Here is a 284190-nt window from a genome sequence, read left to right on the forward strand (position 1 = left end):
CACATCGTGGACTTCTCTCTGGTATGTACATTGTAAACCTGGATCGTCTCCATCTAGCATGGAGAGATTCACGGATGTGAGCGCGTGTCCTTGCACAAGTAGCGTGGATCAAGGACCTGACCACCAGGCCTAGAGTGATACAAGACAGCCGAGCCGCCTCACAGCCTGTTGGGAAACTACCCTCTTTTTTTTCCAGCTTAGTGTTCTGCCAGGTTAGTGAGCTCAAGCAATTTGGTGAGGCATCCACCAAACGTGAGAGCCACCACAGGAGAAACCATGAAGATATTCCCCTTTTCACAGCGACACAAGGTGCGTGTGGCCCCTTTTGTCTCCAGGCCAGGAGCACCTTCCTTGGGGACAACGTTTTGGTGGCAGTGAACAGCAGCTTCTCCCCGCTCACTCTGGACCTTGTGCCACCTCTCTGTTGGGCTCGCCCAGTTGTTTGGAGCACACTATGCCAGCAAACACAAATAGTTTTGCCGGGCTGTTTCCTAACCCAGTTTGCTGCACGGTTACACAAAGAGGTGGGCTGGTGGAGCTTGGGAGGCCTGAGAGACTAGGTGGTGGGGACAAGGGACATCGGCTGCTGTGGCCAATTCAAAGTGGTACTGGCACCAGGAGCCACACCACAGGTTGCAGCCACTGCATTAGCCTCAGTGAGCAATACTGAGAGCCCCTGTTCCCAACCCAAATCTCAGTCACAGTAAAATCAGTGAGCATTTTTCCCCATGACTTCAATGGAATTGGGTTTAGAGTAAAAATTCACCCGTGTTTTGACATTGACTACGAAGCTCTTTTCTGAGGGAATCTGGAGCCAGTACTAGGAGGCCATTTGGGTAGAAACCCACAGAGCTTTTCCCATTTCCTAGCCTATTTGCTAGTTGTATGTGATTACTGGTACTCTACAAGAGCTAGTCTCTCCTCTTCCCAGTGCCCAGCCACGTGCTCCTTGCTTGTGTAGCTCTTGTGTGAATCAATGTGAGCATCTATAGGAACAGGAGGGGGCTTTTCAGAGAAAATCCTGTGTTAGCTCCCCCAAAAGCCAACGTGGATAAGTCAGTACATCCATTAAAAGCCTGCTTGCACTCAAACAGTGTGGAGAACAATGCTCAAAAAAAGCCTAAAGGAGCTCCAGCACCTGGGAATTAACAACAGGCCCTTCAGGCATGCAGCTCCTGCTTGTGGCAGGATTATTAAAAACTCACTTATTTTGGGCTCGTTTCGGATCTAGGTGCCAAATATCTATTGCAGGTATCAAAGTTTTGGCCAGGAACTCCCTAGGTGTGGTGATACCAAGTGATAATTCCTGCTCAAGCCTGCGAGGGTGTTTAGGGCTCTGAAAGGAGCTCTCAGTACCCCTAGAAGAAATCAGAGGAAACAACGTGACGGCATGGGGAAGAAGAATTATTATTTTTTTTGCAGTTCCTACGCCTGAAAAATGTTCGTAATTACATCCAGCCTCACAGAAAAGCTGCAAAGCTCAATTGGTGCACGGAAAGCCCATCGGGCACACGGGGAGCACTGTTGCCCTGGCAAGGGGCTGGAGTAGGTGGCCCAATAACTCAGCAGTGAGTCAATGAAGTTACATAATCCGGCACAGCTGTGCCGTGCATGGTACCTGCTATAAACAAACTGCATTATCGCGTATTTACCAGGGAGGGTGAACTGGTTCAGCTAAAATAAGAACAGGAACAACCCCGTGTCCCGCAGCGCCTCAGCCTTGCCTCTGCTTACGCTCCGGCACAACCTGCCCTGGCTGAAACGAGCTCTCAGAGGGTTTTCTTTTTTTTTTTTTTAACTTGTAGCATTAATTACTTAATTGAAAATAAAAATGAGAGAGGATGGAAATAACCCAGAGAAATGTGTGTTAGTGCCATGTTTCAACCAAAGTTCCCCAGCTGAAGTACAGCAATAAATGTCAGGGACCAGCTGCTTCCTTTCGTACTTAAGTCCATGCAGAGACCGTGTGATTCCCTCCAGATCCCCCTTTGGGAAACGCTGGCTGAGAGCATTATTTACAGAAGAAATAAAGGATGTTAGCAAACAGAGGTGGACTTTATATTCCCTTCTCGTTTTCCCCTTTCCAAATCCACCAACTGCTGTGGCTGCCTTCGGGGGACTCGTAAAACCCCTCGTCCCACGGACAGCGCGGTCCCACTCCTCCCTGAGATCACATCCCGCTTCCCACAGCTCTGTGGGAAGGGGAAGGAGGCCAAGTGTGTAAAAGCACAGCACCAGCCCTCAGAAGGATTTTGGGAGCCCCCTGGCCCTGTCTGCAGGGACGTGTTACGTGTCTCGTGGCTGCTTGCATGCGGTGTGGGGATGCGAGGGCCTCACCACCTTGGGAGGATGCTCCGAGCTCCTAAGGGCTATGCAAGTGGGTGACCAGTTATCAGGGAGAGATGCTCACACAGTGCACAGCTCGAGGCATCCGGAGGCTGCAGTGCTTCATTTTGATGATCATGGAGCATTTATATTGCAGATGCGCTAGGAATTGCGCGTACCGGTAGGAAAACACAGTTTTAGTCACTAGGGGACAGCTTTAATAGGTAAAGGAGGTGGAGGCTGGGGGAAAGGAAATCTGTCTCGCAAACATATAGCAAGGCAATGGCAGTTTTAAACATTTGGAAACGTGGGATTTAGGAGCTCTACAGGCATCAGAAGGGAGCTGAGGAGAACTGGAATGAGGCACGGACACCCCAGAGCAGGACAGGCTGGGGTGCTGCAGCCCCCTCCCACCCTGCTTCCCCGTGAGCACCATTTCATTAGCTCTGTCTTAGAGTAATTGCTCACGAGCCCGTTGGTCTCCATCCAACAGCCCTGCACACTGCTGTTAAGAAATACACAAAATCCAGCTTCAAATCCATTTGCAGTTGTCCTTCACTTCAGGGAAGCGTCAAACTAAATTTAGGGCCATGTTTGGGGTTTTAAGAGGAGCTGATGCCGGGGATGGTGTTTCTTAAGTGCAGCCTTGCCCATTTACAAAGCAGCCCTTCAGAGCCGTGCCTCCCTGAACACTGCAAGGAAACCACACCTGCCTTCCCAAACACCACCACTCTGACTCTTAATTTGTTTCCTGCACCAAAGAGGACAGACACATCGTCCCTTCCCTTAGTTTTATTTTTCCTTCTCTCTTTCTGTTTCCCAGGTGCTTGCACCCTTAAGCCTGGGGTCAGTCCTAAGACAGCTGGTGTATCCCATACCATCCCGATACCAGCAAGAGAAGTGTCCCGTAGCCATGCTCTCTGCCCAGCCCTGACCTGCCAGCCCTTGCTTTTTGCTGCTATCGCCTCAAAAATGCACATTTCGTTGCTCCTTCCACGGAGCTGGGTTGACCCATTGCCCAGACAAGGATCTGCTTGGCCGTGCTGGTAGCTCTTCCAGCATTATCTTGAATTTTGTGATATCAGGAGGTTTTGTTCGGGGCCAGCTGTTGGAATCACATGCTCACACGTGAATCTCAGCTTTCTTTTGCCTTCCTTAAAATCAGCTTGTCGCAGCAGGACGAGGGAAGCCTAACGGCACGACAAAAAGCCCCATTTGAAGGGCCGTTAAAAAAATACAACAAACACTTCAAATGCACATATTTTGTAAAATCTCATTATTTTCTGCGGGTTGATTCATGGCGGTTGAATCCTCAGGCCCGGCAATATTCATATAACGTAAAAAAGCTATAAACATTAAAGGAGTGAAAATGCACGGCGCTCCCATATCCCCCGCCAGCTGCAGCCCAGCTCTGCCTCATCGGGATTTATTGCAGCATCCTCCAGCAGAGCAAGTGCTGAGGTGGTGCTACTGCTCCTGATGACGAAGGGGCTGGGTAAAAGCATCATGGCCATAAGCATCCCCTCACGTAATGGTGCTACACCTCCCATGGTGATAACCTCCAGTTCCTCAGCTTTAAGAACAGTGCTCTCAGGAGGTCTCCAGACCGAAATTAGTCTGGTGGCTTAAACACAAATCGTTGTTAATCCTTCTAAAAGTTAAAACACCAGGCAAGCCCTCCGATGGAGGAGGCATCTCACGGTTTGTTTTCTGCTGGTAACGAAGAGGTCACAATTCATCCTGAAGGAACAAAAGGAGACTTAGAGGTCATGTCGTGCTTGGGATACAGCAGAGGATTGTTGCTCTGTCCCCTCGCTTTTTTTCCGGCTAAGTGGAGCATTAGCACAGCTGAGGAACCAGGCTGTTTTGTAGCAAGTGTGGCTCAAATTAATCTGTCTCAACCTCGGCTGGACAGGGAGAGATTTCCTTAATGGCAGGAAGCCGGCTGTCCCCTTATTCTTCACCCAGACAAAAGTTCTGGCCACTGCTAGGTGAGAAAATAGCTGCAGCATTTGCTAAGGAGCCAGTGAAATAAAATCCCCAAAGGAAGTGTTCAAAAGCCCTCCGATAAAGCAAACTGTGTTGGCAAAGTGAGGATTACGTCACCCCCAGAAAGTGTGGAGGTAATTACAAAGCGTGATGTAAACAAGCGGGTCGGGGTATGTGCAAACACTGCTAAACCAGCACGCCGAGTGTGCTGTCCCTGAGAACCGAATGAGAGCACTGGTGTAAACCAGCAGGCAGGAGCAGTGTGCAGACGAACACACGGCTTTAGTTTTATGGGTCGTCATTTCCACTTGGAGGACACTTCAGCAGGACACAGAGGATGCCAAGAGCTGGGATCCCACATCACCCAGGGAGATTGCTCCTGTGGTGGATAGCGGGGCAGGTGACAGAGCATCGCCAGCAGTCACTGATTTCCATGCTCACGCTGTTAAGCCTCAGTGATTCACCTTCTGGGAGTACCTGGTGCCATTCTCCAGGCTCCTAACAAACCAGCATGAACAAAAGAGCTCTCGCCAAGGTAGCTGGACCGGTCACTGGGCTCATGTGGCAGCAGCGTGAGTGTATTTGGCACACCGGGGCCAGACAGCTGCGGTTTTGAGCCAGGCACAACTCTCCCCCGCAGTTTTGGCTGCCAGTTTTCTGGCTTCCTTTTCCTTGTCTGGCTCAATACGGCTGGGCACGGTGCTCTCCCAGAGGTGAGGAGGGTGCCTCTCCACGGGTGGTTCGCCTGGGAGCCGCCACATCAGCCTACCCACGTGAGATGATCTCCTCAAAAGCAGATGGCCATCAGCACCCAGGGCAGGGTATGAAGGTCCCCAGGTCTCAGGGTATTGTTGGTGTCATGTATGAGGGATCCTATGTTCACTGGCTTCACTGGCAGCACAACCCTGTTGTTACCCCTGAACAAAGGTTTAGGGTTACCCATACCTGTAGGCAAACCTAGCAGACCACACAAGCACAGGATCGCCCCTGCACACCTAGACCAGTCCCATCTCCAATTATGGCACTGGTGGGACCCCAAACCCCGCAGCTTTCCAAGAAAACTCCATCTAGGGGTGTCCTGCTCTACTTCAGGGCTCGTGAAGAGCTGACACAGGGTAAGAGATCTTGGTCTTTACAGGGTGTCCTGCTGAGCCGTGCGGGACATCTCTGCTGTGAGGCGCGAGCTCTGCACGCTCGGCAGGCCTTTGTTAATTTTAAGTGGAACGGTGGATGTCAATTAACCGTGGGAGATCTGTCAGCATTTGCTAGTGCTCTCTGTGCTCCTTTATTAATATTTCATGCCATCACGGATGCGAGTCCGCTCGGGGGAAATGTCAACAGCAGCGCGATGCATTTCCCTGCAGGGCCCCGTGCTGGGGGGCAGGGGGTGGAGGAGAGGGGCAGGCTTGGTTTCCCTGTGCTGTGAGAGTTTTTTGGGGTGCCTGAGTTCCCTCATGAATGTATAAAAGCGTGGAACTTGGGTATAACCAGTTCAAGTGCCTGAGTGCTGGCCCGTGGGGCCTCGCTGCCCACCCACAGGTTTGTTGCACAAACTTTGCTCGGTGCTGATTTTGTACCTTTGACCATTCGCTGGATTATGCTGGTAAGCTAAAAAAAAAAATAAAAATAAATAAAATTCATCTTTGGAATGAAGACAAACATGAGGCAAAACAAATCATTTTCTGGGAATTGCAGTGCTTTAATGCCGTGCAAGCAGGGCAAAGGCAAGGGGGTTACATTAAAGGGCCAGGGAAACTGCAGCACACTGCTGGGAGCTCCTGGCACCTTGTGGAAAGCCTCCCAGTGTGTGAGCAGCTCTCCTTATCTAGGAATCCTGGGAACCAGTGCAGCATGGCTTTATAATCTGCTCCCAACATCAATGGTGGCTCCACCTCCTCCAACCATTTTTGCACCCGTTCTGTGATCAGGAAGAGAGCTGACTCGTATTCCCCTTGCTTTGTTCCTCCCAGGGGATCACTCTCCACTCCTGCACATTTCCGTGTTTTCTCAGAGCTCAGTCGAGGTCACCAAAGATTTCCTTCTTTGCTTTTCTCCTTCTTCACTCTCCAGTCCTCTCAGCATGTTTCAGATATAGATTTGCTGGAGAAGTCCTGGACAGACTTGATGTCTTCTCCGTGGCAGCTGAGTAAAGGGAAAGATCCCGTGCCCACACGGAGGTGCCAGAAACCCACGGAGATCCGTATTGCTGTTAGATGATGTTGGATTTGGGATGCTAGGGAAGGAAGCTTGGAGCTCCACACTTTGGGCTCCTTAAAACACCATCCCTTGTAACCCTTCTCTGAGGCCACAGGGACTTTAACGCTGCTCTGCAATGAATTTGAAGATGTGTGAAACCAACCAGACCAAAGCCTTACTATTAGCATTCTACATTATATGTCCAACTTGGCCTTCACACGCTTGTTCTGCTGGAGAAATGCCCCTTTTAGATTTTTATGGACTGGAAACATTCATCTCATTTTTACAGCGTTAGAGAAGCCAGTCTGGATCTTGCGTGATCAGAGGAGGGACAGACTTGCGGCAAGGATCTGGCCTCACTGCTGCAAATCTGTCCCTCCTCCACTCATCCAAAAGCCAGAATTGGCTTCACCGCTACCCTGGTAGGATTCAAGTGTAGCTGAGAAGGGAGCTGCGGTGCCTGTGGCCCCGTGTTGTGCTCTAACAACCCCTGCCATGTCTCACACACGAGTGTTTGAGCTCTCAGCGCAGGCAGGCTCCGTCTTGCATTCCCGTGTCGCAACGTGGGGCTGTTCCCCAGCAGCACGAACTGGCCTGAAGTGGGGCTGCCGTGGGATTCACCCTCCTCTCCAGCCTTGACTGTGCTGGCACTGCCTGGTGCAGGCTTGATACAAAAGTTTGGGGATGATGGCTCAGGAGAGGGGATTCTGGAGCAGGGGAAGGCTCATATGAGAAGATCTCGCTACAGCTCAGCTTGGAAGTAGAGGAGGATGCCCACAGGCTGCCGCAGGGTAAGTTGGCCGGCAGAGATATTCGGGGTCCTCTTAGATGCAATGCACTCTGTAATTATGGACGCCTTGGCCCCAAAGTAAATATGTGTCTGTAAAAGCACCGTGCATTTTGTCCATTGCAGTGCTGTAAGGAGCTGTGCCTTCCAGCGAGTTGAAGTATTTGTGTAGCCCAAGGAGACCAAAGAGATCCAACACAGCCTGTTCCTTGAAGGTCTTTGGGTAAGATCTCCAAATGTCCTGGCTGCTCTGCACTGATATTTAAAAGTCAGTTGTGCTTTGAAAAATTACCTTGCCAGGCATCGTGGAAATTTGTCTTTCTGATCAACTCACAGATTCACCCAGCTGATAAGCAAAAATGTTTATTTCCAGATTTACCTGTTGAGGGTAAGCTCAGCTGTGAAAGCTGGAGAGGCTTCTTCTGGGTCTTCCGCAAGCAGCAGTCGGGGCTGTGGAGGAGAGGCTTACAGGGATGCTGGTGAGGATGGAGCTGGAGTAAAACTGTGCTATCTCAGGTGAAGTTCTGCTGTGCTGGCAGGCAGAAAACGTAGCGAAAACTTATTTTAGTGAATGAATTCCCCAGATGTGCCCAGGAACACGTTGATCGGCTACAAAAGACCCATTTATCCACAATCACTGTTTAGAGTAAAACTCCGCTTTGAAGTTTGGAAGGGACTTTCGCAACAGAGGGGTTTGCTCTGGTGTCCTTGGCCAAAAATAGTCACTTCTCTTATTTTGGTCCTGCTAACATATGCCAGCTGGCTGCCACCCTCCATTCCAGACACGGCTGCATTTCACTTCTGCTGTTTATGTAATGTGTGTGCAGTGTGATTTAGGGTCCTTTGGGATGAAATGTACTATGTAAATATAAACTTTTATTTCCAAAGCCTCTCCGTAGCCATTAAGGGCCTTACTTACCCTGCCAAGCAGGGGTTCACACCAAGAGTGAGGCAAACGGATGCAGCGCCCGGCGTCATCTGGCGCCTGGTGGGTTCACGCTCGGGAGGAAATTTCTTCGAGCTCTTTCTGGAAGTACCGCAGTGCTGCTCGGTGCCCCAGCACTCAGGTTCATTTCGGACCAGGATTTTGAATGTCCATGTGAAAAGGCTGCTTTGAATACATGTTTAAGTGGAAAGGTTTAGTCTGGCATTTTACTACATAAACTTGGTGTTTGCAAACATTTGAATCTGGGTTTGGAGTTTTGCATGTTCCTTCATGATAGGCTGTAAGATAGTTTGGATCCAGCTGGTTCACTCACAGATACAGCCAAGCAGGTGATGAGGAATAGGATGGACTGCAGCCACCTGAGTGCCTGTCTTTCAACCCCTTTCTAAGTAAAAAATGTGTTTGAATTCTAGCAATCATCTTGACAACTCCCTCTTTTCTGGCTCTAGGTCAAACATCCCTGTATTTGGGAATAATGTGCAAATTTCCTGCTTTCACAAACATATCCAGCCCTGCTAAGGAATTGTGATTGTTTATGTGGGAAGTAAATCTGGTCCAGTGTGATTATATCTTGCTATCTAGGACAAGTAAGGGCCTATCCCAGCCTCTACGCAACACATAGCCACAACACTCACTGCACCATGCAAACTGCAACATTTGCAACACAGCAAAGCAAATCATCTGCAAGGTGCAGTTGCTTATTTAAATAAGTCAAAAATCATATTGCTCCTAAACATCTACCCACAGGAATTGCCATGTCCCTCCAGCTGTAGAGAGAGTGAAAAACAGGAGGCTTTCAGCTGGACAGGTAAAGAAAGATGCCCCCTTTGCAAATCCAGGCTGGTAAATTCAAGGGTCTGTAGTCACACACATAAAATCAAGGGTATTCAAACTCCACTGCCTGCTGCAGGAATGACACTGAAAAACAGGAAAGTTTCCTTAGTTTTTAGAAGCTGCAAAATATAAAGCTGAGCTCATGTACCTTAGCAGCAGCTGATGGTGAAGATCTACCTGTGCCCAGTCAGCGCCAGCTTCTGCCAAACCAGGCGAGAAAGCCCAAGCCAATGTCTGGGAGTTGGCAAGCAGGAAAATTTGAAGTCTTCCACCTTTGCCCCCTGACACTGAGTCAACTCAGATGAATGCCTCTGCCTCCAAGAGCAGCAGTGGGGAGTAAAAGTTAAAGCAGATACCTTTCTCCGTGAGTCTCTGAGCTTTCCAATGAATTCAGTTTCTGGATGTGCAGCACAGTTTCTCAGACTTTCATGCGCGCTTCATATCAGCCTTGCAGCAGCTGGAGCAGCAGGAAAGGGGAGCTGCCTCAGAGGAATGCTGCGGAGCACTTACTTGTCAAAATTCAATCATGAATGGAGAATTGTGGGCATTTGCCCCCGAGCAAGAAAAGTGAAGATTGGAAGAAATGGACTGACACGAACACCATGCCTGGTGTAACATGCCAAGGGCTGCTAATTAGAAGAGGGAGGTCTTCTCTGGCAGCCTTCATGCCTTCTGAAAACCTCAGTCACCAGCAAGGCTCCTCATAGACACCGAGTTAACATTTTAGAGATCACTATCAGGTGCCTTTCTCAGGCAGGATACTGGGACTTCATAAAGCTGGTGGGGGCACTGCACCAAGAGTGAGCTCATAGAAACATAGAACATCCTGAGTTGGGAGGGACCCACAAGGATCATCGAGTCCAGCTCCTGGCTCCACACAGGACATCCCAAAAATCAGACCACATGGCTGAGAGCGTTGTCCAAATGCTTCTTGAACTCCAGCAGGCTCAGTGCTGTGTCCACTGCCTCTAGTGCCCGACCCCCCTCTGGGTGCAGACCCTTTTCCTAACCCCCATCCTGACCCTCCCCTGTCCCAGCTCCATGCCGTTCCCTTAGGTCCTGTCGCTGTCCCCAGAGAGCAGAGCTCAGCGCCTGCCCCTCCGCTCCCCTCGTGAGGGAGCTGCAGGCCGCCATGAGGCCTCCCCTCAGCCTGCTCTGCTCAGGGCTGAGCAAACCCAGGGACCCCAGCTGCTCCTCATATGTCTAGCCCTCCAGATACTTTACCATCTTTATAGCCCTCCTTTGGACACTCTCTAACAGTTCTATGTCCTTTTTAAACTGTGGCACCCCAAACCACACATGGTGCCCGAGGTGAGGCCACACAGCGCAGAGCAGAGCAGGACAATCCCTTCCCTCGCCCAGCTGGCGGTGCTGGACCTGAGGCACCCCAGTTTTAGCCCTTTGGGCTACCAGGGCACGCTGCTGGCTCATGTTCAACTTGCCATTACCAAAGCCCCCAGATCCCTTTCTGCAGGGCTGCTCTCCAGCCTCTCACCCCCAGTCTGTACGTACAGCCAGGGCTGCCCTATCCCAGGTGCAGAATCCAGCGCTTGCTCTTGTTAAACTTCACGTGGTGATTGCCCAGCTCTCTTATCAAGATCTCTGTGCAAAGACTCTCTGCCCTTGACAGAGTCAACCGCTCCACGTAATTTAGTAGCATCCACAAATTTTCTTAATGTGCATTTGACTCCTGCATCCAGATCATTTATTTAAAAAAAAAAAAAAAACTTTAAAGAGAACTGGCCCTAAAATTGAGCCCAGGAGTCTCTGAGTTTACAATAAGCAGCAAGATTAACCAGGTGGAGTACTTACAGTTTGCATCTCCCTTTGTTAAGGGATGATGTACCTCCATAGCCTACTTCAGCAGAGCCCATCTCCCTCCTGGAGAAGGGACTCACTCATGGCACCTGTCTGGAGGCAGAAGTGACCATTGGAGAGAAGCTTTGATGCATGGTGCTGCCCAAGTAACGGCTGGAGACAGCACAAAGCTGAGATGCTGGATTTGGCTTGGAAAGTAAAGACTGCAAGGCATTAGTTCAGATTAGGGCTATTTGGGTTTAGGTGTCATGAGCAGCAGGTGTTTTGCTGGCAGTGTGTGCATGACTCCAGCAGGTCACTATGAGGCAAAACCAGTCGCTATGGAGCAGGACCCTCCTGGCTGCAGCACCCCACAGCCCGAATGGCCCCAGGATTTCTGTCCCAGCTCCAGCTCCCTCATCCCCATCAAAACTGGGTCAACCCCATCTTCTGTCAAATTCCACCCAAGCCCATGCCATCTCCTGTCATGTCAGGAAAGTAATTAAAGTGCCTTATAATGCTGGTCCTTTTGCTATAACCAGGCACTGTGCAATGCCAACATCTCTGGCATTGAAACAAAACAAACAAACAAACAAAACAACAACAACAAAGCATTGATGGGCTCCTCTCCTATGCAGAGAGAAAGATGAATGACTGTACAGTATATTCTGCCCATGGTGCTACAGAGAGAAGTTGCTGTTCCACTCGTGGTGAGCACATCACTGGAACTGGAACATGGGCCCAGTGCCAGTGTGACATAATTTTAGTGGAAGTGCGAGAAAGGGAAACATCTTTTTAACGAAAACTTCATCTCCCACGTGCTCTCACAATTCACTTTTCCTCTCCGGGATTCCCTCTCCTCATTGTACTCCCCGTGTTTTTCTTCCGACTCAGTGAAGAAAAGTTCATTGCTGTGTTGCTGTTCTTTATGCAAGAGTGATGGCTGCAGAAGGAGCACCACAGGCTGGCAAAGGGGCTGCCGTGTGTAGTCTGCCTATCTCCGGTATCAGCTGGGCTTGGGATGAGTGGAATTGATAAATTCGGGAGCAAACAAGTGGGAGAGGGAATGGACCACTTGACAGTGCGTCAAGGGTGCGTCTGCAGCTGACTCAGAGGCCTAATCAATGCACTATCATTTCTCATGCATTCCAGCTCGGGCACAAAACCTCCAGGATCTCATCGGGATGAGGAATTCCTCCTCCTCAGAAAGAGGCAGCTGAGCCCTCTGCATGGGAAACACCCGCGTCCTGTCCATGTGATTGCACACACAGCCTCATGGAGGGACACATGGACCCCAGCTGGTTGTACAGAGATATTTTATCCCTGGTGGTAAGCGGTATCAGAAGCCTGAGGAATGAATGGATGCATTTTCTAATGGAATTAGGTAATTGTAAAGGAAACGGAGCCTCAAAGGAAGAAGTTCAGACATCCTAAAGAAAATAAGCAGAGGTACTTAGGAGGACACATGTCGTGCTAAAACATGAGTCCCACAGAGGCAGCAGAGTCCTGTGTCACAAAATTTGGCTAATGCCAGCAAAGTCCCATATGAGCTTCTTTCAGAAGAGCTCAGAGAGAGAGGACTGTGACACAACATCTCCCAGTCACATCCCATTGCATGGGAGGCTAAGGGAGCTGCACTGCGAGACTCACTAGCTCAACTGGGACCCTCCTTGGCTCCTTGGTGGAGCACATGGCTTTTTGACTTGTACTCCTCTTTTCTTCACCTGTTCTCTGTGTCCTTTCCCTCTGGACAGGGTTATGTTGATTGTCAAGGTTTGCTGACCATTTCAGACAACCTTTTTTCATCCCTTAGGGCTCCTGCCCCTTCCCCGTCCTGGATCTGGCTATAAATGATGCTCCTTCTTCCTGCCTTGCCTCAGCCGTTGTTCTCTCTGCTCTTCTCCATCCCTCTCCCACATTCTCCTAAGTGCTTTGTGTCTGCCTTTCATCTGCCTAGGGTGGGCTCCATGGGTATGCAATGAGCACAGAAGCTAATTAGCGACTGAAGCCTCAGGGTTTTAATTTGAACCTTGTGGTGCTGCCATGCCTGGAATCTAAATAAGGCACATGCTTTTGGGTGAGCATCTGTGGGGTCCTTTGAGAGTTCATCAGTGGAGACCAACCTGCTGCTGAGGCCCAGGTGCGACCTCTGCAAACAGCCTCTGAAATCCTCAGAAGACTTTATGCCTACTTGCAAAGTGTTTTGAAAAAACCCTCAGTGCTCAAACCTGCAACAAATTCTATCGAGAACATCAGTGAGTGACTTGCAACTGCACACGTGTGTGAAAATTGTGGAATTTGTTATGAACCTTCAGGGAGATAACAGTGGGCAAATTTGAAGGATGTGGTCAAGCCTACAGATGGCCAACTGGCCTCTGTTGCTGACCCCACTGTGGTCCCTATTCACTAGAAGAAGCTCAGTTTAAACAAGCGGAGTAACGTCAAGGCAAAAACACTCCTAAGGCTAAGTTATTAGCATTACAAAGAAAACAAGACAACAAATCAAAATCAAATAAAAGCATCAAGATGATCTCAATAATCTCAACAGAAAAATAGCTAATCCTTATAAATGTTAAGAAAGGACCTTCAGGAAGCAGCTGTCCCTTTGGTTACAAACATGCTAAAGTCAATTTAATGTAGAAACTGGAGCTGCCTAAATAGTTTAGTTTTGAGACATTACTATCTTATGTTCGCATCAGAGAGCCAGTTATACAGCTCCCTTCTTAGATTTCCGTTCTCGCAGAGTGGGTAACCCTTTCCTCCCCTCTGCAGGCAGGCTTTGTTACAGATTTCAATAGAACAACTCAAACAAACAGCATTTTGACATCCCTTATTAACATCTCTTATTAACCGGCAGCTACCTGGAACAGACTCAAGTGTTCTAGGATTTGGTTGGTTGGTTTGGTTTTGGGTTGGGTTTGTTTGTTTGTTGTTTTTGTTTTGTTAGCTTAAAATACTTAATGAACCGGCATTGAAACCTAGGATGTTTTCTTCATCATGCAAATTTTAGGAATGAACACATGCATGAACAGCAATACTTTCATGCCTTAGTGTGCAGTCTAAAAATGCCCGGGCGTTTCCCAGCTATTAAACACAACCAGCAAACACCGACAGAGAGGTCACTTCTCAGAGGATAGTTGTGGAGGCTGTAGACATCCTCTTGGCCCAGTGCTCCACATGAGAAGACCTTGTTTGGGTGTGGACAGAGAGATGGGAGCAGGGGCAGCATGACCAGCAGATTTTTGACTTCTCCTTCAAATGACTGTACTTGGAGAGCCCCAAGAGCCAATCTTCTCTCAACAGCCTCACTGACCTTCAAGGTGAGATATTCCAGACTTGTCCTTCAGGTTCCTGAATTTTGCTTACTTTGCCTGTGACATCTCCCTCCCAAGTCTGCAAACAAATCCAGCGCTAGGCCAGAGTTGGAGCCACCCCAGATTTGAACTTAGCAAGTGGCAGATTTGGAAAAAGTCCCATTTACATCCCCAGAATAAAAACTATTTGGTATCTTACAGAGCAGACGCTGTATGTCTGCAAATGTTCCCCTGAGCCTTCGTTCTCCCTCCCTCCCCCTGTTTTTGTAAATAAAAAATTAAACGCGCAAGATGTTTCCTGAAGGTTTTGGCATGGCCTTATCTGGATAAAAGGTCTCATGGTGACTCCGTTGCCAACTTATAGAAATTTCAACACTAAGCTATCCTATAAAAATAGCTGCCTGCAAGGGTTTGTTTTGTTTTCTTCCCAACCACCACTCGACATTCACCCATCTGCAAACTCAAAAATAAATACGTACAATTTATTACTTCTGTCATCATTCTTCTCCTAAAGAAGGCAACTTAGAGTCATCACTCTATTTTGGAAATAAGCTAGAAGTCAAGCAGTTCGTCTCTGGCCCTCCGTTAGAGTAGAAAAACTTGCCAGTGACTTCTTTGCTCAGTTGGCCTCTGAGCAGCACCGGGCGATGCTGTCTGATGCTCCAAAAGCTGGTACCACCACCTTGTTCCTCTCTCCCCAGCCTTCTTCCCGTCACAGTTTTGGAGGATCAGTGAAAATAACAGCACTGCAATACTGCAGAGGGCAAAGGGAGGAGATCCAGCTGGGCTAAGCCTGGCCATGCAAGGTGGGACGGGGCTGGTACGGTTTCTGCAGCAGTGTCTGTGCCCAGCAGCCCTGGTACCACGGAGCAGGACATCTATTTAAAAACAAAATCAGCAGTGTGGAGACTGAAAACATGAGCCCCGAGGCTTGGTGCCAGAGAAAAATGGCAAGCACCAGTGTTAACTCTGGCCCAGCATCTTAAGAGAGTGCCATGGGGGGAGTTCTGGCTTCGCTATTCATGTTCATCAGCTTATAGTAAACAGCAATAACAGCACGTATTCTGTATTTTGGATTTCTGTGCCCTTAGTCCTGCAGAGAGAGGACAGAGCCTCAAACCTGATAGTTTGAGGATGGGAAGCCCCACTCTGCATGGGGCGGCTGTGGGGCCAAGGGCTTTGGTGAGCGCTGGGAGGTGAGCACCACCCGGGGCTGTGAGGTGCTTGGAGAAGGAGCCTGGCCTGGTTTCTCTGAAGAAGGTTTGGACCCACTCGGCCTGGTATAAACATTAAAGGGATTTTGCATGCTTATATTTCTTCCCTCGGAGACAAATTATCCTGCTTTGGGTTGCCATGGTTTCTGGTTTCCCTGGCTACCCCTCGCTATGGGCTGGGGGGACACAGGGCGGCGAGGGGGGAGAAGGAGGAGTCCGAAAATGATGGAGCCAATTGCAGAGATCCCGAGCGACGTGGATGACGTCGTCAGGGCTTTTTTTTTTTTTTTTTTTTTTTTTTTTTTTTTCCCTGGGAAAAGGGATAAAAAGCCTGAATGGATGTCTCTTGGCAAACACGGTGGCTGTGTTTCGCCCTCTTTGATGTTTTGTAATTCAGAAGTGTGCAACAAAATGAACCACCAGTGGAAGCCTAAAACCCAGCACTCCGTGTTGCCTTGGATTAGAGGCGAGAGAAGCAGCGGGCCGAGAGGCGTGGAGCAGAGCACGAGGCCTCAGCGATGGGAGAGGTGCAGGCCACGGGTGGGCTGGCACACGAGGCAGGTGGGATGTGCAGCTCCCCACAGAGCAGCTCTCCTCCTCAGTCTCACCCTTTGAGGGCCTTGAAGACCTTCCTAACACGACCCAGCCATTTATAACAAGGACCGAGCCTCCAACCCCTAGCAAAAGCCCCCGTTGCCTTCCAGCAAGCGGCTTTGAGCAAGGACTAACCCAAAGCTGAGGCAACCTTCTTCACACAGCCCTGTGTTTCGGTGCTTGGGCAAGAAATCCAACCCAATCCCGGTGGCAGCGTGCCAGTAACCCTCTCACCTTTCCCTTAATATCCTGTGGCTCGGTGATATATGTCAGGCCATTTCAGCCCCGGCGGTGGAGTTGAGGTGCCGTACCAATTACGCGGAGTGGATGGGGAGACGTGCTAGTTGAACAGGAAATAGGTCGGGGGAAGGATTTGACTAATAAATTATATTAATGAAAAGTTCTTTAGGGAGCTGTTGGGTTTATGGTTCTGCAGAGGAGAAGAGGGTCGGCAGCAGCCAGGAGAAAAATAAGGGAGTAGGTAGGGGAAGGGGTATCATAGGGATATCACAGGGAGACCTGGGCTCACTCACATCAGGAGGGAATCACTGCCTCGACTGAGCTCTGCCCAGGTGGAAATAGCCATTTTTTTGACCAGTCTAATACCAGCGCAGCAATACCAACTCCTCATCCTGGCAGAAGCTCACCTCGAACCAGCCTCGGTGTCTTTACCCAGCGTTGCCTTTGCCACACAGAAATATCCCCGGGCCTGTCCAAAATCCGCTGACGTCAAGTCTTCCTGGCACCGGGCTTTGAACCAAACCCAAGTCTGGTGTCTAGAAATAGAGCTAGCAGAAAATGAAGCGGCTGCCAGGAACACGTAGTATCCTTGTGTTGCCTTCATTAAGGGCGCTGCTTGAAATAATGATTCTTAAAGACTAATTTTGGTATTGGAGTTGTCGGCCAGATAGGAGGCTACAGACCAGCCCACCACGCTGCAAAGCTCAGGCAGCGGCGGTGGCCCAGCCTGCACCACCAAGGCAGCTGAAACAAGGAGAGAACTGTTGTAATATGATCAAAAATAACGAGTATAGATGAGGGGATGTGGTTTCCAGATACAGGGTCCAATGTGCTATACTCGCCCTGCAGAAATGCTCCTTGGGCCCCGTTTTTTTGGCCTTCTGGTTTCCCTCTGCCATGCAGCATCCAGAGCACAGAGTTTATTGCAGGCTGGTGCTGCGTTTCATTTAGGGCTGATGCTGAGCAAACGGCAGAAACAGGGCCTTTATCAGAGACTGCTGTTATTTTTGTAGTCAGACTTGAAGAAGTTCTAGAGTACCAGCAGTTTGAAAAATAATCTTTAGCATTCATGAGATGTTATAAATCGGGGCTTTTATGTATTAGAGAGAGGGCAATAAATGCCACAGTGGATTTATTGGTTATTGCTGCTCTGATAAAAGGGTCATTAAGAGTTGTAAAAGTCGAAACGATAATGGGGAGATGCTGTAAATGCTGTAAGTGAATAGAATGAAAGAACATGATATACTTGTCAGCTGAGGTCACTTCCTAATAGTTTATAACCCTCTGCTAACCACTGAAGAGAAGCTTGGGTTTGCCTGGCCAGGAAACTTAAAATGCAAATCAGTCACTCCAGCAAGGACACTGGGGCTGCCTCACCAGCTCCTTGCCCCACCATCCATGAAGCAAACCTATACCTTGTGGGGACTGCTCCCCGAAAGGACAAGCATGGAGCAGGGGTTTGAATCACACGAGGGACACCACCAAGGACCTTTCTGAGTGAGTTCCAACACAGGGAACCAGAGCTACGTTCCCTGTGGCTGCGAGAGATCAGTCCTGTCCTCCTGCTCAATGAACGGGATTTTGGGCTGACACACTCCTGCAGGACCATCGATGACTTTGCAAGCCTGTTTGCTTTATCTGCCCCACACACCGTGCCTGGCCAAGGAGTCTCATCAAAATTTAAATGTGAAGATGATTTTCCAAGGAGCACCATCAATTCCCACAGCTCATTAGAAGCGGAGCTGCTGTAACAGCATCTCTTACTTGCGTCTCCAGCACATCCCATGACAAGCCTTGTTTTTTCTCGCTTATGGTTTTGACAAACTTGAGCTGGTATTTTTCATTCCAAATCTGTCTCCTGTTGAATGACTGTGGAAAACTTCAGCCAGATCAGCTCAGCGCCCAGCTGTGAAACTAAAGGGAAATCCATCATTTTGCCGTCATTAAAGCAGACACCGTTTCTCTCAGGAAGCCTAATTTCTTCGTAATTAGAAGACTGTCATGACAGCATTCTTTCTCTTCGGCGATCTTTTGCTATTTCACATGAAAATGAGAGAAATCTGGCAAATTGTGTTCTCTGGGAGAAAAACCAAAGCAGTTGGTGCTGACCCAGCAGAGATGCTGGTGTGTTGCACCTTGCTTCCCCGGTGTGCTCCAGCCCAGGGCTGGCCATCACCTTCCCTGTGCTCTCAGCCCAGATGCCAAAACTAAGGGGAAATGGTGATTTTCAGGTCTTAATGCCACCTGCCCGTGCAGCCAGGAGGAAGGGGTTGCCTGATTTGAGTGCAGAACCGTGGGGAATGTAGGGCCTGATCTATAGGATGCAGACGACAAGCTGAGGGAGGGGGGCACGGGGCAGGTGAACCACACCGGGGCGAGGAGCTGCAGGTGGAGATGTCCATACAGCAGGGTCCTCATCATGGTGAGTCGGGTGGGATTCCTATTCACACCACACGAGGGAATCGCCATCAGTTTGTTTTCTCTGGTCCCCTCTCCTCTGCAGTTCGGGTACATTACTGCAATCGCCAAGGCAAGCACCCAAGGGTGCGAAATGCCTGAGCTGAGTGTGCCAGGGACACCCCACACGTCTTTTATTTTTCTGAGCTGCTCCAGAGATACGATCATATAAAAAACCCAAGAGAGAGTAAATGGTCCTGTTTTCAAAGCAGGGCTGAGGAGTGTACAGTAAATACGGGCCGGGCACACACAGCAGAGAGTAAACAAACTGCTCATCCCCTGCACAGGAGAGGGGGAAAATAGTGGGCGATCAAGAGGCTGAAGATTGTATCATGAATAATTTGGCACTGGGAGACAACTTATGGTTGAGCAAGCATCCTTAATTCTGGCATTTCTTAACTTGTGAGTGTTTGCCTTTGCAACCTAACCATGTTTTGGGCTTCTGTGATACATACGATCGCCGAGACACTGCAGGATCTCTGATCCAGTAGGAGACACACAGCAAGACCTGACCAGGCACATTTTGGAAATGTCTCTGCAGCAGGTGATGTAAGGGGCTTGGCGATTTACCTGTCCTTGGTCCCTTGTTTGGTGCAGATCATTGCAATGTAGAAGCCTCACAGACTGCATCTTGGTCAGTAAATGCTTTGCTCTGACAGGTACCAGAGCACCTTGAAATGTTGATTTCACATGAGCAAAACCAATCTGAAGAGTATTAACAGATCGGCTGGTATTTGGGCAAACAAGATGGATATTTTTTCCTACTATGATCTCTGAGTCATCTTTTATTTGACTAGCCATGCAACTTTCAGATATTAATGAAAATACTTCTAAAGCCTTTACTTGTTTTAATCAAAAGAGCATTTCCCAGTCTGGAGCAAGTATAATGATGCATTTTACAGCTTAACCACAAAATGCGAGTGACAAGGAATAAAAAATTCTTACACATCCCATGAAATGAGGAGTTGCTCTCTGAATCATTCACTGAATGCTTGCAAATAATGGAGCTATGTAGGGAAGACGGGGGCCACTGGTTCTACTCAAAGGGGAAGAAATTCATCAATAAAATCGTATGAGCAACCATAAATATAAATAACATTTAAAAAAAGAGTAACAGCGAGCCATATCAGAGAAGGCTGCTTGGGCAAATATTTTAAAGCAACTGATGGGTTATGATATTACTGCAAAAATATCAGCTTGGTCCCAATCCTGCAAAACTTGTGCAAATTGTCTGCACTTTCCGAGAGGATAACCTCATTCCCAGGGCACTGCTGAGAACACAGACAAGTTTGTTTTGTTTTCCATTTAGTTTTTGTCTTGTTGTTGTAAATGGCGTGCTGTTGTTTTGGTTTCCAACACTTACGGTCAGGTTACTTATACAGAGCATGCCTGTAACTTCACCCATGTAAATCACGGCAGATTTATTTACAAGATATTCATTTACACTTGTGTAACTTAGTGGTGAATTCTCCTTCGATCTGAGCGTTGTTGCCTGGCATTCTTCCTGTTTGCTTTGTTTTAATTACTTATAATATGCATACTAATGTTCTTAATAACTTTGCTTGAGAAATCTACATCTGCAGTGGGCTTTTAATTTACGGCTTGAAAGTCATTGTTGTCTTTTGCTTTTTTCCAATAACAGAGCAGCTACTGCTGGTTCAGATGTTATCAGAGGATTTCAGGATTCATTGGGCGTGCAACGCGTCGCTCGCCGTGGTACCAATACCTTTCTTTGTTCCAATCTGCACTCCCTCCATCAGTCCCATTCCTTGACTTCTGCATCCTCCTTTCCCTTCTCCACAGTTAAAGCAACCTCACAGCCTTTGAGGAAAGCAATCCGCCACCTCCCTCCCAGCTCCTGACTGTGATTAGTGTCTCTTTGATTACTCATACAGCAGGATGGCTTTCATAAATTGCAGCATTACACGGAGCCTCCCATGCACTAACAAATCTCAAATCAAGAGACTAACTTAGAAGTTATGAGATTCTTTACCCAAAAAGCCACGTATCGGGTATATATTTGCCTTAGGGTTTTGAGTCTTTGTTTGCAGGTTTCTACCTACTTGTGAAGGTTGGGGATTGGCTTTTTAAACAAAATACACAAACAAAAACAGATAAACATACAAAAACCAAAACCAAAGACAACTGAGATTCTTCCTTAGGCACACGATTTCTGGAATGTGAGTTAAAATTGAAACCCAAAACAAATATAAAGCTTTCGAAGCCACAAGAAGCAGAACCACTGAAAAGATTAATCTGTGCATGGCTTATATTGTGTTACATGAGTAAATAAACTATGAGGTCAAATAGCAAATAATGACTGTGATATATGATCTACGCTGTAAGAAGTTCTGTGTTTGGTCTAGATTTTTAAACAAACTAAGCAGTTTTCTGAAAAACTCTGTTTAATATACACGTACTTTAAAAGCTCTCTTACTCTGCGGTACTATGTGGAATAAATAGGAATCTAACCCTGTATTTACATGCAGTAAATGTGCACAGCGTTTTGAAAAGGACGAGAGTTAATAATGCATGAAGGGTGCTGCAGAGGGAGGTGGAAGTATCGGACTGGCTGCTGAAAACTTTTAGGATGCGAAGGGAGTCGTGGACTCAGCTGTGAGTTTTCTTGGGAGCTTTTCCTGGGTGTTGTTGGAAAAGTTGTGATTCATTTTTATTTTATTCTTAGTTGAAACTAGAGGGAAAAAAAAGAAAAGGTTTTCTGGAAAAAAAAATAAAAAATGAGAGGGGTTTCAAAGGAGACAAACACTAGCTTAAAGGAGAGAAAAATATATTAAACATTATTTGCATTTTGCATTAAAATAAAACATATTGCAATAAAATAAAATTAATAACTTTAAAAATAAACTACTGAGAAGATGTTAAGTTTTCTTGAATTCTCTATTAGTGACATCCCAGGTGATCCACACCCTAAAAATCTCCTCTAGCTGTTGTCTTCAATATGTGCCCCTTGGTGTGATGCCTCTCATCCCTAAGCCCAGCAGCCGTGCTGCTGGGGCAGGGCTCACCTCGTGCCCCTCCAGCTCTCAGCTCTGGTTCTTGTTCTGACTCCCTGGCCAGGCTTCCAGCCCGTGATTCATCACACCTGGCTCAGGTCCATGGGATGAAGAGCTGCCAGGAGCTGCCTCTCTCTTGCCATTAGCCGGAGATGGAGATGGAGCGATGCGCTCGAGCTGCACGCCTGGCATCCTGATGGGAAAAGATAGGGAAGGGAAGCGCGGCCCTTTTCCCAGGAGCTCTCATCCCTTGGTTTTGCTGGGATTATGCAGATCCCAACTGTTCAGCCCTAGAGGAAAAAGAGGAACCAGAAAACCGAGGAAGAAATCTGATCCCACTGGAAGACCACAACAGGAGGCGTTTCAACCCAGCTCTAAAAATGGGGTGGAAACACTCATCTGTGCCTGGCTTTACGTGAGCCGTGTTTACAAAACAGCGTCAAAGTGAAGGGGTCTGTGTCCTTCAGAGAGAAGAGCTTCCATGGAAAACATGTTTTGGTACCACTGCCATGTGGCATCAGATCAAATACGACGTGAGCCACTGCAGCAATAAATCATGACAAAACTGAAGGCGGGTGCTACTGGGTGTAAACCAGAAGGGCAGAAGACTGGTTGAATTCTGTACCGGTGCACTTAGCAAAATGAGATGCTAACAAAGGCTCTGACATCAAAGGTCTCCCATAAAAGTTGGCACCAGGATGGGCATCACGTTTGCTAGGTTGTCCTGTCCTTCTCCATCCTTAACCTGTTTACGCAGAAATACATTAAGTCCTCATCCCAAATGGCTGCAGTATTTCAGCCTGACCCTCGCCTCCCTGCTTACTGAAGTGTTGTTTATCAGCACTAATGACCTGTTTCACGGGGCAAGTCTTTATCTTTGCTGATATACTGTGTTCATAAAGGCTGATGTAACAAGGGTCGAAAAAAGTCTCGTGATAAATCTCTGCTCTCCTCTCTAATTCCCATGTGAAATCAACTTTCGTGTAGCCTAGATTATAAACTGCTGGGCAAGGAGACAGCAGCTTGGCACAAGCATGTTTAAATCCCCCAGGTGCTGGGAACGAGAAACAAAGATTCATTACGGTAATAAAGTTTCAGCCTTCTAGGGATGAGGTCAAATGAGAGCAGCAGAGGGCTGGCAAACAAGAGAGCAGCATCTTATGTACACGTGAGCTATAAATAAGCCTTCCAACACATGTCTGTTCACGAGGGCCCGCTGAATGAAAATATCCTCATCGGAGAGGATCTCACAAAGCAAGAAACGTCTGTTGGTCAGTGCTGTAGGACGACTTTCCCACCTGAAGTTGCTCTCTTTGGTTGTTTACCTTTGAGCTTGACTGGCAAGTGATGAGTCACGACCATTTCTGTGCATCTCGGATCAATGGAAAAAAACAGTGCTCAACCACCGGGGCACCGAACAATTCTGGGTTTATTGAGAGCTGTTAATTTTAATGGCAGAAATCCAGCATTTCATGCAAGAACTGCTCGCTGCAATCAAGTCTGGAAAGGGAAAGGGTGCACACCAGCGTGCTAGCCTCTTTTTTCAAGTCGCTGAAAGCACATACTCGTATCAATATGATTGCATTACCACGTATCGGTGTGTTTTGTTACGGAGCAGAAGCTACTGATCAAAATGACAAAGCAAGCTGAAAAGGACAAGTAATATCCATGTTACGACATGTTGCCATAACATTTCCAAGAAGCAGGAACCTCCTGGGAGTGGCGTAGGTGGCACTCGCTCACCTCCAATCCTCCCTTGATGAAACTGCATTGCTCTGCAATTGCGCATGCCAGACTCTGCCTTAATTTAGCCTCTGTTCTCATCAGATACTGAACTCCTCAGCTGCTCCCTGTTGAGGTCACAAACGGCAGCCAGTTTTTCCTAGCACCCATTTCATAAACCTCTTGCCCCTCCGTGTAGTTCAGGAGAGTTAAACGGCAGACGCATTGGCTTGCATTTAGCTCCAAATACCAACTGCAAAACCAGTGATGATGATGAGGAGGAGGAAAGAAAACCCTACAAGCAAATGTAATACTCACAAGTGGATACTTACACTAACCTTTCTAAGGAAAGGCAGGAATGCTGGTTTTCTAGCAGTCTATCAGTTTTCTCTCCATTTACATACGTGCTCTTTACCCTGGCTATAAAGCGTCTAAAGCAAAAATTTATTGCAGGAGACTGGCTGTTGATTTGCAACCAGGCACATCTGGAAAACATGAACAACAACAACAAAAAAAGGCCATTCTTTGAACTAATGAAAATTTAAACTCTGTGCTAAGAAATTGTTTCGGTATAAAATTAGCTGACATTTTGAATGCTTATCATATATACTTGGTTTTAATTTACAGTCAAATCCCCTTTACAAAACTCACCAGAAGAGTTTCAGTGATGTTCGTGGGACAATTTGAATTCAGTTAAGCCATAGTGGGCCCTTACAGAGATGAGTTACACCCCTCTGAAGTGTTCCAGGGAAGGATTACACGATTCTCAGGGTCCCTGATGTCAATGGGATGCATGCTGTAGTCTCCCACGAGGCTGGCCTAATGCTTTCTGTGAATGAAGCAAGCTAGCCCATGACCAAGCAATTCAAGCAAACTTTCTCTCTGGGAGGGAATCCAGGTTCCTTCTCTGCCTCTTTTCGTTTTGTTTCTTCCTACCTCTGCCAAAAAATGACAAGTTCAAGGACTAAGCCTAAACTTCCTGCCAATTCTTGCCCCGGCCATTGCTGCTGACATGCCGACTCACTGAAAAGGAAGGTGTTATCTGCCTCTGTCAACAAACATCATTCTCCTTGCAGTTCCCAGGGCAGGACCAAACCCTTCGCCTGTAAGGTCAGAGTTACGTAAACCTGGGAAAGGTATTTAACAAATGCCTCCAACACTGATGCATGCGGGAAGCAGCAGTGCAGCCAGCTCAGCTCAACCACAGCGCTTGCTTTCCCAAGAGTCTCCCAGCACAGAAGCCCTATAAATGTTTGGCACTTTCACTGGGAATATGCACCGACATGTAAGATGTTTGCTCATCTGAACTCTCCATAAATTAGTCTCTTCAGAAATTACTCATTAATGATAGATCTCTCATCCACCTACCATCCAGGATGTCTGTTTTACCTGCACTTGCATAATCCATCCAAAGACACCTGGAAAAGACTTACAAGGAAGCAAAGAATGTATTTTTGGTTTGAGATCACTGTATTAAGATCAAATGTCCAGCTTTGCCACTTTTTGCTTGAAGCAAACCCATAGTTTCGGGTTCCCTCCCTGCACCTGCAGCTGTATTTTGGTTCTTCTGTAAGGATTGTAACAAGGTAGTACAGGAACAGCCATTGTAGCACCAGTAATAACACCACTGATAATAAATATCTTGCACTAATGCAGTGTCTTTCCTCTGGGGCTCACGCTGTGCTTTGGACAATCAGTGTGCATTTCCTCCACAGCTTCCATGCGAATGGAATAAACTGAGATCTCGCCTCTCTTTTGTGGCATTGCTCCCTTCTGCTCATTCATTCGTTCAACACAATAAGGTTTTCAATCTAGAGCTGACTGAATGAGCTAGGAAAGCTGCTGTAGGTACCAGAAGTGTCGCAGGTACTTAAGCTGGAAGCAGAGTACATCACGGTGACAGAGCTTTGCTGCTATCTGTGCTCAATTTTCGATAAACTTTATGCTTATTGTAAGCTGGGGCAGAAGCAGGAAAGACGGGTGGCACTATTTGAGGAGAAATGCTGCAAAAATAACTCAAAGGAGAATGGTATAAACAGAGAGATGTGGAGACTTTGGATGGAGGGGGAACAAAATAGCTAAATCATGGCTCATACATTTAGATTTGTTACCAGAGCTGACAGAAATGCACCTGTCTGGCAGAGAAATAGTGAGTTTGCAAACAAGGCAGTAATATTCTAGTAACACCCTGAGCTTTGACACGTGGGTGAATCATTTCTGCCAGTCAGACCTCTTCTTCAGAAGACCCAGATTTATCACTGCATCAATCTCTCATCTTCATTAATTACTATTGAAATTGTAGGCATTTACTGGGGAACGAGCAGGAAACTAGGTGCTATGAGTCAGTGCCTCAACTAGCCCAAACACGACAGACAAAGCTTGCTTCCGTCACTGGTGATTCCCCAAGAAAAGCATTTATGTAACTGTAGAGTTATGCATAACTACGAAGTGATGCATGTCCTGCCTGCTTGTTAGATGGATTTGTCCCGTGCATTTTTCATAACGCGCCATGTCTCATAAAAGCAGCATCACGGGGTGATGGAGGTGCCAGTAAAAGCAATAACTCCCAGTGAGGGCATTCACACAACTCCAGCTTTGGGGAGCATCAGGACTGGGAAAGATGGCCAGGCACAGCAATGGGGCAGAACTTCCTGGGTTCCATTTTGTGGCCATTGCCCCTTGTCCTGTCCCCACAAACCACTGAAAAGAGGTTGGCCAAATCCCTCTGTCTCCCACACCTCAGGTATTTATACACATTGAGGAGATCCCCTCTCAGTCTTCTCTTCCCCAGACTGAACAGACCCAGGTCTCTCAGCCTTTCCTCACAAGGAAGATGCTCCAGGCCCCGTATCATCTTTGTGGCCCTCCACTGGACTCTTTCTAGGAGATCCTTGTATTTTTTGTACTGGGGAGCCCAGACCTGGACACAGTACTCCAGGTGAGGCCTGACCAGGGCAGAGTAGAGGGGGAGGATCACCTCCCTTGACCTGCTGGCCGTGCTTCTTTTAATGCACGCCAGGATCCCATTGGCCCTCTTGGCCACCTCATGGTCAACCTGTTGCTCACCAGGACCCCCAGGTCCTTCCCCTCAGAGCTCCTTTCCAGCAGAACAAAGTGCCCTTCCTAGAGGAACGTGCTTCTCCATAACAATTTGCTTTCACCTGGAACAAGTCGCACCCTCCATGAAAAGCAGCACGTAGTCCGAGCCACTTCTCCTGCTGTCGAGGAAACTGGAGCAGCCAGCGAGCAGCTCAGCAGTGTGTGCAGCCCATCTCGGGCTCTCGATCCTGCTCGGATTGCTCTTTGCCCTTGTTGGAGTCTGTTCCTGCTCACCCCGCTGAAGAGCAGCACCAGCTGCCCGGGGCTGCTCACGCCCAGGATGCTTCAGTAACGCGAGCTGCAGCTCTCCAGGAGGGATCCAGTGTCTGCTTAGTGCCAGTGCTATTGGTTGTGTTCCTGATTTATAATTCTCAAACGCCAGGCCAAGCTCATTCCCGTTTAAAGCTGGAAATCAATCAAAAGCTGTGCTGGTGCCCCTCCTTCTGCCAGCAGCCAAAATGGGCCAAGAACAGGGGGCGTGGGGTGGGAGTGTCGGGTTCGCATGGGGAAAGGTGCCAGGCCAGCATCTCTAACAGGACACTAATACACAAATACGTTAAAAATTGTACAGCACGGCTTCTCTGACAAACACCAGTGTGACAACAGGCAGCATGATATTCCCGGAGCGGCCTCCTGGATCTGCTCAGGCCTTTCTGCTGACGGCAGTGCCGTCAGGAGGTGTCGGTGACTGGCAGCCACGTCAGCCCTGCCCTGCAGAGACAACAGGGTTACAGGGAGGTGACCTGGATTCTAGCGTTTGTTTTGCACCGCTGAAGTGTTTGCTAGGCCCTGAGCACCAGCACCTGTGTGATGCCACCAGCTGCAGTGTCATCGTGTCAGTGTCACTGCGCTGCTGTGGGCCAGGCAGCTGGTGAATGGCGCTGCTGCTGCACGGGAAGGCAAAGGGCCAGGCTGCACCTCACGCCTTGGAAATGCAGCCCCGACAGCCAGGCCCTGGGGAGGAGAAGGGCACCGGGCTCTGCAGGGGATGGTTGAAACAGAAAGGCTGTCGAAGCTGTGGGGAGGGAGACAGGACCTGCCAAACAAACAAAAAAAAATGCATGAAAAAATACAGCTCTGAGCTGAAAGAAGTGATAGTGAAATCAGAGCTGCGAGGAATGTCGTCATCAGCAATAAAAAAATGCAGTTTAGTAAGAGCTGACCTAGGTGGCAAAGCGTGAGTCAAAGGAAGTGCTGAGCCATGAGTCATCAACCTCAAAGGCCTTTATCCTTGGAGAAAAGTCAAACAGGCAGCCCAGAGAGAAAAAGGAGCATGGAAAGGAACAGAGGCAGCAGCGAGGCACCGGGCCTCTTCAGAGCGCAGAAACTGAGTGAAGGACAGGGCTGGTATCAGCCCGCTGCACTGCCTCGGAGCTATTTCTGGCCAGGCACATCACACACTGCATGTTGGACAAATCCAAGTGTCAGGCTCCTGCCCTGGGGAACATAGTCGAAAGCACGAATGAGACCTCCAGCAAGAGCAGAGTGAGGAAAGTGGTACAGAAAGCAAGTCACATCACTAAAAGGGGGCTGAAAGAAATAAATACAATAAATAAATACATATACTTTTTTTTTTCTTCTTCTTCTTTTATCATGACTTTATTAGCACTCTGCAGGCACCTGGGCTTGAAACTATCAGCCCAAAAGGGCAGAGCAATTTGGGGTCGCATATGCACGAACCTTCTAGGGTATCTTCCAAGTGGCGACCCAGTCAGCAGCAGCAAGGCTGTCCTTGTCAGTTCGGCAGCTCTGGGCAGAACAATTCTGGCACGCTTATGGTGAGCTCAGGAGAAGAGCAAGACAGCAATTAGCCAGCTGACGTGGCTCGGTCTTATGGAAAAAGATGAGAAGTGAGAAATTAATACAGAAAATTACAGGTCAGATAAAGGCAACTGCGATAACGATCAATGCATTTTTGGAGGGTGGAAACACAAAGAGGAGTGAGGGATTATTTAAGGTGGTACAAAAAGGGGATGGAGGTGACTAAGAGATTGTTCGAGAGACGTAGAACAGGACGTGGACAGGGCGAGAGGCTGCACAGCACCACGCAAGTCTAAACACAGGTTGACTTATGAGGTAGTCCTAGATTACAGGGAAGCATCAAGAGTGACAGGAAGAAGTAAACAAAATGAGCATGCAGGATTTCATGCTGTTCCAAGGATTGTATTGGAAACCCCATCATCAAGGCATGGTTAGTAAAGAGGCAGGATAGAAAACAAAAGAGAAAAGGGAGATGCTCTTGGTAGTCACATCAGTAGTGTCTTCTGCTTTGGTGGGGAGCTGGGAAAAGGGAAAAGGAAAATTACAAAGGCTCCACTGGAAAATAAAACGCAGATTTACTACTACAGGAGTCAAGCAAACTGAGAACAGAGCCACGAGCATGTTTCCGTGTGCCCAACTTGGTTTCACTGGTGTAAAGCTAAATTATCTCCGTTGATTTAATGGACATGAGCCGTGTTTAACAATGAGGCAGCTGACAATAGAAGCTGACTCACTTACATCCTGGGCAAGAGCTGACATGATCAAAAGTACCAGAAGCTGTGCTGAGATACAGTAGGAAGAGAATGAAACAGGTGGAAAAATCCCAAAGGTTCTCCATGATTCAATAAAAACCTTTTCTAGAGGGTGCTGGCAATGCTTATGTGAACATATACTACATTAAAAAGGAGACAGATTCCCCAAATACTTTTCCTCTAGTTAACAGAAAGACTTTTTGTAACTACTCATGAACAACACGTCATGGAAGACACACCTAATGGATTCATTAGGAATTGCCCACCCTGACAATTTCTTGCCCAAATCCTACATACCATACTGGGTACTGAGAACACAGAAACACATCAACAGCACACCCTGCAAACAAAAGAGTTTAAAACAGATTTATTATTATTATTATTATTATTATTTTTTTTTTTTGTGCAGTTTAATTTTCTGACTTGTTAGTTCTGGTTTTAAGTAAGGGACTCCATGTTGTCGTTCCTCCCCTATCAGATGGGAGAAAACAGTGAAAAAAACTTGGACCCACAAACATGCACGTAGGTCATGCTTTTGACATCCTAATAGAACAAATATAGCTTTGGGGAGGAAAGAGTAAGAAATAATCAAATTGAACAAAAACTTGGGATGCTCGTAATGCAGAATTATGAATTAGAAGCCAGAAAATTAACCCCACAGAAGGCCAAAATAAGGAGAAAGGGTGAAATATCTGTAGTACTTACCAGATTACTGAAATCAAATTTTACAACATTTTTTAGGCATGGGGGATTTTTATTTAACATACAAAAAATATATATCTTGGTATGTTTACAGAATAAACAAGTACATGTTCTCCATTTCTGAATAATGACAAATACACCCAATATTAATGCTTTATACTAAGGTACATCTGTGTATTGTTTGCCTCATGACATCTCTAAAACAGAGAGAAAAATATTGTTAAACTAGAAAGCATCAATAATGCGGACTTGTAAACAAAAAGAAAAGTTATGTCTGTAGGGCTTAGAAATAATATGTAAATAGAGAACTAATGCCATAATGCAGATACATGATTCATGTTTGTACCGAGAAAGCCTGGAAAAAGAACCCAACATCCCTATATTTATTCATTTTAATGCATTGCAGCACGATGTTTAGGACACAAAGTGAGCTGCCAAATGAAATAACTTGCATAGAAAATTAGTTATAGGAAGTGTTTGGGAAGATTGAAGAGCAGCATTAGTAACATTTTCAACATTACTCTAAAAATTATTTCAGCCTATTCATTCCGAGAGAAAGAAACTTGCATGAAAAATTTTTGTTTCTCTCACCTTCAACTTTGTAATTTATCCAGAGAATACCTTGGGAAAAAAATGAAAAACAAGAGAGCAGGTTGGATTTTTTTTTTTTCATTTCTCTTTTATCTGTACAGTTAATAACTGTCTGTATGTAAATAACTTTACATGCATTTATGAGTTTAAAGTGCAGGATTACCCATATTTGTAGAAAACTCCCGTTGCACAAGAAATGTAAGAAGGCACAGCATGAAACAGCGAACACAAAGAAGGCTTAAGAAGACAAAAATTTACAGCATAACTGTACGGCCATTTGTTTTACTCCTGTCCATGTATTAATGGTCTGATTACAAATATTTAAAACTATTATTGCTGTTTTGATTGCAAAGATTATTTGTGTTCATTCCAGTGACTTATAATAGAATCAAGTTATGGAAAAAAAAAATAAAACAGATCAAACCCAACTACATTAAAAATGCAATGGATAATTTATGGATCATTAAAAACATAAGCAACTCTTTTAACTATCCAATAAATCAACAATTGCAGAAGTATTTTAAATTTTATTAAAAAACCCAGGAAACTTATAAATCTCATTTTACGCTCCAATAGGATACGCAAATTGGTTTATTTTTTTTCCTTTCAGCTGCTAGACGAGGAACCAAATCAGTTTTCCAGCGGCTGATCAGACAGCGGGCTGACTGCAGGAAGACATGCAGCCCCCAAGGGGCGATTGCCACAAACCTCTCTGACAGTTTGCCCAACATTTTCCTTCTTCGAGGTTGAAACAAGCCCAGCTGCTCTGCTCAGGGACGCTCTCTGGAGAGGACAGAGTGCGATGATGAGAGCTCCTGGGTCACAGCCTCCCGGCCCCAAAGTGAGCCCTCGGCTAACTGTGCCTGGGCAACCTCTGCACGCACACAGGCGATGATGTGCAGGCACCTCTCAGTTATGTCATTCTGTTTGTTTCTGAACCGTTAGGTAGCAAGTGGCAGGGTGTCTTCAGCAATCTTCCAATATTGAGTTGGTATTGTCCTGCTCCTGGAGGTGATGACCCTAATCTAATAGTTCAGGGCTCGACTCCCTCAGAGGGTGGCAGTATTTAGTCCAGAGCTCACACAGAATCATATTGGAAAAGACCTTCAAGTTCATCTGGTCCAACCACCCCCTACCACCAATGTCACCCGCTAAGCCATGTCCCTAAGCACCACGTCCAACCTTTCCTTGAACACCCCCAGGGATGGGGACTCCACCACTTAGGGAATGATGACTGCATGGCGGCAGTGAAGCTCTGTGCATCTCCACACGCGTTCCATGATCATTAGAGAGAGATCCCCAACCTTTTACATTGATGGTCTGACCCGATTCTTGGCCAGACAGAGGAAAACGTAAGATGACCCAGCTAAGCGTCAGCTCGTACCCCAGCCCTCCACCTTCTGCCAGACTCTTTCTGCCAAGACTAAGACCTGAGACTAAGACCAACAACTCTAGCCTAACACCCTATAAACCCTGGAGCTTCCCGGCACCCTTTTAGCACAGAGGGCACTGCGTACTCCCTATAACAGGAACCCACAGCGACCACCTGGGGGTAGACCCTTTGGGGAGGTCCCCCTGAGGTGTGCCCCCAGGAGGTGGTTGAGGCGCTGCACCACCCACCCCAAGCGTCCCCAGGACGCGATTTTAGGACTGCACCACCCTAAAATCATCAAAGGAATAGGTTATGCTCCAATACCAGGGCTCTGCTCGCACCCCAGCCCCCTGCCCGCCGCCGCCTCAGCCGCGGGGGGCGCCCCTTCCCTCAGCAGCCGGGGCCGGGCGCCGCCATGTCGCGGTCCGCCGCGGCTGCGCGCCGGCCGCCTCCTTTCGCTTCTCCGCCACGGTTCCGCCTCCCCTTTCCCCACAGCGGAGGCGGAGGGAGGAAAGCCGGGAGCGGGGAGCTTCCCGGGGCCGGGGCGCTTCCCCTCGCCGGGGTATGCGAGAGCGCTGCCGGCCGCGGGGCCGACGAGAGGCGGGCGGGGAGGCGGCGGCGGCGGCGCCCCTGAGGGAGCAGCGCGGCGCCCCGGCGGGCGGCGGCAGGCGGGCGATGGAGGAAGGTGAGGGGCCGGGTGTCAGCGCCATCCCTCGCCCCTGAGGGCTGCCCCGCCGCCCTGTGTGCGTCCCCAGGGGGGTTTTCTGTGGGGTGCCCCTTTTGTGGGGTGGGGGGTGGCGTTTGGCTTAGACGCGAGTGGGCAGGGTGAGGAGTAGGGGAGGAAGGGAGCCGCGCTGTGTCCCAGCCTTTTGGAGGGTTTTGGGGCTGGGTGTGGGCTCCTGGGATGCACAGGTTGGGATGTCCCTGTGTGAGCTCTGTGGTGTGAGTTCAGAGCCCTGAGGGTGGTGTGTGGTGGGCGACCTGCTGCTGGCCTGGCACGGCATCAGGGCCATGTCCTCTGGTGGCAGGGCTGGAAAATAAAACCCTTTACTGGTGTCTCTGCACCCTCCTGGTGCCCTTTCCTAGCTGGTAGGTCTCTGTGGTGCTTCTCTTGGTCATCTTTGTCTGCAGACTGAGGGAAATAATCCCAACACGCTTCCTTGAGGTGTGAACGGGAGCCGCTGCGCAGCCTCGACCCTTCTTGGGGTCCCTCTCTGAAAGTTTCCTGGTCCTGCATTATCCATCCTTCAATAAGAGGGCAAAAATCGCAGACAGCGGTCATTTACTGCCAAAAAATGGACTAAAAGACTGTCACACAGGAGCAGTAGCTGCAATAGAAACACGAAACAAAGTAGCACACGATCGCTAAATGAGTTAAAAAAAACTTTGGGGAACTTTCAGGGAAGTAGGGAGCGATCGTGGATGAAAAATTGCTTGCTGGAGGGAGACACTGGAGGCTGTGCCATCAGTTCAAAATGCTGGATTATTTTTAGTCGTCACCTTGGTTGACTTTCATTTCACCCCATTTAAAAGGATGCGTGGAAGTGCAAACAGCATTTTTCTTGTTTGAGGCAGCTGCAAATTAAGCAGAAATAGCATCCTTGGACCTTCCTTTATTATTGTTTCTTCTGAGGGGGAAATCTGTTGAGCAGTTTTCAGATTGGGGTGAAGATCACTTGCGGACTGAGCTGTCGTGGTTTCAGAATTAGGCTTTTAAATTGTTCTTTGTTTAGGAGTTTTGTATTGCTGACTAGACTTTACAAGCATCTTACGCTTCTAGTTTGGCTCACTAAAAAAAGGAAAGAAATGCATTTTCCCCTGCTACTTCTTTGGTCATAGCTCGGATGACCAGGGCAGGCAGTTGTCTTTCCAAGCACCCTGCACATTCTGGTGATGTAAATATTTTCTCCCGTTTTATCTTGTCTTGTCTGATACAAATGACTCCCAGTTGCAGTGCACTCGGTGTTTGCATTGCTGATTGATTTAAGGACATGAAGGGTTACCAGTGAACTTTTCCTTTTGGATTGACCTAGTGGTAAATGCCATATTGAGTGCCTTAAGTATTGTTTTGTTGGATATTGTTCTAATTCTTGTTATGGTTAAGAAGCTGGACATTTTCTATTCATCGTACCATGAAAAATGATACAATTGAGATCTTGGTCTGCTTAGAATACCTTATAATTGCTTTGAAAATCCCATTAAAACACAAAGGCAGGTTCAGCATTACGGGCAGACCCCACTTTAACAGCTTATTTATACTTCTGTCCTGTGTCTAACTTCTAAATCTAATAGTTGGGGTTTAAAAGTAGATCAATTTAGATGTGAAGTAATATACCGCCAGAGTAATTAGCAGCTTTATTGTGGGATGGCAAGACTGACACTTGGGAGTTTAAAGTTGAATGGCTGCATGGAAGCTCTCTTTTAAGTCCAGAAGAAATCACTGGTTGAAGTTTTGTAGCCACTGTAGCTCAAATTAGATAGCTAATATGAGGTCTGGAGTGCGAATTACAGATAACCCTTTTCCTCACGCTTCTGAAATTACATTAAGTATTGTGGGATGTCATCTTGAATATAGTAGATATTGCACTCAGAGAATTAGCCTCGTTACTTCTCAGACCATAAAATAAATGGGCCAGGGCTTCACACAGACATTGTGTACAGAAAACAGAAGCCGAGGTCCTCAGTGGTGATGTGAAACAAGCTATGTGGCCTACCAGACGGGGCCTTTTAAGTATATATTACACTAAGAATTCATAAATCAGCTTAATGCCAATGGATTTGGAAGCAGGAAAAGTGTTATGATGAAAGCTTTTATCAAGGTAATGTAACAAGAAAATCAGACAGCTCAATTTAAAAGCGTTGGCTAGCCCAGTTTTTATGTTATAGTCATGTTCTTGGTGTGCAACTCTACTATGGCCATGTAAAACCAAAATGAGAGCAGAATTAAATTGACTCCAATTTCTCCCAGTGTCAACACCAATCCATCTAAACTTCCTCCTTCCTTCATTTCTATAAAACGGTCCCAAGAGATTAAAACAGTTAACTTCCAGTTTGAGTCAGAGTAATCCCAGAGTGTGGCCTCAAGAGAAAATTACTGATTTTTCGAAGGAATAACAAGGGATTGACCTCTGTAGTTAGAATATTATTTTAGTTGTGCATATGAAATAGTTCAGCTGAGTCTTTTTGTCAAATGTATTTGCTGTGTGGCTGAATCCCTGGCAATAACTGGCTGTTACCTGCTGCTCTGTGGGTTTCTCAGAGTGATATTTTAGCTATTCTGTTGCAATAACTTGAGAAAAATGTCTTCAGGGGCAGCAGACCTGCGACAGAGGAGGAAACAAAACTGCACAGAATCTGACAAAATGGCTCCAGAGGAGAGAAACAAAGAAAACTCGAAGCTGGGAAGATCGCCAAAATGTAAGCTACAGAATTTTTAGCCAACTTCTGATTTCTTTTTTCATATTCTTTTACGTTTTATGGGAAGATATTTCTAGCACAGTAATTTATAACAGACTTATTTTGCATTGGGTTTTTGAGTGTTTCAGGAAAAAGCATGCATGCACATTAGGATTCTTTAGTAATGCCATTTTATGTATTGCAGAGTAAAATGCTAGTCCTGGGTCATTTCAGTTGGAGGGGGGAGGTGTTAGGAATCTTCTTGTTGGCTATTTGAGTGCAGATAAATATTTTAATTGCACCTGGAGTTATCTTCCAGTCAAGAAGCTGAAAGGCAAGTTAATGGTATTGAAACAATAGTCAGAAAGTCACTTTTTTTCTGTTGATGCATTTAAGGATTTTATGGTGTTTTGGACAAAGTTAAGAACTTTTTCTCATTACTTGCAATTCATTTTTCCTTCTTGAAATCCCTTTGAAACTGAAGCTTGTTAGAACAGAGAGGAATTTGCCGTAGAGTGTGTGGGCATTGTATGCAAAAGGTCTGTGAAGCAGTGGTGAGAAATGAGATGAAAACTGCAGGAAAGGAACAGCAGCAAGGTGTTTGAAGGATCTGTGGTGATGGTGGTGGGATAATTCTGATGCCAGGACGCTGACCTGCTGTTCAGCAACAAGTCACGCCGAGGGCATCCTGTTTGTATTTTAAGTCCTCTGGATCACTTCGGCTTTTCCACTCTCCCTTTTTCAGATTTGTTAATTCAACGGTTTGCGAAACTTTTCTTTGGCTGTCTCGCGGCGGTCACCAGCGGCATGATGTACGCTGTGTACCTCTCAACGTACCACGAACGGAAATTCTGGTTTTCCAGCAGGCAGGTAAAGAAAAAGTTAAGTTCCTGAAACAAAAGCCAGATTGTTTCCTTGAAATTAAAGCCGCTCCATGCCAGGTTGGAGCTGCTTGCTTTCAGAATCCCATGCCTTTCTGCTCAGGCCTCTGTCTTTGAAGTAGTTCCTTACAAAAATAAAGTGTTTCTGCTTCAGAGAGCAGTCTTGTCTTATCACGTTTTTCTGCATTTTTCCGTGCCATCCTTTACAGTTGAAATAACTTATCTAAAATTGAGATGAAAAAAGGAAGCGTAACGGGGGTATGTAAACTACACATCAGGCATGTATGTTTTTTTTTAAGAACTGTATTGTTTAGCGAGGTACGGAAAGTCGAATGAGATTCAGGTCTGAGAATATGAAATGATCCTGTGGAGTTTTTGCTAACTTACTGTGTGGATTTGAGTTTCGCCGATTCTGAGATCTGATTCTGAAGTTGTAGGAAGTGTTGAGTACCTGACAGAGGTGCTGGGAAGATTAATGTTTTGCGGAGTACTTTAAAGATGTACGGGGGAGTCATAAGCATGTGCTGTATTGCAAAACGAGTCTGTCTAAAATATATGGTCTTCCATGGGAAGAGATTGCAGGAGGTGAATATATATTTCTTTTTTTCTAGGAACTTGAACGAGAAATTACATTTCAGGGTGACAGCGCCATTTATTACTCATTCTATAAAGAACTGCTAAAGGCTCCTTCCTTTGAAAGAGGTACAAAAACGTTTATTTTATTAACCTTGAGAAGTTCAGTTCTCTTTTTGGAGACAGTTAAAAGTCCTGCAGGCTAAGCAGGCTGATTTTTGTACTCCTGTGTAGGTAAATTGGTCAGATTTATTAAAACTGCACGCTGACCTAACTTTCCAGAGCAGGATTAATGTTATGCTGATAATGCCACATATGTTATCGGGTGTGCCCGTGCTACATTGTTGATTTTTAGCCTTTTAAGTGTATTGTTCTTTAATTTGGAATGGCAGACTTGTGTTTTAAGAGGACTTAAAACACAATTAGCTGACGGAAATTACTATTTCATCCCATCAGAAGCTAGAACAGTTTCTGTCCAGAGATGATGTGCTCGGTCCTGTCCCTGCCAGCAGTTTCTAAACCTGTCAGCTGTGATGAGTACTTGTTGATGAGGGCTGAGCAAAGGGGACAGAAGCCACGAGGGAGGAGAACGAGCTGGGTGGCTGTGGTTTCTCCTCCCTTTGTGCTCCTTTTTACCCTGCGCTGGCTCTGGAGGTCCCCACCATCCATAACCAGGTTGGGTTCTTGAACCAGTGGGAAATGAAAGCAGTGAAAAGCAGCTTGAACAGTGCTGTGCTGTTTCAGTGAGTTCAGAAGAGCACAGGGGGAAAGGTGAGACTGCTGGGAGGGAGGGAGGAGTGACCAGCCCTGTCTTGCAGCAGCCAGCTGTTGAATTAGCTCAGTCCTCTTATGAAACCCCATCCTAAGCCAGTGAAGCTTTATGGGGATGGTTTTATTGGTAGCGGTTTCCCAGCTGAAGTGCAGCAGATGTCAGCAGCGTGCAACGTGGCTGTGGAACAGTCGATTCCTTATTATCTCCGGGAAGATTACCCGAGCTGGGGATGGATGGGCTGCCTCATTCACAGGCTGGCTCTGCAAACAGGTAGACTCGTGTCCACGAGGCGTTCTGGAGGCGTGCAGTTTTCAAAGGCTTTCATGGCCCTGCTGAGCCCAGCTTGGAGCTCTGTAAGACCTGGTTTGGCCTGCAGAGAACCAGATGCAGACCACACACCAAGACATATTCAGAGCTGGAAACAGTAATCTTTGCTTGCTGCACTGTTGTTGGGTTTATTGTTCTTTCTTTTTTTTTTTTTTAATATGGATTATTTTTCTCCTTCCCTCCATTGTCCTAAATAATGACAAGTTATTTTTTAAATCATAATATCCCTGAGTGATGTGGCCTACAAGTGTGCCAACTTCAGCTTCATCTCAGTCCCGTACAAAGGCATGCTGTGTTAGGTGAGTGGTTCTTAGAAGTCTCAGAGATGCAGGGCTGGGAAAGTTGACAAGGCCATCGAGTCTGACATCTCTGTGGAGACGAGTTTAATACGTCCTGCTCATCCCTGGTGGATCTTTGTCTCACTTCTTAAGAAGCTCCTGTGAAGGTGATCTGTTGGGAGCTTGTTCCAGGACCACATCAATGTGTTGTACCTGAAAAGACTACACATTAACTGATTAGTTTTGGACCCTTCCACTTAAAAAGTAGTTCAAAAGACAGTAATAATTTTGTTGCAATACCAATAGTGTGGAACAGCATCTAGCACAGTAACTTCTCCTTCCTTTTAAAATCAGAAATGTTCAATCAGTTAATAGCTTCAGCGTCCAAATCTGTTTCCCCCTGTCTTTGTGTATACTTTTCATCCCTTTTAAGAAGAGTAATAGTAAGTGTTTCCAAGAATAATGTATTTTCTTTTGCCTGTAGGTGTTTATGAGCTGACACACAACAATAAGACAATATCACTGAAGACGATAAATGCAGTCCAGCAAATGACTTTGTACCCAGAATTGATTGCCAGCGTGTTGTATCAAGCATCTGGTAGTGAAGTATGTGCGTTTCTCCTGCTTCCTGTGCTTTCAGTGTATGTGTGCGTGACTTGCTATGCTGTGTGCAGTAAATTCATGCAATTTTTCTGGAGTGAGTTGAGCTAAGCCTAGCGCCAGGTCCAGGTTCTCCTCAATTCCCATCAGTCTTTGGAATAGGATGGGGGGTGGGGGAGTTCCATGCACTAAACCTTTCTTTCTGTTGTTTCTTTACTTCTGCAAACCCCTTAGAAATGCTGGGAGGATCTGTGCCATCCATTAAAAGTTAGCTCCTTCAGAGTACTGAGCAGTGCTGCCTGTCTCTGTCCATTCAGTAACAGGGAAATGGATTTTTGTAGATGAACCTTTTGTCTCTTTCTGCTCCACTTGGGCTTTGTTCTGCTTACGCTGCATACTTGTGTCCTCCCTTATGCTCTCTCATTTAACTTTTTTATTTTGTATATGTTCTCCTCTGTGTTTGGAACCATTTTTACCACATCTTTACATTTCCAAGTTCCTCTCTTACCTACTTCCTTTCAGTGAACCTTATATTTCACTGCAGTATGGATTCTTTAAATCCGACCTGTGCAGAGTTCATGCTGTAGCAAATACCAAAATCATGGCAGTAGCAAGCTGAGTCCTGAGTGTGCTGTTAGCAGACACTGCTTCCTTCTCCCTGAACCCAAAAAAAAAGCATGCTTGATACTCTCCTAGAATTGGGGCCGCCTCTCACCTGTTTGTAAAGCACCTAGCACGCATTAGCAATGTGCATATAGTAAGTAGCAATACTTTCCAGCTTCAGCTCAGTTGCCGCTATGTCTCTTCGTTTTTATTTGTAATTTCAGGAAGTTATTGAGCCAGTGTATTTCTACATTGGTATAGTTTTTGGACTGCAGGGAATTTATGTGACTGCATTGTTTGTAACCAGTTGGGTTATGAGTGGGACTTGGCTGGCAGGAATGCTGACTGTAGCATGGTTCATTATTAACAGGTAAGAAAAACATCTTTATACAATCTAGTTTGCCACTAAGGCGTTTAAAAATACGAGAGTGGGTTAAAAATGCTTTCCCTTAAACTTTGTGTTCTCCTTGTGAGAGCTGTATTGAATGCAGAGGGTTTCCCGGAGATGCACTGACTCTGACGATGCCTTGGGTAATGGAAATTGTCTTTTGTCGTCCAAACCAGCCACGCTGTCAGTTGGCTTGAGCTTATGGCAGCGTGTGAATGCATGGGTGTTTTCACACGAGTCCATTTTGCAAAAACAGTCGTCAGAAGGGTTTTGGTTTTGTTCTGATGAAGAATAAAAACAAATTTCTGAAGTTGCTGAAAAGAGAAGTATTGTCTGTGGCCAGCTCCGAACATTGTGACCATTGTTCTGTTGCTCAGAAGGAAATGACCAAGTGCATTTTTTCTGTAAAGGGTCTTTGATTATTATTATTTTTTTAATCTGCTTTTTGTGGAATTTTTTTGTGCAATGTGGAATCTTCTTAGATGATTCTGACCTCAGGATTTTTTTTCATTTTGTAACGTTTCACTTGCATGAAAATGCCCCTTCCCTTTGTGAAACACCACAATAATAGGGAACCTCATTTAGGCAATGAGAACTTGTCTTCTGATTCCTCGTTTGTCACCAAATAGCTCTGGGGATTTCTGTGAACTTGAGAGTACTTATTTGCCCTAAAAATGTTGAAATCCTCTTTTAAAAAAAGAAAAAAAGGCAAGAAAGCGATGGAAGAGCAAAGTGTTAGAGACATGCTTTTAAAGTTGAGCTGTTGGGAAGCGTCTTTGAGGAGTGTGAAGTCATCACGACCAAATCCGTGATTAATAGCTGAAAATACTGCTCATCAAGCTGAAGTGAGCAGTGGAAAGTGGGAAAAATGGTGAATAAATGTGTATATTTTTTTTTTCAGCAGCAAGGAAGATTAAACACAGTTAACAAATTGAAAGGTCTGGTAGTTTAAAAAAAAAAGCTCCAAATACTCCTCTGTGAGGCGCTTCAGAGGTAAAAATGAAAGGTGACGCTTTCAAGTTCCTAAATGACAAAGGAGCTCGAGGCTCCTTTTTAAAAGCACAGGAGGCACAAAGAAGGCTATGTGCCTCTGAAACCGATGGCTTTGATCACGTTTGAAAGCGCGACTTGTGCTTCTAAGTCGCTTTAGCACTTTTTTACAACTTTCTCCTCCAGTTCCAATTGTGCAGGCGCCGTCGAGTCATTCCATGAGAAGATCCTGCTGCTGTTCTGTCCCGTGCTTCCCATCCGTCTTTAATCCCTCGTTTTGCTGGGGAGAATTTTCCCCGTAGGCCAAGTATCTGCTGCTGCACTGCTTTGGATTCGGAGTACGTTGTGCTCGATTGCCTAAGCTGCTTTTCAAAATGTAGGAGAACAGAAAAGGCTCTTCTCTCTCAGCTGATGCTCATGGTAACATAAAAAGCTGCTGTTCCAGCAGTGGTCCCCAGCCTTTGGGCTTGTAAATGCCACCTCATATGGAGTTGTGCTGAATAAGTGAGTCCAGATTGGACCTTCCACTCTGATATTAAATTTGTGACCTGCATCAGCAGCAAAATTGTGTCTGTGTTGCTTGAAACCTAATACCGGAATAGCTTGCTTGCGAGGCCATGCTGGTAACTGGAAGTGACATTTAGGCTTTCCTTGATATTTTTGTTCCATAAATCTTTAATAATTTTGTTTGTCTGTACTTTATTCTAGGACAGATACAACAAGAATTGATTACTCCATACCATCAAGGGAAAATTGGGCTTTGCCATATTTTGCATGTCAAGTAGCAGCTCTCACAGGCTATTTAAAAAAAAACCTAAATTGTTCTGCAGAGGTAAAACTCAGTTAATTTCTTCATAAAGAGTTGGTGGTGGAACTGTGCGCTCTAGAGTAGTTCCCTCTTTGTCACTATTGCCCTCCTAGGCAGGAAACAGTAGATGTTTTGTTTGTCCTTCTCAAAGCCACCACTTGGATTTCTCCTCGGCACGCGTGGTTTTTGCTGGGCGAGTCGTGCCCTGCCCTGTTATGCCCCCGTGAGGGTTTAGAGAGAACAGTGTGGGAATGAATCAGCTGTGTGCTGGCTTTTTTAAGATAAGCAGATGCCAAATCTTTCTCAATACGGACCCTATTTCATTGCTTTTCCTGTTGCTCAGAGAAGATGGTGGTAACTTCCTCTCCGTCTCTCTGTCAAAGGTGTTTCTTTTAATTGTCTTTAAACGTTTTTGAATGTTCCAGTAATGATTTGTTTCCACCTGAGAAGCTATTTAATATGCCTGAATGCAGTATTTGAATTATCTCCTAAAATAGTCAATTTCTCTAATTCCTGCTTTAATAACCTCTCAGTTTTTTAGTGACAGAGATGCGTAGGTATCAAATTAATGCTTTGTTCTTCTTGCTTTTTTTTTTTTTTTCTAGAAATTTTGTTACCTTTTGGTGAGCGCTTCAACATACACCTTCATGATGATGTGGGAGTACAGTCATTATCTCCTGTTTGTCCAGGCCGTGTCTCTTTTTCTGCTAGACAGCTTTGCTCTAGCACAGACAGAAAAGGTATTAAAACTCATCGACCTCCTGGTAGCTGGGGACTCAAATACAGCCTCAGAGGTTCCTTGTCATACTCACTGCTCAGGAGCTCCAAAGGGCATAGATGGAGCGATGACTCGAGTGTCTGGCAGCCTGGGTCCAGCTAAAGTGCACGTCCTGTCCTTTGGAAGAATGGAATGGCTTAAAACTTGCTCTCTTTTGGCCTGCTGTGTTTCAGACAGCTTCCCTAACAAAAGGGCAGAACCTAAAGAAAGCCCCAAGGCCTGAACACATCCTCGGAGAGATGAAAGCGATGAGATTCAGTCATGCAGCCTTTTTAGCTCAGCTGCCTCTTCTCTTCCTTTCCCTATACACAGTAGGGTGAGGGGGGGTGACCAAAAAAATGCTCTCTTGGCTCTGTGCGGTTAAGGGGCTCATTTTCACCCCCAGATGGCCCACCTTATATTGATTTAGTCAACGAATAATGCAATTGGCCACCTGGTAACTGTTTTTTCAATATGAGAAAGTATTTGGAATTATTCCGCAAGGTGGTTCTTAGGAATGTTGTAACAATAAGACATTTTTCCTTAGCCTTTTCCTGTGGTTCCTACTTCATACTTCGAGTTTTCTTAGATGTGACATCAGTTTCAAACTGCGTGCAGGAATAATTGGTCACCTCTTCTGTCAGTTGCTTTATATGTTCTTCAGCAAAAGGAGATATTACTACTTGGGGCATTTTTACAGATTTCCCATGGAGCAGTCATACACTAGTTACTGAAGTTGACCAGAGCCATTTTGGTGTGAAATACTTTTCACAGCCAAATGGCACCGTGCTAGATTCCTAACCTCAAAGACAGAGATTTATCCATTAAATCCCCTAATTAACAGGGAAATGAAGTGAACTACCTACTGCAAAATGCATATCCACTGTAATTTCTTTTGTTTCTCCAACAGGTGCATGAAGTATACAAAATCTACCTGTTCTCTCTCCTCTTGGGCTACCTATTGCAGTTTGAAAATTCAGCCTTACTAGTGTCGCCGCTACTAAGTCTTGTAGCAGCTCTAATGCTCTCTAAATGCCTTCAGGTAACCAGACCCTCCTCCAACCCTGAATGTAGTTTTTATTGCTTCAGTGGAACTCCAAGTGATACGACGTTCTTAACATATTTTTGCAGATGAATATGAAGAAAGGTACATTTTTGTCAAGATTGCTGAAAATCATGTACATTTATTTGGTACTCACAATAACACTGACGCTAAACTTCTTATTAAAGGTAAGATTCATCTGTAAAAAGTGATTTTAATTGGTATAATCTAAATGAAAAGTTGCAGTTACCTTGGAAAAGTCTTTTGAAGTGTGGCTTCTTGGTCTGAGAGTTCATAACTTAATTTATCATGAATAGAAATACTAAAGATTGAGTATTTTTTTTTTATCCATATATTTATTTACAAACTTTTAACAACCCAAGCAGCTGTTTTTTGTTGGGGCATTTGGTCTTTTGGGTTGAGATTAAAGCATAGGATGGAAATACTCTTTAAATTGCACACTAGTTATTTCATAAATGTGTTTTTTGTTATAACTTGGATGGTTTCTACCAATCGGGTTAGATATTAAAACAGTATTCTTGTGCGTGGAAAAGAGCTGGTAGGCTTAGATGGTAAATTTCAGTGGGATTTTAATCTGGTCTTAGGTCTTGGTTAGTAACTCCCTCTTACTAGCCCTAGCCTTTTATATAATTTGCACTTTTCCTTTATGTTTCAAATTCATCCTGGTTGTATTAATTAAGTGTCATCTTAGAAATGAAGATCCTAGTAAACACTAAAAAAGTCTGAGAGAATGCTCAAATCTGATTGTTTTCTTGTGTCATTCAGATTAGCTAGCCTTGCTGTATCTCCAGGAAAATAAAGCCTAGCCCTGAAAAAACATAACTTAAATTATGTAGACGGTACATAGAACTTTTGGCTGCTCAAATAATTTATGTGAAGATTACAAATGCTCATAACTTTTGCTAGGCTGCAGTCCTATTGTTTAGTGGAGCTAAACACAATGTTCTTTGGCTTGCTTGGTGGTAAGTCCATGTCCATTTTTCATGATCCTTTTCACCCTACTAGGTAGCCTTCTGCCAACCTGTTGACAACTTTTCACTAGCCCTCCCATTGGGGTACACGAATGAAATGCAGGGTATGATATTTGCTAGGAAATCCTAAAGAGAGATTTATTTAAGTGAAGATTTACAGTACTGTATTGGTACCTTAATTGGCACACTTAATCCAATGTGTGGGTTTTAACTAAATCCTGAATCACTGATTATTCCCTGCCATTTTGTAATCTGAGCGAAGTGGCTATGTGAAAGCTGCTTCCTGCATTTAATAAGATTTTTCTCTGCTAAATTAATTTTCAGATGTTTGTTCCTCATAAAGAAAATGAGCATTTGCTGAAATTCCTTGAAGTAAAACTTGGCTTAAACACAACTAAGTAAGTTTTACGTTTTTTTTTTTACACCTTCTAAAATATCCAAAATACTGAAACTGCTCTAAGTAGAAAATTCCAGTGGCTTGTGTGAATTTTGTAAAGGAGTTAGAAAAACTTTGTATTTGTCACTTGTTGTTTTTTTTTTTTGTTTTTTTTTTAAAAAAGTTGAAAAGATGCATATAAAGAATTTACTTAGGATTTGGAGATTTCTGCAGCACCTCAATATTTCATCCTTTGGAGTGAAAACATCGTATTAGATTTTTGCTTTCTTTGATGTTGAAAAGCAAGAACATTTTGCACCCTGTCTAGTGTTTCTAATAAGACTTGAAAGCAAGGATTGCAGGGTAAATGTAGTGGTCCTGGCTGGAAAACAGTCTGTGAAAGGTGTCACGGACTATTAATAGTACCTCAAAACATGTTTTTTTAGTCTTGTAAGAATAACACCACCACCAAAAAAAGCAAAACCTATTTGTTTTAGAAGAAATTAAGACAAGGGACAATTTAAAAGTCAGAAGAAATCCTTGTGAATTGTAAGAGAAACTGCATACGTAAAAAAGAGTTGAGTGTTGGTCTGCAAGAAGACGACAGCATGGCTACAGATATCCTGGAAATCTTCAAATGGAGTATTGGTAAGAACCAGAGATACCTCCTGGACCCAAGCCAGCATTTGCAGTTCTATGCAGGAGTTTGTTCTCTCTCCCGTGAACTCCATCTGTCTCTTACAAAGCTACTTCACGGCCTTTCAGGAGAAGATTTGGAAAATGACACCACAAAACTGAAACTGTTGGGGAATTTTTGGAAGGCAAGATATTCTGAGTTTGACTAAGATGCACTGTTATAAAACATACATGCGTGTTTGTAAATGTTCTGCAAGAAAGACAAGACTGCTTCTGGTCAGCATTTTGGTTTATTCAGCTACCAGGTATTATGGATGTGGGTTTTTGGTTTTGTTTTTCCTGGGACTTCCTACAGGCTACTTTCCGGGCTGTGCAACCATGCATTGAAGTTGGTGTTTGAGACAAACTGGGTGCAACTACCCCTGGAAGATCATGTTAAAATCATTGGAATTATGGTTTGCAGCACAAGAACTTCAAGATTTGTCTTTTAATGCTTATTTGGACGTGCTCAGTTCTTAATCCTAAAACTGGTTCTGTCTAACTGAACCACTTTTAGTTCTCTGGTCATCACTTGGGAGTAAAAGAAAAGCAGGAGGAAACAAAAGAAAACAGAAGACAAGAATGCACTCACTGAATCATGTGCCACACCAAGTCCAGTCGAGAATACACACTTATAGTGCTTCTTGGATAGTATATAATGTTTCTGCTCATTAATTGAGCAAGAAGAATGATCGAGCGGGTTCAGCTACAGAATTAGAATTTCAGCATTAAGGATTCCATTCTTGGCAGTGCCTCGGGCTTCCGTGTGCTCTCAGATGACCACTTTCCCTGTGGAATGAGGACAAGCTAACCTTCTTGCATCAATATCTCTAAAATCTCAATCCACTGTGACAACAAAGTGCTTTGTGGTCCTCATAACGGAGTTATCCAGGAGGCTGGGTTTTCGTGACAGGGAAGAGTTGTAGTCTGCCCTCTTAAGATCACGGGCTTTTTCTGGAAGATAAGCTTTTGATAGTTACTGTAAGGAGGACTTGTAAAACAGTTTCAAATTATATCATATTACTTCTCAAAGATGAATTTCAAATAGTTTCCTATGACATGAATAGATGAAAATGTGCTTGGTTGTGTGCTTTTCTTTTTTCCTAATCTATGTGGTGTTATTATTGTTTTTTAATGGGATGTTTTTGCCTTACTAGGAATTTTACAATGAATTGGCTCCTTTGTCAAGAATCTCTTCAGGCACCATCCCAAGATTTTTTTTTGCGGCTAACGCAGTCATCACTGTTGCCTTTCTATATTTTAGTATTAATTATCTGCCTTTTTTCTGTAACTCAGGTCATTTTTAGGAGAATTTGGTAAGTAACTTATTTATATTGGAAATTTAGAAGTGAAAAATAAGAGTTTTGTGGATTTATAAGTGAATGGTCAATCCTGTAACTGATTGAGGCCTCAAGACAGAGTTAGACCATTGAGCATGCGAGGACGTGGGCAGCAGGAAGGGCTTCCACAGGAAGTCCTGTAGCAAGGAGTTTCTTGAGCATCCCTTCAGTCAGGACAGGGAAACGTATCTGGGTTTGCTTGTTTGTTTTGTGGTTTTGTTTGTTTGTTTTCCAAAGGTGTGATTCCTGCAGAGATCTGGCTAATGGTCTTACGAGATGTTTGTCTCATAGCACTATGAGAAAGAAACATGTTTTCCCCTTCTAAAGTCCCTAGATTGTTGCTAGAGGATTTGTTTCTCTGTTTTGTTTTTGTTTTTTTTTAATATATTTTTTCCAAGTTTACATATTGCAAAGAATGAAATGGGTGGAGCTGAGAGGATTTCAGATTTAACACTTTCCTGGCTTTTGTTTTTGTTTTGTTTTTTTTCCCATCTTGTTTACTGTGATAAGGTTCAGCAGTCTTTGCTGCTCAGAACAGAGCTGAAGTAAAACGGACTGGATTATTTTTAGTTTCACAGTGATTCGCAGTTCCCTTGAGAGGAGGGTAGTGGAGCTGTCTGTGTGCAGGCTCAGAATGGCAAGACTGTAGATTGTAGATCCTAGCATAATTTATCTTGGAAACTGGCTAGGAGATTACATCTCCCTGGTAGAAGATAAATGGTCTAACTGCTTAGGTGTTAGGGCAGATTCCTCACTTGTCTGCAGCAAAAATGAGTAGATTTTTTTTTCAAGGAGTAAGACTTTCAATCGGTAAAGATTACTTTTTAATTTTGAAGCAGTTACTAATCTCAAATATTTTTTTTTGCACTTTGTCATGAGGATTTATTTACAACTTTGTATCAGAAATCACTTAATGGTAGAAGAAAACGTCTTGCATGTGCCTCACTATCTTGTCTGTAGAAAAACATTTGTTGTAAGATTTTGGGTGTCTTTTATTTATAATCATACATTCATAATATTTTACAGCACTGTCACTGAAAGCTGTTTTCGTAATCTTACTTTGTGACAACATGGTATATGTAGTCATACAGATTCCATGATCTTCACCAGGTTAATGATGCGAAGAAATTTAGAATATGTGTGCAGCATGCTTTGCCTAAATGTTTGCTGAGTATGCATGCTCTTGAATTACTGTCTCTTGTTGCTGAAGTACCTTAAAATAGGATTGGTGGTCACAGGCAGAGATCCTGTTGATTTAATTCACAGCCATTGCTCCAGAGACAAGGGACAGCAGGTACTGAGAGATCACTGACAAAAAATACAAACCAAATAAGCAGTGCAACGGTGGTGTATGATATGGCACAGAGTGATCTCAGTGTGCTGCTGACTTAATGGTCATAAAAATATATTTATTGGCACCTTTGCCTGAGATAATGTCTGAATTAAGTGATGTCTCGTTTTCTCCAACTGCAGTGGTGAACCACTGAAAGAGACAGTTAAACTTGAGGATGGTCGAATTGGAGAGAGGCCAGAAATAGTTTATCATGTAATTCACACAATTTTACTTGGTTCTCTAGCGATGTGTTTGGAAGGGTAAGTCTCGTTTTGATGTATCTCTTTTGAAAGCAACAGAGAATTCCTAACTGGCCGTGATGCTCTATTTTAACCCCCTTTGAAATGTGTCTGCAATTCAAAAGTCTTTTCAGAAATATTTTTGGCATACAATGATCCTAGTCAGTAGGGGAGACAGCAAAGAGGATTTTGACTCTAACTTGGGAAGAGGAGTGTGATGAATTGTGCTTGGTCTCTTTAATGTGGTTTCCAAGCTTTAACGCAGCCAAACTCTAAGAAATTAATCAGAGCAAATGTGAATCGCTTCCCATGTGGTATTTAGGTGTAGAACTGCTCTGTAATTCTTTGAATATTGTATTCTAGTGAGATCTTGTGTAGTGTTTGGATGAATAATATTTGTTCTTGATCACTAAGATGCTCAAGATTTCTTACCCATCACCTTGTATCTAGGCTAGCCTGACGTATACCTTTGCTTGACATGCTAAAGCAGTAACAAAACACTTTTCAAAGGTGTCGTGAGTATTAGTCCTTAAAGCTATAGGACCTAGTGTTTGGAAAACCTTATTGTGCCAGTCTTGGCTCTCATCTAAATGAACTTGAAGGTGGCAAACTTATGTTTGTATCACACTCGTCATCCTCATATCTGAATATTCACAAATTATTGAAGTGAGCAGACTGTTGTATTGCCAAGTAGTTGTCTTGCTTTGTCTATCCTCAAGAGGCAAACAATGCCAGCAAATAGTAAATTGTTTATTAAACATTTTCCTTTCCTTTCTTCAGGAACTCCCTTATAGTACAGTGTCTGTACACCTTTGATGAATAGCTACTTTTTATCCTTGTTTGGCTGGAAAACTGCAACAGCCAAGTGACTTTACTAGTCTGTATGTTTTTCTTTCATCCTCCCCTGAACTCTGTGAAGGATTTTATCATCTTTGACCTGGGATCTTGCTCCTACATCTTGCAGCAGATAATCAGGTGCCTGCTCTTCTGCTAGAGATTTCCTTGGTTTACCTTCCAGTGCCATCAAGTTTGATCTCAGATTGCGTGTCAAACGCTCTGGATGTGCAAGCAAAAAACTATCTGAATGCTTTTATAAATAGCCTGAATCCGCACAGTGGCGTGTACAGAGTCCCAACTAAGCTCTTGCACTATTTTTCAGAATGAAATATCTCTGGACTCCATATGTTTGCATGCTTGCTGCGTTTGGTGTGTGCTCTCCCGAACTTTGGATGACGCTCTTCAAGTGGCTTCGTCTGAAAGCTGTGCACCCAATACTGCTGGTGAGTTCTGTCACCAGTGTCTTGGGAATTGCAACTAGCAGGCATATCGCTTTTAAAACAACAATGACTTAAAACCTAAAGAACTCCCCACTCTAAGCACATGTCATTCTGTGAGCAGTGGATCTCACATACCTGCTTTTTCCTGTGCCTTTTATTTCTAGTAGCATGTTTTCACGTGTTCTCTGGTACCTGGTGATAAACTTGTTCACGCTAGAGCCTTTTTCTCAGGAGAAGCAGAGCTGTGTTCATCTCTCTCTTTCACACATCTGTTTAATTTCTTTTAAAAATCTTTGAGACCTCAAGACCTCTTGTATTTAGTTGAGATCGGCCAAGAAGGTCAAATGCTAGGAAGAGTGCAGGAGAGAAAGTACAGGCCTGCAGGTAAGCATTGACGTAAGTCTTGTTTCACTAGGAAATGAGACTAAAATGTGGTGCTTCGGTTTATTTAATTGCTGGGAGTAAAACAGCTTCATACGAAATGGTAGCTGGAGTTACTTAGTGTAGGATTTGTTCTTGTGTGGCCATTTCAGAGAAGTGCTGCGATGGAAGATAAGCTTGTGCTGTAATGCAAACAATTCCCACACTTCCAATCCTAGCATTATTCCTACTTTGCTGAGAGTTGCTTTGGGCAGCTTTTGTCAGATTTCTGCACTTGTTTTATTAATAAAATGAAGACAGTGTGTTACTTTACATTTAATTTCAAGATGCTGTAGGAATAAATATTTAATATTTAAACAAAGATTCATGTATGGCACTTGTGAAAGTGCCATTTACTGTTGAGTCATAAACATTGACGGTGTCCTTCCAGTCAAGGAGTAAGAATATATTCACCTACATGCAAAATATGTTCCCTTATACTTCATACTTCCATGCTTCCTGCTATATAGACTTGCTTTTTTCATAGAGTAGCTGTGTTAACAGCTTATTATCAAGAGGAATGCCTTGTGCGCACTCCTTACCAAATATTTTCTGTACCACGTGAGCAATCTTCTCCTTTTGCAAAGGGTGTATGATATGAGTTAGAGTGATGGTGTGATGAAAAATGGTTTTCTGTTTTTTTTTTTTTGACTCACTATTGTTAATCTGAATGAAAGCATTAGTAAAATCAGAGTTCAAAATACTTTTTTTCATTTTTTTTCATTTCTCAAATTTTCTCATTGTGTTTGTATCTGAGAGGTTTTTACTTCTGTTCCCTAGTTCATGTGCACATCGCATCATTGTTTTGTATTGTTGTTATATGAGCAGTAATTAACCATCTTTAGTATTTTGGTGGTAAAGTTAATGTGGGTCAAAAAAGTTCTTCGGTGCTAAATTAGACAAACTCTTATTTGCAGTTCTTTCTCCAGTAGAAGACTGCAAAAATTCACCTGTAGTCACTAAGGTTTCAGACAGAAATGTAGCATGCCAGGGTATGAACAGAATCATCACATAGCCTAGGAAGGAGAACAGAGAAGAGTCCATAATCCATTTCTTCTAACATCTGTTTTCTAGGCTCTCATTCTGAGTATGGCAGTTCCCACAATAATTGGATTCAGCTTGTGGAAAGAGGTAAGAAAAGTACCTTTCTGTATTTTGTTTTGTCTTTAGGCAAAATATGAGTCAGAGCACTGAACAAATATAATGCTAAGGAGAAATAAAAGCTGACATCTGAAAATCTGCTGGCTTCTTTTTGTTTTGTTTTAAAACAAAACTGTTTACATTTTTCAGTATGATGTATTTAAAAACTCAGTTTGTTAACAATCATTTATTGTAATTAAGTAGTTGAATTTAAATTCAGACATTATTATATTCATCTGTTACACTTTGGATATATGAACTGACTCAACAAAGAAAATATTGCCAAATAAACACTTGGAATACTGAAAAATGTGTTGTCTCTATCTTGTTCTTAGTGAGAGGAAGTGAGGTTAGGTGGAATTAAAATTATGGAAGGCCATAGGCAAATAATCTGAGAGCTTTTCAAGCAGACTATAATGGAGTTAAATCCTTGGTATAGAGTGCTGTGTATAGATATTGCATATACTATGATACAGGGGGGAAAAAAGCTACAGATGTTTCCTTCTTTAAAAGAAATAGTCCTTTACTGCGAGTCATGTTGCAAAACAGACTGGCAGACAAGTGGAGAATGTTTGGAAATGTATTTTTTAAAATTCTTCAAGTGCAAAAAATACCAAAAATATCCCTGTCATGACAGTCCCGTAGAGTGTAACTCACTACTGTAGTGTCATAGCTTCAGAAGAGTTTGAGTAGTTTTATAAGAATTTAAGATATACGTGAATGCTTTGTAGAAAAATAAAATAAAATTCAATCTTGACTAATGTTATTTTAACAGATTGTATAAATGGTATAAATGTTGTTTGCAGTGTAATCTTACTCTTCACACAATTCTGGCAGAGTTACAGATAATTTTTCCTGAAAAAAAAAGCTACAGTTGCTCAAAAAAAGTTATGCAACTGGTTACAATAGAGAAAACTAGTTTTAGTTGAACAAAATTCTTTTCACACGATTTTTTAGTAAAAGCAGTGTGCAGGTTTGGACTCTAGAGGGCTACATCCCTTGCAAATCCAGCTTTTGGTTTTAAGCACTGGTGTGCAGTTTGCTCTCCATGCTCATAATTCCCCCCTGAGCTTGGAAAGTTTGATTGATAGGAACAGGGCAGTGCAGATGCCTTGAGGCTCCTAATCTGTTACTTTGGCTACAGAGGGATGAGTGTACAGCTCAGCATCTTTCTGCTTGGCTGCCTTCAGATTCAGTCAGGCACAGTCCCTCATCCAACTGGATTTTTTCTAAGGGCTCTGTTTGTTCAGTGAAGTTCTCCTTGGGGCAGCAGTGGCAGTTCCTCTTTTGTCTGTCTTGTTCCTGGGACAGTCCAGATATGTCCAACAGCTCCTGTGGTGCTATGGCTTTTCAGCCCTGATACTAACATACGGGAGCTGTTCTTAGAACCACAGACCCACAGAATGGTTTGGGTTGGAAGGGACCTTAAAGCCCACCCAATCCCAGCCCCCTGCCATGGGCAGGGACACCTCCCACCAGCCCAGGTTGCCCAAAGCCCCATCCAGCCTGGCCTTGAGCACCTCCAGGGATGGGGCATCCACAGCTTCTCTGGGCAGCCTGTGCCAGGGCCTCACTGCCCACATTGTAAAGAATTTCCTCATTATAACTAATCTAACTCTTCCCTCTTTTAGTTTAAAGCCATTCCCCCTTGTTCTATCACTCCACTCCCTGACAAAGAGTCCCTCCCCACCTTTTCTGTAGCCCCTTTAGGCACTGGAAGGCCACTTGGCCTTGTTGAACCTCACAAGGCTCACACAGGCCCACCTCTCAGGCCTGCCCAGGTCCCTCTGGATGGCAGCCCTTCCCTCCAGCGTGTTGACCACACCACACAGCTTGGTGTCACGGGCAAACTTGCTGAAGGTGCACTCGATCCCACTGTCTGTGTACCAACAAAGATGTTGGATAGTTCTGGTCCCAGTACTGAGTCCTGAGGAACACCACTCGTTACTGATCTCCACCTGGGCACTGAGCCACTGACCACAACTCTCTGAGTGCAACCACCCAGCCAGTTCCTTACCACAGAGTGGTCCATCCATCACATCCATGTCTTTCCAATTTAGAGACAAGAATATTGTGGGGGACAGTGTCAAGTGCTTTGCATAAGTCTGGGTAGATGATGTCAGTTGCTCTTCCCCTGCCCACCAATGCTGTAACCCTGTTGCAGAAGGCCACCACATTTGTGAGGCACAACCTGCCCTTAGTGAAGCCATGCTGTCTGTCACCAACCACCTCCTTATTTTCCATGTGCCTTCACATAGTTTCCAGAAGGATCTGCTCCGTGATCTCGACAGGCACAGAGGTGAGACTGACTGGGCCCAGGATTTTCTTTTTTCCATTTTTAAAAATGGGAGTTATGTTTTACCCCTGCCAGCCAGTGGGAAATTCACCGTACTGCCACAGCTTCTCAGATATGGTGGATAGCAGCTTAGCAACTGCAGCCGCCAGTTCTCTCAGGACCCATGGATGAACCTCATCAGGTCACATAAGCCTTCAGGCTCCTTAGCTGGTCTTGAACGTGATCTTCTCCTACACTGGGTGGTTCTTAACTCTCCCTGTCCCTGCCTTTGCCTTCTGGGACCTGGGCTATGTGGCCGGAGCTCTTCCTGCTGAAGACTGAGGCAAAAATTCATTGAGTACCTCAGCCTCTTCATGTCTTGGGTAGCCAGGTCTCCTGTTTCTTTCTGGAGAGGGCCCACAGTCTCCCCAGTCTTCCTTTTCCTTTTATCACTGATGTACCTACAGAAGCCTTGCTTGTTGCCCTTGATGTCTCTGGCTAAATTTAATACTAAAAGGACTTTGGCTTTCCTAATTTGATCCTTGGCCACTCAGACAATGTCTCTGTATCCCTCCCAGGCAACCCTATTGTGTCTGGTTGCAGACTCCAATCATCTGCATAAAGTTGTCCCTTTAGTCTGCCATAGTTGTAACCTCTGCTTATCTTTTTAAGAGCTGGCAACCACATGATACTCTTCTAAGAAATTTGCTTTCTTCTTTCCTGCTTTTCATCAAGTTGCATCAGTTCAACCTCCCTGCTCAAGCAGGTCTGCCATGGGAGAAGATTTGTCAACTTCTTGTATTAGTGCCCTTATTTTCATATAAAAACCTGGACTATGATGTTGATGCATTTAAGACCAGTTAAAGTTGATGAAGGTTGTTTTGTTGTTGTTGTTTGATTTTTATTATACATATGAAGATAATTAGAGCTGAGAACTTAGGTTTAATTTCTGTTTATTCTGGAGAAGGTCTGCTGCTGTCAGGCAAGTACAAAGTAGCGTGTTTCCCAAAGCATTCAAACAAAAATACCACTTAGAGAAAACTCGGTTGAAACTCATTTCTATTGTGTTATTGAAGGCCATAACATAATGAGATGGCGCATAGAAGTTTTCTTTTATTTTTTAACTGTAAGTAACCAAGTATGTTTCCTTCAGTTTTTCCCTAGGATAATGTCAGAGCTTTCAGAAATACAAGAATTTTATGATCCTGATACAGTAGAGCTCATGACATGGATAAAGTAAGTATGTGGTTCTACACTTCATTTTGATTCTTTGTGTCAAGGTATTTTTATAACAGCATTTTGTGAATCTACCTCTGTTAATCTGAGCTTTCCCTTACCAAGTCATTACATGATGTAGGGGGAGATGGGGGGAGAAATGAGTATTTTAAGTTTGGTATTACTGCCGTGGAATGTAACAGGAATTTATCATTGGTAAAAAAGAGGAGAAGATCCTGAAACACGCGGTCAATTCGTGTGATATCATTACTAGAACTTATTTCCAAATAAACATGTACATCCTAGTACTTGCTTCTTTCCTTCATGACCTTTCAGTAGATCAGAGGAGTCATATTGATTGTAATGCCATGGGGCATAGAAACAATGAAATTTGTGCAAGCAGGAGCCAGTAAAATGAAATGTTTAAATGTAAGTGTTGAGAGACTTCATTTAAGAAACATGGAGCTTAATGTGTGGTTCAAACTTCCCTTTGAGCAGAAGGCTTCAAAGGTTTTTATCTGGCTGGCTAGGCAAAAGCTGAGCATCAGGTTATTTTCAGAGAAGTATTTTTCACCAAAAGTTTCGGAACTCGATTCTGGCCTAATTCAATTTAATTTTGAACTATGTCATTAGGAACTGCACTTCTGTGGCAAATTAGGTCCTCTGTGTTCAAATAACTTCCTTACCTTGAACTGGATTTTTTAAGGATATTATTTTCTGTATTTATGGAGTCTTTAATGTCAAACTGTTCATCTTCCAAAAAGACAAGGCTGGTAATTATGATGTTCCAGCCAATTTCTTCTTTCTGTTAATAGTAGTGTATGTTGTTTGTCACTGCTCTAGCTCTTCAAGGCAGCAAGTGGAATAATGCCAAGCACCTAATGGCTTTTACATTAGTCTGCATATATTACGCTTCAAGTACATAATTAATCACAGTGAATTGCATTGAGATTCACTCAGCTAAGAGCAATTTGACTACCCTTATTTGTAGCAGCTGTTCGTATTTATAATGAAAAGGATTTTTTTTATTTTTTTTAGGATATGCTTAGACGTCCATATTGGAATTTTAATTGAATGTCATTATTATAGTATATTTTCTTACAACTTTTGCTCTGATAAAATGAATTCACTTGAATTTTCTCTGCAGGAAAAGTTGCCCAAGGTCTGTAAGAGTGTGTGACAATGGCTGTTTTCTTCCACTAATTCATCAGTATGAATAATCAAAAGATGAAATCAAAATCCAGAAGCATAATTACTGTAGATGTTACACTGTATTATGACAGTATTTACTCATAAATGATGGAATATATTGTCCTGCAGATCAAACAAACATAATCACAAGTCTGTCACTTACAAGACAACATCACGTTGTTTCTCTCTCTACCTACGCTCCCTCCCAAACTTGTTTTGTCATCAGACAGCAACCATTTGGCAAAGCAACAGTTTGATCCAGGACCACTCTGAATAGTGCAAGGAAGGGAGAATGGCCATCAGCCCTTGCCCCAGCAGGAGGCCTTCCTTGCAAACCATTGCTGCACGTCATTAATGCTACCAGGGAATTAATGCCAGTTGCAGTTAGATCCCTAATGACACCTTCCTGCACTCTGATTCTTGCTGTAGCACCTTTATTGATTCATGCAGTGTTTAAAATTAAAATAAATCATTTTGGGAAATGCCTCCTGCACTCAGACATGTATGTGGATGTTGCTTTTGCAGAAGGCAGGCTCCTGTGGCTGCTGTGTTTGCAGGCAGCCCGCAGTTAATGGGAGTGATTAAGCTCTGTACTGGATGGATGGTGTCGAGCTTGCCTATATATAATGATGATGATCTTCTAAAAAGAAATGAAAATGTGAGTACCCAATTCCATAAATATGTATGCATGATCAATGATTTATAGGCCATCACGTAAGACTGAAGAGCCTGACTGAGCTGTGTGGGAGTACTGTAAATGTTAATAGAGAAGATGACCTTGTAACATTCCTCATGGCATACACGTTTGTGGTGCTCTTTCATGTTCCCTGGGCGACCTGGCAGAGTAAATTATTTGTTTGGTGCAGCTCCCCCTGTACACAAGTGCTATTCCATACGCTGTCTTTTCTCCCAAGTGTTTGCAGTCTAAGGTGAGAAAAGAGCACAAAGTCTTGTGAAGAAAGGTAACACCAATACATAATCAATAAGCCCATGAACAAGATTCCTTACTGCGCAGTGTGGCAATGCTGAGTTTTAGGCAGGCTGTCATCTCTGAATTATTTTGAGCAATTTTTGTTCTGCATATTTTGCTAGGGGGAAGGTCACAAAGCAGAACAGACTTGCCCAGTGACTGATCAGGAGAGAAATCAAAATTGCTTCTCTACACGACTCTACCTGAGCTCTCACTCTGTGTTTGAACACTGCAGGATTACAGTAGGGAAATCTCTAGTCAGATACTTGACTTGGAAAGCATCTCACAGGAACTGCCTTCCTCTTCACCCAAATGTAACGGGGGGAAAATTAAATAAATTAGAAGGAAGGAGGATGTGGGAGTCCAGCAAATAGGGAAGGTAGTATTAAGTAGATTATCAGTGCTCCAGTCTGGACAGAAACTATTCTATTTCTGAAGACTTATCGGGACACTTGAAATATTTAAGATGGGAACTTGTCACTAGTAGAGACCCCCAAAGTATTTAATTTTCCACTGATTTTTACCTGGCATTAAAACGTGTTCCTAATTTACAGATTTATCAGATATATTCAAAGAGGTCGGCAGAGGATATTTATAAGATACTCACATCTTACAAAGCCAATTTTCTGATTATTGAAGATTCAATTTGCAACGAAGTGGGACCTGTAAGAGGATGCAGAGTTAAAGATCTGCTGGATATTGCTAACGGTCATGTAAGTAACAGCAGGAAAAAAGTGAGTTTGAATGCAGAAGCAATTCATTTAAAAGGAAACATTCTTGTAATGCTGTTCTTCTGTCTCTGATTGTAATTGATATGTAGACAAAGATTCATAAATTTTAAAAGTGATCACTTAAGTTCTGGCTTGTCTGTATATATTTGACTGTAACACCTGAGGGGTTGTTACAGAAGCAGTACATCCCTGCTTCAGAGGGCATTTCTCACTAGTTTTAAAATTATGATTTTAAAATGGATAAACTCATTTTCATTCCTGCTTTCATTTTGGGGACTAGTTATAGGGGTGATATGTTTTAGGGGATTACTCTAAATTTCTACATACTCTAAATAATCTAAAATTGGTGTCAGTTTCATTTGGAGGTTTCCTGGCCAGTTTATGCGTGGAGGATATTGTCTCTGTTTTTTCTATTACTTCCATTTATGCCATGGTTATTCCATGTTATAATAAATATACTCAACTTTGGGGCTTGGGGGCTGATAATCAACATGTTATCACTCGGTTTCTTCTCAGATCTGTTTTTGCACGAGTCAGTTCCTGTCCCTGCTCCATACTGAGCATGTCACCTGGAACAATTAACCACAATTTCAGGATTTCGTTCCCTCATACCAATGCATCTCTCTTCCCTGTGCTTCCTGCATACTTCACTGCCTTACACATAATCTTGATCTCATCCAAACAGCTTTACTGTCAGGTTTTTAATACTTCCTCTTTTGTTCTTACATTGCAATCAGTTTCTTCCTCTTCCCATTCCTAACACCTAGTTATTCAGCAGTTCATCCTGCTGGTCATCATGCAGTTGTTGCTTGCAATAATTTTGATCAAAGGTGGAAAAAAAAAGATGAAAAGACAGTATCCAGTGCAATGAGCTTATCTGTGCACAATAAAAACTATACACAATGCTGTCAGTAAACAAAACCAGACGCATACTATTGTTGTGTTATTGGGATTTTCAGAGTGGCAAGGGTTATCCTAGTTATAGTGGATTGACTAAGGGGAAAAGATGCTTGACGATCAGACTTTCGATTAAAATCTGTTATTCTGAATGCTTATCACAGAATCATAGAATCATCGAGGTTGGAAAAGACCTTCACAGTCATCCAGTCCAACCACCAGCCTGACTTACTTTTTTTTAAACCCATGTAAACTTGTGCCACTAGAAAGTGTAAAGCAGGGATTTCTTCAAGGGTGCCGGGTAGTACACATGGAATGTTTCCACTGTCATTGTTCTTAATTACATGGGTATAGTGCTCTGCTTTTAATGTTCATTGTCCCAGCAAAGGTATTAATTCACAAAGGTTATTTTAGATCGTTACACAAATTATAGGGGAATGTATTTTACAGGTTATTGGAATCATACAGTATGGAAATGAAATATGTATATTATAAATGAAACGTAGAGAACACAGAAGCAAGCAAAATGTACAGAATTGCATTCTGTAATCATTTATCATCAGTATTTTAATTAATTTTCTTCTTTTCTGACAGGTGGTTTGTGAGGAGGGTGACAGTTATGCCTACTCAAAATATGGACGATTTTGTCATGAAATCAAAATGAACTATTCTCCATATGTGAATTATTTTACTCGGGTATACTGGAATAGATCCTACTTCGTGTACAGAATCAACACTGTGATATCCTTCCAGTCATGAAAAAGCACGCAAGCTTCTTTCTGAGGACTGATTATGAATGGGACTCAGTTGGAAAAGTTCCTTTTGATCAAGGAAGTTATTTTTGCAGTTACATGTGGGCACAAACAGTGTATTGACGCCTTTATTTTACCAAACTGGAACTGTTTCAAATACAGACCAACAGATACAGATAACCATCCTTGAAGAAAACAGGAAAAATTGTCAATTTTACAGGCTCTACATGGAAGTGTGACAGTCTTCCTTGTTCTTGCATTTGTCTTCCCATTATAAATCATCTTAATCTTCATCTAACTGAGATTTCTGACTGTAGTGTTAGACGGTTGATGTGGGTAGACTTTGGAAAATGCAGAAAAGTGATGTTGAAGACCTCATTTAAGTCATATATCTTTTATTGTCTAGCAAGAAAGCAGTTGGTATCCTGAGTCTTCAAGTAAGTGTTTGGGTTTGTTTGTTTTTTATTTTCTTTTGTTAGTTTGTTGTTTTGTTTTTTTTATTCTTCGTTTTTCTCACTGTAAGCATTGCTATATTTATCAGATGCATTCATACATCTTATGTGTAGGTACAGCATTTGTATCACTCGAATAAGGAAGATTTTATTTAAACAACACCTGCATAGGTTAAGGCACTGATCTCTGTCTTGTTGGAGACGTGTTGGTGGAAGGGCTTGGGCTTAGACCTAGCTGGAGAGGTTGACAAAGGCAGATCTTCAGTTTGGAAAGAACTCATCTTCAGGATTTTTCCATGCTTAACGTGTGTCAGTGTGTGTGCGGATGTGTGAGCAGCCATCAGAACGGGCCAGTACACAACAGCACGCTGTGCTTGTTGGACAAGTGCAGCAGGACAACCAGGTTTGCTGTTGAGATTTCTGCACTTCTCTTTCACTCCCTCTGCGTGTGAGCTGCTCTGTGTGTGTGTGTGTGTGTGTGTGTGTGTATCCTCGGTGTGGGGAGGGATGGGAGATACTCGCTTCATTCAACTTACGTCACTTTTATATCCTACTGCAGTAGTAGTGCCATATCTGTCACTTTAAACGCTGTCCTCACCACCACTGATAAGCAAAGGTACAGTCCTTCATAGCTGTTTTTACATCCATTATGCAACTACGCTGGGATCTTTGAAAATACCTGCAAGTACTGTGCAGTCTTGCTTCCCTCCAAAATTTGTCTTCCTGGTATGACCCCACGAGTTACCTGCCCATCCTGTTTGCTTTGTTGCTAGCTGATGTGCTTTCAAGAGAATGAACGATGCTTTAACTCCAGCTCTGGGCCTTATCCTGGTGTTGCCAATGGAAAACCCAACAGAAGATAACGGTAACCCTGCTTACATAGATGTAGTGGGGCAGAAAGCCAGGGCTTAAGTTTTGGGAGAGGTTACTCATCTCTCAGGAGCTGCCTGCAGTTAGGTATTCTGGTAACACCTGGCGCAGGGACCAGTCTCTCAGGCACGTGGCAGTGATTCTTTGGGATCCAGAAGTCCTTCATGAAACAGCTGGCAACGTGGGGCGAACCTGCAACTGAAAAACCTGTAAACCATTCTGCAAACAAAAGCTGCAAAACTCTCCCTACTGCATTTGTTGGTAGAATCATAGAATCATAGAATATCCTGAGTTGGAAGGGACCCTTAAGGATCATCAAGTCCAACTCTTGACACCGCACAGGTCTACCCAAAAGTTCAGACCATGTGACTAAGTGCACAGTCCAATCTCTTCTTAAATTCAGTCAGGCTCAGTGCAGTGACCACTTCCCTGGGGAGCCTGTTCCAGTGTGCAACCACCCTCTCTGTGAAGAACCCCCTCCTGATGTCAAGCCTAAATTTCCCCTGCCTCAGCTTAACCCCGTTCCCGCGGGTCCTGTCGCTGGTGTTAATGGAGAAAAGGTCTCCTGCCTCTCGACACCCCCTTACGAGGAAGTTGTAGACTGCGATGAGGTCTCCCCTCAGCCTCCTCTTCTCCAGGCTGAACAGGCCCAGTGCCCTCAGCCGTTCCTCGTACGTCTTCCCCTCCAGGCCTTTCACCATCTTCGTAGCCCTCCTCTGGACACTCTCCAACAGTTTCATGTCCTTTTTGTACTGTGGTGCCCAGAACTGCGCACAGTACTCGAGGTGAGGCCGCACCAGCGCAGAGTAGAGCGGGACAATCACCTCCCTTGACCTACTAGCGATGCCGTGCTTGATGCACCCCAGGACACGGTTGGCCCTCCTGGCTGCCAGGGCACACTGCCGGCTCATATTCAACTTGCTGTGTACCACGACCCCCAGATCCCTCTCTTCTAGGCTGCTCTCCAGCGTCTCATCGCCCAGTCTGTACGTGCAGCCGGGGTTTCCCCGTCCCAGGTGCAGGACCCGGCACTTGCTCTTATTGAACTTCATGCGGTTGGTGATCGCCCAGCTCTCCAACCTATCCAGATCCCTCTGCAAGGCCTTTCCACCCTCATTCGAGTCCACAACTCCTCCAAGTTTGGTGTCATCAGCAAAGTCGCATCAGGTAAAATGCGACTTCAGAGATTTTGACTCCGAAATTCTTAGGAATTGCAACGTGTTGGTGTGTATGCCTGATTTCTCTCTGCTCTATGCAGATACCTTTGTTTCCTTTACACTAAGAGGTAGTGCTGAGTTGTTTTTTTTTTTTTTTTTTTTTTTTTTAAATCTGTTATCACTATTGGAGTGATTTAAAAGAGAAAAGCTTTATTGTTGTAAATGTCAACATGCCCGTAATCTGGTTTTTACTTTCAGTCATATTTTTAGGTCTGTGAGTCGGATGAATCCATTAAAAACATGGATGTAATCATTGAGAGAAACGTTTGTTGGTGTAACTGAGTTACAGGTTAAAAGTAAATATCCTTTTTGGGGATACAGTCACTGTGTAGAGGATAGCACATGTGTCTCTCTGGCCAAATGCAGTCTGCATTTATTTGCTTTTGCACGAGTGCATTTGTTTTACCGCACTGGACTGTTTCAGACTTCAGTCAGAACATCAAAAGAGAAGCTAGATTAGCTTTGGCTATAGCAGGCACGCAGGAACCTCCTCTGTATGTGCTATAGCTTTAATATTTGGCAGTAATTTTAGAGTTCCATGTAGAATTTAAGTTCATTTGAATTACTGTCAGGAATTACATGTCTGTGTGTCAGTCATTTGCTCTCCTGAAGGTGATCGCTCACGAATACCGTTTGGTACCAGCAATAAGGCATTCCAGGTAGCACATTTCAGGGTTACAGTTGCACTTGGGTGGATGAAGCCGCCCAGCTGCCGGCTTCACGCCTTACGATGCCATGCCAAGATGCAACGCTCAACTATCCTGGACTTACTGCAACGCTGGCTGCGTGTGTGACCACCCAGAGCGTAGTCTGAATCCTTGGACGTAGAGCACATCTGTTCAGAAAAACACAAGCGGGGCCATCTGTACGTGGAAGGGAAACTCTGTCGTAGCACATGGGCCTTTATACATGTTTGAATGAACATGTCGAAGTTTATTTGAACTGTGACATAGTCGGTATTAGTTTTGGCATAGTCTTAAAGACATATTCTTGATACTTCAACTGATTCTGCAGTAGAAGAATCACGTAAGATTTTTACCTTGCTTTTTATAGTAGAGAAAATTGTATAGCAGCATCACTGGCACAGCGGCCTTAAGTAACAGAGAGGAGCCTTTTACTGGGGGTGACGTTGCTGTCGTCCCAGTCAGAAGGCATCATTTTTAAACTGAGTGGCTGGAAGATTCATATCTCATGAAGAAAACGATAAGCTTGAATTTTTTATCCAGTTATGGATTATCAAAAACGTTGTCTGTTCTAATCTCTGCCTTCTGTGGGGGAAAAAAAGAAACAGAACGTTTCAGGATATCCCTCAGAAGGACAGCAGTGGGGCATAATTACATCCGACTTGTGCACACAACCCTGCCTTGGTTTTCAACCCAGGTCCCAGGTTTAAATCCCTGAGTGGGTCGGTCGGGGGAATGTTTTGCAAGTTTTGACCTGTTTTGCTGTAGATGTTGCGATTCCGTTGAAACATGTGCCTTGCAAGCTTTTATTAAACAAAGAAAAAACTCAGCTGGTGTTTCTTTTTGTGAAGATTCCTTTTTTAAGAAATTCCTGTCCTTCCAACTTCTAGAGCTTCCGTTGTGTCCCAATACCCCTACATCCAAAGACGTGGGTGCAGCTAGGATGTGTGCCAGCCGTCCTCCTAACAGCTGTTCACGGGGAAGAATAAGAACTTGCGTAGCAAATTGTGTTGTTATTTGGCTGGCTTATTTCCTCCTTTGCGTTTCCAGTTTCTGGTTTGCTTGGTTTTTAGAAAATGCTGAAAATTACTTTGAAAGAATAACATGAACGTAGTATTTTCAGGCACTTGCCTGTTACCATTAGACTTGCGGATTAAAGTTTAATCAAGCCACACTTAAACTGTCTTAAAAAACCCTTTTTCACATACTAAATTACCACACTTGAGCGCAGTTGGTAGATTTGCAAGGAAGTATTTCAGACTAATTGAGTAAAGGCGTTTCAGAACATAAGGGGGTTTTGTTCATATTATCCTAAAAACGCTGATTTCCTTTCTTCCCAAGGAAATGCAAATCTTAAATGCAATTTCCATTAGGAGTAGGGCAAGGGAAAATAAATAACTGAAGAAAGAGGGCCACGATTTAATAGTTACTGAAAATTGATCACGGATATTTGCTCTGGTTGCATTCCCATTTGCTGAAAGGTAGGAGGTTAGGGACCTACATTTGTTCTTACCACCTTATTTCTGATAAATCATTTGCAAACACCCGAGTCGTGTGACCCTTCATCAGCTTTCCCATGCGGTTCACATGAGTAGGAGCTGCAAGATCCGGACGTAGGGATTGTAAAATGTTGTTGAAACACTGTCTAATGACTGTTGTGAACTAAGCATAAGCTGTTCTTCAACCAAAAGGCTAACAGGAGAAAGCATAAGCTGTTTGTGTGAGTGTGCGGGTGTGCATGCTGTGTTTGCATTCAGAGAGGTCTGTTTTGCTGTTGTGGTTTGGAGATGTCACGAGAAGCTTCTGTTTTTTCTAGCGGTGGTTGAGTCCATAAATCTCCTATATTTTGGTGGACAGATGGACTCTACTATGGTATTGAAGATAAAAGAAGAGCTGAGTTTATTCCAATACAAGCAATATTTCATGTGAAGTAATACCTCAACGTCCGTATAATCATGCCTTTAGTACTCTTTTTAAAACTTTAGAAAAAAAAAAGATTAAAATTTTGAAACATGCAATGCATGTTATTTTAGTACTCATTTCTACTCTATCAGCACAGCTGGAATAAAATATCACCATTACCTTGTTGCACTCTCCCTATGCCAAACGCAGGGCTAGCTCTGCCTAAAGGTATTCCGAGTTGTTTGGTACCTCAGCGAGGTGTCAAAATGTGTAATTAGGTTAATGGCAATGTTTCCGATTTCAGCGCAATTACATGTACGCAATTCTGCCTTTCCAGTGATGCTTAAGAGTACCTATTTATTTGGTGGAAGAGAAGTGGGTGTGTAATGCCTTTCAAAGTTTCCAACTCTGTTATTTTCAGGAACGTGGAAGAATTATTGGTGATGCTGTACTTGTTAGTGGTGACATTCAGTAGCAGCGTGTATGGCATCTGGGCATATCTCTGTGCAGCTATTTAATAACAAATCGAAGGAATCCAATTCCTTTCTTCCTGTTTGTTGTCTTGGACATATTTTTATCAAAATGATGTATAAATAGTAAATATTTTTCTCTTGTGACAAACTTTTTCTGTGCAAAAAAAAAAAAATAAAAGCCAAGTCCAGAAAGAATGGATTGGTTTGGGACAAACCGTTTTATGATTTCTTTTGACAACTCTGATACCCTTTCACGGGTGTGTGTGGGGGGGGAGTTCATAGCTAATTAAATTTCTTTCTCTCTTGTGGTAATAAAACAATTTTTGTATTCTATTGTGTTATTTGCATACGCGACATTCAGTCGAGTTGAGACTTTATACCTCAGATATCTTGCCCAAAATATCTGTGCCCAAAATATGAATAACTTTGACAAAAGTGAACAAACACTTTTACAACCCTTGAGGATTAGCAGCTTGTTCAGATTGAATCCACATCACGCTGACTTTCACTACATGTTGAGACACGCCGGTATGAAGATGAGTGGCAGCACACCAGATGCTTTGTATGGAGTTATCAAAGTCCAACTTTCCTCCTAAACATCCTCCCACAACAGGCACATCAGCTGGAAATAAATTACTATGCGACATCAATACTTACTGATTTATTTTTTTTAGTCAACCAGTGTATTGTGTCTTGAATTTTTACAGATCACAATTACATGTATTGGAGCCTCCTTTCATTTTATAAGATATTAGCAGGAGTGAATGCACACTATTTTGTAATAGTTTCCTATATGAAAATCTTGAGATTATTTTATTTAAAATTTCTAACGTTGATAGAAATATCCAATGAAGTGCTTCTCAAAAAAAAAAAAAAAAAAAAAAAAAAAGGATCACGTTACCCAAAAATACGTATTTACATCTTTCATTCCTAATGTTTCTGACTTTGAATAATTCTTCAGAATGTTTCTGAAGTGTGTATTTTATGTATGTCTACATACACACACATGTATATACAATATATATCCTGATCATAATCAGTGTTTGGGAGGAGTTAGGTAAAAGTACTGTTAGTTTTGTTTCCTCTCCTTAATTGCTAGTTCTGTAATCTGCCTTTAGGACCTGGTTTCCTAGATTGTCCAAGTTTTGCTATGACCCAGACACACACATACTTCTGTTCCTATTTGCCTTCAGGTTGCTTTGGTAACAAAAGTGGTAGACGTTTTTGTAGTAGTAATGAGCTGAGATGCGTCTCATGAATTAAAATGTGTATAAAATATAAAAATGTAAAGCAATATAGAATATTGTTGAATGGCTCACTAGGTTATGTCACACCCGCAGTACCTACAGCATTCTGAACAGCTTCACAATGCCTTGGCCTTTCTTTGGGTCTCAAAGTTTTGACTGTGTGTTGACCATCAAGCTGATAGTACTACATTGACTGGTTGAGGAAGGAACCAAAACATGTCAAGACTGCCTTTTTGCTACACCATTGCAATAAATACCAACCTTTTCTGTAAAATGAGGGTTCTCCCATTCTCCCTCTGAAGAAGGTTGACAAAGGATGGGCAAGGATGAAGCTGTTCATCCCATTCAACCCTGGCCATTGAAACCGTGGATACAGGAAAGAGCTTGTGTTGTTTCTTCAGCTGACCTAACATCAAACCTGGATAATAACACACGATTATACTGAGTGCTTCTGCAGAAATGATTGACCTGTTCGTACAGTTTTAGAAAAGTACCTCAAAACCAAGTCTTGCTTTCATTTCATCACGAAAACTTACCTCAGAAGCATGCAGACACTAGCAGTATAATTGAAATCTATTTCCACATTACTAACGCCTGGATAAATGTATGCTAGAGCAGAAGTCTTTGTTGTTTTTTTTTTTTAAATTAAATTTGGAGGGCTCATTTTGCAGTGATCTGAGCTGTTCCCTGATGTGATGGCCCTGTGCTGGGCCCCTGGTGCAGTCAGAGCAGGGCCGCTGGGCTTGCTGCTGGTTCGGCCTCACAACAGCAGGCCTTAGATTTACCGCTTGTGATGCATGGTCACCAGTTCACCCCATCAGGTTTGCTCGAGAAGAATCCTAAAAATGAGTTTTGCTGAAGGTAATGGTGTCCTGAAGATTCCTAAAGAGCTTGTTTAATGTATTTCTATTTACTTATTTTCTCCGTTGTTTCCTATCAGAGCCAAGAGCCATCCGCTGTTCCTGCTGGCACTGCCTCCTTGTTTAATGCTGGGTCAGTCTGTGGTTTTGGGTTCAGTTTCACAGCAAAACTCGAGTTCCTTTGGAAAATGGGGTGATGTGGAAAGAGCCATCCGATTGTCTTGGCAGTGTCCTGCCCAGGAAAGGTAATAAACATAATACGTTTCTGCCAACAGGTGCCTAAGTTTACATCATGAAAATCATGTTAGCAACATATTAAGAGGGCATGGGTTCATGCATGTGAGGGATTATTTATCCCAGTAGTATGAATAAAATCCAGCCCATGTCTTGATATGCTGTAGACAAAACTGTATGTTTATAAATGTGCATGAGAATATAAAAGACCAGAAAGCGTAGCATGTCTTGCAATGTTAATAACATTCACTGCTTGGTTTTCAGTGGGTTTCTTTGCTTGTTAAGAGGTTGCATGAGGCCAGTAGGATGCAATGCTTTAAAGATGATGACCTGCCCATCTGTATCTCAGTTCTGACCTGAACTTTCCCTAAACTGCACGCCCACAATATCACAGAATCATTAAGGTTGGAAAACACCTCCAAGATCATCCTGTGGTCCACTTATGGTTGGACCATAATCACTGGACCAGACATTCCAGTGTTCTGGCTGGCTCAGGGTAAGTGTCATGGTTTAATGATCTTTCCGGTGTCTTTAGGAGGTAGGAAATTATTCATGTTTTATTTTTAGGTAGGGCACGAAGAGGAAAGGTGAGGTGTGAAAGCAAGTTAACGCTGCTTGGATCCTGCTGGTGCTTTCCTGTTACTGGTCACACCCCGCTGAGCAACTTTGGGGTTTTATTTCTGATGGGACGTGGCTCATCCCACCACCTTCCTTGGGGTAACGATGGGGGCCAGGAGCTTGTAGGGTTGTCACTGGGGTGATGGCAACCAGCCCCCTACTAGACCACCTAAGCTGGGCTCGCCGTGAGGCGCATTTCCAGCAGCAAAACCTCAACCCAACACCATGACGGGGCACCATGAGGAGGGACCATACTAGGACTGCCACTGGGAGCCCTGAGGACACCACACATGGTGGCTCTGCCCCCTGAACACCATTGGCAGCGGCGGCGGGGGCGGGCCGGGGCTGCACATGGAGGGAGCCCGCTGGCGAGCCGAGCCGAGCCGAGCCGAGCCGTGCCATGCTGCGGGCTGCCCTGCTGCTCCCCCTGCCTCTGCTGGCCCTCTGCGGGGCCACCCGGGGGCTGGGGGGACCCGGGATGTCACCCCCCGGCCCTCGGAGGTACGCGGCCCGCCTGCCCCCGGGGGCGAGGGTGGGCGACGCCGTCTTCACCCTGCCGCCGGGCGCCTGGTTCGAGATGGCGGCCCCCGGGCAGGCCCCGCTGCGGGTGGACAGAGCCTCGGGGCGCCTCTACCTCAGCGGGGAGCTGCCCGCCGGCGGCGGAGCCGAGGCTCTCGTCAAGGTGCACACGGGAGGGGGACGAGGTAAGGGAACGGGGCGCCGGGACCCTCGGCTGGGCACTGACAGGGGATGGGGTTGGGGGCTGACAGGGATTTGGGGTGCTCGGGGCTGTGAGCTCCTTCCCACTGCGGGTCCCAGCGCGGTGTGGGGTGCGCTTGGACAGGGCAGCGCTGGGGAGCAGCACGGGGAAGATGCTGGGTGATATTTCCAGCCCCAAAACTTAAAAAACTCTCTGGCAGTGAAGGCAGAGCTCCTCAGTCAAGCCACAGGCATGCTGCTTGACCGCCTCGCTTATCCCTCACGACAGGAACTAACCTTGTGGGCAGTGCTGTGTAAATCACCCACGCTGTACGATGTATTTTTACTCCTGTCTGTGCACTGATGAAGTATTGACAAGAGATGAGCCTCAGGGAGAAAGGAGTTCGATGGTCAAGTGGGACAAGGTCATTTAGGCGCTCCTCCGAGCCACTTGTAAAATCCAAACTATCTCCTAAATGTGCACAGCAGTGAACGTGGCATCTCTTCCTACCTGCTGATGAAGACAGCTAAAGATTCAGAAGTTTTGAGCATCCTGTTCTCATCTGAAGCGATCTGGTGAACTGCCTAAAGCCAAGCAGAATTAACTTGTGCCAGCTCCTCGTTTCTCCTCATGCCACTTACCAAATACAATTAGCAGTGGGTGACACAGCAATCAATACTATGGGACATGCGCCCAACTTTTTATCCTCTCCTTAAATGAGAAACGAAGCCACCAGACCCTCACTAATTGCCATGGTTTACATAAAAGTGTTGTGAGTGGAAATAGATATTTCATGGGTGCTGCTTCTCCAGTGACATTTGTGTGTTGGCTTTTTGTTTTCAAGGAAAAGGCAGTAACGCAGGGCAGCATCTCACTGTAGTCCTAGAAGATGAGGTATGAGCATTGAATTACTGAAATAAATGTGAGTATGGGGTACTGCAGCCTCCCAAATCCTGATTTAGCAGTAGCAGTGGTGAGCATGGGATTGCCCTCGTGGCTGAGAGGGCTCCATGGACCCCCTCCTCTGCAGGGGTGTCGTAGGCAGAGCCCGATAAGCAGCGAGCTGTGCGACTCACCGACAGCAAGCTACGTTTTTAAAAAGGCATCTGTCAAATCCTAAAGCTCCTAAAAATGCACCTAGCCCACAGCGTGCTTTCAAATATCAAGCAGTTTGAGTTCTTTGCACTTTCTGCCAGAAAAAACACCTCCACCAGCATGCCCACCTGGAAAGGAAAACCATTAAATCTGCTTAATCCGCTTCTGTACAAACTAACGAGTAACCTTGTACATTGCCAGCTCTGATTTCCAGTGAAGACACAGCTTATTTTTTTCATGCAAAAATGGCCCATTTCTTCCTGGCACCCCCTGACATTTTTAGAGCAAACCAAACCTGAGACCAGAAGCAGAAACCTGACCTGGCAGTCAGGCTCGGAGGTCACGCTGCTGTTTTCTCTTCCCACTGTCGGGCTGATTAAAGCCATATGTGGATACCACCACTATGCCTTCAAGTTCAGGTGCCAGCAGAGGAAAAGCTGGATTTGCTTGAACCGTAAAACCATTTTAGTGGCCAGGGATCATTAGACAAAACAGCAAGCTCCAGGATGAAGGTTATTGTGTTACACCGTCTGTCTGTATCTCTGGAAGAATCTCACTGTAAAAATATGTAGTGACCCAGAGGCAATAAATAAGTGGTAAGAATGTGTGGTAACGTGTAGAGATCAGAAACAAGCAAAACACTTCAAAAGTGAAGAGGTAAATGTAAAGTTTGTTACATGTATTCCTAGCAAGGTAGATAAGGATTTCTCATCACTTAAACAGATGCCTGGTTGTAACAAGATAAAGAGAGGAGCAGAGACCTCCAGAGGAGAATATGCAGCCCTTTATCCTTAACACAAGCCTGGCAACTCTCTTTATACAGCCTATGATTTCATATTTCCAAAATGTCAGGGTATTAAAGCAACTGGAAGGCACTTAAAAATTTGTTTCAGACCCAGATCAATGCTGCACCTTGCCAGAAATATCCCTGCATGCCCTCACCGCTGCCTCACACCCCACGAGCGCAGCGTGTGGCTGATGTTGGTGCTGCAGGACAGGATGCCCCAAATCCAGTTTGCACAGGTAGTTTGCCCATTCCTTTGTACTGAGGCAAGTGTGCAGACAGCCTTTGCTTTTGGAAATACGATCCTGAAGCGGAGCTGATCTTCATCCCATCCATGCATCTCTGCTCCCCTTTGAAGGCTGTCCTTGCTCACGTGCTGGTGGCTTCCACGCAGGTGTTTCAGTGCAGGCACAGCAATTGGTGTATAACTCACATGTCCTGAAGTTTTAGCTTGAGCAGTAAGGTAGGCATACTAGTAGAAATTGTCAAATATTTAAGAGAAAGATTATAAAAAAACATTTAAAAACACCACCTTAGGAAATGGGCTGATGGAAAGGAGGAGGTTCAGCTCCTGTCACTGAACGCTTCTTGCTTGCACACTTCTGATGGAAGGACCTAAAACCAGCACTTGTTGCCAGCAGAGTAAGGAGTGCTTTGTGCCTACAACTACGGTTGCATTTGCTTTACATCAGGTGCTTTTCTTCTCAGACGCTGTGTAGCTGGTGAGGACTGGGCTGCAGCTGTTTTGGTGCTAGGGGCTGTTTGGGAGCTGCTTTGTGAGAATCTGATGCCCATGCTTGCTCCATCCTTAGGTAGTATTGGAGTACCTGGGACCGATCCTAACTGCACAGCAAAGACCAGAGTGCTCAAAAGCAGCTGAAATGTTAATAAATAAATAAGCAAAAAAAAATAAATAACTCTGTTGTTAGACAAGACTAATGGCTAGAAACTGGGGCACAAGAGAGGCTTGCAGCCATGCAACATCTAGTTAGGAAAAAGTCTGAGCAATCTGCTTTGTGATTTCCTAGGTGGTTTATGAGGAAGATGTATCACCCTCTGAGTGAGAGGAGCGAGCAGTGCTTGAAAGAGGAAAAAAAAGAACACACACAACAAGAAGGATCTTGAAAATAAGTGAAAATTCCCCCGGTCTCCATGATGATGGGTAGTGTTAAAGACAAACAGATTTTGTGCAAGCTGCCTGCCCGCCAAGCATTTTACCATGCTGCCTCAGTAACTGCTGTGTCTGCAGGGAGGTCTGCAGCCTGAAGGCAGCTTCCACGTAGAGAAATGAGCCCCCCCTCTTCTTTTTTTCCCTTTTTGCTTCTACCAAAACACAATGATTTTTTCATAGTTTTCAGTCTATTTGCTTACATTTTTAAAAATTCCTCTTGTAAAATGTTATTCATAAGGAAAATTGCAAATTTATAGGACAAGCATTTGGAGGATTTCTAGAACCATTTTTTTTGGTATATTTGAGATGGAAGTTTATTAATTTATTCAGTCCACCAGGTGTTTCCTGGCAATTACTTTCTTTTAATTTGAGGAAAAAACAGGTAATTGGTGCCACGGAACTGAGTGCTTCGGAAACATCCTCACCTGCTGTGCTGTCTGCTTTACACTGAAATGATTGCTTTTGCCAGAGGGGATGTAAACAAAATAACCACCACTATTTCCCGGGTGTGATCTTTAGGCACGTTTTTTGCTTCTCAGCTTCCCAGAGGTTTCCATTATAAACCCACTTCGGGCAGTGCAGTTCGAGTCCTCGTCCTGGGTCTGTGAATGAGCTGCCCAGCAGCGCGTGCATCTCTTGCAGACGACGACTGGTACCTCTGCCACGTCACCCTGCTGGCCCCAGAGGAGGAGCTCCTGTCCTGGGCCATGTACCCCTACCCCTACCTGGCACGTGTTGATCCAGACGCCCGAAAAGGCACCCTCGTCTACCAGCTCACTGCACGACACAGTAACAGCGAGAACACCAGCGCTGGCCTGATGTACACACTGGTTGCAGGTAGGTCCGGTCTGAAAAAAAAACACAAGCATCTGCCAAGCTGCAGATTTTTCTTATCAGTTTCCCATTTTATGCTTTCAGTTGGTAGCTTAAGGCTCTGGTTTTAGTACAGTCTTGTCTCTTTTATGTACCTTATGTACCTTGGTAGGTGGTGAGGAGCGGTTTCAAGTCGATGCAGACTCCGGGGTTATCAAGACGACGGGCCTGCCCCTGGCGTGGAACAAGGAGTACGTGGTCACCGTGCAGGCCTCGGATGAGTACGGCAACAAGAGCCCCTACGCCTCCATCTCCGTCCTGGCGGGCTCCCGGCCTCCGCAGTTCACTAACGTGTCCTACAGCGTGTTTGTCCCCGAAAATACGCCAGCAGGAGAGAAGTAAGTCCTGCTGTGTCAGGTGAGCTCCTTTACCATCGTCTGGGGGGGAAATAAGTGATCCTTCTTCTGGTGTTTGAGAGTCTGTTCGGCTGCTGGAGAGCAGCACGGGGTTTTAAGGTGCCCAGCAGCAGGTGCAGCCACACCGTAGGGCATTTAAGGAATAAGAAACCTCCAAATAAGCTGGTCAAGTAGGAAAAACTGCTGTAGATGTGCCGCTTGCTCCTTAAAAGAGACCAAATGGGGAGGAGGGAAATTTGGCTCCCTCCCTGGAGCTTTCATTGAGATGGGCTTCAAGTGTCTCATGCTGGCCAGGGGCTGGTGTGAGAGATGGAGCTTCAGGGCACAAGTCATGGTAGAAAGGCAAGCACTTATTTCACTGCCTGCAGGGGGGACAGCAGCATCTGGAAAGGCCCCGTGCTTACTGTTTGTCCTGTCCATCTGAACCAACTCCTTTTCTTAATCTGAAACTTCAAAGGAAGTCAGAAGTGTAGCAGTTATCTATAGAACTGAAGCAGAACAGTAACTGCTGGAAAGCGCTGGGAAGGGTACATAGGGGAAGAAAAGGGAATTTCAGGTTAGAAGGGGATTGAAATGCATTTTTATCCCAGCCCTGCTGTGTCAGGGATCAGTTTGACAAGAGGCAAGGGGGCTTCTTGCAGCACAGGGACTTCCAACCTGAATCCATCTTTTATCATCTGCTCTTCTAGGTACCCCCTGACATCTTTCCCTGTAGAGCTGAAGCGAAGGATTATTCTCTCCCTCTTTACAGAATAGCAGTGGTCGAGGCTGTTTCCTTCCAGAGCCAGCCCCTTTCATACTCGCTGCTGACGAACCCCAGTGGGCTGTTCAGCGTCAGGCAGGGGAGCGGGGAGCTCCACCTCAGCCAGCCCGTGGACTATGAGGGCGAGCACCACCTCTACCACCTCCTCCTGAAAGCCACAGAGGCTGAGAGCGAGCTGAGCAGCGTGACTGAGGTATGGGAATCGCTTCACGTCCTGTCCAGCTCCAGCACCTCATGAGCTGAATGAGTTACACGCATGGGCAATCCAGAAAATTCATGAAAAGAGATGCTGCTCGGGAGGGAGGATGTCTTGTGGTCATGGCAGAAGTCTGGGCTCTGATCTGGGGTCATTTAGGCTCAATGAAATACTTGTTTGGCTTTGGGTTTGCCACCCATCAGCTTGGAAATGGAGGAGATGACGTCTCTCTGTGTTGTAGTGTGGGAAAATGTTTAACATCCCATCCCTATACCTCCAGTGAATGCCCAGACTGTATCCAGGGTGAGGTGCATGTTTTCCTGAGCGTAGAAACCAATATTCCTTCTCAGGGTGTCCTTTTGTCTCAGGTCATGGTCCATATCACGGATGAAAACGACTGTTCTCCTGAATTCCAGCACTCCATTTACACCAGGGACAACATTCCCGAAACCATTCCTGTCGGCACGTCTCTTCTGCACGGTGAGCACCTTCCCGGTACCTCTTCCTTCAGGCCCATTATTTGGTGTTACAGGTTCACATTTCTACCATGAGAAAATGCTCTTCCACAGCGAGCAGTGACTTTGTAAAATGTGCACTTCCCCGGGGTCTCTAGATGGCTTTTAGGTGTCCTGGAAGTAGATTTTTAAGTGTCTTAAGGTGAGGATGGAGTTGAATGGTCTGGGGACAGCTGCTGCAACTGGTGTGAGGCAGGGTTGTGAGACAGAGCAGCACCAGAGAGAGATGGTGATGCAGGGAGATGCAGGGAGCCCTGAGCTGATGCATCTGCACAAGGCGGGCAGAGATGCTGCTTTGGGAGCTACCTGGCCTTGAGCACCTTCAGGGATGGGGCATCCACAGCTTCTCTGGGCAACCTGTGCCAGCGCCTCACCACCCTCAGAGTAAAGAATTTCCTCCTCGTATCTAACCTAAACCTAGCCACTTTCAGAATATTATCCCCTTGAAAAAAACGGAGCTGTTGGAAATAATTTTAAACCCCAAGTTCCAACCAAAACTTCACAGTCACTTTTAAAATCCTGTGGTTACACAGATAAGGACTGAACTTGGATGGCGCTGAACCTTTTGTTTCACTTTATGGAGTCCAATAAAAAAAAAAAAAGGAATAAAAGTCCATTTTCCAACCTGTCTTTCTGCTTTTCATCTTTGAAGATGTCTCCAGGTCTGACGTAGCCCATCATGATGTGACAGGTGGCACAGATGTGCTCTGCCTAAAACCAGGAAAACGCGCATGTGCTCGCTGTCTGTATTCAAAGCAAAGCACGGGCAGGTGCCAGGTGACAGGAACACAGGCTGAGACCTCAGGGTAGGGATGAACTCTCTAAAATGTGTGAGAACCAAGGCAAGTCTCAGTGAAAACGTTCACATCTAGGACTTGTCTTTTGAAGACAAGGCTGTAAGTTGCCTGAATTTGAAACTGAACTTATGCAGGACACAGTGGTGATAAGAAGCATGTGGCAACATGCTGATAGCAGGGCTGCAGGGACTGCTTTCCCTGCAAACTTATCCAGAGAGCTCACCGCTTGCTGCAGCTCAGTTTTTGGTTTAATGGCTCCTGGGAAGAAGTAAGTTGCCAGTTGATCAGAACGATTAACTGCTAGAAGTTCCCAAGCACGTGATTTTCTTTGAAGAGATGAATGCCGTTCTCTCTGTGAGACTTGTAAAGCTGATTAAAATTCACCCAACTGTGGGAAAAAAAATGTGTGCCCCATGCCCAAATCAAGCGCAATGGCAAAGCTGTGCAGCAAGGTTTATAAGTGCATCCAGCTTGGTTGTCTTGCCATGCTGGGTGAATTATGGGGTATGTTATGGTAAATACTGGGTAAAACTGTGACCTGTGCCACTTGGTAAAGCTGTGGATGATGTAAACGCAGGGTTTGGTCACCAAACGTTTTTATTTCAGCACACTGAACGGCTGTGTAACGTGCCAGCATCACATTCCCTATTTGTCAGAAAAAAAAAGAAAGAAAAAAAAAAGGTATAATTGAGCATGTAAAATGTGTTTTTGTAAATGGATTTGGAGGTGTTTCACAGGAAGTTCGAACCACAATAATGATCCTGCTCAAATGAGGAGGTGGTTTAATACCAGGATGAGGCGAAGCCTCACTGTCTGGCTAGAAAAACAGCAGGGTAATTAAAGAGGTGAGCTCCTGCTCTTCAAATCACTTCTGATACAACATGTAAGCTCTCGCTCTTTGCTCTGCTGCTTTGCTGCTCTGGAGCAGATGGGACTCCGTGGGTACTGAGCAAACACTTGTCGGGGAGGAATGTTTAAGCACTCTTTATACCTCGCAGCGCCAGGTAATTAAAAAGTACATTAGCTGTAACGTAGCCGGGAGCTAATTAAATTGGAACGGCATCCCCAGAGAGAGCGAGGACACAATTTGTGCCTGATAATGCTCAAACAATGTGCATATTGATTGCGTGTTAATTACCAGTGCTGACTGCTGTTTGCAGGAAGCAGGTTGCAGAGCTGGGATTGCCGCGCTCTGAGGGCATTGCAGCGAGCAGCCAGGCTGGGGCAGAGCTGTCTTGCTTGGTTTGTCCCGGGTTCCTGACGAGTTCCCAGCCTCCTACTGCAAATGAGGCTTTTATGATGGCTTTTTATGGACTTTCTGTTCCAAAAAAAACCTATCTGAAGTTTATTGGGTAGGAAATAGCATAACCAAAGCCCTGCTGCAGCATGTTAAATGTGTTCCCTAACAGTTCTTGCCACAGACTGCGACTCTGGCTCCAACTCGGAGGTCGCCTACTTCGTCCAGAGCACTGATTTTTCCATCACGCGCCACGGGGTCATCAATTCTAACCAGAGGCTGAACTTTGAGCGAGCAAACCATATGTATGAGTTCGTGGTGATAGCCGTCGATAAAGGACACCCCCCTCGGACAGGAACTGCGACTGTGCGCGTTCGAATGGCCAACGTGAATGACGAGGCTCCTGTGTTCTCCCAGCCCATGTAAGCCACCCTGAATGCCCGCTTTGCTTCTAACAGATGCTGTGTGTAACCTTGATAACACTTGGCTAAATGTTTTGTGTTTTTTTTCTACATCTGTAAGTACCCCCTGGTTTCACTGGTAATGTATCTGAAGAAAGGCTTTAGAAGCTGGCACTAAACACCCTTCAATTTCTCCCTTCTGTGCACCAGTTACAGAACTTTCATCTCAGAAGATGCTGGTCCCGGTGCCTTGGTGGCCACTGTCCGGGCCAAGGACCCTGATGGAGACGGGGTGCTGTACCTAATTGCTGGAGGTAATGAGGAGGGCAATTTTGAACTGGATAGCCAGAAAGGTAAGAAAGGTTTTACAACACAATTATAAGTCAATGCAAGTACCTGGTTTATCTTCAGGTTATTCTCAGGCAGATTCAGAGCAAGTTTTAAAATCCCATTGTTAATTTTCCTGCAACTTTTTTTCCAAGTGTCCTTTTTTCTACCCCTTTTTCAGCACTGGTCTACAGCAATTGCCTCATATACAAATTTGGAAGATAAAATTATAGGTATTAATTCTAAGCAACCTCTTCTATTTTAATTTCCATACACCAAATTCAAGTTCAGCATGGCAGAAAATGGATCCTAAAAAGAGAAAGGCTTTTACATAAACTAAATACAATACAGGGCTGCCAAGTAACTACAATCTAGTTTCAACTGTCTCATAATAAATGGCATCTTACCTCAGCAGTAGGCCTTAAGCCACTTAAATCTTTGCATTTATTCATGAAGCGTGGTACTGTTCAATAAAAGAGAAGTAACTGACTGGCTTTTCTTTGCAGGTACATTTGTTGAATGCACAAAGCAAACACATTTTAAAAACACCAAGGGAAAAAAAAATCTTTTCGCTCCCTTTTCTAGCTGTAACACTGGTTCTTAAACATGAGGACAGCCCCACCTGGTAATGCAGAATGTGTTCAGGGAAGACAAGATACCACAGAAAAACTCCAACTGGCCTCTATCTCCCTCTTTTTATGTCCATTCTTGTCCTCCAAAGTTCTCTCCCCTGGCAGCCACACAAAGGGTGCAATGTTTTCTTTCCTACAAAGAAAGGCTGAGAGAGCTGAGGTTGCTCAGCCTGGAGAAAAGAAGGTGCTGGGGAGACCTTATAGAGGCCTTCCAGTACTGGAAGGGGGCTTATAAAAAAGATGGAGAGAGACTGTTTACAAGATCCTGTGGTGGTAGGACAAGGGGGAATGGTTTTAAACTAAAAGAGGGTAGGTTTAGGTTAGTTATAAGGGGGAAATTGTTTACTGTGTGGGTGGTGAGGCCCTGGCGCAGGCTGCCCAGAGAAGCTGTGGATGCCCCATCCCTGGAGGTGCTCAAGGCCAGGCTGGATGGGGCTTTGGGCAACCTGGGCTGGTGGGAGGTGTCCCTGCCCATGGCAGGGGGCTGGAATTAGGTGATCTTTAAGGTCCCTTCCAACCCAAACCATTCTGTGATTCTATGATATCCTCTAGTTTGTATTGACTGCTTCACCTGTATGTCAAAAATCGTAAGGAATCACCATATTCACATATTTTGCAAGTGGAGATGCTTCATATCAGCTAAAATTACTTATTTGATATTCATGGTTGACTTGAATATCACCAAAATTTGGTGCCTTGGTCCTAGGACTGCGTGATCTGATGTGGTGACTGATGTGATTTAGTGATCACTGAATCCTGCGCTTTGCAACCAAAATACAAACTGACCCAAAAACACAGTGGCAGAGAAATGTGATGCTGTCTTGACTTTTTTTTGTTTGTTTGTGTGGTAAAATAAAATTGCACTTTGCTTCCAAATTCAGGTATCATTAAACTCCGCCGAAGCCCGCTGCCCAGCCTGAGAGGGCCGCAGTACGCTCTGAACATCACTGCCATAGACGACAATGTCTCAGGGGGGCCCACCCCTCTCAGCAGTTTTGCTGAGGTTATTGTAGGAGTTAATGATGTAAATAACAACAAGCCTGTCTTCAGAGAGGTAAGATGTCTTTCTGCAGATACTCTTTTCCCATCGTAGCTGGGCTTATAAATTCTTCTTGGCTCCTGGTGATAGCTGCTGGGCTGAAGGGACTGTGTAAAGCTGAATGAGTCTGTAATTGAACACATTTCTTCACGCTTAGAGAGCAAAGTCTTCATTCTCTTTTTTCCATCATCTTTCTCCCTTAGAGCTTGATTTCTTTGTGACTATGTGTAACATAAGTGATTTTCTTCTGAGTTTTCCTATGTGCTGCCACGGTGCAGCTAATTCGTGCGGCTCGGTGTAATACATAGGGCTGGATTTTGGGTTTATTTTTAGTGCACTTACTACAGTGACAGCACCTGGGTTCTGGAGAACCAGCCTCCAGGGACGTACGTGCTGCAGGTGGAAGCCTACGATGCAGACCTCGGCGTTAACGGGGAGGTGAAGTACGGGCTCATGCACCGCGACGGAGCTTCCCTGGGCTTCAGCATTGATCCAGACACAGGTCAGTGGCTTCCAGGTTACTGAGGTAAAATGAAAATGCTGTTGTATTCTAGTGAGAGTGCTGCTGTAGGTTAGCCATAAAAGCTTATAGAAAATACTGGAAAAAAATAGAGTAAGTGGGTAACCATCTGTATAGATTCAGTTGTTAGTGACTTAGATGGCAAATTGAGTAGGGTAACAAACCCCTGGTTGATGTGAAGGTAAAAAGCTATTCTGAGACAGTGACAGTCTTGATGCACTTCAGATGAAGGAGCTATAAAAGTTGCTGATGTTCCTGTAGTTAAAACAGTCAAGTGGGATATTTGCATGTTGGTGTCCAGGACCCCCCAGTAGACTGGAGGAGCCAACAATAGGGAAGCAGAGTCCTTGTCTCGAGCATAGTGCAGGTGGAGGTCTGGAAGGGGCCCCAAAAAGGCCACTTTAAAGTCTCACAACCAGAAGAAAAGAGCTGAGACAGGGAGAGACTTGGTCATCAGAGAGGAAAAGCTGAAGACAGGGCAAAAAATGTTCAATTTATTAACTTGCAGTTGCTCTGGTCCAAGCCCTGCCTTGCAGGGTTGGACAAGGATTGAGCTTTACGGTTGTGCTGCGTGCAGGTGTAGCTCCCTCCTGTGCGGCAGCAGCGCCGGTCCCTTTCTGCAGGCTCAGTCCCAAGGTGTCTGTGTCCCCAGGGGTGATCACCACCACGCAGAGCTTTGACCGTGAGAAGCAGAGCGAGCACACGCTGTCTGTGACTGCCACCGACCGAGCGCAGGAGCCGCTGGTCGGCGTCTGTCAGATCCCCATCTTCATCGCTGACGTCAACGACAACGAGCCCAAGTTTGAGAACAGTCGCTATCAGTGTGAGTGATGGTTTTCCTGCTACCACAACATGAACCTGTTTAGTTGTTCCTAATAATGACACTCAGTTTTTGGGTGACCAATCTTTGCTGCCAGCTAAGCCAGTTACTGCTCATCTCATTGTCAGTGGAAGAATGCAGAATTAATAAATCTCATAAGTGTCTTATTTATTGCAATACTCTCTAAAACACTGACAGTTTTCAGTCCTATGAACCAGGCAGATCTGATCCCTTTCCTCTGTGGCTTTTTCCTGCCCCATTTTTCTGCACTCTGAACTTTTATTCGGCATCCCCCAAATCAAAACATGACAAAAGCTAGAGAAGTCAATGACCCTGGTGAGAAGAGCAGTCATCATCTGTGTCTCTTTGATACAGTGCCCCGCTTCAAATAGGTTGGAGTTGTGTTTATCTCTTGTCAAACAACCTGAAATCCTTGGCTTATAGCCTACAGTTGGCTGTGAGCCCTGATCCCTCCTGTGCTCCTGAGCTAGCTTTTCCCATTTGCCCTGGTGCCATTCCCTTTTTCATCCCCATACGACGTGCTTTTCAATGATTTACCTTCAGCTGCTGCTTCTCCAGTAGAGTCCTGCACTTCAGTACATTTTATGTCACCCACAAATGACAAGGATGCTTCCTAGCTGATGAACCGTGACAGGCTTTTCTTGCATAATTGCCTCACCAAGAATGGCAAAAAATGGCTGATGATGTGTGTGACAGCAAGTCCATTTTGGAGGTTTTGACTGTTCAGTGGAAATGTCACATAGAGCAAAGCAGTGACCAATGCCTTATTGAAATGAAGAGGGCTTATAAAAGCATTTTAGGACACAGCAGAGGAGCCCCTGAGACAAAAGTAATGTTTGTGCAAAGATGAACCTTTCTACTGTTCCTTCAAGTGTGTTCTTTATGTGAAACTGCCCATGACTGTTTTCAAAAGTAGTGAAGCTGAAAGGTTGCATTTTGTAGTTATGATGACTTTGGCATTTCCAAGGAATAGGTGGTTTTTGGGGGGATTTTTTCATGAGCACAGGAAACCTGCAAAGGTCCTATAGCATAGGCAGCCCTTTGGGATAGGGAAAACACAGAGGTCACTTTAATGTGTAGCACTTTGCCAGCATGTATACATAAGTAATCAATGTTTGTACATCACAGAATTAAAAATAGCTTCCTCTCTAACGAGATCAAACGCCATTAGTCACAGGTTCCTGTTCTTCTCGGGAACTGCTGGTTCTTGATTCCTGTGCACTAGGATGTTGGTCAAATCCCACATTTAAGCCATGTATTTTATCATCTGCATGGAAAGCAGGCATTAAACAACTGCTTATCTCTGTGCAGTGTGTGGCATAGTAATTGCTAGCTATGCCAGCAGCAAGTAGAAGTACATGAAATAAGAGAGAATGACCCTTCCAAGTAATTGTGAATGTGTGGTGTTTTTTTTCCACAATGTGATTTAACAGGATTTGACTATAAAAGTATAAATTTAAACACAACGAAAGGATATTTTACAGTGTTTCTTAGCAATAAATTCCGTTTTCATTAATCTATTTTAATGCCAGTAAATCTCTTCTGAGAGTAGCTTTGGCTGTACTGACATACCAGGGACATGAATCCTAGGCCAATTAACTGTCATGGGTATAAGAGAAGCTAATTAAAGCTCAACTTTGTGTTCATGGAGTTGTGGTGGTTTGCAGTTTTACTGCCCCGTTGTCACAGATTGTAGATGTTAAGGGAGAAAAAAACAGAGGACATGAGCAGACCACTTTATAAATAGTGTGAAATGCTGATTTTTCCCACCTCAAAAATGCTGAAGTAGAACTGCTCACTATTTCTCATGATTTTGTTGGCGTCCTTGCTAGGAATCAGGAAAGCAAAATGAATTACTCCTCTGGGCACTGGGTATTTCATCTGTGCAGCTTTTTGCTGGCAGATTTTTAGATGACGGCTTTAAAAGTGAAGGGTTGGTCTGCCTAGGACCACTGACACAGCCTCTGTTGCAGGTAGATTGCTGGAAACACAGAACGAGACCTCAGGACCCAAGGCTTTATGCTGTGTGATCACCTCCTGCCTCCCCGTGGGGATGAAAGTCGCTCGCGTTGAGCATTGATCCTGCTCACACAGAACCCCTCGTGATGCCAGACATGGTCACAGAGAGACAGCAGCACCCAGCAGCTGTCAGGGTGACAGTCCCCAGCTCTGCCCTGATAGAGGCTAGCAGGGACTTGGGGCTGACGTGGTCATGGATGGCCTGCACCAAAAGATAAATAAATGCCAGCAATTCTTCTGTGAGGGGGATTATGAGGTTTAACATGCTACCCTGATTGAGAAAGCAGTGATAAAACCTGGCTTTGCTGTGAAACGAGCTGCTCTGAAACGCCAGCTTCATCGAGGAAGTGGCCCAGGGAAGCCCACGTTCTCACTCTCTTCCAGATTACCACTAAAACCTGATGAGAGTTATCTAAAGGGCAGCGCTGTGCTGTACATTGGGCATTGACCTGTGAAGATCCCTCTCATGTTTACTGATTGTTATGTGCAGGAGTGTTTCTGTTACACAGCTCAATCACAACCGGTCCTGCTGACAATACCTCTGTCTTCTGAAAGATTTCCTCAGCGAAGACACTCCCGTGGGGACGAGTTTCCTCCGCATTGCAGCTCATGACAGTGACCAAGGCGTGAACGCGGCCATCACTTATTCAATGGTACAGCATCAAGTGGAGTACTTCCAGATCAACCCCAGCACGGGCTGGGTGTATGTGAACCGCCCAATCTCCCAGGTAAAATGGCTCCCTGCTGGAACCGAGCAGCCCCGAGCCCTCACACCCATCACAGAGGGTTCATTGCTGTCTCTTGATTTGTACAAAATGCTTTGCAAATATCCTCCATCTGCTTTGTTTCGTAGGCCACTCGCATTAGTTGCTATGTTGTAGCAACAGATGGAGGCAACAGAAGCAGCACGGTGGAGCTGACCGTAACCATCACCAGCGCCCTCAGCCAGCCACCACGGTGGGAGCGGAGCAGATACTGGGTAACCATCCCTGAAAACACCACCCGTGACACCATGGTAGTGGTACGTTAAAAGTACAACTAATTCCCTCCCTCTTACATTCATTTCATCTTCTTCCTCTGTTGTGCTCTCTCTGTGTCTGTGTTGGAATCACAGAACCACAGCATGGTTTGGGTTGGAAGGGACCTTAAAGCCCACCCAGTCCCAGCCCCCTGCCATGGGCAGGGACACCTCCCACCAGCCCAGGTTGCCCAAAGCCCCATCCAGCCTGGCCTTGAGCACCTCCAGGGATGGGGCACCCACAGCTTCTCTGGGCAGCCTGTGCCAGGGCCTCACCACCCTCTGAGTGAAGAATTTCTTCCTAACATCTAATCTAACTCTCCCCTCTTTTAGTTTAAAGCCATTCCCCCTTGTCCTATCCCTACACCCCCTGACAAAGAGTCCGTCCCCAGCTGTCCTGTAGCCCCCTTTAGACACTGTAAGGCTGCTATAAGGTCTGCCTGGGGCCTTCTCTTCTCCAGGCTTCATGTTACAGGCAGGTAAATTTGCTGTCAGTTAAAGACCTGCAGCAAGCCTAAATGTTGTACAAGGAAACTCAGCTCTTCAGAATGGATGTAAACTGTCTCTTGTCTGTTATCGTAGCCATGCATGCGCAGTTCTCCCCATCAAACTGAGCACTGCACACTTGCAACCCTGCGCTTCATCAGCGTATGTTGTGGCTCTTTTCTCCTTCAGACCATCAAAGCCACATCCCCTCTTGGCGATCCCAGGATTACATATAACCTGGAGGAGGGTCAGGTTCCAGAGGCAAACATGCCAGTTCGTTTCTACCTGAAGCCAAACAGAGCTGATGGATCTGCTTCTCTTCTGGTCGCTGAACCACTTGACTTCGAGACAACCAAATTCTTCACCCTGAGGGTCCGGGCACAAAACGTAGCGATGATGCCTCTTGCTTCCTTCACCACTATTTGTATTAATGTGACAGGTAAGGCCTGTTGTTAGAACAGCTCATTCAGAGCAGTTCTGTTGTTTTTGCTGTAACACCATGAATTAAGGTAACTTACGTCCATGAAATTACAAAACACCTTAAACTCTTTGTGCATTTCTGTGCTGCAAAAGGAAGTTGTATGGTCATTAAAAAGTCTGTTTGAGACAGTTTCTAAGTATAACTAGGAAATGTGGAAATGTGATAATGTAAAAATGTGCTGTGTGAATGTTTACACATTGCTAGTACCTGCTTTTATAAGCACAAATAGAAAGATTTCATTTTAATAAGAGAAATCTAGTAAATGTCCCCAAGCTATAGAAAAGAGATGTGTATCACTGGAAATATTCTGCACTATAAAAGAAGAAACAGTACAGAGAGCTTGTTTTTGTGGCTGATATATTTAGGTATTTTTTTAGCTCATAATTTTCTATTTAACATGTAGAAATGTAATTAACTGTAGAAATGGAAATGAAAATGTTCTTACAACAAAATTTTCTAAGATTTGACCTAACCCACGTTACAGTGAAATCTCTTCGTAAGGCTCTACTCCTGTAGAACCACATAAAACGAAGTCCGAATTTAATCTCTGCCTTTTGAAGTTTTAGTGGAATTACTTTTAATGTGTTGTAGTTATTTAGGATCAAAATAAGAATAAGCGAAGTCTTCGGTAAAAACATTTGTCTCTGTCACCACCATGAAAATGAAAGACCTAAGTGGTAATTTGAATAGGAGTCTAATACTTTTGCTTCACTTTATCGCAGTGTTGTCTTGTCTTCCACAGTCCACTAATGCAAAAACCCTTCTGTGAGGCAGGGGTGCTTAAAGACAGGGCCTGAGCCGTAGATTGTGGAGCCTGTCCCAGAATAATTTTCAGACCGTGCAGTCATTGGTAGCAAAATTTATTAGAAACTTTGTTTTACTCACAAGCAAAAAAGCTTCTTAAAACGTGGCTGTTAGGGAAAAGTGCAAAAAGGTTTCGGGGAATATGTAACATTGCTGGGTGTAATCCTCTTACAAAGAGTAACACCAGTTGGATTCGTCATGGGTTGAGCAGGGGGATGACCAAATCAATGCAGTCATAGCTCCCCTGCCCATCTCTTGTGCTCACCCTTCCTACACAACAGTTGTAGGGAGAAAATGCATCAAAAGCTGGCCCATCAAATTGCTGAACATATATTCCCCAGTTTAGCTCTCTCCAAGGGTCAGACAAGGAAGAAAAGCAAGGCAACCACTGATAAAAAACATAGCATGGCTTTGCATTGCCACAATCCAATCTGATCCCGTCTGATCTGGCTGCAGATGACCACTTTCAGAGCAGCTTTCTTTTCTTCAGGCTCCTTGCCACTCCTACATGGGATCCAGTGATTGTGCTGCTGCAGTTTGTTAGCTCACCTAGCCCCGTTCTCTCCAGAAGGTCAGTTTTCTGTCAGAGCCACAAAAGAAGCAGAGTCAGCACACGGTGCTGCTGGTGGGAGGGAGCATCCCACTGCTTAGAGCAGGATGACAAGAGTGAGAAGGTCAGCATTGCTCCTGTGAGTGCCCAGTGCTTAGGTGAGGGGAGGCTAATGTGCAGCTGCCTCCTAAATAAACGTTAGATCCTACAGCCTAACACAGCTCTGGCTGTCCTGCCCTGCAAAAACCAAGAACGACTGTCTGACACACATTCTTTGTCAACACCAGACTCTGCAATTTGAATTTTCTTTGTATGTCAATCAACACGTAATAAAATGCTGAAATTAACTACTCTGAGCGGTTCTGCTGCAGGTTTCAGTAGATAACCAGCTCTTTACAGACTGGTAACAAAAGGCCTCTTAGTCCTGGCATTCATGGATTTATTATAGTAATACTGCTGGTCAAATTGTTAGCTAGTATCTTATCTGAGATTAGGCCACTGTCTCTCAGAAATCACTCAATGTCTACAAAATGCCTTCTAACAGCTCCTGTGAAAATGGGAAGAACAAAAGTAGGGTTGCTTCTTACTATGAACAATGTGAGTTCTTTCTCTAAGCAAAATTATGGCTCAAAATTATGGAAAAAAAAAATAGAATAAATAAATATGTTCTAAAAGTCTTCAAACATTTTCTCACCATGGTCCCAATCATCTTCTTTTGCAGATGTCAACGATAATGTGCCATTCTTCATGTCCTCCAACTATGAGGTGTCCGTGCCAGAAGGAGCTGATGTTGGCACATCTGTGCTTCAGGTTTTAGCTACAGACTTGGATTCTGGTCTGCACGGAGAGGTTTGACCTCACATCCAATTCTTTTCCTCCCAGTAGGCAAGTTTTAGTATAGCCATCGGTGAGAGTGCACAGTCAGCAGGTGACAGGGAAATGAGCCACAAACGCTTGCAACACCTGTCAAGCATTTGTCTAGCATAAGAAGGGGTGCAGGTGGAGAAGATGCTTCTTCAGGATTTTGGGATCCAGTGTCATAGCAAGACGTCCTGATCCAGCAATTGTGGCAAAGCACTGCTGTGTGATTCTCAGGGTTGAAGGAAACATGCCTTTTCAGTGCATTTTCCTGAGCCTTTTCCAAAAATCCTATAAAATCTCCTGGGAGAGAATTCTGGCTCGTAGAGATCTGCTGGTTTGTAACTCATTTTGCAGCTCCTGTGGAGGAACCTATGTGGTGGAACCATGCCTGGGTGGAAATGTTTCGGTTTTTTCTTCAGAGGAAGGAGCCAAACCTTTGCTAAAGGGGAAAAAAATGGACAGCTTTCATCAGTGAAGATTTTGATTTGTTCATATTTGAGGGTTTTTTTTGTGGTGGTGAGGTGATGAGGCAGGACAAACTGTTGAACAGGACCCAAACTGTTCTATTAGCCCTGCTTCTTTGGTATCAGAATCTGTGGGTTGCTAGAAGCTGGGGAGGCACCAGGAAAGGTGTCATTCCTCACTTTCTCTGTATTTCTGCTTTTTTTGAGCTGTCTCCTACTGACCACAGTTGGAGATGAGATACTGGTTTGATTGGCTTTGCTATGACTGCTACAGCTGTTCTTCTGTTAGAGAATTCTGTTTGTTTGTTTTTATTTTGAAATGGGCAAACAACTTCAAAAATTCTGTCCAAACTTCCTTCCTAAGAGTGTTGCCACCTTGTGGAGAGGCCCAGGAGGCTACCAGGGAAGGGATAGGTCACAGCACTCGGCCATACAAATGAAAGAGGAAAACACAACCTCCTTTAACTATTTACCTTTTAGGTTCGCTACGTTATATTGAAAGATGCTAGTGAAGACTACAGGTTCTTCACCATTGAGCACAAGACAGGAATTATTTCCACACATGCATCTTTTGACAGAGAGAAAAAAGCCTCCTACTTGATAGAAGTTCAGTCTCAGGACTCTTCAGAATCTGCTAGGCCTGGTGTCCATGGGCAGCCCAATACAGGTAAAACTAATAACAAATTATATATTGGGTAAAAGATATCAGAGACTGGATTCCTTAACTTTTCTAGACTTGGGGATGTGTCAGCTGTCTGGGATATGATCAGGTGTTCCACCCCTGCCGTTTTTAGTCTACATGTTTGTCTTGCATCTCCTTAGACACAGCCTACGTAAGGATTTTTGTCAGTGATGTGAATGACAACGCCCCAGCATTTCCTCAGTCGGTGTATGAGATCAGCATAGATGAGGACAGGGATGTCGGAAGTCCTGTTGTGACGGCGACAGCAAATGATCAAGATGAAGGTGAGCTGACCTGCCCTCCGTGTCTTTCTCTGTAAGTCCTCGTAGCATCCCTGTGTGTTGTACATAGGGTTAATTCCCTCCTGGGCAAACAAATTTCTGCGTTCAGGCGACAACTGAGCACTTCAAACATTTGTAGAAGTGAATAGAGAAGTAAACCTGAAGCACCAAATGGTTTTCTTTTTTATTCCTAAACATTTTGCAGCAAACTACTACTATTGTACAGGCAGAATGTTCTTCTCAGATGGATTCTGTCTTAAAGCAGAGCAATCCCGTTATATTTTAGCACCATCCAGTGGTAAAAAAAATTTAAAAAGTTAAGGAATGTTGGCATTTGAGGAAGGAGGTTTAGGAAACACAAAGCAAAAATAGCTTTTAATATTTTAATAGTGTGTTACTTTTTTATTGTTGGCAAGTGAATGCACAATACGTAAATTAGAGGCACATGATTCCCTCATTACCAATAAACAGGAACTTGTCTGTGACCACAAATTATATTTGTGGATAAAAATGCAGACCCTGTGCCCAATCTACCATAAACAAACCCATCAAATTACCTATATGGCTCTTTCTGTTTGCATCTGTGTCTACGTTTTATCTCCTACACACATTGTAACAGCCTGGTTCTTGGTAAATAAGGTTGCTCTTGGATACATGTCCACCATGTAAAAGTGAATTGAGTGTTCAGGGAGCGTGCAGGCTGTGGTCATTTGCTTTCTCTTGTAGGTGCAAATGCCAAACTCAGGTACCAGATCACGTCAGGAAACACGGAAGGAGTTTTTGATGTGGAACCCGAGGCTGGAACTGTCTTCATCGTTCAGCCTCTGGATTATGAACAAGAACAGCGTTACGAGCTCCAGCTTGTAGCATCTGATGGGAAGTGGGAAAACCACACTCTTATCATCATCAATGTTGTGAATAAGAACGATGAAGCGCCAGTCTTCACACAGAATGAATATTATGGCAGTGTCCTGGAGGAACTCACAGATCTGCCTGCATTTGTTCTAAAGGTAAAATGCTTTTCATGCAGCAGAGCAAAACCTGATTTTTTTTTTTTAATTTTTCCCCAAGGATTGAGCCATTCACACACAAAATGGCTCATTCCCATCCATGCACACAAATCTAAGGAGACAGTATCATCAGAACTGGTAGGCCCTGGTATTAGGATTTAGCTAGTAACTTTCTATAGAGAAGAGAATAAAGAGAATCTGGCTGAATTTGTGTGATAGACTTGCTCCCTTGACCAACAGAAATGTTGAACAGTAAGCTTTCCTTTACAAAGCAAGGGAACGTGTATTTGAGGGAGTGAGCGTGGTTAGCCTCTGTACTTCATGTGTTTAAGTTCACAGACTCTTTGGCTACACTTATACTACCAAATAAAAATAATCAGGGGATGCTCTTTGTGGAGCTGGGAGTCCTCTGTCCCATGCTGATAATCAGCTTGGGTATATGGCCACCCTGTTCCCACAGCCTTCTGCTCACTCTGAAAGTCCCTCTTCGTCTTTGTATTACAGCTCTGAAGAGTTTCATAAGAAACATGTGCTCAGCAGAGCTATTATTATTATTATTCCCACTTGCTTCTTTCTGGAGTTATTTCCTCTTCCCAGAATATAATGGGAAGAAGAATACATTAGCCTGTCTAAACACGATCTTTTTGTTTCTCTAGGCTGTGCATTGATGTTTATTGAAAGAGTGCTTGACCTGAGCGACTGAAACCAAGAGATGTTTGTTGTTAAATTTCATGCTGTTTTTGTAGCCTGCACAATACCAACTGACATCAATAAAAGAACGGCGTTTTCCTGGTTTCCGTTGCATAAACACTTCCCTGCTGTGGTTTCTTCTAGGTTTCTGCAACAGACCCTGACCAAGCAGCTGATCAAAATGCCATCAGCTATTCCCTGCACGGACAGGGGGCCGGGAGCGAATTCATCATCAACGAGAACACGGGTGAGATCAGCACAAACAGGAGGTTAGACCGCGAGAAGCGATCAACGTGGCGCTTCCTCGTTCTTGCAACAGATGAGAGTGGGGAGGGACTGACTGGCTTCGCAGATGTTGTCATAGAAGTGAGGGACGTGAACGACAACGCGCCCCTTTTCCTCTGTGTCTCGGCTGGTTGTTTCGTGGGTCACATCCCTGAGGATTCCCCGGCAGACACGGCTGTTATGGAGATGACCGCGGTGGACTTTGATGACCCAAAAGCTGGCACGAACGCTGTGCTAACCTACAGAATCGTTCAGAACGTCCAAAATGAAATTAACCTCAACTTGTTCTCAATTAACTCCGCTAGCGGCACCATCTACACCATGCTTGGCTCCCTGGACCGGGAGAAGGAGGACAGGTACCTGCTGGTGGTGGAGGCCAAGGACGGAGGGGGGCTGACTGGGACAGGCACTGCCACGATTTTGGTGACTGATGTGAACGACCACGCTCCGGTCTTCCTGCAAAGAATCTACACAGCATTCATCTCAGAGAACGCGAGCATTAACACCGAGGTTGCAGTGGTGTCTGCTACTGACAGGGATGAGGGGGAAAACGCCATGGTGACGTTCAGCATCCTCGACGGCGACACCGACCGCAAGTTCTCCGTGGAGACAGACAAAGTCAACAACTGCGGGTTCATCCGGCTGCGAAAGCGGATCGACTTCGAGAAGCCTCACGAGAGGGTGTTCAATTTGACTCTGAAAGCAGAGGACATGGATTTCTTCAGCATCGCTCACTGCGTGATCTACGTGGAGGATGCCAACGACCACGCCCCGGTCTTCTACCCCCAGTTCTATGAAGTGGCTGCTCTGGGGGAAGACGTGCCTGTAGGCACCAAAGTTGTTCAGGTTTCTGCTGTTGATTTGGATTCTGGCCTGAACGGAAGGTTTTCTTTCCACCTGCTGAACAAGTCTGACCCTGGTGGCCAGTTCTCTGTGGCTAGTGATGGCTGGGTGGTCGTCGCAGGACTGCTGGATTATGAGGCAGTGACACGGTACCAGCTCACCGTTATTGCCACAGATATGGGGCAGCCCCCTCTGGCAGGCAGTGCCACTGTTGTAGTGACTCTGCAGGATGTAAATGACAACGGGCCCGAGTTTGAGGCTCATTATAACCCCGTGGTGTGGGAAAACACAGCTGCTCCTCAGGTAGTCCAAATGAACGAGACGTCTGCTTTGTTGTATGCTAAGGACCGAGACACTGCTGCTAACGGAGCGCCCTTCTCCTTCCAGTTACTCAGCAATTCTGATAGTCCAGGTAATTTCCACTTGCAGGACTTCCACAACGGAAGCGCCCAGCTCACTGCGCTGCGTACCTTCGACAGGGAAGTGCACAAGGTCTTCTACCTGCCCGTCCTGATCACAGACAGCGGGGTGCCACCCATGAGCTCCACCAACACCTTAACTGTGAATATCAGCGACCAGAACGACCACCCGCATTCAGCTGGTTACATGGAGTGCCTCATCTACAGCTACGATGGTAAGGCCCTCTCTGATGCTTGCTTCCAGGTGTAACAGCGAGGCCAAAGGAGCAGCTGTGAGGTTCACAAGAGACTCTTCCACATAAGATCTCAGTGGAAGAATTACTGAAGTTTGCTCAAGCCCACATGAAGAACAGTAGGTGTGCAAGGGAAGGGACTCTGGGCCACTTGGTTTGTGGGAGAAGCTGAGCCAGCCTTGAATTAGGAGGTTAGCTGGCTGACCTCTGTCACATTTGAGTAATGATCCCTTGATTTCAGATGCAGTTTTCCAGCAAAGTTAACATTCCAGGGGAAAAGAAAAGAACAGAACTCAGAATGTTGCTGGTCTGAATCTGAATTATTCAGAGAACCTTGTTCCCTGCACAGACTGAACTGAACAGTCAATTTGGTATCAATGAATACTCTTAACTTGAACTCATGTAAATTGCCTGAGACCTTCCTATCAGCCTTCAGCTGACAAACGCTGTTATTTATATCTATTATTATTTATCTATTTATATCTGTTATTGTATCTATTTGTATCAAAATGTTCTTTCTGTTTTGTGCTCACTCTCAAGTTCAGACCTTGCTGCTTTTTGCTGAGGAAACTCTTGCAAATACTAAGAACCTCTGCTTCTAACCTAAGTACCAGATCTCTTTATTACATCTGAATTCTCTTTTAGTTGCTTTTTTAAAGGTTAAAGTCACCTGTCCTGCTAATTTTTGGGAAGGAATAGCAAGTGGTTTTAAGGTAACAGAATCAGAAGGCTACTGGTGTGTTGTGTGTTGCATTCATATGATATAGGAGTCAAACACCAGGGCATTCTGCATACAGCAAAGTATCAGATTAATGTTGCCCCAGCTGCAAGACATGTACAGTTTTCTCTCCCGAGGGTTGCATGCAGCCCAAAGATGTCAGGGTTTGCGCTGTTTCCATTCACAAGGTGAAATCCCACAGCTTTTGCTCCTTGTGTATCCTTGATTCTTTACTCAGTAGATATATAAATTGAGATATCTGTGGATCTTTCCTTCAGAAATAGCTTTTGGTTAAAAACAAACAATCAAAAATACTTATTTGTGAGTTTTTCATAGAGGATTTAAAAACAGCAGAATATATGCAGCTTTCCCTCTCACCCCAAAGTCTCACCACCTACTCCAAATAAGCCTGGTTACTGTGTTTTGGACATCCTCTCTATCTTGCTGTAATTTCCTCCAAATTACTATTGTTTTTTGCCCTTTGTCATCCAGTCAATATTTTGGTTGTTCTGCCAAACCCCAACCCCTGTCTAAACCACTCTGTAAGCTGGTTGGGCACGGCAGCTAAAATAATGGGAGGGATTATTGTGGCATTGTTCCTGAATCTCTCTTTTATCTTTCTTCAGAGGTGGCTAGCTTTTTCCTTCCTGACTGCTTTTCCGTGCAGCCTCTGCTTGAGTTTAATCTATGCAGACATACAGCAAGCAAACACCCCTTATTACCCACAGAGGATAGCACATGGTGTTTACAAACTGGTGCCCATCTTCTGTAAAGAATCATCACAACTATTTCTGTAAAGGTTTTAAGTTTAAGGCAAACCAGTAAAACTGGAGTGGCTGACCTGTTTGTGTAATGGTATCGTTCTGACTATGCCACTTGCATGCTGTGTTGTTTTAGGTATCCTACCTATGACCATCCTGGGACAAGTCCGTGCCCCTGATAATGATGACTGGGATCGAAAAATCTACCAATTTGAAGGAAAAACATCAAGGTATTTAGAGAGAAAAATGGAAGTTGGGTGAAATGTATGGAAAAGTTGCCTGGATGCTGAAACACAGAATGTATTTAAACTGTCTCTCTTTGAAAACAAGTGTGCAAAAGCATGTTCTTGGTTAGATGCTTGTGTGTAGCTCTCCAAAAACCTTTCTGAGTGTGAAATGACAGTAAGTAATGCCAAATGCCAAACTGATCCATTTCCCATTGCCTGATGGAGTGCCCTATCCACTAGGACACCATTCACAATTCCCCATTTATAGTCATATCCATAAAAAATATCAATGACCCACTACAGAAAACATACCCACTGACTTCCATCCTCTTTCCTCCAAGCTCCTGGAATTTGGTATTTCAGCGTCACCACTGTTCTTAAACGTTATGTGTGTTGGATGTGTTCCCACCACAGTGTGTGGATTATGAGCAGGGCCGAGATGTCCACGTGCTGTTCAGATGTGTGTTGTGCCTGCTGTGAGTCACTCTCGATGAATATATCTGAACTAGGAGTTCACACAGTTTCCAAAGTTATGCCTGTAGTAGCCTGAGTCTCCCTGCATGGTTTTTATGGCATAGAAGCAGGAAGAAACTTTCTCAATATACTGGTGGAGGTCATTAGGAGCCAACAGGCAATGTAAAAACGTTCTGTTCTGCACTGTCCCTGCATGAGGACCACATCTGCTGTCTGTGGTAGCTTTCCCAAAACAAAGTGGATCAGAGGAACTATCAGTGGTAATAATTACTTCTCAGCTCTTTAACTTCTCATAGCTTGTTCCTTGGCTTAACTCTTATTACAGGTACTTTATCCTTAATGATAACTCAGGTTTGCTGACTATTAAGGAAGGAACCCCAGCAGGAACATACAACCTAAGAGTTAGAGTCATTGATGGAGTCTGGCCAGACGTTGTCTCAACCGTAAAGGTTACAGTGAAGGAGATCAGAGATGATGCCCTCCGTAATGCTGGTTCTGTACGAATAAAAGGTAAGGAAGGTGCTGAAGTATGTTAGAATCGTAATACTGAAATCTACCTCTTCAATGTTACTACTGTGTTATTTAGAATTCTAATGCCCTTAAACTTAGGAGCTAATGGCTTGATAGATAAAGGTTTGAAAATGCATCTTCATTTTCATGGTTCTCTGACATGTCCTTCCTGCATGTAAGGAATATCTCTGGAGAAAAGTCAGCAAGAAATGCTTGTCTGATGCAGGAGAAAAGGTACAAGATTTCTACATCAACTTTTCAACAAAACAGCAATTTATGTTTCAGAAAAAAATCCTCATTTGAACAACTGGCTCCCTGAAATTCACCAGATTGTTTCAATCATTGTGAAAAAATAAAATCTTAACCATGTTTCTGATTTAAAAGAATGAAAAAAAAATAGAAATGAATGAGAATTAAAAAGCCTCATCACACAAATCCTAAGCAGAAGCCAGCACGGAAAATTTCAGAGCCTAAAAATGAAAACAGTCATAAATTTGCAGTTGAGTGCATTTTCTGCAGCCTTAATATTTGTTCTGTCCCTCTTTTATTGCTACAACAGTTGCAAGATAAGTGTTTGTCAGGTTTTTAAATTCTGTTTACAGATATCACCCCAGAGGAGTTCATATCCCAATCCCCTGAAAAAGAGAGTAAATACAACCAGATGAAGAAGCTGCTTTCAGAAATCATGTCTGCTCCACTTGAAAATGTTCACATTTTCAGTGTGTTAAATAGCCCAAATCAAACCCGAGGCGTTGATGTTTGGTTTGCAGTTTATGGTCCACCCTATTATAAAGCAGAAAAACTTAATGGCAATGTAGCAGCCTCCAGAGCATGGGTAAGTATGTATGCTCCATATGAAACCACTGCATCTTCCCGTTGTGTCTACTCAGATAACATCCACTGCCTAGTGAATGTGCATATTTAGAATGACTGAGAGAATAATGTGTGAGAAAAATGGATAATTTTAATCAGTAAAGTCAAATAGTCCTTTAACATTTATATTTAAAGTTTTGAATATGAATGCTTTAGAAGCCAGCCTATAAATACAAATTGAGTCACCCAAACACCATGAGCAAACTTTTAGGAATGTAAACATGTTTCTCCTATGAAAGAGAGTGTAAAATCCTGTATAAAGAGTGTGTAAATTACCTTTGTACATGCGGTCTTAATATTTCAGTTTATATTCTCCTACACAGAAATGTTCTGTAGCTGAAACTCAGAAACCTGTGTTCACTCAACACTTCCAGTTTCCTGGGTTAAGAGGGCAGAGCAGTAAAATAACCATTACCCAGTGGAGAAACAGGTTGGAAACGTGCATTTAAAATCTAATAAAGTAGCTATGTTTATAATCAGTGCTGCAGTAATAACTCACTGTTGCCAGAAAAGGTGTTTCTTCATTGCCAAGGCCAGTTCACCCTTCTCAATATTAAGGCATAAATCCAAATTAAAAGTACAACTCAGATTCTATGTAAATAATCCATCAGAACTATGAGTGAATAAAACTTATCCACTCTACTTATGATGAATATGACAATATTTTTGTCTTCTAAATACTCGCTCACACTGTAAATGACTTTATATAACAAGGCTTTTGCCTTAACAGCTACCAGGCTGAACTGCCTTTGACTGGACAGAGTGAGGTAGATGTTGGAAGGAAATGGCACAGCAACCAGTTTTGGGAATAAATGAGACTTGGGCTTTTCACGTCTGTCAACTGTGAGCTTCCCCTTTGTGGAAAAGTCAGATGAATGCAACTAATTGTTCTCCACAGCTGGAAAACATCTTGGCTATAAATATCACCCAGATTGGCATTGATGAATGTGTGACTGCAAACTGCACTCACAGCAGCGGATGCAGCAGCAAGCATGAGCAGAGTCATGTGCCAACGATCACCACAGCTGGAAGTGTTTCGCTGGTGTCTGTGACAGTCCTGAGCAGTGCCCTGTGTGGCTGTGCGGCTCGGGAGAGTCCCCATCTCTCCTGCTCCTCGTACCAGACGAACCCTTGCCTCAACGGTGGCACGTGTGTGGATACTGATTTGGGCTACAGGTTGGTGGGGCTTTGCCCGGGGTGCAGGCAGAGTGCTTCTGCTCGGTGTGTGGGGAGGAGGACAGGAAGCTTGGGGAGGTGTCATTGTGTGGCTTCTCGCTGTGGCAGATCTGATTGTTGGACTTCACACAGGTCCTGCAAATAAACCTCTTATTTCCAGATAGGTCCTTTGGTTTGTCATAGCCTCCAGGAAAACCTTGGGGATTTTGCAGGCAGTCATGGTTCCTTTAATGTCACCCTGCAAAATGTCTTTATTAAACATTTTAATCATGTCATTTATGTCACTTAATAACATCTTCCACATGTTCCTTGCCTTGACTTTTTTCTTCAAAAATTACATCTCATAGCATGAAGATGAAAAAAACGGTGGGACTGTGCTAGCTCAGAATGAGCCTAGTACCCTTCCAGAAGGGAAACCTTAAGCATGTTTGCTTAAAAATCATCATCCCAGCATAGGAAGGCAGAAACAACTAACCAGCCTTTTCTGAGGAGCTCTTCTCTTCTTCTCTAGAAGCCCTGGTCACAGTGAAGACCTGAGCCTGACAGTGCTGCTCAGGTGTAATCAGGTAGAGAAATTTTGCTGCCCGGAAACACTGTTATGCTTGGTAGCACTCTGCCACGTATTATCTGCTCAGTTCTGAGGCTTCTTTACTTCTGCTCCATTTTCAGTGGTTTTGTGAGGGGTCATTTAGGAAGGCTCCACCATTTATTGATAGAATTATCTTGCTTAATATTAGGCAATTAATCTTACCTTAGATGATTTAGATCTTAAGATAAGTTGTGTCTGTACAAACAAGTGAACGGAGGACGTTTTATAATGGAAGTTTTGCTAGTGCTTATTTAACTCTCACCATGGCCAAGGCACTAGAGGCTCCTGTGACCAGAGTGGAGGGTCCTACTGTGGGATAAGCCTTTAGCCAGTTCTGCTCCCATGGTGGATTTTTTTTTTTTCATAATTTTTCTTTTCAATAGATGCAAATGCTCTCCTAATTTCCACGGGCCAGACTGCCAGCAGACAAAGCACAGCTTCAGAGGCCACGGTTACGCCTGGTTCCCTCCTCTCAAGCCTTGCTTTGAGAGCCGCATCTCCTTGGAGTTTATCACTGAGGTCCCCGACGGCCTTCTGTTGTACCAGGGACCAGTAGCATGGGGGCAGCCTGGAGAGCTGAAAGATTTCATGGCACTGGGTAAGTGACTTCATGGGTACTTGTTCTGTATGGTTGCATGAACATGAATTACTTGCGGTTAATAGTATTGGTGGCTTTTTTTTAATTTAAAAAATAAAAAGGTTCAGAAAGTTACTTTTGGGAAATAAGGAGAATGCAGACCGATTTGCCACCATGCCCAGCGTGTGTCCTGTCACCGTGTTAGAAGCTGAATGTTTTAAAACTGAGTTCCCTTCACTGGCTAAAGAGCTACTCAGACTAAAATTTGAGGGTGACACAGCCAGTTGCATACAGGAATGTGGTGGGTGCTTATCTTGTAACTGTCTTTTCTCTGCAGAGCTCTCTGGTGGTGTCCCAATGCTGACTGTGAGCCATGGCTCTGGTGAGCTTTTCCTGCAGCTGTCCCCAAAAGTGAATGTCGCAGATCGCCGCTGGCACAACATAAAAATTATAAATGATGGAAAGGCAAGTGTGAATACGGGCAATCCTGGCAAAGCACTAATTTATGTATCTAGAACCCCTTCAGAACCCCTTTTTGTACCTGTAGATCTCTTTCAACAATCATCCCATCACTGCAAGGGCAGGGACTGAAGTTTTTCAGCTCAGATATCCCCTAAGTCTTGAGGCAGTCAATCAGAGCAAGGCCTTAGAGGTCTGACCCACCTTTGACGTGGGCCCTTCTGGTTTTTGTTTAATGATCTATCATCTATTATTTATTATTATTAATGATCTGTTAATGATCTATTGCTTGGATTTATGATAATCCAGGGGATGAGATGTACCCTGGGCTGATGAAGTGAAATATCCTTAATTTCTTGGAGTGGGAAACCCTACCCCACCAGGTGACTCAAAGAAGATAGAAGTGCTTTTGTGTAAGGGGAACTTCTTGCTGGTGTAACACTGGTGAAGCCATCTGCTAGGTTGCCCCTTTCTCTCCCCCATAATAGAAAGCAGTGAGTATGTCAGAATCTGGAACAGGGAACCTGGCAGATATCTGCTCTGCTAGCTTGTCTCTTTGGGTTCTGATTTGGCAGCAAACTCCAAGAAAATCCTGCCTTCTCTCTGCCCTGTCAGAGACTTGGCCCGGTCTAGAATCAGACTTATCATTTGTACGGCTCCTTAGTTATATGCCAACTCTCCAGATTAGTGTATAGAACTGTTTTAGTATTTTAATAAAGTTTCCTACAATGTAATCACTAGTTAACATCCCCCTTCTGCTAAGTGAAAGAAAATGTGTAGTTAAAATGTACGCATGTCTCCAGATGCAATTGTTTTAAATAATACCTTTCTCCAGAAAGTGAAGCTGGTTCTTGACCACTGCGTAAACAGCTCAGTTAGAGATAGCAACAGTGTTGGTAAGAAGATGTCCCCAGTGGATCTGTCTGCCTGTGAAGCCTCTGAAGAGACTGTGGAAACTTGGAGGTAAAAAACAAACAGACAAGCAAAACAAACAAACAACAAGCAAACTGGAAACATAATAGCTCAAAAGATCTAAGGAAAAGGATGAGGGAGAAGGAAAAGAAAATTCAGCCAAACTGTAGTAATTCTTTCCACTAATTATTTCTTTCTTTGTCTTCCCCTCAACATGGGCAGGCTCTTCAGTGGCCACCAGCCCCTGCAGCTGGGGGGCATTAAGAAGACTTTGCCTTACCACATCTCACAAAAGCGCTTCAAAGGGTTCGTTGGCTGCATTCGCAACGTCGTTGTTGACAGTAAGGTAGGGCTGCTAAAACTGACCTGGGATCTGCCAGTGTCAGCTGTGGACACCTGGTGTGATGCTTCCCTTTGTCCTTGCCTAGGTGTATGATTTAGAGCACCCTGCAGAGTCCTTGAACAGCGTTCCCGGGTGCATCCTTACGGATGAAATGTGTCAGAGCGCTGGGGTGTCTTCTTGTGGTGTCCACGGCAAGTGTGTTGGTGGCTGGGACTTCTTCCGCTGTGACTGCTCCCCAGGATACGCTGGACCAGCCTGTGACAAAGGTACTGCACGTTCTAGAGAAAAATTCATGCAAGGGTCTGTGGGAATAGCATCAAACACACAGCTCTGTTTGCTACCACTTTGAGCTGCCTTCTGGGAGTGATTTAGATCTGCAGCAATGTAAATATCCTAACTCGTGTTGAATACAGGTAATGTCACGGATGGGGTCTTGATGATGAGACCTGCCATACTGTGGCAAGTGGTTAGATGGGTTGATTTGCCTTTTTCATCACAACACCTTATTTCTCAGTGGAGAAAGATGAGACATTTTGCATTGGGCATTCTTCCTCTGACCATACTGATCAAAAAATTTAGTTTAAGGAACATGGTGCTGTTAATCATCTTGCAGTGATCTTAAGAGTGATTAGATGCCAGCTTGATATGTTCTATCTGTAAAACCTGGGGACACAACCCTCAAGTCCTCAGGTCCAATTTTCCATCCATAAAAGGGGGATAATTACATTTCCCTCTGCCACTAGAATGAATTGAAGGTTGTGCAATGCCCTTAGACCGCAGCGGTGGGTTCATGTGGGGACATAACACGAGGCCAGCTCCAGCAAATGTGGTATCCTGTGCAAAATCAGCATGAAATGTGCATCAGAGAACAAAAGCATACAAGGAGCTGTAATGAAAACCTCAGAGCCATTGTAAGAAATTACAAAGTTTTAGCACAATTCAAAAATCTAAGAAATAAGTCCTTTAATGTGTGAAGTGCTCCTAGTTGCCCGCAGCCATGTGCAGGGCACACATGCTTGAGGTTGGCTCTGGCCTGCACATACCTTCAGCAGCCTGTGCTCAGAAGCAGAAAGCAGACACGAGTTACAGGTGTTTACTCGGACTTTACCTGCCCTGAGTCTGCTTGATCCCTCTAGGTAGGAATGATGGGGTTGGTTGTAACAAACTGTCAGGACCAGCGCCCCGTAACACCCGGGGCTTTGCGTAGCATGAGAGGAGAATTTGCTCCCTCAACCCGTTAATTTGAGTGAGCTACGGGAGAGGATGAGCAGCAGCCATCAGTTGGAAAGGAGCACGTGTTAGGTAGCATTGCATCAATGCGTTGTGATTAATAGGCACAATTTGTGGTGTATTGCACATATCCTTTCAGCTTCGTGCTCTTACTTTTCCATCTTGCATACAGAACAATAACACCCTGCAAGCAGCCAGCCCCTTTCTTTCTTTCTCCGTCTCCCACACAAGACTTAAAAGGTGACATTAAATTACCCAGTGGAAGCTTGTCTGCTGTGGTGAGGATTGGCATCACGACTGGCACATTCTAGGCCTGGAGCCTTCATTGTTTCAAGTGTTTATAATGACCACGTAAGCGGTCAATATAGCTCAGTTATTTGTATTAATGTTCTGCAGACAGATGATGCTGGTTTATAAACATCTGCCTATATTTAAGTCTTATTCTGGTTTGCATTAACTTGGGATGCTGCTTCATAAGCCCAGCTGCTTCTTTGGGACAACTGTATTGATTCCTACCCCACACCACTGTGTGAGAAACCAAGTGCTCAGAAACTAATTACTTAAAATCCACAAGTCACATCCTGCTGTATTAGGAAAACTCCGATTGGTTCCGGTTTCTTCTAATATTTTGGGCTGCAGATGCTGGCGTTGAGCTGATGCTTTACAAATGGCAGAGCCGCACTCACAGCAAGGAGCAGACAGCGAGGGTCAGGAATCACTGTAGTGTCCCAAGAAAATCCATCCCTGCTCATCAGCTAGAGCCTGCTGCTGCAGAGATATTGAGCAAAAGAGAACAGTGGGGTAGGAAGAGTGATACGAAGCAATAAATTAAAAGAGAAAAGAAAATTAACTTCAGGAAGGAAAAGAGATAGGAGAAACAGTGAGAGAGAAAGAGAATGCAGAAGTTAAGTCTCTATCATATGATGTTTCATGTCCTGGGAACCAGACTAAGTGCCCCACCACCCACTTTTGGGCACTTTTTGGGTTTTTATTTAAGTGGTTCTGACCTCAGCTTAGATGTTGGTGACTCAGTATTCTTCCTGTATAACCATAAACTTGGACTACATCTTGTCTTGTTTGGAAGAAATTTCTTTTTTCAACTAGGCTGTGTCCAGAACCAGGAGACCTAGGACTGCTGTCAGGTAATGAGACTAAAGTGGGAACCTGCTGCATAAAAGCACCAGGCTCTGGGTTTAGTGGTAACCGATTTCCACAAAAATGGAAGCAAATTCATCAAAGTCTCTGCTGGAAGACTCTCAAGTGGATTCCCCGGGATGATGGGAAGAGCAGCTCATTCTGAGATTTCCTCCTTGTTTTTGTGTGTGCGTTGTGCTTAGTTCTTCCAGAGTGGGCTTTTGGAAGGGACAGCTGGATCCACTACGAGCCGAGGAGCACTCACAGCGCTCACAGCACTTGGGTGCGGCTGATGGTGCGCACCCGCATCTCCCGCAGCACCCTGCTCAGCTTGGCCTCCGCAGACGGGAGCGCGTACATGCGGCTGGAGGTGGGTGCCCCAAAAGCTCTTCTGCTCCAGTCCTCTTCATCTGTCATGGAATATCCCAACGGGAGAGGTAGATGCAGTTTCTGGTTAAGGACACCAATTTATAACGTAATAAGGAGTGAATAAATTCACCACATGAGGGCAGCTGCTCTTATTTTTGTTGTGAAAATAAAGCACAGCCAGAAGATTGTTTTGTCTTGCTTGCCTGTTCCCTTTGCTTTTATCTGTCTCTGGCAATAAAGACTCTCTCTACATCTTTGTTTTTGCTAAAAAAAAAAAAAAGAAGAGCTGTCTGGATTATATTAGCCAGGCAGAGGCTAATTATTACAATTGTAAGGGCAGAGTCAGCTGGGAAGACAGGGATGGATATCACCAGGGAGAAGACCGATAAAAAGGTTCATCTGAGTTATGAGAGAGAGTGGCCTGTGACGAAAGCAGCTGATCATTCCTGGACCTGAAGTATTCTTGTGGCACTTTTATCTGTGAATAAAGACTTTTTCACACCCTTAAAAGCAAGAGTGACATTTCAATTTTAAAAGCTCAGGTCTGTGTTGGTGGTTTTTGGTTTTTTTTTTTGGTTTGATTTGGTTTGAGACAGCACAATGCAATAACACGAGTGCATTTCTGTTAGTAAAGGTCTTTATTGTCTTTTAGGTGGATGAGGGTTTCTTTTGCGTTAACATCAGCGTGGGGGACAAGAATCACTCTCTGAGAATGACGACGTTACGTATTAATAACGGCCAGTGGGTTCTGCTGACCATGGAGCGCTACAACAACGAATTTACTCTGCGTGTTAACAGTGGTGGAGGTGATCAAGAAGTGACCTCTGTCTTGGGCACGAACAGATGGTTTGAAATGGATTGGGCAAGCGTTGTGCTGGGAAACCGCTTTCCCAGTCATTCAGAGAGCGATTTCCAAGGTAAGTGATGTGATGAACTCTCAAAAGAAGGCAATTGCAACCTAAAGGTGCCATCTTTGAGTATGCTGGAGAGTCTAAAACACAAGCAAGAACTCCCATGCAGACTACTGTGCCCAAGAAATCCCACTTCATCTACTAGGGAAGTCAGAGCTAGTGTTCATCTCTCCATTTACCATTGTAGCTGGCCCTAGTGAAGCTGTGAAATCTCCTGTAGCACTTTGTATTTTCATTTCCCATGTCAAATGTTGGAAGCAGGGAAATATGATATGGTTTAGTGGGGACTGTTAGTGTTAGGTCAGAGGTTGGACTCGATGATCTTGAGGTCTCTTCCAACCTAGAAATTCTGTGATTCTGTGATTCCGAAATCGTGCTGTGATCTTCAATCCCTTTTCCCGTTGGGTGGGTATAAGGAACAGACACAACATGTCCTGGAAAGACAAGAAAGACTTGGGAGACAATCCGTGGTGCTGTCTCCATTTCCTAGGGTGGGGATGCTAGGACTTTGAGACTGTGCCTGAATAGAAGACAGCTTTTTCCAGTGTGTTGCTTCTCATTCAGCTCCACTTCTAAGATTTTAAGTCTAGATTAAGGGGAGCTGTTCTGGAGAAGTATTGTCAATCTGCAGAGGGGGTAGAGCACATGGGCACATGTCCTATAGCTCTTCTAAAATAAAACAGATAAGTCATCTAAGGATCATTACATATTTTTTTTTCTATATTTCAGCATGCTTTAAGGTCTGTGTATCTGTTGGGGGAAAGGAAGGTAGGGAAGTTACTCACTCAACATATTTCTATGTGCACTCCCCTTCCTTATGCAGGTTGTTTGCGTGATGTCCAGCTGAATGGTCAGCCACTTCTCGTGGAAGGCAAGAGCACAGAGTTTGGCTTAATTCGGAGGCGGCAGGGTGTCACGATGGGATGCCATTCCAGTGCCTGCAGCAGCCAGCCCTGTTACAGCCCTTTCCTCTGCGTAGACCTGTGGAGAAAATATGAATGCCGGTACATTAAGCTTTCATTTTTTTTTCACCCAGGGGTGGTAGGGAAGCTCTTTTTTTCCACTCTAGGTTGGACAAATTGCTTTTAACAGTGAAACTCCCTGCTGCTTCTGACCAGAGGGGGCATCCCAAGCACATCCTGCTCTCCATCTCATCTCCTACTGTGAGCCAAACTTGCTTTTTGCTGCAAGTCTGAGGTGGGACCAACCTACTTATTCTACCTTTTTTCTTTTTTTTTTTTTTTTTCCCATGGTGAGAAAATCACAGGCCAGCGTGGAAATGAAATGCCCTGTGATAAAAGCTGGATTGCAAAAGCTTTGTTTTCTGCTAGTCTGTGTGAAAATATGCATTGTATTAGTACAACGTATATATATTGTGTATACATTATATATAGAGAGAGATAGAGAGAGAATATATGATATATATGTCTTGTAAAGAAGCTGAAGTTAGTCATACTTTGTATGAAGCAATGAGACTTTCAAAACCAGACTGTCACAAAACTGAGTTCTAAAATTGGCTGCCAAGGGTCAGAACCAAAGCCCGCCAGCCTGGTATCCTATGCAGTTAATTCCTTGGAAAAGAGTCAACTTTTAAAAAAATATTCAGAAATTACATTAAAATATGCAAATCAAAATACAAGCATTATATTGCATGCTCAGAAAACAAAACAAACAACAACAACAAAACACCATGCAGGAGCAGGAAAAAATTGAATGCCTTCAATTCAGCCAAAATTTGTGCTTCTGAGGCCTAGCAATGTGTTGCTGAAGGAGGCTGTGAGATGGTCCAAAGTGTGCCTTGGGACACTCCTTTCTTCAGTGCTGTTGTTAAAAAAACAACATGAAGGCTCTTCTATCTAATCATGAGTGTTTTTTCATCAGAGTGCAGAGAGCAGGGCTGCGTTCCTCACAGTATTCCTGCATAGCCTCCAATTACACATCAGAAGAAGTAACTTTCTCTACAGATCCAAGTCCTGAAAGACAAGCTGGGTCCTTCTGAGCAGATCGATGACCATCTCTTTCCCAAAGGTCCAAATGAACATCACAAAGCTTATTCTAAGCGCTCACTAGCCCTTTTCCCATTAATCTCAGCTACCCATTTCCTGCTATGGGCTTTGAAGACCTCTGTAGAAAAAGGGTTCAGAAGCTGATAAATCCCTTTTTTAAGGCAGGAATGAAGCTCTTGTGCTTATCTTCTGGATGGGGAGGCCTGAATATATGTTCACATTTTCATAAGCCTACTAGCTCACTGTTAGATTTTGCATCTGTTTGATGCTCTCAATGTCAACGTGTGGTTTGCTTGAGCATTCTGTAATCACTGCCTTTAACGAAGTAGTAACAAACTTTGCACAATGCAGCATGCAGCTCCAGGTGCATCGCCTGCCTGACAGATCCCTTGTGCTTTTCTTGGCCAGGTGTCCAGCTGGGAAAGTGGAAGTGGTTGACAGCCTTACTGGGCTCAGACACTGTACCTCATCACCCTGCGGACACTGGACCTGCAGGAATGGGGGTACCTGCGTGGCTCAGTCCCAGGACAAGACCATCTGCCAGTGCCCCGAAGGCTACAAGGGAAGATGGTGTGAAATCAGCCAGGTGAAGGCTGGAAGACCTGTTGGGCTCAGCTCTGGCTCTATTCTGGCAATCAGCATGTGTCTCCTTGTCTTCCTAGGTAGGAAAACAAGTATTCATTGTTGTTGTTTTACTATTTTTTTTTAATTTTTATGTTTTAATCTTGTACCTTGCTCTTTGTTGGAATCAAGTCTGCTTTACCCTCATGTTGTGATTAGTGTTTCTCCTTTTCTGGAGATCACTAATTGGGAGTTCATTTGAGGATGCTAAGAGACAGGAATCGACACATATTTACAGTTTACTTGCTTGAAGTCACTTCAAGCAAATTTAGGACTTCTCTCTTCCGGAATCACTTGCTTTCAGTCTTTCTTAAATAAGGATTTTCCAGCTATGTGTGCAGCCCTATCCATCTGAAATTCCCAAACCTTCATTAGGACCTACAGCTGCCATGTGTTACTCACGTATTAGGAAGGCAGAGATCCTTCTCTAGAGGATTTACACTCCCCAAAGCCAGCCTATTTAAGAGTGCAGGGCAGAAAGAAATGTTCACAATGTGTGCACTTTTAGGCACACCTTGGCCAAAATTTTAGTTCGCCGTAGAACTGCTTCTCATATCAATAAGAAAAACTGCATCTGCATCTTAGAATAGTAAAGACTCCAGTGATTATATTACACTTGTAACCTTCATTAAAACAGTGTTTTACTTACTTTGGGTATCTTATTTACTCAGGATTGGTGAAAGGCCAGAGACTGGCCAAAATGCCTTCTATTTAAATGGATTCCTTTAGGTAAGTAAAATACCCTTTTAATGAAGTTTATGATGTAACATACATAGATGACTCTTGACCTTCCTGAATATAAGCTGTTTATATATTAACAATTACACTTGTCTTACGGGTAGTTGTTTGTCAAATTAAGAGGTGATTTAATACCTCAGGAGTCACATAACTCCTTGTTTGTCATGCATCGTGTCTTGTCATACTTCTTACGACAAATATGTCTATTTTTTTCTTCCAGCTCTCTTGGTCTCTTACACAGTGTGGAGTCAGTGGGGAAGTTCAGGGTTTCGGAAAGGAGGAATTTACCACATTCCTGAAGAGCGTGAAAGCTGGGAGGATGTTAGAGAAAATGTCTTAAATTATAATGAAGAAGGAGGTGGAGAACGTGACCAGGTATGATGCAGTCTCAATTCACTCTTTGCACATCTATTTTCTACTCCTCTTCCTTTTCCAGGCCTTATATTTATTTTTTTTTCTTTATTGTCGTTAGCTAATTGGCCTTTTTTTATTTTTTATTTTTTTTACCTGAAGTGCTTTCTGAGTTGGAGGTTTCTATCTCAACACAAGCTATACTTTTCATGCTGGTTATTTGTGGCCACCTTTGAGAGGGCTGCTCTGAACACAGCGTTCTTGATTTAGCTCGAGGCTGCCATCTCTCAAAGAGTGTATCTGAACTTTCCTCTTTTTTCAGTTTGTAGAAGACTCACAGAATACAGGTTTGTGTTGCACTGGTGTTAAAACATTTTTGGGAACCTGTTTCCTCTCGTGTTGTTTCTTTTTGACATTTGCATTTTTGTTTTCCAGACTGCTTACGATATAAATGAACTGAAGAAACCTCTCCGTAACCTTCCCCACCTGTCTTTGAGGGCAGCTTCTCCATACTCCAGGACGCCCACTGGCCGAAAAAGAGACTCAGTACCAAAATGTGCACATCAAAAACAAGCAACATCAGCTGTTGACAGTGTTCCAGACTTCAAGGACTATGTTTCTCAAATCATCTGTGATGCAGACAATGACCTACAGAGTTTCCCAGCTGACACTGTTCATTTTTACTGCCTCGAAGGAGAATGCTCTCTTGCGGAGAGCCTTAGTTCCTTAGACTCCATTAGTGATGACGAAGATCTAAATTATGATTGCCTCCACGAGTGGGGATCAAAGTTTGACAAACTTAAAGAACTCTGTGAGCTCTCAAATGAACTTTTTTAACAGCAGTTAAAGTAACTCAAAGTGTTGCCATGACATGTGGACACTACTTTTAAAAAATGCCCTTTTTATACATAAGGTACCTCAAGTAACTTGATGCAAGTTTTTAGTTACAGTGGTGTGAAATACTTTTCCCAGAAGTTATAATCTCAACTGTCCTTTTTATAAGCACTGTATAAATTATTTAATGGCAGAAGTGTAAACTTTTAAATCATAAATTTTCTTGAAAACATCGAAATGTAGGATTTTTATAGAATAGCATAATAATATTTCTTTTAGTTTGTGTAGACCACAGTGGGCTACTAGAATTGTCCTGGATGCAAGAATTTGAATTATTTTCTCCCTGGTATTAACATGACTTATATCAAGCAGGTAGCAACAGGTAGGGCATTTTTATTTTAAATTACATTCATTTTAGACGGTGAAATAATAAATGCCAAATGTAAAACATTTTAATTTTCTCTGGTTTTTGTCAGCTTTTTTCTTATCCTCCTAAACTGTAATCTCTCTTGATATGACACACAACTCTCATTTGCTATTACACGCAGCCCAGCCTGTATAAGTGAGAATTTTGTCTCTGAATAAAATCTGTTTTTCTCTGGTTTCTAACTAAATCTAAAGAGGGGAAAGATCCTAATTTTGAATGCCTCTTTACTTGTTTAAAGAATTTTACACTCTTAGAAATGGTTGTAAGACTTCAAAAAATTTCTTCTCAGCAAACTTTTATTTCCAAATAGAACTTTCCACATAGAACCATGCTTCAAGGTCTGCAGCTGGAAAAGAGGACTAATAAAAGGTGTGACAAGAAGCTGTTGTAAAAAAACAATGTTTTACAAGTAATACTGGAGACAGGCTAACTGTGATCCTAGAGGATTACTTTGTAATCCAGATTCTGAAACCAAACATTTTACATACGAATGAATTAAACATTGACTTAGGAAAGTTGAAGCAGTAGTTGATTTTTCCCTCAAATAACTGAAAACATGAAGTAGCACACGTGACAGAAGATAAACTGCATTGTAGTCAGGGCATTTAATGGACTTCTGTTGTCATGGTAGATGAGAAAGAAGAAATCTCTTCTGTCCCCTGGGGTCACTTACTGCAAAATGCAATGTTTATGGCTGGCAGGTTGCTGTCTAGTTAGAAAGTTTAATATAGTGGATGTCTCATTTTAGGTTTAAAAAAGAAAAAAGGAAGAAGCAGCAGCAGCATACCGTAAGTGACATTTAGAAAGTGAAGAGCTTGGAACAGGACAGCTAATGGTGTTCTCAAAGGTGTGATTCTGTGTGCAGGTGTGTGTAAATGATACAGCAGACCTCTTTTATGTGTTTCTCCCTGCAGAGTCACCGTATACTGAGAGTGCTTTCTGGACTGAGACTGTAAAAGTGTCATACAGAGCAATAGTCTGATGCAGTATTTGCTGTTCCACCTGCTGCAGAAGTTGTGTCTTTTGAGCATATGAGTAGCAGCAGTCCTGTAGGAAAGGAAAAACAGCTCAGTCACTTGAGGCAATGAATGGGACAAGAGATATTCATTGTATATCTTCACTGAAAACCTGCGTTCTTTTTTCTTGGTAACGTATTTGAGAAATTCAGCAAAATGACTGAAACAGTCAAAATCCTCTGCTATTCATCATCCTGCTTCTCATCCTTCCCCAGACATTGACACCCTAGGAACAGGGATGTCTGAAAAACTTGGGAAGCAGCTTCCTGCTAGTTGACAGCTATAGTTTGTCAGCTAGAGCTGACATAAATAGCCACAGACTATGTAAATGTGAACATTTTACTAGCATATTTTTTAAAATAATTATTTTATAATTTTTAACAATAAAAGTTACTCCTGAAAAGAAGCAGCTGCTTCTGCCACTGGACTTTAATCTGCCCTTGTTCATGGACCAAAGCCTTAGTTTCTTTGCGTTATGGAAAGAAAGTGTTAAGGTGTGCTTGGGCAGGAGGAAGATTTACCTTTTTTGTTGTTGTTGTTTTTACTCTTCATTTAAGACAGTAAATAAAAATAATATATTTAGGTAAGTAATTTTCACTTTGGATGTTTGGGGTAGGGCTAATTGTTTTGCCATAAATCCTGATTCTCTTTGGCAGCATGTTTCTTCTCAACTGATAACATCTAATAAGAATATGTAGAGCACTACAAAGTATTGGAGCTGAAATCTGTTTGGCAAGAAACCCAAAATACCTTTAATTACCCCAACATGTTACTCTATGTTTTACCTTCCAATATGAGCTAATAAAATTTTCTTTTACTGAAGCCAAGCGGAAGAAATGGTGAAGATTTTGCTTTACCTCTTGAGGTTCAACTTTAACCTCATAGCAAGGCATTCTTCCAGGAGAAAGAGATGTGCCAGTTTCTGAATCACAAATGCTCTGATCATCCTGCAGTTATTAATGCTATTCATTTTGTCAGATGTCACTGATACAAAAGGATACTTTTTTTTTTAGAATTCTCAGAAGTTCTTAGGACGGGTTACAGGAGTGAATCTCAGCTACAGACAGCACCATTTGACCTGAGTCATGCTTCTTTGTAGCAGCTGAGTGCTCTTTGACCTCCTAAAAGGAGATGAGTATTAGCCCATGGTCATGGGACCACGTACCTTACCCTCTCAGAAGTGAATTTTGCCGACTTAAAATGAACTGCAATTAGTAAAGCTCAAATCTGTTTTAAGTAGTTTGGGGGTTTCCACAGGTAAATTGACCAAATTAATCTGACCTTTTTCTACTCTTAATTTTTTTCAACACAAAGACCTGAAAGCGTGGACTTTCGTACATAAAACACCATTGCCACTTCAGAAGACTGTCTTTTCTAAACTTGTCCATCATATATGATGAGAAAGGAACAAAGAACTCCATGGATTTCTCTTGACAATCATTAAATGCATGCAGTGCACCCTCCTCACTATTAGAAGGGCTTAGCAATGCTGTTCAAGGGCAGAACCTCCCTGCTGAGTTTTGTTTCCTCACTAGTGAAAGTGTGGGACAGTGTGGGCTGGGGCAGGCCAGTAGGACTCAGCACATCCTGAGATGTGCGAGGTGGGAGCACATTGTGAGCAAATTATCCCACCTCAGCATCCAAGACTTTTTTCTTCATTGGTGGACCTTGTTTAGGTGGACCTGAGAGGCTCGTAGGGGAAGGGAGGAGGGAGAGGAGGGCTGAGGGGAGGCTTCCTGAGCCCATGGGGTGTGGGGTCCAGTAGTGAGTGTGTATGGTGAGGGATGCTCCTTCAGTTGGACCCTAACCTCAGCGCCACAGCACCACAGCGGGGTTGATGGCACAGAGGGGAGCCAGCACCAAGGTGAAGGCAATGAAGGCAGCAGGGGTGATGGGGTGCTACCAGCCCACACTCCCACTGATTTCAGACACCGGTCGAGCTGTGCTTTCTCCCCCGACATTCCCACTTCGGGACCTCCTTGCACATCCTCAGGCAGCAAGCCCCAAGCCCTGGGGAACCACCAATACCCTCCTCAGCCGCCTGAGGGGACAGCGGCGCCATCTTCGCCCCCACAGCGGGGGGCAGGGCCTCTTCCCGCGCCCCGCCCCGCGCTGCCCGCGGCCGGCGGCCATCTTGCGGCGGCTTGCGGGGCCCGGCTGCGGGGCAGCGCCGCCGCCATGAGCGCTGAGGCGGCCGACCGGGAGGCGGCCACGTCCAGCCGGCCATGCACCCCGCCACAGACATCCTGGTTCGAGTTCCTGCTGGAGGAGCAGCTGCTGGAACAGCACCTCAGGAAGCCCTCGCCCGGTGCGTGGCTGGAGGTGGAGGGGGGGGGAGGGAGAGGCACAGAGACGGGGGCTGTTTCAGCGTCCCCTCCTCGCCGTGTTTTCATTTTGCGTTTATAAGTTACGGAAATGTTCCAGGGAGGGTTTTGTTTTTGTTTTTGTTTTTAATGGGAGGTGCTGGGTAAAATGAGTGCAGCGTGCAGCCGGGTTTCCCCAGTTACGGCTTGCGAGCATGAAGAGCTGCTGCCCTCCTGAGGGCTCCGCGCTGGACTGGATGGAGTGGCTTTGCTTTGGGCTGGAACGAATAAAAAGCTGTAACCCAAAGTGTATTGTAAATAACTTTTAAAACCAATATTTTATAGTAGCTGGTCTTTTGAAGATCGGAGAGAAAAATCATTTTTTTCAGACCCTAGATTCTCCAAGCAGCTGGAGGAGACGGGAAGCACACCACTGACAGTGTTGTAGATTTACTTAAAGTAGATTGAAGCACAGTCAGGCCATGTCTTCTGTGCTCAGGCCTTATTCTGCTATTTTCCAATAAAAAATATTGATGAACAATTCATCTTTAGTTCTTCACAACAGCCCAAAGGTACTGGGGAGACTGCCTTATTGTAAGGGAGAGATGTTGCAGCTTTCATATCTTTTAAAAATCATACTTTTTTTTTTTTTTCCCTAAATGTACACAGAAATAACAGAAGATGCTCATAAATACATTTAAGGTACAGAGTAGAAGTGTAAGCAGGCATGTATTCTTACAACAGCTAACTCTGATTTAAATGGACAGCATTTACTTTCTGTAGATATGAGTACTAAAACTTTATTATTACAAAAAAAGGAAAATAAATGAAAGTGTAAGAATGCAGTTTTTGTGGTCAAATAAACTTGGAGTTTAAATAATGAGAAGTTATTCTGATTTGATTCAGCATAAACAAAATACCCCTTGGGATTAGAACCCATCAGGTGACAATGTTGTCTGTATAAATGATAAAGAGATAAGGTATTTGTGATCGTGGCTGCAATAAGAAATGAATTTCTGGGTTTACATGGAATTTGAAGAGAAATTGTTGTGTTTTCTGCAGATCCACCGCCTGTACAGCTGATCGTCCAGTTCTTGGAACAAGCTTCCAAGCCATCGGTGAATGAACAGAACCAAGTCCAGCCACCACCTGATAACAAAAGAAACCGCATTTTAAAACTTCTTGCTCTCAAAGTTGCTGCCCATCTGAAGTGGGATTTGGATGTGTTAGAGAAAAGGTATGGGCTGTACTCTTCATACGGAAATTACTAAACTTAAAATCATAGAATCATTTACCTTCGCTACCACCAAGTCCAACTACCAACCTGACCTGCATGTGGTTTGACTTCTTCATTTTAACAAATGGAAATTTGTCTTGCTCCCTATTTGGGCAGTATCTTTCTTAGATTAAGAGGAGTCTTGGGTCTGCCAGCTGAAATCAAATTCTGTTTCATCTGCAAGTTAGACGTAAGCAAATCAGTGCTGTTAATAATTTAAAGATAAAATGCTAAGGTGCAAGCATTCTGTTCTAAGATGTCCAAATGCCTACTGTGTAAAGATGAGTTTTAGGTTATACTTTCTAGAGTGACAAAAACGCCTTAAGTTTCCCCATTCTGAAATGCATTAAGTTGGAGCTCTTGCTCCAGTTTTATAGTTGCAAAACGCTCCATATATTTGTGAGCTAGATCACTGAACTGTCTGTGGTTGAAATGGGCAATAGACAAACTCCTACTCCTCCTGCCAATAATTTGAGCTACTGAATGGTCTTGCAAGGCCTGGAACTATTTGCTTTGGCATTGCTGAGCATTAGGGAATTACACTTAGTGGGGCAAGACTTGTTCTCTGCTTCTTCAATGTATGTTAGAGTTGCAGACACCTTGAAAAAAGAAAGTTCTTTGTTAGATAAAAATTAAGTTGACTCGGTTTATTGATTTTTTTTGGGGGTGTGTTTTTTAAATCATATTTTATTGTCTTATTTCTGTGGAGTTAATCTGAAAATTGCATGTTCCTTCTCATGTGTTAGAGAAATTCACTAATTTCAGAAGTATTTTGAAAACTCTTCCTTCAAAGTAGTGGTGGGGCTTGTCTCTCCAACTTTTATTTCTACTTCTTAATATACGAAGATCGTAATTTTTTTGTTTGTTTGTTTTTTAATAGTGTGCTATCATGAGTAGTAAAATGACTTGGAAAGAGATGTCCGTGATTTTTACCTATGAAGTTCTTTATCTTTTTTTCCAATAATATCTGTTATGTTATATTTATCTGCCTTAGTGGAGTGTTTGTGAGGCTGTGAGCTCACAAAGCCTCAGGCTGTTCTCAGTGAAGAATTATGCTTTTTGATTTCTAACTGACAATACCCAAAGGTTTAGTCAGGGTAGTTTAAAAAAGAACAGCAGCTTTTGAGCACAGCTTTTTCTAAAACTTCTGCTGTTATAGTCAGTTGAATAATGTTCTACTCTTGACAATGCAAACAAGATTCTTGGACCTGCCATTAGTAAAAAACAGTGTGTGTGTTAGTTTAAAAATCATGGCGTGGTCACAGACCTGGAGTCCAATGGAACACAAGACCTACAATTTATTAAACAAGGTTTCTGGCTTTAGTTGCTACAAATGTAGTTTCATCTGGTTATTTTCAATGCTGGTTGCAAAAAATGCAACTTTGTGAAAAAGTTCAAGGTACTTTGGCAGAGTAGCAGATCACTGCTAATTTCAACCAATGTCCAAATTAGCAATTTTGTTTCAGTTGTGTTAAATTACACCTCAAAATCGTGGAGTGATGCAATCCAGCCTGCATGCCTTCCCATTTTATCAGGGAAGGTTCTGTCCCACTTAATGTATGGTGTTACATATCACAGCTTACAATGGAACTACAATGCTCTGTTCCAGTTCTTGCTCTTAACTTCATAGTTCGGTGGCAGATGATGGCTCAAAAATGGAGCTAAGACATGATAGCACAGATAAATGTCTCCTTTACATGAGTGAAGTTCCACTTGAAATGCAAATATGGAAATGAAAATTGCTTACCTTCTGAGTGTATGATCTGGGGCTGATTTGAGGAGAATTTCTCAGTATTTGGGACCTGTTGCTATAAATGAATTATTTTTGGGATGTGTCTGAGCAGACTAATGCAGTGTGCACAGAAGTAGATCAGCTCTGTCAGGATAACCTTCCACGAGCTTTACTGTCATTACTAATACTGGTTGTTGCTTTACATTCTGATCTAGAACATCATCAGATACAGAGCGTTTCGTTATGCTAAGCAGACACACTAACCATACTTCCATGCCTTGTTAACTAGTACGAAGTAGTAGTGTATATTATTTAAACATTCCAGAAGTAGAATTACTGTATGAAGTACCTGATTCTCTTCTTTCTGACAGCTTATCTGTTCCTGTGTTGAACATGCTCCTGAATGAGCTGCTGTGTATCAGCAAGGTTCCCCCAGGGACTAAGCACGTGGATGTAGACCTGTCCAGCATACCCCCGACCACTGCAATGGCCATACTGCTCTACAACAGATGGTAAAGTACTTCTAAGGCAATAATCTTAAAATCACAATAGGAGTAAACATTGTTTTCTTCTTTCTACGTACCTGTATGTAGAATGAGAAAGAATCTTTAAGTACTAATAGAGTTGTGGCCTGTAAATGGCTTGTAGTGAGGAGCTTAAGCCTGAAAAGCAATTTTAAAGCTGGGTTTGTTCCCTGACAAAATGGTCAAGGTAGTGGTTTGAAGTGTCATCTCATAAAGATAAAAATAAAAATCTTGTTGCTGTTTAGCTTTTTGTCAGCTTAAGAACATTTTTTAAATAGTAGAGGGTGTATAGTAGTTGTTTGAAGTATCTGAAATGATAAACTGATATTCTTAAGAGGTGTGTCATCTTATTACGCTTCTGAAGCTAATGCTATTCTTTACTTAATTTTCCCCCCCCTGTAGGGCAATAAGGACCATTGTTAAAAGCAGTTTTCCTGTAAAGCAAGTGAAACCTGGTCCACCTCAACTGAACGTGTAAGTTAGCAGTATGATTCATTTGAACTTCATGTGTATCTTATAATCAGAAATAGAATCTGTAATTGAAATAAATCATCTACGGTTGCTTAAAATGGTTAGCTGTAAGATTGAAAACTTGCATTAATTTCAAGTATATTCTTATTTTCCTGTCATGCATGCTCAATGTATCTGTATGTCTGTGGTTCTACTTTTTTATTATGTTATAATCTGTGACTTTGTAGAGGCATGAAAAATAGCAGAAGAAAGGGAGATGGTAGTTTCTCTGGGCAGAAAGCTTATTCTCTAGTTTAAACAATATATTTTTTGTGTCCTGTTTGAACTTACACAGGCTTGCTTAGTACAGTTGTGTTACAACTATTTACAACATTATAGATAAGTGGTAATTTGCAAGTGTTTTATGTTAATTTTGTACTCTGGTGTTAGATGAATAATATTCTGGCTTGTATGAGAGAGTCTGATAAGTATGTTGATTAGAAACCCTGCTCATATTTCTGCTAGAGATCTTGAACTGTCCTATCTGTACCTGGGTCTGATCCTGAATCAGAAGATTCTATATGGGGAAATAGTTTTAAAATACTTTTTACATAATCATGCAAACCCTGCTCCTGCCCCTCGTGTATGCTTGTGAAGGTTTTAGCAGCAAAGCTTCAAGAGCCTTGGGGCTGTTTGAAGCAGATTGCTTCATGATGATTTTGCTAATGTTAACAATGTGATTTAAAAAGAAAACAACAAACAAATACACAAGGAAATGAAGACTGAAAGTTTCATTTTATTAAATCATATTCTTATCTTAAGCTCTTCGTTATATCTTTAAATTACATAATTCTGTATTTCAGAGAGATAGCCAAGAATGTTTGGTGGTCCAACACAATGATGTTAAAAACATAGTTAAGCAAAACTTTTTTGGAATTAATTGTTGTGCTTTAGAGCATGAAGTAAAATAATGGGATGGCTTGCTTTATAATTAAGGTGTTGACCACATCTCTCTTTTTTCAGGATGAACCAGATGCAGCAAGAAAAGGAACTAACTGAAAATATTCTGAAAGTGGTAAGACTTTATCCACCTCTAGTTTTTGGTTGAATCTACATATGTACATATGTATATTTAAATATACATGTAAATATGAATAGACAGGAGATCAACAATTGCATCACAGTTTTGTTGGATTTGTTACATTTATATTACATTAACCACTTCTAGCATTTTCAACAGTTTTGCTGTGTTTTGGACAGTGTTGTAGTAGATTTAGTATGGAATTTGTTTTGCGAGATTGAAGTATTCTTTCATCAGTCCATCCCTGGAGTCATATGAATGAAGCAAGCCTCTAAAAAATGAGTGTGTGGTTAGTGCTTGCTGTGCTTGCTCATGCTGTGCTTGAGGTGTAAAATCATATGGCGACAAAATATAATGCTTAACTTTTTTTAAGAGGATTTATTAGGTGCATTTTCTGTATGTTACTTTCAACAGAATGCTAGGTGTGCTTAAAGTATTTTCCTTTGAGACAAGCAAGAAAAGAGGAAAAATAAAACCTTTATTTCAGAAGTAGCCTAACTCCTTTCCCTACTCTTGTACTTAGAATAAGTTAAAGGCTTTGCATTTATACTTAATTTCTTTTTTTTTTTTTTTTTTTTTTTTTCAACTAAGTGAACATAAATGATGTTTAACTGTTTCACCAATTTGTCCTAAATTCTGGAAAACTCTTGCTATTCAAAGAGAAGCTGCTTTTAGTTCACCTATGAAATAATAGCTGAGAATTTACAATTCAACTGTTGGATAACTTAATGCTCCAGAAGTGGATAAACAGCCATAGGTGAAACTGGGAGAAAAATGTTTTGTTTCTGTTGGAAGTAAGGGTCTGATCCTGTTTCTCTAAGTACCTGAAATTTCATTATTGTACAAGAAATAGAGGAGCAGACAAGCGTATTAAGGAAATTTTCTTTGCTATCGCTTTACTATGCTGTTTAATTTCTAGTATTTAAACACAAAGCTAAGCTTGAAAACCATTAATTTATAATGTATTTGAACTATTACAGTTGAAGGAGCAGGCTGCTGATTCCATCCTGGTGCTAGAAGGAGCGCTTAAATTGAATAAAGATCTCTATGTCCACACGATAAGAACCCTGGATTTATTAGCCATGGAGCCTGGTATGGTGAATGGAGAAACAGAGAGTTCCACAGCTGGATTGAAAATCAGTGCGGAGGAGATACAGTGCCAGGTACTTTATGTTCTAGACTAAAGCTTTCAATTTATTTCTGTTTCTTTAGACAAAATGTTGCGTGATATTTTGAAATAAACCGCAGTATTTTTCTACTGATATTTTTTGTGTTCTTTCTTCACTGCAGTAAAATGTTATTCAGTTCATTTTTATGTTATTAAAACTTTTTTCAACATTGTAAGTATTGTTGCTCGCAAACAGCTTTTTCCTAGTCTGGAGTAAATCACTGTATGACAAGGACTGCTTATTGCACTCTTCTTACTATTCTGTGGAAATCATTCTGTAATTTTCTTAAAGCCTGTGCAGAATTACTTACACTGAGATCACAGTTACAAAGGAAACGAAGTATGGGGGGAAAGATAGGCAGTGTGTGTCAATACAATAGATAAAACCGGGAATAGTTTAAATATCTGTAAAAACTGAGCTGAAATACTTAATGTTGACTTGAAATGTTATATAAATTTCCAAGATAACATGTTCTGTATCAATGCTGTTTACAGGTTTGCTATGACTTGGGTGCAATCTACTTTCAACAAGGAGCTACGAATGCAGCACTTCATGAAAACGCAAAAGAGAAGTTTTTCAAAACAAGGGAGTTGATTGCAAGGGTAATGAGTGTTTTATTACCGTGTATGTTCAGCTCTTCTAAAGAAAAAAGAAGTAAATCACACTACTTCTTTCTTCAGCAGTGTAAAGCTTATGTTACACATATTTTTTTTAAAGAAACTTCATGGCATTTTGGCAGCAACTTCCATTGCTTTGTTTTACTTTGGGTCTTGTTCAAAACTCTATTGATCAGGTGTGATGTGTTCCTGTTTTATTCTGTTGTGTATTGAATATTTGGTTGTACAACTAGTACTGATGCAAGAGTAACATCTCCAGTGCTAGTATTAACTTGATTAAGCAGTTCAATCCGTGCCCACTGTGCTATTCTGGTAGTGCTGTTGTGTTTCTGAGGAAGGTAATCATACAGCATTTCCTATTCATGTTTATGAAAATTTCTTTTGGAAATAAGGTCTCTGTGTTCTGACCATTTACAAAATATGACATTTTTATGTATATTATATAATATTTATATTTCTGAAACTGCAAAACCCAAATTTTCATTTAAAAAGACAAAACATGGTGTAAGCTACAAAAAGAACAAAAACATAAGTGTGTACACGCATGTTCTTCTAGTGTTTTATTGTTATTGGGAGAAACTATGCTTCAGAATTAAGTTTGTTTCATAATACTTGGTCACTCAGATTGAATCCACTATTCCTTTTCAGATTGGTTCATCATCACTTCACTGCACCATAGATGAAGAACGGTTGGCTGGGTACTGTCAAGCTTGTGGAGTTCTTACCTCGTCTGATGATGATGCATCTCAACAAGCAACTCCTTACAGTCAAATCGATAACTGTTTGAAAACTGGCAACTATCAGGTATTGCACTTAATTAAAGCCTGCTTCTAGTGGAGTTCTTTGTTGTTATGTGTTGATGATTCCATCTAATCTGCTATCTGTAACTACTGAATTATGCATTGGTGATTCATTCCAATGTGTTTGTGTTGTAGGACTTGGTGAAGATATTCCTTGAAGATAATCTGGCCCTCAGTTTACCTGTTCAGTTCAGGCAATCGGTGCAAAGAGAACTGTTCCAAAATGCTCTACAAGGGTGAGATGTTAAATAATAGTCTGCTCAATGTGGTTGAGAAGGTGTTATGATTTTCAAGTATATGAAATCTTTTAAAAACAAATTACGTACACACACAAATTTTTAAATTTATAACTAGGTTAATGCCTCTGTAGAGGTCTTCTAAAACTTGAAGCCAATCAGGCTGCAGTACTAAGCAGTGGTATCACAGGAGATGAGTACTTCATCTGGGAACTTTGGCAGCGTAGTTACCTGTGATTAGGAGCTTTGTGCACTGCTGAACCAGCCCAGTTTGTGTATTCTGAGATGTGTAAATATGCCTGAAGTTGTCTTGGCTGTCAGCTGTGTGTGGGGAATGCTTACCAAGAGGAGATGTGCCTGTGTGTTGGTCACACTGCTGTAGTTGGAGTCCCAGCGGGGTTCAGGCTGAAGCAAAAATGAAGCTTGTGTGTGAAACAGAGCTGTAAGCAAGGAGGGGATTTTCTTTCAAAAAAAGTGAGGTCTTGGGTGAACTTAGGTAGATCCTGAGTAAATTTTTTTAGAGGGCAGTCATGGACAGAGGCATGTGCTCCAGACTTGTCTCGGGGTCTGACACGTGGAACTTTGCCTTGATACCAACTGCATTTGTCAGAGATGTTCTATGATCTTGGGTTTTGTGTTCATGCAGGAACGACGCTCTGGAAGAAGTTTGTTTCAAAATCTGCGTGTGCAACACCGTCCGTGATATATTGCAGGGTGAAATAATTGATGTTCAGTTTTGTCTGCTGTTCCTGAAACCCAACAAAGAGAAAATAGACTTCCTCCTGGAGGTAAGAAAATTACTGCCTGAAATTAAAAGGGGAGACAGTATTTAAGGAGGTATCTCTTTTCCCAGTTAACTGTGTAACTGTTGCAAGTAATGCTTATGTTTCTGAGACAGAAAAATACTTTGTGGGTAACTTCTCAGATTTTATTCAACAACTTTTTAGGTAGCACAAATACGCTGTATGTAATCAGTCTTGCATCGATGTTGCTAGTTCATCTGTTGGGGAGGAACCCTTCTTGATTTACTGTTTCAGTTGGGATTTGAAATTGCTGGGTTTCCTGACCTCATTAAAATATATAGTGATATCACTGAACATCTTTTATTGAGGAACAAAGAAACATTCTCCAAGACAGAGAAAGAGATACTAGAAAAAAATATTTGTGAAGGACTGCTCTTGCCAGCTTTGTTGTTTAAAAACTAGCAAGTCATGAAGCTATCCTGACGTTCTGTGTATGTGAGACTTAAACTATTGCTCTCAGTGAAGCTTTTTGGAAGTTGTTGACTGAACTTACTCCTTTTGTAGCTTTGTTGTTAGTTTCGTATCTTCTACTTAATTTCAGTCTTGCCTTTTGCATGTCAGTCACAGCTGCTCTCTTCAAGTATGTGGCTAAAATTGACTGATAATACTCTGAAATACAGAGCCAGCAAAAGCTGTTCCATCAACTGCTCATATTGAGCATGTTTCTCAAAAAAAAATAACAACAACATGTAAGCTGGCAATTAAAGATGACTAAACAGTTGAATTTAAACTATTGTCTTTCTTTTAAGTTAATTCTAGTGGATCTTATGGTTTTGTGCTCAGAAATTTTACTTAATTTTTAAACTTGTGCAAAAGGCCTTTATATACGTAATGATCTTTTGACTGATTCATGCTGTGGCGTTCAGTCAGCATGCCTAAATATCAGGAATTGGATTGAAAAAAAAAGTAGATTGTGTCAAGGAAGATCAGTTGTCTGAAAAAGCTTCTTGTGTACAGAGAAAGCAATTTTGATCTGTCTGATAGCTGCAGTGTTTATTGGATAACTGTCTTGCCTCCCTTGAGATAGAGGGTTACTAATAGGTAATTGTGAATCAGCAAATTGGAGAGTAACACTGTACCTAGCTAAATATTTTAAGATTTCTAAGCCCTGACTTAGTTGTTACTGCTTACTTTTCCCCAGGCTTGTTCAAGATCAATAAACTTGGAAAATGCTTCTGAATCTTTGAAGAGAAAAATGGCATCATTTCTCAAGTATGTACTGGGTTTGATACCCTGAATTTGCATCTTGTAAGCAATGTCATGCAGCATAATAAATGCTTTTGAGAACCTATAACTGGAAAAATGATCATCTTCCTCCTTCTGATTGTTATTTATTTATTTATTTAGAAACTTGTGTTTGGGTTTGGAAGATCTGCAGCTTGTCTTCATGATTTCATCTCACGATCTGTTCATAAAACTTCTGAAAGATGATGAACGGAAACTGCTCATTGATGAAATGCGGAAGAGGTCTCCTAGGATCAACCTGTGCACAAAACCTGTGACTTCTTTTTATGATATTCCGGGTAATACTCATTGTTTCATTAATTTATATACGTGCAGTTACACAGTAACCTCAGGCATGGAAATAGGTGCAGATCTGTTTTCAGATCTGTTTTCTAGTTTAGAGTGAATGGGTTTTAGAGCAAATGCTTGCAACTTTTAGCCAATGAATGTCCTGCTAGTTCAAGAACATTGTTCTTTTGCTTGTATCTCAAGGGAGTATATGCTAAAATAAGTGTGTGCTAGTAGACCAAGCCAAAGAGAGGTGTGGCAGTTGGTTTGAACTGAATCTGACTAGCAGCTTTTTGCAGGAAGGATGTATTGCTGCCTTTGGTCTTACATCAGCACTAATGTTTGTGTGACTGGTGAGCAGTAAAATGTCATCTACTAAGGAATTATAAGGCTCTACATTATCAAGGAGTGCCCTGGAGACCTCATTTGTTTTTTTGTTGTTGTTGCTCCTAGCTTCAGCAAGTGTCAATATTGGCCAGCTTGAACATCAGCTCATATTGTCAGTAGACCCTTGGAGGATTCGCCAAATCTTAATTGAATTGCATGGTATGACTTCAGAACGCCAATTCTGGACAGTCTCAAACAAGGTAATTTGTTTCAATATGACGGACTAATATGATACCTAACCAGTCCTCAAATCACAATGAACAGTAAATATTTTGCTGTGGAGTGTAAATGGATTTTTTTCAATTTTTTCTCTGAACAATCCTTGAGTAATAATAACGATATATATCTAAACTCATATTTTGAATGAGGTGTAACCTTCATGCTAAACTGACTGTATCACAACTTTGCCTTGTGAAAAAGTAAATTTCTGTCATTTTTGCTTTCAGTGCTCTGACCAGTTAGCAATATTATTTTAGTTTAAATTCTGTCATGGAATGTAGCTGTTTAGCTGAGAGCAAGAGAGGGAGTACTTTTTTTCTTAGGTAAGAATTTCTTATCTTTTTGTGTTTTTCTTTTTTTTTCCAAATTACTGCATGTTCACATGTGAACAAACAAACCTATGTGCATATGAAAAAAGTGGGGTAGGCACCAATTTTTAATGTAATTCTGTCTGTCTGAGCTATACATTCCTGCTGATTAGATGTAAACATTTCTGCAAACGGCACTTAGAAATCGATCATTTTTTGACATCTGAGTTTTATTTTCAGTGCTTAAGCAAAGATGTGAATTCTAAAACCCTGTGCAAATGTCTTGCATGTTTCTCTCTCAGTGGGAAGTACCAAATGTTTACGGCAATGTTATTTTAGGAATCAAAGATAACCTGACTAGGGACTTGGTCTACATCCTTATGGCGAAGGGATTACACTGCAGTGCAATCAAGGTGAGCAAGCTGTCTGAAGTTACTGGTGAGTTAGTTTGAACAAAAAAAATGGAAAGTCCTTTTTGAGAAAAAGAACTGAAGAAACAGGAGGTGAAAGAGATCTAGTAACAAGCTCTGGGTGTAATATCATAATTAAATATTCCTGTCTCACAAAGTTCCAGGGCAAGGGTAGTGGCATTGCGGTGAGTTGGGTTGGGGGATAACTTAGTTCATACAAAGTCTTGTTTAGGATATACTAAATCATGTTGCACCTAAACCCAACATTGATTTGACACATTGATGTTCTTTTGGCTGCTCTACGTAAAGAATTTGCTGGAATGCTCTTTTACTTGTCTGTTAATTGACTATAGTATAGTCTGTTAAAACTACAAGGTAGAACTGAACTGTCTATGTAATGTGTCTGTAGTTAACTTTTTTGGTATGTTTTTGCTTAAACTTCTTGTTCAATTTGAACCTGTGGGAACTATTAAGCTAAACAGCAAGTCCAAAGGGCTCAAAAATGTAAATGGTTATTGTGAGTTTCTTAAAGAATGCTGACAATAATGGATGCAAAGGCTTCTTCAGCCAGGATTTTAGCTCTTAGACTTCTTTTTTTTCTCATGAATCCATTCAGAGCCATTAACGTGTATCCTCTTTGTTGCAGGATTTTGTCCATGCAAAGCAACTTTTTGCTGCTTGCTTGGAGCTTGTGACAGAGTTTTCTCCAAAACTCCGTCAAGTCATGCTGAACGAAATGCTGCTTTTGGACATCTACACTCATGAAGCTGGACCTGGTGCCAATGGAGAACGTCCTCCTTCAGATTTGATAAGTAGAGTCCGAGGATATTTGGAAATGCGAGTACCTGGTGAGTGCATTGCTGTTTTTCCTGAGACACAAAGCACAAAGAGAAGGAGAAAGCAGTAACTTTGTATTTAGATAAACCATTTCAGTATATATTTATATACCTTATAATATGTAGTATATTTTCCAATGTAGTAGGTTGGAAAAACAGCAGTGAAATTTGACGTGTTATTTCTTGAGCCTTTAGAAGTTGGAAATGGGAACAATGACATCATGATGCCTACATGTTTCTAAACATTGACAGTTTCTGTTTAGTGCCACTTAAAGGGTTCGAACGGGATAAACGTGTCTGCACTTTATCTGAAAAGTTTAATTAGTTATTGAAGTAGTCCATGTGGTTTCACACTGAGGGAGTTGGGTAGTGCTGTTGCAGTTGGAGGAAGCAGGTGTTGCTTCTGATTTTCAGAGGTGAAGCCTCTTATAGGACTAAGCATCATTTTTTCTGTGACAGGTCATACAAAACAAAAATGGTTAATCAAAGGAAATTGATTTTGCTTGATTTTATATAATTCTGTTTCCCTCAAAAATAAAAAAGACCATATTTCCTTCCAGATATTCCTCTCCGACAAGTTATAGCTGAAGAATGTGTTGCCTTCTTGTTAAACTGGCGTGAAAACGAGTATTTGACCATGCAAGTTCCATTACCTCTGGTTCAAACTAATCCTTACGTAAAGGTAACAGCTGCTCAGTCTCAAATCCTTGTAGGACTGTAACTGACTTTTTCTTCTGGAGGTCTCTTGTACTTCTAGAAGCACGTACGTTTCTGCCACAAGTTTGTCACGTTTTTATTGCTACAATGAGTAAAGTCTAGTAAAAAAAGACAGAGCAAGGCTAAACAACAAATGTGTTTGACAGCTGGCAGAAGATTTGTGGGCTGTGCTGCAGAACAGATGAACCGAACTGCATCGTAGCCCTTGTCATCTGCCAGCTGAGGTTGGGTCCCTGAGCATCAGGCATGTGTGGTAACAATCCCCGTGCTGGCTGCTGAAACCCTATAGTAGCACTTCGGGGAAGGACTCGCCTCTCAGCTGGGATTCAGCCTAGGTTTATGTGGCAGAGCTGAGAAGTGTAAAGATATCAGGCTTTGTCTCTGTCATCTTTCTGTTCTAAAGACACCAAATGCAGTGTAAGGGTTCCATTTTTGAACCCGATACCAATGTTTAATTTCTGGGGACGCTCAAGCACTGCTCTTCTTGAAACCTGGCTTTCAAAATGGTTTTATAGTAGTGTTTTTATGTCAGTCAGGCAATAAAGCTGAAGCTGAATGCTGGTTGTATTACAGGACACATTTTTGGCCTGCTCTGGTTACCTGTGGTGCTTCCTATAAATTCCATTTTGACCCTTAGATTTCTCTGTGTAGCAGAGGGTTCCAGCATAACTTCGTTTTTCCTTTAGTTAATGTTAATTGTTATATGACAGTTATGGGTATTTGAGGGATCAAGTCTTTGTAAAACTATATTATATACAACCTAAAAAAAAAAAATCTAGATATTTGAGTAAGCTCCTGAAAACAAGCTTTAGGTTCTACTTGTCATAATGAAATACACCATAAGGGAAGTAGGAAAGGGATAATGTTTTGTTTAATTCTCATCTTCCAGATTACAGGTCAGGGTCCTCTGTTGCTATGTAGTTTGGGAGCTTAAAATTGTCTGCTTAGCCTTCTTAAATACCGATAATTCCTTTGCTCCAGTCAATATTCAGAGAAGTTCTGTCTGCTTACTGTATTTCTTCTTTTGTGTTGCACAGCTGGGACAGTTGCTGGCTGCTACATGCAAAGAACTTCCAGGTCCCAAAGAAAGCAGACGGACAGCTAAAGACCTCTGGGAAGTGGTTGTACAAATCTGCAGTGTATCCAACCAGCACAAACGGGGGAATGATGGCAGAGTGAGTTTGATAAAACACAGGGAGTCTACGCTAGGCATTATGTACAGGTATCTTTTCTTAAGTTATTTTTAAAATTGTTTGTTTGATTTGTATGCTTAACCCCAAGTTCCAGTCAAGAACTGACTGTATTTAGGGGTGGCAGCAGCTGAAGAACTCTGTGAATTTTCCTTTTAGTTACCTAATCTCTACTTGCTTTAGTGGTAACTGATGATGGATTTAGGACTCTGATTTGTCCAGCCTCTCCTTAAGTCCAAGACTGGCTATAAGCTGCCTGTTATGATAAACTCTGAAATGTATGGTTATACAGAACAGCTTTCTGTATTAAAAACTTGGACAAATGTTCCCCTGTCAAAAGTACGGGCTCTCCTTTGCCTTTATTGAGTAAATTAGGTTCACGTGCATCTAAAGGCCAGCTGCTTTTGCTTACATTGATGTGGGATGGGTAGAAGAGGGTACCTGCTTGTTTTATGTCTTAATTGTATACCCTGGCAAGAAAAAGGAAGCCCGACAGGTGTACTTTAGGATCCTGAACCTTTTCTGACCCCTGTAATTCAGACAGTGAAGGGCAGTGCCCCTGTTTTTATTGTGGGGAAAAAAATCAGCAAAACCTTTCCAAGCAGGCTGTGTTTGTCTGGCTTGCTTATGGTGACAATTTCTGATGTGGCATGACAAAAAAAAAAAAAAAAAAAATCAATATGCATTACAAACAATCACTGTGTACCCTATTCTGTAAGCTTGTAGGTTGTTGTTGCAGTCCTAACTTGGAGATTTATAGTACAGTTCAATGTCTGACTCAATACAAAATGATTTTCATGCCTTTTGTAGCTTGATAAACAAGACACAATCTGTTATTTTAACATTTTCTTAATTATGAAAGTCAAACTTTTCAGTGACTGTATTAAAAGTAAATGACTGAACATTTTCACTTACACACTCCGCATTTCTAAGCTTAGAGCTGACGGGTTGTTTTGGCAGATGAATTTGCTTTACTGACAATTATTTCCAGTGAATTAAGTTTGTATATGCTGTCAGTGGCGGTCGATTACTTACGCAGATCTTTGTGTCCCTGATTTAGGAGTGAATTGCTGTCCTTCATCAAAAAGCTTCGGGTAAGTTAGAGCTGACTTGGGAATGTGTGTACAGTCAGAACTTCCTTCTGGTGTAACACCTCTCTGGAATTTAACAGGAAATGTCCAGAAAGCATAATAGCTATACAAATGTTTTCATGTGGCTGAAGAACTAAATTTATTTCACCTGTCACAGCAGTGTTGAATAGCTTAATGTTGAACAACTTGTTCAACTAAAGTCTAAAATAATTGAAAACTACTTAAATTTTCTGTCTTCCCGTGCTTCAGGATTCTTAATGAAGTACTGTCTTATTTCAGTAGGAAATAGTGATGTCAGAACTTCTGACATAGCTTTAAAGCTTAGGGAAGAAAGTGGATTTCTGTTAATTTCATGGGAACGTCCATCACATTTTTCCTTTTCCTTCCAGGAACCGTTGGTTTTAACTACGATATTGTCCCTGTTTGTCAAGCTTCATAATGTTCGGGTTAGTACGTATAAAGATCACATTGGGATTTCTTGAAGCATTTCCCTTTGTAATTTCTTTTACTCTCTCTCTTCTCTTAGGAAGATATCGTGAATGATATTACAGCAGAGTACATTTCCATCTGGCCTTCCTCTATCCCCAAGTAAGATGAGACTAACTCAAAATACAGTTTTCAAAACATATTTAGATTAATTGGTTTGGTTCCAGTTACTGTGGACTAATTACTGTGTGCTAGTGTCATTTCTGCCATGTAAGGGCATCGCTGACTCCTGTTGTTTGCAGATAAGTTGGTCTGAGTGCGTGGAGGTTCCTGCTCTTGATTTGATGGTACTGATAGAGATGCAGAAGCAAGAAACAGGATTATTTTTTTTAATTGTGTGCTTCACTGAGCTGTATGGCTGTGAGCCATGTAATATTTTAATATAAAATACTTTTTTTTAGAGATGTTTGATTAATTGCCAAAATACTAAGTGGCATATAGCGTGTATGGCTTTGTTCTGACCAGATTGAGCTATGTTTAGAGGAGAAGTTCAGAGGGCTCATAGGCTCTGTGGGGTTAGAACCTCACTGGTTCAGCCTCTGTGTGTGTCATACCTGGGGGCATAAATAGGGAGAGCGTGTAATGTTCAGTGTGCTTCGTCTGCCCGTGGGTGGTGTGACGGGATAGTTTCTCTGTTACTGGTGCAGATTTTGGTGTTTATTAGAGAGCCAAGCAGAAGACGGTTTTCAGTCTGTTACCAGAACTTATTTATAGGGTGAAGAAAAAAAAACACATGTTTTTCAAAATGGAGATTCCATGTGACCCTTAGGAAGGGCTGCCCAAGCAATGTGTCAAGCTATATTAGCAGCTTTCCTTTCCGAGCTAGTTCCATGAATTCTAGAGCTTGCTGTCTGTGGCTGTTTATGCAGATGCTGTGATAATTTACGGTGGTTTCAGGTGCACGATCTTTACTGATGTTATTTTTGCTTGACATTTAATGCAAAAAGCGGTTTGGACTTAAACTAGATGTAAACTCAGATTACTGCTGTAAAAAAAGAAACAATTACTTAGGATTTTTTCTACTTTTTTTTCCTTTTAGCCTTCAATCAGTGGATTTTGAAGCAGTGGCTGTAACAGTAAAAGAGCTGGTCAACTATGCGTTGACTATCAACCCAAACAACCACTTCTGGTTAATTATCCAGGCAGATATTTATTTTGGTAAGTGAAACCAATATCTGGTTTTTGGCATGTCTATGGGGGCACTTCTTCTTTTGAAATTTGCCTACCTTCGTAACCTTTGCTGTATCTCCTTATATGAAAATAAGCTTAAGTGATAAAACTTTAAAATCTTTGGGGGCGGTTGTGTAGGTGAATTCACCGAGGAGGTATCTAAGTTGCCAGACTGAGCTTTCAGTGGGGACTTGATTTTAGGGTAAGGGAAACTTTACTGTAAGAGCTGTGATTAATTTCACTTCTTTTAGTGGGTACAGTCAGTTCTTGAGTGATACAGTCATGCAAACCTGTAACGTTAGAGTCTCTTACTAAGTGAATAAAGGTTTTGTGGCTAGTGCTTGCATTTAAGGTGGAGATCAGCTTTACTCTGCTCAAGTAGAGGTGTTCTGTGTTTTATATAGGGAAATATCTAGGGTTTGTAAATGAGGAAGCGTGAACTCCTGATCCAGTGCTGGTTGTGATGGGAAGCTCTTTCCTATCTCTCTGTCCTCACCTCGCACTTCCCTGCTACTTACCCTTGCGTATGAGCTGCGAGCAGCCAGCAGAATTGGGACATGGAGCACTTAGATCCCTGTTACCTGCCTGGGGAAGTCTTGCACAGCCTTTTGGTACTGTGCTTTGTTAATGTAGACCCGGGTCTAGTGTCAGCCTCTGGGGCTTACTTTGTAGTGTAAGTAAAGACAGTGGGGAGGGAGAGAGAGAGAGTAGAGGAGGATGTTGTCATTGCCGTCTTCAAAAGAACACGGGCATTTCTTGTGCCGAAATTTTCCGTAGGCTCTGTTCTAGGGGAATTTAGCATTGAAGCCAGATTGTTCTTCTCTGGCAACAAAGCAGTTAGCAGAGGCAAAGCTGGTGCTCTGGGCTGTTGCAGGAGGCAAGGTGCGTGTTTCTAAACCTCTTCTTGAGCTGGAAACGTGGCTGTACTGTGTGGTAAGCTGCAGTGCAGAAATTCTAGCCTGTTGATTTAAAAGGAGAAGGATTTGTCTAGAAGACAAACTCTTGCTGAAGATAAGGTGAGGTTTGGGCTCTCCTCTTAAATATGTGGGAGCGATTTGAGGTTATGAAATGATAGCATTTAGCACTTGTATGAAGTGGGACAGCATCCCAGAAGCTTCCAAAGGGAATTTAGCTGAGGTGCTAGTGTCCAAATAATTCTGTAAACATCTGATCTGAGTCTTAGAAGTAACTGCTGTGTTTACTTTAAAGTCCTTGTTTTGGCTTCTTTTTTTTTTCCCACTACAGCAACAAATCAATACTCGGCAGCCCTCCACTATTACCTGCAGGCAGGAGCTATCTGCTCAGACTTCTTTAACAAGATGGTACCACCCGATGTGTTCACAGACCAGGTGAGCTGGGGTGTTGAAATGGAATTTAGATGTACAGAAATAACCGTTGGGGTTTGGTCAGCATCCTAATCCTCTGAAGATACAGAATTGCTAACTACAAAACCTTAGAAGTCACAGGAAAGAGCATGCAATGCATTGTAACAATGACAGGCCCATGCTTTTCAGGACTGTCTAAGCCCAGGGAAGTGGCTGTTTTCATGCCCTATCCTATTGCTTCTCCTTGTGTTTCTGTTCATGTTTAATGCTGTTTCTTCCCCTGTTAATTCTGACCAGTCACAGCCCCATCTAAGCCATCAGGCTGCTCCTGCGGGCAGCAGGATAAAAGGCAAAGCTTTTATTAAAAGTCAAAGCTGCAGCCCTGCTCCTTTGCCAGAAACACTGTGCTTTGCTCTGTAGCACACATCACACTTGGGAGAACACTTCTGCATCGTGAAAGCTCAGGCGGTCAGTGGAGTGCGCACAAAACCCAAGGACAGGGAAAGGGGTTAGAAGAATGTAGATGGTTATTTAGCTGATCCCTTTTAGTTAATAAGTAGATAAATACAAATTTGTTGCTGTTTGTGTTCCTATATCCTATGCTAGCATTCTGAAACTCCTTTTTTTAACCATTCTGTAGGTGATAAAAAGAATGATAAAGTGTTGTTCTTTACTCAACTGTCACACCCAGGTAAGAGCTGAAATGTGATATTTAGTAAAATGTGTCTAAATATTCTGACTTCAAAAGCTGGGGAGAGAACTTAGACGCAGTTTTACTCGTAATGACTTCCCTTGCAAACACAAGCTGCATTAAAATCTTTTGTCACCATTGCATCTAATGCACTAAAGGGACCCAAATTAACAGGCAACTAAATAAGTGCTTGGAAATGTTGCAGAAGTAGAAATAATCTGAGGGGATTCTGTCCTATTCTTAATTTAGGCTATATATTTTTAATTTCTGTAGAGGTGGCCTTGTTCTACAAGATAACCACACCTGGAAAGTGTTGTTCAGTGGGGTTGTTTGTTCTCTAGGAAGTAACAAAGTTATAATAGCTCCTGTAGCAGGGCCTACTAAATACATCTAGAACCCTGGAAGCCAGGTGCATCCCTTCAAACTTGACTAAGCAACTTTCTTTTTTTCCTGTTGGTATTTCAGAAGGAGCTATGTAGAAGTTGAGGTGCTTAGGAGATGCTTGGGGTGGGAAGGAGCCCTTGGTTAGGTCTCAGAGCTGGGTGGGGTTACTGATGTGGCAGATTTCTATTTGTGGGTCACGAAGGCTGTGAAGTCACCTCTGAGCCTTTCCTTATAGGTAGCTATTTTATGCCAGTTCCTCAGAGAAGTGGACTATAAAACTGCGTTCAAGGCACTGCAGGAACAAAACAGGTAATTACTATTGTAAAGCTTCTACCATGGACACTTGTATATGTAACATCCATACATAAGTATGTCACTAATTTGTGTTTTCTTTCAGTCACGATGCCATGGATTCCTATTATGAATACATTTGGGATGTCACAATTTTGGAGTACTTGACGTGTATCCTTTTGTTAGAATGCTGCTAGCTTGTAGGAGGTGTGTGCTCACGGCTGGAGAGAGTGCCTTCTGCACAAGTATCTCCTTAATTTACCTTCAGATCTCCACCACAAAAGAGGAGAGACAGACAAGAGGCAGATAGCGGTGAGTTAACAGAGGGTGCTGCAGGGGCTTCCTTAGTGGTTCTTTCCTTCCCTGCAGCAGTCTTTGAAAATAATAATTGCCACTTCCAGTTTTAATTTCATTGCATAATTCTTAGAAGTCTGGCTGCTGATGTGAACTTGTATTCAGATGGTTCAGCTTTACTGGACTGACTGCTGCTCACGATGCCTCTCTCCTCTTTTATTTAAGATCAAAGCCATTGGCCAGACAGAGCTGAATGCCAGTAACCCAGAGGAGGTCCTACAACTTGCTGCACAGAGAAGAAAGAAGAAGTTCCTTCAAGCAATGGCAAAACTTTACTTCTAGGCTAATGCTGGAAGACCACTCCGAGATTTGTGAAAATGAAGAAAAAAATTCTTCCACAACTTTATTTTTAAAACTCATTTAAACTTTTATACAACATTTACAGTCTGGTATCTTTCATTTAGAAATAGATGAAATCTTATAATAAAACCCCGTATCTTTACAAATTGTACAGAAGGCCTGAACCAACAACTTCAGCTGTTTCCACTGGGGAGTGGTTGAAGAAGCTCTGAATTCAAGTTTGGGAACTTAGTGGAAAAGAGCTTCACAAACTGCTCAGCGCTGAGTTGTCCCTGAAGGGGGCATGGGTAGGAGCACCTTGAAAGAGGGGGGGGACTGGCAGCTGCATTTCCCAGCCCTATCCCTTCATTAACAGAAGTTAATTAAGCACCTCCCAGGCGGAGGTAGTAAACATTCCAAGGAAAACACAGTAGTTAGTTAATGCTGCTCATGAACACTGATAAAACATAGCTCTACACCTGCTACTTAAAATACTGCTCCTAGGAACTGAGTGGTTGTAGAACACCAGCACTTCACTTCTCTCCTACCCTCCAGTTCTCCTTATTTTTCTTTTTAACTGTTGCACGTTTGTGTAAAATAGAACTTGTAAAATAGAATTCCTTCCTTCAAGGACTGCACTTCTTCCAGTTAGGTTACTTCAGCAGCATGCTGTTTGTACTCTTCCCTGAGGTCAGGGGTGTGCTGGATCTTAAGCTTATGGCAGCCCTAAAAGGTGATTTATCCCCTTCCTATGAAACTAAACCTTGCTACAGGGCTGGCTCTAGCTTAGCCCAACAGCGGAGTGGTTTCAGAACAGTAAAACTAATTCCTCACTGACCTCTGTAATACTGCACCTGAGCTCGGAGCTGACTGACTGACAGGCAGGAAAAGAGAGGTCAAGAAGAGATAAATATGTACAAGCTGGCACCGGTTCAATATGGCTATCCCAAGTTAAAGCACAGTGACAAGTAAACAAGCTGAGCGGACCAACCTTGCCACTCAGCCCTTTCAAAACATGTTCTTGAAATTCATAAATTAGGAATGTTCAGAGTTGAATCGAGTCCTATGTGAGAAGAGACTAAAGTAGTCCAGCCTCCTGTGATGACACAGGGAGGGCTGCTTGGTCTAAAAGTTCTTTTATCAAGGCTGCAGGAAAATGCTGGTCCCCATTTCCATCTGATGCTCTGCTGGACGTGTCTTACTGCCAAAGTCTTGAGTATCATTAAAGAGCACTGAAGTGAGTCAGCCTCAGTGTGGTCTTGTCTTGAAGCACCTGGTCTGGGTTCTGAAACTGATCACAAAGGTTGTTGCCCATCTTTCATTTCTTCTCTGTGCTTTTGGGAGGCGTGATTATTCCTGCTGTTGATACAGGTGATAACTGGCCTGGGGCAGCAGACACTACTCCACTATTAACTTCTTCCTGTGGAGGGGGGGAGACAAACAGTTAATACCAGGGCAAGTTCTACTTTTTAATCTTATTAGTTAGCAGCAGCTCTTCCTCATAGTGCTGGTACAATTTTAACAATACAGTTAGGTCACAGAATATAAAATGAAAGAGATACTAAATAACACAGTAAAGATTACAGTATTAAACATTTTCATAAGTAATTCTCAGGTATTTAAGTTTTTGCTTATGGCTCGTGCATGTTATGCTAAAGGATGTGTATTAATTTATTTCTGTAACCACGTTGGTTCAGGCAAGGCAGCACAGGTGCTAGCAGGTAGCTGTCTGGACAGTCTTAAATGCCTCAGGACAAGGGGTGTGTAATGCACACTGTAAACAGCCAAGCCACCCACCAGCATGTCCAAGTAGTTTGTGTGCGTCTGGATGTTATGCCTGTCTTCTGCTGCAACCTTCTTAAAATTCTTCAGCTTCACAGGGACTTTTCTCGCCACATTGACAAAAGGAACCATCCACTCCACGCATTCTGAAATGCTGTCCCAGTCTAAGCCTGTAGGATAAAGCACAGTAATAACATCTAAAAAACATGGAGTTGCACAGTCTTTCCTGGCTAAAAATCCTATATTATTACAAGTTTAAGAAATACTGCACATAAAGAAAATCAGGAACATCTCCTAACATGGCCATTAGGGTTTCTGTGATCAGGAACAATTTAAGTTACAGCTTACCCTACTGGGACTTCTTTGCTTGAGTGAGATTTTTTTGGTTTACACTACAAGAAAACCTGCATCATAGCATTGTCCTTTATGCAATGCACAAGTGCTGAACTTAAGCAGGTTTTTTTGGGACTTCGTAAAGGACACACTTGCAGGAACTAGCCACAAAGGTTCAGTGCCATTGGCAGCCAGGAAGGACTGTCTAAAATTACATCTGAGGAGACAAAGTCACCAAGTAATGTACAGTTACTGACTCCCAAAACAATTAATGCGTAGAGGAGCAGTATCAACCCAAAAACAAGATTCTCCTTAGTTTCCTTAGATAAGGTTGTGCTTTCTGAAAGTGCTTCCTTCTCCCTCAAGTCTTGGCAACATCTGAAACAGAAGGAAGCAAAATCTGGGGGAGTGGGAGGAACCCACAGGACAGAGGAATGAACCATTATTAGTGCCTGTGTGGCTTTTGCTCTTTTGCAGCCTGATTGTCCAGCTCGCTCTCAGCAGCATCAGGTGATTTATATCACCAACCTTCAGAAGCCACAGCCTAACAAGATAAAAACTTCCAGCAGCTTCTTACCTGAAGCTTTCTTAACTACGTCAATTGAGGTATAGTGGCAGAGTGCAGCAGCAGCTAGTGTTCTGTACTGGAAGTCCAAAGAGTTCACATCCAGAATACACAGGTCTAAGAGCTGAGGAAACAGAGTAGAGGATTTAAGAGTTACACCTTTCAACAAGAGGATAACTTCGCTATAATCATGCCGCAGGAACTGCCCTCCTGCAGTCCATGGTCTGTAGTCCTGCTCTTCTCAGTATCAATTGCCCACACCTGGTTTATCTGCAGCACCAATTTCAGCTGAAGGAGGTCTGAGAGTGGTGCAGTGCAACCCAATTTGCACTTCTACCACTAACACACAAGGCAATTTGCTTGCACAGATCGAAGCACAACTTTAAACTCAGCAGAGCTCCGGGAAGGTATTTGCTTAAGCTGAAAGGTTACAGAGTAGCTCAGGGAATTAGATCTACTCTGTAGTAAGCCCCTGAGCCTGCACATGTATCCATAAACGTTGAATCAGGGTAGTTTCAGGATAGAACACAAACCCTCCTCATGCTACCTTCTAGCCCACAGAAACACTGTTACAAGGGACACAGGGAAAACTGTTAACTGGCCAAGGAGGCTCCTGTTGTGCACCCCCCAGAGCTGCTTCCACTGCCTGCTGTCCCCAGAGCACTGCATTTTGCAGTAATATTTCTAGTGGACAGAAAAGTCTTAGTTTGATGAGAAGCATCCATGTGTCTCTGGTGTCCCTGCTCTCAGATATCTACTACTAACTACTCACCTGTGCTATCTGAATGAATTTTTCCTGAGAATACTGAGGTAGCAACACTTTCGGAACGTCCTTCAGAGCATCCACCTGAAGGTAGAGGTTCAGCCAGGAGACGATTGTCACAGGACAGAGTTCCCATTTTAAAGCCTGCAAAAGATTAAACAAATATTTAAGCTCCTAAAACCACACAAGAATTGCTTTGTGCTCCGATCTTCTTCCCCACACCACCCCCTTCTGACTTAGCTCCATTTGTTGCACAGATCCTAAAAATTTCAAGCCCAAGTACTCATTTTAGATTGTTTGTGAGTGTTTGAAAGTGACATAGAAATACAAGTTTCAGCCGAAGTGAGATTTCAGCTGGGACTTAAGAACACAAAGCTATTACCTTTAACATAATAAGTTCCATTCTTACAATGTCGTCTTCACTACAAGCACCATCAGTGACATAAGCAAATTCCTGTATTTTAGGAGCGTAGATTTCCTTTCAAAGAAAGAAGAAAAAAAAAAAAAAAAGAGTCAGGATTAGAGAGCCTTATGAGTCTAGGAAAGCTTGAGAAAATGCTGGCACGTACTTCTTACACCATATTGAATATTAACATTAACTAGCAAAGCGTTATATGAAGGGACTTGAAACTTGCGTGATAGGAGATATCAAACAAGTAGGTTGTATGTTATCTGTTGCATAACATGACAAACTTCATAGAACCTTTTTAGCTTTTGAGGAAATAAATGCTGAGCAATTGGAACCACCTTTCATTAAAACTGCTTTCTTCTCAGCCATACCATTTGATATAAAAAAAGTAAATACCACCCTGTTCTCAGAGCACACTGACACAGCTTAGGCATAACATCAGCTAGTGCTGATGTAATCACAGATTTAAAAAAGAAAGCCAGAAAATGACAACAGAAAATCCCACAGCCATCACAGCTGGCAAAATGGTGCAGAGGCACTTAACAATTTCACCAACCTAACCTAATCAGGCCGGTCTGGGCCACGTGTAGGTGTTTTAGTAAACAAGAACCTGCCAACAGAACTGCTTGCAGTGCACCACCTTGCTTGAGGAGCAACAGCTAGATTGGGGGGTTTCCAAGTATAAAAATATCCCAAATTTGCCTCTCTGTTTAGCCTACCATGCGCTGTAGCCTATTTAGGAGACAGACGAAAACACATGGTCTTGGCTCAGAGCTGTAGCGTGCAATGCAAGGCATCACCATTGTTGCACTGATTACATTACCCTCAAAATAAAAAACCCACTAAATGGGTTTAAAGGGATATCAACCTGCTGTATGGGCTCGAGACACAGCCTTGGTTTTGTTCAAGTCCCACACCCATTCCTGAGATTGTTTGCCAACTGCTCTGTATTTTGCAAAAGACAAAACAAAGCAGAACTGCTCCGAGCACGTTTGCATACCTTTTAACTTTATGTGGTCTCCCTCCCTGCTGCAGAGGAAAGGGAGGACAAAGACTGAGCTCTAACAGATTGATACACGCACAACTGAAGGAAAAGAAAAAGAATTTCCCCTTCTGACCTGCAGTGCTGTGTGTGTGCCACCAAGTTCAAAAGATTCAGGCAGAAGAAATAAATATGTTACCACTGCCTTCGGTTACTTCGAACGTAATATCCTCCTCCTTGTGTCTTACCTCGAGCTTGGAGGCGATGAATAATGAGGTAATTCCTATGAGCTGGAGCATGCTCTTGTTAATGTTCTTCTGTGTCAACATGAATCTGTCAAAGAAGTCTTGAGCTAGGTAGAAGGTTTCCCTGTGGAGCGCATACACCTCACAGACCTGCAACAGAGAAAAAAATAAATTTTCTGTTATAAAAAACAGTGTATGCATGCTAAAGTGTTCCAGCTTTGACAATAAAATACAGTATACATCATTTTGTCTTTTGCACACACAAACTATCACACAGCCAGGTGTTCTAGGTGGCAGTGGTTAGTATGGGGTTTGGTATCTTCCCTACTCTCATCTAATCATGGATTATCTACAATGCACCTCCAAAGTATACTTTTTCCAACATAAATAGCATCCAGCACCCTTAAAACTAAGGGACAATCAGCCAGAAGTTTTCCACTGAAAGAAAAGAGACTTACTGGGGACTGAAAGGGAGGGGAAAAATAAAAATCACACACTAACTCGCTTAATCAAGGATACTCTGGGTTCAAATCTCGTTGCTGGCCTCCTCTTTTCTCTTATCTCTAACTGAATTTTGGTGGGTTTACCCTAACTCCATCTTATCTGCAACTGTATCCCTTCTACAACTATAAGTAATTTATAGATATCTAAGTAGTTTCTAATCTACTTACAGAAAACAGGGAAAAACATCCAGGCAGTGCATCCCAAGTAAATCTGACTTTCCCACCTCACTTAATTATTCTGCTTGGACAAAGTCAGAATAAAAATCTCACTATTTCTAGTTATTTCCTAAGAAAAGGTTGAAAGCCTGTTTGTGGATACATCCCTTCCTGACCTTTGAAAATGCAACTAGTTGGCAGTAATACCACAGCTTTTTTTTTTCTTTTAAGGGCTGATGTAATTTTCACAACCTGATGAGCTACTATGAAATGATTAACTACTGGTCCAAAGAAAAGTCACAACTAAAAAGGTCCATACCAGGCTCTTCCACAAATAAATGGTACAAGTTCTATAAAAATGTACTTTTGTATTTATGCCAAGCATAAATAATATTACTTGGTCATGTTAAAGTATTATCTCTAACATGAAGTCACAGAAGACAAGGTAAGGAGCTACTGGAGCACTGGAAGCCGCTGTGATTTTACTCCGCTGAGGCGTACAGAACCACCGAGCTGGACAACAGTAATTAGATCAATGTGATCAGTTTCCAAACCAAAATGTTTGTTTCCTAGCAGCTCAAGATTTTAAGATAATTTAAAAGTTATGTATCACCTTTGAATTAGATGTAAATTGCACATTAAAGGAAGCAGCGAAGCACAGAAGTGCAACCATCTTGATATTCACACCATATTTAAAAGACACACTCCTCATTTCCCCCAAAACTCCCTGCTATCAGCACCGTTCAATCAAGACAGCAAGCGTGCCACCCCAACATCTGCTTCCCCGGCAGCACTTGGTGTCACAGAACCGATAAACCTGCACCGATCCCTTCTGCTGAAGAGCGAGAGCTACGTGAGGCAAAGGTTGCTCTTGGCAGCAGCCATCGAATGTTCTATAAGACAGAGTGTTCTTGGAAACGGTTCCAGAACACAGCTCTCTGCAGCACTCACACCGCTTCGCATGGGGTCAGCTGCCAAGAGTGAGAACCTCCACTTTGTCTGACAGCTGGGACAGGCTGAAGCATAGCAACCAGCCTGGGACAGGGATGATCTATCTGCAATCCTTTTCAAAGAATCTGTCTGCAGCAAGGGCCTTCAGGTGGCAGTCACTAACATATTTTCTCCTGCTCCCTCTGAAGGATATAATTAAACATTTACTATTAAATCAGAAAAGAATAGTGTCGGGGCGGACATCTAAAGGCTCTTGATGTACACAGGGCCAGGGCAATAACCCCAGTCCTCACTGCAGATGCAGCTGTCTCAGAGCTCAGGTACACCAGAAGCTGTAAAACTGAAGCTCCACAAATAACCTGTTTACAGCTCCTGCAATAGAAGCATCCCAAACCCAGATTTCCCGTGTTCCCAGGCATTTATGCAGCATGGTGAGAACAAACATTTACAGCTGTTGCTTGCTGCCCTGTTGGGGATGTTGGGTGCCTCCAACCAGGAGATACTGAACGTAGCTCATCATTTTGTTCTTGAATCTTTTACATAAAAGCTCTGCTTACATCTGCCTGCTTCACAGGCATAGCACAGCACAAGGTAAGGAAATGAACGCACCTCTAGGAGCCAGTCTAGCAGTATCGATCGCATGTGCGGTTGCAAACTAGAGTGGAGTGAGGTGAAGTGTTTGCAGTGAGCGTATCTGTTCTCCTTCTTCAGGATGTTGAGCCAGACGTCTTTGGAATTTCCCCAGCTACGGAGTAAAGTTACAGAGCACTGTAAGTATACACACACCTTCACAAAAAGAGTGTTAAAAACATGATTTACAGATATTCATGAACAAAAAGAAAAATTCTGCAGCCTAAAAGATCCTTACAGGAATTAGCAAACTGCAGGCACACTCTAAACACTTACCACCACCACAGCAGCTTGCCAAGATCATCAGCAAGCCCAGTTTTACAGAGCAGCCAATAAAACTGAACACGTGCATCCCAAAAGTTGCACATACAACCACGCGGAGTTCCTTACTCTGCTTAGTGAGGTGGCCATTAACACACACAGCTCAGCCATTTTAAAGCCTGGCTTTCCAGAGAGCAAGGCAGAAAAATAAAAACAAACAAACAACCATCCTATCACCTAAGAAACAGCACACACAAAGTTGTCCACCTCAGTTTTGGAAAGATATTGAAAGCTGGTGTTTAGAAAAAGGAAGGGACAGATGAGGCTTAGAAACAGGCCACTGAAATAAAAATTAAGTTTTCATTTATTGCTAACATAATTTATCAGCAGCCAAGCTTATCTGGGAAGGAGAAAGATGCCTATATAATAAATACAATTTGGTTTTAATTTGGAATTGTTATAATGAATCAATGTGGTTTTTTTCCCTTCAATATTTCTCACCCTACAGTCACTCAGGTGGACAGGTTGCAATTAACATAGCGTCAATCTCCTGGTGAAGTTCTTGGAGTTCCATAGTTACCTTTCCCCAAGCAACAGCGTAGAGAAATTGAACAGACCTCATCACTGGCACTGCCTACAAACTTTAATTCAGATCAGTTTCACTCTGTTGCCACCATAAATAAAAAAAATAAACCAGAGATACTTGCTTAATGCACAGCTCTCTCTTAGTGGCCAGGCATCAAGAAATCTCCTATCACAATCTTCCTGCTGCAATTAGGAAAGTATGAATAAGGCAGTAGGGAGTAAACAACCTTCTCCTTTGGGTAATCGGAAAGGATGGATCACAGCTTTACCAGGTGCCTACTGACAGGAGGGGAACATCAAGGATGAAACTCCTTGTGTGGAATTCTGTGCCTGAACACGTCTTTGGGATCCAGCAACTTTCTGAAGGCATACATGAGATTCCTCCCTTCACTTTTTTTTTTTTTTAAATAAAGAAGTGATCTGCATTAAGCTTTCCAACATTTACAGAAATGTTATTTGCCAGATATAGGGAAGAGCATATTGCTCTTTAAAACATAGTTCAGCAACATACAGCAGGCTTGGGAGTAATACTGAGAAGAGCAGTCAAGTTCAAAGCTTGGTGAAAAAGGCCACTTATAGACCTACTGAAATCCTCTCTAGTCAGCTAGTCTGTCCTCTGCAGAAGGCAAACTGTTCCTGTCAGTATACTTGAAGAATTCTAACAGAAGTTTTGCAAGAAATATTCTACTCTGAGTGATTGTCCTTTCCCCTTCAGCAACATCTTCACTTAAACGTTTTAAGTTCTTACAGAAAACTTTGTTTAGTATTTTGGCCACCTTGTTGGTCGCTCGCTTTCAACAACACAAAGAAGGTCAGTTTTCACCACTGTGCGCCTCTTAAGAGCTTATAAGTTATAAAAGGATAAATCCAAAAGGCAAAAGTGATCTGTGCAGTGCATTGATAATATATGCAATAGAACAGATCCTGTCTTTTTCTGGACATTGAATTGTTTGTGGGATGAGGAGATAAGTAGAAGAATGGGCTGTGTACTGTCCACTATTATACAAACACAACACAACATCAGATGCTACGACAGTAGTTCAGCACGTGTGAGAAGACATCAACATCCGCTGTATCTGGTCAACTTACTTGAGTTCTGGCAGAGGCGATGGATTTATGAAGAGGTTTCTGAACCTGTATTTTTTGAATCTTGAGAAGTCAGTGGTTACCGATTCTTTGTGAGGCGTTTCGATAATTATGCACGGTGAGATGCCTCCTGTTATCGTGGGCGGCCAACAGCTCTGCAACATAAACATGGTGTGTTTTAAACCTTGGTTTTACTGGGATAGAAATGTAGATTATAGTAACAATGTTTGTAATGTGTGTCAGTTTTTTTGGACCTCAGAATCAATTTGAGGAACCAAAGAAAGAGACAGACTAAATGCCAAAGCCTTTTGCAGCCAAGAGACAGAAAACATACGAACAAATTTGACAGATCTGAGGAACTCAGCTGGAGGAGATCTGTCACTGGTTCATGAACCCACATGCAATATATCTATTGCTTGAGCTCTACAGCTACAACACCTAACAAAAAGGTACTTACTGCTACTAGAAAACAAGACAGTCGGCTGCTGGTCCTATCTACTTATCTATTCAGAGGGAAAAAAAAAAAGGAGAGGGTGGAGGTTCTACTGTTTCTCAGTGGAAATTCAGCAACTGGTTATCTTCCAATTTAGTACTCCAGGGAGGAGCCACCCATCTCAGCTCCAGAGCTAGATACCCACCGAGCAAGCAGCAGCTGTGAACTATCTCTCAGCTTGCCAATGCCAAACATGCAATGACTCCAAAGGAGAGCAACCTGAAGTTATTTCATGCAGAAAGCCTCAGAGAAAGTACTCTAGATTGCTTTAGCTAAGCGTGTAACTTGTTTCACTGTTATTTGGTTGTACGTAACCAATATGAGTAGGGAGGCATCAGGTGCGTGAAGCATATGTAGTGCTGTAATGGCTGACAGCCTTCAAAATGGTGACAAGTGAGCTTTAATCATGTTCTGTGCATTTAGGGGGATCCCATGCACAAAGAATGGCAACACCTGTCCCTGAACACAGGAGCATTTCCTACACAGCCACCTTGCTACGTAAGATACGTATCATTTCTTTACTGTATCTCAAGCTATGTAGCCAGACTCAAGTAAGTTTCCTAGGAGTTAACTTAGTTCACAAACTCTCTGTAAAAAGTGAAAAATGTGTAAAGAGATGCTAAGTTGCAGGGCTGACGCACTTTATACACCTGAAAGTATAAACTTGCCATGTTCAATACCTCCTAGCACGGAATGCATGACTTCACACCCACCAATATTAACCAGACTCCCTCACCTAGTTTGACCTAGCATTCAGGACTGAGTTACCTTAATTTCATATTGGTGTTTTTTAGCAATTTTCCCATCTTCTTTCTTCTTAACCTCCTGCTGAAAAGAGAGGAATACGTCAGTCGATTGACCATGATGACCAGCACACCCACCTCTACAGCTAAAGAAATCGTTGCTGCTCCTGCCCCATTTTCTAATTTTACAGAGAATGCTAATTTTCCCCAGCCAAGTGATTGGGGAAACCTGCAATATTATTATTATTATTATTTTTAATTTTTATTGATTTATTTATTTTAAGTCTTTCAGGCTGGTCACCTCTGCTGTTCTCCTTTTTCTGGTCTGGAGGTGTTCTGGTGCCTGCAGCTCCTGCGGAGGCTCCTCCTGGCACGACAGGGGCTGCTGCTGCTTGGCTTGCAGTCGGCTGCTGCAAAGAGACGGGCGCTGTTAGGAGAGGGGCGGCGAGGTGGGCGAGGACCAGCCGGGTGCACGGCCAGGCTGGGAGCTTACCTGCGCCTTGACATCTTCCTCGGGTGCTGGGATCTCTACCTGGACCGGAGGAAGAACAGAAAGTGAGTGATGTGTTCTCAAAGGGCGCTTCACAAGGTCACCCACTGACCCATGTCCCCAAGCACCACGTCCAACCTCTCCCTGAGCACCCCCAGGGACGGTGACTCCACCACCTCCCTGGGCACCCCGTCCCAGTGCCTGGCTGCTCCTTCTGACAGAAATGTCTCCTCACTTCCACCCTGAGCCCCCCCAGGGCTGTGCATGGTGCAGAGGGGCAGTGGGGGGCACACCGAGGGGCTCCCCCCCCCCCCTCCCCGGGCTGCCCGCGCTGCGCCGCGCCGGTTCCGCGCCAATTTGCAGCGAGCGGGGAGGCAGAGCCGGGCCTGCGCCGTGCCGAGCCGGGCTGTGCCGGGCCGAACAGGGCTGAACAGAGCTGGGGGGGGGCCGGTTGGTCCCGTGGGCCAAGCTGGTCCCGGTCCCGGCTGGTCCCGGGGTGTTGAAAGGGGAGAAGGGGGAGCTGGGGGTGGGGGGCGCCGCTGCCGTGCTGCCCGCGCTCGCTTCTCCCTCCAAAAAGCGCCCAGCCCCCGCCGCCCCCCTCTTCTTCTTCCTCCCCTTCCTCCTCCTCCTCCTGGGGTGAGGGGTGCCTGGGGGGGGGGGGGCAGGGCAGCGCTGAGACCCCCCCCCCAAATGGGGACCCCTCACTGAAGGGGCTGGGGGCGGATGGGACCCGCACCCCCTCACTGCAGGGGCAGGGAGCGAGCCCCCCCCGGCTGGGTCCGTGTCCTGAGGGGGGTCCCCAAAGCATGGGGGGGTGCAGGCGGGCGGGCAGCCGGGGTCAGCCCGCCAAGAGGCTTCCCCGCCCCCACCGCGCCCGGCTCCCTCCAAAATCCTCCCAAAAGCGGGCGGGGGGGGGGGGTGACCCCGCTCACAGCAGCACCCCCAGGGGGGGTTGGATGGGGTGAGGGGGGTGGTTGAATGAGGGGGGGGGGTTGGAGGGGGTTTGGATGGAGCCGTCCCCACCTCCTCCTCCCTCCCTTCCCTCCCAGCCGCTCTCCCTCCAAAACGCTGCCCGGGCGGGAGGGCTGCCCGCCTCGCCGCTATCCCCTCCTCGCGGTGCCCTCGGCTCCTCAGGGGGCTGTGCCGGCACCCCCATCACCATCATCACCCCCATCACCCCCACCATCATCATCATCATCATCACCCCCATCCCCATCCCCATCATATCACCAGCATCCCATCAGCAGCAGCACCACCACCAGAAGCAGCACCACCAGCAGTATCAGCAACACCATCCGCAACACCATCCCCACCTGCATCCCCCTCAGCCCCCTCCTCACACCGGTTGCCCCCTAAATCCCCCAAACCCCGCTCCCCGCGCACCTCCGCCGCCTCCGCCCGTGCCGCGCCGCTCAGCTGGCGCCGGCGCCAAGCCGCTATATAGCGCGGCCCGGCCCGCGCTGCGCATGTGCGAGGGCGGCAGGCAGCGCCCCCGCCCCGCCCGCCCCTCACCGCCGCCCGCCGCCCACAGCGGGACCCCCGCTCCCCGTTACCCCCCCCCCGCTCCCCGTGATCCCCCCCGCACCCCGCTTGCCACCGCCTCGTCCTCGTTCACTCGCGCCCTCCTCGCTCTGCACCCCCCTCATCCACTCGCTCGCCCCTCGCCGTGCCCTCTCCGGTAGCCCCGGTAGCCCCCATCCCATCCCATCCCGTCCCGTCCCGTTCGGTGCTCGGGGCTCGGTGCCCGGTGCCGGGGTCGCTCCGAGCCGTGCCCGCCGCCCGCCGCCCCCCGCCCCGGGGCGGAGCCGCCGCCCGCTGCCGCCAATGGGGGCCCGGCTGCGGGCGGCAGCGTGCAGCGGGCGGCGGAATGTAAACATGGCCCCGCCGCCCCGCCCTCAGGGCGGCTGCCAGCAGCTCCCCCGCTGGGCGAACGGCCCCGAAATCGGCAGATCTGAGGGAAAAAAAGGGGGCTTCTCCTCAGCATTCCACCCCAAATGTGGGTTTGGACCGTCAAAGCGCGGCTCCTTGTGGGAGCAGCGAATGATACAATCATTAGGGTCGGAAAATGATCTCCGAGATCACCTGCTCCAAGCATCACCCTACCACCAATGTCACCCGCTAAACCGTGTCCCTAAGCACCACTCCCCTACCACCGGTATCACCCATGTCCCCAGGCACCACCCCAGTACCACCAGTATCACCCACATGCCTCACCCCCCTACCACCGGTATCGCCCGTGTCCCCAAGCACCATGTCCAACCTCTCCTTGAACACCCCCAGGGACGGTGACGCCACCACCTCCATGGACAACCCATTCCAACACCTGACCATGTGCCCCAGGAGCCTCCTCACACACAGCCCGCATCCGTCTGGAGTCACCCCAAAACACCTGGGCACCTGCAGGCCCAGCAGGGACATCCCCCAGCCAAGTTAAACCTCGCTTCTAGGAGCTGCTAATCCCACACAGACCACTGGCAAGCAAGGGCCTCATACTATTTAAACCAAAGAAAACCCTCTTTTTCGTTTTATTTTGTTTTTCTTAAAAGCACGCTGTGGAGACATGCCATTGACACAAGGCTGCACGCGGCCATTTTGGGCACAGGAAGCCACTGGTGCTTTCGCTCTTTTGCAGAGCAAAACACACGTGAAGACACGCCACAGCTGCCTTCAAGTAAATCCACCTCGTCATCGTTTTCTTCACTTCTGCTTTTTCTTTTCCCAAGTGTAATGCTACCAAAGAGTAAACATATCTGTATCTTACAATATCTATTGTGGTAATTAACCACGATAACCAGGTTTGGGTGCTTACCTCCTCATGGCTTTGCCATTTTATGGAGCAAGAGGAAAGGCAGTGCAGCCCACCCAAGACATTATGACAGCATCATAAACAGTGTCTTTTAACAGATCGTGGGTTTTAGACAGCCAAGGTGATCTCTTACCTGTGGGTGCTTCCAGCTCCTGGCAGCGTGGGGACGATGATTCCTGCAAACTTCAAGCAGAGCAGTGTGCGCGATCATGGCATGAGGTGGCCATTGAGCCGCCCAGCCTCCTCAGCTCTGCAGAACGGCTATTCCCATCCTTACCATGAAGGAAATCTTCTGTTTGTGGCTCAGAAGGGATGAAAAGCAAAATCATTGTCATCCCTTCAGGCCTACAGATGCTTAGAAACAATCTTTGTGAACCATCTGTATTCCACCAGCTTGTTTCAGGAAGCATAATCTCTGCCGTAGTTCACGGTGCCCAAAGCAGACACAGCCTGCAGCAAGGAGCTCTGCTAGGTGGTCTCTGCTGTGCTTCACAAGCAGGACACGTCCTGCTGTCTGGATGCACCTCCCACTTCATTGACTTCAGACAGTCTCCTGCACTTGGGCAAATATTGGTGTAAATCTCACCTCAGGCCTGTAAGTGGCTTGCTGCAGTTCAAGCCCTGCCACATCCAACTTCTTGAAGAGATCTGGAAACTGCTAAACAGGCAGGCAGGAGAGCAGAGACAAAGTATTTTTCCCTAAAAAAAAAAGCACCATGCCCCGGGGATGTCAAATTAAGCCAAAATGAGAACAGCAAGGCAGTTTTGGCATATCAGCAACAAATGGTGTGGCACATCGTGAAAGGAGAATGGTGCAGAATGAATAGTATTTAAAAATTGAATGGATTAGGCCTAACATGAACAGGTCACGGCGCAAAGGCAGCAATGACTCTGCTGCTTGTTTCTCCATGCCTTTTGCTGTGAGCAGGTGCAGGTTGCATGCTGCTGTATTTGTGATTTTGGCTCAGTCTTGTAAGCATTCTGAGGCCCTGCCAGCAACTTCTCTCCTAAATTTTGTGCCGTACAAAACAAAACAAAACAAAAAACCCACCCACAAATTTAGTTTGCAATAAAATCTTGCTGCACTCGATGAAATTACGATCAGCAAGCTAATGTGCTGACCTTTTGATGTGGCAATAAAACTAAAGTGACTTAGCCCACACTGAGACATTTCCAAATGAGTTAACAAACAGTACATCCTCTTTCACTATGTGGATGCCTCCTTAAAGGGGATGAGTTTAAATGAGAGAATGGTTTTTAAGCTTCTTGAAGCACACTGCACTTACCAAGGGGTATTTGTGCTGGGATCTTGTAAGCCCCTTTAGATTAGCCTGTGGTTTTCAAGTTTTTCAAACAACCACTTCTAGACATGTTCCAGTGAAGATGTGAACCCCTTTGGAAAAGTGGGAATTGCAGGGCCTTCCTCACAAGTTTACACAGCTGAGGATGCTTTTCTTGGCTGTCTGTTCATGGATCTGATGGAAGAAGCTAACAGCCTACATGGGATCTATAAAGCCCAGATCCTGCTTAGCAAGCATGCTCAATACTGCTCTTCTCCCAGGGCTTTTGAATCCACCTGGTTGGTCCTAAAGAAGGCAGCTATATTTCATCATAAATATCCACACATGGCTACACTGTGATCAAAATTACATGGGATATTGGCCTCTGCATTCCTGTCTTGTTGCAGTAAAAGTTTTAGCATGGTCAATTTGGTTGTGCTGTGAGACTTTGTCTCTGAGTCACATCCATGTTGTCAAAGCCATCCGATAACTCAGTTAAAGGAAAGGGAACCAGGACTTTCATATGGAAAAACTAGGTTGCTTTTAAGAGGAGATTTGAGTTTGTTTAGTGCAGAATGGCTTCAGCTACCTCGACTGAGCAAAGCACCATGAAAAGCTTATACCCCTTCTAAAGAGGAATCCTTTAGTAGGAAGTAATACCCTTCCCAAATTGTTTTTATTCTGTAGAATAGCATGTGATAACTCGAAACCATAAGATTTCAAAACCCTTGCTTTCTCTTAGAACCTATAAAGTTCTACTAGCTTCATGCTTGCTCCATTTCTGACTTTTTTTTTTCCAGAAAGCCAGAATCCACTCTAATATGCATTAAGAAATCTTTTAAGACCTTACAAAATTGACTGATTGGTTTCTGTATTATTATTTTTTCAATGATTTTGAGGGGAGAGAGTCCATATTACAGTTATTAAAATTAGTTAGATAAAAGCAAAATATAACAGAGTAAAGTTCTTAATTGCAAGCATAGGAATATGCCTTTCTAAGGCCGACACCAGCAACAGTGCAGACAGTGACTAATTATTGATAGGCAGTCTGTATGACAATCAGATAAGTTATGACAACCGGCAGTAAGTTATTTTTATAACAGCAGAAAGATCAAGAGTAAGTTAGCTGTTTGCAGAATCGGATCTACAACAACATAACACAATACAATGCTTGATTTCCTTTTTGCGTTGGTTTTCTTCTTCAATACATGCTTTTAAAAGTGGGTGGGGTGAGGAAAGCCAGCTATAGTTACCAACCTTTTAAACCCACGTTCAGGAGTACACACCATCACGTTCCCAGCAGTCATAAACCACGCTAATGGAGTATGTTCTTCTGACTCTTGTTAGTAGCCTCTTTCTTCTTGAGATGATGTGACTTTCTCACTAGTTATCTTTTCTTTAATGCCCGTTTATATAGGAGGCACTCCATCCATGCTCTGTTAAAGATCCTTATTCTTTCCTGTATCCAGACATTTAAATTCCCACTTTCAACACATAAAAAGGGAAACACCTTTGAAACAATCCTCCTCATACTCAGTGGTTGATTTCCTAAACACGGTCCACACTCAAACTCCAGTAAGGACAGCATCTCTGCAGCAGGAAACAGCACCTGTAACTAACAGCCAAATGCTGAATCTATCGTTATCTACCACTGCATTTGATCTCCTGTCTGCAGCCCAGAGAAATAACGAGACCTCATGTTTTCCAGCACTGCTTCACCACTGGGCTGTAAACACAAAGCCTTTTGGAGCAGGAGCTAAGTGTAGGTATGGAAAAAGAAGGAATCTCAGGTCACAAGAAAGCAAGTAAAGCAGTAACACAATGCTTTCTTTGTCAAAATAGATTTATCCTCACTGTACTCTTCTACGGCATGAGGCATTGTAGGAAATACCACTTCCCCTGCTGCCAGGAGCAGCAGGCTGCAGAGGTAGACCCTCTCCTCCCTGGCTCAGCCTCTGACTGTGGGTGGATGCAGTTCCTCATGCAGGTGACTCACATCCCCTGGTCAAAAGCTGGGCCCTGAGCTCAGTTTTTTTCCCTCCCAAGCCTGCAAGGTGAAGAGTGTTTACAGCTGATGCTCCAGCTTCCAAGCACTGTAACAAAAACCTTTTAGATGCCTGGGGACTAAGACTTTTCTTATGACTCACCATAGCCCTGACCTTAGCTATGATTAGGGCACATCATGGACCTTTCCAGAGGCAAGAATGATGTGCAGGCAATAATAACTGCACCAAACAACCCCCTCTGAGGAGATATTTGGTAAAGATAAATCTATTAATTCAGCTGCTTGCTGGTTTCTCACCAGCCACAGAAGCCCAATTCCTCTCTTTCCTCCCCATTTAATACAGACTACGTCCACCTCCTATTCCTCAGTTTCACACCACAGATAGGCGAGTTAGAGGCAAACTTTACCACAGAGTATAGCCAAGGGATACCTCTGCCCACATCAGTCCTCCCTTTCTTATTCACAATCACAGGTTCTTTATTTTCTTGCAAAAATTGTCAGTAGTAGGCCATTAACCATATGCCCCCCGAACCTGAGGCCTCTCTACCCCTTCTCACCTCACTCTACCTCTAACAATTCTCTTCAGAGCCCCACTTCAGGGAATGTGGGATTATTTTAGCACTCAGAATGATTTTAGGGCATTATAACGCTTTTGTTATATTGCCTGACTGGGTCATTTTGTTGCTTCAACATAACAAAGTGAAAGTTGCACTTGAGGAGAAAATATAGACCTCAGACACAGCCTGTGTCTGCTGAGATCTGGAGTCTGCTCCTGGCCTGGTTTTGTTACTCTTACCTGTTTTTTGTTTGTTTGTTTGTTTTTGCTATTATTCATTTTCCTTTGGTCATCCATGAAATTAACATAGTTAGCTCCTTATTAAGGCGCTTTGGGGTTCAAATATCTACCTGCCTACAAAACTTTGAAACAAATACATATACAGGGTGGGTGGAGAATGGGTTGAAAGCAGCCCTGAGGAGAAGGATCTGGGGGTGTTGGTTGATGATAACCTCGACATGAGGCAGCAATGTGCGCTCACAGCCCAGAAAGCCAACCGTACCCTGGGCAGCACCAAAGCAGTGTGACCAGCAGGGCGAGGGAGGTGATTGTCCCCCTCTGCTCTGCTCTCGTGAGACCCCACCTGGAGCCCTGCGTTCAGCTCTGGGGCCCCCAGCACAAGAAGGACAGGGACCTATTAGAACAAGTCCAGAGGAGGCCATGAAGATGATCAAAGAGCTGGGACACCTCTCCTATGAAGACAGGCTGAGGGAGCTGGGGTTGCTTGGCCTGGAGAAGAGAAGGCTCAGAGGAGGCCTTACCATGGCCTAGTACCTAAGGGGGTCCTACAGGAAAGCTGGGGAGGGACTCTCTCAGGGGGTGGAGTGATAGGAGAAGGGGGAATGGCTTTAAACTAAAAGAGGGCACATTTAGATTAGATGTTAGAAGTTGTTCTTCACCCAGAGGGTGGTGAGGCCCTGGCACAGGCTGCCCAGAGAAGCTGTGGATGCCCCATCCCTGGAGGTGCTCAAGGCCAGGCTGGATGGGGCTTTGGGCAACCTGGGCTGGGGGGAGGTGTCCCTGCCTATGGCAGGGGGTGGGACTGGGTGGGCTTTAGGGTTTCTCCCAACCCAAACCATTCTGTGATTCTATGTCAAGAGACTTTAACTTCTGCAGTATTAGTCATACAGCAGTCGCTCCCAGATAGCATTTTCATGAAATAAAAGGCTGGCTGAGGAACAAAATTTTATGCACCCCCTGTTAAGTCTCGCTTCATTCCTTTTTATTCAAATACTGACCTATTGTGACTATGCCATGGGAAGAACCATGGCAGAGCAGCACCAGTTTGCTCTTCTGATGAGTCATTTCTCTATGCGTTAAGAAGCCCGAACCCTACTTGCAAGTAGGGCTGAACTGTGGAGGTGGCAACCTTTTGTGGTTATAAACATGCCCCAAAAGAAGCCAACTGAGGCAAAGAAAGCAGATACTGAGCAACTCGATGAGAAAACAAAGTGCTTCCATCAGTGCTACTTTTCAGAGAGCAGTAATTAGTATCATAGCTTCGTCAGAGATGTGCGAGGATTTGTATGGACAGGAAGTTGGGTTGTAAGGTGAGAACTTCAGTCAATAGGGTTCTGTTGATATGACTCTTTACATGAACATTTTTGTTTTGGCACAGAGAAATTAAACACAAACGGTTCTTGTGGTACTTTGGAAAACATCCAACCTGAATTTAAAAAAGGAGTACTAGGCCTGAACTAAGCCCCAAGAGGACCACTGTGAGTATAACTACATTGCATAACCTGCATGGAAACAATTGCACAAAATAATAGATCGAACTCTCTTCTGTAGGAACTACGTCTCAGCACACGCTCACTGCTTTGATAAACGTACAGGTCACAAAATCTACATCTGAAAATGAAAGTTTTTACTCAGTGTTTGCTCTGACAGATGCTTTGTTGCGCAAATTCCATTTCGACACTACCAGTGAAATAGATCATTTTGTCCCCCGCTTTGTTCAAATTTAACAATTCAGCAACTACAGGCGACAGAAGTGGTCTTTTGACGTTAACAATATGCTTGATAAACACACGTGGGGAAAAATGTAACTACCTGGAACCTGCTCTCCATCCTACCATGGGCAGTGAGGGGGTAAAAGCGTAAGAAAACCCTGAGATCCACAGATTTCCCTCAGAAAAGATGAACTTGTGAAACACACATATCTGCAGATAATGCAAGTTGATGAAGTGAGAGTAGATACAGTGTGGTTTTTTGTTTGTTTGTTTGCTTTTCATACTAGCACCACTTTCATTTACACATGAAGTGAGGCTCGGCAGAACGTATCTCATCATTTCTAGTGCTGCAAGAAGCTAAGCTGCTCTGTGGGTTTTTCAGAGGTATATTTTCTGTTCGGAGGAGCCAGGGAGTGAAAAACACTTAAGAACAAACAGAACTTCTACGGAAAAAGCCTGAATCCACACAAAGTTAGCAGCCAGCTAGCTGGAATCGTTCACCGATGAGGCCAGGGTTGGTGGACACAGACAAGGCCAAGGTGCTCCCCACCTTCTCTGCCTCACCCTTGACCAGCAAGGTCTCCCAGGACTCCAAGGTTATTGAAAGGGTTCAAGAAGGAGAAGATGAACCAGCAGCAAGTGAGGATAAAATCAGGGACTACTTGCAGGAACTGAACACCTACAAGTCCATGAGGCTAGGCAGACCACATCCAACATGCTGAGAGCTGGCTGACATCCTTGCAAGACCACTCTCCATGGGTCTTGAAAAAGTGTGGAGATCAATGATCTCTGACTGCAGGAAAAAGCTAAAAGAACAACCAAGAAAAGGCTTGTGAACCTGTTTCTTACATTTAAGTGGAATTTCATTTTATTTCAGATCATACCCATTGTCTTCTGTCCTTTCCCTGGGCACTACTGAAGAGTCTGGCTTTTTTTTTTTTTTTTATCAGCCCTCTTCGGATAGTTACACACATTGACAAGACACCCTCCGAGCCTTTTCTTCTCCCATCCAAACAAACCCAGATCTCTGCATTATTTCAGGTGCTCCAGCCCCATTATTATTTGGCTGTCCCCTTGCTGGATACACTCCACTATGCCCATGGCTCTCTTGCAGTAGAGAGCCCAGCAGTGGGCACAACACTCGTACATCTCACCGGTGCTGAGCAGAGAAGGATCATCTCCCTCAACCTGCTATCACCATTTCTCCTAAAGCAGCCCAGGAAGCTTTTAGTTTTTGAGGCCATGAGGTGCACTACTGGCTCAGAGTCAACTTGGTGCCCACCAGGATCACCAGGCACTTCTCTGCAATTGTGCTTTCTAGACCCAGCTCCCTCTCTGTATTGATGCCAGTGGTTATTTTTCCCCAGGTACAGGACTCTGCATTCCCCTGTGGTGAATTTCATTAGTGACAGGTGAACTTCAGCCTGTCATGGTCCTTCTGTTTGTCAGCACAGGAGCACCAACAGCTTTCCTGTTGTCTGCAAGCATGTTGATTCACTCTGCTCCAGCAGCCAGATCATTAATGTAGATATTTAGCAGTATAGGACCCAAATCAACCCCTCAGGTACACCATCAGCAACCTGCCTCAAGATAGACTTGGTGCCAGTGATCATAACCCTTTAAGCTGAACAGTCCAGCTGTTTTTTGATACACCAGCTCCATCTATTTACGTAGTCTATTCACAGGTTTAGGAGGATGCTACAGGAGACATTAAATGCCTTACTAAATGTATTTATGCACCTAATTATACTTAATGTATTTAAGCACCAGGACAGGTTGCCAAGAGACTGTGCAGACTGGAAAACCTCCCAGAAGGGAGGCAGGACCAGCTCAAGTCCTGAGCAGCGGCTTTGTTATCTTGATGCAAGAAACCCATCACTAGATGAAGCCAGCTTGGTCATCAGCACCCATCAGAGATAAGCAGACAATATTTGGATGATATCAATAACCACTGGAAGGTGTCAAGATGTATACCTGGATAATATTAGGATGTTTGTAGGATGGAATGAACAGCCAAGCTGACCCTCTGGTCACTTATTAGGGGACTGGAGATCATTCTTAAGAGGAAGAAGGGACAGTCCTTGTAGAAAGTGCAGTGCTTCCCCGTGTACTCCTTATGACAGTCACCTTGTTAAGACCTGTCCCATCTACAGTTGCTTCCCTTCCAGGGCTTTAGCTCCTCTCCCTGTGTGTATTTTATTAAGTGATGTTTTTAGTCCCCATCCTCTTCACATACCCCACTTGCAGCCAAAACATCCCTCAGACCACGCATTGTCACTTGATTGAGCAATGCAGGCCAATTCCCCCAGAAATCTTTGTACCACAGCAAGAATTCTGCTGCACTCACCATATTCATACCTACCGCACTCCAAGGGGTGGTGCTCACGCATTTCAAGTTTAAGACAAAGTAAGACTGACAATTTTTGATAGGCCATTTTTTTATTGAGTTTGGATCACGTCTCCCATGGTGCGCGTCACGCACTACGCAAACAAAATACAGAAGGATCGCTTTAGTAAATGCACACTGGTTATTAAGCAATGCTACTTTTTTTTTTTTTTTGGCAAAGTGCTGTATTTTGTCATTTTTCAGCTTGTGTTAAGCTATTAAAAGTAAGAGCCAGACATTCTTCCGTATCAAAAGGTCTGCTACAAATAGAGAAGTGGCTCTAGAAAGAAGCTGCCATAGATGCATAGACTGATGTACAGTATCGACCCTAAGTGAAATGTCCCTTTTGAATCTTCAAGTTTGCTGTGTAAAGTTACACCGAGAAGGCACAGTTTAAAATGCAAAATCTGTCCATTGACCAATACATATGAAAATACCATTTCTGAAGGATTCATGAATATCAATCAGTATGAGACAGTGCAAGGCCTCCACTTTTACAAGAAAAAACACACATTTTAATACAGTTCAAAAACCATATAAAAAGCCACACAGCTCACTATTAAAACAGAAAACCATAACAAATCTAATTGCCCAATAGCTCCAGGCATAAAATGGGGCTAGACCAACATAAATATTCAAAACAAATTAACAAAAAGCAATTGATGCAGTACTATCTCACACAATAATATGGTTTCCAATATTACAAATCGAAAAGCACAGCTTTGTGCAACAAAACAGTTTATATCCTGAAAGATATAGGCGTTCATCACCAGAAAGTTATCTAGTAATGTAGTATAAAAAAAGATCAGTTTCTCCCAACTCTAGGAGCAGTCTGAAGTTGCATTTACTTGCCTGCTAAGAACAAACCAAGGCTCTCATTTTAATGCCTGGGAGCCTTTGTACTCTCAACTCCATCTCCCCACTGAGATTCAAAGGATTACTTACTCCTTCCAACACAGGGAGGTGGAGACGCCATCTTCCTTCATTTAACTTTAGGAAAATTAAAGCTGAAGGAAAGTAGTTACTTACGCATCAAGAGAAACAACGCAGGAAAGCACAGAATTTTCCTGAGCTAGAAAGCTGTCGGGGAGAAGGAAGTTTAAGTTGGACAAAGAGTTGGAGTGATAAAGGTAGATAATCTGAGACAAGTAGAAGTATTTATGCCAGTGTACAGATGTGAGACTGGTGAAACTACAGCTACTTGCAGGTAAACCAGAATATTTGGACCACAGAAGAATTCCTGTATGGACATAGGTACAGGCTGCTGTGAATAGTAACAAAACCCCTACCTGAGGCTCACGATGTGACCAATTTTGTTCTTTCACAGTCCATATGAACTCCATGTGTCTAAAGATCTAGCATATCCAGGAAAGCACCACTTGCTCTTACACATTTAACTATTTGTCAACATCCCTTTGCAACAATCAGAACTAAACTCAGGGAAGCAGCAAAACTGCAGTGAAACAGATGATAAAATGAAACAGATGCTAGGTGCTGTTCTCCATACCCTAGGTATGTTCCACAGCAATTCCAGTTGCACTCCATGCAACACCAACACTACATCGGGGCTAACTCGGGTTGTTGGGCTTCTGCAGAACTGCAGCATTTGGCTGGACTGAAAATAAAGAAAATAAAGCAATGCAGGCCTGGAATAATTCACATTATTGACCTCGCCCAATTTCCAGAGACCCCCCACATGACTCCTTATACTAGCTTTTGTATAAGGACTACTGGAAGACATGACTGCAACGTTAACACTTTAATGCCCTAGGCACTAAACACAGGGAAAAACAGTTGAGCACTGACAGAAAGGAGGTAAATTTACATATTTCCCCCTTCTTTCTGTGAAGATTTTTGCTTCTTCACCTCCCAAGCCACCTTACCTACTTCCTAGATTATCTATCAGGGTTCAGTGTGCCACATCCACTCTGTTAACAGGTAAACTTTAAGTGCCTGCCTCCTTCCAGAATTCTCAAGTATTTGCTGGTTTTGAATGGCTTCTCTTCCCTGTTGGCCTACAGAATTCATGTCCAGTCCTCCTCTGCCCAGCTGAAGGGAAGAGAAAGCACTGCTGATGTGTCTCAATTCATACAGTTATCTTTGTGATTAGTTAAGGCTTTCAGCACTCTTTTCTCCCTTCCACACCACCCTTCATTTCCACTCACAATTAAAAACTCAGACTTCATTGGAGAGGGGGACTAGAGAAAGTTAGTTAGGAAAACTTCTGCTAAAAACAAACTTTCAGCTATTTTTGAGCAACTCTCAACCCGTAAACAAGAAAAAAAATCTAACAGCAAATAGCAGCTCAGAAATAGCTGAGCATCAGCCTGACTTCTTTAAAAAGCAGTCATCTACTGACAGGATTAGAACAAGAACAGTTGTTCCACCATCTTTTTCTGTAACTAGACAGATTAAAGGGAATGGGTTAGGGTTTGGAAAAATATGTCTGTCTTAGACAAGAAGAGATAGAGAAAGGGGAGAACTCAAACTGTACCAGGTAAAACAGTTCAGCTCTCTGGGTTACGCACCTGCATTTAACCCATAGGTCCACTTTTCCTTTCACTCCACTGTGAGGTACTACATCTGCAAGACCAGTGCCATGTCACACTGCAGGAACATCGAAGGGACATTTAGCCCATTTCTGACACCCACATCACGTACCCAACGCAACGCCAACTCCTCTCAAACACAGACAGGTACTCGGCAATTTGGATGAGATGTCCTTCTTGTAACAGTTCAGCATTGCTATGTAAAAATCCACTGGCAGCTATGGTACTTCCTTGTTAGAAGGTGATCACAGATGCTGAATACAGACAGATACACAAGCTGTCAAGTATTTGTCATTAAAGCATATGGCTAACCTCAGATTCTCTAACTCTGCTTTGATTAATGCAAAGATGCAACTGATTTTCCATCTCAGTTAAGTCTCCTCCACTTAGGTGGCCCTCAGAGGCCACCTAAGACCCCATCGGCGTATAAAACAGCCCAACCTGTCGTGCTGCTGGGCTTCCAGGCTTCCAGGACACTGACATTAAACACCGTGTAGGACTTGCAGCGAGATGTCTGGAGAGGTGTCGTTTGGAACGCACGCAGCTCTAGCTATGACTGTGTCTGAGGGAACAATAATCAGCTTCGGATTGACCACACTTACCTACGCGCGAGAACAGGAGCGACCTAAGAACCAATTAGAGCACAGATTAAAAACCCCCGAGAGCCGTCAGTAATTGAACTGACGCTGGCAAGGCTGGTGAACAAAGAGTCCGTTGTGCTTGAGCTGCCGAGAGTGGCAATCCCTGGTGAGGTTTTGGCGGCGGAGGCCGTTCCTGCTGAGATAGTGTCTTTCGCCGTGCTCCTTTATCCAGTGGGTAGGACGAAAGCTCTTGGATTTTTCCAGAAAGGCTGAACGAGTAGCGAGAGCCGCGACGTAGCAGTGAACACGCTGTCCCGTTTCATTTTGGGCCTCCAGTCTGAGAACAGAAGGAAATTTAGATGGTCACCGAGTTAGCATTGAAAAGAGGCAAACTGTACAGGGCGTGAGAACTTCAGCATCGGGCAGGTCAAGCAGGGGCACCCTCATTCTACTGGAAAACGATTTGGGCCCAGCTTAGGCCAAGTCAATTCAGGAAAAAAAAAAAAAATCACATTGGTAAGTAGGGTGTAGTGCTGCCAACTCACTTTTTCTGCAGAGGCAACACAATAGCCTCGAGCTATTATGCTATTGTACTTTTCCTTCCCTGCCCCACCTCCCCAACCCCAAGATGCAGCAGGGATCAGAGCCACAAGGCTGCATGCGTCACTGATCCAGCTTTAGAAGACTTAGATTTATCCACGGGGCTAAGTTTGGTTTAAAAAAAAAATCACCTTGAACATCATTTGTTCGGTCTGAAAACAAAAGCACACGGATGGAAGCATACAGCTGGGTCACTGGCCACACAAATAAACCCAACCCATGTTCATGCACGAGAATGGGAGAGAGACCAGTGGTGGCACGCGCTGGGAGCAGCTCAGAAGGGTCATTCTCCAGCCAGCCCGCTTGATTTCACGAGCAGGGAGGCAGCAGTTTCGGCAAGCCCTCACTCCATCATGCACTAGTGAGGAACAGAACAGCAGCCTATGCAAGCGGGGACTGACACATTGAGAGAGGACTTCCCTACTTCCCAGAACAACCACTGGATTTCCTAAAAACTTCCCAAGGATTAAATAACCTCGCAGTTTTAGAAGTGAAAAAGCAAACCCCAAGTCTGAATGCCACAGTTGGAGTGAGACCAGTGGCACCAGCACTACTCGCCTTCCCCCCTCCTGCCCAGCAAGGTGTCTGCAGGGCCAGGATCTTGCTCAGGCACAAGCAAAGTACCTGTTGGGAAGTCTTACTACTCTGTGAAGCCCATTAACCCTGGGGAGGGTTAATTGCCCTTCTTGTCCCAGATCTGTGAGCTCCTGGAGAGCCTGCAGCCAGTCTGGGCTGCCATGCCCATGGTACACCCCCTCAGCCTTGCCCTTGCAGGCGATCAGCACAGACATGAGCTCTGCCTCTCCCCACTCCACGTGGAAGGGATGTGCTGGCAGTGTGGTACTTCACCCTGCCCCTCCACTCTAATTTTCACCTTTTTAGTGTAAAAATCCACTTGATCTACTTGCTTTTTAGCTCCCTGCGTACAGGTGCACTCAAGCCTACAGACTCCAGAAGAGTCACTTATGGCATGCTCATTCTCTCTTCTTCCCTCAACAGATTTATCCTAAACACTTGAAATATGAAGCAAGGAACAAGTGAAGGGCATCGGCTGCTAACACAAAGCGTTGTGGTTTACTATGGAAAAACATGACCAGCTTAAAGAACAGAGGGAAGTTTATGCAACATCCTTTTGCTTTGAAAGAAATTTGGAAGGAGCAAATGGAGATTTCCTCCACAAAAAGGAGGAAGACCGATTTAAAAATCTTGCTGAGGATGGTTTCCATTTCACACACCCCTCATGCTTTACAAACCGGTGCTGGAAGAGTAATAAAAAGGGGAAAAATGAAAAAATGAGACTGGGATGGCAGATGTGTGAATTATCCAGGAGGACGTGCACTCCTCACTCCTGTACCTTACTGTTTGCTCATGGTAGTCTGGCACTAGTGGGCCCCAGGCTTTGGAACTGACAACCCCCTACCCTCACAGATCTCATTTTAGAGAGGTTGTGGCTAAAGCCAGCCTGCTGCTACACACACTCTGTGTCCTCAGCCTCTGTTTTGCCAGAAAGCTAAGCATCCTGCTAGTTGCACTACACAGCCAGGCCTCGTAAGGAACATGTTGGGATCCAGACCCCGCAACAATTAAACTGATTTTTCTGCACTTAGCATTTTGGCTTGTTAAAGCAGATGGAGTTAGGCTCGATCAATTCACATTATTTGGCACAAAGGTTAGTCCTACAAATGAGTATTGTTTCGGCATACAAGGCTCTAGAGGAAGCAATGTTGCTAGCAGGCTGATCAAACAAGAAGCACTGTCCCAAAACAGGAGTACTTACTGTGCCAGCGTGCCTTAAGCAGCTTTTCTTGGCCCTACAATGTTAAATGGCCAACCATTAAATCACTGGGGACTGCAGAACAGTTTGAGACTCATTGCATCAGCAGTGTCATTGATTTTCCCTGTTTGTGATTTAGACTTTAATCTGCTCCCAGTTCTGCCACCCAAAATAGTTACATTTTCCACACAAGCCCAGGTCATCTAAATAAAGCAGCAACTGAGAAGTCAGCGTGAAGAAACTTTGTGACACGCCAGCTGAGGATCTCAGCTTTAGCTCCCCAACACGTTCAAGTAGCTTAACGCAATACAAGATACTGATATAAATTCTTTGGGAGAAGCATCTCTCGTTCACAAGTCACCAGAGAAGTCCGTATCCGACTTCAGGTGTTCCTATCCCCTGGAGATTAACAGTTTAGATAAACTGGCCTACTGCCCTTCACCAAACCACGCCTGACTCCCTGTGCTTACCTCAGATTCCCTCAGATCTTCATTTTTAAAAAGGTGCTGTGTGCACATCGCCTCCTACCAAGGTAAGCTCAGCCCTTGATGCTTTACACCACAAACTGCCCTCCCCAAGTAACTACAGCAATCCAGGACTACAGATACCAGGGCTGTGCTTTGTTACACAGCAGCGTGCACTATCTCAAAGTCACTTCGTTCTTCAAACTGAGAGCTTGAAGCGTGGCAAGGAGCTGATCAGAAAAGTCAGCGGGCATCTACCTATAGCACTGAACTCACTGTTTTCCTCTACAAAGCTCACTAGACTACAATTTTTTTAGTTATTGTTGCTACGGGTGTCAGGAAGAGTCAGTCTTTGTTAGCCAGGACTCACAAACCATCCCATTATTTTTAATTAGGGGAACACGGGCAAATGAGGAGCCACGATGGCACAGATACACTCTATTTGTACACATACTATATTATATAGATGTCTGTATCATGTAGATAGATGCACTGCCCATTTAGCACCAAGGAAGCAGTGCACCAAGCACTACAGCAGCAGTTCCACAGGGCCAGATCTTTAGGACCCAAAGCTAAAATAGCACAGCTCCTGCTAGAAGTTTACAGTGCAATTTTTTCACCTTGTGGGGAGTAAATCTACGAGCATCAATTTCATTTTGTTCCACAAGGTGTGCGTGGGAGATTTAATCTCTTGCCCTAATCCATCACTAGGTTAGAAAAACAAAAGGACTTTCCTGCCAGGATTGTTAAAGTAATATTTTTCACCTCGAGGTGACTGAAGAGGTACTGACTAATGAAAAATACCCATAGCTACGAGGGGTCTGAATGCTTTTAAGTGTGTAATACCAGCTACAGTTAACTGCCAGACCTGGAGTGTGTCCTGAGGGAACAACTGGGCTCCATAAACATGCAGCACAGTGCCAAAACAGCATCCCCAAGTCCTTCACAGCCCTGTCATCCCCTCCTATTTTCCTAGGCAGGCAGCTCTGCCCGCCCTGCTCTGCTTGTGCAGGATTCATGCTTTATTCACTCACTCCAGGATAAGCTGGAAAATTCAGTATTAAGTGTCTACAATGATTAAGTAGAAACCAGATCTTTTTGCGACGAGGCGAGACGTACCTGGGGCTACCTGGGCTGTGGAACTCCTCATCCCCGCAGCCGGGCTCACTGAGGCTGTGGCAGGCGTCGTGGACGGCGTAGACGGACATGCTGGGGTGCTCGATGAGGAGGTTCTCCATGGGACTGGTCTCCACCTTGATGGCCGTGAGCCCGCCGGCGGTGAAGCAGGGCGGAGGGGTGATGAACCAGCTCTCCTCCATGGGGCACGACTCGAAGTGGATGAAGCAGGACTCGCTGGCCTCCGGCAGGTGCTCCAAGGGGGGCGGTAAGCAGGGGAAGACGGGCGAGCTGCCGGCGGCCGGCGCTTCGGCGAGGTCCCCTTCCTCTGCGGAGCAGTTGGTGCAGGTGTCTGCTGCAGGGGAGGAAGCCAGGGTCGTTGGCAAGAGCAGGACACAGCCAGCAAGGTCAAACCAAGCCAGAAACGGGATATAGGAAGGCAGAAGCAGAAATACACCCCTGTCAGCATGTACACAAAATCTGCTTTACGAGCAAGGGGAGGGGAAAAGGGAGTTCCCTGATGATCCAGGCTAGACACCAGACACGTAAAATAACTGTTATCAGCAGAGCAGTGCAATTGTGTAATAAGTCAAATAGGGTTTATCAGCACGAGAGGCTCTGCTGAAGCCTGTGTCAGGTCTAGAGCCCTGACATCACTCTTCTCATCCGTTTACATAACCTGTTTTGGTGCCTTTGCTCAGAAGACACCTTCTGTTTGCTCAGAAGATGTACGTTTCTATCTACATTCCTTTTTCTTAGGCCAAGACCCTGCTAAGTGACTGGTTTCTTCGTGTGGAAAGGCGACAAGTACAGACCACCTTACCTATGAAGTCAACCAGAATCCACTCATCATCCTCCTTCTCACTGAACTCTGGCTCTTGGCTGGACAGGCTGTCGATGTCTCCCATGAACATGTTATTTAACCTCTGGAACATCACTAAGGCAGGAACAAGGCTTTGGCTGGTGGATCTTTACGCCCCAGGAGCAAGGCACGGCTCACACTGTATTAGCAGAGCGGCATCGACTGGAGATTAAAGTGCATGGATGCTTTATCAGCTTCGGCACGGGACGTTCAGAGTCATGGCTGGTAAACACTGCGAGAAAACAAACACAAACAGGCTGTTAATGACCAAGCAGCAATAACACCCTCAGGGAAGCGAATGCAAACCCTCCCCTTGGTGCTGCCGGCGGTGTCTGTGGGAGTTTCTCCCCCCAGTGAGAGGCACTGGGGCAGCCTGGCTGCCTGCTGGGCGAGGACAGCCTTCCTCCCAGGTCCTCCTCCCCGCACGGAGCCCTGCCCAGCCTCCAACCCCTCCTTCTGCCGGGTGAGGGGGGAGCTTTTGTGCTGCTGCCCAGCACCCCGCCGGCCTCCCCGGGGGCAGGGAGGGGAATGGGGGGGGGGTGTGGGGGGGGCAGTGCCTCAGACAGCACCCAAGGGTGCTTAACGGCACCGTTACAACGCAGCTTACCCTAAAACAGCTCATTATTTGAGCTCCTGCCGCTCGTCAGGGCTCTCACAGCTCAACACCGCTCCAATAACACAGCAGACTCGTAATTAACTGAGGTAAATTAATTACCCACACACACACACCACCTCCTGGGGGGGGGGGGGGGGGGTACAGGGAGGGACCCCAACCCCCGCCCCAAACAACGACCCCCACAAACGAGGGGTGCACAGCCGATCCGGGAAGGTTCAAGGAAACCAAAGTAAGGCAGAAAAAGTAAAAATAAATAATGATAAAATAAAAAATAAATAAACAACAGCGGAGGCAGCGCCAGCAGCCCTGCTGCCGCCAGGCGGCTCCCACCACCCCCCCATACACACACACACACCCCGGCGGCCCCAGCTCCGTGCCGGCAGCGAGGCACCGGGCCGGGAACCCCAAATCCGAGAGCCCTGACCCCAAAACCCGGCTCCCCCCCCCCCCCCCCCCAGGTCCCAGCCCGGCGCCCACCTGCGCGCTCCCGCTCCCGCCGCTGCCGCTCCCGGCGCCGGGCGCGCGCCGTGCCCGCGCCGCCCTTTGTTGTGGGGGGGGGGGGCGCGAGGCCCCGCCCCCCGCCCCTCCGCCAATGGGAGGCGCCGCCGCCGCCTGTCGCTAACGCACGTGACGGGGAGGGGGGGAGAAAAGGGGCGGGGCTTCGCTGAGGGGAGGGGGGAGGCTCCGCCCCCCTCCCGGCCCCCCGCGAGGCTGAGGGGAGGGGATGGGGATGGGGGGGGGAGCCCGCTGAGGGGGTTCCTGAGGTGCCCCCTCACGGGGAGCCCGAGTTAAGCACCAAGCAGATCCCCCGACATAAACCCCAAAGATGTGCAAAAAACCCGCCCAAGCTGCCCCTAACGTGCCTCCCCACATCGCCCCGAGGGATTCGTGTGAAGAAATTGATCGTGTGCACCCAGGAACCCCCAAACCCTTCATTTCTCCCCATAAATGCCTCGCTGGTTTCACTTGGTCCGTAACAGATTCCAAAAGGTTCAAAAGGTTCCAGGCTTCCCCGCCTCACATTTCGGGACGTAAATTTGTTTTGTCCCTGTTGTTTAAGGCACGAGTGGTTTGGATGGGTCCGAGCACAGCCAAGCCCAGTCTCACGCTGGTGTCTCTGTACAAAATGTTCTGTCCCGAAAGAGGGCTTTTAAACCTAAACATCAGCCTCGGTCAAATGGCCACTTCCCTTTCTGCTTCGGCTTTGGTTAGCTCAAAGCTGTCTGCAACGTTGGTGTAAAGATACCGGGTTGATCGTTCCCGTTGTAAGCCACACGTCTGTAACGCTGCTTTCCCGAACAGCAAGTTGAGATTTCGAACAAGGCCAGGCCTTTCCAGATTTTTATGCGAAACAGGTGTCAGGGACCTGTTCCTATATTTCTAGAGCGTGAACTCAGCAAATTCAAGAATCCGCTTTGGACCTGACTCGGAGCCTCGTAGTTTGGCTGCGCGAGAGCCAAGGAAGCAGAAGTTACTGGATGTGATCCTCCAAAGCAGACTAAACAAGTTGGGCCTTCGGTTTTCTGGGGAAAAACTGTTATCTGCAAACGTTAGACCCGTGATCCTTCTCAGAAAAAGAGTCCTGGGTTAGACAGGGGAGAATACTTTTTTCCTTCGAAGCTGTCAGCAAGCAAATCCTTCTTCTCCTATTGTTAGAGAGCAAAACCAGGCACGATGCTGTCTCCACATTTTCGTTGGCAGGGAGCCACTGTAAATCATAGCCAGATTAAAAAATAGCGGTGAGCTTTAGCCATGCTTCGAGCCCTCTTCCTTGACTCAGCCAAAATAAAAACCCTTTCGGAAGGCTGGTCCGAATACCTCTGGGCTTTTTTTTTGTGGTGCCTTCAGTGACGGTGTCACCTTAGCCCCGAGGCACTCGTCAGTCATTTTCCATTAGGACTGGCTGCCCTCTTTCATATTTGTGCACACCTCCTGCCTAAGACCGTCAAGGAGAGCCGTCCTGTCATCTGAAGGAGAAAACACCCGGGGATTTTTCACTTTGGCATGAACTTGGGTTTATTACATTTATGAAATTCCTAATACATCAGTGTTTGATGGGTTATTAACGTGGTTATTAACCCTTCAATTTTCTGTTCTTTATTTCAGTGGTCATCTTACGATGATGTGCATCCCACAGTCAGCATACAGGCCAGCGTGCTCAACCCGTGCTGGGGAAAGCTGCTGCAGCTTCATGTCAGTAAGGAGTTGTTCTGTGCCTACTACAAGTCGAGCTCAGGGAGATCTTACCTTGGTGCCGTGATTTATTTTCCTGCGCTGGATTTATCTTCGTAAGGATTAATGCTCAGTGAAGGGATAAGTAGGTCTCTTTGTTGGTAGCATATCTGTGTTTTAAATCATGTGGGAATGACAGATGGTGATGAAATAACAGAAGTGTGTGTGCGGAGAGCTTCCTCCTTAAATTGTCAGCTCAGAGCATGTTTTGTTGTGTGGCTAGCCGTGCTTAAAGCCCTTTATTGATTTTTTTTTTTGCACAGCCACAGTATCTGTGGACACACACTGTACACATGTCTGAGGCATTTCTAGCCCAACCAGCTATCCCCTTGTTTCCTTTCGGCTCTCCCACTGATCCGTATGTTTCCTAAAATAGCGAGCGCTATCTTTGTTTTGCTGCGATGAGTTACAAAGGAATTAGCAACATCAGCTTAGCAACCAAGTCATAAAAAATCAGGTCAGTTTAAAACGTGCTTGCGTTTCAACCGCAAGCCTCCCCCCAGTTGTAAGTTTCCATTATCTTTGACAGAGCTCTCCGTCTCTGCAGCATCCGAAGAAGAACCATGTGTGTGATTCTGCACTGGAATCCTTTTCAGCCATGGATGTTTGTTGCAAATTCCGAGCCCAGGGTTTCTCAGCATTACTCAGAATGGACCCAGGAGATAAAAGATAAAAGACACGGCCTGTGCTGCTTCCAGGCACTGTGTCGGTAATGAAGCCAATCGATACTTCACAATATCCTTAGCCAGCATGTTGAGAACTAATTTCAGCACATTAGATACACAAATATATGTGTACCTGTATGCATTTTGTAAATTATATACACAGCGTGTGATGCGTATGTGCTTTACCCAAGGAGGAACCGCCGGGATCCCAAGCACTTACTGACAGGTTCCCTTGCTCGCCTAGGACACGGGTGATGAATGCCAGTGCTCGGTGCCAGCCAAGCTCTGCTGAATGAGTAAATCCCGTGGGAGGTCTTGTCTGTTGTGCTAAGCATTTCATAGAAGCCAGGTGCAAGAGTCATCATTGCACACTGAGTCACTGCCACTGCAGATCTGGTATTACATTCGACTGAAGAGCTTTGTTTGGATCGCATTTTCAAACTGGTTATGCACAACAACAAATTAATGAGGTCTCAGTGTCTGTCAGATTAGTGCTAATGAAGCCTCTAGGCAAGAGACAGATCCTGCCACATGCCCTTCCCAGCTGGAAGAGTCTCCTTTCACAGTAAGGTATGGCTTCCCTGCATCCCAGCCTGGCTCCCCGGATGCCAGCAAGGTTTCCAGCCTTGTCCAGTCACCACGGCAGGAGACCTGTCGCCCCGGGTTTAGTGGCTAACCTGCTGTGCTGCTCTGGGCAGGCTACAGAACTGCCCAAGTTCCTCGTATGTAGGATGTGGTCAGGTAGTCAGGCATGCCACAGCAGTGATGCAAGAGCCTCGTTTGCTCTTAACCCTTTTTATTGTAGGCTGTCGAAGAACTTTTCCAAGAACTTCAGGAGATAAGGTGAAGGCAAACTTCTCCTGGATTATTCTTCCGGGTGGTGGTTGGGCTGGCGTGAGGGCTGAACCCTAGAGAGAGTTACACATCGGATTCAGTTCTTGTCCATGCACACCAACACGGCACTTCTGGCTGGGAGGGACAGGGACAGAGTGTGACAACGTGACAGTGCTGTTGCCCTCAGTGCCCAAGCCCCCGGTATTCCCGAGGCTCTACCCAAACAGCCGATGTGCTGACATCCACTCGTCTCCTTTGTGCCACTACTTCAAACTACACGCTACTTCTTGTACTTTAAAGATGCATCTTTCACTCCGACGTGGAGAAAAGGCCCAAGTATTAGCAATGTTTTTTTAATAAAAGCAATCCTGGCAGAAGCAGGGCCTGAGAGCGTCTTCCAGGGTTTTTGGAAAAACATCATGGCTGTGGTTGTGACAGAGAGAGGAATGTGTTGTGAGAAAACAGACAGTTCAAGAGAAGAGCTCGGTAAAAGACACTCGAATTGAAAGAACTCTTTTCCTGTGTGTCTGAATTTTTCTAAATATTATCATTGAAACGTCAGGGCTTGAATAATTAAAGTGGTGTAATGAGATGTAATTGCCAGAGCTGCAAGGACAGTAAACATAACTGCGCCATTATCAGGACAGGCTGAGCTTCCAATGGTGCAACAGGTCAAACAGCTGTAATCACACCACTGTACCTGGAACAGGCTAAGCGAAGGGCCACGTGCAGGCTGAACATGAACACACTGTACCTCTGCAACTATAATTAGAGCAAGGCTGAAGGTTTGTAGATCCCAGGCACAAAGCAGGGTGAGAAAGCTTAAAAAAAAAAAAAAAAGTAGTTGGAAGAAATAAGAGTTTAATATTCAAACTGAATGCAATCATTAATGAACTGCGTATCTGGGACTGTTGGTGAAAACAAATAAGATGCTGTTAGGGAATAAAAAATGCAAGGTTTTAAGTTTGGTCAAGAACAGTCAACTGACAAAGCACAGATTGAGGAGCAAATGGGTAGGGAGCAGCGCTGCAGAAATGCTCTCGAGGTTGCAAAGTGTTTCAAAAAAACCCAAACTTCATACTGAGACAAGGCTATAACACAGAACCTATAAAGTGCCTGAAGTGACTCTTCCAGTTTTCTTATATTGGCAAAACTTAGCTGGAGCTTCGAGAGTCTGGCTTGGGGCACCATGCTCAGGAGAGATAAAACAGTAATCAGGCTAGAGGGGAGAGCCACGAGTACAATGGGAGTTCTAGAAAAACACGACTTACCAGAGAAGACTGCAGCAATGAGGGTGCGTGCTTTAGTGAAGAGAAACCTGACAGAGATAGGAGCCTTCAGAAACAAAGATGTTAGAGATTAATATGACATTCCGTTTCAGCAGAAATACTTTGGTTAGCCATTAGGGGAAAAACTTTCTAAAAATAAGGATAGTGATGCCTTAAACTAGATTGCCTGGGGATTGTAAATCTTTTTCAGAACTGATCAGAGAAAATTTGGTCTGTAACAACAGAGATAAAATGAATCCATCTCTAGTGAGTGGGATGGGAGAGATGGCTTCTTGAGATCCCTTCTCATCTGTATTTTCAATGATCATTCAAAAGACAAGTGGTTTTTTGTTGTTGCTGTTGGGATTTTTTTATTTTATTTTTTTGTTATTGTTGGGTGGTTTTTTTTTTCAGACTTGCTTGTTTGTCCATGCTATTCACTTGCTTCTTCACTTTGGAAATGGAAATCAGATTGTTCAGTCCCAGTCGGCACCGATTTCAGGTTTTTCTTGTACTCCGTAGCAACACAGCATGACTCTGTTTAAATTGCAAAGTTGTCAAGGCCAAGTTAAAAACTGTGTTAGTTAAAATAATATATTTGAAGCCGCACTCATCCTGGTCAAAATACACATCGCTGGCTTTACATCAAAAGAGTTCATTAAAACAAGTCCTAAGTCGTGTGTCTCAGGTAATTCGTGTGGTCCCTTTGACACTTCAGAGAGACTTCTGCTTGGATGAAACCTGCGGTTTCAGTGGGACAAGCAAAGCAGAGTCAAGAATAAAGGCACTCGTATCCAGTCTACAAAGCCCTGTTCCAGCTCTGGCTTGCTGCAGGGAAAATAGGAGACTTGTTGCCATTTTCTGTCAACAACGTGGAGCTGCTCAGAGCCCATCTGAAACAGAGGATGTTGCAAAGGGATTTAAAGCCTGTCCGTGGACCCTTCGGTAAGGCAAACCCTGGCCAAGCTCAGCAGTTCAGGCCTCATCCTGCATCCACAGATGCCTTTGGTATTTTCCTTCACCCAGTGTTCCTGTGGCAGCAGAACCAAAGCCTTGAACAACTAATCCTGCTGCCTACGTCCCGGGAGGGTTAGACACCATTTGAATATCTTTCTGTCTCCGTGTAATTTTGCTTATTACTGAGAGCATTTTAGCTCGCCTTCAAATTATTTCAGCTTCAGTGCAGTGATCCTTGTTGCAACACGCTAAGGCTCTTGGCTCCAGAGCAAATGTCTTGTAAAAAGGATAAAGTGCTTTTACCTATTATGATTAATATTATTTTTCTGAGTGTGGAGGGCACTTTGGTTCCCCTTGCCCCAGGTTGCTACAGCAACACACATCTGTAAGGAGTCAGTCTTTTAATTGTGTCAATTAGGCTTACATAAGAGTACTTCAGCGATCTTCACGTTGTGGAAAGCAGAGTCTGAGGTCTGGCTGGAGATGAGCCTCGTGCTCCAAACACTAACAAAATGATTTTAAACTTCCTTCTGCTGTAATTGCCATGCTGTGTTAGTCATGGCTAGCAGGCAGCACCAGCGTCTCACCGAGCTGTGCAGGTTTGCTAATGTCCCAGATGGAAGGGTGCATAAGAGATGGCTTCTTAAACGCATCCCTGCAACAGAAGAAATGAAAAGCGATCATCTATTTCATTTGCAATACATTATTTTACAATCAAGAACAACTAAATTAGGGCACCAACCTGGCAACAATGCCAGATTAATGATTAATATTTTGCAGCTAAGTGGTGCCGAATTAATGACTGATATTTTACAGCTCTCCGCTGCTTTTCAAATAAAGCCAAGCCATGAAATACACACAGACGTTCACGTCAACAGTGGTGAAACTGCAGCAAACTTCTGACTGACACCTTTGACCGGAGCAATTCAAAAGCTGCAAGGCTGTATGGAAACTTTCCAGGCAACAGCAGTGCCTTTCTCATGTGAGAAAACTGTGCTGCCCTCCGCACAATAAAATTAAATGAAGAAGTTTGTGCTAACTAGCTGCTGATTTTATTAGCTCTACCCTCCCCAGGGCATTTCTGCAGCCCAGATCATTATGTGTGAATAACAAACACTTTCTGAAAACTTGTTCCAATTCAGAGGGTTGTCATTAAAACATTAGAACAAGACACTGACTTGCTGTTACATGACATTACACCACCACACTTGCCACATTCTGCTGCTGATTTGACTCATGGTAGGCGTTTGCTAGAGACCGGCCAGCCGAGTGCCATCCAATTGCTGTAATTGCTGCCTGAAACCTCCTGAAACAAAGAAAACGGTAACTTTAGAGTGAGACAACCACGTTAATTACCGCCTGTGATGGTCATATAATAACCTAACTGTCCAAACACGGCAGTGTGATCATCCAGACTCCATTCAACCAAAAGAAACGGGAAAGTTTCAAAAATCCACATGTCAGCTCTTCACAGATCGCCATCCTGTGTCGCAGTGGAAGTGCTGGAGTATTACTTCTGGGGTAAAGTGGCTGCCTCTTCATACAGTGCTTTTGGATTGTAGGAAAGTGTAAAAATGGTAGAAAAGTTTCTCCTTACTTAATTACTAACATGGTTACAGGGGGGACAACACAAAGTAACTCACAGTTGTGTGTGAATTCCCCGAATGGATGGATCTCAAAAAGTTTTTGTGTTAAGAGATTACAAAGTCCTACAGAGGATAAAAGACAGGAAAATGACCCCCTACATATGCCAAAATGCAAAGAGCGGCCACCTTTCATGACTTGCTGACTCCAGGATAGCACACAGTAACTTGCTGTAGCTCTGCACCAGGCTGCCCACCACTGAAGCCTTTGGTTAGGAGCTAGGCTGTGCAGCTGGGAGCTCAGCTCCAGGAGTTGAGAAGTGGAAAACACCGAAGTGCACGGCTTCCTTGTGTTAAAGAGGGGGTGGGGAAGAGGCAACGAGGGGGAAGGAGGCGACCAGAGAAGTTCCCTAGCTTAGCGTCTCCAGTTTGAGCCTTGTCCTGCACTGATCTGCCTCCCAGGACTGAAGCTTTGCCACGCTGATGCAGAAAGGATTACTTCCCCCTGGTTTTTAGTCGTCAGTCTTACACCCTAAAGCTCCTTTAAAGTTCTCAATAATTCTTCTGTTTCTGCAACCAGAGAATAACCATAAATCACCCTTCTCCATCAGCACTTTTTTTCCCCTCCTGTGCTCTCTGAGGGTGTTTTGTCATCGATCGTGCCTGCCCTGCGACTCTTTTCAGTGTTTTAGCTGCATTTAATTAGCACGGCCATTTACAGCGCTCAGAATTGGACTCTGGACTGTTTGTGGGTTTGAACACAGTTGCTTTTTAAGCGGTGCTTGAGAAATGCTTTTGGATCCATACCACCAGAAAAGAAAAAAAAATAGGGGGAGAAGTGAAAAGCAGGGCTAAAAGCTAGGTGAAAAGCTAGGAATTTCGTTCCTCCAGCAGTGCTGTAACCAGTTATTATGGCTGGCTGGTGAGGGGCACTTTTGGGGGAGAACATTTCTACCTCCCTCTGCAGATGTCAGCACTTAAATCCCCTGAAGTCCTCCCGCCAGTTTCTGCCCAGACGTGTCCCCTCTCCTCGGCCCCCTAGATGAGACGAATCGCTTTGGCCAAGCAGAGCTGGGAGGGATTTTGGCTGAGGAGTGAGAGCAGCACCTGTAACACAGCGGGATGCTAGCTGCTGAAGTGTCCCTACCTGTGACAGCTCTGCTTCGCAGCTTCCTCACGTGCCCGGGGCCAGGAGAGGGGAAAAAAAGACAAGGTTAAACATCAATTCTGGCACTCTCTTGCTAAGCTGAAGGCTGCCTGGCCTGAATAATGGGGACAGCCTCGTGCTTGCCATGAGGGGCTTTGGTGGAGGAAGGAGAGAGAAGAGGATAGGTGAGGCAGCGAGGGTGCTCGCCGTGCTGTATCACTGCCAGCAGATCTGTGGTGTTTTGCTCAGCTGCCCGGCAGCACGCTCAGCCCTGCAGGAGTTTGGAGCCTGGTTAAAGTTCCTGGACAGGTCAGGGGTTGGCCGTAATGAAGTGGGATCCCCTCAGGCCACTGGTTTTCTAAGCAACAGGAGGAGGAGGTTCCTGGCTTGCCTCTCGTGGAAGGGAAGTGCTGAGAGACGCCGCCAGCACGGCCTCTGCCAGAGTAACCAGGTTATTGATTATCCTCGGGAGGGTCAAGGCGTGGTACCCTTCCAAGTTGTTGATACAGACCCTACGTGGCAGGCAGCAATAGGAAAAAATGCCCCATTTGTGCCTTGTTTCGGCAAAATGCTGCTGGATGAACTCCCTCGTAACTCAGGGCCTAGCACGGGGTGCTCACCATGCCAAGTTCTACCCTCTCCCGTGCCCTGCCGCACAAAGGCAGCAAGCAGCAGCACGCCTGGGCAGGGAGCAGGAGGCAGAGGGGGAATGGCAGAGCAGGGAGTGGTCCGTGCCCAGGAACACCGAGATCTGCTGCTCTCATCCCCTCCGTCTCCGGTGGCAAAGTGGAAACAGGCCTGGGGACGTTTCCCTGCTGGGACGGGTCTCATAGCACCCTGGGTTCCTGCTAACTTAGATATTTGTTATATATAGCTGTTAATAGCTGTTGAAATTACTTGGTCGAGGAACCACAAAGCATCAGCTACTCTTAGATGTGACCATCACAGGCAGTACACACGTTGGCACAGGAACGGAGTGACAGGACTTCAGAATTCAACCTACCAGCCTCGTGCCCTGGTTATTCAGTAGTGCTCCCTCCTGCAAGTTCCTAGAAAGGAAAAAAAAAAAAAAAAAAAAAAAAACAACAAAAAAACAACAGGGAAATGTAGAGATCTCAGTGGAGCATGATAAGCTCCTGGAACAAGCTGTTCTCCCCTCCTGTTGCTTCTTCGCTGAAATTGCCTTAGAACACTCTCACCTTGCCACATCTCCTGTGTCGCTTTTTCCCAGCCTTCCCAGGGACACATCCTAGTGATGCAATTTCCCATTATTCACCTTCCCTCTCTCCAGGTGCTGGTCCAGTCTGCAGGGGTCCAAGCAAAAAGACATAAACAAGAGCAACATTGACAACAAATGCATCTGCTTCCAACACAGCCGAGCATTTAGCTCTATCTTGACCCTGGCAAAACCACGTTTGCTTTGTAGATTCCATTGAAACCCTCATTATATTTGCGACTGACTTCAGCTGCGTGCCAAAGACCAGTTTGCACACCCCCAGCTTCCTCTCTTTCTCTCATCTCCCTCCCAACAGCTTCACAAGAATTGCAAACAAGAAGAGGCGGGCAACCTGTTGAAAGAACACAAAGACCTTGTCCTTGCTCGCCACAGCAACAGCACCGGTACCTGCCCGTCAAGAACCTGTGGCTTTTCGGTTTGCATGTTTCTTGCTAACAGTGTTTATCCAGGTAGCACAGATGGGGCGTATCATTTGGCAAGCCTGCCTGTGAGCTTTTTACAACAAAGATGATAACAGGTGCAAGATAAGGGATACGCACAAAACCAGAGTTCATTACAAATACATTTGCATCCAGAGCAGCAGCAGCAGCAGCAGGACTTGGCTCGACTTTATCTTAAAAGCATACACTTGGTGAATTCCATTCAAATGCTCACGTTATTTGCATCTGATATCACCCCGGGCAACAACATGGAACCAAGCTGTGTTTGTGTGGGCCTGCGCTGCTGCGCAAGGGCAGACAGATAAGTCATCTCTTCTCATGACAGAACTCGGCTTTTAGGGTGGCTCTGGAAAAGCTAGAGCCAAATCTCCACAGAGAGCGCACCGTCCCCACAGAGAGCTGGATTTTCAAAGGATAACTAGCTAAGTAGGTAACTAGCAATGCCTCCTCAATTCTTCAAATCTTACTCTGATGTCAAAGTGGAAGCTGGGCAGTTGTGTGCTAAGCTCTTGAAAATTTGGCACCGAGTTCTGCTTCTGCCTGTTTGTGTGTTCAGAGAACGCAGTGCAGCTGTGGAAAGGCTTTTGGTCAGAGGATCAGTCACCTACAACCAGTAGAGAGACTGAGGTTAATCGGGGTGATCTGAGTGCTGAAGCTGTGTCCTTATTCTGAATTTCTCTCTACAAAAGTCCTGTTTTACTCCACTGGCTAAAAGGAGATAAGAGACTATCCTTACAAAAGATAGGTATCAAAAGGTATCATGCAACAGCAGTTGCATAACCCAAATACCCACTGTTTCACGCACAAGTTTGCAGTCTGAATCAGAAATAATTGGAAGCTGGCAATATCTAGCCTGTGCTTGATGGCATAGCTAAGGTGCATTGACAGATCTACCCATGGGAGTAAAACTGAACCTCACGTGAAACTGCAGAAGGCTTGAGAATGTCAGATGAGCAGCAATTCCTCTGAGTGCAGTGGAGGGCAAAGTTGTTGGTGAATATGAAAAAAAAAGAGCCATTTGCTTTCCCCCTGTAGGACAGTCAGTTCAGTCCTGCAGCACACAGCCAGGGAAGCACACAGTGGTCCTCACATTTCATAGTTCTGAGACCTTTGTTGTCCCTTGTACAGCATCTTTTACAATCTTCTTTTGTGCTTGAAGCTAGGGAGTGAAATGGTAACAAGAAATAAACAAAGGTTTATGAGCACATTTATCTACAGACAAAACCACAAGAATTAAACATACAGCAGCAACAAAGATGAAAACTGCAACATCCTTTTGGAACTTTCTATCTACTTTGCAATTAAGGACTTAGAGGTTTAAACCACGTAAAATGGGAAAACTTTGTTTGAAAATGTCCCACTGCTTGTTACCACATGTGTGAGCGCATTATTCTGTGGCCAGGAGTGGAACGACTGCAGTTAGTCATGTCTTGTTAGTCATGTTTTGTTAGTGCACTCCTTTAAAGAAAGGTTTTTGGTTGAATATTTTTAGGAGTCCAGGTAAAAATAACTGCATGTGCCTGTTCATTGTGGCATGCAACTGGACAGGAAATACTGTTGCTACTCCACAAAGATTTTTCCTTAACTCTCATACTGGAATGAATCCAGGAATATTCAGAGGAGGAAAATGAGAGAAAGAAAATATGTCCTTGCTCATGCAAGTGCAGAGAATATACCTGTCAGATCCCTTTTCTTATTTCTTCTCTCATCACTACCTCTTAGGGGTGCTGGTGTTGGTATCCCATTTTCCAGTGAATAGCTGAGCCTCCAGCCTGCAGGATATGCTGAGGTGGGTCTCTTTCTTTCCCATTCTCTTCTGTATGATCACTTTTTAGGTACAAGAACTTGAATAAATGTAGGCCTCCTGTATTTCAGACTCTGTTTGGCTATCATGAGAAAACCGAGGTTCTCTCTTTATCATTTATATGGTAACAAATAATATCTGGATGTTTTTAACAAGGGTTGGATATAACTGATCAGTATTTTCTGACTCTTTTTTTTTTTTTTTTTTTTTTTTTTTTCCCTCCAGAAACTCAATAATACAGCAACAACTGACATATTTCTTCCTAAAGCAGTCATTGCTGTCACTAGCATTTCTGCCCAAGGATTTCAGAGTTTTATCTGAGGAATATGCTGGACAAAATAATTTATAAGTACACATCAGAAAGAACATTATCTTTCTGCTTCTGCGAGAAGTATTGAAAAAAGCCACAAAATGAGTTATTTAACACAATTCTATCATTAAAAAAATCATAGAAGCTCCTTATTAAGCTTAAATTTTAATTTAAATCATTCTTTTCACTACACTGGCAAAACAAAAGTCTAACTGGCTAGAACCAAAACAGACTTGAAGAAGCTTTTCAATAACTATACATGATATGTGAAATATTTGTTTAAAGGAAAAAAGAAAGTGTAATTTAATGAGAACAGTAAAGGTACAGAATGGCAAGAAACAAATGCAGTGAACTGAGAAAGAGGTCAGGATTATTGTTTTTTATAAGATACCTGGTTAATTCTTTTCTTACTAAGGGTTTAAATCAGATTAACACCATTTTGGTTCATTCAGAGATTAACAAAAGTTAATATTTTATAAGATTTATTTATAATACCCTTGGGGTTTAGAGTATGTTTATGTAACCCTTCTGCCAGGAATTGGCAGCAGCTGAAAGAGCTGGATTCATTTATCTAGGGGTTCTCTCTGAAAACTTAAACAACAGCAGTTTCAGCCTCCACCCAGAAATCTACCAAAGCTAAATGACCTCCTTTGGGTGCCCTGACAAACAATAAATCCTGCTCAAGGCATAGCAAGGGTTTAAAGCAAGGTCCAGAGTTTCAAGACAAAGAGAACCTCAGAGCTGAGGGAAAGAAGTGAGGGAAAGGGACGAAGAAAGACTCAGGGCAAACCCACAGGAGCCACTAATCGAGAAACCAAATAATGCTGGAGTGATGTTCCCAGCCTTCCTCTCCTCCTCTGCCCTTTGTTGTCTTGTCATCACACAAAATAAAGGCTTGCTCTCACTTCCAAACAGATGTCTTGTAACTCGAATGTCACTGCCCACTCAAAACCTCCCCCATATTTACTGTGTGGCTTCAATAATTTTCAGCTAAGCAAATGAACGTGGATATTACTGCCCCGGATCAGGGAGATCCTACTCACTTTCCAGCTCACAGTCTCCTGATCGTGCCAATTCCCTGTGCTGGCATGTATCCTCACCTGACCACGTAGTGAACTGATTCAGAACACCAAACTGCTAGAAAACTTCCTCAAGAAAATAGCAAGCAGTGAATTTTTTGGTGTTTTAACCCCCTGAATCAGCTCCCTGTAGTATTAAATGAAGGCCAAAGCTGGCACTGGGGAGGAGGATGGCAAGGCTGGGGATGGAAAACTGCCCCGTTGCTATTTCTACTAATAACTACCCACAGGTTGGGCTGGCAAGGTTTTAAGATGAAATAACTCTTAAGCGTGTTGGTACTTTTGTTAATTTGTTAGCTTATCCTCAGGGAGGCCAAACTTTGAAGGCCAAACATGACTGTGACTACAGGACTAAAACGACCGTGTTGTGATGTGAGTTAGCTCTGCAGAGGGACCATATCCAGCACAAGCAGTGTCCCCCAGCCTGCACCTGGAAGCTTTTAAGGTGTTTTTTGGCGATGCCAGCCCTATCCCAGTGTGTCAGGGCTCCCTTGTCCCCGTGTTCATGTGCCACCGCCGTGTTGTGCTGTGCCGGCTCCCTTGCCCGAACATGTCCTGGGGACAAATATTGCTGTGCCCAGCCCGTCAGAGCTTGGGACTGCTCCAACGGGGTATTTTTATCATTCAGACTCCTCAGATTCGTAGGGTTTAAACACGTGAGTGCCGGGTTTTCCGGATTTTTTTTTTTTTTTTTTTTTGAGGGGAATTCAGCTCAAAGCGGTGCCAGCGGCGCCCGCCCCGGGAGCCGGGGTAAACTGAGGCCAGGGCGGCGCCGAGGAAGCCATTTGCAGGACAACAAAAGGCTGCAGGGCCAAAAACCCTGGACCGAAATAAGGCATTCTTGGGTGCCATCTACCGGTACTTTCTCCTTTCACCACTTTTACACCGGGGCCGCCTGCGACCCTTCAGCACTTCACGGAGCCGCGCTCCCCCTGGGGCTACCTCAGGGTCCTGTCCCAGCGCCTCTAAGCTAAGAGGGCGCGGGACCCTCACTGAGGGAATCGTTTGGGGAAAAAAAAAATCAACCCAACCCCCGAGCCCTGTTGGAGAAGCTGCCATTTTACAGAGTGCTCGCCCCGGTTGCGGGGTGAGGAAGGGGCCGTCCCCCTCCTGCTGCGCGGGCAGAGGTGAGCGACAGGAGGGGCGGGGCGGCAAAATGGCGGCTGCTGCCATGGCGGTGGCGGGGCTGAGGCAGGCACCGAGCCACCGCCTGGTCAGGGCGGCGGGGGCCCTGGGCGGGCAGCCGTGGCTGAGGGAAGGGAGGGCGGCTGTGGCGGCGGGTTGGAGCCGGCCGGAGCCCGGGGGAGAGGTGCAGTACTGCGCCGAGCTGCTGCGGTGAGTGCTTGGAGGAGGGGGGGAGGTCGGGCTCCGCCGCCCGCCCTGCCCGCCTCAGGGGTGGGGAGAGCCGGGGAGCCGGCCCCGAGCCCTGAGGGGGACCCGGCCCCGGGATGGGGATGAGGAAATCCTAAGCTGAGTCGGCCCCTTTCGTTGTGGGGCCGCCTTTCTGGAGGACGTGCGAGGTCCTGAGGTGCCCCGCGGAGCGCCCGGGCCCTGCTCCTCTTGTGGTGTTTTTCCCCTTCGGTCATATCGGGGCCGCAAATAAAAGCCCGCGGTGGATAAATATTGGGACTGCAAGGCTCATTTAGTCTGTAAACAGTGTTATTATTGTTATTTTTTTCTTCCTTCTTTCACAGCTGCTTTTCTTCCTGAAGCATTGAGCATTTCCATTTCGTTGTTTGAGATTACGGAGTGAAAGATCATCAACACGGGCGTTTAAAAATAAGCAGGAAAGGTTTCAGGTCTGGGTTGCTGGGAAGTGGTCAGACTTTCCAAGGACTCCTTGGAAGAATGAGCAGAGGAAATCCCCCAGCTGGACAGACCTGAAGTAGCTGCCCTGACCTTAAAGTATTTCTGGTCAAAAACCAGAATATTGGGCCTTTGGTCAAAGCCCAAGGGGCAGGAGCACAGCCTGGCGGCTTTCAGGTCAGGGACGCTTCCACTTGGCTTCTGGAGCTGCAAGCGATGTGCAACACCCTCTGCTTGCTTCCTAGTCCCTGAGAGTTCAAAGGTAGAGTTAGAGAAAGAAACCCACCTGCTGTGTAAAGGCTCCTGGTTTCTATTTGCATACTGTAGTTGTTGATGAAAGCAGAGAAGGCTTCCAAGTGTGTATGGAAGGAGTGGAACAGGATGGTCATCTCCCAAGTGACAGCTGTAAAAGACACAAAGTCACTCGTGGTCAGCAGTAATGGTTGAAGTGGGACAGCTAATGGAGAGAAATGTGACGACCTTACATTTTCAGTGAAGCAGCAAGCTGCAGACCTCTTCAGGTGCCTCAGTGTGCACAGCCAGGCTGTGGTTTAGTTCATAAAATTAGAGATTGTGGCTGTGTTTTTGTGGTTACTCTGCCCAGGGTTTACCAGTTACTCAGGAGATCAAAGGCTGAGTGTACAAGCCATATATACAGTTGAAATATTTTCAGTAACAAACAACTGTGAACAGAATAGTTAGGTCCCAAGTCACCGAAGCTAAGCTGGTTAGCATTTTCTGTTGTTCTTATTAAACATTTTTGTTGTTTTAATGTTATATTAAAACATAAAAAAATGCTTATAAAAATACACGAGCATTTACAGAAGCAAAATGAAAAGTGGTTATGCTTTTGGCATCATTTAATTGAAGCTGCAGTTCAAATAGGTCTTTTAAAACTCACTTTAAGCTGTTTGATTCAAAATATTTTTCTGTAGTAGATATGTTTTCCCAATTCTTGCTGTTGATGATGTCTGCTCTGGAAGACAAACTTAAAACCTGATGATGTTGCTCAGTTTTACAATGTGGAAGAATTTCTGAAGACTCTAAACTTTTAATTACACTGAAAGACCAGTAACGGTCATAATAAAATTTTCCTACTGTGGGTTAATATGTAAGCTTATATTTCTTTTAGAGGGAAACTATGAAACACTAAATAGCAGGCTACCTGAAGTTCCCTCCTTTCTTTATTCCTTACCCTAACACACACAGAGAGTTGGATTGCAACATGATCTGCACCACTATGAACTTTGTTTTGCATGCTGAGGCTTCGCTGAAGGTTCCAGAAAATTTGCTTTTCTTCTGTTATATCCAAGGGGGCACTGTCAACATAAAATTCACACTTTACTGTGTTTTCTTTTTTTTTTTTTTAACTTTTTTTTCTGGTACCTGCAATCTTTAAGCTTAGGGTAATTGGAAGAAGATTACCGGAGGGAAGACAAACACCTCCCTTGTGCTGCTGTTTGCTTTTTGAAATGTATTTTCAGGAGGTAGTGGTGTTTCTGTGTTGTGTGAACAACCCAGGCAAGCAGCATCCCTGGGACTTGGAAAAAGTGGCTGTAAACCTTGCAGCTCTGCCCAGGTTGGGCAATACTGGGTATTTTTACAGTCTGTTTAGAAAAAAAAAAAAAGCTGGATTTTGAGCTGATTCAGACTCTCTTCTTTTCAGAAGGAGTCTGAACTGGGGGAGGTTTGATGCATCTGTTGTTTATTATGAATGTGGCCTTTAAAGCCTGCTAAAATCCACAAATGCTGTTTTCACGTTGATGCTTGTGGCTTTGCATCAGGAAAACAAGTTTCACGAGTATTAAGAAAACTTCTAAGCATTTGCTAGCTATCAAGCTGCTGTGTGTTGTAGGGGTAAGAAACCAGTACATTTCATTTCCTTTTTGTTTGCTAAAAGTAGCAACCCTGATTTTAACCTCTAGTTTTAGTTTTGTTTTTTTTTTTAAACCTCTGGTTTTATTTATTTTTTATGTTTTTATTTTTTTTCTGTTTTAAGCCGACATTAAAAGAAACAGGAGGACATTTAAGAACGGCAGACTTGTTGAAAATGAGTAAATGTTTAACTTGACACCTACTTCTCCATTCTGGAGGCATTGCTGCTTTTCTTCTAATGAAGAATTGAGTTGCAGGTTTATCAGAAGGTACACAAACACTGTTCAAAACAAGCAGTTTGCTTTTGGTCATTACAGTTATGAATGATTTTGCGATTTATAATCGTCCTCTACGTGCCCTGATTGTTTTTAATTTAATGGCACACCCAAGTGGTCAAATGAAAGCATATCACTTTGGATTGGCAGTGAGTTACCTGCTGTGAAGCTGCCACTGCAGCACAGAGTTTTTATGCTTTTAGCAAACAAAAACTTGGTGGTTAAGCAGGTATGTTCGTGCCAGGCCCCCCAGCACAAGCTTTTAAAGAAATTTGACTGCATGTTTAGAGCAGAAGCCTGGAGGTCAGACAATCTGGATTCCATTTGCAGTTCTGCCACGGGTTTGTTCCATGCCTTCAGCCAAATACCTTGAGATCTGGATCTGAGAGGTGTGTTGAGCGTTCAGCTTGCATCCCCCCCCTCTCTCAGAGCTTGCCTGATTTTAAAATAAGCTTAAAAGCTACTACTTCTGCAGAGTCAGAGTGTTGAACTGTAACTTTCCTTCTCTTTTAGGAATTCTGTACTAAGCAACAGCTTGCCTGATTTACATGGTGCTATAAATAATGGGTGTATTTTCTTTCCTTTTTATAGAAAGCGTGACTACGAAGGGTTTCTGTGCTCTCTGCTGTTGCCTGCGGAATCGCGAACCTCTGCTTTTGCTTTAAGAGCCTTCAATGTGGAACTGGCTCAGGCAGGTATTAAAATACACTTGTGATCTCTGGAAATGTGAAGGAACAGTTTCAGGACCCTAAATTACACTAGTAGCTGGCATTTTGCTGAGATTTAGCTCTTCATACTAGAAAGGGCAATGAATAAAGAAGCCAATACACATTTCTGGTTTGGAATGGCCCTTGGGGAGCAGCCAGCTTCCCCCAATTTCTTCTGCTCATGTATGTAGCTTTTCTGACTCGTTGATGCCTTCATTTTTGAAATGAAGTGTTAACAAACAGGCTGATCCTTGCGACTATGATGTAACTGCACCTGTGTCCTGGCTTGAAATGCAGTGGTTGGGTCAGGGAAGTGTAACTAGCCCCTGTGTTAAAAGGTCAGTCAAAAACCTGAATGATGTAACCCGTCCCAGGTCTTTCCTGGCAGGAGTTAAGTAAGGGGAATGCTTCCAGGAGGGAAGTTTGGAATTGGAGAGCTGTGGGAGGGGAGTGGCTGCACCCTCCCACTTCTGCAGGGCGGCCAGAAACTGCTGGGGCAACCACAACCGTTGGCAACCTTTGCCAGGAAGGAGCAGTCCCAGAGATGTGCTGACCCAGCAACCCCTCTGTGGGCTGTGCTCCTGGCAGCCCTCGCAGGGCTTTGCTCCCTCACCGCTCTTATCTCTGCTTCTTCTCCCAAGAGAAGAAAACCAAGGTGGGAGTTGTCCAGAAATTCATTTCCACGGGTTTCAAAGTCGGCTTGTGGTGAAGGTTTCATTTTTATTTACTCTCTGCAGTGTTCATACAGTTTACTAGGACTAAACGTAAATTCTGAGCCCTTCCCCTAGTGAGTTTGACCGTCCTGTGTCTGTCTTTCCAGTATGGACAGACCCAAGTGCCTTAAGGAGGCTGTGAATTTCACTCCAGGTATATCCTTTCCAGATCAAGGACTCCATAACTCAGAAGACCACCGGTCTGATGCGAATGCAGTTCTGGAGGAAAGCTGTGGAAGATATATACTGCGATAACCCACCCCATCAGCCAGTTGCTGTAGCACTGTGGAGGGTAAAATACATCTTTATTGTCCCAAAATTCACTTGAGCAGATTATTGCTCTGAGAAATAATTCTATTGCTTTGTGTCTGCTGCATTGCATTGCTGACAGCTTTATTTTATGTCAGACAGGTAATGTAAAGGGTGTGTATGTCTGTCTGTGATGTTGTAAGGTACCTACGAACAGAGCTGGAAGAGGAGAATATTTAGGTGGGACCTACCTGGAGACTTCTGTGAACTGACTGCTTTTTTTCTGCTGTTTAGGAGAAGGGCAAAGGAAATTGTGGTAGACTGAAAGCTGATAGCAAGTGAAATGTATAAGTAAACTTCCCTGAGCTAATTCTAGTCCTGCCTGAGGAGATAAGTTTAAAAAAAGGCAGGAAACTCAGCACAGAGGTTGATCTAGCAAATAGTGTATGAGGAGAAGCCAAAGCTTTTCCCCTCGATGCTGATTCAGCATCACAGAATAATTTAATTTTTAGGGGCCTCTGGCTGTCAGCTAGTCCAACTTCCCACTCAGAGCAGGTCAGAATTCAGTTGGTAGCTATCAGGTGTTCAGGGTCATGCTGAGTTTAACTTCTAAACATATGCAAGTTCTGTAAGGCCTCTGTAAGATCAGAACTTGTGTTCAAAGTAGGGATCTCTGAGCTCCTGGACTGGAAAAGCTGAATTTTGTCTAATGCGGGGTTAGAACAACACAGTTCTTGTGGGGTTGGAGCGTTTAACTTGTTGCCATCTTGGCTTCACATCCGTGCTCTGCTGCACCTCTGAGAGCACAAAAATGAGTCCTTTCCAAATCTTTAAATGAGTTTTAGCAGTGCCGAAACTGCGGCCTGTCCCTGATTGTTCCTCCTTCAAATGTGAAATAAAAATAAGCGAGCCTTTGTTCCTGTCTACCTGCACTCAGGTTAAAATTGGATTTAAACAAGGTGCTGTTTGTTTAACTAAGAGAAAAGCCAGGTAAAGCCAAGAAGTAAAATAAAGGAAAAACACCTGTTATAGGCACTTTCAGGAAGACCAGAGCTATTCATAAGCATCTCCAGCTCATACAAAATCTGTGCTGTAACAAAATGTTTGTACGGCTAGGATGAAGACTGGCAAATGTTGTGAGCCGTTTTGCAAAGTTACAGGACTTAGAGTATCACCCTGGCTGGATCTTTAACACAAACATTAAAATGCAGGATTGGTAGTTCTGCATGTCAGTCATCTCTGTGCCTTTTTTTAATTCTGTCTCCGTTCCAGCCTATGGCAAACTGCCTGGGAACAAGACGGTTTTCTCCCCAAATGCCTTCATCTCCTTTCCAAGGAGGAACTTGCTTATGTGCAGCTTACTTTTGTTTCTGAAGATGTCCTCTTATTTAATTGTCTGAGTAGTTTAGGTACAAGTCAGTTTTGGGTATGATTGTATATATGTTTTCCATCACTTTTAATTTCAGGCTGCTTGTGTGTCTATCAGTGAGGGCAGAAATGTTCATTAGCTGAAGCTCAACTTAGAAAAAACATCCTTCAGATATAAATCATCCAGATAGCGAGATACAAATTGCAGCCCTTTGCAGCAGCTCTGACAGTCATAGTCCTTTCTCACAAAGCAGAAAATTGATTTTGAAGTGGAAGAAAGAAATGGCCCATCTGTCTGGTAAGAATTGACCTTACGTGTGATTTCTCTGAAGGCAGACCAACAAGAGGCAATCCAAACAGAATTGGTTGCGAAATAACTTCTGAATTATTTCTCAACAGCTTATTTTTAGGAGCTTTGTTACCTCTGACCACTGCAGAACCCTGTAACAAGCAAACAGCACAGCCTGCCCTGGTGACTTCTGCGCTCGAGAAAATCCTCTCATATTTCTAAATCATATTTCTGTATTTCAGCAAATGCCCAAGAATGACCTGTTTAAAGGGTGCAGCTTCACAAATCTCTGTGAATATCACTGTATTTCCTAGAAAGTAATGTTGGGAAATAGGTTGGCTGAACTCTTTAAGTGTTGCAGAGCTGTTAATAGAACTAGCATGCCTTTGGCACGGCGTTTTTTATGTATCCTGTGTTCTCACTGTTGACTTTGTATGAAGACAGCTTTGATTTTCCAGGAAAAAAATGCTAATTCATCACATTAAAAGTTTTTTTTTTTAAAAAAAAAAAGCTCTGTATATTCCAGAATACTTATATTTGGATTCTGAGAGTTTTATGCCAGTAAAATGTATAAATAGGCTATAAAAATATTTCTAGAATTATTAATAGCTCAACTCTCAGCGACTTTCATATAATCCTAGATAGCGATTATATATTTTTTTTCCTGCTTCTATGTCCATTTTGAACATAAGAAGAGCCTAATTCTTCATTTCTGTTGCAGTTATTGAAAACTTGAAAAATGAGGGTGTGTTTGGATGACAGTGGTTCAGAATAGATATAATGTGCAAATTGAGCAGAACTCAGTTTGGTTCTTTAACTCTTGACCTTCTGTGACCGATTTATTTGCAAAATCGTATCTAAGGTGAATGAGTAAGAAGCAAAACTGAGTTGCAGATGTAACTTAATTTGTCATTTTTTTTTGTCCCTGGAACTTTCTCAAAGCAGAATTTGTTGAATCAGCACTAAGATCTAAAATAAATAAATAAATAAAATCTAAAAAATATCTTTCAACCTTCAGAATGCAGTACTACCATCGTTTTATATACATAAACATGAATGTTTTATTTGATATTTTTCAGGCTGTCAAGAGGCATAACTTAACTAAAATGTGGTTCACGAAGATCATTGATGAAAGAGTAAGTATTTAGCACTCAAAGTCTGATTCTGTTTTCAGTCACATTAGAATTTCTCCCCTTAATTTTATGAGTTTGTATGTAAAAACGAGAGCTTAAGTAATTAATCTTTTCCAGACAATGGTATTTCTCCTGATAATGGTACTTTCTAATTTCCTTTTAATTCTTCTTTAGTGCTCTTACTTATAATTTCTGCCCGTTCTGGCCAAAAAGGCTAATAGGATCCATGTAAAATTTTAATAATGTAGCTTGTGAGTCTACACCTTTCTTGCTCTCTGCTCTGATAACCAGTGTATCTGTGCCCATGATTTCTATTGTTGGCCTCTGTTTGTGATTTACAGTGGTTTCCCCCACTGTAAATCCATTGTGACTTATGCTGGGATACCTTTCTGTGTGTGAGGGAAGTCCTACCAGATGAGATTAAACAGTAAGATCTTCTTATTCACCTGTTAAGAACTTTGGAAAACTGCATTTTATTAGAAAAGGAAACGAAGATATAAAAGAAGCAAGCCTCATTCATAGTCTGTTTTTGTGCCGTTCCAATCCTGCCCCGTTCATTGGCACCTTTTTATTCTTTCTCACCTCTCTTATTACCATGTAATTTTGCCCCTAAATAGGCTTTCTCTTATGATGAGTCTTGGAAATAACACCTCAAAATTGGAATGACCGCTTTGAACCTTTCTGCCACACTTTGCTGCCTATTCCTCTTGTGGCTGTGGAGTTTTTGCTGAACACTGCTGTAAATCAGAACATTAAAATAGCAGCAACACTCTGCGAGTCATTGACTGAAAGGCTTCAGAGCTTTTAAATCTCAAAACTGGTGTATTTTAACCACAGTAGCTACTAGGACAGGAAGACTGTTGGAGGGTTTTATATTTTTGGGCTGTTTGCATACAGCTTTGAAACTCGTGTATTTGATGGATTGCTTTTTGTGTGTGTGTGCATATTCTAAAGAAAGAACATATTCCTGTTTATCTAAATTTCTCTCTGCTTCAGTTTCTAATAAGGTATTAAAATGGGCACCTCTGTATCACTTTGTTTTGGCTGTATCTTTTTTTTTTCTGGAAAAAAAAAATTATAATTTCTCCAGTACCTGGACTTGGCTGAAGCTGCATGTAGTTTATGGTAGAGTAGCTACAGGTTTTAATGCCTGTTTCTACCTGAGTGTATATTCCGTTTATCTCTTAATTTTGTCCTTTGTTTCTAATAGCAGATTAGTCTAATGTGAGTACAATAATGAACTTGCAGAAATAGCAGTTATATGTACTTCTTACTGAAGGTTTGCGTTCAAATTGCAGGAGAAGAATTTGGATGACAGAGCATACAGGAACATCCAGGAGCTTGAGACGTATGCTGAGAACACGCAGAGCGCTCTCCTGTACCTCACTTTGGAAATGCTGGGTAGGTGCAGACCCTTTTTAGGTCTTGTTGATGACTTATTAGTGCCGGTATGATATTTATTGATGTTTCAAGGCAAACAAACAAACACTTTTTTTCCACCAAGGTTTAATTTCAGTAGAATTTGTCAATTCAGGCACCATCTTAATGTTCAGCCGTAAACCCGGAATCTTAACTGCCCCTCTCCTAAAACTGTGCACTTTCCTTAGCAGCTGTTTAATGGAAAGTTCGTTGAAAATGTAGTTTCATACATTGTTCTTTCTCTTAACAATGTCTTCTATTTTCTTGTCCCTGTTATGGAGTGTGGTAAGTTCAGCTCTCTCCTGCATTTTCTGATTGTCCCACATGGCAGAACACAAAGTGCTGTAGTTACTCCGCAGCTACTGTTCTGTATTGCTGTGATCTGTACTGGCTGTCTTGGAACAGTTGACTTCCAAACCTGTAAGATTCCCTTGGGAATGTTGTAAATTCGGGTCTGAATCCTCGCAGCTTCCTAAATGTAGATTAAATATCAGTGCTTAGGCTGAGCGTGAGTCATTAACTCTTATTCTTCGAGACTTTTTTTTCTTTTCATCCCTAGTTTATGCAAAGCCTGAGTTGCCCAGTCAGTAAGTTAAACCTATTGATTCCTCCAAGCCTGTCTGCTTTCTGCTGCCATTGCCAAAATAAATCCATGTAATTCTCCTACGTCCTCACGAACGTAGGCAGTTCTATCATGGATCAGTATGCTCGTTAGCTGAATAGTTAAATAGCGCTGTAATACACATCAGGAAGACCCCTGAGAAGGCCTGGCAGTGTGTTTCTAAACATTATTTCTGCACTTTCAGGTGTGAGGGACATCCACGCCGACCACGCAGCCAGTCACATTGGGAAAGCGCACGGCATAGTTACCTGTTTAAGAGCAACTCCCTACCACAGCGCAAGACGAAAGGTCGTTCTTCCCATGGACATTTGTATGTTGGTAAGAGAAAGGAGCTCCCTGGATCTGAACAATAAAATGTTTCAAATAATTGTCTCAACGCTAGATAGGTCATACTTAGTTAGCACAGAGATTTCGTGCCAAAAAAAGGGACAACAAAACTGGGGTCTTCTCCCAGGCACCAGGTGGTAAGACGAAATGGCCTCAAGTTGTGCTAGGGAAGGGTAAGGTTGGATATTAGGAGAAATTTCTCCACCGAAAGGATTGTGAGGCATTGGAACAGGCTGCCCAGGGAAGTGGTTGAGTCACCGTCCCTGGAGGTCTTCAAGAAACGCGTGGATGTAGAACTTTGTAGCATGGTTTTAGTATGAGGTTAAAGGTTGGACTCGATGATCCTAGAGGTCTTTTCCAACCTGTATGAAACAGAATGCCTTTCTTAATCTGTTCTTACAACAGTTTCTGCTGTGGCCCTGTAATACCTACTTGTCATGGTTTTATATCTTCTGGGGGGAGAGAGGAGTGACCTTCATGAAACTCCAGGGTGATTTTGTTCCTCCCTCCCTCTCTTTTTTTTAAAAACTTGTGTTAAATCCAGTAGTATTTTAGCTTTAAGTAGCCTGCAAAAGGCACAGACACTGAAGTAGGTTGGGTTTATGGGGTTGCAGAAAGGAGCTGCTCCCCGCTTTCAGCCCTTCTGGGACTGGGTGGTACGGGAGGCCTTCCAAGTTCTTTGGTTTTCAGCCAGAGCCTGAAAATTCACAGTCATCCTTGCTGGGGAGGGTGTTTTACAGTGAGACTGCGTAGCTAAAGATCAGGAGACTGGCAGACAGCTTGTGTCCCTTCTGTACAGGCTGAGCATCCTGCAAGCATTTCAGCTGCTGGCAAGTACTGCGGAGTTACACTTGAAGCTGTACCTCCTGTGGAGCCTACCTGCCTGCCTTTGTGCAGTTTTCATGTCTGAACATTGCAGAGTTCATGCAGAAAAAAACAGTACCAACTGTTCTTTTTGTTCTCTTGATTTTATTTTCTAAGTGACCAAAAAAAAAAAAAGAGGGTGGTGGTGGTGCAGGGAGGAGGCAGCAGCAAAACACACTTAGGCCCTTTCAGCAGTATGCCTGCAGTTTGGTTGCTGGGCTGGGCTTTTGAGGTTTCTTATCTTTTGTGAAGCTAAAATGGAGACTTTGATATGTGTTGAAGGGTTTTTACTTTTTGATTTTCCTTCCTGTGTCTAGCATGGCGTTTCACAAGAGGATTTTATAAGAGGCAAGCAAGAGAAAAATGTGAGAGATGTCATTTATGACATTGCCAGCCAGGCCCATATTCACCTAGAACATGTGAGTTTCCTTTTTTTTTTTTTTTTTCTTTCCAATAAACATAATTGATGCTAACCTTTTACAGAACATTGTGATTGTGTTGTTAGAAGATTTAGAGCTGCATCAAAGGGCTGGAGATTGTTCAGCCTAGAGAAGAGAAGGCCCTGGGCAGACCTTACAGCAGCCTGCCAGGGCCTAAAGGGGGCTACAAGACAGCTGGGGAGGGACTCTGTGTCAGGGGGTGTAGGGATAGGTCAACGGGGAGTGGCTTTAAACTGAAAGAGGGGAGAGTTAGATTAGATATTAGAAAGAAATTCTTCACCCAGAGGGTGGTGAGGCCCTGGCACAGGCTGCCCAGAGAAGCTGTGGATGCCCCATCCCTGGAGGTGCTCAAGGCCAGGCTGGATGGGGCTTTGGGCAGCCTGGGCTGGTGGGAGGTGTCCCTGCCCATGGCAGGGGGCTGGGACTGGGTGGGCTTTAAGGTCCCTTCCAACCCAAACTGTTCTGTGATTGTGTGATACTTTATTTCAGATATTTTAAGCTTTTAGTTACTTTGAGAGATGTTCAAATTTAAGGAAAAAAAGAAACACAAAACATTTAAATATTTTACAGCTACTTCTGTGTGAATACGATATTTATCCGTCTGTACAGATGTAGAGGAGACAGTTTTCTCACTGCCAGGTCCAGTTGCATGCATATAAATACTGCCTCAAAGCCTTACTGCTGGGAGAGAAACTTCCAGCAGACTTCTATAAGTGCAAGAATACGCCAGCATGGGATCAGCACCGCAGGAGGCACTGGTGAAGTACCATCTGCACAGCGCAGTGGGATGGCTGCCAGGAAAGCAGGGCGCGTTGGCTTTAACTGCTGCTTAGTGTGTGGGGAGGGAGGATTCGTTCCCCAACTTGGCCAGCTGTGCTGAAATAATTATAGTATTTTCCTCAGTCCAAGGAGGAGAGCCCTTCGTTCCCATTTTTCTGAAGGTAAAATGGGGCATCCCTCGTTTGTTCCATGAGTTGTAAGCTAGTTGAGGTTTTTTGTTGTTGTTGTTCAAATGCAGTTAGTTGAGTAATTCTTTTTGTCACAGATACACGGCCTCAGTCATTACTTTTAATACAGACTATTTATAATTAGGTGCATTCCTGGTCATGTTGTTTCACCTGCTGTCTCTGGTTTTGTTGGCACATGCCCAAGGAAACTGTTTATCCCATTTGAGAAGCAGAAAACAGAGGAAGAAAATGCAAGGTCACAGCTGCCCGCTATCTTTGATATTTAAGCTGAAACCTTTTGATTTCAGCTCTACCTGCAGTGCATGCTGTAAAAAACTTGTTGAATCGGGTTGTGATTGTGGTTACAGAAACACTGAGCACCTGGCCTGAAATGCCTCGTATCAGTGGTGGGAGGCAAGGAAAATAAGCAATGTGTAGCTGCTGTCCAGCTGCTTAAAACTTGTTTGCTGGTATTGAGTGGAGATTTGGGGACAGAGATAATCCAGTTCTTTAAGGCAGTTCTTTAACTAAGGCAGAACCTGAGTTCTTTTCCTGCCCTGCCCAAATGCACACTGGGAGGTTCCTATGGAAATATGCGATGTGATTGTGTAATTGAAGACTATAAAGAAATGTATGAACAGAAAGAAAACAGATTAGGGCAATAATTAGCGTTTTATTCAATTGAGTATTGGTCTTGGCACCCTCTCCCCATCCTTTTTTAATAATCTTAATAAAAAAAATTCCTCGCTGAATACTCGCCCCATTCTCCATCAGCATCAGTGAGGAATAATGGGCGGTGGGGAGTCTCTAGAGGGTTCAAACTACTTGAGACTGGCATTAAGAGGCTGTAGTAGTAGGGTATTAGCCTCATTAATGATCAGATGGTCTTTGTTAATGCAAAGATAAAGATACTTTCTCCCCTAATGGACGAAATAGGCATTTGCAGGCAATGTTTTCTGGAGATTTCAACACTTGGGGTGAAAGTAATGGGCTAGTGCCTTGAAATGCATCTATTCTGTGGCATTCCAACCATCTGCCTTGGTTGGAATTATGGGGGGTAGTGAAGCTTAAACCTGCAGAGGGCTTAACCAGGTCAGAATTTGGCACTTGTTTTGGAGGATGAAGATAAGTTATCATCCATCTTTCTTAATCAAAAGAAACAATCTCAAGTTACTAAAAAAAAAAAAAAAAAAAAAGTCCCAGGGCTATTAGATAAAGCATATTGTAGGAATACGGTGCTTAATCTTGGGAGAGAAGTTTCTGAAGCGTGGTCAGCTCTTCCTGAGACTGCTGCCAATGACCAGCAGAGGGCAAAATAAGATAATGAAGATTGCAGCTTTCTTTAGGACTTTGGTGTTTTATTAGAATAAAAGCATATAACAGAAGTGCTGTGTCGGTCCCACAGTGAACCCTTTGAAATGTACTAGCTGGCTTTATTCGTTCCCCCTTTTTCTCTTAAGCAGTGTCTCCCACATTCCTCTAGGATGGTCTCCTGTGCTTTTTATGATAAAAGATAAATGCAAAAAGCATTTATCATAATTTATTGCAGCTATGCTATATCAGTTTAGCAGGGAAGATAACATGCTTTCTAAATGACAATCATACAAACCCGTTCTGAATTAAGAAGACCAAGCAAGATTACTTTCTTTTTTTTTCATCTCACAATTAGTAAGCTAGAATGTAAGATCAAGGAGCATAGTTTTCCATTTATATATATGCACGTTATTTCATCTCAAAGTTTTAAAATAATTTGCCCTCTGAAAAGATTCAGTATTTTTCCTTCCTAAAGTTTCAGCCATGATTTCTCTAGAAGAAATCTAGAAAATTAACAAATTCACACGTACTCATCAGTGTTTGTGAAGGGCTTTTTTGTTTGTTTTAGCAAAAGAAAGGGCAAAACTAGAAGGGACTCACTATTTATAAATAAACACTACGGAAGGTTTGCTTCAGTTCTGTTAGAGGTAGCTGAGTCGTACGTGTGTTTAAACTGTAGATCTGATTCAACTGTGGTTTAGGCTGTTTACACACAGACACTGAGGACCTGAGGCACAGACTGAATACTTTCAGAGTGCCATGAATATGAATGAAGCATAATTGAAGTTCTGGGACCGATGGTAAGGCTGGACCAAAAAGGTCCAGAACAAAAGACTCAGAGAAAGGCATTTCTTGTCTTCTCTCAGTTCTGTCCCTTGGGATGCAAAGAATTACTTGGTGGGGGAAAAAATCGCTCTGCCACATCTATTAAATCAGATGCAACTTGGAACTTTGTAGGAGCGAGGGATGCTAATTTACATTGTTTTATTCTTTATTACGTAAACTGTAAGGTTGTCAAAAGATGAAAGAGTTGTAGCAGGCGTCTCCCAGCATTACATACGTCGTGTAATTACTTTTGCATAGGGTGAGGGATGTGAGGGATGGTGCTGGTTTGCACGTAGTGAAAAATTACAGCTTCAGTATGTCAAAGTAAGCAGGGACAAAGCTCATTCTGTTGGCTCTAAATCCATACGGAGTAATTGCTGTTTAATCTGAAACGTTAAACTCTCCTGATGAGTTGTTTCTGTTTTTTTTTTCCCTCACCTTACCCCATTTACTTTCAGGCTAGATCTTTCAGGAAGAAAGTCCCTGCGAAAGCATATCCTGCTTTTTACTGTACGGTGGGTGTGATATCGTGCGCTGGTGAAATGACAGCCTTGGTTTTGTGCTAGTGTGTTTGTGAAGAAGAGTGCGCCACGTTAAACATTGCTAACTAATGCTTCACATGGCTGTGGGAGAATGTGAATCCTAAACCTTCTGAAAGTCGTAATGTTCCCTTCTGTGGAACCTTGTAGCTTTGATCAATGCTTCAATCTTTCTTTGTCTACGTAATTTCTCCAAAGGTGTCTGTGTATTCATAGCCTGTCTAATGCAAGGGGCCAAATCCTTGTCTATATTTATCACTGCTCGCTGGTCTACTAGAAATTAGTGCTTCTCTTCTCAAAATTTGCTTTCTCTGCATCCTTTGAATGCGATGGTTACACTGCCACTTGCTAAAACAGGCAAACTGTCAAGCCTTTTTGCAGTTCCTTCTCGGGTTCATGTAGCACTTTTTAAATTTAATGCCCAATTGTTTGTGTGCACCATATGGACTAAGCTTTTTTTTTTTTTTCTTTTCTAGGTTGCTTTAGATGCTTATTTATATAATATACGGAAGGTGGACTTCAATATCTTTCATCCGAGCTTACAAAAGAGGAGTACATTATTACCGTTGTATTTATATATTAGATCTTGGAAAAAAACATATTAAAATTTTCTTAATATGAAATTTTCTCAGGCTGCTGCTTTTTTATTCTTTAATGTCTTCACTTGATAGACGTGTTAAGTGTCTGACTTCACCCTTGAGCAAGCTGCTGTTCCTGGGAAGCAGCAGATGTGCATGAGCTGTAGCTGTCAGCCTGCTGGCAGCAGTTAAGTTTGTTCTTGGAATATTAGGCTGATCTCTCTGCTCCACAAGTCTGCCAAGTCATATGTCCTTGTCTGAGATTACTTTTCTTGTCTCTTTTCTTGTAATAACAGCAGTGTGAGAGTTCTTCTTGAACAAATTCTGTACTAATGGATCCTTCTGATAGCTTCCTCTTCACGGCAAAAAAACAAACACCAACAAAAATCCCCACCTTTGTTTGTGCCCTGAAGCAGTTGCAGTACATTAGGTGTGTATCAGCTCAGCAGTTCTGTTTTGTGCAAGGTGTGAACTCCGTGCAAGTAGTAATGATGCCTCATGGTTGGAAGGATGATTGCATACAGTTGGAAGTAAGAAAACTGTCAGGAAAAGCTCCAGCTGTTTCAATTACCTAGTGTTTATGTAGTATTTCAAAGCGGTGAAATTAGTCAGAGCTGCAGCACAGAAATTATTTCACTGTGTTGAGATTGTGCTTTGGAGTGACTAGGTAGTGGGAGGATCGCTTTACAACAGATAAAGAAAAACCTTGTAAGAGTTTTCTTCATTATTTTAATCTCCAACTCAGCCAAATGCTTTCTCACCGTGCTCTTAGCTTGGCGTTGTCCTCCTCCTGCCCCCTCATCCCTCTCTGCCGCTGCCCACAGCTGCCGCTGTAAGGTGGGTTCGGGTGCCCTGTTGTTGATGCTCCCCGTGTCTCTCAGGATGCCCTCCTATGTGGCTTCCCTGATTTCCTTCTCTTCAGCTGACGAAACATATTCCTGAACGTTTCAGGTCATTTTAGTCCTCTCTCTCTGGAAAGATTGCTCTGGTTTTGGTGGGAATTTACTGGGAGCTTTGTACTTAGCATCTATGAAGATTAAGTGCAAAATATGTTTGATTTGTGTTTTTTTTTTTTTTGGTGAAACAGTGCTTCCTGACATCCAGCGTGATTCAGTTACACAAATCCAGTAGTTTGCTCTGCCATCACCCTCGTTCTATTAAATAAGCTTTTCTTTTTTTCCCAGAGATTTTGTTTCATCGGAGTTAATCTGCCCAGATGCTCGGTTGTATAACAGCCTCCTGTATTTGAGTGTACAGTGCTCTGTAACAAATCTCTGACAACAAAATTTGTGGCTTTTTTTTTTTTTAATCCCAAAATCTGTTAGCGTGGTGGAAGTTTTAGCTGCTACTACGAGGCCAGCTGCATGTTCACTCTGTTTCTGTTCTGGAGAAAGCCTTACAAATGTCTCTTTCTGTAGTTGCTCCTCATTTTGTTCCTCGCTTGCAGAGCCAGGACAATAGCAGCAGCCCCGTCTTCCCTTTGAGAAGGAATCGCCCTCCTGTAAAGTTAACTTTTGGCAGGAACTTAGAGAAACTTAGGGATGGAGGAGGAGGGAAAGAAGGGAAGCCACGCAGCATAACAACTGCATCGGGTTGTTTCGCTGATATCTTGCTTCCAGGCCGCAAGGTCGCTTTGGTGTTGGAGTGGAGTAAATCTCGACGATGTGCTCACAAAGGGATCAGTGGAAGGGCCGATTTGTTCTAGGGTGGAGAAGAAACCATGTGATGGCAGCGAATGGTTAGCACGGCGAGAGGAATTTATCAATGAATTTAGTAAACAGGATACGGAGTAAGGAAATTCAAGTTATGACTTCGGTCACGAGAGAGTTTTTGGCGATCTTAGAAAGCAAAGCAGCGCGTTGAAGTGCAGATGCCAGGAGGCTGCCTGAAAAAGCGATCTGTGTCTGCTCTGTGTCCTTCCAGAAGCAGTTCTTTCCTGGATCGCAGGGCCTGATCCTGCCTTTAGGGGCAGTGTTGGGAATGGGGGCATTACATACCTGCAGACAAGGTGCTCGTAGGGTGGCTGCTTGCACTCTCCCCACTTACTTCTTCATTGCAGTTGGTGCCATATTAGAAACTCATTTCACCAATTCTGGCAATGTACAATTCCCCATCCTACAAAAAAAAACATCCTGTTGTTGGATCTGAAAAAGTATTTCCTCACAGTGGTGCTAACCTGCCAGTCACGCCTATCAAAAAAACTAGCAAATGTGTTGCTAGCTGCTAATTACACTTCTGAAAATAATTTCCATGCCTAATTGTATCACGGCTAATTAACCAGCCCTTGTAAAACAGTGATCTAGCAGGTATGCTCCTCAGTGGCCATGTGTTTTGTGTATCTATTTGATCTTTATGGTCTTGTTTCCTTTTGGTTAAGCACTGAATTGTGTTTTAAAAAAATATTAAAAAAAATATTTAATATTAAAAAAAATAAATAACATCCACAGGTACAAAGAACAGGACAAAATTTACAATCAAACCATTACGTTCAGGCTATAAATTAATTGGTATTTACCTTTATAGACAAGCAGCCGTTCATGGATAATCATTCACTGATTTATGTTCTCATCTGAAGCGAATTTTAGAAACCTGCTCTGGTAGGAGTAAGCTAGATATGCAGCAGGCTAATCTGCTCTGGATATTTTAGATTCTCTGCTCCAAACCTGCCTGAAGTCTGAAATGCAGCATAGATGTCCATTTCTATTTCACAGATTTAAAAAAAAATAAAAAATAAAGCTGAGAGTTTTTAATGGAGGATGCTCCTTTTCTTTATGCTTGTGAGGGGACTTCTGAACCTTTAATTGTGCAGTAATAACTGGCTGAGATGCTTTTTTTTGCAAGTTGGCAGTGGATGGCAGCTTGTAAACGGTAGCTACTTGTGTATAACCTGCTGGAAGGGCTAGGGGCAGCTACCCGTGTACTGCAGCCCGTTGTTTAAAAATAAACAAAAACCTCACATTCAGTTGCTGCAAAAGGCTGGAATTTGCCTTAAAACAGAAATCCATTTTTTTTTGTTGTTTGTAATGAACAAAATCTGCACTCTTATTTCAAGCTGCAGTATGTGACAAGATGGGGCATCTTCTTTAGTTGAGCTCTAATTGTTTTGTCCTTGTATTAAACAGTCTGTGTTGTAATTTATCAGCCTTAAAAATGTATGAGCTATTAAAAAAAATAGCTTTTTCTTTTTTTTCTTTAAGCACCTAAGGAATCAGTGTGCCCACTTACTCTTCATATTCACTGACAAGTTGCTGTAAGAAGTTACAAGGTCTCCTTTTGCTAATTTATTTATTTTTATTGTTACTGTTGTTATTGTTATTGTTGCTGTTATTATTGTTGCTATAGTTTAGGAAGCACTCAGTTTTTGTTGTCCATTTCAGATTTACAGCTATTCTCTGGGATTATTTTAAAGAAACGTAAAGGATGTTTTAAGTAACGCTATCAATGATGCAATATATATAAAGAGACCGTCATGTTTTCTTCCTGCTCCTACTTTGGTCTCTAATCTGTGCCAGCAGGACAGGAACTTTAGCAGGGAGGGGAAATTTTGTATGCAAAAGCATCTCCTCCGGTTTCCTACATCAGAATCACCGTGCTCTGGAGAATCAAAGCCAAAATGCTGGGGCTGGGCTGGGGAGATTGTTTAGACTTCTCTCAGTCTATAGTTTAAAAAACAAAACAAAACAAAACAAAAACCCCTCCAAACTCTTAAAAGATCAGAGAGCGTGTTTAGTTTTGCCAGAGTGTTATCTAGATGCTGTTTCTTGACTTATGACTGCGTGTAATCAGTTAAGGCTGAAGCGTGAAAGCTTACATTTTGTAATTTCACACCTTCTTTAGATACTGCAGGCAGAGCGAAACACTGGGGTTTAGAGCATCCATGCCTATTTAGATTGCCATGCTTAAATAAGCATAAAATTAAATGAGGGGGAAGGAGAAATAGTTAAGCTATCACTGTCAGCCTTCTTCAGTGTCAGAAGGACCACGCGCCTTCAGAGTGCTTGCATGTGGCATCCTGCTTTAGCAGCCTGGTCTCTCTCTCCTCCCCAAAAGGTTGGTGGCTGTTTTCCCTCTGTGCAAATCTGTGAGATTCCCAGATTCAGTCAACTGCCCCCAGATATTTTCACTCTAACTTTAAAAAAACCCAAAGCCAAACTCTCCCTAGGGGAGCCGAGCCAAAGGTGGCAATGTGTAAGGGATGATGGATGCAATTTTCAGAAATTAGAGGTCTGAGCGGTAGCTGCAGAAGCTGTGGGAGTTCTGCTTGCCTGCAAAGAATCAGCTTTTTGTGTAGTGTAAGAGAAGGGCATTAGCCACTACGGTGAGGCAGAGCAGGAATTCACCCCATGCATCTAAAACCACGATGCAAGGAGCTGCTGCTCAGCAGCTGCCCCTGACCTCTGCAGCCCCTTACCTTTAGGGTTCTCAAGGTGCCTGGAGCTGTGTCTGGGTAGGCTCAGAGCTGTCCCAGTGAGCTTTATCTCATGACCACGTCGTGCAGGCTCTGTGTACGCAGCATCCTCTGGAGCCCCTCAGCAAACTGAACACCTAAGAGCACAGCGTACAGCTGTGGTCCTTCATGGGTGTCCCAGGAACGGAGACCTCAACCAGCTCCTCTCCCGAGACTGGGAATTGGGTGTTTATGTGCTTTGGAGATCAGGATCCAGGCCTCAGTCTGCTGGAAAGCTTTGCTGCGAAGCGCTGCTGCAGGGGTGGAGGTCTGAAAATCGTTCCTTGCCAGCCCACAACCAGACACTGTTATCACTGCTTAAAAACAACACAAAAACAACAAAGATTCAAATACAGCGTAACATTTGTTTGTTGTCTCCTAATGTCAGGAGATGTAAAAGCACCCTACGAGCTATCCACGCTTTCCTCACCAAGTTATTGCTTGCTTCTGTCCAGGCAGAGTCGCTCAATCCAGAGTTCAGCCTCTTAACCCACGGCTCCGAGCAGGACACCTTGAGGACGGAATTCCAAATTTCAGCATATGGTTTACTCAGGAATGAACACACGGGACTGGATTCCTTCAGTGTTTTGCAGAGCACTTCGTAGAGCCAGATTCCTGACAAATTGATGTGATTTGTATGGTTACAAATCATATAGTCTAAACCTTTACTAAGATAAACTTGAACTGCAAAAATGCTGTGCCTTCATGGCACTTGGAAAGCCAGAAAAGACAAAACTTTGGGCTCGCTGAAGCTTTCCCCTTAAAAAATCTGTCTTAACGGGTTAATTTCTTAAAAGAGGTGGTGACAGTCTTTTGATTTCAACAGTGCAAGCTTAGAATTCAGCGTTACAGCTTATTTAATGAAAGCTGGCAGAAAAAATAACGTGAATATTTGCCAGTTCAGAATGAGACACCTTGATCCCTAGGAAACAAAGAAATACTTCTGGTTCAGCTTCTGAGCCCTGTCTTCTCAGGCCACTGGCTAGCAGTCTGGCTGTGTGAACTGAGCAAAAAGAAGGTCATTGGGAAGAGATGGGATGAACACCAAGTAAACGGAAAGTTTTGTGTTTATGTTAATTTCTAAACATTAGGGGAAGGCATCAGTTGTTACGGCTGCTACTCTTCCACATTCTTTCACACCTTTGGCGTGTGAGTGTGCCCTCTTGGTTACGAATTCTCACCACACAAAAACAAACAATAGGTTTTGTTGCTTTTCCCTTGACTGATCGGAAGTTGCCCTCAAGTTCCGAAGACATTTTGAATATACAGATGGTGAGCAACAGGCAGAAACTCTTATTGTTCCAAAAACAGTGGTCCCTTTCTGTTCACAGTGTCAAGAGAGACGATGCATCAGAAAATGAGCTTGGCTTGAGCCTTTCTGGCTCTGTTATTTGTTAAGGTACGGTGTTAAATGGTTATTGCTGTGCCTCATCCGTGTGGTGAGTGCAGCAGAGGGGCAGAAAGCAAAAACATTACATTGGAGTCTATCTTGAGCTCAGTTCAGAAATAACCGATCTGTTTGTGCTTTGTGGCTTTTAGGGTAGGTTAAGGTGTAAAATGCTTGCAAAAGATGTAAATGGAAATAGCTCAACCGAAAACTGAGGCCAAAAATTGCAGATATCCACCTGAATTCCAGTTCACAGCTGGGGGCTGGCTAAATTTACGGAACACAATTAAGCAATTTTATCTGAGAGAAGTTACAAATTGACCTGAGGTCTTGAATTTGAATCCCCAAGATTAGTTTCTATTGTACACGTACAGATACTGGCTCTTTAACATAGCGGTGCAAGGTCTCCAGTAAGCAGCAGTGGTTTATGTAATTTTAACGCAACTTTCACAGCTTTTGAAAAAAAATTGAAGACGTCTAATGTACAGAAATCCACATTGTTAATATAAACTTGATGAAGTTATTTTTAAAAGATGCACAATTAGTGATGTAATTTTACTGGACGTTGCTTATAATATATGAAAGAGACAAATGTGCTCTTTCACAGAAAAAAAAAAAAAAGAAATCCATACATTCAGATATTTTAAAATGAAATGCTTAAAACCAGTTGTATCCAAGGATATCAAACTGCTTTTCTTTTGAATGTCTCTTCTCATTAACATTACATGCAAAATAATAGCCATAATATTTCAATGTTATGTATGTCAAATACAGCTCCATTAAAAAGATGTGTGAAACCTTATTTATCACTCAGCTATTTCCACTGCAGCTGTGGTCAGTTTGCTATGAGCCATTAATGATTTTTTTTTTCTTGTGGCAAGAGTACAATTCTAATCCCACCTTGACCCGACCGCAGTTAAACTACCTGCTGACCTGAATCCTACTCAGAGGATCATCGTGTTCAGAAATGATTAACAGCACGTTTCCACAGTTCATCCTTGGCTCTGGCTGGTCAATGAGTCGGCTGTGGTGGGTTTGCCAGGAAGTAACTGATCAAAGGTTAGCAAGCAGTGATTATTTTCAGAATACAAGCAGAGGGTGTGCCGGCTCCTACAGAAGGGAGTGAAATTTTGTTAGTGTATGTTTATAGATCATCTATACATTTTATGTTGTTAATTTTATATCATTAAATATATTCTATTTTGAATCGAATAATTCAATCATCAACTAATGATTGTTTACAGAATAAATACCTTTGCATGTGACTTTATGAAACTGAAAGAAAAGGAACTAGATAAATTTAAGGATTCATTATCACTCGGTATCTATTAAGGAACGTATTAATTGCAACCTCTATTACATGAAGTTCAGTTTGAGATAAATAGGCAATTTTCACTTGTTTTTCCTAAGCCTCCACTAGTAGGCACTGTTTGGGACAGGGCACAAAGTTAAGCAGATGTCAAACGGCTTAGTATGACTGCTGTTAATTTTCAAGAACAGGCCTGTTTGGGACATCGTGGAGCTTTAAAACATTATTACTATCTTCCCTTCTATCTTTTGACTAAATGAAAATGAACAGATTCCAAAAAGGAGTGAAGAAATGATAGGAGTGAGAAAGAAAACTCCCATGTTTTACAAAAAGCCTAGGAAAGAAAATTATTGCTGGTGGACTGCATAGTCCACACCAGAGCTTAAAAAGCTACAATATGGTTTAAGAGAAAAAAAAAAAAAAAAAAAAAGTGTTAATAAAAGTGGTTTTCATGCACACGTGGTTTTGTGGCCATTATTTGTTTTCTGCATAGGACCCTGATGGCTTTTCATAGTTTTTTTGTCTGGAGACTTACTGTCCTTCAACAGGCTCTCTCTCTGTGTTACAGATTGTTGGCTCTTCATCAGGGCATGTTTTGAAATTCCAGAAATCACTGAAAGGGATCGGATTTGTTAACTTGCAGACAGGATTTTGTTTTGGTTCCCCTGCTTGTTTTTGTTCTGGAGGAAATTCACTCACTGAACAGCGGAGCTAAGCAACACGTTTGGCGCGGATGCGTGGCAGTGGCCCCCGCTGCTCGTCACACACCCATGCAGGTTTTGGGCATGTCCAACTTTATTTATTTATTTATTTATTTTTTCCCCAGAAAAGCCAGCTGCCTTATTGCCCAATAATTAGCTGTAACGTGGAACCCTGCTGTATTTCACACGAAGGAAACTTTCTTTACACAGAGCACGTTTTGCAGACTCCTGTGGTATCGCGGGGGGCTCCGATCCTTTCTTCCACCCAGCGTAAAGTTAACGTCAAAAGGATTGTGCCGTGCTATCGCCTCCCCTCTGTATTTACGCCTTCGGTGGTGTTTCTGGTACAATTTGTGCTTAGCAATCCAGGGACAGTTTTTCCGAGCCGACTGGCAGCTCTTCAAACTCAAAACAAGCTGCTGCCTCCCTTCCGTGCGCTGCCAAATGTTTGTGTGACAAAACGTGACCACCCTCAGAGCCCACTGCTGGGAAATCACGCCCGGAGCCTCGGCCACCTGCTCCTGGCTGGCGTGCTGGGCAGGAAAACGTGTTTTTACAGAGAAAAAAAACGTGACAAAAGCGATGTTTTCGTGTCCCGAGGATCCCCTTCCACCCGCGGGCGCTCGCCTCAGCCCTTCCCGCCCGCCTGGCTCCTCCCAAGATGGCGGCGGCGCCGCCCCGCGCGGGCGGTGTCCCGGAGCCCGGCCCCGGCTGCATGAGCGCGGCGGTGCGGGGACAGCGCGGCGGGGCCGGGCGGCGGCTGCAGCCGGAGCGGAGCCGGGTGAGCTTTAGACGCCAGCTTGGAGACGGCGAGGGGCTCGGCTGCTTGTCCAGCTCGGGGCTCGGCCGCCGGGAGCGGGAGGAGAGAGAGGGAGGAGAAAGTTTGGTGGCGGAGCCGTGCCCTGCCCGAGCGCCGGCCGCTGCTCCGCGGCCATGTTGGGAGCCGGGCGGGCGGAGGGGGAGCTGCCCCGGCAGCGAGGGGCTTGGGGCGGAGGGAAGGGAGGGAGAGATTAAAGGAGAGAATAAAGGAGAGAAGGAATAAAGGAGAGAAGGAATAAAGGAGGGATTGAGGGAGTGGAGGAGGGGGTGAAGAAGGAGCTGCGGGGAAGTTGCGGGGAGCGGTGGGCGCTCGTTTGTCCCGCACGCCGCGGGGCTGTCTGAAAGCAGTTCGCCTCCGAAAGGGGGAATTAAATAAATAAAAAAATAACTACAAACGACAGCCAGCTTCGAGGTGTTATATAAGTGCCTGGAACTCCTCGGCTCCTGACGCGCTGCCCGCACGGGGACGCGGGGTGGCGGCGGCTGCCCCAGGGCCTGGCCCTAAAACCCTAAATCCCCTTTGCCTAAAAGTGTCGGAGGCTGTGTGTCCCCACCACCACCCCAAAAAATAAAAGCTGTGGGACTGCGGGCGGTGCATCTGCCAGCACGGGCTGTTGGTCGCCCTCTCGGAGCGGAGCGAGCAGCGTGAAGCTGCCGCCTGGTTTCCCTCTCGCCTCCCTCGAAACGCTGTGTGCCAGGGCAGCGGTGCTTATAAACGGCTAAACTATTAATTGGGATGAGAAAACAAGGAATTAGTAAGCTGTGCGGTGCATCCTGGCACCTAGTGTGTCCCCACGGAGGAAAATAGCTCATAGCTTAAGCTTTGACGTTAAGCATTGGTCCCATAGCTCTCGGCAGCCAGAGCTGCCTTCAGCAGCCACCAGCATCCCCTGCCCGCCTTGGGATGGAGCTGAGGCGGTGCTATGGGTACGGGGCAGGCTGTGCCCGAGGGCTCGGGGTGCCCGACACCCTAAGGGTTGGTGCCGCAGGTGGAGCGAGCCTGAAAGCAGGCCCTCAGATCTGGAAGGGGTTTCGGAGCCCAGACCGCCAATTCCTCTTTGCCGCCTGAGGTAAGGAGAAGTAAGAGCGCAGGTTTCGGTTCTACGAATTGCACGGGTTTGCTCAGGGCTGGCTGGCTGAAGGAAGGGAAGTGTTTAAAGGGTGATGATGGGATCGGTTCTGAGGGCTGTAGGTTTGCTGTGCGTGCGCTCAAGCCGTGAGCAAAGGAGGCAGCTCTTCAGCATAGTGTTTTTACATTTAAACTATCATCTGAATGCTGTTGACTAATGCGGTGAGAAATCCCCCTGTAATTAGCAAACTGAGCTGATTGACGTGACATTTAAAAGCAACGCTTTCCCAGGTGTTTTAGGGCAGTGCTGCTTACGTTCAAAACAGCATCCAGGGGTGCCCAAAATGCAGCAGAAACGACCCATTTGTAAGCACGAGCCCCAAATTCTTGCTTCTGAACGCAGCTAGGCCATGTGGCTCTTGGAGTGGTTGTGAGTTGAGTCCTGTGTAGGAAACCACAGAGAGGAAGTCCCTAAAATGCTAAATGAAAGGCAATGAGAAGAAACTTGGAGCTGAGGAAGCTGGATCTGTTTCTCTGTCGTGTCGTCCAGAAGGAAGCAGGGCAGTGTCTTTTCACCTAGACCCAAACGATGAAATTACTTAGCAAGAACCGCTTTCTGTCTTCCTTAAATTATAATCTGAAACTTCAGTCCCTGAAACTTCTGTCCCTGGGCTAATAGGATTTGCCCTTAACGTCCTGAAGCATGAGTTTACAAAAATTAGAATCTCTAAAATGATATTGTTAAAAACAAATGAATGTAATTCATATACATAATTAAAATATTTAGGTGAATGCTGGTAGTACTTGATGCAATAAATTTGAATTATTATATTCAGATGTCACTGTGACTTTTAGGCTAACTATGGGTAAGGTTCTCAGATGTTTTTAGGTAAGGGAGTTAGTTGATGTGTTCTTGGTTTCGGTATTAAGAAATTAAACCTTGCTCTGTACTGCTTTAAGTGCTAAAGGTACAGTTGTGACTTGTTCCAAGCTCTGTTAATATTCAAGCTCACCACTCCATTGAATTTATGTGCTTCTTTAATGATAGATGATTGTATACATGCACGTTTTACTGCTCTCGTGGATTAATTCAGTGATGTGATGAAACATGATAATCTGGGGATTGTTCTGAAAGAGAAGAAACAAGGTGCAAAAACACACTTTTTGAAGTGGAGCCATGTTTTTAAAACTTTCTCCTCATGCAGCAAACACAGAGTTTGCTGTTGTAGAACAACTTCTTGTTTTCGTGATTAGTGGAGTGCTTGTTTTTACAGTTGAGAGGGGAAGAAAAAAAAATACTCTGCGTATAGGTGTGGTAGAACATGCTTGTCATGCTAAAGATTATTGTAGCGTTGTCATAAACTCTAAGCTGTGATGACAGCTGTGTTAGCAAGTAGTCCTGCAAATTTTTGGCTATGTGATCAGTGCTGTTGAAATGAATGGGTCTGCTTGCATGAGAGCTGTTGGATGAAGATTCTCCTTTTAGGAAAGGAAATATTATTGTGTGTAAGCGTTACTGAGCAGAAGAGTATTTTTCAGCATGATGTTTTAATCCTACGTAGTCAAAAATGCCCTGTTAAGTTTCATTTGTCTTTTTAAGGTTGCATAAATAGGTAAGAGTGCTGCTGCTGTGGGTGCAGCGAAACTTACTCTGTTGCCAAATTTGTTGTCATGAGGGACAATTTAAGGATTAAAAAAATCTTTTAAAGAGTCTTTTTCCCTTTTCATTTTGATGTTTTATGTTCAGAATACTGTGTATGTAACATAGCGGGATTTAGGCACTTTTGTAAATGTAAAAGAAGGAAAAAACTGAAGCTTCAGGATTTCAAATCGATTATCGTTGTCCCTCAACTCCCCCTCCTGGTGCTGCTCCTGGCCGTAAGAGGATGACATGCGAGCAGCAAGCTGCCGTGTTGCGATGCGATCTCCTGACAAGTTTTACAGATTGAAACAGATCAGGGGGGCTGCTAGATGGCGATGCCTATCTCTGCTTTTCGCCTTGCCACTTTGCCCTGTGCTAGCTGCCTCTTTTACCCCGAGCACGCCATCCAGAGGTAACCTTTTTGCTCCCAGCGCTTGGCATGCCTTCTGCAAAATGAAAACTTACGGCGGCGGCCGTGGCATTTGCATTTCTGAAGTGTATGCTCAACTTGCTAATGAAAATTTAATGTTAACGAGGGTGCCGTACGCGCTGCTCTTTGAGTCGTCAGATAGCATCTTTCTGAGAACTGTGAGCTGTTAACTTCAGCGCCAGCGTTTGTGCAGATCTGTTTCTTCCAGATCCTGTCGCCTCTGATGCAGCAGTGAGGGGCTGAGAGCCCAGGCATGAGCAGACCCCAGGATCACGGCCTCGTGCTGATGCTCCAAGGGCTGGCTGTGGAGCTTGAACATGCATCAAGCATGTTTGACAAGCTGGAAAAAGGAGAAAGGGCAGCGAGTGCACTTCCCAAGAAGGCCGTGTGCTGTAACCCTTTGTGATTGCAGGCCTCTTTCAGGAACTTTTCAGGAACTGACTCCCACCCTTTTTCCCCCACCCCCTCCTTTTTTTTTTTTTTTTTCCCCTCCATAAAATTTCACCAGACTTTGCTGTCAACAGCTGATAACAGGAAACTTCTGAGACAACTTTTCAGCGTACTTCTCTTTGGAGAGCTGTGCTTGGCAGTGAGTGTGTTGTTTTTTGTTTTTTTTCCCCAAAAAAATCTGACAAAGGTTAGTAGCAAGGAGGTGAAAGAACTGCCCCTCTCACACACAGGTTGTGGCTGAATCGAAGCATTTTTTCTGGCTTTTGCTGATGGCTGTCAGATGTAAAAAAGGGCTAAATGTCCCCTGAGCATGAATGTGGCTTATGCATTTTAAATACTGCTGGAGGGCAGCGGTGACGGATGCTCGATTCCAGCACCCCGGTGTCATCAGGCGTCCTAAAGTAAGCTGTAATTAAACCTGAAGATTTCAGAATTTGAAGAAACTCAACGTGTTTGTTTGCCTACTATGATATTGAAAATGTGCTGCGTCTGACCGTGCTAGGTAGCGGTCAGTCACCTGGCCACCTAAAACCATTCCTGCAACATAATGCGGGATTAGGGTTGTCTCCTGAAGTGAAGGTTCCTTGATTTCTCAAGTGATGAGTGTTATTGCCTGGCTTGTGTCCTGTTTACTTCTGTGAAAATGCTTGGAATTACTGAACTGGTAAAGAAACCTCTTTATCCTGCAGCTTTTTTGTTTCCTGAATAGGTTATCTGAATTTTTACCGGACACATGCACATGAAAATGATATTGATAGAATAAAAAGTGAAATAGGGAGTTGCACTTCCTAGCATGAGCATCGGCTGTGCTCCTTGACGTGACTGAGAGAGAGCCTAGCTAGTGTCTGAGCTGAAGCATGGGGTAAAAGGGCTTCCTTAAAAAAAATAAATTATACCCCATCTCACATTTGTGTGTGATGTCTGGAGATGTCTGCGTGTGTAAACACAGCAAACCCATCTGATTTTGAAGAGGGGCTTGTAACACGGATTTGGCAATGCTTCTTGCCAAACTGCTGTATCTGGATGTTTTTTTTTTTTCTACTAATAATTCCGTGTCCCTCCTACCCGTCCTTCCCAAAGTAATTTAAAGAAAAGGTAGGCTGATGCCGTGGGCTCTCTTAGGCTGATTTGAGGAAACTTTGAGGTTGCTGCTAGCTGCTCAGAGTCGTGGAGGGTTTGGGGAAGAGCTTGGACGTCATGAAAAAACAGCTGTGTGTATGTACCTGTCTCATGCAAGTGCAGGTGGAAACCTCTTCCTTCACAGCTTGAAAGGTGCTGAGAGTTTTCTGACTTCAGCAGCAGCGGGTTGGCAAGCAGAGCCCTGCAAAACTGCGTGGATGCTTGGGGAGTGCTCAGCTCATCAGCAGAAGGGGAAGGGGAGGGGATCCTGAGTCAGGGCTGGGAAAAACGAGAGGGATGGAGCTTAGGGAGCTGCTCCTGTTCCTGCTCGAATCCCAGGCTGCTGGGTGGGGATGGAGAAATGCCTGCTGCTTTCCAGCAGCAGCTTCTTGGTATGCCGGGAGATAAAAACGCTATCAGCTACCACGGGTTGTTGTAAAAAGCAGCCCGAGAGTGGTAATGAGAGTCGATCTCATGAAAAAGCTGGATCTCTCACAAGAAATTTGCTCGTAGGCTTTGTCAGCAAGGTCCCTTCTCCCCCCTTGCTGTGATTTACACCTGGCTTTTAGCTCCCACGAGCCAGCACCCAGCTCAGCACCTGCCCCTGCTTTCCCAGGCAAGGAATCCCGTGGTAACCTTGTTTGGCTCTGCACAGGGGCAGTGCTGAGCCACTCTGATTTTTATTTTTGATTTTTCCTGGGACCAAAACACGCTGATAAATGGTCTTGGGATTTGTGTTGAGCGAGTTGTTGTGACTTACAGCAGGGAGAGAGCCGTGGGAACAGCTTTGGGACTCAGCAATCTGTGTTTTTAATGGGTTAAAGCCCTCTTCCTTTTTCATATTTTTCCCTTTGCCTCCCCTGTGGTCATTTTGCATTATGATTCATTTGGCACATCTCTTTACCAGGAAGCTAAATCAGTGTTGTTTTTTTTTTTTAATTTTATTATTTTTCTGTTGAAGTTTATTGAAGTTAAACACCACCCCATATTTGAAGCTCATGTGCAGAATCCAGTCCCGGAGCATTAAAATCGATGCTTGCTTTTGCCTGCATGCAGCAGTTCTGGCAGCGTGCGAGCAAACTTTCAGCAGAGCAGCTTGGACAGTGAGAGAGCATCGCTCTGCTCCCGCTGTGCTAATGTTTGGCAGGACAGGTAGGAAGATCTGCTAAAAATAATTCCCTGTATCCAAACGAGCTTGGCAGTGGGTTGGGGAACGTGAGGTCGCATATTTTGAAAGATCTACCTCGGAACAGCCTCTATCATCAAAATTTCCTTGGCTTCTCTCAGCTCAGTGAGATAATGGCTATTGTAAATTTTAAGGGTAAGGGGCTTGTTGTGTTTATTTGACAATAAAAGTGTTTTGGTTTTAATTTAAACGTATTTACATTCCATGAGCAATTCTTACACAACAGGTGAATGAAAAGGAAACGGCAGACCTTCCTCGTAAGTTGTAAGTTCGAGTATACTAAAATTAACTGCAGTGCACTGGAAAAGTTACTAAGCTGTAGGATGTTAGGTGATTAAAATAGGGCCTGCACACTTAAGAGGAGTTTTAGTGGGAATCATTTGCAGGAGTTTAAAAACCAAACCCAGCAGAACAGATCTGCCTGGGTTATTATGGTGACTGTAGGCTTAGGGTGACATCCGACCAGACAGATGAATTTACTTTCAGGATGTCTGTGGGCACAACGAACTGCTCACCTGGGAGCTAATTCAGGGGGTGCTAAAACACGGGCAAGGCAGAGCATCCACGAGCGGTGCAGCATGTGGTGTTTTAGCTTTATTTTATTTTGATTTTATTTCACACTGATGATCAATAAGGGTGGAAAAAATGGTGCAAGGAGGGAACAGCATACACTACCCCAAGGAAAGGTTTGTATTTTTCTCTGTCAATGCAGTCCTGCTATCGGCACCTTTCTAAGCGCTGTGGTCATAAACCAGATCAGTCAGCAGCGATCCTGGATACAGATTACACCGAAGAACCTCAGAGGGGGCTCAGAAAAACTTCAGAGGGGCCTCATTTCCTGCTGACATCTCTACCAAGAAATACTCTTGAATCTCTTGCTCCTTTTCACTTTTTTGCAGTATCGTGATGGAGCTGTTTGTCCTTGATGCTCCCATCTTTGATACCAGCAGGTTATCTGCGTCCTCACCGGCTGCTGGCAGTATTGGTAGCAAGGCAGTTTGCAAAACGCAACAGTTCCAGCAATGCTTTTGTGAAGGGGATTGCTTGTTAGAAGGTGGGTTTGGGTTTTAAGCTGCAGTTGTCATATGTTTTAAATAGCATCCAGGACAGCCTGGTACAGGAACAAGGTTGCTACTTGTCAGTGTTAAGCAGTGGTAAAGACCTTTGGGAAGTGTTTGTCATGCTCCTTTCTCCTCTCAACCTAACATTTTTTTGGGGGTGAAACGTCTTCTAAATTCACTTGGCTTTACATATTGTAAAATTGGTCTTTTTACTGTTTTTATAAAAATAAAATGGAGAGTAGTTGAAATATTTAATTAAAATAAAGTCATTAGAGCTGCATTTAAGTAACTGTACGATACATAATGAAATACTAAAGAATTCATGAATGCCCTAATGGATACTTAAACTTTCATTTTCCTCATCATGTTAATCTACATATTTAAACTTTATTTCTTTATTTTGTTAAGTCTCTCCTCCTAGGATTTCTATATCATTAATCCAGCTCCTTATTATGACCTTTATGGCTGTTGACAGGCAGCGCTGGTTCGTGCACGAGCACCTGGGTTCTGATTACAGCTATGAGAGCAAAGTGCACAGAAAGCTGCGTTTTGCCAACCGCGATGACACAGTGAAGCATTTGGGACGAGTGATGGCATCATCCCTTTTTGTATGTGTTGAAGGAGACTGTGTAGGAGGTGGAACCAGTGAGGCCAAAGTAGGATTTATGCCGATTTCTCCTCTGAGCTATATCAGAAAAGTGGAATATCTGCTGTGCCTGTGTTTAGTTCAGCATTTTTTTCCAACCGATCTATTTTCAAAGCATTACAGGTTGTTAGATTTCCTTAAAAATCAGGTTGCACATCAAAAATTTATGTTGTGTTTTTCTTGGCGGTAGTGCAAAAAGTCAAGTGCTGTTCTTAAGAACACTACAAGTAATGTTACTGGAGATTAGAGTACTGCATTATAGTCCTGACTGGCCTTCGTAGCCAAAAGCTGGTCCACAAAGACACAGAATTACTGCGGCAGAGCTTTAAATCATAGGTTTGTATGAGGGTTTTAGGTAACTTAATTGTTTGTGTTCATGTTTATTCAGCTGTAGGTCAAATTAGAGCGTCTCCCTTGCATGGATGAGGTGCAAGAGGAGAGCTGAAGGCTCATGTTTGTATGACATGCAAACATAGTGCATAAAGATTATTTGAAGCCTGTTACTGAAAGGCATGGGCGGCATTAATGCATGCCAAGGGACTGATTGTGCCTGATGAACTGCTCTTGAGGAAAGGGTGATCTTTCTCTGCTCCAAGAGAGGCATCTCCTTACAAATCAGTCATCTCATGCAGATGAGGTATCTGGTTTGCAGATAACTCCCTGTCTTTCCTAGGCTTACACTTCGCTTGTTTCTGGTTTGTAAAAGCTTTATTGAACTTCTGTACCTTTCATGTATGTTTAGCTTGTGTTGTTAACTGTACTGAAACAGGATGGAGTCCAATTTGAAATCTCTGTTCTCTTCCAACCTAGGAGTTGTGGAGTCAGACATGATGAAACCTTTAACTCTTTAAGGCAAAGGAGAGAGTAACCCTTTTGTTCAGTGGCACTAAGCAAAAACTCTCATTCTAAAGCATGCACGTCCTCCTTAGGCAAGGAGGAAAGTGGCTTACACCTGAACGTGCAGGGGGAACACAGTTGCTGACACTGCCCGCGTGCACAAACGCAGATGTGAGCACCAGCACTTTGTATGACAGCTGGGTAACTATCAGAAGTTTCATGTTTTATCAGGTGGCAAGGTATTCTGTGCCTTCATTTAGATCTATTTCTGCCTTTTCTTTCTTTATCCTGTTATTCCTCTGTTGCTGAATCTTCTCTTTTTTGATTCCCAGCATTTGCTTCACTGCAGCAGCACCTACATTACGACCCCGCTTGCTCTGGTCCCATTTCACCCATTCAAGCTGTGTGACCAGATACCGTGGCTAGTGAAATTTATGGGACTTGCATTACTGAAACAGGCTTGGAAACATCCAGAATCCGCTGCAGCTTCAGGACAAGACAGACCTTTGTGTGGTTAGTCTTGAGCTCTTGTACCCTTTCCAGCAGCTTAAATACGCTTCTTTTTCCTCCCTCCTTCAAAGCTGTTGCCTGGACTGTGAATGTACCTAGGTGGTAATGAATGAACGAGCTGCCTGCATCCTGATACCATGACTCTGAAAAAAATCTACACCGCCTGGTCTGCGTTACTGCAGTGTGTTAAATCTAATTGTTAACAGCTTAATTGCTAATTGTAAAGATAATGATGGTTGACCTGGCAATTACGGCGAGGCTGGTAGGATTTTCCTCCCTTCAAGGAACGGTGAAGGAAAATAATGTTAAAAATGAGTTGCTTATTAATTAATGCTTGTTAGCAGGGGCTGCCTGCTAGATGAGACTTGTTCTTGCCCAGGCCAGAAAGCAGGGGAGCTCTGCTTTGCTGAAAAAAATGGGGAATTTGGGCTCTCCTGTGCACCTTCGGTGCCTGTCTCGCAGGTGGTGCTGGTCATGATGAGCTGGGGTGAGGAAATGACTTTGTGCTGAGCTGCCTGCAACCCACATCAGTAAGGCAGAATGTCTTTTTTTCACCTCGTTTCTCCCCTCCAATCACTGCTGGGGTGTTATCTCTGCTTCTGCTTTGTGGTGATCTGACAGCTGCCGAGATGACAGTGTCGTTCTGGCAGGGTTGGTTTGTGGAGCTCCATCAGGTAGGGCTCCCTTTGCTTTATTTTTTCAGCACGCAGAATAAACATTCTCCTGCTTTAAATAACGTCCGCAGAAGCACTGAGTTTGGAAAACTCGGTTTGATCACCAGGATACGGTGGCAAAAAGAAATATTTATGTGCAGAGTGACTTGTTCAGTGTACAGTGACGATACTCTGTAGTTGTCAGGGGCGTTGTGTATTTATTGAAATAGCTGACATCCTGAGTGTGTGTGCTGTTAGGCGAGGGGATAACTCGTTGGCTCTTGGTAGGTTTGAGGAACACCCACCTCTGATCACTTGTGAAATGATTGTTCTTGCTGCTGTGATGTGAATGTAAAACCGGAGTAAAAGAGGGAGATAAGATCTCGATACAGAGCTGTTATTTCTACGGAAGCTTCTTGGGAGGAAAAAGTAAAAGTAAGAAAGAAAAAGTAGAAGATACTTGGTGTCCTGAAATAATTTAGCGCCTTTAAGTTGCGTATCTTAGGTAGCTAACTTTTCAGAGCTGGGGATCTGTTTATTCTGCAGGAAGGAATCTGGTGTGATGGGGGTGATCATCCTTAAAGACAAACCGAGTCCTTGCATGAGGGCTTGGGGTTTTGGGGGAGTTTGGATGCAAAAACTGTGAAACGAGCCAAACTTGGTAAAAGCCTGAACAACCAGGTTTGAGGTTTCTGACTGCGCGGCCTCAGTTTGTGGGTGCTGCGTGTGAAACACTTCTGCTCTACCCTCAAGTGGGTTTCTCCAGCCTGCCACGTTGAAGCCTGTGGTTCTTTTTTTAATTCCTCATTTGCTCTGGGGAGGATTTGGGGCTTGCTTCCAGCAGTGTGCCATCGCTTGAGGGCTGCAGTGTTCGATCAGATCTTGAGGGCAGCAACCCAGTAGCTGCTTCTCCCAGCAGCCAGGAGTGGAAACTTCAGAAGAAAGCACAGAAAGTGGCGTAGATGGCAGAGGAGAGGGCGTTGCCACCCGGCTCCAGGGTATGATCTCTTATCTCCTACAGTTCTATCTGAGCACGCTTGAAGAGAAGAAGCTGTAATTTCAAGAGGCCGGTAAGGAATAACATCCTATAGCTCTTGAACCGCGGCATCTTGGGGTCAAAAGTTCCACGGCGTTTTACTTAAGGCTTAAAATTATGAGCAAAATGCCAGAGTGCTTATTTTAAAAAGTCCTGCAGTGTGGAAAACCACAGCTCGTGCCTTGGAAGAAGGTGGAGCGACCCGCCAGCAGCCCGCGGCCTTCGTTACCTCAGCTGAGGCTGCTGGGCGAGAATTAGTTGAATGTTATAGAAAAAAGCTTTGATCTAGAAGAGATGCGAGGATCTATTTATTAATATTTTTGTCATAATAGTCCTTAACTTGCCCAAAATTGTCCCAGAAAGCCAGTAAGTGGTTGCTTCAACAGCCAGCTGAGCGCAGGGCCTGCAGCACAGGCCGGGAGTCATGTGCCTTGGTTTGGAGCCACGGTGATTATCAAACACTCCCGGGTAGAGCTGTTTTCCCCTAGGTCGTCCCAGGGAACATTTAATTAAAACCTTTAGCCTCTTCTCTCCCCTCTGTTCTCCTCCCAGGGACTCGTATTTTGAAAACTGGCGCGGTGACCTTGAGCCGAGTTCGCTCTTTACTGGCAGCGAGCGCCGCGCGTCGCTGTAATTTCACACCAGCAGTGAAACTCAGCGGTATGGCTGTGGGTGGGTTTGCCTTTCAGATTTTTTTTTTTCCTCCCCCGTGGCCTAGCGAGAGCACTTAGCTCGTTGTAATCTGTGGGTAAATGATCTGGAAGTGCAGCTTGGTGCTGTGCACCCAGTCGTGGTAGCAGCATGGTGTAATCCTCGGGTCTGCGTCCTCTGCACCCTGCTGACAGATTTCCCCTCCGCAGGGGTCCATTTGAGTCCATTTTGGGGTTTGGGGGGGTATAATTCTACTAATATTGACTGGAATGCTTCTGTTTACTCACCAGTTGAAGGCAGGCCCTGGCTGAGCACCTCCCAGGTCTCCCTGCACTCCATGGAGCATCGCCACAGAAGGAAGGTCGAGCTGTCTCTAGCTGCCTCTCTCGTTAAACTTAGTGCTGCAAAAGGATGTAGGGATTTGTTTAGCGATGGACAAAGCTTTGGAAAGAGGAACAGGAAAAACGTGTCTAGGGAAGGAGATTGAAATCACCTGGGGTTGCTTTGGTTTGGTTTTCTTCCTTCCCCGCGGACTCCCCGTCTCTTCCTCAGAGATGAGCAGCCAGCATTTCAGCGCTCACAACCCTTAATAAAGAAGATAGTGGTGGTTATTCTGGTTGAAGACCAAAAACAAATGTGTGATTTGCAGTAAAGATGGCTTGAAAAAATATTTTCCTAGCACTAAGCTTAACTGATCTAATGGGAAGGGCAGTGGAGATCACCCATGTTTCTTTTCCTCCTTTTATTTTCTGTCTTTTAGCTTTGGCTCATACCTACTGGAAAGTGTAACTGCCTGTGTGTCTTACATCTCTTCAACCCTTTTTCTTATCAGCCTGTTTGTGATTTTTCCCCAACTTCCTGCAGATCACAATAAATTTCATGTTAGGTGGCTTTATAATTCCTCTCTCAGGGCACAAAACTGGTTAGTGCCATAGTGAAATACCGTAACTAAAGCTGCGAGGCAGGTAAGAAAAGGTTCAGCAGACGTGCTGGGTAACATCTCGAATAGATTTTCCTGGTTTCGGTGTCAGGCTTTGGTACAAGATGATGTCATGTGCAGAGCTTGAAAATGGTCAGCTCAGCTAGAGCTGAGTAAGTCCCTGTGTGACACCATTTCAGCGCGTTCATTTACATTGTGTTTCAGAGAGCTGATTTAACTCTCAAAGCAGTAACTTAGAAGTTAATTTTTAATCTCGTTTAACTGTGGAGTTGTGTGATCTGAGTAAGGGTGGCACACGTATGGAGATGAGGCCTGATGAGAGATTTCGCCACGAATTAATTTCAGTGCGGAGGAGAGTTTTCATCGCTATCCTGTAGGGAAACTTTAATTTGTAGGCAGAAGATGGAGGCGATGAGTGTTGTGCTGGTCTGAGTAGCATCAAGGCCTCGTTTCCTCTAAAGACTGATCCCGTAGAGAAGGCAGGCGGTGTAAATCTGAAAGAAAAGGGAGGTGAATGTGGAGGACTGGAGGTATGAATCACTCCAGCAGCTCCTTATTTTCGGTTCACCTTTCGGTGCCTTAACATCTTAACCCTTACACGAGGAGATCTTGTGCGCTGCTAGGGGCAGGACGAGGGGGTGGTTTTAATCCATAATCGGAACATATTATTCTGCAGCTTATCTTATCAGCACTTCCTGACATATAAAGCCTCCCTGCCTTAAACTTTCAGCCAGCGCAGGTCACTCGCTGTTTCTCAGGAGCAGCTGAGAGCTGCATGACTGCTCTTGTGTGGTGCTCAGCCCGCGTGCGTCGCGTAATCGGGATGGATGTAGACGTGGTTCAAGGCAAGAAATGAGCACTAAACCAGCTCGCAGCAACCTGACTGGAGGGGAAGCCTCCTCCTCCTTTCCAGAAGCTCCCGAGAGCTTCTGTAGGTGCTGTCGGTGCGATAAAGATAGCTGTCAGCTGGATGGAACATTTTTGCTTCTAAAAGGGACTAATCAGTTGCTAAAAATTCTTAGGAGTTAATACTTGTTTAAATCTAGTCCGAGTTGGCCCCTGCGAGCCAGTGGGTTTGGTTTGATATTTTAAGAAACGCAGGTCTGGCGCCTTCCTCATGGAAGGCTGCTGTTGGGTCAGCTCTGTTCTAACAACTGGCTTTTTTCCTTTTTTTTCCTTTTTTAGGATACTTGTGAAAGATGGTGGATCGCTTGGCAAACAGCGAGGCAAACACGAGAAGGATAAGCATTGTGGAAAACTGCTTTGGAGCAGCCGGCCAGCCTCTGACCATCCCGGGTCGCGTCCTGATCGGAGAGGGAGTCCTAACGAAGCTGTGCAGGAAGAAGCCCAAAGCCAGGCAGTTCTTCCTCTTCAATGACATTCTTGTTTACGGCAACATCGTCATCCAGAAGAAGAAGTACAACAAGCAGCACATAATCCCGCTGGAAAACGTCACCATCGATTCCATCCAGGACGAAGGCGACCTACGGAATGGGTGGCTCATCAAGACGCCCACCAAGTCGTTCGCGGTTTACGCCGCCACCGCGACGGAGAAGTCCGAGTGGATGAACCACATCAACAAGTGTGTTTCTGACCTGCTTTCCAAGAGCGGGAAGACTCCTAGTAACGAACACGCCGCTGTCTGGGTGCCAGACTCGGAGGCCACCGTCTGCATGCGCTGCCAGAAAGCAAAATTCACGCCCGTCAACCGTCGCCACCACTGCCGCAAGTGTGGCTTCGTCGTCTGCGGGCCTTGCTCCGAGAAGAGATTTCTCCTCCCCAGCCAGTCTTCCAAGCCCGTGCGGATCTGCGACTTCTGCTACGACCTTCTTTCGACGGGGGAGATGACTGCTTGTCAGTCGGCTAGGTCAGACTCCTACAGCCAGTCGCCTAAGTCTTCTTTAAACGATGCGTCGGATGATGACGATGATGAAGACAGTAGCGATTAAGGACCAAACGTTTGTTTGTTTTTTTTCCACGTGTTGCAATTTTGTGTTTCAGACCATATGGAGCTGCTTTTGGGGAAGCCTGTAGTTAGGTTCCCCAGAAAAATCCTGTTCTAGCCATAAAATATGCCTGAATATCTTCAGCTGCGATGTGCCTCAATCTATGAACTCTCTAGACAATAGGTTTTTCACTCCTCTGCAGGGATAGACTTGCAATCAGATCATTTTCCAGCCTCTCATACTTGAGTTATGTCTAGGTTAGACTTAATGGAAGATCGGAAAGTTCAAAAATACTTTCTTAATTTAACAACCTGTACTTCCTAATGTTTCCTATTGATATGTTGTTACGTGTTTTGGGTATGGGGAGGAAAATGGTAAGCAAAGCATGCACAGAACAGTGATCTTTTGGTTAATCCCGTAGACCGTCCGGTTCTTCTAACCGTGGTATATGGCGAGTTGAAATGTGACGTAAGTACAACCCCGAATGTCACCACGCTTGGAAATTGTCTTGTTTTGCTCTTATTTATGACTTCCTATACCGAGCAGTGCCTTGTAACACTTTTTGCTGATTCAGGAAGAATAGAAACCTGTTCCATGTTGTCTGTGTTCACCTGATGCTGGTATCCGAGAGATCCTTGGTGCTATTGGGAATAACTGCTGTGTTCCAAGTGGAGCTGTCAACAGGTCACGGCTGCGTACCCACAGCGGGTGACGGAGACCTGGAGCACACGTCCTCACCCGTCCAGGCAGACCCGAAGACGCTGCAGGTGCCCCTGCCCTTTGATGGGGTTCTCTCCACCCCATTGCGGTTGGCATCTGGAGATGAGAAGCTGAGGGTGACTTTTCACAGGGATATATCTACGTTTTCTTTTCAGAGCAGTTTAAACTTTGGCAAATGCACACAGAGATTTTAGCGGGGTGATTTAGCATTTTGCTGTGATAGCTGATATATTTTTGGAGATACTTCCCAAACGCAACACTAACTAGTTTCTTAAAACGTGGGTGAGAGTTCTTTCACTTTTTTTTTTTCTTCACAAATTTTATTGGCTCGCTTAAAAATAACCTCAAATTTTGAACAAACAAGCCTGCGAATATCTGTATAAAATTGGCTGTCCTTTTTACACAGCTGACCTCAGGATAAATGTGAGATGCAAGTTCTTTCATTCTAAGTGTGTACCCAGGACCAAGAAAGATATATTTAAGAACTATAAAAGTGCAGAAAATGTCTCTACCATAGTACTCGTTTTTACTCTTAGCAAGTTCTTGAATACTGAAATGTCATGTTCTTATATAAATGTAAAAGTTAGACTTGCAAAGATGTGCTAAGCCCCCCAAATGCTATGTTTTTTATATTTTTATAATGGTAGCATCAATTTTGAAGGGGAAAAAAAATCTCTTTGAAATAGCTGTATGAATATAGTAGCAACTGACTTTATACAAAAAAAAAATTGTTAAACTTTGGTATATCTTTAAGTGACAATTTCTGCACTGTTTGCCTCGGATGGCAAAAATTGGGATAAATATTTATTGAATAAACAATCGATGCTGCATATTGCACTAGTCTCCCATTCTGTACACTGTAAACGTCAGTCATTTGAAAGAAATAAAGTAGCCGAGCACTTCAGAGCCGTAGCAGTCAGATTTCTAGGAGCTGAAGATGCACTCAGCATCTTCAGGGAGGCACTCTGCGCTAACAGCCTGCAATACGGTGCTTCAGGTGAAAGTCACGGTAATATTTTTAGCTTGGGCAATTTCTGAAAATAACTTTTTTTTTTTAAAAAAAAAAAAAAAGCACTGAAGAGGATTTGATCTGCTTTGAAATAAACATTTAAAAAAAAGGGGTGGGGGTGGAAATGCTTTCTGATAAGAGACTGGGGACCAGGAAGATTGTGTAAAATAACCAGATAAGCAATATGCAACTGTAGATACTCGGAGCCTAGCTGAGATAAGTAATTCCATCCGCTCATTCCTTGAGAGACGGGGATGCTGCCCTGCAGAATGGGACGATGGGCTATTCTGAGATGATGCTTTCAATTAATAGAGCTATTTGCTGTACCTCTCTTGCTCAAAACGTTGAAGTTTCAGGAGTGGAGACTTGTCAGCTTCAGTTTCTGTACGGAATCGAGACGTGAACTTCCCTTGTACATACATTGAGTGGCTAACAAAAATGTTCTTCCCGATTCAGTTGTTTTCCTTTCTCACACTGTCAAATACTAACTTGTTAAAGGTTCCATCTCTTTTTTTTTTTTTTTTTGGTGTATTTTTCCCGGTGTTTCTCTACGTCGTGCTCATCCCAGCACTTTTTGGGGGACAGGAGTTGGATCACGTTCTGTATTTTGCAGAGTGTTCGTATACCTGTTTCGAATATCTTGATTTTTATCTGTGAATGGAACTTGCACTGTGCCGCACTGATCCCTGAAGCTGTAACCAAACCGATGTCTGCGTCTGTGTGTATGGGGGGATTTCTCATTTGAAACTGATGCGTGTGGGCCAAGCTTTTTGAGAAAGTATTAAAAAAGCCGTGTTCTATGGTAAAACTCATATCCCTTGGTGGTATTTGCTTAAGACTTTACAAGTTTTACAACAGACGTTAACTTCTCTTGTACTTACCAACTCATGAAAGGGCTCACTTCGTACTTTGTAATCTTGTTCTGTCAAATTATTTTATTTACAAATATATGGTGTAGCTTCAAGCCTATGTGTTTAATTTTCTTTAACCGTGGGCCTTCGAGGGTGAAAAAAAGTAGGGCAGTTTGTAAAAACACGGGTCAAGATAAAAACCAACAGGTGCATTCATTTTCAGGAGGGATTATTAGCAAGATGGGGGTGAATATGCATGCAGGGTGAGATTTAAGATGCACTTTAAGTGTAGTTACGGATTTAGCAGTTGTTATCTGGAGATAAATTAAGCTGTTTCTCTTCCACGTTTGATGCAGGTGAACTTCCTTTAGCTTGTGAGCAGTCTGCAAGGGTCAGGTGCTGTTACCGAGGTCAAAATGAAGTTCACAAAATGGGGAAGTGGATTTAATGAAAGCTGAGCTTGCAGCAGGGCTTTTAATGTTCTCATTTTCATAATCTGCTTGTTAGATAAGCAGAAACGTTCTGCTTCTGTGGGGCTTTCCCTCGGGGGACAGGCTTTAGTTAATCTCTGGATGCAAACGAGGCGGTGGTTATCGTCGTTACTGGCTAATGTTTAAATGGCAGCAGATTATGGATCTGTGATTTTGTGATTTCAGAGTTTCCCGTAATTGCCATAAACTGACAGGAGACTGCCCAGCTCTGGGAGCAGGCAGAGCTGCAGAAGAGCAGGGATCTTCCAGTGCCTGAGCACTGATTTTTTTTCTTCCTATTTTTATTCTTCTTCCCAGTAGAAAATTGTAGAAAATAATAGGAATTATCTTGGATTAGGATTGCCTAATGTTTGATGAAATGAGAGCCACTTGTTTGTGTTTTTCTACATCCAAAAACTTCCAAAACTTGCAGTTAGGTAAGTGTTTTAAGCAAGTGTCTCAAATTAATTTCGAGTTGCTAGATAACAGCAGCAAAACCAAGCATGTGGTGAAAGTAGCCTTCAGATTTTTTCACTTTCGCAATCCCAGGGTGGCTGAGGCCGGCAGGGCCCTCTGGAGCCAGCCGGTGCCACCCGTGCCCAAGCAGGGACACCCAGAGCAGGGTGCCCAGCACCACGTCCAGGCGGCTGCTGAAGGGCTCCAAGGAGGAGACCCCACAGCCTCTGGGCAGCCTGTGCCAGGGCTCCGTCACCCGCACAGCACAGAAGGGCTCCTGGTGCTCAGGGGGAGCCTCCTGGGGGCCAGGTTGTGCCCAGGGCCTCCTGTCCTGGCACTGGGCACCACTGCACACAGCATGGCTCCATCCTCCCTGCACCCTCCCCTCAGGGATGTACAGACAGTGATGGGATCCCCTGGGCCTCCTCTTCTCCAGGCTGAGCAGTCCCAGCCCCTTTCCTTCTAGGAGAGCTGCTCCAGGCCCTCCAACATCTTCATGGCCCTTTGCTGCACTCTCTGCAGTAGGCCCAGGTCTCTCTTGTACTGGACGCAGTCCTCCAGGTGTGGCCTCACCAATGCTGAGGTCGTTCTCAGTTGTGCAGGGTCTAAATGGCAAGAACAAATCTCAAATAAGCTTCTGGAGAGTCTTTTACACCAGGCGATGCCCCCAGCCTGCATTCAGGCATGTTTTGAGATACAAACTCCAGGGCTTAAGCCTCGTCAAACAGGCAAGAGCATCCGCTGACCTTTCCTAGGTAGTCTTTTTCTGCTGATGAATAGTCTATAGATGTGGTCAGCTTCGTTACAGGTGTGAATGCCTGCCTTGTAATTTAGCTTCTGGCTAGACTTAACTATTTAGATTTTTCTCTTCAAAGGCTGTTGTCTGCATGCAAATGTAATCCCTAGAATCGGGGTGTTGCCAGCTGCGTGCCATGCACGTCGCTGCTGCTGCCGAGCGCTTGTGACCTGTGGGGCTGTAACGGGCCCGTGAGTTACCAGTGATCTCCTAGAGGGCTGTGTAGGACGGGGACCTGCTGGTTTTTGGAGGGATGGGTGGCTCCTTTGGTGCACGCGTCCTATAGTCCCGTGCCGCCTTCAGTGGCAGCTCCCCCACGAGCCAGGGCACCTCCTTCTGTGTGTCTGCATGCGAAACAGAGCCACTGCCTAATCCACCTGGCTGGCTTCATCCTTATCAGGAAGATAAGGAGTAAGGGAGGGCTGAGCCTGCCTCTCCTGTCTGACAGGGCGATGTGAATGCCGTCCTGCTGGTAGGATGCCTGCGGGAGCTCGGGGCTGTGGGCGTGCCAGGAGCGGGGATGACAGCAGAGCTAATTGCTGCGCTGAGGAAGTGAAGGCACGAGGAAATTAACGCTGTCTGGAAGGAAAGACCCGGTCTTTCGGTCCGTCGTGAGCATGCAAAGTGCTGTGGGGTTTACTGTAGAAGGAAAGGCAACCAGCTCCAGCGAGAATGGGCTGTAGGGGGGCTGTGGTCTTCTCTCAGGCTCTTCTTCCAGAGCTAAAGTTGCTAATAAAAAACATTTTTTTTAAAAAAAAGTCTGTAGCATTACTCATTGTGTGCATCTGACCTGACCTTTGTTATATATCCTGTGGTATTTTGGGCAGAGGGATCTTAAAGGTTAGCAGAACCAACACCTGGCTTTTACACAAAACCGAGGTCTGTGGTTCCGCAGAATTGAAACAGGCCTGCGTGCACGGAGGGAAGCCTCAAAGAGTACATTGTGAATATAGTTCGTTTTCAGCTTTTAGTGGTGTATGAGTTCTTGTGCAAGTCCTCTGGAAGCAGAGAAGAGTTGCCCCCTATCATGGAACTTGCTTCTGGATGCAAGTAGTGTGTGAAATGCAGAGTTTATCATCTACCACCGTGGAAGCTGGACGTGGTAAATCTGACAAGAGCAAACCGAACCTCAAACAAAACATTTTACTTGTTGCATGAAATATCTCATGCGATTCAAGTGAGGCTTGCTCATGCTTAACAAAGCAGCCCCCACAGGTTGGGTGGTGGAAGCTGGTGGGGTCAGGACTTGGATGGGTTGAGATACCACGTCTTGAGCAGCACGAGTTTGGTGTTGCTGTCACTTTTCGTTTTCAGGGACAGGAGTGACTTGGGTGTGGACGTGGCACTGAGGGATGTGGTTTAGCGATGGGGTTGGTAGGGCAGGCTGATGCTTGGACATGATGATCTCGAAGGTCTCTTCCAACCTAGGCGGTTCCATGACCAGCAGTTACTGCTGCAGCTGGTCAGCACATAAAACGAATGGTCCTGCTCAGGTGCAGGGGGATCCTCTGTGGTTACAAATACCAGAGACTTTTTTTTTTTTTTTTTAATGTAGTTAAGACAGGCACCTTCCAGTCCTTCCAGCTGTGGCATCCCACAAACAGGAATGGGAAAGGAACCGTGCTTATGGTTTGGGTGAATTTGGAAATTACGTGGTAAAGCAAGCACAGAGACTGCAACCTGCTTGTAGCGGCGAGCATCGGCACGTCTCGTGCGCGCCGCCTGGTTTTGGTCTGGTAGGTGGGGCCCGGCAGCAAGCTCCTGACACCAACGCTGCTGCCTGCGGGGCTTTATCTGCAGTTTCTGTGTCGGATCGGGTGCTATCTGGCAGTCTCTGTGTTAGGAGGCTGTGTCGGAGACGTCCTTACTTGTCCTCCTGCTTGTGCAAGCATCTCGGTGCTGGTGTACAAATGACCGGTGTGCACCTGCTGGTTTGGTGGTGGGTGCCATTTCTTGTAGCTCTGCAGGAGGCTGGAGGAGAGCTCGGGGCACAGAACCTGTACGGAATCACAGAACGGTTTGTGTTGGAAGGGACCCTTGAATATCATCTGGCTCCAAGCCCCCTGCCGCTGGCAGGGACACCTCCCACCAGATCAGGTTGCTCAAAGCCCCATCTGACCCAACAAGGCGCTATTTTACTTTTGGCAACTTGATTCTTTTTGTTTCCCAGCCTCCCCACAAAGAAGAAAGGGAAAGCTTAAATATTTATGATTTGGGGGAAATAGAGGAAGAAGAATCTGAGAGTTGCTGGTATTTTATTTTCACCCAGATATTTCACACGAGATGTTCCCCTTCTTCTGTTGTCATCCCTTTGCTCTCAGGCGTTCCCACCCCTACGTAGGTGCGAGGTAGGAGATCTATCATCCAACCTCCTAAATGCTTTTTCTGCTTCCTAGCAGAAGTGCTGACATGGGTTGGATTCGGCTTGCCAGCAAGGCGTGATGGTTTCGTTTGCTGCTGCCCATTGCTCCTGCACCAAACGTCCCGGTGTGGGCTGACGTACCTGTGGTGGTGTCACCCCAGATGACACACCGCCCGCCGTGCATCGCCCTGCTTTGGGTCCACCTCCTGCCAGAATCTCACACCCACTGCTCACCAAAGGGGAAGCGAGCACCCTGTGCTGTACTGGGCCTGCTTGTCCTCGATGCCCAAAGTGCTTGAGGCAGAAAAACGCTCTGCCTGCTGCGGTTGTTGACTTTCTTGGTCCTGCCGTGTGCCAGCTGCTCTCCGGGCATGTAGGCTCCCTCCAAACCGGGCAGGAGCTTGGTTTGGTGTGAAGTCACCCCGTGTTTACCGTGGAGGGAGAGCATGCGGTTTGCAGTGCCTCTGCCAGGCACCACCCTGCTTATTACAGAAACTGCTGCACGTCCCCGCTGAGATAAGGGCTCCTTTGTTGCTTGGCTCTCTGGAGATGTCCGGACCTGCCTTCTGCACCAAACCTGAAAGGAAAAAAATAAAACAAAAACAGATAAAGGTGTAGGGAGGTGAGTCACAGAGGAGCGACTGGTTCGGGGCAGGGTTTGGAGCTGTGGCCTGCTCCTCCCTGCAGCCAGCGGGAGCCTGTCCCACCCACGCCGTGCTGGGGCTCTGGATGCCCAGAGCTGCAGATCTGGATGTTAAGAGCTGAATTTTTGGGTGCTGGGATAAGGGAGAACACGGTGTGTGCACCCAGTGACAGTTCGGAGCAAACTCCTGTCAGTGGCTAAGCAACCGCGGCTCTGTTGACGCACGCAGATGCCGAAGTAGAATTGCAGGCGTGTTTTGCTGCTGCCTGGTAGCCAGACCAAGGTTTTGTTTAGAGTGTGAAGTAGCACCGCGGGTGGGATTTTCCTGCTGTGATCCGTGTAAGTGCCTGTGCTGGAGCTGCAGGAAGCCATGGGGGAAGGAGCAGCGGTGTGAAGAAGGAGGTTTGGGGCTACCCTCGGCCTGCTGGCAGTGCAGCCCCCGGTGGAGCAGGTGGATGTGGCCTGGAGGAGGCTGCGGCCCATGGAGAGCCCTGTCCATCATATTTTCTCCCCCTATCCCTTTGAGGAGGGGGTGTGTGATTGTGGTTGTGGTGGAGCTCAGCTGGGTAAAACCACCCCAACAGGCCCTGTTTGCTCTCCCATGACCGAGAGCATCGCCGCCCATGGTTAAGGTACGAGGGCTGTGCTTGGATGTGCACGTGGGGAAAGGGTAGTGGTTTGTAGGGATGTGTGGACATCAGCTTCTTGGTGGTATTGACCTGGATAGGTCCCACATGAGGGTGTCACCTGCTTGTTCAGGATCCAGAGCCAGGAAAGAAGTCTTGAATCACCTCTTTTCTCCTGCTCTGAGCCTGTGCTTTGTGATTTCTCCACAGTTTTCTCTGGCCACGGATGGCTCACGGCAGCCGTGCCACCACGCCAATGTGTGCAGTTGTAGGGATGGAGCCCAAAATCCATCAGGGGAGAGGAGCCAGGCTTCGGCAGGCATCCAGCTCTTTGCCATGGCGTTACTGCAGCATGCTGTGAAGCGACTTGACTCTTCTGCTCTGCGTAACATGCAGAACTCGTACTTGATTATTTATCTGATGATGTGAGGGAAGTGCTAAGCGAGCAATCTTCTCCCCTGCAGGCTGCATGTGTGGGCTTTTGTTTTTAAGAGGGAGAGAAGAAAGATCTGAAGATACAGCAGCCACTTGATCTGCAGCCGTGCTCTGAGGTGGCTGAACGTTTGCTCTGTTGTGTACACGCTTAGTTTATCAAAAGCCTTATCGCAGAAGGAAATCGGAGAGCAGGCTCATGATTCAAACCGAGCGGGCACAGAGAGCAGGGGAGCCTGGCAGCAGGGAACCCCTGGCCCTGCTGCTCTTTTCATGGCCAAAATCTCACTCCAAGCTCCCCTAGAGCCCTGCCTTTGTGCCCCTTGGTTTTGGCAAATACACCAGGGGACGTTTTTGTTGTGCAGAGGCTGCAGAGGGCAATGGAAACAGCCGGCTCTGGATGTACCAGGCCTTTTTCTACAGCTCCACCACCCCGCACTAATGTCAGGTTTCATTATGCAGCAGGTGGCTTGGGAGGAAAACTGAAAACACGAACCCTAAAGGCTTCCAGCCTGCAAAAGAAGTGAAGAGCCCTGGTGCTCTTTGCATTATATGCAAATGCTCGCTTTTTAAGTGCTGACTTCTGATCTCAGAGTGGCTGGGACATGGCAGCTCTGTGAAAGTTGCTGCTGTGCTCCTGCTTTTTATTTGCTGTTTGGTAGCTTTGGTGCCTGTCCTGGTGTAGCTGATGGCCTTGAAACCCTTTCCAAAGCTGAATCCTGATGTCTTGAGTGCATCTCTACGCTCTCCTCTCCTCTACTTCTCCTCCTTGCATCAATCCTTCCCTTGGCTTCCACAGTAAATGGCATAATGGCCTGAAAGCACAAACCTTTTAAGCAAGGCAGGCCCCTCATGATTAATAATTTAAGAATATCTCTCAGCACCAGCCCTGGGGGGCATGAGCTGCCTCAGGGGAGGCTCAGGATTTTATTTTTATTTTTTTTCGCTGCTGCCTGCTCCTATGCACGCAGGGAAGAGCTGAGAGCCTGTGACAAAATGTTTTTTGGGGGGGCAAGGGAGCATCATTTGTGTTGCCCAGTGCCAGCAGGCATGTTTAGGGGTTATGAGATGCTACAGTGCTGAGATGAAGAGCTGCAAAAAAAAAAAAAAAAAATAAATAAGGGGAAGACAGCTAGGGAAGGGGCTGCACAGGTAAAAAAGCAATGACATGCACGGAGAGACAGGCCTGGAAGCAAGACCAGAAAGAGGAAGGGAGGATAGATTGGGGAACATGAAGATAAAATGGGCAAACAGCAATGAAGAACCAGGATTTGAGATGTGATTCGCCTGGGCTGACCCTGGGGCTGCTGGATGTTACTCGTGGTGGGGGGCGTCTCTCCCCAGGGGAGGTGGAAACAAAGCCATAGTTTTGTAGAGTGATGATGTAAAAATTAGTAGTGATTGACTAGTAAAAATGCTGTCTGGGGGGGAGGCTGAAGTGGATCCATCAAGGAGCACTTTCTGCTTGTTTATTTTAGCGAAGGGAAGGGTCTGCTGCTCCTCTGGGGCCAGGGCTGGGGCATTCCCTGCTGTGTCCCTGCCATGTCCCCAAAAGCCTCTACCCCCCAAAAATCCTTCTCGTTTGATTGATTTTTAAAATCAGGACATGGTTTCTGGTGGTGTGACGAAGCAAACAACCAAAACACTGCTCCTAACACCCAGGTCTGACTTAGCCACCACCGGCAGGCGGCCGGGCGCATGGGATTTTCAGGGCCTGGCCAAACACCAGCCTCACAGCACCCCCAGGGGTGCCTGCGGCCTGTTTTGCACAGCTGCCTGCCAGCATTTGGAATAGGGACACGCTCCTGCCGTCACCCAGTCCCTGAGGCGTGTGCTTGGGTTTGGGGCCAGCCCTGCAAAAACACCGGCGGGTGCCGGGCGCTGTTGGATCCGCGGGGGCCACGCGGCGTCAGGCGGGTTGTGCTCCACCAGCTCCCTCCTGGATGAGCCAGAAAACCTGCTTGGGGCTGAGTCACAGCCACCCTGCCCTGCCCAGGCCGTGTCCTCGCTCCTGCCAAGGGCCTGGGCCGAGGGGATCAACCACTTCTGCCTTAGGGAGGAGCAGAGCGGCTGTAAACAGGCATTGGCGAGCTGAATTACAGGGAGCCCGGTGGGTTAGTGCTGGTTAACCTGCTTGCTCCGAGGGAGATGACTGGGAATCACAAACACTCTCTCCATTTAAATATTACTCACTCGTTTCAGCCTGTTGCGAGAGGACCAGGCGGGAACGGATGCGGGAGCGAGCGCTGATTAGCGCTAATTGGCACCGCGTGGGCTGGCTGGAGCTCGTGTTCAGCCAGACCTGAAGGCGAAGGACACTGCTGGGTCACAAGGAAGATCCTGTGCCCTCAGCAAGAAGGCTGCCTTCATTTTAAATAACAAAGCCATCATGCAAGGCACGTGAGATGCTGGGGCCAGGTTGTGATTTGTCTTGCTTGGGTGTCTCTGGTCCAAACTCACTTTGGGCATCATTCAAAGGCACATCTGAGAATTTCACCTCTCCTCTCCAAGTGCAGCATTACCCCTATTCCAAGTGAGATTACCAGCAAAACACGGCAACACCAAGCCGTACAGTGGTTCAATAAAGTACACAGTGCAAAATAAGAAGCACAAAACCTTGTTATGCTCAGGCATAGCACCCAGATCTCTGTCCTGCAAGCTCAGAGGAAGGCCTTTTGCTGGCCATGTCCTCTCTCACCTGAAGACAGGAGCCTGAGCACAACATCACGCCTTCGCTCTGTGCCCACCAGCAAATGTCTCCGTGCCAGCCGCCGGTGGCACACACCTGCAGTTTCAGGAGCTGCGGTCGGAAGAGGCCTCAGACAGGTTTCAGGCTGAAGCCACAGAAACTGCTTTTCGAAAGTCTTCTCGAGCAGGGAAGAAAAACAAAGGAATTATTGTCTTCTCTTGCTTGCTGATAGGCATTTCCTTAAAAAAAAAAAAAAAAAAAAAGTAGGAATGAAAACAGGCTTAGACAAGTGTATGACCTGCTTGTCCACTTTGGCAAGGCCAATGGTCAGATTTAGTGAGGACCTCCCTGGGCTGGCCACGTGGCTACAGGACTCGTGAAGAAGTCCCCGTCCAGAGAGAGGAACTGAAGGCAGGAGAGATGCAGCCCTGAGCCAAGAGGAACAGCATCACTTCTGGGACAGGAGGCAAAGCCAGAATGAATCCTCCCTAATTTATCTGCAAGGAAAAGAAATGCCTGCAAATTTTAACCATGTTTTGCACAGACATAAAACAGCTGTAGAAATAGGTGTGCTCCTTACTCCAGCGTCTCTCTTGTATGAGCTACCTAAATACCAGTTGGTTAAAAGGACATTTATGGACAACCCCACCAAAGTTTCTCCTTCCTGATACACTTTTCCATCTAAATTCCCTGTATTCCTTATCTACAGTTAGCATATCAATTGGTTCAGCTGTAACTGATGTATCTAGAGGCGTTGGCTGTAAAACATGTAGTTGAACACTCAGAATTTACAAGGAGCTAAAGACAACGCCAGTCTATTTGACCAGTTACGCTACTTTTTTTTTTTCCTCTGCAAAAAACAGCTCCTAAAAAAAGCTTTGTCACGCTGGAAAAGTGGTGAGTATGCAGTACATGAAGGGATGTTTAAGTACACAGAAGATGCCTGTAATGCCTCTTTAGTCATTTCTAAATGCTAGGCACTTCAAGGAGAGCAGCTTTGCTTGCAGTGCTTCTGCCAACCTGGCAGCCAACAAGGTATGCAATATTTCAGTAGTTTTGAAAACGTGGTTTAAAAAAAATGAAAGTCAGCCTTCCTCCCTCCCGTGGTGTGTCACTGCCCCAGAATTTGCCTTAGGGAGGATCTGGCATGTCACATTTCGTAACTAGAAAGAGGGACCCAACGTCATTTTGGGGAGGGTGACAGAATCCCTCGGTTGTTTCTTGTGACCTGTCTGGAGGTGTAGGAAGCACACACCAAAAGTCACTGGAGCAAGCAATTTCAGAGGCAGTTATGAAGTAAACCTGCTTAAAATGCCAGTGAGAATACGTGTACAGTATTTTGCAAAAGATTAAATGTATTTAATTGCTTGTGTTGAACTAATGCAATTCTGCAGTTAGATAAGCTGTTGAGGTATCATTTTTAAACTGGTTTCCCTCGGATTGTATCAAAGTCTGGGAGCCTGCTCTAATTTCTGGCTTCCTAACCCTAGACAGAGCTTAAAGGGATGATGCAAAACCACCCTGGCTGGTTTGATGTAACCAGCAGGCTGCAAAACACCAAACTGGTCCTAGTGGGAAGCTGTCCTAGAGCCAGCACACCTTGCCTAGTTATAGGATTTGGTTATAGGATGTTGCAGGGCTCAGTTGCAGGATCAGTTTAGAGGAATGCACCAGCCAAATGTCTTTATTTTGCCTTTAATCAGTGGCAAAGGAAGATTTCATGGGTGTGCAATTAGAGGCTAACACCGTTTATCTCATGGCTTACTCTGCTGCAAGGGGAGGCTGTTTTTGAGAGCAGAAGTCCCCAGGGAGCTGCCAGCAGTGCTGGTGGTGGAGGGTGTGCATGTGTGCAGCTCTGTTCCTCCCACCCACAAGTTATAACCATGAAAGTCACCGAAAACATTGAGCTGTATCAATGTCAGCATCACAGGCAGCCAGTGAGGCCTGTGGGGTGCTTAAAGCAAGTAAGCAGTGAGCAAACACATGGGAGCCTTAAAATCCTCATCTGGTGGGTGAGTCCTCTGACTTCCACTCTTCCCTTGGTTCCAAAATGTACACTTATTAATGATGCACAGGGATACCTCCATTTTCAGTTGCAGCCGCACAGTGCCAAGAAACTGGTTTTGCATCTGCCCCTAAAGCTTCCCCCAGCTGGAAAGTGCTTGGTGCTGCAGGAAAAACCTCTTGTGCAGGCACTGCTGTGCTCCTCGGTGAGTTACACATTTCAGTGCTCGTCTTGCTGTTACTGAGCATCAGCATCATCGTCGAGCGTCATCCAGCACTTACCGAGCCCTCCGCAGCGACCAGGGGGGGTCACTTGATCCCTGCCCAGCCGTTTCATCCTTTAATTCAGGTTAATGCTCCAAAGAAATGCTGTGCTTATCCCCATTGCATAACCACACTTCAGACTGTGCTGCCCGGGGATGTTTCGGTGCCTGCAGACCTTATTTTAGCAGCAGCTGCTGTCGCAACTATTAAATTCCTGGTGTCATCGTATTGATTTATTTCATGAATCAAATGGAGACAATTTCTCAATGTTGTAAGACGTAAAAATCTCTGGGCCAGGGCCACATTTTATTCACAGTTATTGAAGTCTGTAGCTTATTCTACTTTTTATTTTCTTTATCTTGCTGTGCTTTCCTCTCTCTTTTTGAGGAGATCATATTTTCCTCAAATATGATCTGTAGGGTTTTATAAGAGCTGGCAGTTAACAGAGAGGTTGTCTTTCTTTTAGACACTTCAAGCGATGCAAGTGGCTACTCACTGAATTCTCAAACCTTTTAAAAAATAAAAGCTCCTGTTGGGAGCCTGTTCCTTTGCATTTGGGTCCAGGTCATGGTGCATGAAAGGAAATGTGAGGCCAGTGGCTGGCAGGATGGCAGAGGGATAGGCAGGGATGCTCGGGGCGAGCTCAGTGCTCATCCGCACCTCGCTGGATGGCAGGGACTCGAGTGAGGATGTTTGTAACGCGAGTATGCTAATGAGCCATAATTTACGTACTGGTGCTGAGTCAGAGTACATTACAGTGAAAAGATTTCCCTGCAAACATCTTTGCATTTCAGTAAGAATTTGCCTCTGGATTTTGAAAGCCACAGCAGCTGTTGCTGCCAAGCTTGTGGCCTTGCTTTCAGACCTTGCTTTCAATCTGCAAACTCTTACTTATTTTATTATTATTTTTTTTTTCCCCAGTACAGATTCCTGCAAAGCAAATTGAAGGCTGCTGACAACAGGCTTGCTTTGCTTAGTTACTCTTCCTGGGCCCCTCAGATGTGGTCTGTGACCTCCTGGGGCCCAAAGCTGATCAGGGCCCGCAGCAGAAGACTGCACTCCAAGAGCAGCAGGCTCCTTCTCCATCAGAGGCTGAGTGGGATGGCTGTAAAACACAACAGTCAAGTTGTTGAGATTCACCGAGAAGCTAAATTTACTGCCTTGAAGTTTGCATTGCAAGCGTGCCCTGAGCTTTTCCCAGACTGAGATAAGATTTTGTTTTTTTGGAAGGAAGTAGCTTCAAGTCTGTGAAGAAAACAGCAAACAGGAAAGAAGAAGAAAGTGTGGGAAGCGAGGTTTTATTTTAAAATGGTTAAAGTGTGAATGTGCCCAGTTAAAGGGAGACTGTTTATAAGCAGAGAGAGGGACTGGGAGCACTCTTAGCCTATGGAGATCCTCCCGTCTTCTCCCACAGTGTCTGTTCTCGGGTAGCCTACAGCCCCAGCCTTCAGGTGGCAGGGAGAGAGGGATGTTCCTCCTGCTCCTCGTGGGCACAGAAACCCTCGCTGCCCTTTGTTGGCCACAGACTATGCCCAGCAGCCCCTCAGACCAGAGGGAGAGCTCTGGTGGCAACCATGCCACCTGCACCGGGCCCAGCAGAGCGTGAGGCCTGCCCTCGGTGACGCCTTCCAGGGCCGCTGTTATGCAGCTCATTTGATCACGGCTGTAGGAAGATAGGAAAACGTGTCATTTCAGACCAGCTAATGAACCCCCATTTTCAGGCCTTGGTCCCTAAAATAGCAGAACAGGAAACGTGAGCGACAGGCAGCATCTGAGAGCAAAGGAAAGTGGCTGCTCAGTTCCTTTATGGCCTGTCAGGTATCGGACAATGAAGTGCGAATGTGCTGGGGCAGGCCTGATGAGGTGCTCCTGCTGTCCTGCTACAAGGCTGTTTGTTTTTCCCCTATTTAAAGGTGTCGTTTGTCTTATGATGGATCCTGAAAATACACCGGGTAACCAAATGCCTGGAGCTGGCCGGGAACCCTCGGTAGCGAATTGTTATTGTAAGGTCTGAGAAACCGTTTGACATCTGGAAATTATCCACTTTACAAACATATCCTTTACAAAGAACTAATACTCCCCAGGCTTTGGGAGCGATTTCCAATATACTGCAGGGGGAAAAGCAATCTTTTGCAAAAACAGAGCAACGGAGGATTTTCGCTTACAGCAGCAGCCCTGGCGTGCAGCACCTGGCTGGGTACCGCGGGCGCTCCGACTGCTGCCAGCTGTGTCAGCGAATCCTCCCGGGCTCGCCAGGCAGGGGATGTGCTGCACCCACCCCCGGTCTGCTGAACAGATGGACCCCCGTATCTTCTTGGCTTAAATGATCTCAGTAATTCACTTCCAGAATGTTCTCTCCGCAATTACCCCGGACAGATATGTTTTATTGCTCTTCAGAAACATTGTTAGATTCTTTTATACCACTCTCATTTTTCATAGTTTAATTGTTTCCAGCCCTCCTTACTGGAATTGAACTAAATATATATCTCGTATGGAAAAAAAAAAAGTGAAAAAAGGTGTTTCAGACATATGTAGGAAGATGCAACTGAAAGACTGCTTTAAAGTGGTTCCAGTTCTCAATTTTAGCTTGAATAAAGTTTTGAGAAAATCTGAAATGACTTTGCAGTATACTTTGGGGAAGAAGGGAGGAACAAAAGCCATCATTCATAGAAAATCAATGCAGAAGATGGTACAATTTTCTGTTAACTCTTCATTTCAGCCACAGAGGAACATGTATTGACTGAAGGGTGCCTCCCTGTGCTGTAGGCTCAGGGCAGATGAATTTCCCAAGATATCCACAGAAACCAGAGAGAAACGGCCATCATATGTTAATGAGTAAATGAGTAAATGATTACACCACAAAAAATGTTTGTATCTTACATTTGTAAACCAGATGTTTCACTGATTCAAAGCATGTAAACCAATGCTGCAACAGCTTTTACCCCCAAAGTGTTGGAACTGGTCCGTGCCATCTCTGTTACAAAACCCCTCATCTAAAAATTAAACCAGATATTGCAGTGTGGAATAGCATTAGGATTCAGGAAAGGCTCATATTTCTGTAGGGGTAATAAGACTAATAACGACTCTTACTATGAAGAAGCTTTTATTTTTAAAAGACACACGCCCTCCTACTTCAGTGTCCAAGTCAATCTCTTCCTGCAAGTGAGAGTAACATGTCACTTCCAGGAGACAGTAATACACCATGGTAAGCATTATTTTGGATAACCAGCCTCCGGATATAATCTCTTCCTAAATCCTTCTGCATGCGCAAGATCATCCCCTGATTACATTGATGTGAAGGTCTTCACAGGAAGGGGCAAGCAGCTATCACAGGCAGCACTCACATCAGTTTGCTCTGCTGAAGCTATCTACATGCTTCTTCTTACCGGCATCCTGAGCAGCCCGCTCTGCCAAGATAAGGAGTTTGATACTAAATTCAATCTTCCTGTCTGGGCTAGCTGCTTCCCCCTTCCTGTGAATGCTGTTTACATCAGCACAGTCAGGAGAGTCCTCCGAGCAGAGTGCTGACTATCCCAAAGCTTCTCTGCCTTAGCTGAAAGACTGATTTTAATTACTACCACGTACATTTAATTATCTTATAGTAAGGCCATATTGCTCGTATTTAAATAGAGATTGAAAAATTCAGTAGACACATTATGACTCTCCTACCACCTAGTTAGCATTTTTTTCCTCTCTGTAGACAACCACATTTTAAAGAGATGTATTTAGGGTACTTGGGGCAAGAATATTATGAGCTTGTCTGACCAAGATTAAAATGTCTTCCTCCTCTCTGCCTCCCTGTTCTTTAGTGCAAGCTCCAAGGTTGTAAGGGTTTCAGTTTCACTAAACTCTCGTGAAGAACTTCAAGCTCATTTGCCTATATTTGAATAACAGTTATAAACCACCATCTAACAGGATTTTAGCAGCCCTGAATGAATGTAGCTCATACCTAAAACTTATCACTGGGAAACAGCTTTAAACTGCAGGGAGCCCGTCTCACACTTTTTAGAGGAAAACCCCCAAGCTCAAGTGAGTGTGTTCAGCTCACTTGTCCCTGTAGCACAGCATCCTCGTGCAAACAAACCATTTCTCTCTGGGGATGTAGTTCCTCTCCCCTGCACGTTGCTTCACTGTGCAGCTCAGGGTCGCAGTTTGGAAGTGACCGAGGGCAGAGGATGGGGGTGAATTCACCCCCATTTTCTGGGCCAGACCCCTGGGACTGCAGGTAAGTCATCCCACAAGTCTCCAGGAGGGGACAACTCCCGTCCATATGAGGTTTTGTCCTTCCTGTTGGCAAATGTTTTGCAGTCATTTGAACTTCCTCCTGCAGCACACCATTTTTATCTCTTCTATTTAGGTGTGTCCGCTTCAGTTTAGAACTAAACAAACCAACGCAAACTAACAAATCAAAAAATACCCCACCCACAGAACAATACTTATTTCTTGCCTGAAGAAAATGTCTCCACAAAACTTTTCTACACGCAGCTTTTCACAGTATGCCACTCAGCCTTGCTTGTTACTACATTCTCCGCTACAACTTCTCCTTCAACTCTTTCTCCTGTAAGAAGGAAGGAAGGAAGTAAAAAAATGTGAGAGATCACTCACCTATGGTGTAACGAGGCTAAATTTAGATGATACTCGCTACCAGCAAAATAACAAGTTCTAATTTTATGTTTTAATATGTATTTGTGCTCTAGTTAAAAACACCTCAATGCTTCAGACACCGACGCTGACTTTGTAACTACAGAAATAGTCCTAGCTTCACAGGCCAATGGAGATCATATTTACTTCTGTCTATTGACCTACCAAGGAACCTGATGAGAGTTTAAGCTGACACAATCTTTTAAAACCTACTCTTCATCAAAACGTTATCCATGGCTAATGGCTGATGAACCGCAAGATGCAGGTGTTTGGAAGATTCTCACTGCCATTAGTCAGATGCTGCATAGCATCTCCCATGCTCCACATTGCTTCCCTATATACAAAACAACCTTTTTCTGAATCTAGGCTTTTTACTATTTTCTTTATAAGACCTGCCATCTTTTTACAACCTGGGCAATGTGCTATATATGTTTTGTATTGGACATTATGAGAGTCTAAATTACACAACCTTTGCTTACAAGAATTGCTTAATGACATTTTCAGGGAAAATTAACTTGGTCTGAATGAAAGGTAAATCCTGGAGGTCCACCATCATATTTGAGAAGTTGTGGCACTCCAGTGAAGTCCCCTCTGACTGGAAGAAGGGAAAAAATAACCCTCATTTTTAAAAAGGGAAAAAAAAGGAAGACCCAGGGAACTGTCTGTAGGCCAGTCAGTCTCACCTCTGTGCCTGGCAAGATCATGGAACAGATCCTTCTGGAAACTATGTGAAGGCACATGGAAAATAAGGAGGTGGTTGGTGACAGACAACATGGCTTCACTAAGGGCAGGTTGTGCCTCACAGATGTGGTGGCCTTCTGCAACAGGGTTACAGCATTGGTGGGCAGGGGAAGAGCAACTGACATCATCTACCTGGACTTGTGCAAAGCACTTGACACTGTCCCCCATGATATCCTCGTCTCTGAATTGGAAAGATGTGGATGTGATGGATGGACCACTCTGTGGTAAGGAACTGGCTGGGTGGTTGCACTCAGAGCTGTGGTCAGTGGCTCAGTGTCCAGGTGGAGATCAGTAACGAGTGGTGTTCCTCAGGGCTCAGTGCGGGGACCAGAACTATCCAACATCTTTGTTGGCACACAGACCATGGGATCAAGTGCACCTTCAGCAAGTTTGCCCACGATACCAAGCTGTGTGGTGTGGTCAACACACTGGAGGGAAGGGCTGCCATCCAGAGGGACCTGGGCAGGCCTGAGAAGTGGGCCTGTGTGAGCCTTGTGAGGTTCAACAAGGCCAAGTGCACCTGGGCTGGGGCAATCCCAAGCATAAAAAAAGGCTGGGTGGAGAACGGACTGAGAACAGCCCTGAGGAGAAGGACGTGGTGGTGGATGAGAAGCCCAACATGAGCTGGGAATGTGCACTTATAGCCCAGAAAGCCAACCGTATCCTGGGCTGTATCACAAGCAGCGTGGCCAGCAGGGCGAGGAAGGTGATTGTCCCCCTCTGCTCTGCTCTCGTGAGACCCCACCTGGAGTGCTGGGGAGCTGGGGAGGTAGTCAGGAGTGGAGTGATAGGACAAGGGGGAATGGATTTAAACCAAAAGAGGAGAGGTTTAGATTAGATGTTAGGAGGAAATTCTTTACTCAGAGGATGGTGAGGCCCTGGCACAGGCTGCTCAGAGAAGCTGTGGGTGTCCCATCCCTGGAGGTGCTCAAGGCCAGGCTGGATGGGGCTTTGGGCAACCTGGGCTGGTGGGAGGTGTCCCTGCCCATGGCAGGGGGCTGGGACTGGCTGGGCTTTAAGGTGCCTTCCAACCCAAACCATTCTGTGGGTCTGTGGTTCTATGATTTAGTTCTTCCACTGAGGTTGCTAGAAGATAACCAAACATACATATGTGTATAGATACACACACACAAATTCTTTAATATGCTTCCTTAGCTAAGGCCTAAAAAAATTAATTGCTTCCTTATTAGTTAAGGACCACTTGAGTAATTTGGATGAAACCACACAAAAATCAAGTGAAGTTACCACAGATCTAGCTGTCCCATTTATAATTACACCAATATGAGACAAGTAAAAAAAGCCTAAAACGGTTGAACGTAAACCCTCATTATTTTAGGAAAAAAACCGATCAAGTATAAGGTTGTATTAACGAAGCAGAAGCCTGACCTGTAATGCTCAGCGGTGTTGCTCTGCCCTCTACAGACTAGATTGCATAATCGCATTTTACCCCTAATGACATCTTTTAAAAGCACATCTAACATAGCAGAATTAAAGTGAATTAATGTGAATTCAACATGCATAGGAGCTACCTTCTAAACACACACTGTAACACTACAAGTCGTACGATAAGTCAGGAGTACTCGTGAGCCGGTGTTTTCTGTGCTCTTACCATGTCCATGTTGCACACTTGGTCTCTGAAGTAATTATGGCCTGAATAGCACCAACACCTAGAGTCCAAACTCAAAGTGGCTTATAGGAGACATTTATGTCTTTTATTCTATTGTGTGCTATTCAGCATTTCTTCGTGCTGGAGAAAGAAGATTTATTCTAACTACTGTAATGTAGAGCAAATTCTTGCTGGTACTAAGAAAAGTTTTCTACAGCAAGATCCAGGGGACAGCAAATGCTGTGATTCCTGGACTGACACTGCAATTTTAAGGGACCAGCATGAAACTAGTGGTAACCTGCCCTGACTGATACCCCAAGGTACCAGCATCCCAGTCCACAGCTTTAGCTGTGTGCCACCTCCCACAGCAATTGGCTCCATCTTTTATCCTAGATAAATGTCCAAGAAAGGTGGTGAGTGCACTTTTACGAACTCGCTGTCCACATGTTATCTGGTAAAGAATGATAAAGCTCATTTACTTCTTAGGTATTTGCTACATCCCCACTGATGTGAGGAAAACAACCACATACTTACTTGTTTCTTATGATTTGGACGATGTTTTTTTTTCCGTAGGGGGATTTCATAACCCTTCCAACAGAGAAAACAGGGTCCTGCAGCATTTTCACAAGTCTTCTCTTGGCTAAGAACAACACATTAGAGTCACAGTTTACAAGAAACACAACTCAGATTTGTTCCAAGTTTGCATTTTATTGATGTGTCTACATTCAAAAAATACTTAATGTACACATGACCAGTCCCAGGCATCATATGTGTCTCTCACCAGCACCTGACACTCCTTTATTTCCATCCCACACAGGATGGCCTGTCTGTGGTTATTGGGTGTCAAACCACAGGCGAAATTGGTCGGGCCCCATGCAAAAAAAGCCTGTCTGGAAGAAGAATTTGCCTAGGCAGCTTCCAGCGTAGCCAACTGTGTGACTCCCACATGTGCTGGTTACATGACCTGACCCAAAGACTCACATGTCAGGAAACAAGAGAAGTGAGCAGTCCTCTAACACGTGGAAGCATCCAGTGCCTGGCATTTACAGAATACCTTCAGTACAAAATTGAAATGGCTAATAAAAAAAAATAGTATTTAATTTTCTACAATGCAGAGCTTGCCATATGTAATGCTATTACACTTCTGGAAGTCAAATTTTATGGCAGGCTAATATCCTTAATAACTACTCTTTGGGGCTATATTCAGAGTCTGGGTTGGACATCCTACAAAACATACATCTATGTTTGCACATAGAACAAGTGAGATAGAACAGCACGTTAAAATCTCATAAAGGAAAGCTATAAAAATGTATTAGGTACATCAGAATTTGATTTTTATTCATCAGTAGTGCAGGAACACTGATTTGGAGAAGTTGGTAAGACATTAAACCACTGGCTACATTTCTAAGTGGATTCTTCTTTTGTCATACTTCATTGCTTCTGTTTTGTTGAGGGATCTGCTACAGACTAAAGCTGCAGGCTAGAAAATTTCCAAGCATACCACCCAAGCCCAAAGAAAGTCTCAAGTTTTCACCTTGCCCGCTTCACAAACAGAAATGGTATTATTTCTTCTGAAGCAAAAACTGGAGGAAAACAATGGTCACATTTATACTTGGCAAAACTGTTCCCCAGTACTTCCATTTGACAACAGCTGAATGGCATTCTTCAACAAAATTCTTTATATAATCCCTGCTATCTCAGATAACTGACACGGAAGTATCATATAAGGTCTGGGCTACATCTTGAGAACCCTTCTGCAATCTTATAATACCATCAAATTGACATGCAAGCTCCGATTTTACATTTCTTTACATTCTTTTCATTTGAAGGCTTTGGAGTGGTTTGTAACATCTACCACTGAAGAAAGCAAAAGTAGGGGAATCAAATACTGAAAGCCACTCTTCTTTCCAACAAAATAATTATATTTAATGACACACTAACTATTCTCAGATCTTGGAATGTGCTGAATTCTGTAATGGAAAGCCATACAATAAGCACATTTCTGCACATTTAAACTTCACCTGGACAAACTGTTGTCATATCCCACCACTCTAATAAAAGCCAGAACCAAGCACACTTGAATAAACATGATGAGTTCAGGGAATGCTCAGGTTCCCATATACATTTACCAGTAAAGACTATCTTCTAACATTTTCAGGGCTCAGAGTGGTCTTAATGGTGTTAGTGATATGATTGCTTGATAACAATCTCTCAAGAGAGCACCGTGTTTCTGCAACTCTCTAGGCTAACAGAAGAATAGGGATGAGATGACCCAGGAGTATTACTGACTACTGGTATCAATTGATACTTGTGACAATTGTGTTCACTTCTCTTACACTCTTAGTCCTTTTGTCTCAATTCCTTCTTAGCCTCCCTTTTTCAAGCGCTTCAGGCCGTCTTCTTGTCATTAAAATCACTAAGAAGGATGCCTTGAACTTTGTTTCTGCCTGGCTTGCTCCACACACTTGGTTGTGCAGACTGTTGCAGAGGGGGTGACTATTTCTGTGTGTTTGTTTAAAACAGGCTAGAGGAGAAATGCTTCTGTTCCAAGTCACATGAGACTGGGTCTCATGAACTGAGATGCCTGTTAGGACTTCCCCTGATTGCTGCTCACAAGTTGCAAGCCTAACTTGTTCCCCACATTATGGCACAACTTCCAGTAGAAATCCAGGCCAAAACAGCATCCTATGGGGCTACTTGGTCATCAGCCTCAAATGGCCTTGGGACAGGTGAGCCACAGAAACTTAGCACTTTTTGAAATTCATTCTTCTTCAGGAAGAAGAATGGATTTTCTTCTTTTCCAGAGCTTGCTAGTAAATTAAGTACTACTGCTGCGTTCCTCTTTTACCATGAACACTGGTGTTCTCCAGTAATGGAAATCCCTCAGACACACCTGAGAAATCTTAGGAACACTTATTTCCAATATTGGACTGCAGGCCGTCCACAGGCTCTAAAAACACTCACAAAAGTGCAAGACACACAGTACATTATGCCTCTGGTCACTACCAGGATCTGCTCTTTCCGAGGGATACAGACAAGGCTACAGATTCAAGAGATGACTTCTGAAAGAAAGACCATGCAATTTTTTTGAAAAAGCTCAGAAAAAGAGCAGATTGACCATGAACGGATTAGGGCCATGAACAAAACTTAACAAAAACTGGAATGATCTGTATCCCTACAATTTGTACAAAGCAAGTAATTTTGAATTTATTGGTACAGTTTCACATACCAAAAATACAAGCAGACTTCCCATTTTGGGACACTTTTGAATGTAATGATTGCCAGCAGTGGTAATTCTTACCTTCTTTCTCCTCTCCCCAAACCCAAACCCATTTCCTGTGTTACTTACACAAAATGAAAACGAGCTCATAAGGTACACAGTATTAATTGTAATCAAGACAATTCACCACGTAACAAGATACTGGGAGTAGTTTTATGAAGTTATTGGGGGAAGGGAGTGTGTCGCAACAGGACAGTTACACTTTCTGAATATGTAATATTTTGAAGTGAAGCTGAAGTGAAAACTAAGTGAAACTTAAAAAGATAAATTTGAAATTCAGTGGGGATATATATTTTTTCTCACTCTTCAAAGCCTGTACCTTTTTTCCCTTGAAAATATTGATAGGTGTCATATACTTTTCAGAGTATCTTTAAAATTATAAAATATTTAATAATTGCACAATAACCTGTTCATCTCTTGCAGTGAAGGCTGAAGGGAAGTCCAAGAAATTCACTGTAGTAAAAGTCCCGCATCAGCAGAAAGCGCTTTGAAGAAAGCAGTACAAACTGGAAGGAAATTTCCAACACCTGCAGTTTTTGGCTGCTGTTGGCTAAAACAAAGTTTTGGGGTGTGCTAAAACCTCTGAGATGAGAGCTGATCTTGCAGCTTACTTTTAAAGAGATCTACAACCATTTGTTCATTAACAGCTACGAGAAAAGCAGAACAGTATTAATTTCTGTGTAGAAATTCATATGCTTGTGTGAAATGGCTGTATCTTGGCCCACTTTTTTCTTTGAGTCCAACATTTTGCAGACAGGAGAAATAAGGCTCTCTTCCAGATAAGAGGAACACGCTCTTTGCCCTGTGCCTTAATCTGTTGATTTCCTTCCTTCCTTTAACGCTGTTGAATGTGAGCTTTAACCTCATTTAGTCTCCAGAAAGCCTCCAAATTGGTTGCTTCTTCCATTAATTTAACTCCTCATATTGCTTGAAAGACAAAGTGAAAAAATGCTTTTGGATTGAACTCTGGGTGTTGCCATCTATTTCTAGATATAAATATTCAGGTTTCCATCTGTTGTCTGAAAACTGTGTAGGAAACGGAGCCTGTGACCTGTTTCCATACAGAATCAGGTACCACACGCAAGAAGACTTCATTCTGCATGTTTACCACAAACCCACCGAAGCTGCTGGTCTGTTTGGAGGTCAGTTAATTCATCAATGGATCTCCAGCTGCACTGACAAGCATATGCTCGCGATCCTTTCTTCTTTATCATCTTCGCTCTTAGTTTACTGAGCTCAGGCATGTTATTCCTGTCAATCAAATGAGTTCAGTTTAGAATCATGTTTTTTTTTTTTTTTTTTTTTTTTTTTTTAAAAAAAAAAAAACGATTTTTTTTTAAAAAAAAAAAAAAGAAAAAAAGACACGTGAGGCCATTTTAATTCAGAAAAGCTCTTAAGAATATTTCTTAGTACCATTGTCATGAATGAATTTAGAGATATGCTTAAGTTCTGTTTTGAACACACTGCTTTCTTGAGAGCAGAACTCAGTGTGTAGCTTCTGTATTCTCAGATCAGCTAAAGTGTAATCTTTTTGTAAGCAATGTCCTCAGTTTGGTTCAGAGATGCTCCTTCAGCCTCCAAAGAAAGAGTTTGGAAGAAAACCAGGTAGAGTCAATTGTCTTACCGAGAAATGATCCAAAAATGTATTAGTCTTATTTAGCTTACTGTAAAACTCCCTATGCAGAACGGGTATAACTACAGGGATAAAAATGTTATTAGTAGCTGTTTCTCAAGTTGGTCATCAAAGTGACTGAAATGGCCACAAGAGAGAAGAATGTACATCAAACCAACAATTATTCCTGTGCAAGCATCCACCACTTGCATCGCGTCATTATGTTGTTTATTAATTCAAGATCTCAGAACCAAGGAAGTTTAGCCTTTAAGTAAACAGAAGAATTATATTTTCATTTAACCTTTCTAGCTACCAAACTCATCTCAGGAGACTACTATGCATTTTTACATTTGTTTTACATATTTTATTCTTTTAAATACTGAGAAAAAAAAATATTTTCATTCATTGAGAAACACAGGTTTTTGAAACTGGAGGGAAAATACGGGAAAAACCTAAAATGTAGCATAAGAAAAATAATGGAAAAGGAGATATTTATCCACTACTATTCTGTTACACCCCCTGGTGGCCAAGAACATACTCTGAACACATCCACTACCTCCATGTATGAACAGGCACATAAAGAGAATTCACCAAAATAAGGACAAATTAAACTTGATGTCTGTATTTGGAGCATGCCTGGTATGCTACACATCACTAAGTCTGGCCATTATATAGTTTTAAAGAAACTGGAAAGAAGAACCCCTTAATTATTAGTCTTCCAAGAAAATTTGAAATTATTAAAGACTTCACAATGCAAGAAAAAAAACAAAAATCCCACCTCTCTAGTTGTTTCAAAAAGAAGCCTGTTAAGAAACCAAATTATCTTTTTTACTAAACGTGACAGCATAATGCTTGATAACGGAAAAAAAAAAAGCTGACTTAATTGTAGTTTGTGTATGAATGAGAATATGGTGAGAAGTACATGCTGGTACTTCATTTATTTTTTGGCATCCTGCAATGGCACATCAAGGCCAACACATCACACAGACTATTTTCTTATTTCAGCAGTAAAATTGCCTCTTGATCTATAAAACCTGAATTATTTTTAAAAACTGAGAGGGACGGTGATGAGGAAGAAATGGAAAGGCACAAAAACAGACTGTGGAAGATTGTGGAACAGATTGTTACATCCCTCTCCCTGCAGACTTTCTCAACTGATTACCAAACAGTCCCTTATTAGTTAACATAGGGCTGCTACGGACTTTTCATGTTTCTTGTTCCCATCTATCCCTGAAGCACAGTAACGTCATACTAATACCAAACCCACCTGAGACGTACCTGAAAAAAAGATAATCACAGGACTGATCCCAGATGTAGTCATTGAAAAGTGACACGCGGAAGTCACAAGCAGTGCAACGTAGCTGATCGCATGTTCTGGTCAAAGACAAAAAAACAGGAATCTCCAAGAGCTTATTATAATCAGAGAAGATACACAGATCATTGCTGTTTTAAAACCAGACACACTCGGAAATACTAGAAGCAAGGTTAACCTGTAATCTTAATTTTTCATGTATCTGGCACATTCATTATGTACACGTTCAAACTATATGATCATGTATTCATTTTTACAGGTTCCTAACCCCACGGAATATATCAAATTAAGTGATGTTCTCCAGATACATTCTTTTTCATCCTCCTCACTGGTATTGTACCTGACCACCATCCACATATGCATAACTGCATAATTACTTACTACAAAAAATCCTTGATATAAATGCAATGATGTTCTACTGGATACTGGACACACGTATTTAAAGCACCTTCCCTATGGTTAAAGTACCTTTCCTGCAGTTACAGAGCACTCTGCCTGTCTTCGGTTGAGACTCTGGGCTGCCTATCTTCAGTTCACGCTCTGGGATGACTTAAACCAGCCTAATGTTTAAGTGTCATACTCAGCATCACACAGAAAGCTGATGAGAAGCAGAAAAATACAATACCCTACAGCAGAAATTTCCTTACCTACATGATTTTGATTTTTTGGAGTCTCTTGTCTTATATGCATACATTTTTCAACTCCTCAGATGAGCTAAAGATTTCGTGATCAAGAGCAGAGGACTGGAAGGGATGAACTGACTCAGACTGCAGTTACAGGCAGTCATTCAAATGAATACAGGGCTGTCCTGTACAGTTCAAACTCAGAACTCTGTACCGCCACAGAAACACAGCTGTGATTAAAAATAATGATAAAGCAACTAGAACTTATTGTTTTACCTTTTTGAAATATTTGTTCCTATGCCATTCGGTGAAGAGCTTCCACCCAGGTACACTGGACAGCACCTATATGGATTTCAGAAAAAAAAATATTACATTATAGTGAAACATTTTGGAGAAAGTAATATAGCTTCCTAAACAGTTATGTGTTACACAACATTGCCTTTTCAGCAAGATTTCATCTAGTTTTTTAAAGACATAGTGTTTCTAAGATAGTATCTATCGAATACAAGCAAAACATCCAAATGCTGACAAACTACTGAATTTTAAAAATTCCATTGATAAGATGTTCAAAAAAAAACCTCGATGATAACCACTCTATGCCAAATACAGGTGATTACATATTGCAGGTTTTGACAGGATGCTGTCGTTCAATAATTACATAAATTGTAAATAATTTAGACTACATGAAAACACATTAGTAATTCTTCAAAAATAACTTTCTATTTATCTTTATTTTTACAGAAAGCTTCTCTAAGTACTCATTTTTTTTCTTAGTTAATGTCAATACAAATTAAACATTAGTAATGCTACCAGGCTGCAAACAAGCTATAATCAAGCTGCGTTCAACTAGCCAAACATTTATCACTTACCTTCTCCTATGAATCTGTACAGCAGCACTATTGTTCTCAGGAGTGAGTCTTGCAGAATTAGATTTCAATTTCTGTTTAAAAAGCAATCAAAGAATAAAAGGCAGCATTTCAGCATTAAAACAAAATTCTGTTTTACTTAAAAAGCAAGAGCCAGAAAATCTCTGTAACACAAGTTGGGGACTAAGAGTTTTTAAGGCTCTTTTAGACAAAATCTGCTGAAGTTACAGATGGATAGGTAACAAGGCTTCTCTTAATCTAATAATTCCCATCTCTGCTTGAAGGAATACTATACGATCACTTTGACTTCACACCTTCTTTCTAGTAATTTTGCCTTTAAAAACATATTTAATTTAGGAATCCTCTCCCTCAGTGTTTTTGAGGTTTTATTGAAAACACACCAAGGTCTTATATTATCAGAAGGACAGTGTCTTTGGAAAGTTTATTTGCTGCACATAAAACAGGTTATCAGAATTATAAAATACTAGAATTATAGATCCTAAATTGGAAATCCAAGGGATATAAAATGATAAAATTATACACATTTACTGACAGGTGTAATTTGCTCTCACTAAGATAAACTTATTGTGCTATACAAGCATTTTTTGTTGGCTCAGATTAAGTCATCCTGTAAGGAACAAGCCCACATAAAATGAAAACAAACATGTTACAAAATTAAAGAGAATCTGCACAGGGAGTTGTACATATAGGAAGTATAAATCACACAACTTTCTACTGATGATATCTAAAAGAAAACCAATTTCCAATGCCTTCTATCACTCTCTTTTTCAGACTGTCTTGACTGTAAATTGACAGCTTCATCTCCATCTCCTGCTGCCAAACACCAGAAGTCATTTGCAGATGGCACAGAACTGGGAGGAATGGTTGGTTATACCTGGTGATTGCCTGCCATTCACAGGGACCTCAACACTTTTCCTGTCAGTGGTCACTACAGCGGAGAGCCTGGCTCCTTGTTTGCTACCCCATCAAGTATTTACTTATCGGTAAGACCGCCCCAAGCTCTCTCTTCCTTGGGCTGAACAGACCCAGCTCTCTCAGCCTGCCTAAAAGAGCTCCAGTCTCTTAATCATCTCCATGGCACTTGAGATGTGGACGTAATGGAATGGGTCCAGCAAAGGACCATGAAGGTGATTAAGATCTTTAGACCACTTGACATACAAATAGAGGCCAAGAGAGCTGGCATTTGGCTCTGACATTTGCCATTATGCTCTATCCTGACTTAGCATTTCCTTTAATTGCCAGTTACTGCCTGCATAAGAACATCTCTTTATATCTCTCCTGTTCTTCACTGTAGAACTGTTGTGCTTTCCTTCCTGTTTTATTCTCCAAGTTTATCCTACAGCTTATTTTAATTCAATTTTGGTTTAAACCAGTTTTAGCTAGTGGTGCTTTTCTTTCCATCGTTGAACTTCTGCACTTCTCCAGACTCATACTCACCGGAGGCGTTTTGGCAAAGCTGTCGTTACAGATTTCATCAATAACGTCATCTATATCTTCATCACTGCTGCCAGGACTCATTAACATTTTAGCTGATCTGAAAAACAAACACATTAACCTCCATTTTGTAACGTGATCAGAGCTGTTATAAAGAACTGAAAATTAAAAACATAAATTAGTTCAATTTTTCCTCTAAAATTACTGTACTATCCAAGGTAGGCCATCCAGATCTTGACTTTCAGTCCTTGTTGAACTGTCCTGTCCCATCATAAGCCTTCTTTTTGCTTGTTTCTTTATTTTCTTTTATTTGGAAATAAAGAAACAAGCAAAATAAAGCAAGCTTGAATAAAACACTGGTAATATATGCCATGCTGCACATACTGAGGGTTATTGGGTTATTTGTACAGCCCTGATTTTCACAGAAATCTCTAAAACATGGAAATAACATTCTGAAATTGGCAGGCTTTATGCCTCACTCATCCCTTCTAATGGGCTAAGGTAACGGACATTGTTCCAGGTGTCCAGAAGCCCCTGCTGGAAATGTAGCAGACTTTCACAGGTGGTCTACCAGCACTGAAAATGGTACTATGACTGTCCCTATGGAAGGGTTGACAAGGCTGTGTAACATAAATCAATCTTAAAAGCTGATGGTGCTAAAATACAGCAATAATACACAGCAAAAGTGGCAGCTGTGTTTGGAGGGATGTCTGTTTTTGCTGTATGCAAATTTGAACTCGTTTCTCAGTATTGTGTTTGGAACCAGGGCAACTTGTTTTTGAAACAGTAAATCTGCTTACTAAAGCCTGTGCCTCCAACCTGGCAATGCACAGAGCTTCCCAAAAAAAACAAACAAACAAAACTTTTTATTTACTCTATTCAAGTGCAGCAGCAGTTTGAACTTCTTTTATAATCCATAATTTATAATTTATAAACCTCAGAGCTCTTGTTAGCAATTCAGAATGACAAGCTCAGCTGATATTAGAATATAGAGCAAGACTACTCACACCTACTATTATTGGATTAATTGCACATTAATCCTTACAAGCTAGATTCGTGAGGCTGGACACATTTGGCAAGTTCACCTTTCTTTGCCTGTCTGTAAGGGGGTACTCATGTTCTGTGCAACTGTACTGTCATTCAATATGATTGTAATCATATAAAAAAATGGGCCATTTCACACAGCTGTCCACAAGAAGTTGTGCTCTCTCTGCTGTTTCAAAAAAGATGATTCAGTGCATATTGTGATGGATCTGAAGAATGTGAAGTGACAGTGAGGACTGCACAGATCACGGTTTCAATACTTCAGTAAGAGTAGACTTAACTGAGGAAGCAGTGAGGATCAATCTCCTTCTTAGAAGCCTCAAAGGATAATAAGAAACATATTCCACTGTGGACCTACAGTCAGTGAAAGAATCCAGCAAAGTCAATGCCAGGCTGCTAATGTTCTGGCAGAAAGCTGCTTCACGGGCAATGCTAGCTTTCTTTACATTTATGAAATCAGACAGTATATATATGTATGTTCTATGCAATGAATAAACGCACAACCAGAATTCATACTTCAGTAGAATCCGTGCCACTCTTACAAACAGCATCTGTTGGAAAAATGGGTTTGAAACATGTTTGCACTTACTGATTTCCTCAGCACAGTATACAAGTCATAAGAGTTGTGACTGAATTAGTGAAGGACACATTGCCATTTTGACTGTAATACATTATGACTGTAAAAGCTGTGATAAAAGTGAAAAAATGTTAAAAAAAAAAGATATAGCTACAGCAGAGATGTTTTGAATTTGAATACTTGGCATAATCCAGTCAACTGAGTGCTGACAACTGTTTAGCTGCAACACGGGTGAGTAACAGTCTCTCTCAAATAAAACTAGGAAATTCAATACAAAAATACTTGTATACAGTAATTCTACAACACTGCAATCCCAGAAAAAAAGAGAAGTATTTTGACAACTGCTTGGGTACTGAAAGGAGGCATCACCTTCAATTTTGTAAAGCAACTGGCAGACCCATGGAAAAGGACTCCGTGGCCAAAATACTGCAACAGGCAGTAATTTTATAAAGTTTAAGGTCACAGAAAGTGTGCTGGTAATGAAGCAGCAGTGCTTTAACACTGAAAAGGCATTCTGAAGGAATTCCTGCCAACCTGTACGCATTTAGAGAGACCACTGGCGTGTTGTTTTCACTCAATTGTGAAGTCATGTCACTTGAGCCTGCTGTTGGTGAGTTCTTTGTCAAAGAAAGAGAGGCCTGATGTACCTCTGCATCAGCAAAGCCAATCTTGAGAAAGAAAACTGTCATTTTTAAAAAAATTCTAAAAAGATTGACTTAATTTAGATGCTCATTAAGCAAACAAGGAGGAAGTCCAGCCCTGTGGCCAGACGTAGTGGGCTTGTTAGTCCTGAGCCAGTCATTTGGCTCTTCAGGACTGGGAAGATGTTCAAGATGGGGACATCTCCAAGATGTTCCAGCCTGGGACACCTGCATCTGCTGCTGACCTCTGGAGGGGGACAGGTGACAACCCCGCAGGTGGCAGGGAAGCCTGAGGGCAGGTGGTGGTGGCAGTGCCCGAAGATGTCGGCGCAGGAGCTGTGTTGAACATCACCGAGTTTGAGGTAAAGGCGTACAACGCAAGGTAGGGGCTTACTGTAGAGGATTAGTAGAAAAAGTGTTAAGAGAGCACGTAAGCAATGCACATAATCAATGGAAGGAAACATTTGGAAATGTTTTATCTCCTGATAAAGATCCTCCTGTTACAAACTGTGGGTCTTGCACTTATTTTAGTTGTCATAGGGTCGGCTGCAGAGCCAACCACCGCCCCTTTGCAACCCGCAAGCAAGCTGATGTGGGTTTAACGCCACTTTTACTCCGCTTCTCCTGAGGGACAAGGATGAGCAGAAGCAACAGGGCTCACGGGCACACCACTCGGGTGTTTATCAACAGATAACCACAAACTCTGACCGGCGCTCCGGGCCCTTCATCGCGGTGGATCTGAGCCCCGGCACAGCCCCGACCCCTTCCCGCTGGGCAACACCGCGCCACCGGGCGATGCATGAAGGGGAAATACCCACTCAGGACGCTAACCTGCCCTTCGCCGCCGCCCCTTCCTCCTCCTTTTCGCCCTCCTCATCCTCCCGGCCGCCTCGCAGCGGGCCGCGGGCCGCCCCCGGCGCCGACAGGCGGCAGAGCCGCGCCTCCACCTCGTCCAGCAGCAGCTCCAGCTCGTCCGCCATCTTACCGCCAGCGCCACCCGCTGCCACCCCCGCCGGCAGGGGAGGAGCCCCCGAGCCCGCCGCGGTACCGGGGGCACGGGGAGGCACCGGGAGGCGGCCCCCCTTTGGCTGCCGTGCCGTCTGTAGGGCGTGCGGGAATTAAAAGAAAGAAATAAATGGGGAGTTAAAAGGTGCACGGAGCTCGGGGAGCTCCGGCCGTAGTCGGCAGGATTCGAACCTGCGCGGGGAGACCCCAATGGATTTCTAGTCCATCGCCTTAACCACTCGGCCACGACTACGCATGGTACTAATTCTCCTCCCGGCGCACTATGTCTGTCACCTCTCGGGACGGGGCTGGGCGTTTTCTGGTCAAAATTACAGGGGTGTAGGCTTCGTCTGTGAGGGCGAACTGAAAAATATAAAATAGGGGCGCATTTAAATGCTGAACGCGCTTTTTGGGTCGCTCGGTCTGTTGTGTGTTGGTCTGTTTGGAACAAAAAGGAAAAGGATTTTCTTGGGTTGCTGTGATCATGAAACGGCCCAACTTTGCTACATCCCCCCAATAAATGCCTCTTTATTTATTTTTTTCTTAATTTAGATGCACTTGTCAAGAGAAGGGACTCGGTGCCTAAAAACAGGTACATTACTATGCAAACATCCCAGTCAGCTTGCAGGAAACTCATGGGAAGGCAGTGGCATGGCTGGAAGGACACTGGTGGCACCGGGCTAGGGCTTCTGGAAGGTTCTGGCCAGTTGCAGCCAGTTCTGGCTGGTTCCAGCCAGAACTGGAAATCCAGTTCTGGCCAGTTTCAGCCAGTTCCAGCCAGTCTCAGCCAGTTCTGGCCGGTTCCAGCAAGTTCCATCCAGGTCTAGCTGGTTCCAGCTGGTCTCACCCGGTTCTGGCTGGTTTCTGCCAGGTCTGGCTGGTTCTGGCCGGTCTCAGCTGGTTGCAGCCGGTTCCAGCCAGTTCTGACCAGTTCCAGCCAGTTCTGACCAGTTCCAGCCAGTTCTGACCAGTTCCAGCCAGCCTCAGCCAGTTCCAGCTGGCACGCCAAGCAAAGTGGCTGTGGGCAGGCTGTGACCTGGTAATTAGCAGGTTCTCAATCAGCACTGAGTGCCCCAGCCATACACAGTGTCTTTAAAGGGCTCTTTAGGAGATACCTTAATCAAACTTTCTTTTTTTTTTTTTTTTTTTTGAATGTGCTTTATGTAGGATTTTTAAGATTTTTAAGCAACCCCCTATAAAAGCAGCATTTTGCCTGTGTTAAGCACAAAACAAGGCGCTACCATCTCTGGTCGGCTGACAGAAAGCTCAGTGCTCGCCCCCCTCACCAGGACCGTGCAAAATTTGTGATGAAGTGGGGGCTGCAGTCCTTAACAGCTCTGAGCAAAGCCTCTCGGTTACAAGGTGTTTTACAATCCTCCTGGCATTCCCTGTAATGAGCTGCAAGCCCTGTTTGAATTCCCTTGTACTTAAGCTTTTATTTATTTGTTCCATTTTCCTCCCCACGCATCTCGGGGCTCCTTTAATACCCCAGCCGGTGCGATGGCAGCGCTGCTTGGGGGATGTGTTGGGTAGAGCAGTTGTGAGCCTTCCCTGGGTTGATGTGATGGAAGAAACTAAATAGCGTTGATGCTGCTCCAGCTCTTTTAAGTGGTCCCTTGGTTGGGACTCAGTGTCATGTAGGTAAATTCAATCCAGAAGAAGCGGATTTTTTGGTGGAATTTTTACATTCATCTCTCGCAGCTGTGGAGAGTTTAAACTAATCACAATTCTCCCTGGTATGCTATCATCTCTGTAATTTGAAAAAGGATCAGGAGCCCACAGGCTTGGAAAATCTTGAAGAAACTCTTGTCCTGAAATACATCATCACATGTGGAAAAGACCACTTGCTGCATCATCTTAAAGGAGCTTAAGAATGCCGAAATCCAGTATCATTCTGGCATTCTTTCAAATGGCCTTAGAAATCCGAGTACATTCTCTTTTGACTGCAAAACAGCTTCTTTCCTTTTCCATCAATACTGTGGCTGTCAATGTGTCTGCTGTAAGGTGCCAAAAATGTATGGAGTGTCTCTGGGATAACGGTGCCAAAACTGGGGTGCCTCAAGGCCTTCCCCCATGAACCCACTGCAGCATGTACTCAGTTGGAAAGCATTTGAAACAAAAAAAAAAAAGAAAAAAAAAAAAAGAAAAAAAAAGAGGCACAGATCTTTAAAATTCCTCTACAAAGGAATAAAAAAAAACCTGCAGAGATTATTTTTGTGCAGATTACTGCCTGCTGTTTAGATCCTTGTTGTTCAAAACTTCTGAAAGGCCCAAAGCAATCAAAGAGACTGGGTCAAATTAATTCCAGACCAGTCCCTGGAATCACATTGAGGTGAAGCTGACATACTGGGCCTTCAGCTAAGCTGTGGCCGGGAGAAGTATAGGAGACAGGAGTTGAGGTCACATCCTGAATTTTGCCCTCTCTTAGGAGATGAGTGAATTAATTTGCGCAAATCATGTCTCTTGCTGACTGCATGGGGCTTGTATCGGTGCAAACAGAATGGTTACTGACTGCTGAGGTCTGGAAAAGCGTCAATCTCAAATGCAGAACAATCATTTTGTCTGGCAACACTTTTTGAAAAATTTATTTAAAAAAGACTCTTCATAGTGTATCCTCAGGAAGAGAGGACAGAAAGCTGGAAGGCTGGCCTGAGTAGAAGCCTTCATGGTCTCTAAACCACAAGCCACAGCAAGTCTTCTCAGCTGTGTTGATAAAACCAGCTTTTGCCACCACAGTGATGAGGACAGAATAACTTCCTAGGGAAGGATGTTAATTTACCTCCTGTGTTTTCTCTGGGAAAACAAAGAGAGCCTTAACTGAAGTCGATCAGAACTTTCCTCAGCGCCCTTCTCTGAATGAGCGATCTCTGGTGCTCAGGCGATGATAAAGGCTGGCAGAGCTGGGAAGTACCAAAGCTGCCATTTCCTCTGTGCTGTGCTACCTGCAGCCAGCCAGGAGGGAAATGAACGCAGGGAGGCCTTCTTCTTGATGTGGTGATGACATGTTGCAGCCCTTTCTGCATTTCCAGCTCTTGCCCCAGAAGCTGGGGTGGAGGCAGGAGCACAGCAGCTGCCTGTCACCAAGGTGTTGTGCTGCCTTCAGCAAATGTAAACGGGTCGTGCCCCATTTTCCAACCAGTCCAACTTCTTGTGCCCAGTCACGAGTTATTGCTCTAATCCTGTTCCTGGTCACACTCCAGTATAATATCATTTTGAGTGACACCACGCTTATTTTCCAGTAGTGGTGCAGTGCATTAACACGAGTAAATTCAGGCTGAATGTAGATTCTTGGCCGTAATTTAACCAGTAGTAAGCATTTCTGTGGATGAAATTATTCTCTGTGAAGATATCAGATTGGGAGACAACTTCTTGAAAGACTGCTTGGCAGCAAAAGTAGCACTGTGTGCAAGATTCCTAGTGTAATGTTATTAATTTGTGATGTTGAGAGACAGCCTTGGATCAGAGGACCGTTTAAGCTGGAGGCCAATTCAGTCTTGGACTTCAGTGTTGATCCTTCCATCAAAGGTGCCAGTTCAGAGCATGGATTTTCAGCTTGGTTTTCTGGCACAGCTGCCTCACCCGTGAGGACCAGACTGGCATTAGGACTGGAACAACTTGCAGTTACTTCCAACCTTTCCTCAGATTAATCATTTCAGGCTTAGGGTACGTGAGCAGCCATCACCTGGTTCCTAGACCATACACTTCTCTTGCATAGGGAGATATTTCTGAGGAGAGCAGCTAAGTGTCCCCAGTGGCAACCTAAGCCCTTGTTGTCAGCACTATACATACTTTTGGATGTTTTTAGCCACACGTGCCCATTTGCAAATTAGTCTAATAGTGTAGCATTTACCTAGGGAAGGATAAAGTTTTCAGGTTAGTATGCAAAGCAAAAAAACACTTGTCTATGAATCTTTTAATGAACCTGGTGTAGTCTTGAAAACTGCCTATAAACATGACATTTCTATTTCCAAGAGGGCCTAACAAACACTGGAAAGTCATTTCTGGAAAAATAAAAAACAACCCAAACCTGTTAGCTTCTAAGGCAGTGTATCAAGACAGTCACACTTGCAAATCAATGATAATGATGTGTAACTTCAAATAAAAATGGTGTTGCCAGGCTGTGTGGCTTTGCTGCACCTGCATTCTCTGGCACCGAAGGTGTCTGTCCCTGTAAAGTGAGGCAGAGGGAGGCACGTAGTGATAAAGCAGGGTAATGCAGGGGAAGCATCTCATCACAGGGAAAAAATGTTTCAATCTAGAAGATAGAAATAATAATTAGTAGTAAATATAAAATAACCAGCAGGCCAGGAAGGACCAAAGCTGTGGAACGTGAGTAGTAAGGAGCAAGCGTCCAGCAGAGAGGACTGGGGGCTATTGTGGAAAAATCCTTCTTGCTGCCCATTGCACAGCTGCGGCGAGAGACAAACAGCATGCAAGGCCATCCTAGCTGAGGGACACGAGAGTCGAAACCAAAGCAGCGATAGTATTACACCACCCTTGCCAAGGCTGGAAAATATTTTTCAGGGATGATTCTCCAGATGAATTGTGAGCTGGGAACAACGAGCCTATAAGCCACGGGGTCGTGGTGTGAGTATGCACGTGAAGGGGAAGTTTGCTGTTTGTATGAACTCTAGCTGATTTTGTATTATTTTGGTTTTGGGTACATTTGTGGCTAATCCTGCAAATGGATACAGCTTTCATACACTCCTTCTGCAGCTTGCTCTGCTAGAAGAACTGAAGCCGAGAAATCCTATCATTTTTTGCCACAGCACTGCCTTAGCATGTGCCTTTCTGTCAGGATGATGCTGTGCATCAACAAACACCACAGGAGAACCCAGCCCTACCAATGCAGCTGAGCACATAACAGGAGGGCACCTGGAGAGAAAGAGGTTGCCCCTCCAGAACAGTGCCAAGCAAGAGGCCGAGCCATGCGACGGGCACAGGCTACAGTTAGGGCCAGCAATGTGTAAAGGAGCTGCAAGTGCTCTAATACTTCTGTATCTGCTGATCTGTCTGCTTTGGCTTTGCCACATTGCTTTCCTGCTGCCTGAATGTCCACATCTGTTCTGATCAGGCTTCTCTGCAGGCCCCTCGGGTGGTTGAATCTTGGTTGGGGGAGCAGTGTAGGGGTAGGCTCATACCTGTTTTTTTGGCAGCCCAGCCCAAAGGCTACATACATCTTCAGGCACAGAGGAGAGGAATTTAAAGAAGATTATGTGGTCAAATCTATGTGCTGTGTGGCTTCTCTGTCCACCTATAACTGTGGTAAGTACCAGGGTGTCCATCTCTTCTTCTGTGGCATTTAGACATGGGTTCTCTCTTGCCTTGTCTTTCACTTAGGCTGTCAGCTCTTTGGCCGAAGTTTGCTCTTGCCTTGTCAAAGTAGTATATTTTTACCTGCAGGTAATTTCTATGGACTAGAACAAATCAATATTTTCTTGGTCTAGCAATTCAACATGGTTTTACCTAAGGAGTTTTGGATCTTGTTTTAAATGCTTTATGGATCTAAGTAGGTCTTGTGATATTTTATTTATTTATTTATTTTATTTTGGCAGGCATCATGTGTGTGGTAAAGCTAGCAGTTTGAGATATCCTAGTTTCAGAGCCCTCAGCAGAACAGACTTGGACATTTCTTCCTTAGTCCCCAGGATGCTGCGTATCAGGGGGAGTTGGAGGTGGCACTTAACAGGGTTGGTGCTCTCACACAGGAGGTTCTGGATACATTCCTTTGTTTGACTGCGTAATGTGTACCTGGTTTCTGGTACAAGAATGCTGGTCAGTGAAAATACACGTTAGACAGAATCACGTATTACATGAATGCTATTTGCATGTGTGACTTTGTATACGTACAGTCTTCTGTTAAAATGACTTAGAAGAAAATCAAGGGGAGCAATGCCTTTTGCAGTTTCCTTTTAACATTTCTTCTCTTGGAGCTTGATAAATGCTAAAAAGAAACCTTCATCTCTGTAAGTCAGTAATAAACTTTTAATTTTGGGCTTGAACAGTTTTGTTCCAGTTCAGATATTGAACAGTGTAGTTTTCTAAAGGGGGAATGATTAAAGGTGAAGTCATACAAAATAAAAGCTAGAACCCCACTGGTTTCAGTGGTGTCAGGGTGTCACACTGAAGGTGAAAATCCAGTCCATCTAATTGGAAGTTTCATTGCTTCTTGCTTGAGAACACGAACTGGTGGCTTTGCTTCCAGCTCCAAGTCTTGTCTCCCAGCAGAGGGCATTGCAGGGTGACATTACTGTTTTTAGAACAAGCTGGCAGAAGGTAAAGTGAATTTCAAGGAGCTGTTTGACTGGTCTAAAATTTATTTTAATGACCTCCACTGGGAGAGTAGATTATCAGTCATTTAAAACTAAAGATGCCGCTAGTGAACTGTGTAGTTGGAAGATAAAAGGAATTTTTCCTTGCATTCTGAAAAACCTTTATGCCAGAAAGAGAAAACTAGTGCCAGAAAGTGTTTTCTCTTCAGAGTCTCAATCACACAATTTATTTTCCTCTCTTAAATGACACTGTAGGCTGAACTGCAAAGGCTTGTTTCAGGCTCAGACCCTCCTGACATTTGGTACAAAATTCTAAACTGTTCGCTTTACAAGCGAAATGCAGAATTTAAGTAAAAATGATGTGAGCAACAAGGGGAAGAGAGAAACTTCATTAATTCATGGTAGATGTGGTGAATGACAAACACAATTTCAAAAAGTAGACGTAGGAAAGAAGGTGATTTTTAAACAGCTTTTTTTTTTTTTTTTTTTTTTTTCTCCAGCTCTGCCCCAAGCCCTGCATACCCCACATTACATGGCAGGAGTACATCCAGGGGGAAATCACCATGCAGGGCAGATGAAGTGTCCTCTGAATCTATCCCTGCAGCCTGGCCCATCCTGTCCATCTGCCTGGAACTGCAGAGCCAACCCATGTCCTGGAGGCAGTGGATTTCCTGTAAGTGTTCATGCTGGCTCCACAACATGGGCATCCTGCTATGTGGCTGTCTGTTAGTCCAGTTTATTGTGTGGCCATTCAGCAAACTGAGTGGGCACGTGCCTTGAAAGAGGGAAGTGAAAGGCTGAGGAGAAGAGACTGAGAGGTTTGTGGAGCAATAGTACTTTCTCGTGTCTAGTATTTGTTCTTTGGCTAGTCACAAGGGGACTTTAGCGTGTGCAGAAGTTACCATCCTCATTGTAGTTTTACTGGTAGAAAAACTGAGGCACACAGGAAGGTGTATCCTGCCCAGGGTCGTCAAGTAACATCACCACAAAAATTACTAAGCCCACTCCAACCACTCCTGTTGGTGAAGTTTCAGCTTGGTACATCATATACTCGCTAGGCTGTGTCACACTTATGTGCTGCAGTGAGAAAAACTTGCAAAGATTAAAAAAAAAAATGCAGGTGGGCAAGAGTTAGAAAGCAAATTCTCCTACCTTGATTTTTGACAGTGTTCTCACCAAGGATAGTTTACGGTGTTGAAACCAAAGGGACTTGAAGAGAGCAAAGGTCCTGCATTTGAATTTCAATGAACGATACTGAGGGAGTGGTTGGGGTATTTTATAAATACCCTAAAAATACCTAATAGGCATTCTGCTCTGGAGGACTTGAAAGGACCGTAACCTTTCCTAGAGTTTAACAACACATTTCTCCATAAAACTAACTTAGGAGAAATTCCCTGCATTCCCACACTGAACACTTAGCAGTCTTTTCAAACTTATGATATGGCTATAAATATAGCTTATAACCATAAAATTAAGGTTATGTGGACTTGTAACTTTTTATTTTATGCTAGCTCTGTGGGCCACTAGCAAATTCTACAGGGGTTACTGTCCTGAAGTCTGCAATGAATTATGCGAGTAAAGTAAGAGGAAACAAAACACAACATAGAAAGCGACCCTCTCTCTTTAAACAGACACATTGGGTGTTTAAGGGGAAAAGAAGGGCAAACAGAGGGAAGGGGAATCCACCATGAAATTCACAACTTATCATGCTCTACAATTTCCATTTCTTTTGACATAGATCTTTGTTCTGTACAGGAAACTTGCTAGCCTACATGGTTGTGATTGCACTCGGGGGTGTTTAATGGCTACGGAACAACTGAAAAAAAGGTGATAGATCTTATATGTAATGAGTAGTGCTTCCTTGGAAAGCTGCTGATGAGATTCTGTCAATCTGTGCCAGGTGAAGCTCTAAAGTTTTGCAAAATTCAGATTTTTTTTTTTTTTTTTACTGTGATTGTACTAGAAAATCTTGTTTTATTTGTAGCTGTGTCCTTGCAAATTGCATTATGGACTGTGAAGTTACAGAGCTCCTGGTTTTTCCAGAAAATGTGCACTGCATTTATTATGTGGTTTTACAGCATGTAGAAGACCTCTGGCTTTCCAGTAATGTAACTGTGAACTAAGACATAATAAAGATAGTCTGCTTTTTTTTTTTTTTTTTCCAGTAGTGACTATAGAGTCAAGTTGCCTCGGTTTTTAGGTTCCTGAGCAGAAACTCCTGAAATACCTCTGCTTTTAAGAAAACAGGTGAGCAGAATTTTCAGGAAATCAGTCCTTTCTAAGGTAAATTTGTGACCTTCTCATAGTAGTTCTGAGGTCTTGAGAACTTTGAAGGCTAACAGCCACCTAAAGGACAGCCTTCTTTAGCATGAGAGCCCGCTTTACTGAAATCTCTATCTGGCTTCTGCAGTGATTACAAACATTTGGACAGCATGGAAATTGGATGTGTCTTTACTGACTCAGACCCTTAGCTAAAAGAAATATAGCCACAGCAGGAGGGGGCTAAGGAAGGGAGCAATTCATTTAGTTTTCCAATAGTATTGCAACAACATGGCCATCGTAATTTAAAAGCCTTTGGAACAGTCTTCTTCATTTCCTCCTATCCCACTCCCTCAACTTTTTGTCTTGGTCTGGCTTTTGTTCACTTCACGCAGCCTGCCAGACCAACCTGAGCCTGCCTGAACCCAACCGGTTGGTCCCTGACGTAATCCCGAGTGGTGACCTGAGAGGCCGACCTCAAGATTTGCCGGGCGGAAAAGGACCCACTTGGTTTTAAAGTGCTGGCTCTGTTTTGTAAGGGGCTGGCAAAGTATGTTTTTCTTTTTACTTTTATAGCTTGTTCCAAAGTCCATAGAGGATACACAGCTGGCTGGCAATACCACAGCTAATTCCATGGCTGCAGAGTCTTAAAAAGCCTCTGGTGATGATGCTCGAAAGCAAGGCACAGGAGTAGTGCACACTATGTAATATGCACGCTGCCTACAGACCTGCATGCACTCCACAAATGCACAGCATTTGCAAGGTGTTTCATTAATCTGTAGTGGAAATAAAGCACACGTTTCTATAGATAGCAAGTTCTAAGTGCTCCTGATCTGTGTCAGTTTTGATTCTACTCCATTGCTCCTTGTTCTCCCTTGTTTAATGCCACCTGAAGTGAATGACGCCTTCCAAACCTGTTTTACATTTTGGTACTTGCTTGTGTCCAGACAACAGCAAGCTGTTGTTTTAGAACTAAATAAATATTCTGATTCCAAATGAATTCACGTCTTTCTCTTGTTTGATTATTTATTGACGATAGTTTTGTTTTCTCTAGTGTGTATATTTTTTCATTTTTCTTCTGTGGGATTATCAGCAGTCTAAAAAAGTCTACAGGGCAAAAAGAGCACAAATATACTGTAATTTCATCTAAATCATGACCTGGAAAAGCAGCATGCAGAGAAATAAACAGTAATAATCCTTACAGAACTAATCTCCGTTTCTCTCTTCCAAATAAGGGGAACTGCAGACACGATACACATCCCTGCAGTAGCAATCCTAATGATAGTTCTACGAAACATGGAAACTGGACAGTTCTCCCAAACATGTGCTGGTAGCTAGGATGAGGTAGTATGTATTTTCCTGTTGTTGGGTACAGGCATGCACCCAGTCTTTACAATTGAGCACTGACATGAATTATCTTACTGTGAACATGACAGAGCCCATCACCTTCACTCAACTAAATGTTTCTGTTTCTCAATAACATAAACAAGTCGGGACATATGCAGCTGAAGGACACATTCCAGTTAGATTTAGGTACCTAAAACTTAAATGGTTTTTAAGCATCTCAGGGAGGCAGCACGGTCAGAGCAGTATTGGGAATTTTGCGAGTAGTACCTAATTCTTTTTTTTTCTTTAATTTCATATTTCCTCAGTTGTCTGCAGTTCTGCTGCTTGACAGGCTCATAGCCACATAGATCTGCTTGACATCCAAGCCAGGTGGGGATCTAGTCCGAGGTCTTTGGGACAAACCTTCAAGAAATTCTCAGAGCCCAGGTGTCAGGAACAGCGTAAGTCCTGAAAAGTATGCAACAGAGTCTCTGTTCTTTCAGACAGGTTATGGCTACACCATCCCTCCTCCTAGGAGATTAGTGCCCTTACCCAGGATGTGCAAAATCAAGGTCCAGTTCCATTCCCTGCTTGAAAAAAAGTCCCAAACTATCTTCTTCACCCATTTCAGGAAAAGGCTTTAACCTCTCTTGTTTGGAGAGGTGTTCTCAGTTCCTCTTGCGGTGCAGAATAGAAATCAAGACTCAACAGCTACCATTTAATGTTTGTTAGTTGTTAGCTTTGGGGTGTTTTAGGGATGCACTTCTCCAAGAGTGTTTTGAGTGATTTTTCATTTCCTATTGAATAATTAATGGAGGAAAGCATTTCTGTAGGCCTTGGACCACAGACTGGAACTTGAGTTCTGGTTATCCTCAGTGAGTGTCCCAGGAGGACACGCAGCTATGCTGGTGTGGCTTTGGCCTGAGAGTCCGGAGGGGTGTTTTGTGGTTAGGGTACGAACTGTGAGCTATTCAGGCAGAGGGAAGAACTGCTGACATGCTCTGTCCAGTAGGATACTGTATAAAACACTGGTGGTAGGATCTCTGACCAGAATGATCTATAGCTAGCTGTTGAAAGATGGAGCTTCAAGAGCTCTGGGGCTCTTGATCTCAAGGCCGGTGGGGTGCTCTGTGGCACAAAGAAAGGAGCTTCACCTGTGTGAGGAGTGGAAGCTGCTGACACCCTCCTGATGCCCATGTTTCATGTTAGTTAGCTTGTCTAGAGCTAACATCTCAGTGCTGGGAGTGTTGGGATCCCTTCCTGGGATTACTGACTGAAACTGAACACAAGGGAAGCCTGCCTGTGGAGGGGTTGCTTCTATTTCAGCGCCTACTGCTCAGGCCCTGCAGCTTTCTGCATTCAGTCCTTGCTTCTTGTATTGTCACAATTGTTGAACCACAAAGTTGCCTCATTTAGTGAGTCTTGCTTGACCAAGACTAGAGTTCAGATATGCAGCTGTTGTTGTTTATCTCAATGGGTTAAGATTCATGAATCACTTTTCTTTACACCATTTAACTGGAGAATGTGTCTGAGAGAAGGTCCAGCTCCATAGTATTTTTATTTGTGGACAATCCAAGCAGTAACTGTTGGTTGCTTGCAAGGCATATATCCATCTGCTCACTCTGTTGGTACTGAAAGAGGCATCCATTTTCTTCACCCAGGCTTCTGTGAGTCCTCTCTAGTGTGGCTCCAGCACAGAGCATAGTAGGAATCTAGAACAGAATTGGCCAAAGGGATAGATAAATGCAACATAGTCCAAGACTAAGGAAAAGATTTTCATGGATTCATTATTTTTAGCTACAGTTGTGCTTTTAGCCACAGCTTCTTTGTGTCAATCAACAATCTTAATGATGAGCAATGTCTTTCATTCAGTGCTTTGGCCTCTGAGGCAAAAAGTAGTGAGTTGAACAACTGTTCAGGAAAGAAAATAACTTGCCTCAAGAAATAATAATTTTATAAAGGTAAAGTATTCTGGGTAGGGCAGACCAACCAGGTGCAACAACTGTGTCCTTTGTAAGTGGTTTCCAGGCAGCTAAAATACTCCTAGGATATCTGTCTACCTGTGGTCTTGATTTTAACTTCCTTGTCCACTTTCATCCCCATTGATTTCTTCCTTCTTTCATTTTCTTCCTTTTCCCAGTTACATTCCTGGCTGTCAGTACTGAAATGTTCCTTTGTTTTGTGTCCTCTGCCACTCCACCAGCCAAACAGTGGCCTGAATTCAGGGCCCTATGAGGCACACATGTACCTACTCGTTACCCCAAGCCTGCCCTGAGCCCTAAGGCTCTGTACCTCCTTGGCCACAGATCTGTGGCACTGCTGAATGCCCGTTCCCTTCTCATGCACACCTGTAATTCATCTCACTGTTACCTTCACCCACCCTGGCACACACTTAGGGCATCTTCTGATGCCCACCTCACATTCCTATATCCTCAGTATTGTCATCTCTCAGCCTCAAGACTTGGCAATACTTTGGGGTTCTTCTGGGAGAAAGAAGAAACACCAAAAGAACCCAATGAAAAAAAAAAAATCCTCCATGAGAAAAAGTGGGAGGATTTGGTGTCTGTTGGAGACCACAGCGTGAGCAGTGACTACGACTATCACCCAAGCACCAGGCTCCTGAATGATTCTGAAGGCGGGTTATTAGTTTGACTAGTTTTAAATTGGCTTCTATGATTTGTTCTTACCAATGGCTTTGCTATATCTAGCACAGGAAAACCAAGGCTAGCAAATGAAAACTGAATGGCAAAAGTGAACTTGCCTGATGAAGATAAAATTGAGTTTTATATAGTCACGCATTTTATAATCATTATGATGAATTGTGATTGTTTTCCAGGCAAGAAATGACAATATCTGTAAAACTGTTCCTGCATCAAAGCTGTATTTTCTGTATAGCTCCGATGGAAAATGTGATTCATGGATTATTACATTTTTTTTCATTATAAGTTTTGGGTTTTCCATTATTTCTTACAATTCCTTTAGGACAATGCTGGATTCCTGAGTTCATATGCTCCGGGATACCTGCATGTAGTTTACATGCAATTTGTGGAAAAAAGATAAGTGTTTGAGAAGACTGGACTCTACAGTCACTGAAAACTGGAGGGAGAGAAATTTTTACAGCTAGATCTCACAGTCTGGGTTAAATCTTAATCACAACCATGCTGGTCTAAATCCAGAGTAACTACACAGGGTTTCTCAATAAGGGTCCTGACCACAATGCTGCTGAATTAAATACAGCTCATGCCCAGTATGTTCCAAGCCACACTTTGATGTAAATATCTTTTGGTGGGTGTATACAAGTCCAGGCAAGTTCACAAGCAATTGTCTTTTGTATTGCTGCTTTCTAGTGCTCTACTGGAGTTCTTGGTAACCGAAGTAGTATAATACAGAAAGCCTTAGTACTACTCTAGAAAATACAGACATAAGAGAAAAACCTAATGAAAATATTATAGAAATGTGATTCTAAGGTTAACAAATGTCATTAGTCAGGTTGCCAGCGCTGTCTAGATAGTGCCATAGCGACACTTGAAGAAAAATGAATAGAGTATTGCCGGAGAGCTGTAGGAACTAGACAATATAACATTTCAAAGGTTGTGTTTTCCCCTTTGTGTGCATATAGTCAAGGAAGAACATACCACATAGGAAAATTAGTGAGCCTAACACATTTAACATCATGGCTATCCCTGGCATGCTTTCCGTAGTTAGTTTAAAATTGTGTTCCATGGACTTACAGTACTTTCTTTGATTTGTTGCCAATATTTACTTAAGCAAATTGAAGAGCTCATGTTATACTAGGGTAGAAAGAGTGATAAATTGCAAAAATGTAGTAAATGCTAAAACTAACGTAATTTTTCAGAAGAAATCTGAAGAACTTATTCTCATGGCTGATAACTTTAACAGATTGAAAGGAAAACACGTGATACATAACACAGTCAATAAGTAAGAACTGATAGATGAGTGATGCAGGTTCAAATGTCTACAGTAACTTGAAGAGGTTTTGGCAAAGCATTTCTACTGGGTTCACTGAATCACAGTTCATTAGTATTCTAAACAAAAGCTTTGAATTGTAGAAAAAGCTTGCGAGTTATTCTGTTCAAATGTGAGAACTGAGAAGCTGAACTCTGCCTACAAAAAAGTAAGCCCCAATGTTGAGTTCAGGATAGAGTTTGGCCCACTGTAGTTCTTTTAGCCAGTTTTCTTGTTTCTTGGAGAAAACTGTTGTAAAAACTGTATTTTCAGAGTGGCACATAGTAGAGACGGCATGGACCAAAACTAAAAGCCTGAACTGGTACACTAATTTTACTGCAAGTCAAATCTAGGTTTAAATAAAAAATGTTTTACTTTCTGGGAATCTCTTTAAATGAAAAAAATAAAAATGATTTTACATAATAGATTATTATATCAATTTATGAAAAACAAAATAATTTCAAATAGATTTGGATGGAGTCTGTCTGTGGAATTACAATTTCAGGAACATACTGTGTATTTCTGGTGGTTATACTGGAGTGCTGGTGGTTTATGCTTCTGGGCACTGCTGGAAATCTGAAGATTGCTTAGTTTATATTAAAGCCAAGTGGATTAGGTGGATTCTAGGTGGATTCTCAAGATATTTGACTGAAGTTATCAGTCAAATTAGATGGTATTTTCAGACCTTTTAATGGTTTCTGTTAATATGTGGTTACCTAATTATTTGCACTGAAAGCCCATTCACAGAAAATAGACCTCATCAGAAATGCTTATAAGATTTTATAAGAAATGTGTGTTGTGAACAGAGGACAGTAGGAAGAGTGAGTATTATGAAATCTCCTTGATTTTGCTCCTCTCCATAGCTGACCTTCCCGTGATGTAAGGATCAGGTAATACTGTCACCAGGTGGGGTGGGTAAAACCAAATACAACCCTTGAATAGTAAATAATGTATAACAAATAGCAAAAGAAAGAACTGAAGTGAATCACTTGAGAACAATCTAAACAGCTGAAATATGTTCACTGACACAGTTATTGGAACAATTGTGAATAACAACCAGATGAATTAAAGTCAAAGTTTGTCCATAATAACTCACAAAGAGAACAAAAGGCTTAATCCACTAAATAAAACATTTGCTACGAAAAGCTTGCCCAGCTCTAGTTCGTATGTTGTAAAAGAAGGTTGGCTTACAATATGTTTTATTACCAAACTCAGATAAGGATACAAGTAAATGCTGCCTGTGGACTTCATTAAAGGAGCTATGGGCTTTGATATCTGAGTGTTCAATAGGTGACATGAAGGTATTTTTACATTTTTTATGACTTTAGTGTAACAAGAAGAGGATATAACCAACCGAACTCGGGGGAGGAGGCAAGCAAAGGAAAGACAACATAAAATTAGGCTGCAAAAAAGATAAACCATCTTTTGGCGAGCTTATTTTGACTTTTTAAACTGGAAGGGAGAGCTGCTGTGGACAGTCCCTCCCTTCCACCATTATGCAATGACTTCCACCCCGTTTTACATTGCTAACCCTCTGTGTCAGCGAATGCATATCCATAAATACAAGCTGGCCCTGGCACTTCAGGAGACATCGCCTGATTCAGGCCCGTGAAATTCCTCAGAGCAACCCCCAGCTTCTGCAGAGTGCTGGTCTGTTCCCCCTGCTGTAGGCAAATGCATGTGGCTTTAGCTGTGATAACTTCCTCAAGGTTATGTTGACCTTAGCTTATGAATCAAGTGGATAATATCCTGGTGGGGAGGGAGGACTTTGTGAGGGTGGATAATTAAAATCCTCTCTCAGGTTCCCTGGGAGACCACAAAGAAGAATGCTCTCACACACACACAAAAGTAAGAATGTGCATTTGGGAGGAGTATTCATCACCACCGTGTTACTTTCTGATGGGTACAGGAAGACTCGCAGGCTGTTAGAGTCACGTTAGCTTTGCATGCAAGTCCACATCAATGAATTACAAGGCATCCTCTGCTGAGCAGGGCTTTATGCTTTGCAGTTCTTTCACACGCAGCAGTCCTGTGGATTGCAGGACATAACTGGGGAGGGATCATAGGCTCGTCCTGAAAATTTCAGTCCTTTGAAATGGGAGCTTTATTAATTTGTAGTCATTTAAATTTCATACATCTTTCCCAATCTTTTGACACATCTGTGGAGCAGTCCCTGAACAGTATTAAGAGTCCCAGGTGCTTAGGCAGGTTACTAATAGTGCCTAGTGAAAGGTAGTTCCTCACTAATAACAGCTGGCAGAAATCACCATGAACAGAGAGATCCCATCCCCTTTTCTGGGTGAGAGCCCTCAGAAGAAGGGACTCCATGGAACAGGGATCTCTGAGGATTTCTTTTATGAATTTCTCCCCAGTTTTCTTCTACTTTCTTGGTCGTTCAGGAGATCCTGAGTTCCCTTCAGTGATGGCTGGGGTGTTTAACACACAGGGTTTCATTCACAGTGGGATACGTGAAGGACTACAGTTAGTGTAGGAAGTCTTTTTGCTCTAATGGAATTTTTTACTTTTTCCCTTGATTTTGTGGGTGGCTTCTGCAGTTCCCCCCATACTGTTCAAATTGATCCATGCTTATATTATGGTATCTTTGCATCTTACAGGCTGCTCTCATTAAAGGCTGACAAGGACACAGATGAGCACGGATTAAAGGAGTGATGTGTCCTGTCTGGTTTCAGGTTCCAGATTGCCTCTTCTCCCCTACTGTGTGTCCAAGGCACTGACAAGAACTGAATTCATGGTTCTGAGGACCAAACAAATGCGTGGAGGAAATGGGTTGGTAAACTAAAAAAGAAAAGAAAAGAAACAAACAAACAAAACAAACAAACAGACAAACCAACCAACCACAACCTGAAACAGTCCTCCCGAAAATCCAAAGCAAAGCACAAATTCAAAAGCACTGCAACTGTTCTGTGACCGTTCACAGGTGGGAGTTGAGGAATTAAGGAAACCTTAGAAAACTGAGGTCATGTCTGCTCTGCCTAGACATTAAAGATCCCGTGGTGCTTTACATACTGGGGCAGGATTTACCCCCATGTCTTGACCAAAATGTAACCTTTTTCTGGGAGCAAAAGAGAATACCGTACTTTGATTAGAGGCTCTTCTCCATCCTGGAAGTGTCTGTATTTCACCTATGCAGTGTGTGCCACATGTGTCTTTGTGAAAGTATACACATAAGAGTACAAAGAAAGACCTGGGTATTGCAAGGGGCTTTGAACACAAATGGAAGATTCCTGTGCTTGTACAGAATGTCAGCAGGCTTATGGCCACGTCTTGTGAAGTATTTTGGAATCTTTTTTTAGATATTCCTCATTATTTGTAATTAATATAAAGGAATTGCCAGCACTGCAAGCATCAGATGTAACATCTGTTGAGCTTGGTTGGACAAATGTTCTTATATATGGGAAGTGTTACACATGTGAGCACTTACTTTGACTTTATCAGAACTGTTTGCAGTATTAGAGACATTCACTGACATTCAAGTTGGGAAAATCATTTAGGTGAGGAAAAGAATTTGCAAGTATACAGTTAAATCTGCAGGAATATTTGCAGAGCGTAGCTTTGATTTATCATCAGTGTTTGCCAAGATCTGTGCTAATGGGTCAGAATTTGTCTCTCCTATTTCCTAATTTAAAAAATTCCAACACAATTTTATTTCATCTTTTTAAGCACTTTGACTCTAGGGATCAAAATAACGTCAACTTCTATACTAAGTTATACCAGAGAATAATTTTTGTTGCACTGTAGCATAGACTTGCTGTTTCAACAGAAAAATAAAAACCATCCACTTAATGTGTAATTAATAGTTTGGCATTTCCCTAAGGCTTACTGAGGACCCTTTCTGTTTCTGTTTTGTATTACTGAACTCCCTTGCTAAATATTTCCAGATCATATAGATTTAGATAAGACATGTTCCAGAACTTATAACATTTTTTATTTTGACTTTTACAGTATTTATTAGTGTAATGAAAATAATACTTTGACAAGTCCCCAAATAAATGGTAATATTCACCCCTGGATAGTTAAGTGAAATGTTCAGTGGCTGTAGTCCATGAGTTATTTAACCACGCTTGCATTGGAGACATAAAAAGTATGACAAAAATTTTGGTGCAGATCCCTTAAACGCCCATGAACCTGTCTTTTGACCAAGGTCCTGGTCCTGTAGTTTGAGGAACTTAGGAAGACATTGGCAGACAAGAAATGCCACTGAAACCCAGGGAACTCTCCTAGGGATACAAGGACACTGTAGGATCAGGACCTAACCATATAACATCCTTCTGAGCACCTTTATGGCATTCTCTAGGATCTCTCTTACCTAGCTTTTCTGCAGGGCAAAAAAAAAAAGTGTATGAAGAACAATATTGTGAAAAGAACTGTAACTCAGAAATAAGGTAACTGGGAAAATATCAGAGATTCAGTCGTCAATAAAAAAAATATGATAAATTAATATGAATTCCTGCATTCCTAGAGATAAAGAATTTCACCCATGTTCACCAGTAGGGATGAAATTATTAAGGCTACTTTTGTACTTATTACTATATGAACGTGTATTATTTCTGATGAGCATAGGAAGGCCCATTTCTGTGCAACAGTTTCTGTGACTAAGGCCTGTAAAACCTTCAAGGCAACATTTGTCATCTTTGTTAAGCTTGTAACACATGTTTGAGACTATTCAAAAATTAAGGAGCCTTTGGAATCCAGACTGGATCATGGGATGCATGTGGATACCGAAAGAAGGGCTTTGTAAAACTCTCTGGCCAAAATGAGCACATTTTCTCCTTTACTGGGCAGTTCTCAACTTATGGCTCCCTGGTCATATCTACACATCATGATTCTTTTCCTGGTGGATGTGAGTCAAGTGGTCTTTACCTCTGCTCCTTTTTCTCACTCACACAGGCTTACAAATTAATTTTTAAAGAGAGAAACACCACTTTAAAAGCAAAAGCTGTTGAGTTTCCACTTGGAAATGTTAAAAACCAACACGTTCACTTTCCTCAAACCAAATATTTCTTTTCCTAAATGAAAAGTTTCAACACAAAAAAAGAATACCCCCATTCTTTATCCCAGCCAAAACAATTTTTCCAAACGTGACTAAAACTCACTTATAGGTTTATGTTCAGTTGTTTGATACATTTATTGTTGGTCTAAAAATTGTGTGAGTTGCACCAGGTTTGCTATATGATGCCTTCACTTCAGCAAGGCTAAGGAATGTAAGGATGTTTTCCTGGCAAAATCACTTGATTTATTTAAAGTAATTGTAAGGCATTTTTCTCCTCTTGGTCCTTCCGGAGTAGACCACATTGAATGTATGTTCAAATTTTAATTTACCTGAAACATACCTACTTGTTTGTTAACACACTCACAGGGTTGAGTGCATTGTGTTGTATAAAATTGGGCTCTACGTGGTGATTCCTTTTATCACAAATTTCATAATTAGAATAAAATCCCTCCTGCTTATCTTTTCCCAGCATATACTGCCATGTATACACGATGGATCTGACTACACAAGCACACGGGGAAGTTTGAGATTCATTTGATATTGCTTCTGAACACGCAGTACTTCTTTCTTCAGTACATGGAAAAGAGATCAACTCCTTGTTTAGTAGTACTGCACAGACGTCTGACACCATCTGGGAATGATCGTAGAATCTATGAACTTGGAAATTGCATGTTTTTATTCGACGTGTTTCCTAGAAGAGTCTGAAACTTCGCACGCTGGTCTGTATGCTACCTCAACCCATGGTGAATAAATTATTTTTATAACAGCTGTACAGAATTCTGTCTGTTTGCAAAAGCCATGCATTTTGCAAACTAATTGTGTTTGAATGTAATGACTCTGAAAAGAAATTATCTGGCTAATTTCTTAGGGAAAAGAATGTCAGGTATTGAATCCCTAATGAGCAGATAAGTGAAATTTCTTTCTGAGCAGTCAAATCTATGTTATTCTCCAAAAGACTTATTGTGGCTACCATTACCTCCAGTTGAAATGGATGTGATAACTCCCATAACTTCAGTGGGAACACAATAAAATGAGCCCTACGTACAGGTGAAAATCCCACAGTTTCAATGCTTGTAAGATTACATGTTCAATTTACACTGGTCACATGCACAAGGTTGGATCACATTTGTTTTAGCTTCAAAAAAGGAGTAAAAAAATGTCAAAAAATCAATTCGATTCTTTGAGATAGTTCTGAATTTTCTAGTCACTCTTCTTAATTTCTAAGTCCTACAAGTTTTTGTGATCTCATGGCTGGAAATAGTCTTATCTGACATATGGCCTGAAGTAAGCTGCAACTTCTGCTTCCCCAAGGTTTTTGTTACTTCAGGGTAAGCAGCATTTGAGTGTGTGGGCAACTTGTCCCAGCTGGGCTGGTGGCAACTGGGCTCTTCTTGCTTGGGTTTGTTTATCTGCGGCAGCTTCTAGAGGTAGCATGCTTTTGATGCAAGAAGGACTTCTAAATTCTTCTGAACTTGCCAGAGTTACACTGAAAGAAGGTCTTGTTCAGTCACAAAGCTATAGGTCTGGAAGGGATCATTAAGTGTCCTGCCCTTGATACCACAGCAGAAATCAGTGATAGGCACATGTCTAATCTGCTCTTAAAAATCTGCGGTGCCTTCACCAATAGCTTGAAGCTCCGGTCCCCTGCTCACTCTGACCACCTCACAGACTGATAACTCTTTTCCTCTTCCCTTGTATCCAACTGAAACTTTCTTTACTGCAAAGTAGTTTTTCATGCTTCCCTCTGTGGCCACAGAGCATAGTTCATCATCGCTGTCTCCAACTGCCTTTTTCATATTGGAAGACTGTTATTGTGTGCCCCTTCAGTCTTCTCTTTTCTAGACTAAACAAACCTAGTTTCTTCAGCTTTTCCCTCATAGGTCATGATTTTAAACCTCTTAACATTTTTTTTTTCTTGTGTAAAAGCAAAGATAGTTGTGCTGAGAAAATTATTTCCCCAGCATTTGGCCATCATAGGTCCCTGCTGTGAGATGGTTTCTTTCTTCCTAGGGAGAGAGCATTACCCACCTTTGAGTTAATGCTATCCTAAAGGCCTCATGTTATCAGTTGTCAAGCTCTGTGACCACTGTGTGGTGTGGAAAATAAGAGTAGAAGAGTGAGGAAGCATTAGGGGTATGGGTAATATGTGTTAAATTTTAGATTTAGCATACAGATGACAGATTGATTGAGAGTCTATAGATATCATGGTTTCCAAGAAGCCCATTTCTATAAATCCCTCCTTAAAGAGGGAAGTTAGATTATACCTTTCTTGGGAGACCCTAGAGGATGGATGCAATGGAGTCAAGGGGTGTCAGAGCTGATGATCTTGACTAAGAATTGATGTTTGCATTGCTGGGGGGAAAGCTTTCTCTGTGGTGGATTAAAAATAAATTGCATTTACTCTCCCTGACTTTTTCTCCTTCTAATCACATGCCAGTGGTATTTCTGGAGGAAGAACTGTTTAAGCTTGACCCAAAGTTGAGAATTAGCTTGACTCTGCTCTAACCTGACATGCAGGAACTGTTCTGTGTTCTACTATTTTTTGTACCTGAAGCTTGAATCTCTCTTTCCTCCATTCCTCATTTTAATGAAATACACCAGGAAAAATGTAAGGATGATGAAAAGCCCAGGATTTATTTTGTTACAAAGCAAGGTATCCCTAGCCCCATGGCTAGTCAAAATAGCATGGGAGGTTATATTAGCAATTTCACATTTCCTTTCCACTGGGGTGGAAGACTGAAAAGTGTCTCCAAATCCCCTCAAGCCGTCACTGTGCTTATTCAGCATCATCATCACTTATCACCCCTAAATCGATACATAACATTTTCCATCCTTTCTGAGTCTGGCATCGCCGAGTGGCTGCAGCCTGTGGATTCTGGCCAGCAGCATTTCTGTGACCATCTCACAGCACTGCTGTAACAAGGAATGCTTGCCACAGTCTTAAAAGCTGATGGGAATCCAAATCCTTACAGATTCATCCTACAAATCTAGGTTTACCTCTTAATTAGCCCAATTAATTTCTGCTGAGCTTAGGCCCTGTTTACACTGGCTGTGACAAAGGACTTCACCTCTGCCAGAGGACAGAGTTAAGCCCACCTCCAGCTGAGATAGCTTATGAAATGTTTTCTCAAACCTGTGCGGATAGCACCAAACGGTGTCAGGGCCACGCTTACAAACTGCGTTCTCCTTCAGGGACTGGAAAGCCGGCTCAGAAAAGGCTGAAAGAGCCACTTGTGTCAAAGTTTGCACTGCCAGAGCTGAAGACAAACACTAGCTAGCAGGGTGCAGCTACAAGCCAGCCAAAGCCTGCTGGAAGCTGTGTTAGCTGGGATAAGGAAAGCAGGGCCCCAGAGGGAGGATTTGTCGGGAGGAGAGGCCTGTGGGGCTGACCAGGCATGAGCTGCCAAGGAGCTGGCAGAGAGGCACCATCATTTCTTCAAAAGATAGCCTAGCAAGGAACATCCTTTGACCTTGTGGGGATGATTGCATTTCATCAGCTTCCATATTTCTAGTGCAGGAGGAAATTTACTCTGGAATCCCCCTAGGCACTTGAGATATGCCAGATATCCACCAAAGCGACGACCTTATGAATCCCTCTTCAGTCCAGCACCTCCTGGCTACATCCACAAACTGACAGCCTGAAACTCTAGATTGATCCCAAACAGGCTTTCTGGAGCAGGTTGTTCCTTCAAAGTAACTTCTCTGTTCTATTTTCTATGTCTGAACAGCAGATACAACATAGTTGTACCCACGTAATGTTGTGGGTAACAGGGCTCCCTAAAATCTGCTGAGATCTTTCTAACCTGCTACTACCTGACTATTTTTACTGATTTCCTGGTCATTCATACGGCTTTTATTTTCCCATTTTATATTTTTGCAGAGTGGAGATGCAAATCACCAGGCTTCAGTCTACATGTAGCACAGTTAATTAAGTAATGCTGTCCGTGTCCACGTACAAGAATGGCCAAATCAAGAGCTGGTAGCAGTTTTGCCACAAGCTGAAACACCACATCCATCATTTCATTACATTACAGTGCAACTTGTTAAAAAAAAATAAAAAAATAATATATTTATATATATATATATATATTTTTTTTTTTCCCCTCAACTTGTAGGATTAGACCTACACCACTTGCCTGGTGTCTAGCTTGGCAGCAGGCGTGATGGCTTTTCAGACGGATGTTTGAAATAAAAAACATTTGCTGATGATAGCAAGGCACTTCAGCCTTCTGCCATGAAGAATAGCTTCCAGAATCGAGAAGAATGTGAAGTCTGTGTTCTGTGTTCTTTACCGACCACTGGTGCAGGATGCTATGGTCTATCAGTTGTTAGCACAGACCTTCAACAAATCACATAACTCTTTCAACCTTTCTACTTTAACTGTGCAAATGAAAAAGTAGCTGTAAATCTTGTTGACAATTACTTCTATATCTATTGGCAGGCAGTCAACTTTGGCCTTAACAACATGGGAACAATATGTGCAGCACAGCCAATGCCCATTAATTGTCTCTTTAGTTTCTCCTGCAACCTGTAGAGCATATTTCTCCCAGGTGATCTGCTTCTCTAAACATTAGTACAAGCTTGTCTGGCACAGAATGCCAGTAATTTATGAGTTAGATTCTGGTTTTCAGTAATATTTACAGTGTGCTCTGATGTAGACCACAGTAGATACTTTAAAGATGAAAATGTAGGAAATTTGCTTTCTCGGTTACCTTCAAGAAGCAATTAAAAATTATACTGATTTTTAATGGACTGTTTCATCAGCTGACACAGACCCAGAGACTGCTTTCGTCCTCAGCCCACATCTGTTTGCTCACTAGTGAATGATACAGGCATACAGTAACTGCAGGCACTTTCCAGATATTTCCCTCTCTATGGCACGGGACTGCTGTCTGGATTGCCTTGTCATCTTGACTCCCAGATGTACCGCTGTCCCGTTTAATCACCGTCATTTCAGTCTCCTTCACTTCTCCAAGACCTCCTCCACGTTTTGGGGCAGGGCTCTGTGACAACAGGCAATAATAACCGTTTGGCTGGGATGGATACTTTTCTAGCGGGAATGGTTGACCTTTCACTTGCTGCTTCTGAACTAGTCTCTCAGTGCTGAATGCTTTATAACACTTATTTAATGAGCAATCTCTTCCCAGCTCTCCCAAGAACTTAATAGCAGAAGCTGTAGCAAGATCTCCTATCATCATCCCTTTTTGTTCCAAAGGCATTGCTGAACATACCCCAGTTCTTTATGTACTGTTGTTACAACTAAATCCAAGTTATACACAAAAGCAAAAGTAGGGGAATAAATACTGCATGAGTTCTACCTCTTTAACACATTTCATTCAATTTTATTGTACAATTTAGTCGCTGGAAGCCCACTGAGGCTTGGAATACGCTAGGCTATTCCAGTCCTATTAAATGAAGGTTCGAGCTATTGTTTAGACATGAAGTGCAGCTGAATTAAGTTTGAATTACAATTTTAAGGATCACTTGTGATCTCGGGCTCTTGGGCCTGGGATTTGGAATCAGGCTGGCCTGTTGTCTTTCAGCAGAATCAGAAATAAATCTTTCTTTATTGTGGAGGAAACAAACCACATTTGGGAAACATGCCGTGTATCATTTCCCTCACTAAATGACCTCCTCTGCATTGGTGAAGCCTTACTTAGCCCTCTAGCTATTTTCTGCTACGTTGTTAGCAGGCAAGTCATTTCCAATGGGGTCTGCTCACTGATTTTCTGAAAAGAAGGCACAGTAATCTTCCTGCTGATTGTCACAGACTCAGGATGGAGAAAACAAGTTTCATGAAAAAATAATGGCCAACCTTTACCTAGAGCTACCTTTGTTGTGGTGTGGCAGTGCCTAGTGAGAAAAGTAAAAGAAAAGCACTTGCCCTGAAGAACTGTGTCTCTGGACAAATTTCAGGATTCCTTTTTTTTTTTTTTTTTTGGTGATGTTTTCCTCTTAAGTTTTGCAGAAACACTAGTGTCACCTACAGCTGCAGACCAGAGCACCCTGCTCCTCCCTGCTCCCAGGCCCTCTGAGTTGACGTGGTCCCACCTTGCCAGGTCCAGCAGAGCTTCCCCAGCTGTCCTCCTCACCCTGCCTGGGCTGAAGGTGATGTTGTACGACCTGCATAGCACCTGCATGGCCAGACACCCTGTCCCAGATCATGTCTCCCTGCTTGCATGCCCTGTCAAGCAAAACCAGGGAGAACTTTGCCCATGGTCACAAGAAAATAGTTTGGTATCAAATTGTCTTGCTCAAAGTGGCACCTAAAAAAATGTGGCTTGCTCAAAGGTGCCAAATTTTCACAGCCCCATGTACACTTTTGAGGGTCAAAAACAAAACATAGGAGGTCTGCATGCTCATCTGAATGGCTGTTTACTCCTGACGTTCACATACCTATTAATGAATTTAATCCTGGTGGAGGTAGTAGGGGTGTCTCCAAAAGAGGGAAATACATTGTAAAATCAAACCTTCAGTGCTGATACTGGCTTTGATGAAGGCCAGAGCCAGCAAAAACAGTTATTGCAGCCTTCAGATGGAATAACTGATATGCAGTAGCTTTCCCAGATGTACAGGCATGAGGAGGATGGCTGGATTCATATATTTTCTCACACATATCTGCTAAGGGAGAAGCCCCACATCCCACTGTAAATACCCAGTAATGTTATATAAAGCTATGACTTTCCTTGGAGAATTTTTGCTTCATAAATTTTTGGCAGCTCAGGATGGATGTAATCTTGCTCCTATGTGTTAAGTAGAAACAGGGCCTATTGCTGTCAGACCACTAGACTGAAGCCTTGAGCAATAAGGCGTATCTTATTAATGGCCACAAAAATACACTTGCCATTTATTATCTTCTGAGACGTAGAATTTAAAACGTGCCTGAGTATCACCTTTGAATAAAGCACACCACCTCCTGCCTATATAGTGTAACATAAGCCAGGTTTATTGCTTCACCAGAGGACAGGAGGGTGGTTACTGCAGCCGTGGCCTGTGAGGTTGCATACCACAGACTTGTTTTTGCCTAAGGTAGCTCATTTAAGTGATGCTGCGTGATGCATTTTCCCAGTGATATGAAATGTAAGGAAGGTGTATTCTCCTGTGGTTTTGCTGACCTGGCTGGGGTTTGCAACAGGGGACACTTACATGCCACTAGACACAAAAGCAGTGAAGGACCTAGTATTGGAAGTATATTTTGTCTTTCAGAGTATTGGACATTTCCTCATCTAATGCTCTGGGCACCAATTATGCTTATCTTCTGTTAAATTACTTTTCTAAACAAATATAAACACTTCATGTGACCTTGAACTGATTTTAGACAACATTTTATGGAGGTTAAAGATCAATAATGAATCAATGTGTCCTTGGCAAGCAGTAAGGGAACTTGGCTGAATAATTCATTCTTTGCATCTATCTTCAAATATCTGTAGTTTGAGAGATGACTATATGCTCAAAATGTGTAAGGACCCTTGGGTATATATGAATAAGCCTCTGCCTAGGCTGGGGTTTACACCTCTTTTTCTGAAGACTTTGCTGGATGTCTTGGTAGACTTTCCAGGTGGCAGGTCTAAGTCTGGGAGCTTTTCAGATGTGAAAACCCATCATGATCTAAATCAGCAGCTGGAACACACAAAGTTGCTGGATATTATTCCTGTGCTGCTTCTGGGTATAGCATCTTCAGACACCTGGATGAACTACCTACATATGAGCAGCAAGATTTTGTCCAGAAGTTTGAACTTCGTTGGTCATACAGAGAGGTGTTTGTCAGGTGTACTCTGTGCTGACTGCACAAGATGTATGAGGAGCAACTGGGGGGAACTGGGGTTGTTTAGTCTGGAGATGAGGAGTCTCAGGAGAGACCTCATTGCTCTCTACAACTACACAAAAGGAGGTTGCAGCGAGGAGGGTGCCAGTCTCTTTTCCCGGGTGACAAGTGACAGCATGCAAGGAAATGGCCTCAAATTGCATCAGGGGAGGATTAGATTATATATTAGGAAGAATTTCTTCAAGGAGAGGACGGTCAAGCATTGTCCAGGAACGTGGTGGAGTCCCCATCCCAAGGGTATTTAAGAGATGTTTGGATGTGTGGACATGGCACTGGGGGCACGGTTCAGTATTGGGACTCAATATGTCAAGTTGATGGTTGGACTTGGTGATCTTGAGGGTTTTTTCCAACCTAGACAATTCAATGATTCTATGACCCTGTGATGTTTGTCCTCAGCGGGTGGATGCTGCAGGAATATGAAACAAGGCAGTTTGTTTGGCAGAGCAGAGCCGGGGAGGAGTGTGTCAAGATGCAGACAGATCCTCTAACAGGGATTTTTGCCACAGGTAAAAATACTTCTTAGAGATGACAAAGAGCACACGTGCACTTTGCAGGTTAAAAATGTGTGTCTGTAATATCATCACTCTAGGGTGCTTATAAACATCCTGCAGAGCCCAGCTGAAATTTATGGTATATGCAACACAGTACTAAGGCATCATTGAACCACCAATGTTTTAAAAATCTGGCATCCCATTTACTTGCAAGGCTGAACTGTTTTAAATTTATTTACACCCCACTATTTCCTTAGGGAACTGTTTTCCATAAACTAATGAGGCACTGGTGCAAGAGCTTCACTGTTATTCCTGGCAGAGACCATTTCGACTCAGAGGCATACTTCACCTTCTTTTTTTTTTTTTTTCTTCAGTAGCCCAGTGCAAATAATAAATAGGAGGAAATACATCATGTTTTTTAATATGGGGGCCAAGTTACAGGACCGCAAAAGGTTAAACAAAGCAATTACAAGTTGAAATCTATGTTATCTCACATGTTCCCACAATTTTTCATGTCTTAACTTCTCATGTATTTCAAAATTGCATGTCCACTTTGTTGGTCAAACCACCAGCAATCAAAAGGGAAGTAATAAGGTCATTATTCCTCATCATGCCCAAAAGGTTGAGCGTGCCATACAGTGGATCTTTCACTTCACATTTGAGATACTAAAAGTCTGTGTGCTGAAACATGCAGGGCTTTCTAAGCAAGGGATTAATTAAATTCTCATTTAGCTCCCTCTTCTTAGGGATCGGTAGATGTAATATGTTATCTTTAAACTTAAATGATAGGCGTACTTTTACTACCATGATCATTTCCACTTATATCAGTGACAGTTGATTGTGATGGGAAACTTAAGCATATATGTTGGTTTAAGGTCAACTTTTAGAAGCAGAAAATCCAAGGCCTTCATTGTTGAGTGAAGATTATGTGAAGGGACTGTAACGTGTACACCCAAGTACAAAATTGCATCCAATTTGCAAACTAGTGGTCATCAGTATATGTAAAAATATGCAGTATAGAAATCAAAACCTTGTCTTACATAACCATTTCAATATGCACATCAACTATTCACATCTTTTCACTAAGGCCCATAAACATGTAAAACTGATTTAGCAACGAGGGGAAGATGGTTATTATGGGAGTGATTACAGTTGATTGTTAGAATATTGAGTACTTTGCATTATCATATTTATTTGAAAATGTCAAAACGTGTGTCTGTGATTAATTTTAAGGCATAAATCTCTTCCCAATTATGTGTGGAAATATGCACATACTGACGTTTCTCTGCCTGTGTATGTTGGAGGCTGGGCATGTGTTCCTCCTTGGGCATCTAAAGCCAGCTGCCTACTTGAGGGTCGACATCTCCTCTGTGGTCATCAGGGAGAGAGAAGTGAAGGCAACCAGCTGATCTGAAGATGGGCTCCTGATCCCAGTCTGCTTGCAAGGAGGATGGAGTGTCGTTGTGAAAATGATGGTAGGTGGGAATGATGTAATTTTCCCAATGCCAAACAACAAATGCGTGAAAGCTCAGACCAGAATCTGAACGTCCTGGTTTGCCAGTCATGTACTTTAAGTAAAAGACCAACCTTTCTCCCTGAAGAGAAGCAGAGGTCATTATTAAACACAGGAGAGGTCATTTACAAAAATACTGATGAACTATGACGTAGGATTTTTTCCCCCCATCCATATCACTGTTTAGACACTGAGGGGAATATAGTCCTTTATCAGTAAGCATTCCTGCCCTTGTGAATATAGAGCAACCAAGCCTGGCAAATGTGAAGGGTTCAAGCACGGGAAGTCGTTGCATGTTTTTTAGGCAGAGATGGCTGAGAGAAAGAAATCCACATGAGAGCAAAGCTTCAGTTGATCCAGTTTCTACAGAAAGGCTTCTTTCTCTGCCCTGTCTGTCCCTCATAGCATCAGTAAGTTGGCTCTTACATGAATGTATGCTGATACTTTCCTGTTAATAGCCCCTTGTTTGCAAAATTAATTTTAATAAAAAGAACCTCAGAGATGAGATAAGCGTTAAGGCAAATTCTAAGAATTAAAAAGATTTTATTTCAGAAATAAATGATGATTCTTGAAGCTCAAAGGTATTGATAGTAGGTGTAGAAATTGATTATGTTCATCATATTTTGACTTGATCATTTATATATTTTATCTCTGAAACATGAATCTTGCAGTAAACTAGAGTATTTTTTCACACTGAGATTTGCTATTGCAAGATATCTGGGAATTACACTCTAAAGAATACAGTGGCAAGTATCATTTAATTTGAATGAATTAGAACACAATATACAGAGAGTACTGTTAATAAAAAAGAGTTCAGATTTCTGATACGTATCACTAGATCTTTCTAATCCACCCTGGTAGCCCAAGTTTGCATTTTCCATGTGAACTTTTTCTTTCTTAAATCTTAGAAGGTGATGAGGTCCCTCGTTTGTAGAGCAATTCAGACTTTCCATTTCTTTATTATGTGTGCATGACGTAAAGCGCTTTTATGCAAAATGTAAATAATGGCTTTCAGATATAAGTGGTCAGATTTGTAAATTTAAATATTATTATATATTTATTACTGCAGCCAGATTATTTGATAATGCCTGTCTCTGTCTACTCTCACAGAACGCGTGGGTGTTTTCTTTTCATTTTATGATGCTGTGTTGCATGTAAGTGTGTAAGCAGTTGAAAATACACTCAGAGACGTATAGGCATGGTGAAGCCTGCACTCATTGCTTAGAGCAGGGGGACAGGCCCCCAACCTTGAGCATGCTGCTGACAAAATTTGCCACTGATTAGGGACAGAAATGTATTTTTATGCTAAATGTGCTGAATATGTCAGGCAGCACATGTGGCACCTACAATTACAGACACTTATCCCTGTCACTAGGTACCGAAATGCCAGTGTGGTGTTTTAGGAAGACTGAGAGCTCCAAAAGTCTTCCTAAAGGAGAAGTGGGTGGGCAAAAACAATGGTGAAAGTCACGGCAAGACCCACTCCCACCAATCCTGCCTCATTGTTGGGTGCACACCGGTCCTGATATGTGCAGTGTGTGGCATTCCCTCTCCTCTGCTCTGCTTCTGATCAGAGATGTAGGAGGCAAGAGGAGAGAGCCCTTCTTCCTTGTGGCTTTGGTGTTCCTTTGGACATAAATGTCTGACTGTAGCCAGAGGGAAACCAAGGGAGAGTGAAGATTTTAGGGTCATTTAGGGAGGAAATGTCTACTTCCCAGACTTACCCAGATATTGCCTGAGTGAGAGTCACTCACTGTGTCTCTGCATACCCGTCAGTGTGCTTATTTCTGGTTCTCAACCATCATCCACTCAGACTGATAGCAGCACGGTCAGAAAACAGGGTTTTTGGTTTCTTTGTAGCCTCAATCCCGTCCTGTTGGGCATGGAGTGGGGCAGCACCATGGTGAGTAGGGGATTCGTGGCATCCAACTGTGCTCCGGGGCCAGCAGCCGCCTCGGTGGGACAGCAGGGCTGGGCTGCACTGGGAGGAGGAGAGCACCTTTGGGAGATTTACTCCCTGACTTAGACCTTCATAAATATTTTTTTCCTTACCTTTGCAGAAAAGCAATTCAATAAATCACCAGAAAATGCCTCATATGCTCAGAAGGAAAAATCATTACCTGCACGTTTTCTGCATGCGTACAGCATCACATCTACATTACAAATGTCACAAACATGTCTTAGAATCAGACTCCTTTATTTTTTCCAGATGGCAGAAAAGCAGCTCTCTACAACTGTTCCTTGAAACATATTTCTATTTAAATAATGGCGCTCTGCCGAACAATGATACTGGTAAACAAAAAATGCGAGAGACTTAGGTCCACTTTGCACCATTTTAACTGACTGCCCAAGACACAGAGAGGTGATGAATTTTGCTTACACACACTGACTTTTCTTTGCCTTATGGTGTAACTGATGCTCATGAAAATGTTGTTATCCGATGTGGCAGCGTTTTCTCCTCCCAGAATAAAGCCTTCATAAGTAGTCTAGATTTTTTAATTCAATTTGTTTATATTTGGAAACAAAGTAGTACTGAGCTGGAGAACCAGAACTTTGAATGTTCAAACTCCTGAGGCTTTTTATTTCAGTAATTCAAAACTTGAACATGTTAAGAAATCTGTTTGAATGCAGCTTTTCCTACATAGACTTTTAATGCTGGCAAATCAGAACTTTCTGAAAAAATTATGCTCCAGTTGCCTCCACACTTGACATGAGGAGTGTCATTGAAACCTGTTGCAAATAAAGTATATTTCTCTGCAAAAATTCTGATGATTTATCAAGGGATTTATCAGAAACCACAGTCAGAAACAGATTGTAGGCCTGCCTTTAACAGTTAGAGGATGACCAACTAACATTTCCTGAACAAAACACAGGCCAGATCCTCAGCGGGTACGATGCAGAGAAGGTCAGACAACAAGCCTGGGTTTTGTATGCAAATACCAATCTGCTGAAATCCAGGTTTCTGCCAGGCTGCGTGAACTAGATTCAACCAGAATGAAATTGCTGGCTAAAAGCTGAGAGAGAAAGAGACCCTCACTCATCTGCTGTTGAGAATTTTATTACAGAAACAAAAAATACTGTGGGAAATTCAGAGGAAATGAAACATCGCATGGCCTTTGCAGCAAATAAGCCACCTGTAGGAAGCCTCCTTCCCAGGAATCTCTGCTGAAAGGTAAATTTATTTAAGAAGATAAACTTCACTATGTTGTCACAAGCCATAGTGTAACTTCCACTCAGAGAAAGATTTAAAATGCCAAATGTGCTCACTCTTGCCTTAGCAATGGCATGTTGTGCCAAAGAACTGAAAGCCAGTTGGCTCAGAAAGAAGGGGTACAGTACAGCATCACCCTGGGGAGAGTGAAGTGTTCAACCCCAAAGACTCCATTTACCACAACGACCCTACCCCATGTCTGCACAGAGCAGTACAGCTATGTGGAGTATGTAGTTAAGAAAACAAGCACATACCGAGACATGTATGTCATGTGGACTTGTATTCATTTTATGGTGTTTTGGAGGAAATATGCATGCTGCAGGACACTGTGCTTCTCTTTGCAGTTTTGTTGGTCAGCTGGGAGGTTATTGCTGTGCTGTATCATATCCTGCTTGTGTCCTCCTGCAGCTGGATGGGAGATGTGGGATGAGGGTAGGATGATCAAAGGGATGAGTTTTGGACTGGCCTGGGGCATTGGTGAGGCCACCTCACAGTGGGAAAAAGCCCTGCTGCCCACTGGGGCACAGTCCCCTCACCACTGGGGTCAGTCTCTGACTGCTCTGCTTCATGTTTTCCTCTTTCTCCCTGGACCCTGACTTCTACCACAGCAGCAGCTGGGGATGCTCGAGCATTTTTACCTGTGTGTTGTCTGCAGGTGGATGTCCCTCTGACCACACTGGTGCTCTGGCCACCTGAGGCCACAGCAAGCTGTCCTTAGCAAGCAGGGAGCTGCACAAATGGTGCTGGGGTGGGCTCTCATGAACAAATTTTCCACCTTTCTTTCACATTTGGGTTTCTCCTGCTCTGCTGCATTAGTGTAGGATTGTGACAGGAGAACTGACCACTCCCTTAGGGAAGAAAGGTTGCATTTCCAGCTACAGGCAATTCCCATTAGCTTTAGCAAAGTCTTCTTGTGGTTGACTGCCACAGGATTAGGCCACATTAATCTCATCTTTCCCCATGTGGGCTTTAAAACACAGAAATGAAAACAGTTGGGAGAAAATACTGGCCTTCCGGGGAAAGGACAGGTTCTGCCTGTTGGTCCCAGAGGGAACGTATAACACCAGGGTTAGTGTTACTAAGGAGTGGTTTAGTGAAGCTGGCTGGACCCAAGCTGGCCATGGTTGTACACACAGGAATAGCATCCCAGTGAGTACGATGAGTGATGTTTTGGCATCTCCTGAGCCAGGAGAAACTGTTCAGTAAGAAGAGGATGCCTCTGCAATGCAGCTGGCTGTTCGCTTCTCTGGCAAACGACTTCAGGTGGTCTTGCTTGAGGATAATATTGCCTACTGGCTTATAATGTGGTTGCTTCATAGAAGACATTGCAAGACAGACAAGTTGCAGTGACATCTCTAACTTAGCTCCAAATCAATGACAATTTTGCTGCTCCATGTTTTGCTTCCTGGCATCAAATGGTCAGTCTGTGGAAACACACAGAATTGTTTTGCTTTGTCGCTATAATCAAATAGATGATCTTTTATAGAAAATGTAAGTAGATCATGACTTAACTTGATTAACGTATCACCCAACTAAACCAGACTAAAAGGCTGAGATGCCAACATGAGTCCAAGTCCATTACCTCTAAAGGAAGGCTGTTAAGGGAGCACTTGCAGTCCATGTGCCTGAATGCATCAAGGCAATAGACCAAGGGATACGGCAATATACAGGAAATTGTATCTTCTTACGCTGCTTTTCCAGGTGTCTATACAGGTGTCATCTGTTTACCCTGGGAACTCATTTTGGCCAGTGTTGATTGGGCCGGTCTTGTGTTCCACATGAAAGGCCCTGACGTGTTTTCATTAACCCTGCAGAATGCAAAGGTCTTTTCAGCATTTGCAAGGTGTGTAGAAAGCATTTTCTTCTGTTGTTCACTCCCTGCACCTTCCCTGAGAACCTGTCTGTTCTGCCTGCTACAGCAGATCGGGTGTCCTGGCATTAAAAATGTGCCATTCCTGGGCCTGCAGCCTGGAGGCAATGCAGCAGCTCTGCTGCTCCCACAGTCAGGCCAGGCAATCACTTTCTCAATCTGAATCAGCTCTATTTTAAAGCAGTTTGCATTCTTCAGAAGTGTGTGCCAGAACCTCACTGCCATCTGATAGCTAAAGCCTTTTAATTATCTTCATTAGTGTGTTCAGGGCTAATTTTGTACCAGCTCATTCTTGTATTAATGCTATCTTTTAATCATCTTGTTCGCTCCAAGGTCTTTACTGTCTCTGAATATAAAGTAATATTTTTATATCTGTTATCAGATTTTCCCCATTTTTCTTCCCTGTTGACTTGTAGCTCTGCTTTGTATTGGTGTGTGCTTTGTATTGGCTGCGGCTTGCATCCAAGTAAATGGCACTGCTCTGCAGAAGTGTTTGGCTGGTGTTCCCAAAACTAACACAAAACACTGGTCAAACACTGCAAACACATAAAGGTGTTTTACTGGAAAAATCCACACATCTGTCTTCAGTCTCTGAGATCCTTGGGGATGAAAACGTGACACAATTATCTTCTATATCTGCTTATTACAGCAGACAATGACAATATCTTAGTACTGACCACCCTGACAGGCACACCACCAGTTCAGTAGAGTTTGGTATTTGCCTGCCAGTACAAAGGATGTCCAGACTTAGTCTGTATTAGAAAATTAAATGGTGGGGACATTTATGGACAAAGACTATAATCACCTGTACTATTATATAGTTTCAGGCATTTTTTTGACTACATCCTCCCAGACGACTCCTGGACTTGGTCAGGGATGTCACAGAATCTGAGTGGCTAAGGCCGGCAGGGCCCTCTGGAGCCACCCATGCCCAAGCAGGGACACCCAGAGCAGGGTGCCCAGCACCACGTCCAGGCGGCTGCTGAAGGGCTCCAAGGAGGAGACCCCACAGCCTCTGGGCAGCCTGTGCCAGGGCTCCGTCACCTGCACAGCACAGAAGGGCTCCTGGTGCTCAGGGGGAGCCTCCTGGGGGCCAGGTTGTGCCCAGGGCCTCCTGTCCTGGCACTGGGCACCACTGCACACAGCCTGGCTCCGTCCAGAGGTATTTCCAGCTCTGCCCCCCTTGTTTTGCCTGTTTGTCCATCTGCCTACCAGGGAGTGCTCCCTGTTGAGCAGCACTGAGCTGAGGTAGGCAGCTCTTAAAGACACATCGAAGGGGCAGCTCAAGATGATCAGTGGTGTAGGGGACGGGAATGTGGCGTAATGGTGGTGTTGAAAACTTAGGGGATAACAGTGCTTGCTGGATGGAGAAGGGAAGAAAAGGAGGAAAATGGGGAATCTGAAAAAGTAACAAATTAGCACAGAGTGCTATACATTATCAATGACGAACAGGAAATAAAAGGTTGCATTCAACAAATGTATAATTCATTTGGTTCAAATGTCCTATCTATTTACACCACAACTTATTTATTTTACATTACTATTTATTTATTTCCTAGCTTAATCCTGGAGTTTACTGTTACCTGGGCTGGAAGGGGTGCTGATATCCTGAGGCAAAAGCACGGTCTGCAGCTTATCCATCTGCCAAACCCCTCAAATATTGTTGATAGAAACCTGTCTGTTGATAGAAGTGAGAGCCTGCTGGAGTTCTTGCAGCTACACTGAATCGTTTGCTCTTGCAATGAGCCAAATGGTGTAGTCAGGAAATACCACAACACTAAACGAGGCTATTATGATAGAGGGCAGAAAGCATTTTTCTGGATCAAGTATGACTTGCCCCATCTGTTTTGGTAACAAGTTCTTATTTAAGGTTTATTATAGGAGATGCCTATCCATTTCATGAGACGATGCCGGATTAGTTGTTCCTGGAATGACCATTTCTTTTTCTTGTATAGTTTAAAATAAAAGACGTAATGATTCATGAAAAGTGCCAGGTTGACAGTGCTGGAGATAGAAATTTGCTGTTTGAAGAGTAGGTGAAAAATGACCTCATGGCCAATGTGTCTTAGGTTTGATATAGAAAGGACATCTGAAGTGGTAAACGACAGCTGAATCCCTCAGTCCCATTGATGCTGTTTTTTCCCCCCAAGGTTTTCACCTCCAACCACATCTCTTAACTGGAAAAACAGTGGCATTAGCATTTTTTGACTGCCTCATTAATACATTATACTGAGATATGCACCCAAGCAATCACATTCATCTAGCTAGACAATTATTTAAACACAGACTTCTCACCTATGGTCAAAGGGTGTTTAGTTTTAATTCCTCAAAAGTTTCCTAGCCCCCTAATGCAGTATCAGCTCCTACATTCCTCCAACATTTGTGCTTGTTGAAAAAGATACGGCACCATCTGTGACCAAAGGCCTCTGCTGCAAGGAATTAGGGCAGCAGGTGAAATTCCTGGATCTCTACACATCATTCAGCAGAAAAGTTCTGTACTGCAGAGTATAGGCAAGTTATAGTCACCCCACTGTCTAAAGGTCTCTGAGATGTGCCTTCTCTGTATGGACTATGCTTACAGCTTGATTATTGGTGTGCATGGAAATACCCACAACTGCACCTCTTTGTCCTCACTCCACCTCTACCCCAACTTTCTTCCCTTCTCCTGGCCTCCTTCCTCACCTGGAGGGAAGTCTTGCAGAACACCCCAAGGACTTGAATTCACTGCTCCAAGCTGTCATCATCAGCTGACAATCCTTTGGTTACAGGTAGCATTGGCTCCTCTTCCTCCACTTACTCTCTCTCAGGCTGTTTAGTTCCTTCCTGGGTCACAAAAAACATCCCTTACCCATCTGGCTGCCACCCCAGCCATCCCCATTTTTTTATACCCTATGAAAGCCAGCTAAAGCTAAGCAGAGGTGGCATGCTCTTATTTCTTTAATAAATGTCAGTCAAGACCCTTTACAAGAATAAAAGTCACTCCTTGGAGGTTTTTAAACTTTCCAAAAATAGCCTTCAAAACTCAGCCAAAGTGCATGCAGCCACAATTTCCATGGAAAGCACCATCAGGTGGAGGAGGCTGTGCCAGCCAGCACGCACACAATGGCTGTGCAGTCCCCTCCTCCCTTCTCACCTCAGTAGATTTTCCAGGGACAGGGAAAAGGGAAGGGTTGGACTCTGAAGTGGCATCATACCTTCTGCTCATGAGGAGATCACCAAAGCTTTCATAAAGTCTTTGACAAAGCCCTCCACAAGAGGATACTGAAAAAACTCGGCAGTCACGGAGCAAGAAGAAAAGTGTTGTAAGAAAAACAGCTGATTTTAGACAGGCTGGAAGAGAAATAAGTGTGGTCTGTAGAGTATTATTGCTTACGATACTTCAGAAAGAGGTGATCAGTGAGGGGAGGTCTTGGATATGATCAGGGTTACTGTGTACACAGCACATGGACCAAAGAGTCGTGGTAAATGGAGTCAAGTCCAGTTGGAGGCCGGTCACTAGTGGCGTCCCCCAGGGCTCGGTGCTGGGGCCGGTCCTCTTTAATATCTTCATCGATGATCTGGACGAGGGCATTGAGTGCACCCTCAGTAAGTTTGCAGATGACACCAAGGTAGGTGCGTGTGTCGATCTGCTCGAGGGTAGGAAGGCTCTGCAGGAGGATCTGGAAAGGCTGCACCAATGGGCTGAGGTCAACTGCACGAAGTTCAACAAGGCCAAGTGCCGGGTCCTGCACCTGGGGCACAA

The 284190-nt window shown here is 44.0% G+C and overlaps 8 protein-coding genes, 2 long non-coding RNA genes and 1 other non-coding gene across 33 annotated transcripts; 6 read left to right on the forward strand and 5 right to left on the reverse strand.

Annotated features, from left to right (window-relative positions):
• The first annotated feature begins 32085 nt into the window (after nucleotides 1-32085).
• DPY19L4 (dpy-19 like 4) lies at nucleotides 32086-64874 on the forward strand. Of its 3 annotated transcripts, XR_011093113.1 has the most exons (20): nucleotides 32086-32391; nucleotides 35016-35123; nucleotides 35848-35972; nucleotides 36595-36685; nucleotides 38418-38539; nucleotides 39361-39506; nucleotides 41223-41346; nucleotides 41928-42062; nucleotides 42990-43121; nucleotides 43211-43309; nucleotides 44438-44511; nucleotides 46322-46480; nucleotides 47978-48097; nucleotides 49236-49356; nucleotides 50848-50904; nucleotides 54342-54424; nucleotides 56120-56252; nucleotides 57119-57277; nucleotides 58787-60527; nucleotides 61434-64874. XR_011093113.1 is itself a non-coding variant. In XM_068672274.1 (19 exons), the coding sequence occupies exons 1-19, from the start codon at nucleotides 32271-32273 to the stop codon at nucleotides 58949-58951; spliced, it is 2274 nt and encodes a 757-aa protein (XP_068528375.1). In that variant the 5' UTR covers nucleotides 32086-32270; the 3' UTR covers nucleotides 58952-64874. The 3 variants fall into 3 exon arrangements, 2 of the variants coding, with proteins under 2 accessions (XP_068528375.1, XP_068528377.1); XM_068672274.1 differs by having other exon boundaries at nucleotides 58787-64874; XM_068672276.1 differs by lacking the exons at nucleotides 46322-46480; nucleotides 47978-48097 and having other exon boundaries at nucleotides 58787-64874.
• A 2988-nt stretch (nucleotides 64875-67862) lies between these two features.
• Nucleotides 67863-107147, forward strand: LOC137851305 (neural-cadherin-like). The gene is made up of 33 exons (XM_068672277.1): nucleotides 67863-68204; nucleotides 71893-72087; nucleotides 72236-72461; nucleotides 73231-73435; nucleotides 73807-73918; nucleotides 76160-76409; nucleotides 76599-76741; nucleotides 78229-78401; nucleotides 78720-78888; nucleotides 79559-79729; nucleotides 82322-82494; nucleotides 82620-82787; nucleotides 83460-83709; nucleotides 85827-85954; nucleotides 86911-87097; nucleotides 87253-87396; nucleotides 88120-88403; nucleotides 89238-90855; nucleotides 92489-92582; nucleotides 93379-93563; nucleotides 94166-94398; nucleotides 95335-95612; nucleotides 96585-96799; nucleotides 97116-97247; nucleotides 98077-98200; nucleotides 98372-98495; nucleotides 98578-98758; nucleotides 101060-101226; nucleotides 101878-102142; nucleotides 102960-103140; nucleotides 104551-104804; nucleotides 105722-105876; nucleotides 106288-107147. The coding sequence occupies exons 1-33, from the start codon at nucleotides 67901-67903 to the stop codon at nucleotides 106687-106689; spliced, it is 7890 nt and encodes a 2629-aa protein (XP_068528378.1). The 5' UTR covers nucleotides 67863-67900; the 3' UTR covers nucleotides 106690-107147.
• A 3077-nt stretch (nucleotides 107148-110224) lies between these two features.
• INTS8 (integrator complex subunit 8) lies at nucleotides 110225-130869 on the forward strand. The gene is made up of 27 exons (XM_068672278.1): nucleotides 110225-110437; nucleotides 111495-111669; nucleotides 113812-113952; nucleotides 114367-114438; nucleotides 115438-115489; nucleotides 116476-116658; nucleotides 117159-117266; nucleotides 117930-118085; nucleotides 118217-118317; nucleotides 118964-119105; nucleotides 120262-120332; nucleotides 120468-120643; nucleotides 121086-121219; nucleotides 121849-121959; nucleotides 122603-122804; nucleotides 123353-123474; nucleotides 124547-124731; nucleotides 125760-125793; nucleotides 126180-126236; nucleotides 126317-126378; nucleotides 127316-127434; nucleotides 128692-128795; nucleotides 129412-129462; nucleotides 130082-130155; nucleotides 130244-130308; nucleotides 130406-130449; nucleotides 130657-130869. Exons 1-27 carry the CDS (start codon nucleotides 110308-110310, stop codon nucleotides 130771-130773), a joined length of 2988 nt encoding a protein of 995 aa, XP_068528379.1. The 5' UTR covers nucleotides 110225-110307; the 3' UTR covers nucleotides 130774-130869.
• On the reverse strand, nucleotides 130800-144705 carry CCNE2 (cyclin E2). Of its 6 annotated transcripts, none has more exons than XM_068672281.1 (12): nucleotides 144687-144705; nucleotides 141751-141789; nucleotides 141559-141667; nucleotides 141283-141342; nucleotides 140025-140176; nucleotides 138069-138204; nucleotides 135853-135999; nucleotides 134596-134691; nucleotides 134223-134357; nucleotides 133463-133574; nucleotides 132568-132722; nucleotides 130800-132190 (listed from the first exon to the last, which is right to left on the reverse strand). In XM_068672281.1, the coding sequence occupies exons 2-12, from the start codon at nucleotides 141762-141764 to the stop codon at nucleotides 132089-132091; spliced, it is 1218 nt and encodes a 405-aa protein (XP_068528382.1). In that variant the 5' UTR covers nucleotides 141765-141789; nucleotides 144687-144705; the 3' UTR covers nucleotides 130800-132088. The 6 variants fall into 6 exon arrangements, with proteins under 6 accessions (XP_068528382.1, XP_068528381.1, XP_068528385.1 ...); XM_068672280.1 differs by lacking the exon at nucleotides 144687-144705 and adding an exon at nucleotides 143131-143245; XM_068672284.1 differs by lacking the exon at nucleotides 144687-144705 and having other exon boundaries at nucleotides 141283-141339; nucleotides 141559-141664; nucleotides 141751-142000.
• Nucleotides 144706-152766: 8061 nt separating this feature from the next.
• TP53INP1 (tumor protein p53 inducible nuclear protein 1) lies at nucleotides 152767-161902 on the reverse strand. 3 transcript variants are annotated; one of them, XM_068672286.1, is made up of 5 exons: nucleotides 161772-161820; nucleotides 161286-161375; nucleotides 160640-160910; nucleotides 159820-160171; nucleotides 152767-156199 (listed from the first exon to the last, which is right to left on the reverse strand). In XM_068672286.1, the coding sequence occupies exons 3-5, from the start codon at nucleotides 160749-160751 to the stop codon at nucleotides 155950-155952; spliced, it is 714 nt and encodes a 237-aa protein (XP_068528387.1). In that variant the 5' UTR covers nucleotides 160752-160910; nucleotides 161286-161375; nucleotides 161772-161820; the 3' UTR covers nucleotides 152767-155949. The 3 variants fall into 3 exon arrangements, with proteins under 3 accessions (XP_068528387.1, XP_068528386.1, XP_068528388.1); XM_068672287.1 differs by lacking the exon at nucleotides 161286-161375 and adding an exon at nucleotides 158240-158273 and having other exon boundaries at nucleotides 156034-156199; nucleotides 161772-161902; XM_068672285.1 differs by lacking the exon at nucleotides 161286-161375 and having other exon boundaries at nucleotides 161772-161902.
• Nucleotides 161903-163273: 1371 nt separating this feature from the next.
• LOC137851311 (uncharacterized) lies at nucleotides 163274-177696 on the reverse strand. 4 transcript variants are annotated; one of them, XR_011093115.1, is made up of 8 exons: nucleotides 177558-177696; nucleotides 176943-177059; nucleotides 172577-172816; nucleotides 171180-171284; nucleotides 170984-171029; nucleotides 168429-168556; nucleotides 166297-167905; nucleotides 163274-165846 (listed from the first exon to the last, which is right to left on the reverse strand). It is a non-coding gene; the product is annotated as an uncharacterized lncRNA (long non-coding RNA). The 4 variants fall into 4 exon arrangements; XR_011093117.1 differs by having other exon boundaries at nucleotides 163275-165099; XR_011093116.1 differs by having other exon boundaries at nucleotides 163275-165099; nucleotides 165726-167905.
• Nucleotides 175580-191185, forward strand: NDUFAF6 (NADH:ubiquinone oxidoreductase complex assembly factor 6). Of its 11 annotated transcripts, none has more exons than XM_068672296.1 (9): nucleotides 175580-175708; nucleotides 179398-179501; nucleotides 180396-180518; nucleotides 183212-183268; nucleotides 184564-184666; nucleotides 185491-185624; nucleotides 186815-186916; nucleotides 190482-190538; nucleotides 191039-191185. In XM_068672296.1, exons 2-9 carry the CDS (start codon nucleotides 179481-179483, stop codon nucleotides 191165-191167), a joined length of 726 nt encoding a protein of 241 aa, XP_068528397.1. In that variant the 5' UTR covers nucleotides 175580-175708; nucleotides 179398-179480; the 3' UTR covers nucleotides 191168-191185. The 11 variants fall into 11 exon arrangements, with proteins under 11 accessions (XP_068528397.1, XP_068528395.1, XP_068528401.1 ...); XM_068672294.1 differs by lacking the exon at nucleotides 175580-175708 and adding an exon at nucleotides 175743-175977; XM_068672300.1 differs by lacking the exon at nucleotides 175580-175708 and adding an exon at nucleotides 175847-175977 and having other exon boundaries at nucleotides 179398-179497.
• Nucleotides 191186-199608: 8423 nt separating this feature from the next.
• PLEKHF2 (pleckstrin homology and FYVE domain containing 2) lies at nucleotides 199609-216672 on the forward strand. The gene is made up of 2 exons (XM_068672301.1): nucleotides 199609-199765; nucleotides 213219-216672. Exon 2 carries the CDS (start codon nucleotides 213233-213235, stop codon nucleotides 213980-213982), a length of 750 nt encoding a protein of 249 aa, XP_068528402.1. The 5' UTR covers nucleotides 199609-199765; nucleotides 213219-213232; the 3' UTR covers nucleotides 213983-216672.
• A 20986-nt stretch (nucleotides 216673-237658) lies between these two features.
• CFAP418 (cilia and flagella associated protein 418) lies at nucleotides 237659-246901 on the reverse strand. Its single transcript, XM_068672302.1, has 6 exons — nucleotides 246531-246901; nucleotides 243441-243537; nucleotides 241986-242056; nucleotides 241393-241458; nucleotides 240460-240555; nucleotides 237659-238820 (listed from the first exon to the last, which is right to left on the reverse strand). Exons 1-6 carry the CDS (start codon nucleotides 246677-246679, stop codon nucleotides 238661-238663), a joined length of 639 nt encoding a protein of 212 aa, XP_068528403.1. The 5' UTR covers nucleotides 246680-246901; the 3' UTR covers nucleotides 237659-238660.
• Nucleotides 246876-246957, reverse strand: TRNAS-AGA (transfer RNA serine (anticodon AGA)). Its single transcript has one exon. It is a non-coding gene; the product is annotated as a tRNA-Ser (tRNA).
• A 3961-nt stretch (nucleotides 246958-250918) lies between these two features.
• On the forward strand, nucleotides 250919-256235 carry LOC137851314 (uncharacterized). Its single transcript, XR_011093118.1, has 4 exons — nucleotides 250919-251969; nucleotides 252260-252394; nucleotides 253477-253649; nucleotides 254732-256235. It is a non-coding gene; the product is annotated as an uncharacterized lncRNA (long non-coding RNA).
• The last annotated feature ends 27955 nt before the right edge of the window (nucleotides 256236-284190 follow it).

Source organism: Anas acuta, chromosome 2, assembly GCF_963932015.1.
Source record: "Anas acuta chromosome 2, bAnaAcu1.1, whole genome shotgun sequence".
Classification (NCBI taxonomy): Eukaryota; Metazoa; Chordata; class Aves; order Anseriformes; family Anatidae; genus Anas; species Anas acuta.

Coding starts and splice junctions, on each gene's coding strand:
- INTS8 (XM_068672278.1), top strand. CDS start 110,308: ATGAGCGCTGAGGCGGCCGACCGGGAGGCGGCCACGTCCAGCCGGCCA. Junction 129,463..130,081: donor TACTCAACTGTCACACCCAG/GTAAGAGCTGAA, acceptor CTTTCCTTATAG/GTAGCTATTTTATGCCAGTT. Junction 130,450..130,656: donor CAGACAAGAGGCAGATAGCG/GTGAGTTAACAG, acceptor CTTTTATTTAAG/ATCAAAGCCATTGGCCAGAC.
- DPY19L4 (XM_068672274.1), top strand. CDS start 32,271: ATGCGAGAGCGCTGCCGGCCGCGGGGCCGACGAGAGGCGGGCGGGGAG. Junction 43,122..43,210: donor TGCTCTCTAAATGCCTTCAG/GTAACCAGACCC, acceptor ATATTTTTGCAG/ATGAATATGAAGAAAGGTAC. Junction 46,481..47,977: donor GTCATTTTTAGGAGAATTTG/GTAAGTAACTTA, acceptor CTCCAACTGCAG/TGGTGAACCACTGAAAGAGA.
- CFAP418 (XM_068672302.1), bottom strand. CDS start 246,679: ATGGCGGACGAGCTGGAGCTGCTGCTGGACGAGGTGGAGGCGCGGCTC. Junction 241,459..241,985: donor GTACAGATTCATAGGAGAAG/GTAAGTGATAAA, acceptor AAATCCATATAG/GTGCTGTCCAGTGTACCTGG. Junction 238,821..240,459: donor TGTGATTATCTTTTTTTCAG/GTACGTCTCAGG, acceptor TTTGATTGACAG/GAATAACATGCCTGAGCTCA.
- LOC137851305 (XM_068672277.1), top strand. CDS start 67,901: ATGCTGCGGGCTGCCCTGCTGCTCCCCCTGCCTCTGCTGGCCCTCTGC. Junction 95,613..96,584: donor GATACTGATTTGGGCTACAG/GTTGGTGGGGCT, acceptor TCTTTTCAATAG/ATGCAAATGCTCTCCTAATT. Junction 102,143..102,959: donor TTCAGAGAGCGATTTCCAAG/GTAAGTGATGTG, acceptor TTCCTTATGCAG/GTTGTTTGCGTGATGTCCAG.
- TP53INP1 (XM_068672285.1), bottom strand. CDS start 160,751: ATGTTCCAGAGGTTAAATAACATGTTCATGGGAGACATCGACAGCCTG. Junction 160,172..160,639: donor GATTCTGGTTGACTTCATAG/GTAAGGTGGTCT, acceptor CCTCCCCTGCAG/CAGACACCTGCACCAACTGC. Junction 156,200..159,819: donor CACAGCCCAGGTAGCCCCAG/GTACGTCTCGCC, acceptor TTCTGTTCTCAG/ACTGGAGGCCCAAAATGAAA.
- PLEKHF2 (XM_068672301.1), top strand. CDS start 213,233: ATGGTGGATCGCTTGGCAAACAGCGAGGCAAACACGAGAAGGATAAGC.
- NDUFAF6 (XM_068672289.1), top strand. CDS start 176,007: ATGGCGGCTGCTGCCATGGCGGTGGCGGGGCTGAGGCAGGCACCGAGC. Junction 184,667..185,490: donor CCTCACTTTGGAAATGCTGG/GTAGGTGCAGAC, acceptor CTGCACTTTCAG/GTGTGAGGGACATCCACGCC. Junction 190,539..191,038: donor ATCCTGCTTTTTACTGTACG/GTGGGTGTGATA, acceptor TTTCTTTTCTAG/GTTGCTTTAGATGCTTATTT.
- CCNE2 (XM_068672281.1), bottom strand. Junction 141,343..141,558: donor GAAAAAGGAGAACAGCAGAG/GTGACCAGCCTG, acceptor CTCTCTTTTCAG/CAGGAGGTTAAGAAGAAAGA. Junction 134,358..134,595: donor TGGAACTTATTATGTTAAAG/GTAATAGCTTTG, acceptor AATCTTTTGCAG/GCTTTAAAATGGGAACTCTG.